The 243,793-nt window shown below is 51.5% G+C and overlaps 10 protein-coding genes across 15 annotated transcripts; 5 read left to right on the forward strand and 5 right to left on the reverse strand.

The window, feature by feature from the left end:
* Nucleotides 1-52,482: 52,482 nt before the first annotated feature.
* Nucleotides 52,483-63,529, reverse strand: MRPL23 (mitochondrial ribosomal protein L23). The gene is made up of 5 exons (XM_082762221.1): nucleotides 63,463-63,529; nucleotides 63,247-63,369; nucleotides 62,467-62,549; nucleotides 60,570-60,643; nucleotides 52,483-52,863 (listed from the first exon to the last, which is right to left on the reverse strand). Exons 1-5 carry the CDS (start codon nucleotides 63,519-63,521, stop codon nucleotides 52,699-52,701), a joined length of 504 nt encoding a protein of 167 aa, XP_082618347.1. The 5' UTR covers nucleotides 63,522-63,529; the 3' UTR covers nucleotides 52,483-52,698.
* A 1,081-nt stretch (nucleotides 63,530-64,610) lies between these two features.
* TNNT3 (troponin T3, fast skeletal type) lies at nucleotides 64,611-100,405 on the reverse strand (the record flags this gene model as incomplete). Its single annotated transcript, XM_082762822.1, has 14 exons — nucleotides 64,611-65,015; nucleotides 67,132-67,172; nucleotides 70,157-70,247; nucleotides 71,107-71,216; nucleotides 71,421-71,534; nucleotides 71,766-71,843; nucleotides 72,176-72,292; nucleotides 73,124-73,169; nucleotides 73,947-73,965; nucleotides 78,997-79,014; nucleotides 79,386-79,397; nucleotides 89,732-89,745; nucleotides 100,008-100,084; nucleotides 100,397-100,405. 14 exons carry the CDS (start codon nucleotides 100,403-100,405, stop codon nucleotides 64,967-64,969), a joined length of 795 nt encoding a protein of 264 aa, XP_082618948.1. The 3' UTR covers nucleotides 64,611-64,966.
* PRR33 (proline rich 33) lies at nucleotides 96,254-110,251 on the forward strand. The gene is made up of 3 exons (XM_082762053.1): nucleotides 96,254-96,391; nucleotides 101,584-101,711; nucleotides 108,515-110,251. Exons 2-3 carry the CDS (start codon nucleotides 101,691-101,693, stop codon nucleotides 110,126-110,128), a joined length of 1,635 nt encoding a protein of 544 aa, XP_082618179.1. The 5' UTR covers nucleotides 96,254-96,391; nucleotides 101,584-101,690; the 3' UTR covers nucleotides 110,129-110,251.
* On the reverse strand, nucleotides 104,115-144,261 carry LSP1 (lymphocyte specific protein 1). Of its 2 annotated transcripts, none has more exons than XM_082762055.1 (11): nucleotides 144,068-144,261; nucleotides 124,981-125,133; nucleotides 122,646-122,735; nucleotides 120,207-120,402; nucleotides 119,464-119,586; nucleotides 116,442-116,485; nucleotides 116,214-116,295; nucleotides 115,709-115,849; nucleotides 114,973-115,053; nucleotides 114,137-114,251; nucleotides 104,115-105,436 (listed from the first exon to the last, which is right to left on the reverse strand). In XM_082762055.1, exons 1-10 carry the CDS (start codon nucleotides 144,145-144,147, stop codon nucleotides 114,162-114,164), a joined length of 1,080 nt encoding a protein of 359 aa, XP_082618181.1. In that variant the 5' UTR covers nucleotides 144,148-144,261; the 3' UTR covers nucleotides 104,115-105,436; nucleotides 114,137-114,161. The 2 variants fall into 2 exon arrangements, with proteins under 2 accessions (XP_082618181.1, XP_082618182.1); XM_082762056.1 differs by lacking the exon at nucleotides 144,068-144,261 and adding an exon at nucleotides 134,381-134,516.
* Nucleotides 144,262-145,217: 956 nt separating this feature from the next.
* Nucleotides 145,218-146,953, reverse strand: TNNI2 (troponin I2, fast skeletal type). Its single transcript, XM_082760831.1, has 5 exons — nucleotides 146,892-146,953; nucleotides 146,451-146,579; nucleotides 146,152-146,241; nucleotides 145,841-146,017; nucleotides 145,218-145,513 (listed from the first exon to the last, which is right to left on the reverse strand). The coding sequence occupies exons 2-5, from the start codon at nucleotides 146,571-146,573 to the stop codon at nucleotides 145,415-145,417; spliced, it is 489 nt and encodes a 162-aa protein (XP_082616957.1). The 5' UTR covers nucleotides 146,574-146,579; nucleotides 146,892-146,953; the 3' UTR covers nucleotides 145,218-145,414.
* Nucleotides 146,954-158,107: 11,154 nt separating this feature from the next.
* On the reverse strand, nucleotides 158,108-162,252 carry SYT8 (synaptotagmin 8). The gene is made up of 9 exons (XM_082761740.1): nucleotides 162,116-162,252; nucleotides 160,657-160,785; nucleotides 160,135-160,292; nucleotides 159,717-159,812; nucleotides 159,357-159,524; nucleotides 159,057-159,224; nucleotides 158,800-158,917; nucleotides 158,554-158,687; nucleotides 158,108-158,468 (listed from the first exon to the last, which is right to left on the reverse strand). Exons 2-9 carry the CDS (start codon nucleotides 160,766-160,768, stop codon nucleotides 158,235-158,237), a joined length of 1,188 nt encoding a protein of 395 aa, XP_082617866.1. The 5' UTR covers nucleotides 160,769-160,785; nucleotides 162,116-162,252; the 3' UTR covers nucleotides 158,108-158,234.
* Nucleotides 162,253-163,586: 1,334 nt separating this feature from the next.
* Nucleotides 163,587-170,359, forward strand: LOC309878991 (cytosolic 5'-nucleotidase 1A-like). Of its 2 annotated transcripts, none has more exons than XM_082762222.1 (7): nucleotides 163,587-163,680; nucleotides 165,367-165,411; nucleotides 165,993-166,160; nucleotides 166,514-166,643; nucleotides 166,835-166,957; nucleotides 168,028-168,206; nucleotides 168,735-170,359. In XM_082762222.1, the coding sequence occupies exons 2-7, from the start codon at nucleotides 165,367-165,369 to the stop codon at nucleotides 169,035-169,037; spliced, it is 948 nt and encodes a 315-aa protein (XP_082618348.1). In that variant the 5' UTR covers nucleotides 163,587-163,680; the 3' UTR covers nucleotides 169,038-170,359. The 2 variants fall into 2 exon arrangements, with proteins under 2 accessions (XP_082618348.1, XP_082618349.1); XM_082762223.1 differs by having other exon boundaries at nucleotides 163,602-163,680; nucleotides 165,301-165,411.
* Nucleotides 170,360-175,228: 4,869 nt separating this feature from the next.
* On the forward strand, nucleotides 175,229-189,754 carry CTSD (cathepsin D). The gene is made up of 9 exons (XM_082761636.1): nucleotides 175,229-175,359; nucleotides 175,695-175,851; nucleotides 177,762-177,885; nucleotides 179,310-179,428; nucleotides 183,161-183,360; nucleotides 184,233-184,355; nucleotides 185,243-185,387; nucleotides 186,106-186,204; nucleotides 186,754-189,754. The coding sequence occupies exons 1-9, from the start codon at nucleotides 175,295-175,297 to the stop codon at nucleotides 186,913-186,915; spliced, it is 1,194 nt and encodes a 397-aa protein (XP_082617762.1). The 5' UTR covers nucleotides 175,229-175,294; the 3' UTR covers nucleotides 186,916-189,754.
* Nucleotides 189,755-189,893: 139 nt separating this feature from the next.
* IFITM10 (interferon induced transmembrane protein 10) lies at nucleotides 189,894-199,574 on the forward strand. 2 transcript variants are annotated; one of them, XR_014317617.1, is made up of 3 exons: nucleotides 189,894-194,477; nucleotides 198,794-199,072; nucleotides 199,466-199,494. XR_014317617.1 is itself a non-coding variant. In XM_082761637.1 (2 exons), exons 1-2 carry the CDS (start codon nucleotides 193,824-193,826, stop codon nucleotides 198,941-198,943), a joined length of 804 nt encoding a protein of 267 aa, XP_082617763.1. In that variant the 5' UTR covers nucleotides 189,894-193,823; the 3' UTR covers nucleotides 198,944-199,574. The 2 variants fall into 2 exon arrangements, 1 of the variants encoding a protein (XP_082617763.1); XM_082761637.1 differs by having other exon boundaries at nucleotides 198,794-199,574.
* A 5,427-nt stretch (nucleotides 199,575-205,001) lies between these two features.
* Nucleotides 205,002-240,975, forward strand: DUSP8 (dual specificity phosphatase 8). Of its 3 annotated transcripts, XM_082760650.1 has the most exons (8): nucleotides 205,054-205,134; nucleotides 205,717-205,788; nucleotides 216,687-217,089; nucleotides 222,682-222,820; nucleotides 236,191-236,357; nucleotides 238,202-238,361; nucleotides 238,561-238,684; nucleotides 239,090-240,975. In XM_082760650.1, the coding sequence occupies exons 3-8, from the start codon at nucleotides 216,859-216,861 to the stop codon at nucleotides 240,183-240,185; spliced, it is 1,917 nt and encodes a 638-aa protein (XP_082616776.1). In that variant the 5' UTR covers nucleotides 205,054-205,134; nucleotides 205,717-205,788; nucleotides 216,687-216,858; the 3' UTR covers nucleotides 240,186-240,975. The 3 variants fall into 3 exon arrangements, with proteins under 3 accessions (XP_082616775.1, XP_082616776.1, XP_082616777.1); XM_082760649.1 differs by lacking the exon at nucleotides 205,717-205,788 and having other exon boundaries at nucleotides 205,002-205,134; XM_082760651.1 differs by lacking the exons at nucleotides 205,054-205,134; nucleotides 205,717-205,788; nucleotides 216,687-217,089; nucleotides 222,682-222,820 and adding an exon at nucleotides 229,896-230,413.
* The last annotated feature ends 2,818 nt before the right edge of the window (nucleotides 240,976-243,793 follow it).

Genomic DNA, 243,793 nt, shown 5'->3' on the forward strand with positions numbered 1-243,793 from the left:
TTCAGCACTCACCACGTTGTGCTTCTCAGGCCCCAGTTAGCCAACGTGTTTGTTATACACAAGTACAAAGGGCCCGAAGGGAAAGTGAGGGGTGGTTTCCTCCACAGCTCTCCTGAGTAACTACCGGCGGAAGAGCTTTGAGAGTCAGAGAGACTGAAAGCCTTGACAACAGCCATTTCCACCACGCTACAAGGCTGTAGCAAGGGCGTAACTTCTGAAAGCTGTGTGGCAGCATCTGCTGGGGGAGAGGAGAGGAACAAAGCCCACCCAATGCAGACCCTCTGCCACTGCAAGGCACGGCAAGGAACCAGCGAGGCAGAGAACAGCCTCTGAATTCTTGGTAACACCACGGCACGCCACTGAGGAGCAAGAGAGCCAAGTGGCACGAGACCTCCCTCGCAGACAGCGGCAAGTAGCAGGGACACTTGGCAGCAGCAGGAGTGCTCCCAGGCACCGCTGGCAGCCCAAGGCTGTTTGTTCTCTCCTGTCACTAACGGGTAGAGAAATGCAAGGGAGATGCTCCTGAGGCACATGCCAGCTGCACGGGGACAGACTCACAGACAGAGGAGGAGGAAGGGGCTGTGTCTTCTTGTTCAGCCCGCGGATCCTTGTCCTCGAGTGCCATAGCAGAGAAGTAGGTGCCCATCGCATGGAGGTGGGGATAGTAGCCAAAACGGCAGTGACTTGTGTGCACAATAATGGCAGTGCCAGACAGCACCAAATCCAGCCTGAAGTCATAGAATTATAGGATGGTTTGGGTTGGAAGGGACCCTTAAAGATCATCTAGTCCAGCCCCCTGCCATGGGCAAGGATGTCTTTCACCAGAGCAGGTTGCCCGAAGCCCCATCCAGCCTGACTTTGAACACTTCCATGATGGAGCATCCACAGCTCCTCTGGGCAGCCGGTTCCAGCACCACCCTCACCATGGAACAGTTCTTCCTGACACACAGAGAGTCCGGAATCTCTGGAAATGAAACTAAACTACCTCCGTCTGCCAAAACTTATCTTCTTAAATATGTACCAGGCAATTTGCTCTGATGCTGTGGGCACAGTCCAGCCATGGCTGGCAGAGGCTGAGAGAGGACAGCTGGGGCAGCCTGACCACAGAGGCTGTGGTGAGTGCAGGCACCACCAGAAACCCAGCACAGCCTTCACTCCCTTCCCTCCCATCCTTTTCTGCTTCTCTTCTCCCATCTCTTCCCCCTCTGCACCAACAAGCAAATCCCAGCAGCTGTGAACCAAACCAAATCCTCCAACCAGCTTCTCATCCTGCGGGACAAGCCTTGAGACACGCTGGAAAGGGCATTTCCTCCCTTCTAGTCCCCCTTTTTCTGCAGACACCCAGAAACGCAGGATCTTCCCTCTTTTTACCAGCTCCCAGTTTGTTTTCCTCCCTCTAGGTCTTAGAGCTCGTTTGGACGCCCAGGCAGAAGTCAATGGATGGGGCACTGAAAGAGAGAAGATGCACAGCAGTGCACGAATAACTCCATGGCAAGAGTCCCTCATGGAAAGCACGACTTGAATGTAACAGAAAGGGGTCTTTTTGGAGAGGTTTTTGAACCTTGCTATGAAAGGTAGCTGAGAGTCATACCCCAGGTTTTATTAAATTGCCTATAGCAAGGGCTGTGCTAGGGAGCGTTCCAGGCATTTTATAGGTGCCTGGCCAGCGTCACCAGCTCCACACACCCAAAGATCATGAGGCATGCTCAAAATATTGAGAGACCAGCTTTAAATAATCAGAAGCCTTTTATTATTAAAAACCCCAACAGACAGACCTTCCTTTCTTTGCCCTCTGTTTTTCTTAGGTTTTCAGGTTTTTGCCATCAAACTGCATGTATAAGGGTGGGGCTTGGTGTGTTTTCTTCAGCTCAGGCTTACAGGTCTTATACAAATCCCATGACTCCAGGAGTTGTCTTTGGAGAAAAGAAACACCAAACATGGGAAAATTACCCTGGAACTGACAACCCTGAATTTCCCAAGAAATTATTTTGCATCTTTCTGATGGCAGGTCACAGGTCGCTCAAACCCTATGGCCACAGACACCTGAAAGGGCCAAGTATTTGGGACAGGGCTTTGAAGAGGAACACTCAAGCACATACATCAGAATAACAAAGTGGACACGTTCACCCAAGACTGTCTCTCCTTCCCCTTCTTGTAGCTACATAAGGCATGATTAAGAGCACGGACACTGCAACCATCCTCGCGGTGCCTGGCTGTGCCTCATTTCCACTGCACTGCAATTGCACCACTGATAAGAGGAGCATCAGGCCAGGGTCTGCTGTTCCTCCGGGTACTGTCCTACCAGCCAGCTCCACCAGGGGAGCAGAATTGTCCTGCCATACACTGGTGTAATGAGCATCAAACCCATCCTGCCCTAGGAAACTCTGCTAAACGCTGGGGGCCACAAACAGGACCCCAGAGTGCCTTAAACAGGAGTAGCGCTGCTTGAACTTTGCAGTCCATCTTCAGAAACGTGGAGGCAGAGTGTTGGAACAAGCCTCTGACAGCATGAAGCAGCCAGGTGAGGCTGTCTTACACCACAGGTGAAGGATCCTCCCTGGGAAAAGCAACCATAATGGCACAGAGCCACCGCAGTGACACCTAACCTTAGCATCAGCTGAAAAAAACAGGGAAAGGAGCTGGGGCTGGGCTGTTTGTATTCTCCTTTGATCCTTGCCTGACTCCCCAGGAGTCACTGAGAAGCAGGCGTAATTTATAATAAGCTTTAGGCTGCTCTGATTTATTCCGGGAGCTGAAGCCAGGTGCAAGGAAGCTAAATAGCCAGCATTTCTTGGCTTTCTCTGAGGGAGTGACACACTAAACATTACAAATCCCCCCTGTGGCATTCTTTAGGCTTTGTCTGCAATGGGCAAAGGGAGCACAACTTAACATTAAGACAGCATGTAAAAAGAGATCAGCCTTTTTGCAGGTAGGATGCACCTATCACTAGGGATGAATCCTTTATCTAGCTGCAAACACCAACCCTGGAATGGCACTCAAATCATGCCGAGACTTCACTAACAGAAATATAAAAAAGTACAGAAAAAAAAAAGACAGAAAAGAATTTTTGACTTCCAAACTGAAGTGAATGAGGGTTTTTTTCCCCCATGTATTTTCAATTTCCTGAAATGACATGCCACGAAATGGACAACACCAAGTTTGTTTCAAAAAGCAGAACTGCAGAAGTTATTCATTATCAGTAGGACCGATTGGAAATTCAGCCGCCGGCTTGGTTGTGTTTTTTTTTTTTTTTTTTCCTTCCAGTTACAAATTGTTCACAAACGGATCCTAATTTTTCCCAAGTGAATCTACAACTTTCAAAAGTACACCCCTGCGGGCGAGGAAGTCCACAAGCATAATGGGTCAGCAGTACCTAACTCCCTTTGACTTCTTTGAATAACTCAGCCTTCACCAGCCCATTGAACAAAACCAGCTGTTCTCTTGGAGCTCCTCGCATGCTTCCCACTTGGATTTTCACTTTTAGTTGTTCACGGCACGTCACTGCTCATCTGCACTACATGGTTTGATCCTACATCTCGACTGATGACCAAAGGCTTTTAAAGGAGGAGGATAAGCAAGGCTGAATAATGAAGAAGTCGCTTACAGTTCACATTTTTTTGGACAAAACAAGCTTTTGTGCTAAAGTTTGTGAAGCTTTTAGATTCATAAACATTTTCCCCACTGCTCAAAGGTCATCCGAATACTCATAAATAACCAATAATATCACTCTTTGGAGACCAGCGAAGCCAAGTCAAACTGAGAGGCTGCCAGCACGTCCACAATCCTGTTTATTCCATTAATGCACCAGACCCAGCACCGGAGCACTTGACTCTGCTCCTTCGAAATGAAAGAAACGAAAAGTCGAACAGAAATCAAACCCCTCGGAAGGAGCCGGAGCCCCGTGTGACGACTGTCCCCCTGCAGCCACTCTGCAGCACGCGCTCCCATCACTCTGCACGGGAGATGTCAAGCCAGGCAGCCTGCAAACCCCGCTGTATTATAAATCCCAGCATCCTGTCTCAGCGGATTTGAGGATTTTTTTTTTACTGATGTTTTAATTCAAGCCTTACTCCATCAAAACAGCGACGTTACTGGCTGTTTCAGAAGCGAGTGGGTTTGATTCCAAGCATGCCAAAAGGCAGAGGGAGGGAGATAGTAACGGGGAACAGCTTAAATCTTTTAGCTTTCTCTCCTCAGCACCATTGCGAAACATTTCTCTGAAACATAAGATTTGAGTTGCCATGTTTTAAACAAACCATGGTGTGTTGTTGCACTCTGCTTCTGAAACAGGGAATGCAGGTCAAGAACTCTTGGACCTCTCAGATTTTAAGGTATACAAGCTCTGGATCATTGCTATCCAGGGTTTTTTCTTTTTCTTTTTCTTTTTCTTTTTCTTTTTCTTTTTCTTTTTCTTTTTCTTTTTCTTTTTCTTTTTCTTTTTTTCTCCTGTTTTCCTTTCCCTTCCTTCCCTTTTTACTTTCCTCTCCTCTCCCTCTCCACTCCACTTTTTTCCCTCTCCCTTTCTCTTTTCCCTTCCCTTCCATTTTTCTTCCCCATTCCCCTTGATTTCCCATTTCCCTTCCCTCTTCCATTCCCTATCCTGTCCTAAGACTGGAAAGCATCTGCAAGCTGAAACATCAAATAAAACGTTCTGAAAAGCTCCCTTATGCTTATCGATGCATTTTCCATTCTCAGCTTTTCACCCGGTAGGACACAAAACAAGTATTGTGTGTGCTTGCAGATGAGTGTGCATAAATAAACCCATGCACACGCAGCATGTGAAAACACATGGAAAAGGTGTCTGCACGCATGTGCTTATGCTTGCACACAGCTTTTTCTTTGACAGCCTCAGGGAAATTTGTAAGCTGGCTCCCGCAGGTTAGCTCTGTCTGTTACAAACCGTGTCAGGATGAATAATGGGGGCAGGCGGCTCTGCCAGAGGGTCACGGAACAGCAAGTGCGTAAAAAGGCGAGGTTGTCCAAGAGCTACACGTGGTATCAGCCCGGCTTTGGAAGGCGGTGCCGGACAGAGACAAAGATCAAGTTATAGACTCGGAGGCCAGCAGAAGCACAAGGCCACTTTCTGCCCAGCTCTTGCAGGGGGCACCGGAATTAGAGAACCCCATAGTTGTGGAATTAGAAAATCCCACCCAGAAGTACCTCTTGTGGAGGGAAGACTTCCTCTGCAACTGAAAGCACAACAGCACTTAGGCAGGTGTTGGAAGTCAAGCTGTCCCTTGGACCTTAAAACAGACTGTTCTTGGTCTCCCTGAGCTAGAAGATCAGGGCTGGACCTTCTGCTGATGAAGCCCCCTATATTTTAACTGTTTGCTGGATTATTTTGGAGACAAAGATCCAGGCAAGATGTGGATACGCAATTCAGTGGCTAGCAGCCAGGAGGGAACGACTATGTCCTGGTAAACAGATGATAGGCTATTCCTCAGACGTAAGGGTATTTTTCCTGGAAACCTCCTCATTCTGTATCTTTACTCCAGCTAGTGAAAGATGAGCACATTTCACTCGATATTTCAAACCACTCAAACAGCATATGTTTGGGAGTTCAGCAGAAACCTTCTTGGGCGCAAATCTGCACATGAAAGGCTGGAAAAAGCAGCAGAGAAAAAAACACCAAGGAAAGGTTAGCACAAGAAATAGAGCAGAGAGAAAAATCCAGATGAAAAAATACATTCACTCCATACAGTGTTATACCCACAAAGGATGTTATATGCCAGGAGCTGGAAGCCCTGCCAGTGCCCAAATCCAGGTCATTCACGCAGCAGTAACTGCTTCCCCTGAACATGGTCATTGTGACACAGCCAGTTTTTTCCACAGGACATCCCAGATCATTCTTCCCTGGTCCCCATCCAAGCCTGAAGGTTTCTGCCCGTCTCCCACAGCCTGTCCTTGTTCTGCTTCCTTCTGCGCTGCTGCCTCCACAAGTGACTTCCAGTCATCTTGTGCTTGGTCTTTCTTGAATTTTGAACCGAGCAGCCCGATGTCTCTTGCCCCACCAGCCACCTGGTTGTGTATCTCCTCTCTGCCTCCTAGACACCAGCCAAACCGGAGCCACCAAGATCAGCAGAGGGTCAGCCAGCCATTTAACCTCCTCTCTGGCTTCACAGGATCATGAGCATCGTTGAGAAGGTTCATGGACGAAATGCACCCTCCTGCTTTTGGGACAAGCACTGCAATGATCACAATTTGAATGGACCCATCAGAGAATATACCAAACTCTCACCACCACAAACAAACCAAGATATCTTTTTTTTTTCCTTTAAAACATGTAACATGGCTGAACACAGCCGTGTCTTCACAGGAACAGCTGCAGGCTCTTCCTTAGCCCTACAAATAAGGTGTCCTCTTCAACCAACTTGTCTAAACTCTGTCATGGGTGCAATTCATTTCACCTCCATTGTGTACCTACATTTTGAATGAACTGATTGAACATTCCCATCTTTCTCCATAGAGGATGGAGAAAGCTCATCTCAGACAAACAAACAAACAAACCTATTTTCTCCTATTTCCTTCTTGTGAATGGCTGAGCCGTTTCAGCTAACACCATTCTCCCCAAAATTCACATGCATAGCACCAAGAAGGATTAGAGGCTGGCAAAGTCATAAGAAACTGAACACGGGGGGTTTTAGGAAATGCTGAACAACTTCCCGAGTGTTACCCATCCTATTTACATCTCAGCCAGGATGCGAAGAGGCAACTCCACCTTGCCTTGACCTGCTTTTGCTCTTCAAGGCGCAGTATGCCACCTCCCTTTCCCTTTAAGAGGGGAATGTGGCAAGAAGACAAGTGTGTTTCTTTGTCAAGATGACCGTCCCTCTTGAGGAGAAAGAGTGAGGGAGGAAGGGAGTCGCTAGCTAACTTGGAATTGAGTTACAAGAAAAATGTGCCTGAAAAGCGGCTTTCTGAAGCCAAGAGCTTCGCAGGAACTCCACCAAGCCTTCCAGCAGTATAGGACACACAGATACGTATCCCTCACTGTAACATTCAGCAGGCTCCAGGCCTGGCTTTCCCATAAATAATGAGGGGGCTGTCAAGTGGTTAAAACAGATCACAGCGACTCCTTCCAGGGCAGCCTGCGGAGATGCGCATCTGCAGAGTTGGGTGTGGGGAGAAGAGTGAGCTTTGAGCTGTGTAGGAAAACAATAAGACCAGGGAAACAACATCCCCCCAACCCTTTGGATCATCTGCACCACAGGGACGAGCCAGGGGGAACCTACTACTGAAGGCAATGCGAAAAAAGAAGAGCAAGGAAGCCTGATTTGGTGCCATTTTACACGTGGAGGTGGCGCCAGGGACATCACAGAAAACACCTAGCCATGGTGGTGAGTCCCATCTGGGTCCTCAACCAGTGTCCACCTGCTACCAGCAGGATATGGAGCACAAGAAGCTGTGCATAACCTGGGAAGCCCCCAACATGCTGCACGCTTCCAGATGCTCCCAAACCACATCAGCTGGCGTTATGGACACCTCGCCAGGCTGAGACAGCCCAGATCTTCAGGAGGAGCTGCCCAAGAGCGGCTCCAGCCTGCTTACCCCATGCAGCAGCCAAGGTTGGCCCCATTTGGTAGGAAATCCTCGGTAAGAAGGGACACCCCCCAGTGCCATACCAGGGGAAGCTGAAGAGACCAGGCAACCCTGGCCTCTTCTTTTATGAAAAAGCTTTGGATATAGGCTGCAGCTGTTGCCAGGAAATCCCCTTTGGAGAAAGAAGCCTGTTCTGTTAGCAGCCTCCACGCGGCAGCCTCGGCTCTACCTTCCTCAGCTGCTCCGAGGCGTTCCCCTTTTGGAAGATGTGGCCTTTGACAATCAAAATACCAGACACTTCAGGTTTTATTGCAAGCCCTCCTGCCCTGGAAAGAGCTGATGAAGGTCCCATTGTGCTCCTAGGCCTGTGAGCTCCAAAACCTCATGCCTGTGGCTTAGCAGTACATAGGCCTGCCTATGGCAGCCACGCTCCTCCACCTCTCCCCACAATCCCACAGCCCCCCGGAGGAGCCCTCTGACTCACTGCACACACTTCTTCTTTTTTTTTTTTATTTTCCCCCCTCTATTTTCCCCTGTATAGTTCGCTTGCTGACGTCCAGAAGGGATTTTTACCTCCTGGAAAACAAATGAGGCAGCTCCTGAGGGTAGAGGGGGGCAGAGCTGCCAAGGGGCCAGGCAGGAGGTGGGAGGCAGGACTGCCCCATCCCATTCCCTGTGGGATTCGCTCCTTGACTTTGGGAGAGATGCACAAAGGCTAGATCACACTACCGTGCTCAAAGACGGTGTTTAATCACCCACATCTTCCTTCACCCTGATGCAGGAGTTGCCTGGAAGGCGTAAGAGCTGTCTGCTACATCTGTGTCCTACTCTTTGACACCTTCAAGCCTTCCAGGCCCGGTCCTGCTCTGGTTTTCACCTCCTCCTACTCTTTCCTGCAAGGAATTCCCATTACCCATGATCGGAGGGGCTGTGCAAAAAGACAGTGAGCTCATTTTTAAAGGGAAGAGCAACATCTAAGTCCATTTTTTTTTTGTAATCACTCCAGACTCCCCTTTGTGCAAACCCTGGGTCAGGGCCTCCCTCCTTTGCAGTGCTGAAGGCAGGGGACCCTCACCACCTCCCCTGCAGGTTCTGCCCTGCCAGGAGTGTATGACGAGATGGAGATGGAAGGAGGGCTCTCTCCTTATCCTTATGGGGCTTCACCCCAGCCTCTGCCCTGCCCACCTGGAGGAGCACGGCCTCCACGCGGGAGGCTGATGGCCGAGGGCGGGCACCCCAGCCCCGTGCTGCAGGCACCCGTACCACAGGGAGGCTGTCGAGGCCATCCCATCCCTACAACAACAACAAAAAAAAGGGTCATTTTTCTTCTCCTTCTCCCCTCCTCACCCTCCCTTCCAGAAAGCCTTGGTTTCATCCCACCGTGGAACGAAAACAAATGTTCTCAACCGCAACATTTTTCACGAACCGGAATTTCTTGCAGTCTGGCCAGCCCTGGTGGATCAATACCAGGCATTTCTTTCCTCCTCTGCTCTGGCCGTTCCCTTCCAGCCTCCTCCCCCCGCCCCACTCACCGAGGGGAATAAGGGAGCCGGAGGTGTTGAACGGAGGAGTCGGGAACGCTCCAGCTCGCTTTTAAAAGGGGCAGAAAAAACACTGGCGTCAGCCGGAGCACCAGGGCAGGCGCTGAGACCTTGTTTTGGATTTCACAGAGACTGTCCCTCGGGAGAGCTGTCTTTCTTTTTTTTTTTTTTTTCTTTCTCTCTCTCTCTCTTTTTTTTTTTTTTTTTTTTCTAATGCATGGTTTTGTTTGTAAGTTAAAAGTCTCAGGATTTGCAGCCTTTGAAGCGTGGTCAGCCTGCCAGATGGAATTAGTCAGTGCCTTTCAGTCGGAAATCCCAGGCAGATGAAGCGGGATGGAAGGACAGTGTTTTTCTCATTTACCAGGAAACCCTCTGCCTTGACCCCCACAAATTCAGCCAGAGTGCTCCACGGGACCCCAAAAGCAGGCAGGGCTGAAAGCAGGGAAGCAAGCAGAGGGCTGAACCTTTCACATGCGTAAATCGGTGTGGCACTGCTGAAGCCAGTGGCCCCCGAGCAGATTTATACTGATCAAGATCCAGCCCAGATGTTTTTGCTGGTACTTGCCTGAAGCTATAAGATGTCAGCGGAGTTTCCTCTGCTTAAAAGCAGTGCCGAATTTGGCTCTCCTCACCCCTGACTCATACCAGCTTTCCACCTCTTCCCACCATGGCCTCTCTTGAATCTTCCTGTTGGTGGACTCCTCAAGGTGCGTACTCCTCCCAGGTGAACAGCCTGCTTCTCCCGCATTCCTGAGTGAGTCTTTGCCTTCCTTCACATGCGCCCTCAATTCCACGTCCAAGCCCAGGAGCCCACGTGCCATCTTTGAAGCTTTACCAATCTATTTTCTCCTCTCTTCTCTGTGTTTTTCTCTTTCCTGAGCCTACCCTTCACTGCTCCCCGTGGCTCTGCTAAAAGCTTTGGGTCATTCCCCAGGCAGTCCCCTGACAAAATCACACTTGGAGAACATCCACTTATTTCCACATCATCCAAACCACCACCCAGGAGGAGAGTTAGGACTGCTTGTTCCAAACATGCGATGTATGGATGACAGCTCACCATAAACACGGAGTGACATCAGTCGATGTGGGAAGAGCACACAAGTGTCAGACTGGAGCTGACGGCCGCCGTGCAAGAGCCCGGCGCTAATCGCTCACCAGCTGAGAGCTCGGCTCATTTTTCCCAAGGTTGGAAGGGGCAGAGAGGCTTGCTGACGAGCTGCTGCTACCCCAAGCAACCAGTCAGACCCATTCACAGGATTCCTATCTCACCTTGGGGGTCTCCAAATTTCTCAGCAGCATGGTGGTTACCTGGACAGGGAGGTCCTGGTGGTTACCTGGACAGGGAGATCCAAGCAGCATCCCTTTTTTGAAGTGATTGTGGTGCTCAAATACTTGAGGAAGGGACTAACCAAAGGGCAATGCATCTCTGAGTGAGTTCTTGTTTTAACAATGCAACAGGAGATAGCTCAAGAGCAACAAGCATGAGGCAACAAGCATCTGCGATAGCTATTGGCATTGTATTAGTAAGTGAGCAAGCAAAGTCAAGGCCAGTTCTTGAAGCCTCTCTCAAATATCTTGCACTCTGCAAAGGTAGATGGAGAGGCAGAGAGGGGATAGCAATACAAGGAGAGGGAGGTGAAGGCCAGCTGTCACCTGTGACAACTGCAAGGAGGCCAGTCTGCAAGCATGCTGAGCACTGCCTGTGTTCATCCAAGGCCAAGCAGGGCCCAGCAATTGCAGAACACTTTGCCAGCTGAAGCTACAGAGGGATCCTTCCTAATACTGTAAAACCAACGAGGAAATTGGGTGTTCCCTTCCTAGAGACACCACTGCCCGTTAGTTACCCCATTACACACATCTGTGAGTGCTCTGGGCACAACCAAGGCTGGGCACCCCTTACCCCACAGGTCACACTTCTTCGTTGCAAACCAAAAGGGAGGAGCAGTGGTGATTTCATACACTGGAGACCTGGAGCCGTTATTTTGTGCACGCCTAAGGGATGCCACCGAGCTGCCAGCAGGGCCCAGAGCTGGGCACAGTGTGAGTAACTCTGTTTTAGAGGAAGGAGCAACAAAAATAAAGAACCTGAGAGGTAGGAAAGCAGGAAAACAAGCTTGTTTATGAAGCCAAAAAGAGAATGCAGCATATTCCAAGGCCAAAGGGATATTTTCTCGCAACGTTGCTTTGCCTTGGCTACCTGGCCACTCTCACATAAACAATGGAGACACACCAAGAAGGCAAGGAGACTTCACAGAGGTTATAAAAATATCACTTGTGTAATTAGACTGAATCAAAACTCATGACTTTCTGGTTGGAAGGAATGCTTGTGTTTCCCCTCTCATTTCTTTCTCTCTCTCTCTCTTTTTTTTTTCCTCGTAAAAATCTAGATAAACAAAAGCCCTAGGATATTGGATGGTTCCTTGCATATTGTTTTAAATGCAGCAACAACAACAACAGCAACCACCATGGTCAGGGGGAGTGTCTGCGACTGGCGTTGCCTAGCCCCTGTTTTTCTGTTTGCAGGAGCTCTTCTCACCCTTGCCCTACCCCACGCAACACCCTTCTGGGCTCGCTGTCCCACGGGCAGGGCACCTTCGTGTCGTGAAACGCCTCGCTGCTTCTCCCACCGCCGCGGTGCTGCTCTGTAGGTGGGTGACGGGAAGAGCTGCAGCAAATTGGATTTAAATTCCTGCCTCTCTCCCGCGCTTCACAGGCAATTCACTCCCTCCCTTCCTTATAGATGGATAACAGAAAACAGAAGAGGGGAAAGCAGCGCTGCAGACTCCTATCATGCCTGGTTCATGAACTCTGCGAGGCAGGGGCTGTGTTCAGCCTTGCCCAAGAAGTCCACAGGCCTGCAAGGGGCTGCTTGCAATATCACCCCCCCCATGCCCACATTCACAATAGCCACTAAAATTCACGCACTCTGTAAAACCCCTTGGATAAAAAGCATGAGTGTTGCCAGTTTTAATCTTTCAAAAATGTTGTGTGTGGCCCTAGAACAGAATGATATAGCCTTCAAAATAATAAGACTTAACCAACCCAAAAGTATTTGGAGTATTTTTCATCTGTTTTCTCATTTGGACCCTCGAGGCTTCATATTTTCAAGTGAAGTTGTTTTCTTCCAGGATCAAGAGAGCTGGAAATGCTAGTCTAAAAAAAATAAAAATAAATAGAAAGCTGAGAATCTCATTCAGCCTCTTGATTCCAGGAGCTCAAATAAAGACCACAAGTCTCAAATAAAATCCACAAACATCACAAGCTTCACGATGACATTCAACAAGAGATGGCAACGTTCAGTGAGCATGAAATGATAATTCCCACCTCGCTGGATCTGGTTTTATTTTCTTTTTCTCACCTCAGCTCATGTAGCTATTTTTCTCTTCCTATAGGGACTCCATTTCTGGGCAAATGAAATGATTTCCTACCATACAGCAGAGGGTGTAACCCTATCTATCTGTCAATTGCTTTTAACATTCTTCAGTCCTGGAAGTTTCATGAAAACCAATGGTTCAACAGAGAGGGGGAAAAAAGGGAAATAAAAAAACACAAGTAATGATCTTAATGAGAAAAGCTGCATCACAAGTCCTACATTTATCCTTTCTGTTAGTTGGCTACTGGTCAGACAGTTCTAGTTTGCCCCCGGGTTGCTTTTTCCTCAGCTAGAGGGTGATGGATATGGGGCCAGAGGTCTGGGGGCAGACCCACAGGAGCTGAATGTCCCCCTGACCAAACCAGAGACCCTGGCAGGGAAGGACCACAGGCTTGGTGCCACTTTTGGGGGTTCAAAACAAGACAGTGAGTGGGTTGAGCAGGAAGTGTCAGGAAGATTAGCTCTCAGCCATGCACAGGAGCTCTTTTGACTTCTTTTTTTTTTATTATTTTTATTTTATTTTATTTTATTTTATGCCAGGCCATCACAGATAAGGAAAAAAGAAACACAGTTAGAACAAAGACCTTACTTTGCTTCTGTAATCACAGCAGCAAAACCTCTTCTCCCTTAGAAGAGAGCAGGGCTTAACAAATGGCAATCCCTACCTCCTTTAGGCATGTGCCCTAAACACATTATAAAATCATGCTATGTTGCTTTAGGGTGCATCTGGCAGTATACAGAGACTTACTGGTAAAGGAAAGCCACCGAGGGGGGCACAGAGACACACACTTGGTTTGGGTGACTGCATATAGACATATCATCGCTGCCTTCTAGAGGTGAAACCAAGAAAAGATAGCAGAGTGACACACTGTCGCCAAGTATTCAAATACAAGCAGCTTTAACTGCTCTCAAAAGGTGTCGATCCAACAAAAACATGAAATAGAAGTCAATGGATCCGAGTGGAAAATATTATAGCAGTCAAATAGGCTGCTCCAATAACACCACCTCTGCCCACAGGTATGCTTGAAGGAGATGGGGAGAGAAGGAGAGAAGAGAGAAGGTTCTGTGCTGAACATCTGAGCAGTCTGGGCCTGTTTGGGGGTGAGGGGGTCTTTTTTTGCAGAAATCCCACCCACTGCTAGGGAGCTGCGTGAGACCCAGAATGCCAGAGACCAACGGGTGATGGAAATATCCACCATGAACCCCCACAGGGAACTGCAGGACCTCCCCAGAAGTGACTGCAAACTCAAATTAGGGTCAGGAACATGACAGTCATGGCCCAGCCCTTTTACATGCCCGTGGCAGAGCAGTGAGGAGCGACACACAACACCTTGCTGCAGGTTATGTATGCCCACCAGCTCCCAGACCAGCCCCAGCTTTCCGTAAAGGGACAACGCTCTGTGGCAGACAGTCACCATGTGCAAAACCTCACGCTGCTCCCCAGAGGAATCAAATTGAGTTTTCGGCCTAAAAACTTGATTTGTGGGCTCTCTCACTCCAAGAAACAGCAACAATTGGTTTGGCAGGTTGCCGTGGTCACTTTCTATCCCTACACACACACATCCACGTGGAGCTCGAGAAGCCCCGGCACACGTCGCTTGTCTGCAAGAAGACAGCCAAAAAGCCCTGCAACGACCTGCTGGCTGCAGCAGGGATGGCCAAGAAGAACAGCTCTGTGCAAGGAAGCACAAGTTGCTGTGACGATGGCACAAAAGCAAGGCACAATCTCACCTCCAGCCATCCTTGCCCTGAGGGTTAGCCACTGATGAGACCTCGAGCTACAGTAGTTATCCAGCACTCCTCTTATCTCTCCGCATGGACAGCTCCTGCTAGTACGATCCATCCCTTATTTTTCCAGGCACCAAAATACACCGAATTCCTTCCTTCTCCCTTAGAAATCTAGCGCTGGCCTAGCTCACCGCCTCCCTGTTGGACAGCTCAGTCATGCCGAGCTCGTCCCCGCCAATGCTGGTGAGAGACGAAACCAGATCCTGGGGCTTGACAGCCGAAAGCTGGTCACCCTCCAGGTCCCAGAGAAATCCTTTGCGGTCGCAGAGACGTCACCGCTGAGGTGGGCTCTACCTCAGACCGAGCAGGGCTGCCTCTGGTTGTTATTAGCTGTACTGAGGATTCGAAGGACAAGGAGGCACCAAGCCAGAGCCTACTACAAAATGCAGCGATCCTGCATTTGCAGAACATGCATCTGGCCTTCATTAATGCTTAAATGGTCCAACGTGGGTAGAGGAATCGGAGTGACGGAGGGAGGGGAGCTGAAGTGCTGCGGACTGAATGGGGCAGTCACGGGAGATGCTCAGGCTTTTTTGTTTTGAAGATGTTTCTGATTTCAGGGATCGTTTTATCCAACATGCGCACATCATAGCATCAGCAGGACTGTGCGTAGGCCTACACGCATTTGTGGGACAGATGGCCTCCAACAAGGGCTTGGCCTCAAAATTTCTTAGGGTGGCTGTCCCAAACATTAGGATGAGAGTCAGGCAGGGACGGGCCAAGGAAGGGCACTGGGAATTCAGCCATGAAATGACGTTGAGAAAGTCTTTCACCCCACCAAAAGGAGGCAACTGCGTTCGGCATGCCAGCATCCTTCCATAGCAGACCTTGGAGCACATGTGGGCTGGAGAAATGAGGTGGCGACACTCACCAGTTCTCACCACAAGGCTGCAGGCATCATCCTCTTCTCCCCATAGCCCTGAACTAACACAAGGCTCGGTTGCGGTTGATCAAACGCGCTGTGAGGGCCTATGTTTCATCCAGGAGGGAAGAGCCTCCCCCTGCCTTGAGGACACGGGGATGGCAGATTGGAAGAGAACTTCAGGCTGGCTCACGAGGATCAGAGTCCATCTGTGAGCGTGGCTATGAGTGTACACCGAAGGGTGATTCAGCTGCATGAGTATCTCGATAGGTGGGTCGCTGAGCACGCAGCTGAGTGTGCTTGTGTGGGCAGCACAGCACATGGCAGAACGGGGCGCAGGCAGCCCGCGGGTAAACAAGCATGGCAGGAGTGAAAGGACGTGGCAGGGCAGGGGGCTTGCTTAGAGAAGCGAGTCAAGGGCCGTGCCAAATTCTGGCTTCCATCAAAGCTGGCACACCCATCGCTCGGGCACGACAGCACCAAGGGACCAGAGGGAGCAGCGGCCCACAGCCCGTTTCTCCTGGGTGGCATCTGGTGGAGACACTTGCACTGACCTGGTGTTCAGAAACGGGGTAGGCCTCCTGTTGACCTGACCTCCACATGAGCAGAATGGGAGCTGCTGGAAATGACGCTGTAAACAGGAAGGCATGAGATAAATAAGAGACCGTGAGGAAAGAGAGCCATTTAAAGTGGCAGCTGCGTTTTAGCTCTGGTTCCCCTCTTCTGCTCAGCTAGAAATGAAGGCCCCCACCCTTTTCTGCTCGCCTGCCAAGACAGCATACGCTTACTACTTACAACTCTTTCCTAGCCGATGCAAAACTTGCAGCAGGCCACTGTTAACCCCACTGCTGAGGCTGCCCAGGAAACTGGGGAGAATGGGTCTACGTGCTCCAACAACCTGAAAGAGAAGATGAGCTCGTGCCTTAGGTGAGCCAAAGCTGTTGTATGCAACATCATGATGCCCAGTCTGTCCCCATAAGTGGAGGATTGTTGGGTTAGATGCTGCAGAAGCAGGTGATGCAAATACCTAAGTATTTTGGCAGTTTAGGGACAACGAAGCACATCAGGGAGAGGTGACCAGCCCTATGTGATGATGTTGCACAGTGGAACAGAGGGGACGAGAGGAAACAGGCCCTCTTCCAGCTCCATCCAGGATCCAGTGCCTCTAGGAACTGAACTCTGGAGCTGATCAGTCTGACCTCGACTTCTGCAAACTCAGATCTATGTCCCCTGGGGGCATTATTCTGCCCTGGTGACCTCAGGACATGGATCAGTTTCTAACTTCTGCAGCCTGCTGCAGCTCTAATTTCAAGCCATTTTAAACGCAGCAAATCTACATCTAGATATTCAGCATCCAGTTTTGTGCTCCCATTCCCAAACACACACTTTTCTGATGCACTAGCAATTGGTAAAATAAAAAAAGGGGGGTGAGGGGATTCTTTTGGTCAGCATAAGCGTTTCTGTTGCATTCTCAGAACTGGATGTTCCCCGCCTAGAATGAGATTTCAGCGCTGCAATTTCTGATCACTCCTGTTGGCAACCGCCTCCCTTTCACTTGGCTGCCCCCCAGATCTCTTCCACGGCAGGGCAAGAGGCAGAAGGTTGTGCCCTGCACTTCCAGGGTGAAACACAGACCTGTCCCACGACAGTTCCCATGTAGAAGAGATCAGTCCCATTTCTCTGGAAAGACACACAGACAACACAGAAAACCTACGCAGCCTTGTTACAGCAACCCAGCTAAATAGGCAAGCTAAACAAAATACAATTAGGTTTCCTTTGGCCAGCCTGGAACATATGGTATTCGTCAGCCAGTCGTGTTCCTCTCTCGATTCTGGCAGGAGATAGGTAACTTGTTCCAAGCACTAAGAAAGCTCCTGGAAAGTCAGCATGCTGAGCAAACTTTTGGAGGGGGCTAGCTGGGGATATAATAGCTCCCACAGACACAGATTTGACAGTATGTCTTCCACATTGTTCAGCTAGGCTCTAGGTTACAATGCCTCTGGCTTTAGTACATTCCTGGTTCACATTGTTCCCTGTGGTATTGCATCTGTGAGCCCTCGTTTGCTAAGCACACACACACGGCTCCGAGGCCGAGGGCTCCCACCAAAGTAGGCAGGCAAAGGTGCATAAGGAAGAGAGGCTCCTGAGGATTTGGGTTCAGGAAGAAATCCTAAAAAGGCAAATTACATCAACAATGAGCTCACAAAATCCTTCACTACGTCACCTTTTTGATGCAGATGGGAAATGGCTGCTGCTACCCCACTGTGGACGAGTGGGCAGTGTCCAGCAAGAAAACAGCCATAAATATCACAGTGTTGATTGCTGCAGAAAAGAATAGCCTCTGAATTTGGTATTCTACCAAAAAAATGCATGAGGAGCCTAGCTCTGCACTAGGAATATTTTGCTCAATTGCAGTTTACAAAGAAGTTGGGAAAGAGCTGATTCACTGAGAAACAAGGCCGTGTTTTAACAGGGGGAAGAGGAAACCTTGCTGTGGTAGAGTAATATCTGTGAAACGACTGCCCCAGCAGAATCAGTTACGTCTTATGGGAAAGGGAAGGCTGATAAAGGACTATTGATTTATTCCAGTAACCACAGAGACTTCAGACTGGAAGCAAGAGGAGTGCTTCCCACCACACACTGCAGGCCTGAATAAGAGTTTCAGCTGCGTGACCCCACATAGTTCAGCCTCGACACTGCCAGGGCTGGTCTGATATCTCCTGCAAAGGTTTGCTTGGTCTGCTAGAGGCCTTTTTTTTGCAGCAAGGAAGCCAATTTATTCCCTCCAGTGCAGTTACAAGCCAGCACCGACTCCAAGTTTCTGCACTGCCTTTTATCTTCCCACATACAGTTGGCCTTACTGCATATCTGTTCCTCCCCTATCCCTGCTGACGGACTGCCTGGCTGGCGTGGGGCACTGGAACCTTAGCCCAGTTTTCCTTGGGCAGTGAAAAAGTGGGAAATGTGACGGTAAAAATAGTGCAAGAAGAGTTCTGCTGCGTGTTCCTGTGCTCTTTGGTCCTCATGCTTGTTGCCAAAGCCAGGCTCCCTCCTCCTTTTACCTGCCAGGCCCAGTCACTCTTGTTCCTTCCTTGCAGAAGGCTGGGGTATCTCAACCTCTCTTGTATGGCTCTCCAGCAACTTCCTTGCCACATCGCTAACACTTCAGAATACCTTGACCTTCTCTACCCCCTCCTTGTAATCCTATACCCTTTGTAGCAGGAGGCATTCCCCTGCTCCCATTTCCTGTTTTTTGACGTCCAAGACTTGGCGCAGGCGATAGGCTTCTGTTCATCCTCACAGTACCCACCACAGACCCTCCTGTCAGGTTTACCAGCAGTAAGTGTGCAGGAAAAGCATTTCCCACTCTTCTTGGTTGCTGTTATGAATCAGCAGAACTTGCTGCAATCCCCAGCAATGTGCTGGAGCACCCTGAGGACTGAAGTGCTTGCAGAAACCCTTGCATCTGCTTCTGCTCCTGGTTTGCTTAGCCCCATTCCAACACTGGGCTGCATCGCACAGCCCTGCCATGGCACTGCTTTGCTTATGTGTACCCACAAGGCCAGCTCACCTCCTTCACACGCTGCCCTATCAGATGTGCTGCTCTTGCTCTAACTGAAGATTAATGGGCGAGGTTCTCCACCGAGGTTAATGGGCGTAGCACGCTGCTCCCAATCATTTTTGGCACAAGCTGCGCTGATGCAGCCAGCCAAGCTGCCTGTCCTTAGCAGGGAGGAACCAGCTGAGTTTTCCTTTCAGGAACTGAAGAATCTACTGTGGCTTCGTCCTTCGAGAACACCATCCATCACCCACCCAGGAGCTCCGCTGAGTGAGGCAACAGCACATCATCATCCCCTCCCCGCCACGCAGAACCGAGTGGGGCTCGCTTTTGTTCTTACCCACATCACAAGGCTTTCGGCGGGCCCTGGTCAGCGAGGGCCATTCATCTCTTTTGCTCTCAGGTCCTGCTCAGCGGTACCCTCCCGGGCTTTCCTCATCCATCATTCCTGGCAATTTCATCTGTCTCTTGCTGGGCACTTCCTCCCCGTGCCTTTGAATTGGAGTTTTTCTTCTCCCTCAAAGGAGCTTGTAACATTTACTGCATGGTATTGGAATCTCTGGACTGAACTGAGTCATAGTTCAGCAAAATTCGACTGGTTTCATCTTCCTCGCAGTAGGAAACTGGACATGCTGCAGCTGTCTTTCTGTTTTCCTGTTTAAACAGTCCCATCTTCCTGCAGCTCTGCCCTCAGTGGCAGCGTAGCTGAGGCACATGGCTTCCAAAACAGGAGATAAAATGGCTGTTGCCAAAGGTTGTGTGCGAAGCTGTTCAAAGCAAGATGGGACTTCGCAAAGTTTCCAGTCATTAAGCAGAGTTACAGCATTTGGCTCCTTCCTGCAGGCTCCCAGTATCTCTCATTAACACCGGTTTACTACCGCTCTTCTGGGAGTCGAGAGCGAAATTTCCACCAGCTTCCAGGACGGAGGATGGAGCTTCCTAATGCAAACCCTGTGCAACGTCCCTGCGTGCCCCATTCCCTGCTGTGTGACATCCCCGGAGACCACAGCACCCCTTGGGAGCACTGCTTTTAGCTCTGCAGGACTCCACGCATCACTTCGGTTACTTCACAGCTCGGAAAGTATCGTGCAATATTTTAAAGATCTTCAAACCCACGTGAAGGATAAACAACGAAACCGCACGGACAGGAACCTCAAAGGGCACCGTTATGTGGCCCGAGCCTGCGCCGAGCGTTTTCCACCTGCCGTGCACCTGGGATCCCTCCCCTTCACCAGTAGTTCATTGAAGCCAGGAGATTTTACGCAGAAGAGCCCAGGGCCAAATAAATCCCGAGGACGGGCTGCCCGCTGGCACAGAGAAGAAGGGCACGCTACACAAGCTGCTCTTTCATGCAGGGATCCGCGTCTCTCTGCAGCTTGCTGTCAAAGACGGGCATGTGCAAACACATGCCACGTTTGTTTGTTTTCTTCCACAGGCATTACTCAGTAGTATCTGCTGCGGGAAAAGCATTTATATGCTGTGAAAACACCTAAGCACAAACATTACATTTGTATACACGAGCAGAAGAATTTGAGAGCCTGCGTTAGCCACTTGTAAATGACTGTGCCCACCTCGCTTTAAAAGCTGGCCCAGCATGCAAGTAAATGTAAGCATAATAAAAAATAATAGGAAACAGACAGGCAATAGAATTAAGAGCAGCAGCCAGCTGGGATCTTCTAACCAGTGACATCAAGGGATTGCTGAGGTAATACACTGATGGGTTTTAAATTAACTGTAACCACTCAGGAAAAAGATCTAGGCGTCACTGCGGACAGCTCAATGAAAACATCTGCTCCACGCACAGAGGCCATCAAAAAAACCCAGCCCCAAAACGTTAGGTTGAATAGGATAAAGAACAATACCAACAACGTTATAAATGCCACCACATAAATCAGGGACGTGTTCACACTTTGAGAAGTGAGCTGAAGACTGCTCACCCTATTTCAGTGTGGGGAGAGCAGAAACGGAGTCCAGAGAGGGTTGCCAAAAATCGTTAGAGGCACAGAAAGGTTTCCAAGGTCATCAGGAGGAGAGATGAAAGTACTGTTAGTTCAAAGTAGGTTATGCTAGAAGTGCACAAAAAAAAACAACACAGCAAAGGTTTATCCATTTGCCCTTTCGGATACTGAAGAAACGGCGTCCACTTAAGACATCCCCTAAAATATTATTAAAACAGGAAGAAAAGGTGGCCAATGTTTTGCAGTTTGCCCAGCCACCACGTGGACCCTGCTGCCACAAGATGCCAGGCTGACTTCAGCTGGCACGCAGGGAGGGATCTGCCATCTCTCGCCCTGCTGCCATGCCATGAAACCAAACAAAAGGCGTGTGATACATACGTGCCTGGGCAGTCACTGAACGCCTGGGGCCAGGACGAGGTGATGATGGGCAACCAAAGGCAATGAAGAAAGGCAGGGGGACCAGCAAGGCTGCAGGGAGAGGTTAAAGGAAGAAAACGTGCTTTTCAAGAAAATGTGCTTTTCAAGACCAACCGTATCCGCAAGGATGGCATAAACACCCTTATGGCCACTGAAATTGAGAATTTTTCCCTTAGCATTCAGGGATTGTCCCCAAGTTCTCCCCAGCTGCAATAGAGAGCGGTCCCCGCGATCCTATGAACACATGGGAAGCATTAAAGTTTGACACCACACAGCACTTAGCCCCAGCCGCCCTGCCCACACATATAACAGAGCACGAGGCTGTCTGCTCCTCTGCCCATCAACGTGCCTGCAGGATGTTCATGGCAGGGCTTCCCTGAGCTCATGCGGGGCTGGCACTGGGCTTTCTGCTTCGCTGGTGATGTGGATGTCCACACAGGCACACCTGAACTCAAGATGTGCCACCAGGCACGCCACCACAGTGACATGTGGCAGTGGATTTACAAGGATGTGCACATCAAGCAATGGTCCTGGTCCTCGGGTGAGATCAGTGCCTCCAGAGTGGTGCCTCTCATCCATCCCTTCCTTTCAAGGGAACTTGCTGCACAGGTCAGGGACAGCAGACTATAGGATTTTTTCCTTCTTCCCTCCACTTACCCAACTCTCAAGAAACACAGAGTGCCGCAACCAGCAAAAATAATGAGTAAAAAACCCCAACAGCAATACAAACCCCTCAAACGACCCCACAGCCACCAGCACGTGGACAACCTCCACCATCAGGCCGCCTGCTCATGGCCGATCCCCAGCCCGGGAAGCACAGCGACCCTCTCCTTGCCCGCCACCCAAGCCGCTCCTCTCCACACCCCCAAGTCCCACCTGCCCTCCTTCCCCCAAAACTCCTGCCAGCGGGGAACCCCGCCACCTCCATACACGCAGGCAGCATCATAAAGCCACAGGGGCCGGCGTTAAGTAGGGCTTTCATGTGCGGCCAGCATTTCCAAAGGCACAGTACATGCTGTATGCTCGGTGCCGTCGGGCTCCAGGGCTGAATTCTCCAGTGTTTTAGGAAAAAGGTAGGGTGGGGGGAAAGTGTGAGAGGGGGGAACAGACCAAGCTTTGTGGAATTCTTTTTAAGAGCGTATGTATGACTGTATAAAAGAACATTTTTTTTTCCTGACCTCAAAAAGACAATATTATTTCACACAGAGCTATTTCCAAGAGTGGCCAAGCTATTTCTACATGAACTGGTGCCTGCTTGAGGCAGAGGCTGTGAAGGGGAAACCCTCTCTCCAAGTACGACATGGAAATTCCTTGACCTCAGCTGCGAAGCTGATCAACACGCGTGCGATGGGCCAATGAAAAAAAATAAAATAAAATACCAAAGTGGCCAATGCAGATGAGGGCAGGTGTGTAAGGGAGAAGGCACAGCCTGCTTTTTCCAGGCAGAGAGCCTGACAAAAAAAAAAAAAAAAAAAAAAAGAGAGAGACGTGCAGGGCTGGGAAGAAGAGGAAAGCAGGGCAAAAGCAAAGGTAATGAGACATTGGTCAGAAAAGCAAAGACTTAAATGCCAGGCAAACAGGTTCTGATTCATACTCTACGGCCTGAAGGTAAAAAGGCAGGGTGAACAGGCAGGGAAGTCAGAAAAAAATATTTATTTTAGGCCACGCTATCATTTGGTGCGTTTCATGGAAAAGGTTGGGTGTTCACTACGAGCCCAGACGGAGGCAAACAGGTTCACCATTAGTCTAGACCTGGTAAAAGTGAGCAGTGACTCCACCACAGACCTGTACCCTACGCTGAACCTTTGTTTGCTTCCTTGGGAGGCCACTGGGGAAAACAGCACCAGAGTGAATCTACTGTTCCTGCCCAGCGCTGAGGCCGTACCAACCTGCTATCTCCATCAATAGTCCCCCCAAAAAAGCCATCAGAGGATACAAAGCTGCCCAGCATCAGCCCACCAGCGTTAACTTTCCAAGTCCAGGGGGACAGAGCCCTTCCATTCCCTTCTTGGAGGCCTGGATATCTGCAATTAATGCAGCTGAGCCCTAAAAAAAAATTAACCCCCCTACCTTATGACGAGGGCCGAACCTTTTGGTGAGGTGAACCCTGTAAGTTCTCCCTGTGGCAGAGAACTGGCGTGGACCTCATGGACGCTCCGTGCCGGGACTGAATGTGCTGGCGGCCGGGTCATTCGGTGCGTGCGTGAACTCGGGGAGCTTCCCCAGCGCACCAGATGCGCAGCCCGCTCTCTCCCCGGCCTAGATGTCAGTCAGGAGGGATCTCCCACTGCCAGAATCATTTGTCTTGTTCATGGCCCGTTCCCAAGCTAACAGCAGGAGAGAAGACTGCGGGGTCTGGGCCACAGGCCTTCCCGAACTCCAAGCAATCCGCACAAAGCAGAACAGCAAATGTGAAAGGCTCTAATGGCACCTGTAGGTCAGTTTAGGTGTGCACACCGGGACAGGGATGCCAAACCTTGTCAGGGATGCAAGCTTCTTAAGCTCAGCCATGGCTGCAAGCCACAGCCACAAGCCTTATTACAACGGTACCCGTGTTTAGGATCAGCAGCAAGTAACAGCAGTCCATATACTTCCATCATTTTCAGCGTCCCAAGAAACCCTGTGTAAGAATCAAAGAATGACGTGCACTGCAAGGGATGTTTACTGGTGCTCAAATGCTCTGCATTAAGAATAAAAGCATCCAGGCCCAATGCAAACTAGATCTGTGCTCTGCCATCTAAAACCGTGTCAAAACCCAGCCCACCTGACCACTCTGCTGCTCATTCCCTACAGCTCAGATACCTCCTGGATTTATTTCTCCAGGAAAAGGCAAGCCCTTGAAAAACAAGAGTGACATCCAAGGAACTTTGCTGTTACTGAATCTCCAGTACAGGCTTCTCTAAGTGCAACACCTGCTTGGGACATACAGCCTTTCCTACCCGCCATCTGGATGCCTCACAGACATGGATCCAGTCTCTCCTCTTCTCCCCTAGTCACCTGCCCCTCTTCTGCTAACGTCAAACTTTCCAAGGTCCCCCAGTGTTCCTAGTCCAGGACAGAAATGTATTTATTAGGGCAAAATGAACAGAGTGTGTATGAATTAGAAAGTGAGTCCAGTCTGTTCAACTAGGGTTGGGCAAGCTTGTTTTGCCTAATTTAGAGGCCATTCAAACATTGTGGGTTTGAACATTACTGCATTAGTGTTTCACTTAGGAAAAACTGTGAAAAAAAAAAAAAAAAGGTGAAGAGAAGGAAAAAACTCCAACGGAAACATAAATAGAGTATAACGTATATGGGGCACCCACTTGTGCCAGCACAGACCTTCTAAGCCCTAACACATTGCACAGACTTCCCTTCAGCTACAAGTTCCTTTAAAATACTTTAAAGAAAAAAAAAAAAAAATACGAATCACCACAGAGAGGTGGAACAGGTCAGAAGAGATGCCACATGCCAGTGACACCTGCCCTGCGTCCATTTACACTCTTAAATCGGGGCTGTGTAGCTGAAGAACAGAGCTACCTTGCAAAGCTCCGAGGCCCCCAGACCACCTCGGGTGCGGCGCGGCAGCAGGACACGTCGCTAAATCCCCACGGGTCCCACCGGTGGTTTGTTGGCTTCATCCATCCCCAGCTGCACGCAGGACTCCCGACCACCCAGCTTTCTGGATAATTAGGATCTTTCGTTTTACACCCCTCTTTTCCTTCTTTTGTGTCTCGGGCACAATAATTTGTGTTTGGCTGAAAACTAATGAATTGGGAGACCCTTCCTCAAGCGGGGTAAATCACTCATTTTGGTGATGTCCACCAAAAAAGCCAAGAGAGCCACAAGAGACCAGGTGAAACCTCGGCCTCTAAGGGGATTTCCTCTCTCCTCATGCTAGAGATTGTTCTAGGTAAAAACGGAGGCGAGGAGTAAAGAGATAGAAGGGACAACAGACTCTGCTTACCTACCCGTGAGCAAGCTCGGGGGGCAGAGCACGGCCTGACCAAGCAGCTCTCACCACGACATCCACCAGCCCAGGGCAGCCTCACCCGAGGACCAGCTCCCCATAAAACACCATTCCTCCTCCCCAGGCACTCGGCTGTGCTCATCCCTTGCTCTCACTCCCGCCTGCGAGCACCCTCCTCACCGCCAGGCCCTCAGGCCTTGGGCCCTGTGCGGCCACGATCCCGCACCCGAGGAATCCCTTTCCTTCTCCATACCATCTCCGACCCCCCCATCTAATCTCTGTTTTTTTTCCGGCCCCATGTATACTTTCCAGCTCGTTTCCTCTTGCGGTTCTCATTTCCCGCTCCTAGGAGGTGAGCTCATGCGTTTCTCAATTACCAGCCAGAGAAAGGGAGAGGGAGAAAGCAATCTTATGGAAACAGATGAAGTCATGCCTGTACAATGCCACGTTAGGGCTCGCGGAGCCATGATGCAGACGGTGCTGGCAGAGATGCCCGGCCTCCTGCTCCCCTTGGCGGCCTCGGGCTCGACTCCTTCGAGAAGGAAGGCACGCCGCCGACACGTGGGGACGGCGGAGCGCCCTCACCTTCCCCCTCATCCCGCCCTTCCACCCCTGCTTTCCATCCCCGCGGATCCTTGAGTCACTCGCAGCACGCCACTGAGTCAACAGCGAGCCCACAGAGCACGTGCGAGGCTGCCGGCGCTGCCTGCGCTGCCTACGGCTCTGCGGCCGCCGGAGAAGTCACACAAGGGAAATCTAAAAGCAATTAAAAGCATAATGCGAGCGGTTGTTTAGAAAAGGTGGCGGGGAGGAGAGAATGAAATTAAAATAAATAAAGGAATGTTTTAACGAGGGCAGCAGTGAAAGCGGGATTAGAGGTGCCTGAATGGCATCTCTATATTTCCCGTATGGAAGGGAGGGCCGCCCGGCGCAACCAGAGCTGACGAAAAAAATTAGCTGGGCCTCAGGCTCAGAGAAACATTTGGCGAGAAAGGAAAGAGGGTAATTGCTGCAAATGGAGGCTAAGCCAGGAAGCAGGCAGCTCTACGCGGGGCTGGTTCGGTCGCTGTCAGAAGGCTGCGGACGCTTGGTGAAGGCTGGGTGGAAGGGCAGAAAAAAGGCACAGAGAAAAAAAAAAGTGAGAGAAAAACAACAAATCACTTCTTCACATGGTTCACACATGTTTAGCGGTTCTTCTCCCTCGTTTCTTGCTCCCTAAGGATGCTTAGGAGCTGCCGGGGCTGCGATGGCCGAGGAGGGAGCCGAGGGCACGTCCCTCCCGCCCCGCTTCCCCAGGAGAGGAGCTGCCTGCAAGGTGAGGCGCAGGGCACGGAGGATGTGTTTACTCTCATAACACCCCTGTGAGGTGGGGAAGTCAGAGCCCCATCTGACAGATGAGGAACAGAGGCAAAGCAAGATTAAAGGATTAGCCCAAGGTCACGCAGGAAAAGTTTGTAGCAGAAGTGGAAATTAAACCCAGGTCTCTCGGTCCAAGATCAGTGCCTTAAGCGCAAGACCAGACTTTCATAGAATTGGTCAACCTTTTATATTTGATAGTTTGTTTTATTTTCAAACAGAAAAACAGTTTATTTTCTAAATATACATTTTCATAGAAAAGGGAGATGGAGGAGCTCATTTCCTGGAGGGAGGAGACGCTTAAGATCTTATTTATTTCTTTTTCACTTAACTTCTTTCAGGTTTTAGTGTTCTGATAGGGGAAAAAAACTGCAGAAATTTCAAAGCACAGGAATGTTTCTTTTCATTCATAATTCATCGTGAGCAATACTTTCCACTTTCCAACCAGTTCTGGCTGGCAAAGACATTATTATTATTTTTCGTAGCCTCTGTTGGCTTAGAAATCCTGCATCTTCTAAACAGAGGCCTTTGATGGACAACACTACCATCACCAAAAGGCCAGGTACCTTACAAATGATTACAGGCAACAAGTCCCTGCCTCAACACATGTGAGCTGCAGGCCCAAACTCAAGTTAGACTCAGCTGCTCCAGGTTCTGCTCATCTAGCCCCCGCCCAGACCATGCCTCTGCCTGCTGCTGCTGGCTCTGTCATTCCCGTTTTGTTCTATTTATTGTGCCACCATGCCCCATTCTTCCCATAACACATTTCTCTTTTGGCTCTGGAAGCGCCTTTGTCCCACTCCCCAGCTGTGGTCCATGGAGGAGCAACTGCATGTCCACGATCAACCTAGATGCTGGCAGCAGCATCGTGCTGCGAGCTCTGCATCTCCTTGACACAGAGCCTCTCTCCACTTCGATGTGCGCAATTCAGCCCTCGCAGAGGCCCCTAGGAATTTCCCATCACTATCCAAAATGGGAGGTTTTCACCCCGAGACACTAAGCAGAGAGAAAGTCATACGAAGCAAATGCGGTCTGAGGTTGGCGTAGTTAAAGGTGACTTCTGGATGCAGACACCCGAGTCTCATGAAAACAAATGGGAAGCAGTAGGCAGAAGCGAGCTGGCTTATATTCATGCCAACCAAATGGTTAAAATTAGCCACCATCGGTAAAGTGTTTTGAAGAAAATGTGGAATACATATAAAAGCTGACTGTAGCTCACAAACAAAGATCTCTTTTCCTGTAATTGTGTTTAATGATCTCTGAAGAACGAGAGGACAATCCACAAGGATGACTACCACCATCACACATGTTCCTGTGACAATGAAGGAATTGGACCGAAACAAAGACTAATACTCTGTCCTTACAAGGCAGTTTTCACTCCCAGTTTGCTCCTCCCTTTACTTAAAGACTTACACAAGCAGGAAAACTCCTTCTATCAATGAAGTATTTCACTAGCAGGAAAAAAAATAAATACAAAAACAGTCGTTTTAAGCTACCAGCCCAGCTCATTCCATGTCCTGGAGATACAAATCCACTCACCCACCACACACACAGCGGTTTCGGTCCCCTCCCCAGCTCCCAGCACATCTGAGGGTACTGGGCTGTGTCTGGCCCACAACAGCTGCCCACCACTCTCCCTTGGGCTGGGGAAGGTTAACGTCCAAGCAGAGCTTGGCCAGCAGCACAAGGACACATCTCGTCTCTCTTTACTGACCCTCAGGCACTGAAGAACACAGCGAGGGCTCCAACAAACCCCGCCGGTCCAGGGAGGCAAGCTGGTGTTAAATGCACTATTTTTCATCCTATTTTGCAGGTCGGGTCTGGATCTAGGACAGAAATAGATGGAGGGAAAGTTCTCAAGCCTGGAGCTAGTGCTATAAAGGCTGAATGCAGTTTTCACTTCTTTGTCCCAAGTTCTGGGTAAGATGAAGTGAATTCCTGGAAACTGAAGGGCTTGGACAGTAGAGTTGTAGACTTGGAAAAATACTACTTCTGGCTATGATGATTTATTTATAGTTGCAATTAGGGACAAAAAGGCTCTTCAGAGAGGGAGGATGAAGTGGAAACAAGGCCAGGCCTAGAAATCTAAGACTATGGGGATTCCCAGAGCAAAATGAATCAGGGGACGAGTTGTTTTCTGTTTATCTTTTTTCCTAAATTGTTATCTCTTTTTATTAGGTTATCTGGCCTGGGGCTTTGCAACAGCTACACTTCTGGTCCCTCCCCATGGGGCCTGAAGCTGGGCCAAAAACTGGAAGCGAGACTGGGGATGGATCTCCAGTTCCCAAGAACGGTTCTGTGAGATGGCAGCCCGAGAAAGGCCACCCTACACCTTACAGCTGGAGCTGCTCTCTGCTTGGCGATAGGACAGGTAGCGATGGCTTTGGGACGTGGCGGTGGACGGAAAGAGCGTGGCTAGGAATCACCAACTGGCCTGAAGAGCAAGAAAGTGTGAGAAGGCAAGAAGGAAGCCAGAAGTCCTTACATCAACAAAGAGAAATAGACAGCGTGCGGCAGGATTCTCTCCATGCATGACTTTGATTTGCAGCCTGCCAGGCTATATATTATTGCAGCTCCTAAAAGAGTGGGTGCAGTGCAAACTCCCAGACAACCTTTTGAGCTGGAACTCTGTAGACGTCTCCTTGTCTCTTTTAGATCCAGTTTTTGGCCCTGCAAGTATCCCTTGTTGAATAAAAGTTCTGGTTCCAGTTAACATGACCTGGGTAACAATGGCAGTGGGAAACTGCAGGCAAAACAATTCAAATGAGGTGCTCTTTGCTGCCCCAGTGGTTAACAACTCCTTCCTTTGCATGAACAAACATCTCCAGGCTGGACAGGACCTGTGACCACTGCAGCTCTCAAAAAAGTTCTCAGGGACAATCTTTTCCCTGGGGAAAGTTTCAGAAAAGCCATTACAGCTTTACTACAAGAGACATCAAGGTCACCTCTGTTGGTCCACCCCCCCTGTCTGGACTCACCTTCCTCCCCTGGATTGCAGTAAGAGCCCTAGACAGCCTCTTGGGTCATTAACATGTCCAAGTGCTTTCAGCTAAAAGACTGCTGCAGGTTGCCTTTCCTTTGTTTACTTACTCTATTCCAGCCTGGAAGAAGAGGCCGCTACTCACTGTTTATATACGCTTTCTCCATGAGAGGTTTTTCAGTCCATTATTGCTGTCTGACTTCCGTGCTGTGACAAGGAGCTGCTCTGCACTGTCTCAACGCTATTTTTCATGCAGCTGATCTCCTCCACAAGTCCAAGGCTCGTGTCTTTAAATGCTCAGCTGCTGCTCATGCATGAAGCACTAACACTGACTTTAACTCAGCTTTTCCATGCATGAAAACCCACTTGGTTCTTCAGCTGCCCAGGGCTGAAAATGGGAGTACAACTGAACATGGGTGACATATAGCCAGTGGGGACACAAAGGCGTTACTCTTTTCTCCTCATCCATGAGGCACTAAAACATGCATGACCTTCTAGCAGCAGTTATCACAAGAAGCACAGCTAAAACCAAAATACTTGAGGGGTATCTCAACTTAAAATGGGGAAGGAGCATGACCTGATGAACTTTAGCTTACAAGATTTATAGAATTGGCTGGAACTATGAGGAATTACCTGTCAGCATGGCTGAGGTGCACAAAAGAGAGAACAAAACAAACTTCATGCCTAAATTAAGTAAGCTTTTGGATTGCAGGAGGAGGAGAAGTCAGGTTAGCTCCAATTCCCAGAAAAAAAGTCTGCAACATAAATAAAAAATGAATAAATACCACAAACATTCGTAAGCACAGAAGATAACAAAGCAAAGACTTAGGCTAATATGGACTTAATCAGAAACAAATTGCATCCAACCAAGCTAATTTCCCTCTGCAACAGGCCTCGTGGATAGCAGAGAGGCCATTGATGTTACATGCCTTGACTTGTAAAGCTTCAAATGCAAAACATCCTCATAAGACATCAAATAAATGGGCTCAAACAAACCCTCACAGAGTAAATGCAAAACTGACTGGAAATATAATACTTGGACGCTAAATACCAATGGGTCAGTGTCAAAACGGAGGGATTAACCCAGTGGAGTTGTACTGTGTTTGTTGTGAGTCCAGCTTTCTTCAAAGTTTTCTCTAACAACATGGGCCATGGGATAGATCACATACTTGTAAAATATGCAGCTGCTATGGAGCTGGGAAGGACTGCCTGAAGACAGGTTTAAATTCTTATCTTGGCAAAGTCGGGAAATTATCTGAAAAAAATTGGATCCCATTCAGTAGAGATAAGGACTGTCCACAATCCTTCAGAAAAATATGGAGGGAGTTGAGATGGACATGAGTCAGCTACAGCTTATTACTACAAAGGAAGGGTGGATATTGTGCTAGGTTGTACAAACATGAGACCAATTTGTAAACCATATGGAGCAACCCTTCTGCTCTGGTCAGCGCGGAAAGGCCTTATCTAGAGCATCCCATCTAGTCTTGGGGTAGTGAACTGCAAAAAGATGCGGGCCACCTGGAAATAGTCAGGATGAAAGCTACAGGAACAATCAAAGAAAACCCAACCTGCAAGAGCTTTGGACAAACTGGGGTTGTTCATCTTAAAAGAGAAACTCCTCAGGAGGCAGGACACAACAACAGTCCTTGGATTTGTGAAAGTCCCACCTGCCTTTCCTGTGTACTGGACAACCTTGTCCTAGGAAACATGCAGAAGGTCATCAGCGTGAGCTTCGGGAGGGTGGTTCGGTAGAGACCACAGCACGAGCAAGAACTTTTGGCTGCTGCTGGCAAAGAGCATGAGCTACTGATAGCCTTCGCCTTCCCCAGCCCATCCAGAAGTCCCAGTGGAAGGCAGGCTCTGCATCCTGCAAGAGAAGCCAGGCCCAAGTGCGTGTGAGACCTTGATTGGAAACAGGCCGCTCTTCGCATTTCAGCTCTGCTTCTGGCAACGTGTGAGAGCTTCCTCATTCCTGGATGGTCTCCTCATCCCAGATGAGGGAGCTGGTGTCTGGGGAAGACCTTTAGTATTCATTACAAAAATGTTTCCATCCCCTCATTGGTCTCTCCTCGTTTCACCAAGGCACGTGGACAATCCCGTCTGTGAGAAGCACCCACCGACCGTCCCTGGCTCTGGCACGGCTCCGCAGCCGCCTGACTCAACGCCCATCGCCGTCAGCGCAGGAGACTGCCATTGACGGAGAGCTGCTTGCAGTGGGACCCGAACAGGACCTCAGACAACGCAACAGGAATGACACGTGAGGAGCCCACGGCTTCCACAAGTGACTCACTGGGTTTCAGAGCAGGGGGAAAACCCTGAAACACGAGCGGAGGGACGTTATGCTGGGAGCCACGCAGAAGGCACACCACGGTGCTCTGAGGGTTTGGGAGCCACCTCCCCTCCCCAGACACCCTGAAAGAGCTGTCTGCCCTCCTGGGGACGGGACGAAACGCCGGGCCCCAGTGGAGCTGTGGGTTCCTCTCCGCAGCAGCAGCAGATGGGGCATGCCACGCTCCCAGCTGGAGGGAGCGAAGCGTCTCCAAACACAGGGAGAGGGGCGTCGCCGGTGCTCGCAAAGCCTAGAGGAAGGCCCAGGCGACGAGAACAACAAGCAGCAACCAAAACCCCGTGGAATATGAAAGGGAGAAATAAGTAGAAGCAGATGGAGTTGTGTCACAGAGGGCTCTTCCCTCGCATTCCCAGCATACCAGGAGCGGTCACCTCCCCTGCCCACAACGGCTCTGTCCTCGCTGAACTGGGCCGCGCCGCTCCCAGCTCCGTCTGGCAGCCCTGGGCCGTGGGGAACGCTGAGCTTCGCAGCCCCACACACACGTCGCAGCCCCAATTCGACCGCCACCCCTGCTCCAAAGCAAAGCCACCGCTGCTGAAGGCCCAGCGTGGTGAAGGCACAGCAGGCAAACCAACACAGGGGTCCAAAACCCTCTGGAAATTCGCTTCGCACCATGTTTTCTTCATCGCTTTTCCAACCACGTTCAAACCTGGTCACGCACACACTGGTGTAGCCCTCAATTTAAATATTACTTAATGCAGAATTTCATGTGAATTCAGTTAAATCGAGGCAAAAACCTATCTGAACAGGGTCAGTTTGGCCTGAGCTACCTCACCATTCGTTCACATCATATCGCACGATGACTTAACTACATTTTTATTTTTTTTAAAAACAATAACTTCCATTTAACAAATGCATCTTTGTATATAGGTCAATCCTAATTCGTGCTTGGTCTGGACTAGATAGGTAATGATGACATCCCAAGCACAGATCACATCCTCACCCTCACTGAGATACCCGTGTTACTTCATCATGATGAGGAGATGCATGGCTTTAAGAGCAGTAGCCCAAATACAGTGCTATAATTTTATTTTTTTCCCCCACAAACTCTCAGAAGGCAGGGGACAGTGGTTACATTTCAACTAAGACAAGCATACACCAGCAGCACTGGATGATTTCACTTTGCTTTCTGGAAAATGCTGCTGCATTCAAGCTAGGCCAGTAAAGGCAATCCAGTACCTAGGGCATTTTCACTATTTGTTAAAAATGCCAAATTGTCTTTCCAGTTAATTTACTGACATAAAAAACCAGCACATTTTCATTGCTGACTAATTAGCAGAGATTTTATTGGGCCTGTTCTGTAGGTCTGCTCTGAAGCAGGCAACTAACAAAAATGTCTGGGGAAGGCCAGCAAGGCCTTTGCAGATTCAGATCTGCAGCCACCATGGAAAGACTTCAGCAGCCTGAAAAGCGTGGCTTTATAGGAGTCCACAAAGAACCAAATGCACTCATAAATGTGTCCTTGTATGAGGACTTCATACAAGTCCTTAGCCAGCTGAAAGTGGGGAAGCTTTGCTGTGGTCTTTGCACAGCAGAGGGTCTACTTCAAAGATATTATTCCCCAACATAGGGCCCATTATGGTCAACTTTGTGTTTGCAAAGTCCCAGCATTATGATTTGGTACTAGTAAAAGGAATAACTTCTGAGGGATAGACACTCAGTCCAGGCTCATCTCAAAACGCTAAGCACGCTTGCTTGTCTGCTAATCACCTTGCACAGATACCATGGCAATAGAGGCAACATAATTTTAAGAGATTCTAGATGACTTGAATGCTTACCCACTAGCTACACTTCATAACTTAACATGTGCATTTTACCCAATGTCTGACTAGAGGCAATTGGTGCTGTTCTGTCATCACTGGTGCCAATCTCCATCAACAGGAGATCCCAGGAGTTGGGCTTGATCCTTGTAGGTCCCTTTAAACTGGGATATTCTATAATTCTATGGACAGAGGCTGTCTATTCTGTACAAGCAGCTGCCCAAGATTGGGCCAAAGCTTTCAAAATAAGCAGAAAAAGCTCAGATATGATTTATGATTACCATGAGGGTAAAAGAGCATGAGCATCTCTTCTAATGCTGCTCTCTGTCATGCAGATGCAGCAAAGACGGGCCCAGGTGTGTGACACCTAGTATGGACCTTTGTCTAGAAGCCTGAACCGAGAAACAGCCCAGAAAGAGCATTTACCACCTCCTGGCCACCACGGATTCCCATGCTCAGCTCACAGGAGCACCAGTTCCTCCCAGAGGTTCCCTGAGCTGACTCCACGCAAGCTGGGACATCCAGCCGGCGCTTTGGAGGCCCGAACAGAGAGGCTAGATTAGTCTGAAGAACAGGATAGCCACATCAGCATGGCCCACAGCCAAGCCCGGCCAGCTGCCTGAGCTACTTGGCTCGGCTGCAGACTCACACTGACATAACCACGTCCCCCTGAGCGCTGGATCCACCTTGGGCATCTCCGCGGGGCGCTGCATCATGCCGGGCAGGCGCGCTCCAAGGGAGCACAGTCTAAACAGAGAAGGGACAGGAAAGGGAAGAGAGACATGAAGTAACTCGCCTGAGGTTACACAGCTGGTCCGCTGCAGAGCCAGGTACTGCGCCCAACTCGAGCGCGCTGTCCACTTGACCACACTGTCAGCCTGCCAGCAGGGAGCTCAATACACATCCTAAGCCACTCGCACACATATGGTTGCTGGCACGTTGCTCAGGAGGAGGAAGACAATAACAGACCATCTAAGGATAACATAATACTGTATATCAGATAATGCCGAGAGGGGGCCGAGCCAAGTATGCTTTTCTTTCCCCCCCCCCTTCAATGGAATTTTCTTGTGTATGCGTGTTTTATTCTGAAGACGACATTTGTTTGCCTAGGAGAGAAGATAATTCTGCAGACCATTTTCTTAAAAAAAAAAAAAAAACGAACCTTCCAGATCACAAAAAAAAAAAAATTACAAGTGTTTGAAAAAGAGAAACCAAATGCAAGAAGAGCACTCAGTGAGAACAAAGTGAAATAACAGAAATAGTATCAGAATAATAACAGAAATTCATCGTAAGGCCTGCAGATTAACCCTGCATTTTCTCAGCCACACTAAATTCATGGATGCTTTCATAACCTGCTTCTCTGCTGCCTCCAGGACCACCCGTTCCTGTCCAGGCAGTCTTCTCACACTTCCCTACCACTAAAGCAACACCTGAAGAGAAACATGGATGAATCTCACCAATAAGATAAATTAAAAAACACATGTGTCTCACCTACAAGTCTCACCTACAGCCCTGAGCAGTTTTCATGAGTTTTATGTTTCCAGCTAATGTCATCTCTTCTACTCCTTCATCTCCAATGTCTGTCCCTATAGTCAAGCCACAGACCAAGGACTCGCCAGGAAGAGAAATTTTCAGGGAGAAGGACCTTCTCTCTTCTTTCCATGTCAGTATTTTTCATTATTTTCAGCAAGTAAACAGTGGACGGATGCCACAGTAAGAGGTCTAAAGATGCATTTTTGTAGCAGCTTAAGGCAAACGGTTTTTAAAATTTGTCCCTTCATGCATAGATGGTCTAGTGGATCCTTTGTTATTTCCTACTTGCAAATACAACAGCAGAAATCTCATAGAAATATCATTTGGTACTCAAAGAATGCTTGGCGTAAGTTGGGGAGGATATGGTATAATTTTTCACAAGTAATAAATGTTTAAGTCATGCTTGAAGAGCAAAATTCAATTCAACTTTAATTATAGAGGCGTCACTAAAGCTCTTATTATGATTTTATAGGCCACAGAGGAGACCGGATCAAATTCTCAAGTTACGTTGAATGGGGAAGAAAAGGCAAAGAACAGATCACGTGCAGGACAATTCACTTGACCAGCACTGCTAATTTTTGTGTTACCGTTCTAGGGGTGCAGATGAAGGAATGAGAGGAGACGAGACAGGATGTTAATTGAGCTGATCCAGAGATGACTGCTCTTTAAGGATGCCTGGTACAAGCTGCAGGGCTACACACACGAGGGCATCTAAGACACCGTTGCTTGTCCTGTACTTTGCCACTTTTGGCAGAGCTGAGGCACAGAGCTAGCTCTGCGAGGATTTTAGCCCACCTATGATAAGCCACCTTGCCAGCTGCAGCAGCCCAGCTTTCCTATAGTCTAAGGCTGTTGGTACATGTGCTTTTTTTCCTCAAAAAAAAAAAAAAAAGACATGCCTGCAGCAGCATCAATATGAAAAAATGCACACATCAACCTCCGCAGGCGCCACAACGAGCTGGATCTCCACGAGAAGTCAGCAGATCAACCAGCAAGGCATAACCCAGAGAGGGTAAAACAATCCAGGTGGTCCTGCAATGCACAGCGCCAGAGCTCCAGCAACTGCAGCCAAGGGAAAGATACGGTAATTACATCATAACGCACTGCCTGGATTGTTTTAGTGAGATTAGGATATAATATTCTAATTAAAAATAAAGAGCCAGTCCACGAGGACAGGGCCATGTATATGACATCACTGGTAACCCCCTGAGCACGCACGTTACAGGGAGACAACGTTCCTCGTTTCACTTCATCTGCCACTTAAGGCAATAATTCACCTCTTAACTCTGGCTGAAGACGTGCAATTTTATGGGAACCACAATTCAAGGCTCTGCATGTTTTAAAGGCTGACAGGATTTTTTTTTTCTAATAAGATTTCTTCTTTGATTAAATAGTCTTCTTTTGCAAAGAAAAGTGAAGAGAACCATCATGTCTGCAGCACAATGGTTACGTAGTCACAGCGAGTCTCTACAATAATACTTGACAGTTGTGCCCTTTTTTTTTTTTTTTTTTTTGCATCTGTTGCAAGAATAGTTGGAGAAAACGGAAAAAGAAACCAAAGAAATGTACAGTAAGCCATAGAAAACAGGAGAAAAATGATGTTACAGAAAATACAAGTCAGAGGAAATATTTGGACAGCCAGAGAAATGTCATCACCCAGTAATGGCATTAGCCTACAAGTGTTTTGCAGCAATGTTATAGCAGTAGGTGTAACAGTGACCCACTTAGGCCAAATGACGATAGGAAACCGTACCTTGGAGAGGTCCCATTATAAATAGGGAGGTTTATGTTGCACAGGACTGGTCTGGAATTCTTGACAAGACAAGCAGCAAAAACAGACTCTCCCAGGCTCCTGGGCTCCAAGTGACACTGAACGACGTGATAGGAGGGTTGAAAAAAAAAATCAGGATAAATGAAATGAAGATTGGAGCAAAGAAATTTTTAAATGCTTCTGGAAAAACAGAGGTCTGCACAGGGCTTTCCAAAGTATCTGGCCATTCATGCAAATCAAGAGGATGTCAGGGTCTGTTCTATGGCCTCTTTAATCCAGTTATATCAACTTGTCTAATAAAAAAAGTCTCTCTTCAGAGCCTTGCCAAGGAAGAAGAAAGGTAACCTCCCCACAGCTATTTCTGAAGTGCTTTTAAATCCTCTAGTAACCTCAGGCTACTCGGTACAGCTACCTGGCAAGTAACATATTCTGCACAAAAATATCTGCCCTCTAGAAATTGCATTTCCCCCCCAGAATACAAAGCTGCTAGTACTTGATGTGAAAGCACAGCATCCTTTGAGACTGAATCACGGCTAAGACACCCAGCCTGTAGGGCTTGAGCTTCTGAAAAGGGTCCTGAGTACAAGGGGCAGCTGGAGCAGCCAGAGAAAAGCACCCTGGTAAAGCACTTAGCCAGCCCAGAACAAGCTTTGTGGCACGTGGACAGGGCTCAGACACTGCAGACATGGTAGAAAATAAAAAATAGGCCATACAGAAAGGCGTGGAGGCAGAAAAGCAAAGAAAACACTAAGCCAGGGGCCACAGAAACACTACCTGGAGCATGAGGGAGGTGGGAAAGATCAGACATCTGCCCAACAACATGAACCTTTGGAAAGCACCTGCGTGTGTAGGGTTTGGGCAAGGAGGCCAAGAGGTCCACTGAAAGCAGACCTGTAGCAGAAGCCAAGTGCCTGCCAGCCTGAAACACGCAGCAGAATATCAGCCCCTTTCCTGTGTTGTGGCTGTGTAAAGACACCCAAACCAAGGACATACCAGCCACAGTATTCACATACAGCTGCCCCAGGCACAAGGGGGAAATGCAATGTTCTGGTGATGCTCACCAAGGAAGGACATGAATTGCATCGGAGAAGGGCAAGCTTGAGTGGGTTGGAAAGAAGCTCTTTGCTGCTAACGCCCTCCAAGATACTAGATGGAGATGTCCTCAGGAAAATTCAGGAAATGACAAATTTAATCCTTTCCCTTCATGGTCAGTTATTGCAGACTCTTAGCAGTCACAACACCAGCCTACGGTTATTTGTAGTCTAGACAGAAAAGCAATGGGAGGGGATATAAGCAACCTATCTTGCAGGCACACTCTGAAGAAGCCTTCTCCAAGGAGAAGACACTGCAGGACATTACCGTAGCAGGAAGGACAAAAGCCGTGAGCTGTTTCCTTTCATTACTCATCCTTTCTCACCACGTGCCACTGCAGTTACAATTTTCCCTGTGGCAGAATTCCTGGCCTGAGCTGGCAGTGACGTAGAGCAGGGTGGTTATAGCCAGACAGATTTACTCTGAAAGAAGGCAGCTGCTGTGCTGGAGAGCCTCGTCCCATTCCACACGGATGTCATTATGGATGTTCAGCACATTCGCTTGTCTACAGCAGAACAGGTACAAAGGCACCAGACACTCCCAGGCAGCAGAAGAGTCAGGACAGGAACGGTGCTTTGACCTGTCCCACCCCTCCAGATCCCAACGACACGTACCACACTTTGTGATGCCTTCCTTCCTGCAGAACATCCCATTTTCTGCTTGGCCGCACGCTCTGCTGCTGCATGCCCTCTCTTGCTTGGCTAGACAAGGAACCAATTAGTTAAAGCAATGAGCTGAAACAATTAGGCAACTTGTTCACCTAACCCAAGAGCCCCAACCAGTACAACGGAATGAGCTGAAAACTTTGAAGACAGACAGAGATGTAAGAAAGATCACAGCGTTTCTTACCCAACCTTTCTCCTGGGATCAGAGGGGACAGTTGTGAAACATATCAGAATTCTGTTTTCTTCTTTCCTTCTGTCTGAGGGCTTAATTTTTATTGGGATGGTGTTGCAAACAAGCCAGCTAGGGGCTTCAGGAAATGTCTCTAACCCTGATCCCTCACAAACAAGCCCAAACATTCTTCAGTTGCTCTTTGGAAATTATCTGAAGCAAAGGGACTCGAACTCTGATGCGGACATGGTTAAAAGCTGTAAGAAGCTTCCTAGACTGGAATGGCACCTACAGGCTTAACGTATTTACATTAATCAAGATTCAATCAAAGGCTTATTGGCACTCTAGGTCTGTGCTCCTGCATTACAAATAGCAATCGAGATTTCTGGGAAGGTTTAGCCAAGGCCTTAGCATAACTTGCAGCTACAGTACAAAAATACATAAACCATATAAGGTTACATACTTCATTAAATGTTAGCAATATGCTTAAGACTAAAACTATGGCATGCACTTTATATACAATTTTGATTGTCTATAATCCGTGTCAACACAGCTGTGCTACAGACCTCCTAAGTCACTGTTAGCAAGTCCATCTGCTTCACTGAACTGTGTCTAGTTTTCAAATAATGGCAATTTCTTTAACATTTTATGATTCCTGACTGTGAAAACTGCCTCTTGCGTGAGCCGGTGTCAAAATCTGACTAATGTTGCAAACCGTGTGGTGCAATGTGATTTTGTTGGCAGTTGGAGAAACATAAAAATGCTAAGACACTTCGCAAAAGTTTCAAAAAGGAGTCACTGAATAAATCTTTTAATCTCAAGTAGCACGTACTTCATTACATCAGCATTTTTCAAGGAATGTTCCTATTGTCAATGAAAATTAGCTCCAAGAATTTGAAAGCATGAGGACTTAACAAGGGAACCCAAATCCCAGAATTATGGCTTTTGTGTCAAGCAATCTGTAAAATACCAGACTTCTGAAAAACTGGCTCTTCCTCTCTACAAACACAAGCCTTTACTACCCCAGTATGACCAAAGCAGATAATCTTCACAGGAAGATTTTTGATAGCTCTTAGAAAAATGTCATCACGCCCCTCTGTTTTGCTCTGCACTATATCCACAGAAGCTCCAGTGGAAGAAGGAAGACAGCACAACATCCCAATACCAGTAAGAGGACTGAGGCTTGGGACCTTAATTCCCATGCTAGGCTCCCTACACACCCTACAACAATCTGTGCTTATTCAAGGTTAGCGGAGAGTTGTAAGGGAACACTGCATAAAGCAGGTTGCAACTTGCCTTATAGACAAGTCAGCATTTCTCCATAACAAGAACTTTAAATAACTTGGTCACATAAGACAAGAGGCCATGTAGCTGTTGCCTCTTAAAATTACCCTTTATTTTACAAGCTGAAGAACAAATCCAGCCCATTTGCAGACTCAGCAATGACCGTGGCCACTTGCCCTGCCTGATATATGGGCACTCGCTAGTGGTGTAGGCGTGCTCCTGGAGACGGTCTGCCGCATGACTTACTGTGTGCTTTTTGGACTTCGCCCCGCTCCTTACAGGAAGCCTAGCCATTTGTACCTTCAAGAGACACTTTCTCGGTTATTATTTCAAGTAGAATGAATAATATCTGGCCAGCTCACTGCTCAGCCGAGAGAACCAAGCAAAGTGATGGGAGTGAGTCAGCAGCTCAGGTTATTGCTCATAAGCGGATACCAAGCTTACATCTCAGACCAGAGTAATGCATGCACGGAGGTCTGTCTTCCTGTGCCACGTGCACAGTGGGCTGATCATTACTAAAGAGGCCTTTTTCCTCGCCAAGAGCTAACCTTCAGGATGACCCAAGTTCTCCTCTCCGTGTGAAGGCCGAGGCAAAGCTGCAGGCTTCACAGCCTGGGCGGAGGTAGGGATACACGGGGACCATCACCCATACAGCATTTGCTGGGGGTGCTTCAGTCACCTCTCTGCTCTCTCCCTATTTCCTCGTGCCAAGCAGAAAGGATGAAGAAAGGAGTACTCCATGCACAGCTAAACCTCCACAGCCCTTTACTGCTCTCCTTGGAAAAACAGGGGGCAGAGCAGAGGCCCTCTTCTCTCCTCCGCCCTGCTGACTCACCACGGGGAGACATCCCAGCCTCCGAGCCGTGCCGGGACCGATGTCGTGCTCAGAGCAGGAGAGCAGAGGCCGCTGCTCACGCTTGCCTCCCAGCACAGCTGTCAGGTGTGCCGATACAGCCCGTCACCACATCTGCTCCATCACACTCAGAGCTCTGCTGAAGGCACAAAGAGCCAAACTAGGCCATTAAAAAGTGATAATTCAGGAAATAAACTATTTAAAAGGGCCCACTTCTCTCCCGTTCTGCTCTTCTAGTTTCTCTACCCCCCTCCCACGGTAATAAATCCATCCGTAATTTTCCTCGCACTGACACCTCGGGTACCCAAGGCAGGCGTTTCCTGCTCCTGTCAAAGGTGAAAGCACCCCAATCTCCTACAAGCCATAAAGCCACCTCACCTAAAACCTTTTGCAGTTCTCAGAAAGCCAACGTACTTGGAGTAATACTTGGAGTAACTGGAAAGACCTTGACCTGGATGCTAGGGCCCAGTGGTACTGCTCAGGCTGGGATCAGAGAGAGGCAGAGGCAGCGCTCCAAGAGGACTACGCCGCGAGCCAAGATACACACTGAGACTTGGGACCTGTTTTAATTATTGTTTCATTTCTTTCACTGCTCAGGAACATGTAACAAGCTGAAATGTGCGTTGTGCCTGTAAACATTTACTTTCTTTCAGTCTTGTGCAATGCTATGTCTCATTCTCTTGGATGGTGCCTGGAATGCAGGAATAGCCATAACACAGCGGCCGAGCAACCAGCGCCTGAGCTGTCCGTCTCCGACAGTGACCAGCACAAGCTGCTTTGAAGGAAGTTGCTAGAAACCCCACACTGGGCAACTGTGCGTTAGGTGGCCTCTGAGGGAAGTTTCTTCTTTCTGCCATGCAATTTATGCTTGACTCACACCCTAAAAATCAGCAAAGGCTGCCTGTCCGTCCTCCAATTCTTTTCCCATGCCGATTCGTGCACTCAGGGCGCTTTCTGCTTGCGCACTTGCCAAGAGGGAAAAAGCCTGGTGGTGTGCTGCACGGGGTTGCACAGGTTAAGCGTGCCCTGCGTGGATTACCACGTACCTTGCACAGTCAGCCACGTGGGGCTGCAGTTGCCGTAAGCCTGATGGCACACAGACACAGAAATCTGAGTCAGTCCCAGCGCGCTCCGAGGTCTCTTCGCCAGACCAGCTCACAGATGCACTCTGGCCCTTTGTATCCACAGCCTGCGAGCACGAGGCGTTTGGGGATCCTGCCCCTCTCGCTTACCAGAAGGGTTGTTTTCGAGCAGCACAGGGGCATGCACGCCATCAGCGACTTGTGATCTTCTCCAGGCCTTCGGCAGAGAAATTATCTCGCAATTTGGCAAACCTCACCAGATGCACAAGAGGCCGGCTGGGGCCACAGCGAAGAGCTGACCGGTCCAGGAGCATGGGGGCCTCCCCCATCCCTCCGGCAAGGCCGTCTGCCTCGCGCTGAAAAGGAAGGGAACCTTTGCCCCTTCTTCTCAGTCCGAAGGAGCATCTGCAGGACTGAAACCAATCAAAGCCAGCTGTGTAAAACGAAGGGGGGGCAGGGAAACGCTGATTATTATGACTAGGAAAAACGCTATTAAAAAAAATAAAGAAAAGGGAAAAACTGATCCCATATGGGAGGCAAATGAAATACAAATGCAAAACAGGCCATTACGCAGTGTCTGTTGTAAGGCTGCTGCGTCGGGGGCCGCGTTCACGTGTTGGGACGCGGTGCCCCTGGGACCTCTGGAGACGCCCCTCTGCTCTGCGGCGGGGAGAGCGATACCTTGGAGCATCCCGGGCTGCGACCGGCACGGGGGCTGCGTATTAGCAGCCCTCACAGGCTGACGGAGAAGCTGTTCGACTCCTCCGCAGACACTCATGGAGAATAACCTCAGGTCTGCCAGACCTCATCATTCCACCAGCCCTCTTCTGCCTCAGCCAGCTATTCCAGGCAGTTTTGCTGCTGGCCTCTCGCTCCTCTTGAGATGAGTTATTGCCCTCCTCCGCTCCCACTGGGTTGCCCACACGGCTGCCCTTTTGTCATTCCCCTTCTCACTCCGCACTTCCTCTTCTTCAGCAGATCATCTCCATCACCCGCTCCATCTGCCTACCCAACATGTGCCCTTCAAGCTGTTCCTGAGCTACAGCCAAGCCCCTGCAGGCTCTCTGGGGCAGCCTGCAGCAACAAGGAGGCTTTAGGGGTGCAGGCAGCAAGCGCAGCCCAAGCTCAGCCCCCTTTTATGCTCCCAGGAGGGAGTGAAATGCCCATCCTGTGCCAGCCATAATCCCAGACTCACAATGTTATCAGACCAAGGTGCCTGAAAGCCTGCCCTCTTCTCCTTCTCGTTCCTCAGCTCTTTCTTCTGCTGATCCCCAGGCACAAGGACAGTCAGAGCAATGGGGGCTGCTCGCTTCTTTGGTGGTGCTGGTGATCATCGATCCACAGGAAGAAAAGCTGGAGGGCAGCAACATGACTTCTTGTGCCTGTGGGCTGTCCTCCCCAGAGAAGAAAAGACTCTCCAGATCTCAAGGGACAGATGGTTGAAGGGTGGCTCAGTCTGCCCTGCTCTTGTGATTCTGTCAAAGACTCACAATATTTGGTACTTTTTTTTTTTTTTTAAGAGGCCCATGCCCATATGCGAATCTCAGCATCTATTTAAAAGACAAAGTAATTTTTTGTCTGTAGTGAAGAGAAAATATACAAAAATCTGAACCTCAGAGTTCAAGCCACAGAAAAAGAAAAGAAGCTCTACAAAAATCCATAGGAAACTCTCCCTTTACAAGCCAATCTCACTTTTTTTTTTTTTTTTTTTTTTTTTTTTTTTTTTTTGAGTCCAACTCAGTTACACTACAATCCTGCTAATGTGAGGGCAGAAGACATTTTGGCCACCCAGATGCCCCGCTCTAAAGCCATTCCCAAGCCTGGCTTCTTCATCCACCCTGGGGGCCAGGACCTGGGCAACCTGTACCTGCTTTTTGAGCACCATCAAAGCTCTTCTCTCACGTGTGCGTTTGGGGAAGAAGCAGGAAGAGCGAGGGCCCTGAAGACATGACACTTCTCAGTACTAGCGTATTCCACAACGTGCCCAGGGCCACAGCCAAACGCATTAGACCGCAGCACTCCCAGATCCTACTCAAGAGTCTTCATAATTCCTCTTCTCAAGCCAAGAAAAACAGAGCAAGCAGAAAACAAATAACAGTGGGCAAGCAGGAGTATTTGTCCCTTACTACAATGGCCTTAAGCAATCAGAGAGGTAGGGCTGATGAACCTTTAATTACTTGTGCAATAATGACCTCTGCTTCCAGCATTCCTTGGCAGGCAGGAAGTGGCTGGAGCAGTCAGGGACCTGTTATGCTCTCCTCTCCGCAGGCCTGAAATCGATACGAAGGCCCCTCACCCAGCTGGTTGCGAGTTTCAAGATACACCCTGCGCAGAGGTTGTTTATAGCTATTAAAAGCAGTGCAAAGAAAATGCAATAAAAATAAACAGCTTGGCTATTGAGGAGCTGTTACTGAACCACACGGCTCCACAGCTAAGGTGTTCAAAGCCCCGACACTACTTGTTCCAGACAGTTCAAAGAGTGATAGAAAAAGCAAACTAGAAAACCAGACCTCAGCCTCAGTTTATTGATATTTTGTGTACTGCCTCATGCTGAAACATGCAGGGAACGGAGGGGGCACTTTTCACTGCAGAGCCCTAAGTGGTTCCCAGACAGACAGAGTAGGGGTGCTGGGGAAGTGACCCCCCTTAAATAATTTCTACAACAGTAAACCTAGGCAGCAAGGGAGGTTAAGGAAATGATCTAAGCTCAGCTGAGTAGTCTGGATGTGAAGTTGACTCTTTTGATTCACAAGCCACAGAAGTGACCTCTCCTTTGAGGAAAACATAGGTGTTCACAATAGAAGGCACTACACCTTCCCACAGGCTCCAACACAAGACTTTGACGTACCATAGGTGAGCCAGCTGCCAAACTTGCCAACCTTCCCCATCTCCATCTTGGCTGGGATTCTGCAACATGACAGGCTGACCCAAAGGTCAGAAAAAGAAACCCTGCAAGAGACAGCTCACAGGCTATTTTGCTTCCCGAGGAAATAAGTCTCTTCCTATCCCCACCTCCATCTGCTGGAGTCAGCTTATGCCTTGACGCATGTGGCACTGACGACTTCCCAAAGCTCTTGTTCTTTTAATATTACCATTAGCTCTTTGATATCTCGGTTATCCACAGAAACAGCCAGAGTGTGTCGGCATCCAGCAAAGTTCTTGGCCCTGAAGTTCTGTGGCAAGGAATTGCACAACACCAACCTAACCCAGTGTCGAGTGAAAATACTTCTGTGACAGTTTCTATCTTGCCCTCTTTTTTGTTTCTCTGACAGTCCCCACTTACATACATTTCAAAGGGAGGTACTTCTGAATGGCTCATCTCTAATCACATTCCCTCTGCTTCTAGAATGAGTACTTACGGGGTCTTCAATCACTTTGCACAAGAGGTCTTGTTTTCTTTCCTCAACTACAGTCACAGCTGGTTCCTCAGCTCTCCCTCCATTTGGAGACAGAGTTGGCAAGATAACATGGTGTGTCCCAGTATGAAAGGGATCCTTTACAACACAGAAAGAAGTCCCGGGACTGTTGAGCAATTTTCTTATTGGTTACAACAGGAAACGGATAAAAGCACTCAGCTCCTACCAGTCAAAGTTTCTCCTTTCTGCTCTGCACCAACACTGTACAAAAGAACAAAGAAGTGCTACAAAAGAGCTGCTTTGAGAACAAGACTGAGGTTACAGGCAGACCCATCGGTTTCTGGCATCTTACAAGCCAAAAGGGTAAAGAAGGGTAAGAAAACTACAAATGGCAGAACACCGCGTCGCTCTCAAGTCTGTTCCAGCTGAATTATCCATCACTTTCATCAGGCGCATTTCTTTTTACCGCACACTGCAGTAAGCTGCCCGCTGCATGCCGTCACTCTCAGCGCTCAGAAACGAGAACACATGTGAAAGAAGCACCCCAAGGGATGTGCCTGGTTGTTAACCTAAAGACATTCACCTCCCTCACTCAGCACCCTTAGTTTTCTCCCTGCTGTTTGAGTTTCTAGCCTTGTAAGACACGAGGAAGGGCAGCTAGACAAAACTGCCTTGCCTTGTGAGATGCCAGCTGGAAGGAAGGGAGCAGTACCACAGATCCCCACTCCCCTCGTGCAGCTGGGACACAATCTCTAGCAATCATGGCACAGGGGAAGCCACCTCAAGCTCCAGGCCCAATTGATTCAGAAGGGTTAATGGCAAGGGGGTGGGAGAGAGCTGCACATCTGGCTTGAAAGCAACCCACCAGAGGTTCCTGCAGGCAGAGGGGGATTAGTAGTGTTAGGTGACTGCTCCAAGCCCCAAGGCCAGGCCCAAGGGCTTCTCAGGCCTCCTCATGCTCCCCCTGTCAAGGTTTGCCTGAGCAGCCCTTAACAGTGAGGCCCACCTTGGATGTCCATGGCACAACTATGCCTGCACAAGCAGTAGCATCAGGCCCAACATGAGGCAAAGCAGCAAACAAAATGGTCCACAAGCTCTTGCAGCTCTGTTTCATAAAGGCCTGGAAAGTTCCTCCACTTCTCTTCCCCTAGCCCCTCCATAAAAGCTTTGCATGCAGAGCTGCGTCTCTTGGGTCCCTCATTCTCTTGAGCAAAGTAAACAGACCTCCCGTGCAGCGACAAATGAACAACAAACAAACAGAGGGGGAAGAAAGAAAAAAAAAAAAATCTCACTGCCAACTTGGAGATTTTTTTTTCGGCATGTTCAATTTTTCAAAAAAAAAATTTAAATGTGCAAACTATGCCCTGGGGGTGACCCTGCACAGAGCTTCCTCCAGTCCCCCTCGCACCGCTGCAGCCACCCCGTCCTTCCCCAGACGCAGGCGCACGCACACGGAGCCCGAAGAGTCCTGGCACCCAGACGGCTTTTTCTTTTTCAGGCATGCCAAAACAAGCTAAGCTCCTAAATCCCTTTTAGAATCTGGCCTTGTGTGGAAATCTGTTTGCCTCCATCCTCTGTTTATTTTCTTTTGTTTTCAGGTTTGTTAGCCCAAGGGCAAATGTTGTTCCTAGCACCAGTTTTGGTTGTTGGGTTGTTGGTTTTTTTTTTTTTTTGGTATTTATCTTTCAATCAAGTGTTCCTCCTTGCAGGGATAAACAGGATGTTTAGAGACTCTGGGTATGACGACCGGTCTCTGACAGCTGTTGTGACACACCACACACTGGGTTTGCCATGTGTGTGAGCATTGGCACGGCCCCGTCCGCAGCAGCCCGTCTGAGGAGATGGACTGCATGACCTACGAGGCCTTCACCAGCTCTCCATTTCCAGCGCTGGCTCATTGCAAATGCACCACCCGACCCAGAGCAATTCCCTGCCCTCTCCCTCCGCTTGCCAACCCCACTGCCATCCCCCTCCTAGACGGCTTGTTTCGCTTCCTTTGCTGCACCATCGCTTGCTATGCTCAATTACGTTTTGCCTCTCTGGAATTTTTTGTTTCCAGGTACGTACACATGGACAGCAGTTCAAGTGCTTCTAAACCACAACGATGCAACAGAGGGAGTTTCCCCAGCCTTTTTTTAAGGAAAGGAACTTTTCCAAGCCCTGAATCACTGACACTGGTCTGACTCCTAACCCCAAAACTTTGCAAAAATGAAGCACAGACAGCATTAAGTAAGGGCCAGACCCCAAGCAAGACCTGCCTACCTAGAATACCACGAGTGGCCTAAAGATGCTTTCTGAAGTCCCAGTCACCACAGAAGAAAATTAAATGCCTAACTGGGGACTGCGTGAATACTCCAAATGGTAATTACTTTCCATTCATTGCCCTTAGCACAGCTGAAGGCAGGAAAGGTTAAGAGACTGGTAATTACTTATGTTTTGTAATTACAGCAACCAGTTTCGCATCAGGCCCCGATTCCAGTGTTCTCAGGCCCCAAAATAAATGAAGATGAGGTATCTCCTGCATTCTGCAAGCTGGGCATGCCCATAACAGCAGCGCACACTTTGATAAGCCATAGTGTATACAAAGAGCTAAAATCTGTCTAAACAGCCATAAGTCACTCTAAAAGAAATGGCTCGGCAAGGATGTCATCTTAGCTACTCTAAAGCCTTTCACATTTAAAGGAAATAATATTTATAAAAATTACCTCTCTTCTCCACAAACACACGAATCCTAAACAGCAATGCTCATTTTTCCCCATTACAACTACTTTAAGAAATTCACAGGTCAGATGACAACACGTTGCTGACTTTCAGCCTGCTTGGGCCCAGCTTATTCAAGGAAATTCACTCGGTCCTGCAACACTTGTCAAGTTCAAGCACTGAAATCCATTCCAGGTAACATTCAACCGCAAGCTTCTGGCCTACGCACAGAAACTACGGCATGAAATTTTATGATCTGTGTTATTCAGGAGGTCAAAAAGGATTATCACAATGTTCCTTTTTAGCCATGGTGCCTGTGAGCCTTGGCATATAAGCAAAGGTTCATGTCTGGAAAGCCATTTTCAGACAACTGTTTTAAATTGGACTCCAAGCAGTCCTTGAACTCCACTTTAGTAGAAAGCAGCATTGTCAAGATAACGGTTTTATGGCTTTCAGTCCTTCTAGCAAAAATAGTGCTCGCTTTGTGTACCTTGCCCTGTTTCACACAGTGAGCAGACGTCCTCTACCCAGCCCTTCCCGCTCTCTGCGAGCCATTCCACAAACAGGCCAGCGCTGAAGAAGCAAGTCTCTTACAACCTGAGAACTAAAACAAGTAAAATATTTTTTTCATTTTTTTCCCATAAAATTGGGATAACCTGGATGGACCAGGAATTTTCCAGCCATGAACAGTTTCCACAGCAAGACCACTTTGGATAAAGTAAGCATAGTTTTCCCACTACTTCATTCATTCAGAAGTGCTACCAACAATGGGCCCAAACAGATTAGACTGTTGAATACCTTTCTGTCAGCAGAGCCATACTTAGGGAGTCCCAGCATGGAAGCAGGTATCTGAAGCTCTAAATGATCCATTCCTAGCCATATTCACCCTCAAAAGAGAGCCATTTACCCTCTCAGCGATGTGGCTTTCCATTATACAGAGCAGGAATATTTGCTAAATAGATTACTATACGCCTTCCCTGGAATACACCACAAGGTTGCACTTACTTTTTCCCCATCATTTATTTTATTTAGCCTTTTCTCTTCTCTTAGCCACCCAGTAGCCTACCAAAGGGGGAATGATGCAGAAGACTGAACTGCAGGATATATTTCATTTCTGATATGGGGTGGCTTATACACAAAAGATGAAACTGTGACTTACCAGCTGAGCTGCACTATGTGTCTTCCTACTTCAAGTTAGCTGTGAAAATAAACAATTTGCGCTCTCTGAGGTCATGTGGTAAGGCTCAGGTGACAAGAGGTTAGAAGACATGGGAATTTTGTCACCTGTACACACCCACATATTCTTAACATGATCCACAAGGAACCTATCAGCAGGACCTGAGCAGGAGCTACAAAGGAAAACTCGTGTCAAAACTGTAATATTAATAAAACCAGTCTATGAAGTCACTGTCTCTGCAGCTCATTTCAGTTTGATTTAAAAAAATAATAAATACAATCAAACAAAAAAGCAACTGCACGTTCCCTCTGAAGCATACTGGCATTGCTGAGACAACCCTGATCGTAGCTGGGTGCCTTTCTCCACCGGAGTGGCCTACGCAGACAACTGCGCATCCGCTGACTGTTCCAGCACACTGCTCTCTTAGGGGGGTTGCACACGTACAGAGGGGAACAAAACTGCGCTCAGCACCTCCCCTGCACGTCACCGCAGCCAGCAGCTGCAGAGCCGTGCACGCCAAGTGCAGGACGTGGCTTCTCCTGCATCACAGCGAGCATCAGCCCCTTCAACCAAGTCATTACTTTGGTCCTTGGAGAAGTTACTCATACGTCTATGTGAACCCCCAGCCCGCAGGTACGGCTGTGGACATTGCCAAGGACAGCTCGACACCTCTGAAAACAGGGCTGCTCACAGGATCTGCCGAACCCTTGCATCACCCAAAACATCAGGATGTGCTGGAACGAGCATGATTCAGTCAACGCAGCTACAGAACGTGATCCCTTGTTCTCCTCGCTTCATCACTCATCTGCTGTGCTTCTCTGATACGTGGCACAAACCCTGACTTCGTATTCAAGCACTGCTTGCATTATCTTCTAACCTACCTGTACAGACCAGTGAAGCACCATGTTATATTAAGAACTGGCACTTCCTCTAAAATACTGGCCAACAAGGGACTGGAAGGAGTTGGCATCTTCATAATCCTGCTTCCATAGCAATCTGGAGCATCAAAGCAAACAGGGCTTTGAATTTTCTTTTTTTAAACCTTACCTTAATTTCACAGGTATACTAGCTTAGAGGTAGCTGGTAACAAAAGTTCTCTCTCAAGTAGCTTGAATATCTGCCAGAATTAGGTTGCAGCAACTTCATATAGATACGGGTACACTCATATCTCTATTTCTGTCCTTTTGTGTCACTCCAGTCAGAAACCTGTTTTGAACATGAGCTAAAAATTAATTACCCATGAAGAAATCAGAGCAGCAAAGCACAGTAGACCTGCCCTGTGACTTTTGATACTCACTCAGCCTAGCGCATATTTGGTACTGCAAATAAACTCCTCTCAGCTTGGGTTCTCAATGCCAGTACAGGAGCTGGTGACTCCAACCTCTCCTGAGGATCACAACAGGGAAGGCAGAGAGGCTGATGGTTAATATATTACTTGCTGTTACACCTACCACATGGAGCACAGCCTCACTCATCCAGAACTATCACATACCTGACTGTTTGCTTGCTCAAGGCTGACCAGCCAGCTAGGAAGATATATGGCAGCACTAGATGAACTCTTTTCATTTTATCATCACCATGGTGAAGATGGAGTTACCTATATTGGAAGCCACCACAAAGGAAAGTGATGAAAAAATAGCAAACTCTATAATATTATACCATAGAGGCAAAGCCCCAGCCCCATTATTCTAAATGGAGGTGAGAGTTTGAAAAACAACCCCATTAAAAAACAAAACCAAAACACAAATAAAGGAAGGAGGGCTGCGGGGAAAACTGTGTACTGCAGGAGAGAAACCCTTTTATCTAGACAAGTTCAGTCCTCCTGCTTTAAAACTGCAGGTCAGCTCCTGATTTAACCTGGAGTTTTACATGTCGCTACAAAACTCTGGAAGTGTTGGCTTTGCAGATATGCCAAACACCCGGGCTGTTTTCGGAGAACTCAGTATTTTTCCACATCTACTATTGTAACTGCTGGCAGGCTAGGAGTAGCAAATCCTCCCTTATCTCCCTCCTCTCTGAGAGCATCTCTCTAAGCACCAGCTAACTTACACAGACCATCGTGCAGATCCCCCCTGGAAGCTGGACAAAGAGGAGGGTGGGAGAATCACTGAAGCTGTAAGCAACAAACCGCAGAAGGAGATGGACTGTCGCGCAGAGGGGAAGTAGCAGGGGGAAAGAGGCGACTAATGAACAGAAGGGGGTGCGTAAAATCCTACTTGGATTGCCTCTCTGGGGAACAGCTGTTTCCTTGTAAACATCTTGCTAGCTGTCCAAACAAGAAGTTCAGACACAGAACAATAATGGAGAGCACCCGGTAGAAGCATTCAAGGCAAGGCGAGGGCTCATTCACTGCCCTGCCAATTGCTCTGAGTGGCAGCATTCAGAAGCAAGGGAAACTTTAGCTGGGTGTTTAACCCTGCACGTGCTGGCACTGTGGCCAATGGCCTGCAGAAATGCATCCTTCCTTCTATCCACAGCAAAGTCCTTCCTGGACCTCCTTCCCCCCCGACTGTTTCTGACACACTGGCAGAGCACGTTCCTTGACAAAGGCAAAGAGGAAATATCCTCATCAGAGCAAGGAAAAACAGCTGCAGAGCCAAGAAACAAAAAAAAAATAAACGTGGCAGCCCTGAAGGCCTAGAAAAGTTCTACCACTGCCCTGGCATCAGCAACTTGGAAGTAAAGGGAGTTGCACCAGAAGAAGTAAAAAGAGTCTTTTTACTAGTCCGGAGCACAAAGCAGTCTACACTTGCAGAAGCATTTTTATGCCAATACAACTGTGTCTACACAGGACTCTTGCCAGCACTGCAAGGTAGCTGTGGGCAGGGGAAGGAATACTAGCACAACTGTGCCCTGAAACGTTCCTGGGGCAGAGCGGTCACAGAAGGCAACTACCTGCATTGCACAACAGCCAGCAAAGACTGCACTGTGTCTGTCCATTCCCTGAAGCTTCTGGGGATCACACACATGCCCAGCCACAAGCCTATCCAATAAAACCTGCCCCAAAATGCCACACGGCCATTAACGCAGGAGTGAAATCAGGCTACATACGCATCCCCAGGAAAGGGGGTCACTTTGGAAGAAAGGCAATGCACAGGATAGTAAAAGACACCATAACTGATAATAAGGGAACCCTACATCCTGAGCCTACAGTCTAATAACCTACAAGTTTTCTTGTCCACCTCCAGCTGTCTTATCCTGCCATTTTTAAGTAACATTCAATGCCAACCACAGTTAACTTGACAAATGAAACGCCTCCTACTTCCACTCAAATGACCTGTAGAAGCAGGAACAAGGTAAGCACAGTAACACTCTCATTCAGAAACAAGAAGCAATTCCACATTTCAGAAATGGTCCACAAGTTCACAGGGAAGATCTGATGCAGATTTATTTTACCTTTTTATTTCTTTAGGGCCATTTTGTTGTAGTCGTGCATAAATAGCCAGGAAAAAAGACACTCTAGCAAGGGCTGCTCAAGAATAAACCCTTGGTCATTACAAGAAGAGGAGAGTTCAAGTTCTGCTGACCAAAATTCCTCTGAGCCTACAGAAAGGCAGCTGGCTTGTTCATCAAGCTGGCTGGCATCAAAGTCCAAACCAATCGGGAACTCCACCTCGTCTGGGGTCACCCTTCTGGATCTTCTGCTCTTTCTCTAGATATTTCTTCCTGAAGTCATCAAAAGATTGAGCTTCTTCGTCTTGTTCTTTCTCTGGAAACAGGTTGGGAAACTGAAAGGTTTGTCCTTTGCCCTAAAAAGAAAACAAATGGTCAAAACGGTGCCTTAAGAGGCACTCCCAAGATCTCTTTCCACTGCTCTCCCCAAGATACACATATATCCCTCCTCCACAAGCTAACTTTCAGCCTCTTCTCTTCTGTGTGCAAATTAAGACACCGGCATCTTTCTTTACAGAATGAATGGTCAGGAGATGGACACATCTTCAAGATGCTGAACCACCTCAGAGATGTTGTAGGAGCCACACCGTAAAAGCAAGACGAGCAAAGTAAGTAATTTTGTTAAAGTCATACCATCAGAGGAAATACAGGCAGGGCAAGCATTCATTATATTAATACTTTGGGTATGAGTCGCAGCTATAGCTGTTTAAATCTTGTCTAAGGATCAGAAAGAACAGACCTAGCAGCTGTTACTATGGGGTGTAATGTGGGAATACAGAGTAACAGGTATCAGAGGTCTCTTATCAACAGGAATAAAGTCTGCAGTGTAAAATAATTACAGTGGGAACAATCTGTCTAATACATCACTGATGAGATTAAAGTGATTACATCTGCATCAGTCATTCTGCCTAACAGACAAGTCATTTTAGTGTAACATCATCATCAGATCTATGTCTCCCACTTGGAAAATAAACATTTGCTTGGTTTCTGGTTTTTATCTAACAGCAGGAAACCATTATTCTGTGGAAATGTTCTATCCCATTAACATTATCTACTTACTTTTTAGTGGTGTTTGCACTAAGCACAACTTCATTAAACTCAACAGTATCACCCTTCCATTCCTTTGCATTCCATATGGGACTCCGCATAATAAAACTCATAACTGATAGCTCATAACTCTTAAAATTATTCTCCGGAATAGTTACAAATCTTATCATACATTAACTTCTCTGGCAGAATACTACATATAGAAATCTCAACAAAAGCATGCAATTGCTTCAGAGGAACACAGTTTTTTCAGGTCAGCCACTCTTTCTATTTGTGCAATAAAAATAACTGAACCAGAGGCCCAGTTACAAAATGGTTCCACAAAAGAGATAAAATAAGCCTTCCGCAACACGGCTACCTATTCTGCATTTTGAGATAAGAAATGTGACATAATTAAATTAAAAAAACCCCTGCCACCATGTCCCTAACCCAGCTGAATGTGTGCTATGTTCCATTTAGCCATATACACTCAACAGGGTCATTTACAGGTGTGAAAGAATTTAAACCTCAAGCATACACTTTGGAAAGAAAAACCATGACTTATCCCAGTTGAGCTTATCCAGACTAGAATCTAGGAAATATCAACTCATACCCAGCAATGCTCCGGTTGTTTTTGTAGTGCATACTTCTTGGGGGTTTCCTAAGAGCCTGACCATACTACAAAAACAACAAGGGAGCTGCTGTGTACATTGCGCTTTCCTAGATTCTAGCCTGGATAAGATCAAGTGGAACAAATCATGGTTTTCCTTTCCACACCGTACGCTCGGGGGTTTCAACTCTTTTGTACCTGTAAACTACCACCAGGTATGCTTATAATAGCTGTCCTATGACAACTGAAGCATAGCTCCATTTTGAGGCACAGCAACAGGCCTTATCAATGGCCTTGAACAATCCCAACGCCATAGCCTACTGATGCTCTTCCTGTAGTAGGATCAGCAGCAAGCACCCTTGAGGCAAAGGGCTGCCCAAGAGTTTGGCACACTCAAGCATTTGGAAAAGAATTTGTTTACATTACAAAAAATTACTGCATTTTAATTGCACTGCAGGCAGGTTGCTCAGCCCTGTGGGACCCATAGGACAGAGGAGGCCGATTCTAAGGACTCATCCATCCTGGAGAGGAAGCCATTTTAGTGAAACAAGTTGGAAAACAATTCAGGCTAACATGGTAGGCATACCACCTACACTGAAAATTTGAGAACTATTTATGTTGGTAACAGTGTAGTAAGGGGCTGTTCTTGTTATGCAGCACTTCCATTCTGGTATGCTTCCAGCACCAAAGCACTGCTCTTATTGGAGAGTGAAGGAAAGCTGTCCCTAAAGCATACTAACAACGTTCATGGTTAATTCACTAAGCATTGCAAAACAGTCATTATTTTTAAAAGAGGAAAAAAACTAAAAAGGATATGCACAGAAACTATAGTGAAACCAGGCAAACCTTTCAGCTGTTTATCAAAGTGCTCACAGTTCCCATTTCAAGGCTGGTGAAAGTCAAATATTGAGCTGAAAATGTCAATCTGTATCTGGAGTCTTTTAATAAATCAAAATCAGCACAGACAAGTTGGCTCTTTCCAGTTCTTGTTTTGTGAAGAAATTCTGATCTTGGCTGGCAGCCAGACACGATTCGAAACAGCCAAGACATTACACCCTGAGAACTGAAGGTTGATAAATCTTAAGTAACAATACTATGCAGTAACACTGCACTGTAAGACTCTGGAGTGATGAAAGCTGTATGAAAAATAGCTGTTGTGCATGCTCAGTAGCTAGTTTTCATCTTGGGTATTTCAAAATTTCAAAAATACCAAAAGGCATCGACTTACATAAAAGGCTGAGAGTCTATCCAGGCATATTTACATTCGATGCATCTTCAGCATGATGCCAGAGGCTACCAGTTGTTTAGCTCATATGCCACCTTCTCAAAACAATGCCTACCACAGGAATAGAGGGATATCACTCCCTTATGCAGTCCTGCTTAAAGTAGACTTTTTTCTTTGTAAGTTTTCCCTTCCCGACAGCAACCATCTGCCAGCTAAGTTAAATGCCTCCTTCAAATGAAATCCTAACCAAAATAAAGCAAACAACTGAATTTCTACTTCGTTCATCAGTGTGGGTGTTTTACTTGGTTTCCAAACTGCTAGAGCATGAACTACTGGCATATTTAACTAGGAAGCAAAATTTTGCATTCTTATTCCTAACCCTTACATTTATTCAATGTTTTACCTTTTGCAAGCTGTTTAACCAGTCTCCCCTTTCATCACTGATTTATTGAAATTCATAAACTGAAATGGCCTCTGAAAAAGCTAGGATTAGGTCTTTGTTTAGAACTTCTGCCAGCACAGTTACCTTAGTCAGAAGCACAGAGAAAAGTGGAGATGAGAGCAGCCTCTTTTCTGACAGTTGTGCTAAAAGAAAGCACCATAAAAAAGACAAACACTGGGGAAAAAAAAAAAGAAAAAAAAAAAAAGCTATTTTACTCAGATAATTTAGTCTGTCTTGGAATTGGATGGTGAAAAAATTGTTTTACCAGCAGTACAGCAACGTGAGGTGATACCTCTGGAGTCTGTCAGGATAAGCTCTCCCTCCACATCCTCTAATATCTAAATGAGCTCTTATAATGTTAGACAAAGAAAGATAAATAAATAAATGGAGCAATGAAGTCATAGAAGCATTATTAAAGCACCTAAAAATAAAGTCATTGTGATGATTTTACATGTCGGTATTCTAAATTTAGGGCCTTCCCAGAGACCTCCCTTCTTTCTACAAATTCTAAGGTTATGTATAAGTGAGATGTGTGGTCCAGTGTTTAGATTGCAGAAATGGGAGCCATTAAACTTCTGCTCCTGCACAAATCTAATCCTCGTTTCAGCCGTACCCAAATGTAAAACTGATTTATATACATGGTCTTAAGAGGATTCCTTTATTAAATACTAAAACCCTTCAAGATAACAAGAGACCTAAGCACCAAACATACTTTCATCTTAGATGTCAAGTCTTTTTGGTTATAAAGGTTGAAAACACACCTTGTTTCTCTGAGTTTGCAGAAGGAGTTACAACATGAAGTGGTACAAATTGCCTCCATTCATTTTAATGGGAGGTTAAGTGACCACAATTAGGCCTATGAAGTCAAGTGTTAGCCTTTCCACTGCTGAGCCTCATGTCAGAAAATTGCTAGGAGGATTATCCAGCACAAACTCACTTGTACTTTCTGACCTTTGCGTCCTCTGAAAAGTTTAGGAATGGAAGGTCAGCACAGATATTATTGTGTAGGAATGACGCAGCAAACACTGATCATGTAAACAACTGTGAGGTCTTCTGATTATTTAGATAATTGAAGCACTTACTACTGTCCTTCAGAATTAGGAGAAAAGTGATGTTTATAGTATCGTTAACTAAAAAAATGTTGGACTCCCAACAGCACGGGATTCAGTCCAGCAGTAGCAGCAAATGCAGCTCAGTTTAATAATCCAGTGCATTTCAACAATTCTCCTCCTATTGCACTTGGTAACATCTGATGTTAAAACGTATGGCAGAACAGCACTGAAAGCAACTGCAGAACCCACGCAGGAATGACACAGCACACAGGGCATCCAAGTTTCCTCTGAATTCATTACATGTCAAATGAAAACTGCTGTCACATCTGATGTGCAAATGGGTTAATTAATAAGAACATACAGGACACACTAGGCTGGGTTTGAGGAGAAAACATTTGCAAAAATGTTCCCACCGGTGCCATCATTCATGCAGCTAAATAGGTGTTAGTCCTAATGTTGACAAGGTCAGACTCCTTTTTACAGCCATCTCCATTAGATTTCTCAAAACAGGTTTAATTAAAAATAGGTCTGGATTCCAGAGGCTTGTCTACAGTTGAGCTCCCACGGGTGCTAACACCTGTTGAGCTACAGAGTGAGAACCGTGAAGGAGGAGGAGGGGATGTTGTTGTTTTTTTTTAATTTCCCTGATGTTAATGCAACTGTAAAGTTTCCCACTGGCTTTTTTTTTTTTTTTTTCTTTTAGTAATATTAGGATAATTACAACTCTATTTGAGTAAAGAGAAAGGCTGCTTAATTACTTTCATTTTAGCTACTTGGAAAAGATACATATTTTTAATTAAAAAATCAAATAGCATTAAAAAGTAGCATTTGATAAGCCTTAAACTTAAACCTTTCTCACCACATTCCAGAAGGGGAAAAAAGGCAGGCAGGCTCTGGAATGGCAAGATATTGTTGATCCACAGCCTTCTATGATTTGAGGTATTTTTTTAGTGTGAAAATATTATGCTTGGACTGGTCATGTATTTGTCCAGTTACAGCCTGAGAATAAAGTAAACAGCTCTGAATCTCCAAGAAATAGTATTTGGAAAGGAAAGGACAACAATTCTTACATATGGAGCAGCTGAGGCACTAATCTGACACCTAAGGGTGTATCGGCTATGACTTCACGTACCCTCCACCTTTGAGACACTTGTGGTAAGCTAATAGATACGTATGTTGTGCTGGGACACATATGATGATGTTTTATGAAGCAGGCAAGCATAACTAGTCATAAGAAATACACTCAATTTCATTCAGGTAAACCACACCAGGACCGCTTCCAAGTCGCACTGGGAAGAGCAATACTTCCACCTAGTGGGCAACAGGAAGATCAACCCAAAACCTTCCAAAAACACATACTTATTTTTCCAGTCATAAGCAGTTTTAACTTGAAACTGGATTAATGAGGGAAAACACAGCTGGTAAAAATGGTGGGAAAGCCCTGCTTCTCTGACTCACGGCAGATGCAAAATAATTCTAATGAAAAAATGGGTTTTACAGTGGTTACCAAACTTTCCTAAATTAGTCAGATATTAACAATGGACTGCATGGGGCCTGTTTTGGCCTGAATCACACCATGAATGAAAGGAAAACCTTCAGTTTCAGAAATGACACTGGGTTTCTGGCCTCACTCACTGTTTAAAGCTGGTGTGAACACAGAACTGGGAGCTCATTGTCTGAGACACCAGAACTACTGAAGAAAAGCAAAGAACAAAAGAGGGGAAAAAAAAAAAAAAAAAAAGACAAACCTAAATGTTAGAGCTCACAGACAGCAACAGTAAGAGAAAAGAGAGAAAAGAGGACAGGACAATGTGAAAAGAAAACAGGCAGACCAAGTTTCACTGATGAAATCTAGATAAATGGTCAGAATTCCCTCACTCGGGATGCTGTACAACAAAAAGTAAAATGCAGTCCCCTAACCTAATTCATGGGAGAGATGAAAACATGGCATTCTTTAAAAACTGAGGATGATGTCACTGGATAGGACAACACAGTAAAAGACACCTGCTCTCTCAGGTACCAGAAACACTCCTCAGCCACAGTACCACAGGGCTTTGTGCGTTCTCCATTCCACTGCAGTTACCCACAAGGTGATGGCAACTATTCTAGGTTCAGAAGTTTGATCTGAAATGAACATTCAAAGGCACTGCCTTAAATGAGTGGCTTCCTCCATAGAGTAGCAGCATTTGGCTTTCCACTGAATTTATCCGTGGGTTGCAGACTGCTTCCCTTCGCAACTCAGCAGACACAGAAACAAGACTACATTAAATATAGGAAAATAAAAGTTGAGAACTGACCAAGGTTCAGTAGAGATGCATGTCTGCTTCAATCTTGGGGAACAAGCCTCCAAAAGCAATGCCATCACCAGCAAGAGGCTATGGCAATGTAAAGTGCCTGCAATTACCTACTAAGGAATAACACACAGAGAAAGCAACTTGTACAATACAAAATCACTCCTGACATTCAATTCTTCAGCTGTGTTCTTAATAAATCAGTCATACCTGAACTTTCACAGACAAAAACCCTGCACAGGTAATAGCCTTCCCTCCACTAGGGAGAATTTGTCTACCGACACAGGGCCTGTTCCTTGAAAAAGGCATGTGAATTTTACTATCATAATGTAAATCCTGGTGAAGATGACATTGCCTTTAACTTCAGCACAGTGAATCAAGCTTAGTCCTCATCTAAACATAAAACCGTTACTTCCTATTAACCCTGTTTTTTATACTGTTCTTTTAAAGATAAGGGCTGTCTACAAAAACAGAGTCCTCATTTTTCTTTCCACTCCCTTCCCTAGAAAGGGCTTAGAGAATATTTTTCTAAGCTAATTTAAAATCAAAAATAAAAAAAAAAAAATAAATCAGATCTCCCATTGTCTACGCATCTTTAATTTGACCCCAAGTCCTTACAAATTCTTACGCAGTCTTTATGCTGTAAGATCACGCAATGTTCCCCCACACTGACTCCTTGTCCCAGGACAGAGTAACATTGAGCTTGTGTTGCCAACAGCAACTTTGAACTTTTGGTTTTACAACCATAAATAGCATTCCTTTAAAGTAATTTTGGCACGTGAAGGGCTTTTCTATCACTGGTGGCATTTCTTTCTTACTTGTAGACAGGTAAGCCCAAGAGAAGACAGAACTATAATGTGCCCCTGTTATGAAAGAAACTTGTAAGAACATGAAGCACCTTTTCCACTGGGCAACCAATACACATTTCAGAACCCAGTTTAGCCACAAAGCACACTTGTTAGACATGACTAAAAGCTCTCCAGGGAATACGCCTTAAGTCTTCTTGGAGATCCAAAGAGCTTTAATAAAAAGTTCCCCACCTTTACAATATATTCTTTCACTTACTGGACATTTCAGCAATCAACCACACAAGCCATGAACCTTCCAGCACGGAGAGTGCAGGGTCAGCATGAAATTTGCTGACAAAGCAGCGCCATATGACACCAGGCCCTAACTTACATACAGGCCTCAGACACAAATGGTACTAGAAAATAAACAATTTGTTTAAATTTGTTTGTCAAACTAAGTCATTTAAACTAGTGAATGCCTTTATATGTTCTGGAACATATTAAAGAAAATGCCTTCATTAGAGGAGTGGAAGAAACAGTCAGCTAATTGGACAATTCACCAAGCATTACTTGTAGCTTGGCTGACAAAGAGCCCCTTCTTTTCCTGCAAGCATCCATATTAACTCACCAGCTGTACATAGGCAACCTTGTAATCTGGTGTCTTCACTCTCTGATTCTTGTGGTTCCTCTTGTTGTTCGCACCTGCAGAAATGAACAGTCCCATTTTTAACTTTACAGGAATTCCAAGTACCCCAAAGCAAGGCGAAGTTGGGGGGGGGGGGGGCACCAGTTTTGATTTATTAAGATGGTTAATTCTTCAGCACCAACATAGATACCACACAGCAGTATCAAAATTACTAAAACGTACTGAAGTTGGTAAACTGCTGACATGTAAGGAGAGGAGGCATCACCAGACGTGGGCTGCTGACAGCTGTTGTGCCTTCATGGTCACAAATTTTGCAAAGAAGCAAGGAGGCAAGTCTTCTGAGTAGGGGGGCAGGAGAAATAAACTGTCCTGCCAACATTACCTGCTTCAGAAAGACAAGCATGACCACGAAGCAGCTTCAAACTTGTCAATTTTTACTGCCCAGCTAATGAGCAGGCTCCACACGTTACCTATCAGAAAATTACATTCTACACCCCAAAAAATCAAAGCACCTTCATTTACTGAAAGTATGCTAAGCACAACTGAGTGGGAAGTTCAATTTACTCCTTGCATGTTAGGCAAACATTAAAGCTGTTGAATTATGAGATGTTCTAAGCCCCTTTCCTCTTTTATTCCTGACATTCTACCACCACTTCCATTAAGTACTGAGGGACTCGACAGTTTTATGGACAAAAGCAATAATTTTTCAGTGCTGTTTGAAATAACATGTTTGCTCTTAGGATTTCATTTAATTTTATTTTTACATAGACACATTGCAGATGATGTTTTCCTTATTTTAGATGCTCTGACTTTTACAACCTTCTCTTGAAGCTTTTTCTTTCATTCTCCATTTTTCACTACGACAGCTCTTTTTCCTTATGCCCTTTTGAATTTGTCCCTACTCTTACCATTATAAACACATCAATCAATTCCTTTGCTAGAATTAGTGCATGCAAAAGAGGAATCCAACCAAAGATGTCCCAACAAACAAGTCACTCTCCATTTGATTAATGCACTGCCTGGTGATCAAAAACATACATGACGTAAAAATATATTCCTGACTTTGCACTACATCCAAAATACAGTCAGAGAAACTCTGGGAAGGGAGGCATTCACACGTAAATGTGACTTTGTAGAATTCTAGCCTAGTTCAATCAGAGATGGGTCCCTCTGTTCCAAGTCTGAGTTCAACATAATTTCAATTAAGAATGACTTTTTAATGGTTCTTTGTGGTGGTGGTGGTGAGGTTTTTTGAGCAATGGTAGTGCAAGGAAGAAATACAGTAACTGGAAGCATACGAGTCTGTAGTAGAAATGTGGTAACTACAGGTTATGAAAAACCAAAAGTTTGTAAAGATATGTTTCTGATATTTTGTACTTGTCTAATTGAATAATTTTTTTTCTCTACATATTTCGACTTTAGTTAGACCATAACACCTCCTCTCTGTGCATGCTAGGTAATCTTAACTCTTATTATTTCCTAGACTTAAAAAATAAGTTTAATTGCTAATTTTATTAAAATACATGAAGTAGTTCCTTTGGAAGTGAGACATCCACTGGTCTTCAAGGAGAAATGGTAGCAACTACAAAGGTATTTGTCATGGGTTAGATACAGGTCAAGATTTTAAGACTTTTTAAATTCATTTTTTTATTTTTAAAAATAAACTTTGTTGTAACCTAATAAAAGTATTCAAATATGAAGCACTACATATGAAGTGGTACATAATTGTTTTAAGTAACAATAATAAAAAGAACTGAGCTGGAAGTTGCCACCAGCAACATAGTTTGTAGAAAGCTATTAGACCTTTTGTCATGAAAAGCCTCTTCTGGCTGAAAAGGTAAACTGCATTTATCCCTGAGAATTACTCAACTGCACTTACCATACTGTATTCTGGTCCTCACAGCAGCTACTGGCACATTATAGATTTTTTCAAGGTAATTCTTGATATCCACTTTTGTCATTCTAGGCAACAAAAAAACATTTTGGGGAAAGAAAGAAGGAAAAGTAGAAATATTTAACTAAATTCGGAACATAGCCACAGTATTTAAAGGCAGGTTAACGGTCTGGAATAGGTATGTCTTCCCCTTTCAACCAAGGTAGCTTCACTGCACTGATGTATAAACCCAACATGGAACATACACTGTTACAGCAATTCACGGCCCATAAATTGAAATAATGCTGAACATTTTATTCTCTGGCACCTCAGCAATCAAAACACGAGATGCCTGCTGTACTGGGAGCCAGGGTGGGCTTTCTGACTGCCCGCGCTGAGAATCCTTTCTAAGCTTCTGAACGTGACTTCTAATGTTCCTGGGGCCTGTTGCCGGCATGCGGGCCTTTACATGTAGAAGCAGAGCAGCCAGGATGAAGGAATCCTGCAAAACTAGCATCTGGACACCACCTCTTCTCCTCCTGGCCACCTCCACCACCTCTCCCTTCCTCCTCACCCCACCTCGGGGCAGCCAGAGCCTCCCAGCACCCCGAGAGGAACCAAGCACAGCTCCTGCTTAGCCCAGCGCCCTGAAAGCTCTCCCTGGTGCACAATACCCTTCCTTCAGCCACAGGGGGGGTGCTTTGGGCGCAGGGGGATGCTCCAGAAGCGGCGGGGACCCCCGGGCACCCCACGGCCGGGCTGCGGCCGCCCTCCCCGTGCACTCACTCCATGGAGACGCGGAACTGCACCGTGTCCTCGGGCTGCGGCACGCCGGGCCGCACCGCCAGCATGAAGAAGTTGGGGCGGAAGATCCGCAGCTGGGGGCCGCCCAGCTGGAACAGCGGGTACCTGCGGGGAGAGGACGCCCGTAAAACACCGGCCAGCGGCACGAAGCCCACCGAGCCCGACCCCGGCCCTCCCCGGCCGCCCTGCCCCGCTCACACAGCCCGCCTGCCGCCCGCCGCCATGGCCGCGGCACGGCCCGGAAGCGCCGCCGCCATGGAGGGGCTCCCGCTCTCGCCCTCTGCTGGAGCGGAGGGGCGACGAGGGTGGTTTTTGTGTATTTTTGATTTTTTTTGGGGTGGTGGTCACCACCTCATTCGCCCTTAGAGGAGGCAGCGGGGTCTCGCCCTCGCCACAGAGAGGATGCGGTGCTTGGGGTGCGCTAGGCACGGGGCAGGGGTGGGGAAACGTGGCTGCGAAATGGCGTCGCTGAGGGAGTTCGTGAAGCGCAGCCCCAAAGGGTGGGACAGCGACAAGCCAGGGGTGCGAGGGACAGGACGTGTCGGGGGCACAGGGTGGCAGCTCTGCAAGAGCTGTGGAAGCCACCTCTGAGCGCCTGACTGCTGTCCTGCCACCTTGACTTCACGCTGTGGGGTGGGACGCCACCATGATTCTCTTTTCCTCACTGACTGGTGAACCAGAGTGTGTAAGCTGGCACCGGGAAAGGCCAGAAGTTTGGTAGGAAGCCTGGTGAGAAGCCTGCAGTAGGCTTCTTTCCAACCAGGAGCTTCTAAGGTCAGCAAAGTGAACAGCAGGCCCCACGCAACCAAGAGCCCACGGCCTGAGTTTGGTGGCAGCCATTTCGTGTCCATGGCCCCATTTGACATCTACATCAAAATAACCAAGTAATTCAGGCTTCACTATTGGATTTTAATACTATATGTAGGTTAAGTGTTTTCAATAAACATTTTAATGTAATATTTGAATTAACGGTGATCTGTGTTGTGCTGTGACATATGCTTTTAAGAAATGTTGCATACTGAAAACTATGGCGCCTGTGGATTCATTCCTTTACACCCAGTTCTTTGATTCCCTTCAGCACTCAGACTTTTAAGTTTGTTTCAAGTACTTTTGGCATCCAGACTGTCCCACAGATATGAGCTCCCCCAGAACGGAGTTGGCTTTCCTTATTTGCCTGTATGGGACCTGTAAAACTGGCCTCCAGTCCTGTTTTTTGTTAATGATGCCAAACCCCATTTCCACTTGTAGGGCTGGATTAAATATTAAATAAGGATAGCTAAGGTCCAATTCCCAAATGCCATTAAAAAAAAATAAATAAATAAAATAAAAACACCATTCCAGAAAGCTGTCATTGAAGTAGGTACTGGTTGCGCTTTATTTACAAAATCCAGAGATTTGTACACAGCAATCTACAGGACAGCATAGGGCTGGTATCAGGAGGGTAAAGGACATGCTCAGCAGGAATTGAAGATGCCAGCAAGGAGTCACCTCAGTTCCGCAGGGAACCTGCTTCCTTTTGGCTGAGGAAGCCACCAGACCCCTCCAGGAAGAAAAGGAAGAAAAGCAGCAGCAATAGCCAACCCAGGCTGATGTTGCAATTTTTGTTATCGCTGAGGCATGGGAACACAAGTGGTTTGTGAAGGAAGAAAGAGGAGACCAGCAGCGTTTCGGCATGTCACTAAGGGCCATCCTGCCTGGTTCTTTACTTCCAGCGCCCACCGACCTTCCCCTTGGCTCCTGCCTTCTTGCTGCTACAATACAAAATGAAAGAAAAACATGTCAGTGTGAAAGAATTGGTCCATGGTGACCACTACTCATTTCTGACTCTCAGCATCAAGCTTCTTCCTTCTTTCACATGTTGGGCATATCCATTATAGAGCACATCCTGAGAAAAACATTGCATATGTTGTGGAAAGAGGTTCCACCTCAGGCTCTCAGCGAAAGACTAGGATGTGCATTCCTGAAAGGTGGTCCCTTCCAGATTCCTGCATTAACACGACACAAGTTCGTGTGATTTCAAAACTAAGTGACAAGCCTATCCAAGCACAGATTTGATGTTTCCTGAATTCAAATTTGCTCTCATCTGGATTTTATGATTTAGTTCTGTTTCTGGAGAAAACTTCCTCCTCATCAGAGATCTTTAGTCAAATCCCCCAGATGCCCTAGTTAAAAAAAAAAAGTGGAAGTGGAGACAAAACACTGAACCGTAATTTATACACAACTAAGAACTGCTTTGCTCTAGCACAGCCAGAGAGACTACTTCCTTGTGTCATGAGAGCAAGAATCTCCAAAACTATGCGGACTTTAGGTCACCCCTCACATCAATATTCCCATCTTGCTTATAGCGTGTGTGGGAGCAGTCCAGCTACAGCCCCCACACAAAGCAAACTCTCTCCAAACAGTATCTTCTTGCACACAGAAGGGCAATCCTGCATGCAAGCCACTTACCTTCTGTCTGAGAAAATGGCACGCCTGGAGCCAGAGAGGGGCCAGGCGTGAAGTTAGTCAGGTTAGATTCTGAACTGGCTCCCATAGGTAAAACCTTGGCACAACACACCACCAAACCCTTGCATCTCACACGTAGGATGAAGAGGCTGCTTCTTGAACAAAAGCACATGCAAACTGCGGGCACATCTTTGACACAGAAGAGCATGGGATTGCGGGGACAGGCACGACATGTTGGGGCCTTGCCATCAACAAGGAGGCCTGCTTTGGAACCACTGATTCCTCCAGAGAGCAGAGAAAGATGAGGAAGACACATCTGGGGAGGTTTTTGTAGTGCTGCTCCATTTGTTCAAGAGCACTAGCCATGTTTATGTGAGGATATAACACAGTGACACAGACGTACACAGAGTGGATACTTTACCTTTTGACCAAGTTAGACTTGATCTATTTGAAAAACTGACCCTTTGCATTAGAGATGGTCGAATGTTTTCTGCTTATTTAAAATTCCTCTCAGTGTCCCTTTTTGGCAGATTTCCCACAGGTTCAAAATCCAGTAGAGGAACTGTATAGCTCCTCAAACGAAGGCAGAGTCCTTTTATCTCCACAAACGCCTGTGATGTTTGATGTTATGCCTAACCTTTAGAATGTGCTTAAGGAGACTTAATAACAGTGTGAAGCAAAAGGATCACTTGATCCTTGTATAACACGTCAGCAGACATTGCTTTGGAATGCTACAGTCTGTTTTGGATAGAAATGCAAATATGCAGAAATCTCATGAGCTGCGGGCTTTCCAGTGCAACCTTTTCAAATGTTCTCCTATTGCACTAAGACTGTGCTGTGTCTTTTGAGGGAACAAATATGCATTAATGGTACAGCTTGTTGTGGGTGGTGTGGCAGTGCCCCTCAAAAGAGCAGCAACACCCATACAAACCATGACACCACCCAAGTTCACTGCACAGATGTAGAATAGTTAAAGATACAAGACTCAGAAAAAATCTAATTAAATATAAGTCATATGGAGAGGGAAAGTGAGAGAAGAGAGATGAGTGAAAAGAACTCACAACATGATGTTAGTCTTGTTACACACCATTCGCAGCAACCACTTGTTTACCCTTCATAAGCAAGGGTTGTCTCCCCTTGTGTTTTCAAAGCACCTCAGTCAGGTGTTTGAAAACCCCAGCAATTAGCAGATGGAGATTTTGCAGACATGGTGTGACGAAACACAATTTTTCTTTACTAGCTGTTATGTTCACTTCATTTTCCCCTTCATTTTCTCAACATGAGGCAGGATGGGAGTTACCCTTCTACCTTTCGCCTCATTTCATTGCAGCAAGAAAATGTTGGTGTTGAGGCTGAAGTGAATACTTTGAACACTGAGAAGATATCCCCAGCCAGGAGCTAGGAGGGGATACGGGTACTTACTGTTTCTGAGCCTGATCAATCCGGTTCCTGAGGGTGACAATCTGAAAACAACATACATGACCAGGGGTTTTAGAGATAAAGAAACCTTGTTCCCTCATGGAGAGAAGAGTTTTACCTGCTGAAGAGCTGGAAACAGGTGCCTGTGATAGGAATCAATACTTCCTTTGAAATAAAAGCTCACCCTTGCTTGAAGGAGAAAAATGTTGTTCCTTGGCTATAAATCTTCAAACTAATTTCACATTTCAAGGGAAAGATGAGCTAGAATTTTATAGTCCTTATTAGTTGAATCCCAATCTATATGAATTAATTTACTGTGAACTCACATGTCAAACTGCAGACAAGTGAACTCAAATGACTCTCACCTTGGCCAGCTGGAAAGCTGTTGGATGGCCTCATCTCCCCATATGCATTGACCTCATCTTACTTTTCCCCTACTACACATTAGGAAAAGTGTAAGCTCAAAGAGCTTTGGTGGACCTTGTATGGGGACCTCAATAATGCAGGTCACACATTCTGCCAGAGTGCCTTTGTTGGCTGTCAGAGGAGGAGGTGAGGAGCTTGCAGCAGTCATCATCTTCCTAGCCACTCATCTAATATGAGAGGAAGAGTTTTGAAGTGCTGAAGATGGCACTATTCAAGGAGAGCTTCAGCAACCACAGAGGAAAAGGTTGGAGTGGGGACTGAACATCTTCTCAAGTTCTGCTGGTTACTTCCAGCCACTATGCTCCTGACAAGATGGAGTAAAGATGTGTTTTGCAACGGGTAAACTGTAGCTTCCAACCTGAAGCATTGCAAAGCAAACACCTACCTTTCACTGCATATTGTGGCCTGACTCAGCATCTCAATCCTGGCCCATAGCCCTAGACTCCCTCCTGAAATCCCAGGACTTCAGTGCAGATAGCAGACAAGCCCTAAAGAACTCACGATCTTTTTCCCCTTCACCTTCTTGATTGTAACCAAGTGAAGGATCTACCTAGGTTCTACCTGGTTTTCCTTGGGTGAGAAAATGCACTTTCCAAAACATATGCTTTGCTTCTGCTTTTGGTGTAATTCAAAATTCTCCACTGCCTCTGCATGTCCAAGAACTGATGACCCAATATTTCAATATTTTAAGTGGCACTTGACATTTGCCACACGCGAAATGAGAAAAAAAAAAAAAAAAAAAAAAAAGTCATACACCCAGGCTGGCCCAACAACCGGTGTTTCCTATCTCATGTCTTTCCATGGCAAACAGAAACGAGAGACTGAAACATTAGCAGGAACAAGACAACACAAGGAAGGAAAGATCAGCAGATCAGTTGCTTTTGTACTTACTCGTGGAAGTTTTATCTGCTGCAGCAGTTTTAAATTGTTTATTGCAACTCAGTATTTTTCCCAGGTGTGGAGGAGAACCAGCTGTGTCTTCAGCTTGACCCAGAGACTTAAGACTTACCTTCACGGACAACCTTGCCATAGTGACCATAGCACACTCTCCAAGGAAGCACCAAAGAGCAGCAGACACTAGAGCTGAAGAACAGCTCCGTTCCTGCGTGTCCCAGTTCCTTCCTTTGTCTCTCCCTTGTGTCTTTGCTTGTCTCCTTCATTCCCTTTGCTGCTTGCACTTACCTTTCCCCTCACTTTCCTTTCCTGCTGTCACCTTCCCTTTGTTCTCCAATTTTTCTTCTCACATCTCAGCTGTGCATCCTTCTACTCTGCAATTCTTTGCACTTTGTGTCCTTGATTCTTCTCATCAGCCACCCATCTCTTTATCTGTATAGAGGCCTCATGCCACAGCACATTTCTCCCCTGCCACTGCCTTAATTCCTGTTGTGCCTCATGTTATCCTTAACTTGCCCTTTCCAGTTGGAGCTAGCATGTGGCCACAAAGTGAAGAATCTTCCACACCCCATACTATTCTTTTCTGTGGAGCCCAAGATGCTACTTATGCATCCCTAAGCTTCTGCACGTACCTCAGGTGCATCGGGGTGGCTCTCCTATGCAAATACAACTGGACATTTGGATAGAGAATTATTTTCAGTGGTGGCCTGCGTGGGTTGCATTTCTTTACCTGCATCCTTGTTGGACCCTGACTCTTCTCCTAAATCACTTCATCTCTTTTCAAAGAACAGAAAGGGAGAGAAAAAGGAAGTGAAGGGAGACGTACAAGATTCATTTTCTCTTTTCCCTCTGCACTTGGAGCCAAGTGCCAGTTTCTGTCTGGCACCTGGCCTCCGACCATGCGGCAGGCTCATGCATTTTGTAGCCTTTGCTGCTGCTGTTACACAGGCAAATTCATTGTACTTACAACTTGGAAAGCTCCTGCAGCCTGCAACGCATTGTTAAAATCTAAGAGAGATTGAGATAGTTACGTTGGTGTTGCTCATTCCCTGTCAGTGTGTCTGTGGGACTGGGAATTGAAAGAGAGTAAGACGGAGAGAGATCCAGTAGGATTTCTCAGCCACTGGAACCTGGTGTAGGGGATTGCAGACTGTGACTGTGAAGGAAAGCCATCGGCTTTGTGTTACCCTATGGCACTGCAGTCAGGTGCTCCTGTCTGGAGACAGGTTTCAGTAACTCCAGAGAGCTCAGTCCACAAGGAATCTGTCTGGGATGGGAATAAAACTTAAAATGTTCAAGTGTGAAGCCAAAGATGGGTTTAAAAATATTACTTTTCAATGGAGATGAGCAAATTGAGAGTGTGCTTTATTTTTATTTTTATTTTTTTTTTGTAACACAGTTACCTATAGATAAACAAGAATGAGCAAGAAGTGTTTGAGTGGGTCTATTTTGTCTATTTTCCATCAGGATTGGCTTTCCATGAAGGACTGAAAGCCTTGAGAGTGGTCTATACAATTTCAGCCTAAAATGTGAAATCCAGACCAAGTACATTAGGGGAACTGTAGTTCCAGGTGCCTTCTGCTTAAATATTCCAAAAGGGCACTGGAGAACCAAATCGTATTGCCACTGCATGGCTTTTGCCAGAACAATGTCAAAGATTTTTATATTTTGGATCTAGTGCCACTAGAAAAATGGCTTTTTAACTCACCTCATATTTTTTCCTCTTGATCTGCTCTGTAAAGTCATACTTTTCAGTCTCCAGCTGGTATAACCAGTCCCACAGTTCCTTAGCCTTGTCCCTGTGTGTTTGTGGGGAGAAGGCAATAGGAGAAACACATCACATCCTGTATTTTCTAGTTTTCATTTCACTTTTCACATTTTATTCAGTGCAGTTCACACATTATCCTCTGAAAACTACTGACCTCTGAAAGCTGGTCAAGGGCACACGTTTCTCACCTTCTCACCTGAGAACCTTTTAGCCTTGTGCTCTTTCATGTACCATGCACTCATGTCTTTCTGACAGATTTAATTTTCCCCCTAATTCTTAATGAGAGAAAGAGTCCAGGGGGATTAGATGAGAAGGAATGAAGGCTGAATGCCCCAGGGATGAGCAGAGCAGCTGCCATTGTGCAATCTCATCCATTCCAGGGATGAGGTGAGCCAGCCTGGTCCTTCAGTCACATGTAAACTCCAGTGTGTGGAGTCCAGGCCGTCATCTGAAGACTTCTCTGCACCAGAGCACTTGGCCCCCAAGCCTTCAGCCTCAGTGCATATCCGTACCCATACCTTATAGCAGCTCTAACTCACCCTGGGAATGCTGTTGTAACACAGATCCCAGTCTGAGGGTTTGTTCAGCTATCTCAGAGCTGGGTTTAGAGTTTGTACCTAGGCCAGTAGATGGCTTATCTTAATTAACAGGAGAGGCAACTGAAGCTATACCAACAGCATGGCTAGATGGCTACCAAGCCATTTCAATAATACCCCATCCCATTTCCCTCTGTTCTCCAGGTCAAGGAAAGGCAGAACTTAACATTGTCCCTTGATGAATTTTAAGGAAGGCCCCCTCCTCTCCCTCATTCTTTCACTAGAGAAGACCCCAGGACAGTGAGACCAAATTTCAGTGGATTATATTACAGTGAGTGAGTGTAGGCATGTTACCTCAGCTTGTCTTCATTCAGGTGGTCGATGTTCAAGGGCTTGCGCCTCTCGGCCAGGACCTTCTTCTTCGTCTCTCTAGCTGTTTGCTTCTTCCCTCTCTTCTGGTCAGCCTGTTTTCAGAACATAATTAATGTCAGACTGCAGACATTCATGCTGAATGAAATTAGCTCAATGATGGAGAATGTAAGACAAACCACTAGAGATCCAGAAGAAGGAAAGTCAAGCTTTTTTTCTTGACTTGTAATAAAGACTGTTCCCTGTCAACCCAGTGGCTTAACACTTCCATATTTTTTCCACTGCTCCATGCTTTTTACCTTTGCCAGATAGCTGCTGTATGTGGCACCCATGGAGGACAGAGCCTTCTTCTTCTTGAGATCATCCTCAGCCTTTCTCTTGGCATCTTCCTCCTCTCTGCGTGCCTTTTCCTCCTGTGGAGTGCAGCACACAGAAGCACATTACTCGAGGGGAGACCCACAGCTCCTCCAGCAACCAGAGTCACTGCAGGGAACGTGATCAGATAAGGTGTTGAGGGGAACTGGCAACTCCCATGTCCCACCCTTGATTTAATAGGGTGGTCATTTCTTCTCTGTGATGCAGATCTCGGCATCAAATCTCTTCCAGTGTGATGCTGAGACAGAGACAGACACAAAGACACTTACCGCAAGCCTCGCCTGACGCTCCTTCTCCTTCTCAGCCCGGATTCTCTGTTGCTCTGCTCTTTCAGCTCTGCGCTTCTCCTGCAAGAAGCGGTGACAGAGGCATGGAGCCATCACTGTGGCTTCATCCACCTCCCATATTACCCCACCAGCACCAAGAGTTTTGGTGTGCAGGGAGTGAGCCACTTGCTCCCCTGCCAGGACGTGCAGGATGGGGCTAACCTGCAATTCCCAGTGGTAAAACTGGGCAGAGGGAGGAGGCAGAGGTGGGAGTAAACCATTTAGGGATGGTGTGAACTATCATTTCTATGCATGACAACGCAGTTTTCTACCGAAGTGTCTGGATTAATGGGTTCAACTTCTCATCCAGATCTCTCAGTCTAGCACAGTGAACAAGCAGTACAAGGACTCACAATTCTCTCCTTGAGGGCAACAAGCTCTTCCTCTTCCTTTCTCCTGGCTTCAAAGTGGCTGTCGATCAAGGCCTGCAGTTCAATCAGGTCTTTGTTCTGCCTTTTCTTTTGGATGTCCTAGAAGAGCAGAAGAAGGCTTTAGGCAAGCCCATATTTCTCCAGGATTGTGCCCTGGAGACTCCCAGCACCCCACCTTCATGCACAGAAACAAAGGCAGAAAGTGTCTGTGGTTATCCATGGATTAGCTTAAGTGGCTCTTGGTGCAGATCAGAGACAGAGACTCATCCAAGTGACAGTCAGGAGACCAGCAGGGAGCAGGACTCCCATCTTCTATTTCCCTACACTGAATTTTATCCTTGGCTTTGCTTAGCTGCCTCCTCTTTGCAGGTACAGAGCTCAGCTTGAGGGTCGGGATATGAGTCTTACCTAGAAAACATCCCTGCATTTTGGGTACAACAGACATGTCTGCAGAGACTTTTGACATCAGAGGTTCTTCATTTTTCTATCAGATTTTTATAAAGCCATTTGGATCTGTATTGTTAACTTTTGTTATTATTTCAGGTAGAGTTTCTCAGCAACAGCTAAGCATAGACCCGCTTTATTTCAATCTGCCCTGTAAGTCTGAAACCATTTACAGCAGTGGGACAGGGGACATGAGAGCTCCTAAAACTCTTTCTCTGTTTTTCATGTATTAGCTTCAAAGATTTGAGGAAGGAAAAATAAATAAATAAATAAATAAATATTTTAGGTTGGTCCTAATAACAAATATATCCAAAGGGTTTCAGGAAGCAGAAGATAGTGTTTCACTGAAAACAGGCAGCAAAGCATCCATCTTTCTATCCTTGGCTTTATCCTCAGCTATATCCAATACAGGAGGAGTTATGTCGGTTTCCACATGTGTGTGACAGGTACGAGCGGACAAATACACACAGCCTCAGGAGTACTTACATCAAAATCTACTTTCTCACCCTCGGGTATTTTAGGAGCAGTTAGTCTGCAGAGAGACAAGGGAAAAAAAAAAAAAAAAAAAAAAAAAAAAAAAGAGAGAGAATTTTCTTGTTAAAAAATAGTCAGCTTTTTAAAGAGCAGGTTCTGAACTGATCTGCTCTTGGGAATGATGCTGACAAGGAGAAATGTTAATGGAGATGCAGAGGTGTGAAACAGCAAGTCAATTGAAAACTACTCCAGAAAGCATTAGGGACCTGTGAACTACATGGAAGGTTGTGCAGGACAGGGACATGCCCCTAAAAACTCTTTCTATTCCCAAAATCTGTGGTCATTCCCTACCACATGGGAACATGGTGGCTTCCAAAGCTGTCGGTGCAGTGCTGCACGCTTAGTTCTGGGCATTCAGTGCAGTGGGAAAGGAAGGTCCTTAAGAAACCTCCATTAAGCTCTAGCCAGCCCTGCCCAACATTTGCCATCCTTCCTGTTGTCCGCAGCCCTGGATGGATGGGCAGCTTCCCAGCCATGGGCTCTCACAAAAAATTTACTGCAGAGCCACCTCCTTTCCATGGAAAGCTGTGAGACTTGGACAATTTCACCAACTCCATCAGGAATTGGTCTTAAGACCCTGGCCAGTAACTACTGCTAAGGCGTCCTCTGGCAGGAGCAGGCAGCCTGGAAAGGCACATAGGAATGGCTGGATGTTGCACGAGGGAGGGTTGCACAAAGGTTAATGGCCATTTGCCCAACAGACACTGTACGGGCTTCTGCTAGATCAGAAAAAAATGATCCCAGGGTTTTGAAACCCCCTGCCCTTCATACTTACTTTATTCTGGGCTTCTCCTCTGTATTTGGAAGCATGGAGCAAAACAGGAAGGGAAAAAGAGGGAGAACAGTTAGAACAACAGAGATCATGCCAGCTGCTAAAGTAAAAGGAGGGAAGGGAAATTCAATCTTAGGGGAAACATCCCAAAGAAACTGGTTAAATCGCACATACTTCCAAAAGAAACACACACACTCACACACCCCTTTCTGCTAGGAGAGAATGTGTTTTTTACCCTTAAAACAGAATTTGGCAGAAAAGAATCAAGAGATTGTATGAAAATCCCAAATGTAGCATCTGGAAGGCAATGGTTTCATGTAAATGCTAAATTATTTTTCTCAAACCGTTCTGACCAAAGCTCCGAGGAGGACAGCTGGGCTGGAGGGTGGAAGAAAACATTGCCTCTTTCAATCAACACTTCCCTCACTGAAGTTAACCTGAATTCTGAGTGGCGACAACGATAAATAGGTTTGGCTTAAATGCCTCACTTGGGGGCCGGGCGGGAAAAAGCCTGATGCCACGCATTTTCTCTCTGCCCACTGGCTCCTAAGATAGCTTAGGGCATGTATCCCTGAGATGTCTTGGTGCCATGGGGAGGATGTTTCTTTTGTACAGAATGGTGGCCCTCAAACCCAGCCTGCCAAGACCATCCTCTCTCAGTGAGCATCCTCTCCTGCTGAGGTACATGCCAAATTCACGTAAATGTTAATTATGATGACTCCGCATCCCCAGGAAAGGTATAACAGCCTGGTGGGAAGGCTAAACCATTACAGACTGCCAGCTCTGGGCCCGGTGGCAGTCAGAGGTGTCCCCCTGCCACAGGTGACCTTTCCCTGGCTCTCAGAAACGTGCTGCCCTAGGAGCTACTTGCTTAACGTATGTGCTTGCGATCAGTCCCCCTCCCTGCTCTGCTTTTTGAACTTCAGCTGTTAGCCCCAGTGTAACGCCGCTCAGTTCAGCACTGTCTGTCTCACAAATAGGAGTGAATTAAACCTACGTGTTTATTCTGGCCCTGTCTCACAGGGACCCAGGTTGACTTTCATAACCACACGCTACGTTTGAACTTTCAGAGATGCTGGATTTTGCTGTACAAGACTCTCTCTGTGTTGGTTCAGTGGGAGGAACTGAAATAAAAAGCTCACAGCCTATTGAATCTGGTAAAAACAGGCAGCTTATTAAAGGAAAATTAAAACTAGCCTCCCTCAGGAGCAGCTGCGTGAGCCTGGTTATCCGTATCGTGATACAGAAAGCTATTATACTATATTTTTTCAAGTGCTTATTTGCATCCATCTATTTTGGGACTGATGGAGGAAATTGGGGAGAGCAAGTGGAACAGAGTAGAATAAAATAAAATCAAACATTTTAAGGGAATAAATAGAAAAACTGGAACTGAAAAATATCTAGCGGAGATGCTTGCAAGGATGTTGGATAATCAAAACTGGAGGAGATTACTGGAAATAGGTAACTGGAATAATTAAGAGAAAAGATGTGAGAGATGAATAAAAAAGATCAGAAACCAAGCTTTCCTTTCTCTCACACTTTCCCATATCAATTTCAGTAATGAAATTTTGGAAGTAGACACTTTTCTCATTTACTGCAAGAACACTGCCTACCAAAACATATCTCAGCTGAGGCCTCTAAATGCCAAAGCAATGCTAATAAAATAAACAGCAAGTAATTAGAAAAGTGTTTTAGAGCACTCATATAAAGGAAACCACAAATCGCTCCTGAAGAAAAATACTATTAGGCAAAAATGCACTTCTATATTTCTCTGGTTATTTTTTTTAATTGTTTTGCTTTTCAAATAACCAGTGAGCTTCTTAAAATATAAGTTGAATTGTTTTGTTTTAGATCTGGAAAGAGAAAAAGTAGTCACGATTAACCAGTCTGCTACGGATGTTATTCACACAGGATTCCTTTCCCTCATGCCATACCCAGATAATTTTCAGAAACACTCCTGTTTAACTTAAAGATGTCAATTAGTAACACTTCACAGAGAGAAAAAGAACAGAGGAAATGACGGATTTTGTTTGTTGACCTTGGCTGCCAGGATTGACACCTGTCTGTCAATGACTGGGTGAATTTGGCTTCAGCCGTTAGCAAATCAGCATTTTACACATAATTACACCAACAAACAATTGCCAAAATAAAATTAAGGTTGGTTAGCTTTCTTGAGAAAAAGAAATTGTAGTTAGGATATTTAAAGGTACCTCCAGAAAACCAGAAAAGGGGATAACAAAGAAACAGGAGCATTTAAAAGGAAGAGTAATAAACCCATCCTTTGCAGTGCATGATCCAGCATGGTCCATACTGTATGCACCAAAAGGAGCCCAGGGAAGTGATTTTGAGATGCCCCATCTTTCAAGACACTGAGTTAAGGAACTGGGCCAAAATTTGTTGACACACAGGAATTGTCGTAGCAAATTCCTGCTCCTGTTGGTGGATTTTGACTGATATTCTGCTCATTCTGCCCATGAAGCATGGGGCTGTGACAAAATCCCCACATACAACCCTGCCAAAAGAAGGCAAGAACCACTGGAAATCCAAGTTCACTGACATGGCAATTAGAGAGAGTCTCTTAGTTTCTGGTTTCCGAAAGGGTGGGCCCCTGGAGAACACACACCACCAAAAATACACCCAGTTCTCCTGCCCAGTCAGCGAGACATTCCCACAAATGCTCCCCTTTCTGTGAATCCATCTGACCTGCCTTTGCTTCATTCAGAAATCCCTAAACGCCCTCCTCCTCCATCCCACTTCTGAGAAGCAGCTTCTCTAACTCACAGTCTGTCCTTGAAAATCAATATGCTATTGAAAAAAATAAAAGGAAAGAAAGAGAAAAACGAGAGAAAGAAAGAGAGGGAAAGATCCCATTCTGAAGTGAAAATTGGCATCAGGGTCTCTGAAAGGTCCTCAGAGGATTTCCCTAAAACTGAAAAAGAAAAAAAAGGAAAAAAAAAAAAAGACAAAGAAAAAAAAAAAAAAAGGAAATAAGAAAAGCCTGAAAATACAGAAAAAGAAATGTAGTTTCAAGGGGTGTTGGTCTTTGTCTTTGGAAACAGCTGGCCAGGTTGGGGTCATGTGGACACAACTGAGCTACCTCAAAACCTTCAAAGTCAATGAGAGCTTTCTATACCTTGAAAATGATTTTGGATTTGGCCCAGGGACAGTAAGTTATCTGCCCACACACCAGAGCAAAACTGACCCCATGTACATTTAGATTCGGTCCTTCCACAAGTCTTGTTCCCATCCATGTGCTCCAGGGCCTATTTGACCCAGCGTTGAAGAGCACACTATTTTAAGCAAAAATTAAAAATTATGACACATCAGTCTGAATAAATTTATTCAGATGCTCCATATTAAGCATAATTTTAGGTGCATGGCTGGAGCAGAAGTTTAAATATCTGCAAATTCAAGCCTGGAGAGCATGACTTTCCAGGCTGGGTGGGAAAGGCATGTCCACACAGTGCCCAGCTTCTCTTTTTAATCACGCCTCTGGGATTTGAGAGACTTTCCTGGCGATTTGGATAGGGACGTTTCGCTACTGAGAGGTATGATACAACAGGATCTAGCTACAAAAAAAGAAGAGCAAGCTTCTAGAGCTGGGGTTTCACCACCTGCCCTCCCAGTGGGGGTGTGCAGGCTTCTCAACATGACAGGGATCCCCCTGGGAGTGACTGGATATACACAGTGAGCGATTCTTTGCGGCAGAGATGTTTTGGCCCAGTTCCTGAGTTTAAAATGAGGTGAGGAGCAAAAACAAACAAACAAAGAAAAAGAGCGAGATGTTAGGAAGATGACTCTGTTGTCTTACGACAACACCGAGCTACCATCGTAGTATCCGTCTTCTTCATCAGCTGTAGGTTGAAGGACGAAAGCAAAAGAAAAGAAGCACAGTAGTCAATCCACAACCAGTGCTGTTGTCCTGAGAGCAACTATCCTCACTCCCTCCCCACTACGCTGGGAAACTGGGGCTCTCTGGAGATGGGATAATGGGGAGGAACATAAAGAAGAGGGTGTCTAGCTCCTTACAACAGCAACACAACAATATGAAGGAGTGATAAGAGGCAGTACCTTTGCCAGCTGTGAAGTTTTGGAAAAAAGTGGACTTAAAACAGTGTCACATCCTGATATGAAAATGCCAGATCATGAACTGGTGGAAATCTGGGTAGGTACAGTGCTGAATTGCAGGTCTACCAGTTTGCAGCAGGTAAAGGTGTGTCCTATAAAGTACACCATCCCACACTGCCCAGCACACTTGGGCATATCAAGTTATAAGCCCAACTCAGCTTTGTACCTGACAGAAGTTTTGACTTTCTAGCTCATTCTGAAGTTCTGCACTTCTGATCACTAAAGTCATCCTGTAAGGAGCTCAATAGCAGGTTTTACGAGAACCTGATAAAAATTAACCATCCTTCCAAAGACTTTCCTGAATGTCTGCTATGAAAGCTGCAGCTTTAGTTATGTGGAACTAAGGACAAAGCAATAGACACAGATTCAGCCTCATAACCAAACCCCAAAGTGTCTGGACTTGTGTATCCAAAGAGCAAAACTTTCATGTGTGTGGGAACAAAGCATTCAGGTCCCTAAGCCATCAGCTAGGGACTCCTCCTTTCACTTCTCTGTCTTTGTTGCTCACTTCTGTCTGTCCCCAACAACAAACTACATCAGACCTTTCTGAAAACAGTCTAGAACACACCACAGAAGGAGATCTGAGCCCTTCTCAATCACACGTTGTGGGCTGTTATCTAGTCAGGGCCACCATAAGGGACATGCTGACCCACAAGCTTCAAACAACAAAAAGCCTGAGGTCACTGCAGCAAGGCTAAGGCCTGCAGCATCTGCAGTGCCCTGCCTGTTTCATCAAGCTCCTGTGCCTTTTGGAGGTTCGGTTTGGCTAGCAGACAACCCTTTTCTCCATGTTCACCCAAAGCCATCCAGAGAGGCCATTTCCCTCCTGTGCTATCTGTGCTCTTGAAAAAGGTTGGTGTTTTTAACACAGTTTCCCCAGCGCTGAAAGAGAAGAAGGGTGAGGGTCTTTAGAGGCATCACGTACCTTCTTCAGGGGCTTCCTCTGCAGATGTCAAGGTGTGAGCAGCGATGGAAAGACAGGAGATAGGAAGAAGAAAAAAAGAACAGATATTTAAAGCTCTTGGAAGCCTGAGGAAGAGACCAGGGAATGCATGAAGGGGGGGGGAAATAAAGGAATTAGTGAATTAAGGCAAGGAGAAGAGGTATCTGGAGAGGCTGTTGGGAGTTAAAGGTGCTGTAAGGTTAAAGTAGTAGTAAGCATTGAGATTAAAGGAGAAGAGGGCTGCAAGTGATCATTGTGGTTAATATTTGTTTCTCTTGCTTTGTTCTCTTCTACCAACCCAGGACTCCTGTTCAACACACGCACACTCATGTTGCAACTACACACAGTAAATCAGAAGTCATGTCACATACCTGGCTCATGAACTTCAGGTGTGAAGTGTCATGGAACAAGGTGCGATGGAAAATAAGAGAATGAGAACGAGAAACCTGTTATTTCACACAGCAAGAGAGCTTTCGAGCCAAAGGGGAGGAGAGGTAGAGAGGAAAAGGGGAGAGGGGAACGAGGTTGAGAAGTAAACCTGAGATGAAATAAATCGATTACATTTGAAACAGCATATAGACAGAAGTCACAGGGTGGGAGAGGAATTCAGTCAGGTGAAACAGGCAGCTTTATGATAATAGTGTGATGGTCAAAAAAATAAATAAATACATACATAAAACAGCTTAGGAGCATTATATGCATAAAGCATAACCTGGCAACACAATGCGCCAAAGTCTACCTCAATTTGAAATATGCACATGAACATTGTCAGCACTCGTAAAGCATTGGATCCATCCTTTTCTACAGCAGCATTCCAGCCGTTTGAGATAAACGTGATGTGGTCTGGAAACCTCCTGAAATACCTGCTGTAACTCAGCAGCAGCAGCTAACTTCTAGAGAAGCTCAGTTCTCTTTTCTGTATCTCTGGCTCGTGCCATTTTCTTCCTTGAAGACAATCTGGATGTCTGTATAAATCTATCACTCGTCTTCACATCCATTTGCAATGTAGATTTACAAATGGATTACTTCAGAGGAAGAAAATGTTGATTAAAAGTCTGTGCAGGCCTGCATTTCATTCTTCTGGTTTTGGCAAAGCAAGAATCGATTAGCAGTGCAGATTTGAGGGACAGATTTTGCTTTTCAGCCGTACACACGCTGCTGAATATTTTGCAAAGCAGGCATAAAAATAATGCAAAATTGCACTGTATTTATATTCACCGTGTATAGTCAATGGGACAAATTCTGCCCCAAGATTTGAAATGAAGCTTTTGCTATAGGACAAAATACTGCTGCACATACTATGGCACAGGATTTAACCCATTCCACAAGGATGCATTTTGCCGATCTGCTCTTTCACAATAGTATACGTGTTCCATGGCTTTTAGTAACATTTTCAAAGAAGAAACTGAAACAATGCAGAACAAGGAGAGAAATCCACAACCCCAAATGCATGCGAGGCACAAGCTCTGATTAACAGCTTGGTCATGATCTCCTGTCAGCATGTATTTGGCTCCATGCAGGCTGTCCCAGCAGACAGTCGCTGGGGAGTTTAGAAGTTAAATCACATACCTGGAGGGGGGGCTTCATTTAGTAGGAAGTGTCAGGGAAAAAGCATCCAAAAGGAAGATAGAAGAATTAGAAGTTATTCAGGAGGGGATCACCTCAAACTTTGGTAAGACCAGGCTGAAGGGGGGTGTCATTTGCATACTAGATTATGGGGAGAGGACGTTAATAAGAGAGGGAGAGGGGAACAGTGACAGTGGGGTGTGAAGTAAACAGGGAAGGGATGCCAGAGAGAGGAAGATGAAAGGAATTTGAATACTCTCTGCCCAAGCTGCTGTGTAGTCACAGCCCTAAAAGCTTGCACAGGCACTAAAACATTTCTTCTAAGCTTCCTACAAGGTGCCACCCCAGTTACAAATAGTTAATCTGTGTTTCCTACAGGGATAATACATTTTAGGGAATGGATTGATTCTTTGTGACTCTGGTTTTCTTCAGCATCTTCAAATTCCTATGCACAGGAACACTTCAGATTAATACATAGGAATTTAGATGTCACACACGTGCACTTAGTGAGGTGGAAAGTGTCAGCAAAGAACTGTAAAGGAATTAGAAGAAGAAACACAACAGCAACAGCTCTGACCTTGTGCAGGACCAGGCTGGGACCCGTGAGATGCATTAGACAAAGACAGCATTAACAGCACAGACACTAAATAATAACAAGGCAGCATGAAGAGCTGCAAGAGGCTCTCATTCTGCTTACATCTTTATAAAACTTCCTGTTTGCTCATGTTACAGACAGACGGTTACAGGGAAAAGAAAGCACAGAAGGCTGTAGGTATGGCTTGACTGTTAATCGGATTTCGTTATTAATTTGCACAAATTTCAAGCCAATACGTGTGCCTGAGCTTGAGACCAACACCCAGGACTTTGGAAGGCATGCAGGGGGCAGAGACATATGGGGTGGCTGGGATGGCAGCAAGGAGCTCCAGCTCGTGAATGACATAGCCACAGGTAACAAGGAATTAATATCATTAACGTGGGAAGGGCAGGATGGGAAGCAAGAAGCTGTGGGAGCAGTAGGGAGGTGAGAAGCAGCACACAGAGGGATGTTGAAGCATTAAGTCACACCAAATCAATCCCTGCCTGCCGCAGGAGCACTGCTGCTCTGCTCAAAACCAAGAGGCTGGTCTCCCTCTGCGGACCGCGGAGAGGAACAGCCAGGGTGGACGGCTCTGAGAGATGGCTGGATTTAGAAAGCTGCCCAAAACAGCACAAAACCATTTTCACAGCTCAGAGGGTGCTGCAAGTTCGATTTCTGCTTTTCCACACAATAAACATCCTAACGTTCCCACTCTCAGCATGAGGACAGCTCTAAGGCCACTCAGCAGCTGTCATTAGAGTGCACACACGGAGGTACTTGTTCACAAAAACATTATTACATCTTTCATGCAACAGTTAGCTCATCCTCATTATTATGCACCACAGGGAAAATAGGAAAGTATTATTGATGGAAGGTGTAAGGAAGCTGCAAGTTACAGTTTATCGTTAATGTTTTGTATTTTTATCGGGTTCCTTCCACCATCTTTGAATTCCTGAGTATAATATTAGAGTTACTGCTATCGTTTTGTGTCCGAAATTACAGCTCCAAATACATCTCAGTATTTCAAAACTCATGTAAATTCAGCTAAGATTTTGGTCAAAAAAATAAAAATAAAAAGGAAACAGTTTCACTAACAAAGCTTGCATGGATATTAACATTCTGAAGCAAAACCATCCTTTTTTTTTTTTTTTTTTTTTTTTTTTTTGCCTTGTGACATTATCTCATTCCAAATTCATGTTCTTGCATTGCACTATATATACTCCATGTTATCCATAAAGCCAATGCTTCAGAACTATTTCCAAATGAATTTTCATTTCAAAAGTTGGACCTCTTCCCAAGAGGAAAGAAAAAAAAAATCTAAAATGTTGGATCAAAATGTTTGGTTTCACCCAAATAAAAATAAATTTCAATATCTGCCAAAAAAAGCTTTCATTCTTCTTTTTATTTTTTAATGTTTTGGTTTTTGTTTGCAAATTTTCCACTTAGTCCCAATTGAGAATACAACCCAATTGTGAAATTGCAAAACAGCTGAATTTCCAGCACACAATAACCCTTCAGATTGACGCAGAGGAATTCAGAAGTCACATACCTGGTTCATGGACTTCTTTAAGAGGGAAGTAGCAGGGAAGGAGATGCAAAGAAAGATAAGAGAATTAGAGCAAGAAAGAGAGGATCATTAAAAAACAAACAAAAAAATGTACTTTTTTTAGATAGGGTGGAGGGGTTAAAGGGGTAAAAAACATTAATAAGATTAAAAGCGAAGTTGAGGGGAAAATGGATGTCAATCAAAATCGTGGAGAGGAAGGAGAGAGGGTACTGGGAGATGAGAAATGCAGGAGAATGACGTATACTCATGTTATAAACCACTACCATCAGCAGACATAAAGAATAACTTGTGATTAAATCAGGTCCACAGGTTTGAATGTGTAAAAAGGGCCTAGACAACGCGCCCTTATTCATGTGCATAGAAATCCCAGCCGCTGCAGAAACCAGCAGGCTCGGGGGAGCAGGCGTTGATTTCCCCAGCAGCCAGGATTTCCCCCCTGGTGCGTGGAGCAGGCACAGGGATGGGAAGGAGAGCACGAGTACCTTTCTGCTCCCCGACCCGTGGGACTGAGCATGGGGTCACAGCTAGCTGGGCATGCAAGGAAGGGCTGGGAGGGCAGTTTAAAGGTAAGGGGGTTTTGGGTGGTGGGAGGATGCTCAGGTAAACACGTTGTACTATTTTGCTAATTGCACAGACCACCTTGCCGGATCTGGGATTTAATGCGCATTGTAAAAATCAAGCAGAACTGCAACCCTGCTATCCCTATGTTTGCATAATGCACATTAACTTAGGAGAAAATAAATAAATAAAACCTCCAGGTCAGCACACGCTTCTGCAAAACTGGGTGTTGTCTCCATGCAGTGATGGTGTGGGAGGCCAAGGGACGTGGCACTAGGGCCAGCTGGGAGGAGATGCTTTGGGGAGCACTATCCCCATACCAACTGGTACCCCTATGGACAGCCTGGCCAGGGAAATCAGAGCATGGGGGAAATCAAAGCTCTGCATGCAGCAGGGAAGGCCAACTGGTGCCGTATCAAGGGCAGCAGTAAGAACTGTTGCAGCCCATCACCAAGTGAAGCAGCTCTCAGCAAGCGCCCAGAGGATGCTTTCACATCCTCTCCTCTTCAGCCACCGCCACGACTCCTGCACATGTTACCACTCCGGACAGAGCTAGAGGGATTTGCAAATGATGGCACATACCTTCCTCATGAGCTTTGGCAGGTGGGAAGAGTCACAGAGCAAAATGCAAAGGAAGACAAGAGTGTTAGAGACATCAGAACAACCTTGCACTCATACCAAGTAGAGGGGAGGGAGAGTCTGAGGATATATTGCAGGGAAATAAAATGAACACAGATACAGAAAGCACTACTGGGAGGGAAGATGCAGATAGTCTGAGGTATTAAGAACATAAAACTGATTTACACGGCCATATCAGTGGCATTTGTCTTAAACTCAAACTGCTGCCGTTCTGGATGAAGCATGCACCCTCACAGGGCTGCTGCCGGCCCAGGCTCAGAGCAGATTTACAGCCTGAGGCCAGCACCCTCCTGGTGGCACAGGGCTGTGCTTGCCACCACAACACAGCGGCGTAGAAACACCATTGCACGAACATGAAGAAAGCCGTCTTTAACCATTTGCAAAGCTAAACCACAGAATAGTTGCCTGTTGCTTTACACAGCAGGCTTTAACCTTAGCCGTAGGCACGTGGGGAGGCTGCTGTAGGAGCAGGACACCCAGTGGGGCACACCTGCGGGTTGCCCAAAGGCCCAACCCTCCCCAAATAGAGGACCAGAACAAGCCTCCCAGCCAGACCCAACCCATCTCAAAGCACAGAGGCTTTTCAATCCTTGCAAGAGGTTTACATTTCCCTTCTGTAAACTACTTTACAGAAGTTTCTTTTTAATTTTTCGTGCAACAATTGCCATGTAGCATCACCAGGACACCAAACGTCAGGACAGAACATGAAGGACGAGTACAAAAACCAACACAGTGGTAAGTGCAATTCCACACCGAGGTGCCTGGCTTCAACTCCTGCTACTTTTTACCACGTTATGACCTCCTGGCCACAGCAGAGCTTACTCTGAACAATGGGGATTCAGGGGTCATCTCACATACCTTCCTCATGAGCTTCGTTAGGTGGGAGGTGCCACAGGACAGGATGGAAAGGAACATTAGGAGAGACACATTAATACGTAGGCTGATATTACACAGGCTGAAAACTCTATCAGGCTGGAGAGAAAAGTTTAATCCCAGTAAGGGATGCACTTAAGGCCAGGAGGAGCAGGAATTTGAGATGTAGGTGAGCGGAAAATAACTGCACCGTGTGAAAGGAATGGACAAAAACATATTGCTTGGGTGCTCAGGTACAGGCTGGACTTTTCCTCTGAGTCCAGGTTCTTAGGAAAAGCCTTCTGCCATCATGCAGATTGGTTTTATGGCAGGCTGTGCATTGGGCGGGAGGGCAGAGCCTGGGGTGCCAGCAGTGCAGCACCCATGCCAATGCCCAGGACCTCGTGCCTGGAACTTTGCCTGCTCTGGTTGGAAAGGGAGCTTTCTATGGCAGCAGGCAGCTCCTCCTATGCACAGATGGGGGAAAAACTGAAGGTCCAGCACCTGGATTCCAGAGGCATGGACCAGAGCAGATTTGCCACTTAAAGTGGGCATTCAGGCAGTTAGGTTTGGTCAGGCAGGAGTGGGATAGCCTACAAAGGAGGAGGTTATGGAGGAAATATGGAAAGCAAAGACAACGCCACGTAACCACGTCTTGCTCCTCTCGCACCACCCTCGAATTCCTCCCAGTGCTAAGGGGAGGACGGGGAGGAATCGGGAAGGTCACAGCACATACCTTCTTCGTGAACTTCGGCAGCTGGGATGCAGCAGGGAGCAAGAGCAATGAGATGGAAAATGAGAAGTGTTAGACTAAAGGGTGTGTGAACACAACGGGGGAGTCTAAAAAAAACACGAGGGGGGGGGATGAAATAGAGAAACAGAGATGAAATGGAGACAGGCAACTGAAGCACGCACAGACAGAAGAAATGTAAATCCTTCTGGACCTGCGTTCTGCAAAAGTCCTGCCAGCTGCTACCCCCATTATAAAGAGGATTACCTGGGTTTCAAAAATGCCCATAGCAGAAAACTTTGCAAATGCAAAGGGAACCGACACACCCTTTGGCTCCTCATACCCAGAGCACCAAGGCCCAAACCTCTCACGTGCAAAGGGTGGGTTTCTGTTCCAGCCCCTCTTCTGCCCCTGCAAATACCGTGCGCAACGCGGGGAGCCAGCTGGGGTTGTTTGCCAGCCTCTGCATAGATAGGATTAATAACACCTGCATTCTGTGGTGTTATTATTTATATTATATATAATATTATATATTATAGTCTATAATTCATAATATATACAGTATACTATATATAATATTACATATTACCACATATGTAGTGTGTAACATGGCTACAAACGTACCTTACCCCAGATGGATTTTGGTTTTAAAATCCATCTGATCATTATCTGCCAAGCTACGCAGGAGAAACCAGTGGACGTGGGATATAAACCTTTATAGCCAGACCCCCACCACAGGCATTACAAGCACCCAGGGCTCAAAATCAGCCTGGGAGCCCGCTGTGGTCTGCAGGAGGGGATGGTGCCCTCATTTCCTACGCTGCTGCCTCCCCAAAACCGCATGGATACAGGTAGGTATGGGACACCCACGGTGGAATCCCCAAACTTCTGCAGACACCCTGCTAAACCAGCAGTTTAGGGAAGCAAATGTTGTCAGGTGAGGAATCCTTTGCTACAGCATCCTTCTCTTTCCTCTTGTTTTCTTCTACCACCTTGCAAAACGAGGCGAGCATCAGCTCTGAGCCCTGCTGCAGGGAAGAGTGGGGCTGAGAAGTGCTTTCACCTACCTTCCTCTTGGACCTCTTCTGTGGGTGGGAAAAGGCAGGCGGCGAAGGGAAGGGGAGAAGAAAATTAAAACAAGAAATATCTTATTTAAACATTCTTGAGGTTTCCCAAGCTCCCAGGCCGTTATGGGTAGAAATACACAATGATGGAATTACAGGATGAGAGAGAAATAAAAATAACATTTTTATGGGCATATTATGGGGTTATAAATGTTACTGAAATATGGGAATATGACCACAAATGAAAACCACATTAAAAAGTCATCCACTACTTCATTCTTTATTAGAGCTGGTCGAAATTTCCTAAAGCTGTCTTTTGATGAAATTTTAATCAAAAATAAAATTGCTCCATTCCCTTTTTTTTTTTTTTTTTTTAAAAAAAAAAAAAAATCTGTGTTTCTTGAATGGGTAAAAATTTTGGCCAATGGTCATCAAACATTGCAATGTCACAGAAAATCATTCCTGAACACCAAGAGATGGACATCAACTTTGCAGGCTCTCCCCCTACATCCCATTTTTAAAATCTAAGCTTTGGGAGTGAAAGGAGGAGATTTAACACCTTTGTGACAAGGAAGTCACAGTTCAGTAGAAAAGCTAAGCCAAAACAAATACACATTTGTTCCCATACAGATATATAAACACACATGTATATGAATGCTATAGATATGTAGTTATATATGGATTTTCTACCCAAAAATGGGCCCAGTTTCCTACCAGCTCAATAAGTGACATCAATGGCTGTCATTGCATTGATGTCTGTGGCTCAGGACTGAGTCCTGGCCACCAGGTGTGAACTGTTTGCTCTGGATTTCTTCACCCACATTCTTCCTCTGCACCGAGAGAAAGAAAGCAGAAGCCATGTCACATACCTTCTTCATGAGCTTCAGGGGGCAAGTGTCATGGAACAAGAAGCAGCAGCAAACAGGAAAATGAAAACAGAAAACTGTTAGAAAGTGGTATTTGAGTTAGCTAAGGTCTGGAGAAGTTGTTAGAAAGTGATGGAGAAAAGTTATGTGAAAGGAGATGGGTGGCTTTAGAAGATAACACAGAGGTCAAGCAAAAGTGGAGAGCAATGAGAAGATACAACTCAGAGGAGATGGGCATGCAGATTTAAAAAAAAAAAAAAAAAAAAAAAAAAAAAAAAGCAAAATAGCCACCTGCCTTTTAATTTCATATCATCCTTGAAACCCAAAAGGAGACAGTCAGGGAAGGAAGGAAAGGGGCAAGAAGAAACACTTCTCCTTTTAGGAAGGCTTGTCTGTAGGAATGATGCCCTTTGCTCGCTCTTTGGGCATTTGACAAGATGTGAAGAAGGATGGAGCATGAGCAGCACCTTCACCTCCCCGGCTCTGTCCCTCCAGGCATGTGACCACTACAGACCTGGAGGCACCTCTGCAACGCGTTTGGCTTTTTTTGAGTCCTTGATGCCCCTGGCAGCAATATTGGGGAATCAGAGACACGAGACACTGGCGTGTCTTAGGGTTGAAACTACTCTGAGCAAGCCCACATTCTCACCTCTGTTCCCACTACCACTGATGGGAATTGGTTGCAGGAGTTTGGGGGAACCCACGGCAAATAAAAAACTGCTGCTGCATATGAAGTGCCCAGGTGGGACATTTCTGCACAGGGGAAACCTCAGAGCTGATCTCACACATTCAGTGAGCAAACATCCCTCCTCCCAGGCAAGGCTTCATTTCCTGGCCCTTTAGAAGGTCTCTCAGACACTAAGGTCAGCTCCTGGGAGAAAGCAAAGCTCCCACGGACGTAGCCCAGAGCACCTCACTTCAGTTCCAGATACCTTGGGAAAATGAAGGATGACAACTGAGAGCTACGCTTGCCTGAACATGTCAAAGGTGCCCAGCAAAGACACTGGTACAGCCCCAAATCCTTCCCCTCCCTGCTCTGAAACGACTCAGGTGAAAAAACTGAGGGGTGTGAAGGGCTTTTCATCCTCCATCTTTCCAAAAATCTCCTCTGTGTCTCTATCAGCTTGTCAAATCACTGCTTGCCAGCTAAAGGCATGCTAAAAAACTTCATCTTTGCCAGCCAGTCCCCTGCCTCACCTTCTCCATCCCTCTCAGCACCCTCCCTGGTGCTAAACAACCCACTCTCCAATTCCAAATTTCAGCTACCAGCTTTATAACCAGTCTCTGTGGCTCCTACAAATCCCATGCTTCACTATAACATGAAAACTCTGCATGTCATGGTCCCAGCTTGGCTGGTTTTCTTGTTTCGACTGGTGACCGATCAAGTGTTTCAGATCACCTTTAGCAGCAAGCCCCAAAGAGAAGGGTCAAATACAGACAAGGGAAAGGCAGGACCAAGAATCCAGGAAAGATAAACTACGTTCCAAGTGTTTTGTTACCTTCTTCTTCGTATTCCTCTGCATTGATATAGAGGGGGGAAAAAAAAGGCAGACAAATCAACCACCAGCCTCAGCGCCCAGCACACAGCCTGCGATGGGTGACACATCAGTAGGACATCACCCACAACAGAGCCCTTTACACTCACATGGACATGGGGCAAGAAGCCCTCAGAGCAGCCATTTCCAAATCAGCAAGAAAAATAGCAAACAACATGACTTTAAGGGGAAAAAAAAAAAAAAAAAAAAAAAAAAAAGGTATAAAAGGGGAGGAAGACTATATTATATTGGATATTTTCTTGGGCAACAGGGGCTCAGGCATACAAGCATATTAGAAAGAAAGGTGGAAAATGAGCATAAGGAATAACAGCAAAGAAAAAATATGTTTGTTTCTTCATACATTGCTTGTATGCATTGTGCCTTCATGTTTAAAAACAGAAATCATGTATACGAAACCTTCATTATAAATTGCCAGCAGATGGCAGTGCCCCTACAAAAACCGGCAGCGTCCCCTGCAAACAGGACATCAGTTTTGGGCTGAAATCCCAAAGGCTGCCCACAGCACGAAGACAGCCCGGGTGCTACGAATAGCGTACAGATACCAGAAGCTGGTGACAGGTAGGCAGACAGACAGACACACAACGAGGTAGGTGCACTAACACCTATTTATCCATCAGACAAGGCTAACTGTGCCAGCACATTTTGTTAGCAGACCAACAACAGGCAGACAGGAGAAGCTGCACATGGCCAGTGAGTGCTGCAGACTGGCATGGAAGCGATTAGAGACAGATTTCAGACTTACCCTCTCCTTGCTCCCTGTGGGAGAGGAAAAAAGGTTATTGAGACTAAATAAATATTTCTTCCACTCTGTATTATGGCCAGACTATACTGAACTAACCCAATGCAATTTTGTTTAAAATCTGTGTTGCTTCTTCTTTCCCCCCTGCTCTTGGAAGAGTCATTTGGTTTTTAGATTAGTAAAGTAGCTGCTTTGGGTGTTAAACTTTTATTTTTAATGATGCCCCTGGCTGCAAATGGAACCTCAGCCAGGAATAATCCTCCCAGCACGTGATACCTAGAAGCCAGTGCTGTGCAGGGCTGGTGAAGCCAGACCCCAGTCCTGGTGCACTGGGCAAGCCTGTGATGATGTCCAGCCATGCTGTAGGCTCCCTGACCCCTAGAGGTTTTTACCCTATGGCCGTAACACCATTAACGTTATGCTCGGTTCCCATTCCTCACCTCCCCTCACCAACCTCTCCTGCTCTGCCACCACCTCACACAAAACCCAAGCCCTAGAGCAGCCACAGGCTGCAGAGCGGGGCAAGGCACAGCTGAAAGAGACTGAGCAAGGGATGTGTTATTTGGAGATTGGCCAAAAATGTGCTGAATCTCAACTTTGGATTTTTTGTTTTGTGTTGTGGAAGGGTTGACTGGACAAAATGTCATTTAGTCTCCTCCTCATATCAGGAGGGTAAATGACCTCTGCAGGTCTGTCCTTGATGCCTCTGATCCTGTGACTGCCCTAAACCTCCCACCTGTACCTCCTGGTGTATAAGTGCCAAAAAAGTTTCCACATTAACAAATCCACATTTCTCTGGATTTGTTAAAAAGGGCAGAAAGTGGCTCCTCCACTCCACTGTGTTTTCTTCAGCCCCCACCATGGGTGGCACTGTGACCACCAAGGACAAGCTGAGCTGGGTTGAGGTGTAAGGAGGACTTCCCCTGTCAGACGAACTTCGATGGGCCCTGTGGCACCCAAAGGCCCCTCTGCAGTGCCCAGGGGGCTTGGGGCTGTGCAGGAGGTGGCCCCCAGCCCCTCGGGGGTGCCCTCGGGCACCGTGTGGAGCCAAGCGAACAGATGAACGTGCAGGCGGCTCCCTCTACTTACACTTCCTCGGTATCAGACATGTTGGCAGCGAGTTTCTAGTCAAAAGATAAAAAGAAGAAGAAGAAAAAAAAAAAAGTGTTATTAGCGAGAGAGCCTCCTAAAAAATGCCAAGGCAGGAGCAGATGGGTTGACATTTGAAGACGAAAAAAGGCAGGCGCCTGCTTCCCCGTACAGCAGCCAATCCCCCACCAACACTGCCATTTTCGGAGCAGCGCAGCCCCCTGCCAGCCAGGTCAGATGAGAAGGAGAGGTGGAAAAAGGAAAAGATCAGCTGGCAAGGCGTGCCCCATCAACTCAGCCACAGATGGCCCCCGGGGGTGAAACCTGGACCTGGCTTTGGGTTACCAAGGCCCCAAAGCTCAGGAAGACGGGCAGAGGCCAGGGTGTCCTCTCCCACCCTGCTGACATTTCCATCACTCCAGCGAGACCAGGGAAATCACAGAATTGTAGGGGCTGGAAGGGATCTCAGGAGATCATCAGGACAAAACCCCTGCCAAAGCAAGTTCCCTAGAGAAATGTTTCCTTCCTTTATGCTGCTACAAGTGGGAAGATGCCAGCTCCAAAGCATTAGTCAGAGCTAAATAAAATAAAATAAAATCCCTGCAGATATACCCAGAGATAACTGTTTACTTGTCAGCACGCAGAAATTGTCACTGAGTACCTTAAGTAATAGCGTCTGGCTTACACAGCTGATTAATAAATGAACAATGGTCTGCTGATTAATTCAGGATGAAAACTGGCCAAATGCATAGTGAGGCAATTCACATCAATACAACCAGTTGTATTTATTACAACACATCCTCGCAGCGCGTGGCAGAGACAAATGCCTCCACGGCACTTTTTTGGCTTGTGTTTCTGAGCTCGAATGGGTTCAGAGATGGCAGCAGCGCAGGGCTACGGTTCTCCTGAAAGTCTTGTCTGCCCCGAGAGAGGGGAGCAGAGGTGGGGAAGGGCCCCCCAAACTCCCTCCGAACCAGCAGCAGGTCTTAAATTAGAAAGCCAGGCTCCTCCTGGCTGGGAAACCCAAAGTGTGACTTTCAGGACTTCATTACTCAGCTGATATATGAGAGATGTCTTGAAGGAGCAGGTGGACCGATTTAGGTTCAAAAGGAACAACTGCAGCTCAGAGGCTTTCTATTTCAGAGGAAGGCAGTAATCCCAGAGGCTCCAGCTCTGCCCTATAAGTGATCCTCTCCATTCCCCAGCAGTGACACTGGACACCACACTTTAGCGCCAGCAAGGTTTTGAAAACCCACGTTCTAAACAGGCTGTGCTTTTAGGCTACTCATTTATCCTTTTTTTGTAACTCGGCATTGCCCAGGGAGTTCTGCCAGCCATGACCATGTTACAAACAGGAGATCGATCTCTTGTTAGGACACACGAGGTCTGGATCCTGTGGTCACTTGGTCCAGGGCTGCCTTTAACTGGGTACCTGTGATCGCCCACACCTCCCCATGCAGGAAGAAATGCAGGATTCCTGTTTGGGAGCAGCAAAAGGCTTTGCAAAAAGCTTTTCTGCTGCTTGTCTGGATGTAACACCTCTCATTCCCCTCCCCTCATCTTTATCCAGATCATCAAATCCTCAGTGTGAAGGCTTCCACTCCCTGTCTGCTCATGGCTAACAGTACAAAAGCTTTGCCACCTCATCCCAGCCTCCAAGAACTGTTCAAGCTAATAGCACTAAAGCTTGACAGCCCGTTGTTTTATGCAGCAGGACGGCAGAGCTTGTCCTGGCAGAAGCCCGCAGGGGGAAGATTCCAGATGCCCAGCTAATGGCTCCTTCCAAAACCCACGATCGTGAGACTGGGGGCAGTAGCCAAACCCTCCTGTGGTTTCTGCCCTCAATTTGTAAAGCCAGATTTCATCCTTCCCAAGGCGAAGCCAAAACAAGAGCACTTTTAAAGGGCTTAGGGCTAAACTCTCAGTTTCACCCCACTGACAGGAAGAGTAATGCTCCTCCGTGCTGGAGAAGAAAATAGCCTGAGAGCCCCCCATGAGCACACAGAGCCCAGCGCCTGCCCGGTGCAGGGCAGGCACGTAACACAGGGCGTACTGCTCTTTGCAGGGCAGCTGAAGCCAACGGGAGCCTTGGCAATCAGGCTTGCCATTAACAGCTATTGGAATGAGCTCATCCAGCCTCCAATTTAGCTCTAAGGACATCTTGCCGAGGGTTGTCACGTTGGCTGCTCCCCTGCGCCCTTCCATATTTGTTAATCCGAGCGCGGTGAAAGCGAGGGGGGTTTTGCGAGGCATCTGCCCGCCTGCTGGAGGAGCTGGGCAAGAATGCCAAAATCTCTGGCACCCAGCAACCCCAGCCCCGAGGAGCTTTCTGAGCCCTGGATAAAGTGAGTCAATAACAAGCCAGCTGGGCCCTCAAAGCCAAGGGCAAAACCAGATAGCGACAGAAAGACCTCAGGCCACCCAAGAGCAAAAACGGCTCCTCGATTCCTGCACTGGCCACATAGCTAATCCTGTCATCAAAGCAGCAAATAAAACAAAGCCAATTTTTGCCTCCAAGAGGTGCTGAAGAAAGCAATCCACTAAGAGCAATTTATTTATTTATTTATTTTTGTTCACTGAAGGCAATGGAAAGTCTCCAGCTGGCTCAGGATTGCCTTTCGGTGGAAATTGCATTACATGCAGCAAAAGCAGCCTGAGATTAAGGCTGTTAGCACCTTGAGGCAATAACTGGCTTTTGTTTGTACAGTGCCAGAAAAAAAGAAGGGCGTCTGGTCTTGACTGAGGTTTGAGGATGTAATAAAATCAATTAGTTAATAATGCCCACCATTCAGGAGGAAATCAAAACACGGTATTGCCAGTCTAAGCTTCCTGCCTCCTCCCACCCTTCAGGTGAAGGCAAAGGTTATTTTCTGCATTTAACTCAAAACTAAAAACCCTAAACTCTTTAATTTCTGATTTTATTTTCTGAAGATCCTCAAGCCCTGGTGTTGGTTCCATCCAGAAATGAAATAAAGCCATGGATGCTCACTTCCCTTTCCACCAAGGGCAGGGATGTGGCACTTATATTGCTTGCCATCTTGGCTGGGGGAGAAAATACCCTCTTCCTCATCAACCCCAAATAGGCAGGGGCCACCACTATGTTGGGCACGGTGTCAGCTCGTCCCCTTCGACCTCAAAGGCTTCTGTCCTTGGCTGGAGGCGCAGAGCCCTCACGCCCCAAGAAGCATCTTAGCAGCTGAGAATGCACGCGCCCAGAGGGGGAACGGGCTGCCTCATGCCCCGGGACCAGCCCTGGAAATTACCCACCCACCGGCCAGCCCCTCCTGCTCTGGGCTCTGCAGCCATACAAGGGAGGGGAGCTGCCAAGAGTCCTATGGAAAGTGGGGAGGAAGAAGGCAGTGGGAGCTGGCAGGGGTGGTGATCAGGCGAGGGGCATAGGTTCCACGCACCAAAGCACCAGATGGCCATGGTTTCTTAGCAGGAGCTGCTGCAAGCCCAAATCATATAATTCATATATATTTATATAGAAGGCATATTTCTTCCATCCCTCTCCCTCCTCCCTCTGTTTCTGAACTGCTCGGTATTCTCCAGCAGAAAGTGTTTCTTGCTGCAGTGGGGTAGTGGGACTCAATTGCTACCACACACTCCACCAACACGAAGCAAAACGTCAGTTCTTTGCCCCAAAACGTGCCCTTTAACCCCGTCTTTGGGTCTTGTTGGATCCCTGTGTGGGGTTGGCTGAGAGAAAGAAGTAGACTAAGAGGTAGCAGCCTGCTTAGCGTATACCCCCTGCCTCTCCCCGGACCGTGCCAGCAGGCCACCAGCCCTGGCCATCGCTTGAAGCCTTCCCAGCACGCTGCAGCTCCTCAATGTCACCGCACTGGGGGTCAGGCCAGCAATGCACAGGGGTTTGAAGCCACACATGTGGGGAGCATCCCATAGCGCAAATGAATCCCTCACCCCCTTCCTCCTAGAGGGGTTCCTTCCCTAGTTTTCTTCTTTTCCCATGGGAGGAGGACAGTTTTCCAGGACTGCGTTGGTGTTTCTCAGCCCCACACCTCCTTGCCTGGTTGCCCTGCCCCTCATCCCTCCCACCGTGGCCATCCCTTTTCCCATCAGAGGTTTTCCTGAGCACAATGTTTGCCTTCTTGACACCAAGAGACACCACTTCATCCCCAGCTCTGGGCTTTGGAAGGATCTTTTCCCCCCACCACTGATCTTTGCAAGTCCACGGCATCCAAATCTCCACAGTTAACAGTAACCTTGTGTGGTGCCCAACCAAATAGAAGAAGGAGAAGTGCTTTGTCCTCAGGGGGGACACTCAGAGCCGTGCAGGAACCCAGATCCTACAAACCCCCAGCCCTCCCCTTGATCCTCCTCCATTCAAACCTGCTGCTTACCTGGGAGGAGAGGAGAGAAACACCGAGCTCCCTTCAGCACGGGCTGGGCTCTGCGAGCGTCCCAAGGTGATGCAGCCCTCAAGTTATAGTGACATTCGATCGGCTGGAGGAGCCGATTGGCCCTGGGACCCCACGATGGGCAGGGGAGGGAAGGGAGCGGGGCTTGAGAGGGGAGAGGAGCAAGGGGAAGGGGGGAAAAAAAGGTCATACCATGTATAGGAGCAGCTGGAGGACTCGCACAGATGATGCTTAGATGGGAGGGACATGTTTGGAGAAAAAAACTGCAGGGCTTGTGTTTCTATATTTACACTGCCACCAGGCAAATGAAGCTTGAAGAGGGGTATCTGAGGCAAAGGCAGCTTGGAAATGAAACGTGGGGCCTCTGGAGCTCTGTGGTGTTGCTTAAAACATGGTCCTGGCATGCTGCTTCTCCTGGTCTGAATGCTCAGCAGCTGCCTCTGCTCTCCTGGCTGGGCAGGGATCTCCCCTGCTGCTCTCAAAATGCATGTTGTGCTGGAGCTTGGGGACCTGCTGCTGCCCAACGCTCTTTAAAACAGGCAGCCAAATGGTGTGTCAGAAGTCAGCAGCACGTAACGCATGGGGTTTGTGTGCAGCGTGGGGCCACCTCTCGCTAAGATCCAAGAGCAGAGCAGGAGCACAGCAAGACAGCGTGCCCGACCTCAAGCCACACTCAGAGCCTTTCCCAGTGTGATAAGAAAGCCCTGTTTAAGAAAAGACATCCCAGAGAGGGCAAGCCCCAGGCACCTGAACCCCCCAGTCACCCCAGCACCTGGTCAGGAGCCTTTCGGTGCTCCTCCAGCCAAGGAGCCCCCAAGGCTTTCACCCCCTAGGCTCCCTCAGCAGTTGCAGGGCTGTGCCAGCAGAGGATCGCAGCAGATCACAGTTCCCATTTCACCAGACCTCGCAGGCTCCATCTCCCCGTCCCCTCCCTCCGTCCCCCTTTGGCAGGCGTCCCGCGCTGCAGAGCATGCCCGTCGGTGTGCCTGGCAGCTCGGGCACCCCCTTCCTCCCAGCCTGTAGGAGCGGAGGAAACCTTTAGGAGCTGCAGGGCTGGTGGTATTTTTGGCCCGGGTCACAGATCGATTCCTGTCCACTCTTTCCCTGCCACTTGCAGGAAAGGGTCCCCCAGCGAGGATGTAGAGAAGAGCTTGTAAAGACGTGGAGCACGGCGCTGCAGCCTCCCATGCACCAGGTAATGTGCATGAGCAAAAATCCCCTTCTGCAGCTTGTGCTTCCTGGCTGGCCGGCAGCTTACCCCCTCGCCTGCCTCCTGAAACTCGGCTTGAGGCGATGCTCTCATTACTCACTGGGTGGGAAGAGGATGGTGCAGACAGGTTTGCACCATCCTGGAGCTGGATGGGTGGGTGCCCGGGGACACACAGCCAGACCAGGCTCCACAGCCTTTTCTCTCCCCAGCCCCAGCTCCCTGAAAGTACCAGCAGAGCAGAGCAGCTTTCAGGCTGTGTTTTGGGCATCATTCAGCATTTTTGCCATCTTCCACTGGCTCAGTTTCATTGATGTTCCAGTGGCTGGGCACGTCTCCAAGAAATACTGTATTTACAGAGCGGGGATGTACCAGAGGGGAGCCCCCTGCCTATTTCTCCTTTTATGTTTGCTGTGAAATCTGTTTGGCAAAGGTCTTCCCCAGCCTACTTCACCTGCCTGTCCTTCATAGGTTGTCCTTGCTGCTGATGGGACATCTCAGCTCAGATGCTCCACACCAACACGTGTTGGCAGAGCCATGCAAAGAGCAAAATAAGTGTTGATACAGGATGGGCAGATAGGTAGCCAGCTCTTTTGCAGCTCTTTGCTTTCCATGGTATTGCTCAGGTGCAGGCATCTGGTCTTGGTGCACTGTTTTATGGGGCACAGCATCCTGGGGATGGAGATGCAGGGGACAGTCTGCTGCCTCTGACAGAAAATAAACCAGATGCAAGCATTGTTCCCTGTGGCATCCCCTTAGCTCCCACATGCACACATCTGTGCTGAGTTCCAATCTTGATCTGGACAAGTTGCTCCAGGTTAATTCCCATCATGGTGTAATGCAGCACCTCCATGCTGTGTCTCCCTCCTACCTGGCTACTCAGTACTGTCCTAAAGTTGCCTCCATCAGGAGCACTCATCTCCATGTCCCACGTCTCATCCATGCTGTCCTGAGCTGGGCGTTGTGTTTCCAGTCCCAGCTGGTCTGGCTCTCTCTTCCCACTGGAGCTTAGGACCTGTGTCATCCCTCTGAAAGGTGGCTCATCTGATGCATGTATCCTTCCTTTGCTCTGCCATCATCTGCCTCACAAGCAAGGTTTGTTCCCCACAGTCCACTCCAATGCTTTGTGGGTCTCTCCATCAGCTTTAGCGTGTAACCATCACCCTCTCCAGCACTTGTTTCAAGCCTTAGCCACACACCCCGTGCTACCCACACAAACTACATATGCCTCATCCTTTGCCAGCTTTGCCTCGGTTTACTGCAGATCCTCCTGACCCGGGATATGCACTTTGCACATCATCTCTGAGCATCTTCTCCCTGCACCAGCAGCAAAAAACATGTGCACCTTTGAGCTGCTGCCATGCAGCCACGCCAGCAAAGGAACCACCACCACCTGCCTCGTGTTCCCTACTCTTAGCATCAACACAACATGGGAGTGATGACTGCTCAAGTCCAGCTGTGGCCTCATTTCTACCAAAACCTACTGATGTTGCTAGGTGAGGGTGCAGTGAGCACCTCTCTTTGGAGAGCCTCCTCTCACCCACCACACAGCACCCAGGCTAGGAGACAGCACTGAGGCCATGCAGAGCAGGTCACAGGCACAAACCAAGGGCTCAAAATGCACTAAATCCGTCCACCTGCTGACCACAAGCCACAGCCCAACGTGCTTTTGCGGTGACAGCATCTCCACCTGGACGACAAAACAAAAAAACTGTGTTCCTCCTTGGATAGGGACCAGAGGCTGGGACAGAGACCTGGAGAAGTTTCCATGAAGAAACCTACCCAAATATCACATTTCTTTTGGGTAGGTAGGAGCACCCAGGCTGGTTACTTGAGACAGGCCACAGGAATACACAGCATAGCAGGGCCGCTTGCACGGGAGCTGAAATCAGCCCTTCTCATCTTTTGTGGCTGTTGGCTGACCTACTGCAGCGGTCCCAGGCACTCGGAGGGGGGGAGAGGCCCCAGGGCCCCTCATACTCTTCAACATGCTCGTGCATGCACATTAGCCCTGATAATTTTACAGCTCTCAGAAAGGCTCACGGCTCAGCCAAACACGTGCATCTTTCCTTAATCCTGCCGGCCCCCGTGCTCCTCATGCATCGGTCAATGTGCAGCCACACGTTCATTAGGGGCTGCAGAGTCTGCAAATAAAGTCAGCCACATCCTTCCTATGAAACAGGCAATTACACAGGAGAGACCTAACTCCTGAAATTAATCTCTTATTCACCGGCTGCTGACCCTGAGCAAGGCGATCCAGTATCAAAGCTGATCCCGCTTGGCCAGAAGATCTCCTGAGGTCTTTCCCAAGCCAAGCTCACCCCTGGTTCTGCACTTGCACCCTCATGCTGCAGCTGCAGAGGAGCTTGCAGGGACACGTTCGTGTATCTGAAATGGGTTGTTACCCAAAGTGAAACTGCTTGCAAGGAAAAAGGGTTTTGCTTGCATGCTTCTGTCATTCACAGTCAGAACGTTCCTTTGGTGGGTTTAGTTTCCCCCCCAAAGTCCTATCTGAATATTTCCAAACCAAAATATTAAGATTTTTTTTTTTTCTCCATTTCTGGCACACTTGCCCACTTACACAGACACTGTAGCACTTGAAGTTATCCAGGAAAACCTGTAGAGCTGACTGGGGAAGAGGTGAGAAGTTTGTTTTTCTAGTTGGTGACACTTGCAATTATCAACCTTTTTACCATGGTTTAAGGCAGGTGAGAAGCAGGAGTCAGAGAAGTGGGAAGGAAACGTAAATTCTTATCCAGGTTTCCTCCCTTTCTTCTTTCTCACAGCCTAGAGAAAGAATTTCTGCAGGGGGCTTTGATCAGCAGCTCAAGGTTACAGCAGGTGCCCTGTGTGCATGAAACACTCTTTCTGATTTAATTGAAGTAGCTGCCAATAAAAAGACAGATCAGACAGAGACTATGTAAGCAGCCTCAGAGAGAGGACAGAATATATATATATATAATTAATTATTTTCTGTTCCTGGGTAAAATCCAATAACCTGTTTCATGCAGCAGGTCAAGCAGAGATCAGAATAGCCTTAAACTTTAAAATCGCCTCCTCTATTTAAGTCTCAGCAGGCCGCTGCCATTTTACCGGTGATGACGGGATCCTGGGGAATGTGAAACACAACTCAGAGGGAATAAGCAAAGACCAGGCTCCCCCAGGCTCCTCTAACACCCATGCTTAGTGTTTGGGGTCGGGACCTCAGGAGTCAACGTTTGGTTACTTGTCTCTCCCTTATCCTAGCCAGAAAGGCCTTGGGGCAGCGCTTGTGACTCTTGAGGAATCCATTCCAATACCCAGCCCTTTCCACAGCCATGCCCAAACCCCATCCCAAGTGTTTCAGGGAGGAGTCTTTCAGTTCTGTTTCTGCAGTAAAAACGAAAGGGAAGATAACAGAGCCGAGAGCAGAGATCCAGAGGCAAGCCCCCAAATCCCACCTGATACTTTCATCTATGAAGAGCAGCTGTAGCAGTCAGGACAGCATCTTTATGTGGTGTGAGGGAGGTTCCAGGCTACAGGAACTCATGAGCATTCACACAAAACAAGGGCCTTCCTTAAGAGAAGATGGAACAAGTATTTGCAGCAGCATTGTTTCACCTACCTGAATCCTGGAGGGTGGCTGGGGAACCGCAGGCTGCCAACACCTTCAGATGGTAGCTCCATGACATTTCTACATTTCTGGGGTATAAAAAGGAGAATAAAGGGCAAAAAACAAGCTCATATTAATGAGCAAACTACCTATGTATGTCTGCATCCATCTTCCTGATACCACAGTTTTCCCTGCTGCATCAGGAGGGAGGAATTCAACCAACACTTCCATGGAGGACACCAGCATGTCATCCCCTCTGCCAAACCCCATCAGTAGGAGAATCTGCCCCATCTTATCCCCCTCTAAGCCTGACAGAGGGGAAAACTCTGCATGCTTGCAAAATAAATAGGGATGGATCCAAAGACCTCTTACTTCAGCATCAGATGCAAATGCAAACCAACCTTGTGCATCGTTCATACAGCGCCTGCTGTGAATGCACTTATTAGGGTCGTCTGGTTTCAGCAGTGACAGTAGCAGAGCACAGTACAATGTGTCCTTAGGCGTTTTTAAATTCTATTTAAGTTTTCTTATTCATAAAGTGGTTTTCGTTGATTTTTTGTTGTTTTGTTTGTTTGTTTTCCTAAGTTTCCAGTTGGATTGCCTCTGGCTGTTATTGGTTTTCTCGTTTGTTTGTTTTTCCCAGCAATGTTTTCAGCGTTAGAGATGCACAAAGTCATTAGCATTCCTAAAAGACAGTGGCAGTTTTGAGATGTTAAAGTCATCAGCCAAGGAGGAATTAAGTGCATTAAGGTACTTGCATGCAGGACTGAGCATCCACCCCAAATCTTTCCACGGGTCAGTGCAGAGACAGGCACAATTTCACTATTCGTCAGAGAGGTAGAGATGGAAAAAGCAAATGGAGAGCTCACCTCCAACAGGAGAGGAGCCCACCTGGGCCACAGATTTCCCAGTCTGCATGATGCTTGATCCTATTGACCAACAAGCACCTTCAACACCTGCAGAAGAGTCAGGGTTGAAGGTGGCTCCTAAGGACTGGTTTAACCCCAAATCTGCCTGTATACAGCTGATACAAGTGACAGAAAAGCTCCCCTGGTCCTCCAACCAAAATTCATTGCTGCCTGCCCAATCCAGCAACTCCAAGCCACTTCTCCTCTGCTCCCAGCACTGCACTTTCCATGCTTACACCCCTGAATACAGCACACATCATGCCAGGATCAAGGGCGGACGTAGCCACGATTCATGCTCTCCCTCTCCAGGGACACTAACAATCAAAGCACAGCTTCAAATTTGCATTTTGCAACCCTGACTTTTTCAAAACTGTAAATCTGACCGGCAAACTTGAAAAACCTCCAACTGGTTTCACTGCCTGGAGCTATCCTGCTAGAATATCTATCCTGGCACCATCACCATCATCTGCCCTTCACTTCTCTGGTGCCTCAGATGCCAAACTTTGCAGATCCAAAGCTGGAAGCATGCAATGGTGTTACTCGATAACCCATCTTCACTCTTATTTTAGGCAATGGAACCTTTCATGCTTTCAAAAAGGACTCATTTTATTTTTGAGAAACCTCCTGTACTTATTGGCTACTGTAAATACTCTTTTCCATATGATGTTTTGAACTTACAGGGCTTTGAAAATCACAAGACAACAGCACCTGAAATGATCTTGAAGGAACGATGACCTGCTAGTCCTGTACACCAAACATGAGGCACCCAACATGCAAATGATTGCAGATGGAAAAAAGTTACACATCAGTAAGTACCGAGTTTCATCTCTCCTTACTTGATGTTGATTCCTAATTTTTGCAGTAGTTTGTTGCTCAGCTGTTCACTCTGGGAGGTGCGCTCCCTCCATCTGCTTTGGACACCCCTGTGGGATTCAGTAGATCCTCCATGCATGCCCTAAAGCCAGGCTAGATGTCTTTCTGAAGGTAAAGAAAGAGGCTGGGCAATTTGAGACATATCTAGGCTTTTGGTTTCAGGCTATTTACCCCTCAGTGGAGGAGGCAGCCTGATAGCAAGGATGAGGCCCAAGCAGCAGGGTGAGGGCCAGGACCAGTACCTGCTGTTTTGGGCCATCCCTGGAGGAGGTGAGTGAGGCTCCTAGCCCAGCCAAGCACCTTCAGTTCAGTAATTACGCTCACACTCTGCTGCTTTCATGCTTTAAAGTGCTTACTCACGGAAATCCCAATTAAGTTTTCCCCTGAGGTATTTCCAACCTCCCTCTGTTCTTCCCCTCACTCCTGAAAGCCCCAAGTCCTTCTTTGAAGGACAAAAAGTGCATGTCATTAGCATCACCAAACCACTGTCACTTCAAGTAATGAAGAGATTAAGCACCTTCCTGAAATTTATGATCTAAAACAAACTGCTCCACCACCACCACAACCCTCTGGGGACCCAATGCAAAAAAACCAGGGAAATCACCCATGGTCTGTCTTGTTACCATCATCAGGATCCTTGTAAGAGATCCATCATTTTTAAGCAAGCGCTAAATCTAACTTTTTTTTTTTTTTGTCACTGTCAGATCCATTCCTTATTTACTTTAAAAAAAGGCATTAGGGAAAGTGTGTTGAGCTAGCAAGAGATAGGAATAAGCCACCTCAGAGTCTTGTTCTGCAGCCGATCAGCTGCCATCTCATTATTTATAGATGCCCTGCTCTTCGGGCTTGTTTATTTCCCTTCCCTGAGGTGGTGGTGGGAGGCAAAGCTCTGACATTCAGGCCCAGGTGCCTCAGACCCTGACCTTTCCTTCGGAGAGCAGGCACATTTCAAGGAAACTTTAGACCCTGGTGTCCAGCACCTCACTGGGAGCTGCAAGCAAGCAGTGAGCAGAGATCTGTTAATTAGCCAGCATATACTCATAAGGACAGTCATAAAACAGGCCTATACTTATCTTATACCTGGAAAGAGAAGCAGAAGTAGTCAAGCCCCTGGTTTTGAGGCAGGACAAGCACAATGAAGACATTACATCCAGAAGAGACTCCAGTTTTCCATCAGCTAAGCTTTCCCCAAGTTCAAACGCTGCAGGAAATAGGCATTGCAATGGTTATGGGCAGTGCTTTTCAACCCCATCTCTCACATAGAATTATCTGGTAAAGCAAACTGAAAAGCAGCCCTAAAGCCTGCTACAGAACAAGACAAGTAGCACACTTGCTGCAGCTTCATTTCAGAGCGATCTCACACAAGCACACTCCAGGGCTTTCCCACGCTGGCAGGAGAATTAGTTTGTGGCTGTTCTTCCCTCCTGCCAGCTGCAGGATGGAGTCAAAACAAAATGCTGTGAACCCTTTGCACCCCCACAGGGTGGCTTTCACCTCAGGCAGGGACATCTTCATACACCACACTGCTACTGCTCTGGCCTCACTTGGAAGTCACAGCTCAGCAGAGGATGTGTAGAAGGAACAAAGATGTGTCCAGACGCTGGCCATGGCTCCTCAAATTTCTGCCTCCCCGAGGAGCTGAAGCAGAGGACAGAGGGGGCTGGGGGATATCAGTAGGCAACAAGGTGACAAGAGGAAGTCTTTCTTGTACAGAAAAAAAAAAAAATAAAGAAGTGAAATCAGAGGGTTCCTGCTCTGAACATTTTTAGAAAGCAAGGGTAGTGCAGGCTATGCGCTGTCCCTACATGACAGAAGTGCTATTACCTACAAGGTCACCTCCATAAGAGGTTTTTCATTAGACAGTTGCAGATAGGGCAGGCAGCTCACTGAAGGGCTGGGTGCCCACGCAGACAGCTACATCGGCCTCATCTCAGCTGTGTGAGCAGGCTGCAGGGGATTTTTATAGCTGACTTCTCCAGTGACTTTAGTTGAAGCCTGATTTCTCAGGTCTATTAGGTGGGCAGCTGAGCTTTCTGCTTCTCCATGCTGATGGCTCTGGAAAGCCTTCTGCATGCCACTCCACCTCTCACCCAAACACCACTCATCCCATCCTAAGTCATCCCCCCCAGTAACAGGGAAAACAGCAAGGCAAGAATCTCTTAAACAGAGCAGGCCCAGGAAAAGCATGTTTTTCCAGCATGTATCAAGCTCATTTCATCTTGTCACTCAGCCTGATGTCTCTTTTCCTCCAATTTCTGCTCAGGAAGGGAGTTGCAGGGGTTTTGAGACCAGCTTTGCTTCAGGAATTCCTACATCAACAAAATCCTCAGAGTTAGCATTGTTACAACATCTTCCTCAAATTTTATTAAATGCTTACAAAAAAAATAATCCAGGACATGCCATAAATTTAAGCAGAAAGCAAACTGATGCAGGAGGAGAGAGAGGCTGCCCTTCCTCCAGGAGGGCAGAAGCAAATTGCAAAATTATGTTGAGAGTCTTTGTGAGAAGAGGACAGGAATAAGACTTTAAAGAAAGGGTCAGGGGTGTGCTAACACCATGTATGAAGACATGGGAGAGCTCTGGAGCTGGCTTACAGAGCTGAGGCCTGGAAAGCAGAGTGCCACACTTCAGGGGCTCATTTTCCCCATGTCTACAGCAAGCCCTGACCTCTGCCAACAACTCACGAGGATGCCATTTCACCTTGGTGTCCCCCAGCATAAGAGAAGCTGCCATTTCCCATATCTCCTGCCCTTCCACAGGAGCACAGCATGCAAGTTGTCAGTGTGCCCAACACCTTTTACATTCAGAAGAGAGATTTCAATTGTTTGTTCCCTAGCTTGGGGGCTCAGGCAAATCCCTTCCTGAGAGAAGGGAGATGATGCCAGCAACCAGCACTCCTCACCTGGACAAGGAGACCTCGCACCCATGACAGACATGGAGAGAAGGCTCAGCTTTTTGAGACAAAGCTGGCACTGCCACTGTCAAGGTGGAGAAGTGGCAGGAACACTGCAGCATGGCTACTTGACTGTGATTAAAGGACAATCAAAAAAAACCAGGATTATCAAAAAAACAGGATTAAGTCAAATATAATTTGACATACACACGGAGATGGAAGATGCTTGAAGCAGATGTTGCAGAGGCTGTGCTGTAAACAGGGGAAAGTTTCACCCATGGGGTGACATGGGGTCCCTGCCCATCACAAGCCTTCCATGCACCAGTTGTCACTGGGTTTCTCGCAAGTTCCCCCCTCTCTCCCAGCACCCAGCCAGCCACCAAGAGTCAGAAGTGGTTCACCATGCAGCAGAAGCCTTGCTGGCTGGGCAGGACAGCAGCTCCTCCTCTTCCATCAGTTGAGAGAGGAGGGAGCAGAGCCACAGCCTCCCTTCTCCATAGGGGAGACAGATTTAACAATAATAATAATAAAAAAAGCCAAAGAGTCACATAGGAGGTTAAAACAGGGATTGGTTTTGCCAGCTGATCTCGTTCCTTGCATCCAGCCAGAGGCAGCACAGGGTGTTGCTCACACCCCAAAAGGAGTCAGGCTGTACTGAGGCAGACCGACATCAGGCAGGAGGAGAAGAGAAACATCCTTTCATTATCTTCTGTGGAGCAGAGGAAATAGTGGCATTGAGGATTGCATTGAGCCAGGACCAAGCTCAGCTGTAAGACAAGAGAACAAAAAATTTAAGCATGCTTGTGGCAGGGCTGTTTTGTCTAGCAATTAAAGGTGGCTTTCTCCCACTTGTTTTCAGAGCTCTGCAAACCACTTTGCTACCCATAAGAGCTTTTGCACTGCAGGGCAGCCAGCTGTACTATGTGGCAGGGCAGCTGCAGCCCCAGGCATCCCTGCATCCAGGGCTTGGCTGCCCCAGCTGATGCCCAGAGGTCATGACTGCCCAGGCAGAGGAAAGGGCACACTCCCACCAGCCTCCTCCACCCCAGGAGGCCATTAGCAGGTTCCCTTCCAAGCCCAAAGCCACTGGAGCACGTTCCTGCAGCCCCCAGCAGCTGCAGCTCTGCCCAGGACCATCTGTGGCCGTATCGGGTTCCTGCAGCTCCCGGTCTGCTCCATGTGGGACAGCTGGCACTGCCGAGGGACCCGGCACACTAATGCCTTGTCTGCCAGTGATGGATGGCTCCTCCACACCGAGACACTCCCTTCTGGTCCCAGGTTGGGGTCCAGGGGTGGTCGACCAAGAGCAGACCAGATTAACCCCTTAAAAGCCTCTCGACTCAGTTTCCAGATATGTTTCTTTCCAGCTCATCACAAGCCCACCCAAGCAGTATGTTTCCCCACCATCCCCAGGTTTTAAGCTCTGGCCTTCCTGCTGGCAAGCAAGAAGAGCTGTCTTTCCCTTCGCATTTGCTTCGTTGTGCAGCCAGGGGGAAGCCGCTCACAAGCCTTGCTGGTTGCAGGATTTCTCCGTAGCGCACAAAGCTCTGAAGGAGACTCAGACAAAGCCAAGCATGACAGGGGAGGCAAACAAATTAAGAGCTGGCTTCCTTCTGCTGCCTCATCACATCTCGCTGCTTCTCTATCCAAACACACAGACATGCCATAGACCTCATCAACCATTAGGGCTCTCTAATACCCACAGCACAGCAGGTGCCAAGCTAGAGGGATGCTGAGACAGGAGCAAGAGTGATCTTAAGAGCACAGACTACAGATCCTGAGGTCACAGGGCACAAGCCAGCCTAACTTCTGTTAGAAGAGTTTTCTTGGTGCATGTGCACTATACCTAAATTTATACACACACACCCCACCCCCCATGCCTTCCTCTCTAGGATCTGGCAGTTTGCAGCAAGACCCAGATCCTGCCCTTTTACCCATGTGAGAAGCCACATTTTTCTGGGATGCAGCAGTCCATAGGTCAAGAGCACTCAGAGCTGATCAGTCATTGGGAAGTTCATTGCCCTGCCTCTTTAGTATTCACAACACATCAAGCCTGAGCAGTTCAACCTTAAAATTCTGGCTTAGCAATGCTGCTAGACCACAGATCATCTTGTAAGGTATGCTGTTCATGGGACCACATTAACCTGGGATGGATGAAATCATTCCACAATGCATCCTAACATCAGGCAAGTGTACTAGTTCATACTGCAGCAGATAAAAATGACCTAAGCAGTTTCCAATTCCTGTGCAAACAGAACCAGAATAGCATTGAACAGCAAGTACAACCCCTCCAACTGAGGCTTTTTGGCTTTCTGACCCAGAAAAACACACACATAATACCTACAGTGCTGGGGAAAAGAGCAGGTATATGATGGAGTGGGCTCTCAGCCTTTTTTGGGGCCATCACACACTTGTTTCCAGGAGCAGCTCTTGGAAATAGTGCAGATCCTAATCCCAGCCTTGTGCCTAAGGCATGAAGCTGATAAGCTGCTGGGAATGCTCAACAGTTGTCACCCCAGCTTGCCCAAATCCCCTCGAGCCCCCTCGCCAAAATGCTGGGAGGTTTCTCATAGCTGCAGCTGAAATAAACGCACCAGCTGGGAGCAGAGCACTGCTTGCTAGGTGCTGCCCAGCCCATGCCCAGCACAGCTTCTGCTTTGGAGGGCAGCTCGCCCACATGACACCTCTTCAGTGCTTCTCTTCCCTTTTCCCCCCCCCCCTCTTTCTTTTTTTTTTTTTTTTTGGAAGAGTCATCCTCCTTTCCCCTCCTCCAGGAACTGTTTTGGTAAATGCATCATCTGCTCAGTGTGGATGAGCTTCCATGAGCCCAAAGGCAACACCAGGTGCGCAAGCACAAATATCCATTCTGCTCTTCTGAGAGCTTTATTTAGGGGCAGTTCTGCACCGTGGTATCACGCTACACCCTGTGCCTCAGGACTGATGCTCAGGCTGCAATCCCACTAAGCAGAGCACACGCAATAGCCCCTCTGGGCAACCCTGACATCACCCTGTCTCTTCCTTGTTTCAGGATGCTCAGCTGTATCCAGCACTGAGGATTAAGTGGCTCGGTGGTTTATGCTTCATTTCATAGCAAAACTCAGCAACTCTGCACTGAGAGAGAGCCAGGGCAGAGTCACATTTCCTTCTGGGAGCTGCCAAATAGTTGAAGCTGGGTGGTTGGTGTTCCCCAGCCTTGCTGAGAAGGAGAAAGAGGAGAACTGGGACTAGGTTTACCTTGCTGCCCCCAGCACAGCGAGTCTGCACAGGGCTCAGCAGAAAGGGAACAGCAGCAACAGCAAAGTGCTGCTCCAGTGAGCTGGTGGCAGAGAGCTGGGAGAGCAGCTCTGCATTCTGCCATGAGCAGCAGTTTCAGCTGATGGGGTTCCAGGTGTGATTGCCACTAGAAAGGAGAACCTGTCCAGACCACAGCCTATTTCTGTTTTGCTGGAAAATGTGTTGTACTGGGAGGACAGCAGCAAGGATCCTTAACAGAAAGGAAAAACTAGGTTTTGTCTTAAAGACTAACAAGTGCAAATAAAGGAGGCTGCCACAGCAAGGAAACGCCAGAGCTAGCGTTATGACAAGGCACTTTCCCACCAGATAAGCTCAGCTTTTTAAATCCTGCCTTTCACAGGGATGCCCTTCTGCCAGCTGAAATCAAAGCCGGTATTGACTTGGCCTCAAGTGACACACGCAGTTTATGGCTGCCCTGCTGCACACAGCACTGTGTCAGGGTATTAATAGCTGGGATTTGGAAAACTATGAGACATTCCCAACTTGCACCCCAGGAAGCGTTAGCCCAGGGGTGAGCCCACGTCTACCCTAAGCTTTGTGCTTCCTTCCAGGAGATGACAATGTTGATCACGGTCTCATCCTCCGTCCAGCCCGCTCCCACCCGTCACCACCTCTCCCCCCCTCCCACACTCCCAAAGCCCCGCAAGGACAACCTGCGGCTCCAGCAGCTGCTGAAGAAGGCAGCCAAGAAGAACGCCCTGCTAGCTGCAGAGCAATCCAAGTCCTTTCGGTCCAGCCTCTCCCCTGTGAACGAGGCCAGCTCTGACCTGGAGCATGACAGCCTTCCCCCCACAGAGACCCCCGAAGCTGCAGCTCCCGCCTGCACCAGCCTCACAAGCCACCTCTCTGTCAGGCCCGTCACCCAGCACCGTGTCCCCTCCCCGATCCGGAGGGGCAAGCCTTTTGTCCTGAAGGTCACGGAGCAGAGGTGCATCGCCGAGCACCTCAGGTTCACAACTCCACCAGCCGAGCCCCCTCCACACAGGCCAGGTGCTCCCCAGACCCCGCAGCAGCCCAGCGGCCTGGATGCCCACCTTCCTGCCCCAGACAACCCTTCCATACTCATTGTCCCCCAGCCTCCTCCTTCCAGCACGCCCCATGAAGAAAGGGCACCGGAGGTTACCTACGTCACCAAGGTGCACACTTATTTCCGCAGCGTCAAGGCACCCAGGGCCAAGACACCAACAAGCCAGACCCAAGCAACCACCAGCAGTGAAGAACAAAGGTCTTCTCCTCCAGCATCTGAACCATCTCCAGGGCAGATACCTGCACCACTTGATGACAGCAAGGCCCCAGCTCCCACGCTGGAGCCCCCCCTTCCCGTTGCTGCAGAGGCAGAGCCCCCTCACCGCACTCCCAGGCCTGCCTCTCCTCAAGAGCCCACCACAGCCCCCTTGCCCAAACCCAGCACCTCTGATGCCCGCTCCCATGAAGTTACAGCCCATGGAAGCAAAACAGAAATACCCAGATCAGAGAGAGCTCCTGAATTGCCCGAGGCAGACAGGGAGAGCTTAAAACCATCAATACCCAGCACTCCCTGGAGGCCAGCACACCCAGAAACAGAAAGCCCTGCCCGAGCTGACACCACAGGGGCCACACCTGCAGACACGAAGGTAGAACATGCCATGCACCTCCAGCCAGCCCCCAGCTTACCCAACACCAGCCCTCCCCTCAAAGCAGAGCCAGCAGCAGCATCAGGGGAAGCAGCAAGACCTGGGGCCAATGGCTGGCATCGCCTCAGGAAGCACTTGATGGTGCAGCCAGAAACACCCAGCTTCCCCGAGCCTGAGACAGAAAAGCTGGGGCAGGAGGAAGGGAACAAGAAGGACAGCTCTCAAGAAGTCATCAGTCGAGACATCAGACCATTTAAATCGAGAGCCATGAGGATGTGGGATGCTATTTTATACCAGATGACGGTCAACAAGGAGAGGAAGCAGCAAGCAGAAGAGAAGAAAGCGCAGAAAGAAGCAAGCTTCTTCCTTCCCCGCCGCCTGCCCATCCTTCTACACAAGCCACGCTTCGACGCCCGGAAACTCAGAGAGCTGGCTGCCAAACCCATGGCGAGGATCAGCACCGTGTTCGAGGTGGGCCGGTACGGACCCCGAGGAGCCAAGGAGCACACCAGGAGCTTTAACCGAACAGCATCGGGGTGGTCAGTCAACTGAAGGCGAGCTGCTCAACCACAGCCATCCTCCAGAGGTTCCTGCGGGGAGCCAAGCACGAGAGCACCTACCACTAGGTTTTCTGCCTGACAGAGCCTAGTGTCAGGAAAAAATAAAATAAAATAAAACCCCTCCAAAGCCAGCAGCCTCACGCTGAGGGTTTAAGGGTTATTCTGTATATGTACATAAGCTTAAATGCCTAACATACCACATCCACAGGTCATGAGTCAAGAAAATAAACACTTGGTTTAGAAATAGACAACGACAAACACTATGCAGTAATGTGGCAGGGAGAGGTGACACAGCAAAGAGGAGGAATTTCCTGTAGAAGAAGTCCAGTTTAGAGAAGGAGGATAGAACCTGAATTTATTTTACTCTGCTTAAGAGCAAGAGAAGTCCTAGAAACAGAAGTTGTGGTAGATGAGATGACATGAAGGGGTTTGCATTGCTCCACATCTTGTCTAGGGTGTCTTAGAAACTGAACTCTAAGAGCAAACACCTCCTTAGCCTCTCTACCACAAGCACTGCACCCTGCAGCAGTGCACTGAAGTTAGGTGGAAACACAACCCTTCACCTGAGGCACAGGAAAGGGACAGCATGAAGTCTAATCCATCCTGCTCTCACACAGCAGTTCCACTGCAAAAATAATTGGGCATTATCATTTCACACCCTTCTAGGTCAGTCTAGTAAGTTGCAGCACACAGAAGACCAGCTTCTTTGCAATAATCAAGTTCTGCTATGTATTTTACTTTTTTTTTTTTTTTTTTTTTAAGTACAGCTGGGTTTAGTGTTTTCATGATAATCAGCAAGAGCCTGCTTCAGCACATGAGTATCCAAGTTGGTGTATTTAACAAGGTGCTGTTTCCTGGGGGATCCTGCTAAGCCTATGTAGTGTCATTTTCAGGGGCCACATTACAACAGTTGTAAACTTTCTGGTGCCTGATGTCCTGAAAGAGAGCTAATTAAAACAAATTCCCTGACACCAGCCATCCACAGAGACAACTGTCCTATCCAGCATTACAGCCACCCCTTTGCATCTCCATCACCACCAGGCTTATAAACAAGAAAGCTGGTGACCAGCTATTTCTGTCTCTCAAGGGACTTTGTCATATGCTGGGATGGATGTTCCTACACAGCTGATATAGGATTGCTATGTTTAGCCCTATAGGAAATTGGATACAGGGCTCTTTACATTCTCTTCACATACGGAGGATATGGAGCTGAGCACAATTTCCCCAAGCCTAACTGGAAATAGACTTGGGGGAAGGGGAGGGGGAATAAAAGCCCTTTTTACTGCTTTGCAGACTTCCAATTTTGTGATGATGCTATCAGAAGGGCTCAGTGAAGTTTCCACTCTGCTAGTCTTATCCTCTGTTTTGTATCCTCTTCCTTACTTCAAGAGGAAAAACAGAAGAAAGCAAAATCCCAGGTATCTAAAGCTTAGATTTCTCCTCCCTCTGACCTCCAGTTTCACAAGAAAAAGCTGAAAAGAGGTAATTTGGAAACACCTCAGTAATCACAAGTGGATCCTAGATCAGCTTTGCAGGATAATTCAACACGCTGCAAGACAGGATTATGGAGAAAGATTCACATAGGAAAAGAAATCAAATAGACTGCAGCTTAAAACATGTAAAGTGCTTAACATTAAAGGCAGATAAAGATGACCTTATCAGAGTGATGAAGTGGCACCTTGCTGTAGCACAAATAGATGGACACCTATGAACAAGTCTGCATTCAGAGGCAAGACAAACAATACTGATTAGAGTTGGGAGATTAACTGCATTTGACCAGAGAACACCACTTCAGAAGCAGCTGTGCTTTAACCCACTTTATCCCACAGCAGCCCAGAACAATGAGCAGCTCTCACACAAGGCAAAGAGGAGAGGCTTATGTCCTACATCTGCTAGGCTTCCCACCAGGCTGCATCTGCAGCCCAACCCTGGTGCAGTGATGGAGAACCTCTGCTTCCACAGGGAATTAGAGGAAGGCAGGTCTCATTTCTGAACATTTGGCCCTTCCTCCACAAGACAAAAGGGCCCTGCAGAGACAGACCCTGGCACAAGAGCATTGCAGACAGGAAAACAGATGCCCAGAGGCAACAGGAGATCTCCACCACCTCCTATTTCGGAGCCTTTGCAGCACATCACAGCCTGAGCTGCCGTGATGAGTGAGGGAAAGGGAGCACCACTGGGCGTGAAGTTCAGCATCAATGTCAAACAGCCTCAGGCAGTTGGTGAGAGACCGAATTGTCACTTAGAGAAAACCTCTTACTCGGCAGCCTGCTCAGAGGTCCTGCAGCTCAGGAGATGAAAGAAAAAACTACTTGTGCTCAAGTGACTAGGAAGCTGATGAGATAGTGTTGAGTGAGGGATGTTAGGGTGAGACAGAAAGGTTTGGGAGCAGAAAGACATGAGGGGATCATGCAGTAGGGAAAGAAGATGAACATAGTAATGGGGAAGAGAATCTAAGGAGCAGGGACCTCTCAGCACATAAAATAACCAGCTAAAAGCTCAAGAACATCAACTAGCCAAGACTCTTCAGCTGCTGCAGTCCTTTTACTATTCATAGAGAAGAAAAAACAAAACAAAACCCACACATTTATGTAAGTAAGCCCATAGGACAGCAGTGCTGCTCAGTGGCTGTTCAAATGGATCCTAGAGGACTTCCCAAGACAGTCACTGACTTTTTAAGAAAGGCTACTGGAAGAAAGTGAACCTGAGGGCACCTTCCTTTGAGCTGCTTGCAGAAACTCAGGTGGGACAAAAAAAAAAAAAACTGCCAAGACATTGCTGTTAAAAACTGAAGTCCAGTAGGATCTACCCAGTGCATCAGAAGAGACTTTGGGAGAAAGAAGACAACAGATCAAAGAGGAGACCTTAGTGGGTTTCTGGGAGCCACAGGCAGAGAAGCAAGTAGAGGACAAGCCCTGTGGGCTCCTTCTCCCTTATAACTGAAAAGGTAGCTATGGGCAAGCTTGGGTTTATACTACTGCCCACCTCAAATTGGCATTCAAGAGAGGTTCTCTTCTAAATAGGCACCACAAAAGTAGAGGAAGAAAAGCAACATTCAGAAGTCAACTCCTCTAAGAAGGAAAAAAAATAGCAAACCCTCCAGGAGAACTCAAACAAAGGTGTTTTGTAGCAAACAGTGCTATTTATAAGCTTGGCTATGAAATAAAGCTTCTTTTTTATAGTAGAAGGAAAAAATGAGCTTGTTTTCACCCCCAGCAACATCCTCTCCATTCAGTTCCAGATGCTGCCTGGCTGGATCCAGCCAGTTATCACCTCCCTCCATGCCATCTCTTCTTATTGCCACATCCCTCTACCATCACCCACTGAAGATAACACCCAGAGATCTATTACCAGACACAACATGAGCTCTTGAGCTCCAAACACCATTTCAAGAGGTCACACATCCCAGCTTTGCCTCCCCTGCTTGCTGCACACCCAAGGACAGTCTGCTCTGTTGGTCTACCCAGCACAGCAGATGTTCACATCCTCCCCACCACAACCCTACCAGGGCTGGTTCCAAGAGGTTACTGAAATCATTGGAAGTTCCAGTTATTTACTGGGGTGGGGGAATTAAAGCCCAGAATCATTTGAATTATTTGAATCTCAGGACTATATCAGTCCCCATGCTTAGCCAGAGTGACCTCCAGCTATGTATTTCTCCTTGCAACATAAGAGCATTAATAAATCCAGAGATACTCCATTTGAGCTTGCAAAGGCAAACATCTTCACCAGAACAACAAATAGCTAAGAGAATAGTTTTCCAGGTTAAACACAGGTACCCAGCTCCCTAAAAACATCAGGAAAATCAGAAAACAAGCACACGCTCCTGCTGTGCTCCTTCCAGCCCAAAGCCAGGCATTTGCCCAAGAAGCAAGGCTCCAGCTGTTATTGCATTTTATCTTCCAACTTGCCCAAAGTTTAGCTGGCAGAAATAATCCAAGTGTCCCTCCAAAGCAGCACCAGGAGTTGGTTGTGCAGAGCAAGGTCACACCCCACCTACCTGGTTGAGGAGTTCTCCAGGCATGTTATTGCTCTGTGGCATCATCTATCAACACCTTCTTGTACTGGCCATGGCCTGTTGCAACAAATTTGTACTTCTTGCCAGAAGGAGTGGACTGGACAGGAGAGAAAGAAGTAGCCAGAGTCAGCAGCTTTCTCCCTCAAATAACCAAAGCTAGAGGAACATGACAGCTGTCTGTAATCCCAGAGGACTTAGGGATCCTGGTGCTCTGCAGGGTTTGTTTCACTCATGGCAAGAGCCATTTCCATTCCCTGCATGCTGGCAGCAGTACAGATCCAGGAACAGACAATGTACTTCCATCTTCTCTCAGGCTGGATTGGATGGTCTCTGTCTGAACAGCAGCTGCTTGCTGGATTTAATAGCCATTCCCACAGAGGTACCAGTAGGCACAAAATCCCAGATCCATCTACAAGCATTAACACTACTTTAGGCCTAACTTCAGATGTTTTTCTTTACTCTCAGGACTAAAAAACATAACAAGGGCTAAGTAATTCGTGTTTGCAGTTCGATTTTAGCTTAGAAGGTTTGGGCTACCAGCCCATTGTCTGAGAAGAACAAACCATTCAGAAGACCCTTCAGTATTGCTGGTTATGTGGATTTGCTCATTATTGTAGATTTTTGCCCACATTTTTGCTAGGACTGGAGCTATAAGAACTCTTCCTAACAGTGACCTCATGCATGCAATTGCACTGATAGTTACAGGCAGCCCTTGTCTCTATATGTCGCTGTCTTCTCAGTGCTTCCAACCCAGCTAAGAGCCCTTTCCCTATTGTGAAAAGGGAAGGACTCCTGCCATCACACAGGCACCAACTTACCTTGATATTGGTCTCAGGTTTGGGACTGCCCTTCTGTTCCCAAAGGCTTCTTTTGCTCACGATGTCCCCAGCCACGATATCCTGGGAAGATGAGGTTCTGATTACCCTCCACCACCAGTGGTGCTGGACGTGCCTCCATTCACATCTCCTCCAGCCCCACGCATCTGACCTCCTTTTACAGCTACAATATCACATTGTCTGACCTACAGCAGCTGCAGCTAAAACCCAAGACTATGAAAACTTCTTCCTATTCCCTGTACATCCTGTGTTTTCCTCTCTCTCACTGTCTCCAACAAGAGCCTGGACCAGAGATCCCAGATGTTTATTTTCTTAGGTTTGTTAACTATTTAAGACATGTTAACATCAAGGCTTCTTTGGGCGGAAGGAATTTTACTCATATAAACACAGGCTTACAACCCATGTGTTACAGAATCACCCTTACTCACAACAACCAAGAAGTAAGGTTAAGAGCAATCCATAATACCCATTGCATTTTCCAAATTCACAAGATTTATCATCAAGGTGATAGACCCAATATTGCTCTTAACTGGAGCTGAGCCCCATCTCCTGCGGGGTAGATGTATGGTTTCCCCACCAGTGAATTTACCCCTATTTCAAAGCCCGGGCTCAACCAGCATCACAGAGGCTTTCCTAGCTGCACCACTGAGGAACAATTTGGCACCCTAGCAGAGTTTCTCTCCTGCATAAAGCAGGACACATCTCATAGTTGCCTTACCTTACAGGCTGGGGTCTTCACAGCAGACTGAGCTGCAACCTCCCCAGTCTCCCAGAGGCTTTTCGTGCTGGCCACCATCATGCTGGTGGTGGGAAGGTCGAGAGAGGGCTGTCGGACGGGCTTTGGAGCCTTTGTGGATGTCTAGAAGAGATATGGAAAGAGATCACCATTGGGGAACTTAACAGCTCTGAGCATGTCTTTTTTTTTTTCAGTTCCTGTAATTGGAGGTGCTCAGGGATGAGAGGCTTTAAAAGGACGTGTTGGTGGTTCCTGCTGCAGGCTCTCACTCCACAGTCAGTGTACATGAGGAAACAAGGATAGGGCAGCTCACTAAAGAAACCTTCATGCTCTGGCATGAGACAGAGACAGGAGGAACAGCTGCTTCCATCCAAGGGGAGATGTCTCAGGTGCCACCTCCCAGAAGGTGAGGTGGAGACATGGTGGGAGCGCTACACCCTGCACAGGGGCTCCTTGTAGGCTGGGGACAGAGAGCACAGCACCTCACCTCAATGGCTTGCGTGTACTGCTCCAGCCTGTCATCGATCTTCGACACGGGCAGGGGAGGCTGGCTCTTCTTGATGCTGTTGCTGGGGAGAGGAGAAGAGGAATGAGGCAATGCCCTGGTGGCTCAGGTCAGCCTGCTCCTGCCCATCCCTGCAGCAGGGCCCTCCAGCACCCCCCAAGTGGGGCAGGAACCTGCTTCACCCCGAGCCTCTCACAACCCTGGAAGTACCTTTTCTTTATCGAGCGGTTCAGGGACTCAGTTCTGTCCGTGATCTAAAGTGGGAGAGAAGAGACAGGTGTTAACATTTCTCTATGGGCCTCAGGTGGATGTAGGTCACCTTGGCTGACCACATTTCAGCCATTCCTCTTCCCTGCTCCCTTCCCCAGATTTGGGGCACTCAGTCCCACATTCTCAGATGCTCAGAAACAGCAAGCACCCCTTCTCCTTACTCCCTCTTCTCAAGGAGGGTTATCTTTCTCAGGCACTTGGTTTGCTTGCCAGGAAAGAGAATGGCAAGTACAGAAAGAGGGAGGAAAACTGCAGTTATCGCCAGTCACTGCTGCAGAAGAGGAGCCAAGCACCAGAGCAGCACAACCACGAGTGGCACTGGCTCTTCCATACCAGAGAAGCACACAGACAGGGCAGTTCAGCACATGGAGCCACCTGCAAGGAAACCTTTCAGATCAGACCATCAGGGAAGAGAGCTTTGCACCAGAGCCTCCTGTGCAAGAACGCTTTGGCCAAGACAGGAAGGCAAGCAAACACTTCAGACACAGAATAAAGGAAAAGACTACAGTGTTGCTAAACCTCCCAGCTCTTCTGTGCCAGAAAACAAGAATGGAGACAATCACTTTCAAGTCAAAGGGTAGATCTTACAGCAAGGAGCAGCAACCAAGTAACAAGAAGCCTCCCCCTGTACACTGCTGTCTGGGCTGCAGGAAACATCACCTACCAAGGCAGCTGGTAAAAAGCAGCATTAAATGCTTGCTTCAAAGATACTAGTGCTAAATTTTGACTAACCAGAAGACATTATCACAGGAAGGATGCACTTAACACCCATGCTGAAGAGCTCAAGGCCCATTAGAGAAGAGCACAGCCACCAACAAATAGCACAACCCTTGCTAACAGAGATGTACCAAAGAGTCACCCTGCAGGGTCCCAGCACAGCAGCATGACAAATATCCAAGCAGCTCCTTCTGGGCAGGCTGTCTGCCTTTTTTGCTTTTTGGCTCAGCACTGGAGAAATTGAAGCTTGCCTCCAAGCCATGGCTTCAAAGATTGTCCTGTCCATCCCTCTGGGACACTAGTAGGCAAGGTGACACCTCATAGGGCACAACAGCACCTAGATGGGCACTCAGATTCCCTGCCCATGTCTCATCTTCTTGACCACAAGTATTTATCAACAGGAAAAACCTGGCCAGCCCTGCAGGAGAGGAGCTGTACAGGTGCAAGTCATCCATAGGTCAAAGCCAAGCACCAACTTAAACACAGAGGGGCCTAGGAACAGGCTGCAGGTGACAGGAGATCTCAGCATGACAGATGAGGGGAGCCTTGTTTCCATCTAGACTATTTGCAGACCATCTCCCTCTGCCCATTAGGGCAATTTCTTGCAGCAAGAGCTGTGCATTTTTCTAGTTCCGAGCACCTTCTGAAGGCCAGAAGAAACCTCACTTGCTCACTCGCCAACCTCAAAAATTCAGCTCACTAGCAGCCTGGGGCTAAATGGTGCTGGTACAAGGCTTCTACCTTGCTCCCACACACCCACTTTCTCTCTCTGAGCCCCAAACACCCCATTATACTGCACCCCAACAGCCAGCTGTCCTAGACTTGTCCCTGGCCACCACCAGCTGCTGCTGGCAGGGAAGCTCCCACCCCACTGGGGTGGTTCTCATCCTATAACCAGCATCTCTGCTGAGCGACCCTATGACAAAACACCTTCTTGGTGGTCAATCTGTGCAATTCTTAGGATTCACATAAAACCCTGCTAGCTGGGGTGTAAAGATCTTCCTTCCTTTGGAAAGATCCCAAGCTCTTATTTTTCCCCCCCAAACAGCTTCACTTTCAGCTTTGTGTATTGGTGAGCTCTGACATCACCAATATAAAAAACAGCAACTAGATTTCTAAACCTTTCCCTGGGCTAATCCTAGCAACAGCAGTTAAGCTCAGGTCAGGAAGCTGCATGTGTTTGGGGGTTGCAACAAGAGGACTTTCAGCACGTAACAGGCACTGAAGTGTTTCTCACATTCCCCCACTGGTCCCACTCCTGGTATCCTCTTAGGCCACCCCCAGCCCACTTCTCAAACCTGAGATTATCACATGGCCTGCACCGAAACCCACCTTTCCTCTTTTTTGTTATTTTTATTTGATTTTAAAAGGCTTCTCTGTAAACAGTGAGAATCTGATGATTGTAGATGATGAAATCTTCCTCTTGCTGCTATTTACTGTTGCAAGAGGAAGTGCTCGTACAATCCTCCCTGCCCAGGAAACATTGACCAAGAAGCAAACACCACAGATCTGAATGCCAAACAGAAAAGCAAGGATAACACCAACAGCAGGTTAATAGGCTACCCAGGCTCCTCACCACTTTCCTAAGAGCAATAATCAGCAAGCCCAGGGCTTAGAGAGACAAAAAGCCAATTGCTACAGAAACCACTTATCTGTGTCTATTGTATGTAAAAGCACACGCACCAAACTGAGGATTTCTGCTAAAAGCAACACAAGCCAGGAGATCAATTTGAGTGGCATTAGAAATGGAAGTTTCACAAGAGCATCAATTCACACAGATGTGAGTGGGGCAAGGCAAGGTGTTTCAGAGATCAGGAATCCCAGATAGCTTTAAAAAAAAAAAGTTAACTTCAGAAAGGTTAAGTGATATTTTCTATTTTATTGTAAGATAGGGAAATTCCAGTGCTTCAATGTTTCAAGTTTCTTTTTTCAGGGAAATTTTCTGATTAAGTTCACGTATCATCTTTAACCAAAGCTTAAAGCAGACCTCTTTATTTGTTTTACTCCATTCCCTGACATCCTCAATGAAGACTTAGATTCACACCGATCGGCAAAGAATACACAGGCAGGCACAGTTACAGCCTCCAACAGCACAAGCAGACAAAGCAGGAGGTCAACAACCAAAGATGAGGGAAACATTCAGTGAATTGCCGCAACCCATAGCAGAATTCACATTCTGTTTTGCCATAAGCCCTGGGACAATTTTTCTTGTCACTAGGTGCCAGAGGGGTCCCCAAACACAGACCTTGGTGGAGCACACTGCAGTGTGGTCAGAGCACAGCTCCTCCTCCTCCAGGCTGGTGGGGCTTGGGGCTTTCTGGCGTTTTTCTGGTGCTTCTTCCTCTTCATTTCTCCTTCTCTTCTTTTCCTGAGTGCAGAAAATGAGCAAGCCAGGAAGCGAGCTGGTCAAAATGCTTAGAATACAGAAAATGATTTTTTTCCCACCCCCCTGTCTCCCAGGCTTCCTGTCTTACACTAAATGAATACTCTGACACAGAAACCGTGTTAACATTATCTCATTCTGGAACATCCAGGAAGAAGCTTGTGTGCATTTGAAAAGAATAAATAAATTCAGAGGACTTTTGCAGGTTCAAGGTTCCAGGATGACGCGAAAAGGGGCCCTTGCATCAGTTAAGGGTTTCTTACTGCTACTGAGATAAGAAAACAGGAGTTTCTCATTTCAGCCCATCAGGAGGGAGAACATCTGCCTTTATTCTAAATGGAAATTCTCAGACCCCAGGAAAACAACTAGGCAAATGCAGCACCATCCCCACATTGCGCCAGGCCAGCACCACCTAACGGGCTGGCACAGGAGCAAGGCCTGGCACAGGCTGCCCAGAGGCTGCCCAGTTTCCCTCCTTGTGGATCTTCAAAGCCAGCTGAATGTGGCCCTGGGCATCCTGCTGGAGCAGGGCTGGGACCAGACAGACCCACATGTCCCTTCCCACCTCAACCATCCCATCAGAGCCCAGCTCCTCCTGATCTCACCTCCTGCTCGACTCTCTCCTCCTCATGCTGCTCTTGGATATGTTCTTCCTCCTGGCACAGCCTCTCTTCCTCCCCAATAGCCACATTCTCCTCCTGGGTCTCCTCCGGGCTTTCCCGGTCCAGCTGGATCTGCTCCAGTTTGGCCTCTGCTTCCCTCACACCACTGTCCTCTTCTTCATACGACTGCCGCGGGGACCTAGGGGCAGGGGAAGAGGTCGAAGAAGCAAAGAGTTGTTACAAGCCTACAGACAACATCAGGTGCCTTCACAGGCAGTGGTAAGTCTGTGTCAGTCCCAAACCTCAGATTTACCCACCCAAATAAGTGACACCTCTATTCATGTCTATAAGGAGAGCCCAGCAAACCAAAGCAGTCCCAAAGCAGCCAAGGGGGTAAAAAAAAATAAATAATAATAAATAAAACAATAAATCACAGAAGTTTCACGTGAGGATTCCTACAGCTCTCAGGGGCTGCAGAGAAGAGACCCAGCAGTGTTTGAGCAACCCATTTTGCCAAAGCAGAGCAGCCCACGCTGAGTGCACAGAGCCAGCAGGAGCACTTAACTCCTGAGCCCTCACAGAGACATGCCAAGGTGCTATTGCCATCTTATGGCCCCAGGCTGGAGGCCAGCTTTCTCCTCCCACCTCTTTCTTAGAAAATTGCCTGGGTTGCAGGCTAGAGAGCTGGCTAGCAGGCTGCTGCCAGAGCCCGGGGTGACTCACTGCTCCTGCCTCGCTGGCCAGCAGCTCCAGCTCGGCTTTTCCACCCACCTCCCTGCAGCTGGGAAGGCAGCTCACAGGACAGCCACCTTCCAGGCCTCCTCACTGACCCCTCTGGAAAAAAGGCTGATGCATACGCTGGCTCGCTACTGATCATCCTCCCACGACTGTGCGGTCACCACCAACAAACAGGCTCTGAAGGTTTTGCAGCCCAGGCAACAAGTTTCTTTTAACCGAGATGCCTCAGCCAACAACAGCTCCAGCTGAAGTGCAAGCTCATTTTAAGAACTTTATGCCACTAGATACAACACTGCATACTGGATGCTTCTTACACAGAGCAGTTTTGTATGGCAGGCAGTAAGCCCGACCCCACTGCATCACAGCAGAGGGGCATCCAGCTCCCACCTTCCTGTATGGCTGGCTGGGGCACAGATCTCCCCTGCAAAGTGGGAAACCTGACCCCAAAAGAAACTATGGGGTTGCATAAGCCCTCAGGGGACACACAAGCTGTTTAGCTCCATTTACCAGAGAGAAACCATCTCCCCTCCCTTGTCTGAAGACCAGAGCATAGCTCTTCTTCAGATGGAAGAAACAGGACTTGCTCCATGTCCAGTTAAAAAAACAAAAGAGGAGATTTAGGAAACCCCACAGCACCACTTGACTCAGCGTAGGGCATCGTGGCCAGGCACACCTCCTACCTTCACTTGCACCCCAAGCCTGTCCTCAGGCAAGGCAGATGGGCCAGGAGGAAGGACAAAGCAGCTGACCAGACTTTATAGGGCACGGCCACCAGCTGGGAAGCCCACCTTTCACAGAGACCCCGTCCAGCCAACAGCAGCAGCCTCTCCCTAGGGACAAACTCTTTACAAGGGGGGGATTAATAGGGAGGGGAGAGTGCAGAAAAGCAGCTGGGGCTGATTTCTGATTGCTCTCCCAGCTGTGATCATCAGCTCTGCTGGGAGGTGCTCCTGGGGCTGCAAAGGGGAAGGTGCAGCTTGCAGTGTTTGGGTAAAGGAAGAGGCCACGTATTTGTGCAGCAGTAAATATTAATATTATGCTTTTTTTTTTTTTTTTTTTTTTTTCAATCCCATGGGCGAAGAAGGGGTTGTGTCATCGTGGGACAAAGTTCCCCATAAAACCACACTGCTTGGACAGCTGAGTCACAGAGTTCACGTGCAGGTACACGGTGTCCAGGGCAGGAGTTAATCAGGAGCACTGCTCAGCTCAGCCAGGGAAGAGGGATAGAAGATGGATCTGGACCTCAGCTCTTGGGCAGGGACACAAGCGTCCATCTGGGCTCTGTTTTCCACCACTGAGAGAGGAGTCAAGCACGAGGTGGGCTGGGGCCACAACACCCACTAGGCTGACATGAGACAGGAAGCAGCGATAACATAGAGCAGCTTTTTTAGGCTGCCTGCATTATGTTAGGGGCTGTTTCGGCCCCTGCAGCAGCTCAGGTGGCTTAGATCCGCTGTTGTCACTCCTCCAAGCCCAGGCGTCCTGGCCGGCTGCCATTGCTCGGAGCACGAAGCTGAAGCCAAACATCCCCAAAGCCTCGGGCAGCCCCGTGTCCCTTCCTCCCGGGTAGCCCAAATTGCAGGCAGAGAGCGTCCGTCCCCATCCCACCAATGCTCCAGCCTCCCCTCGTGGCATGCAGGGCAGGACCTGGCCTTGGTCACCTCATCCTGGGGACGCTGGTGGCTCCAGCTCTGCCCTACCCACCTCTGTTTGCGCTGCTCGAGCTTCTGGGACCAGTCGCTGAACCCCTCGTCCTCCTCCAGCTCTGAGGGCCCAGAGGGCTTAAAGTCATAGCTGAAACATAGCAAGGAGGAAAATTAGGATGAAAGTGACACAAAAGACCCGGCCAGCTCAGCGTGTCCAGCAGAAGCACCCTGCTGCCTGCCCAGTTTCTGGGACAGGTAAGCAGAAGTAAGAGGCACAGCAAAATGAAAAAATCCCATGGTTTTCTTCTGCACCGGAGCTCATTTGGACCAGAGGTGTTTCAGGTGTGGCTCCCACTTGCCCTGCGCCTGCATTCAGCCCCCAGCAAAAGGAACCAGCAGGAGCCAGCCCGAGCAGAGCACAGCATTAGGAGGGCAGGAAAACTGTGTTTGGGCACAGGCTCAAGTCCTGGGCTGATCCTCATGTTTCCATAGAGCTTTGAAGCAGTCAAATGTGCTTCCGAGATGCTGGCTCCCCATCTGTGAAATACCAGTGCTGGTCCTGCCCCATCTGAAAGTGGCATATGGAAAAAAAAAATGGAAATAAAGGGTGAGGATGAATGCTGCAGGCGTGGCTTTGAAGCTGGAGCCCTGCCTTGCTGCACACCCAAATATCTACATGGGCATTCCTCATGCTGATGTTTCGGGGATGGGCAGGGGACCACAGCCCAGCCTCGCTCCATCTCACATCCTCCCCAGCCCTTCTCTGCTGGCTGCAGTTCAAGACATCAGCATGCTCAGCAGCCCCCCGTGGGCCAGGCTGAAGTCCAACTGCACCAAAAGCCGCTTTGCTCAGAGGGAATGGCTCTGTGTGCTGGAGGGGAAAACCGCCCCCATCCTTCCTAAATAGGAAAGGAGAGAGGAGGAAACACGTCCATCCTGCAGCCCGCTGCCCTCCGGCCCTGGGAGCGCGTTCCCAGGCTGTGATGACAGCCCTCTGCTAGCACACTGCCCTGGCCCACGGACACACAGACAGACAGATGGAGCAGCAGCCCTCTGGGGTCACGGGCATTGATGGGGTTTTCCTATTTCTTTCCTTGCATTCACAACAAGAACTGCCAGCCAGGTGGGGCTGCAGGGTGGGTGCCCACATAGCAAGCATCAGCTGGAGGAGGTGGCTTCACGGGACACAGGGTGGTCACATCCCCTAGGAATGGCAAATAGGGTGTGGAGCCCACGGATTAGTCTAAAATTCACAGATTCAAAACACACACTAAACACCAATGAGCCTTTTTAATTTTCCTTTGCCCTTCTGGGCTCTTAAGAGGTGTCAGGAGATGCTCAGCCTTCTCCATAACATCAGTGGCTTGAAGGTCTCCAAAAAAACACATGTACCCTCACCAGGCTCACCCGGGAGGAGCACCCAAAACTGCTGCTTAGCCCCAACAGTTTGCTGGTTATTTCCTTTTATTTTATTTTTAATGGGGGAAGGGAAGAGAGCAGCAATACAGATAGGGTGAGTGCCGGTGCGGGAAGCTCCAGGGGAAGGAGGGGACGGTGTTTACATGGGAGAGAGCGCAGATTGCCAGCAGGCTGACCCCGGCTGCCTGAGCAAGCCCAGGTGGCTGTCAGCAGCTGCAGAAGGAACCAGGGGATGGCCAGAGAAGCAGCAGCACCCTTCCCACTGACACCAAAGGTACACGTGTGGCTAAGGCAGGCACCCGGGCACTCAAATTCAGGCACTGTCAGTGCTTTGTGTCTGGGGCCACTCGCAGCACCACCCAGTACATCAGAGCATCTTATCAGCTGCTTCAAAGACCTCCACAAACTGTTTTCCAGCCCCTGTGTGAAAGGGGCAAGAAGAGGGGGAGAGTGAATAATTATTATTACTTTCCAGATATGCTGCTTGCTTTTAGGGCAGATCACAGTGGTTTTCTCTGCAGAACATCACTGGGTGCGTTGCCATAAAAAGATTTTGAAGCTTCTATACAATAACAACAACAACAACAAAAGTCCTGAATAATTTGCAAACTACCTGAGGAAAAAAAAGGAAACAACAAGTCTTTTCATGGGAAAAAAAGTGCCTTTTTGCTGGTTTCCTAGTAAAATGAAGCTGTTGATTCTCTCTGGCGGGTGCTCCATGGTCACAAACCCTGCCCTCTTGCAGATGCTCTCCCACTGCTGGTGCAGCATCCTCGATGGAAGAGCAGGGAGCCTGGCCAGGGGAGGCCCTCACCCCCAGCCCATGAGCTAAACGATCCTTGTTTAACCTGGGCTAAATCCCACCAGACCTTCTCAGGAGCCCCTCCACCCCACAAACCGCCTCAAACAACAGATGCCTGATCCATGGCTGGAGGGTTTTGGTGCCAGGATGTATGTACGGGGGTATTTCTTACTGGTTTTCCTGCGCTGAGCCTGCGCTCTCCGAGCAGGAGCCGGTGCCGTTGAAGCCTTCCTCTGCCTGGGACCTCAGCTGCTTCTCCCGCTCCCGCCGCCGCCGCTCTCTGGCTGCTTCCTCCTCATCTTCCACGCTCCACTGTGCCGTCAGCCTTGCCAAAACAGAGGGACACCCAACTCAGTGCCACTGTGAGGGCTTGAACATACTGGTGATAACCCCCCGAGCTGCTCGGACACCCCTCCCTGTGGGCCGGGTGCTCCGCTGGGTGAGCGCTCCCAGCATGGCTGTGACGGTGTCCATCCCACTGCAGCCTTTGTGCTCCTTTTCCAAGGAGAGCAATTCCAGGAGCACGCCAGACCCTTTGTAGGAAAGGACTGGTGCCTGGGACAGACTGGTGCGCAAGGTTATGGGATGCACAGGAAGAGACAGCATCGTCCCTATGGGCAGCAGCCTTGGTGTGGGGCACTGCAAAACGCTGCCTGCGAGGGGCAACTCTGTGCCAGGGCACCTGCTGCTGATGCTGCTCACCCCATCCCACTCGCCCAGGTCCGCAGCAGAGCTATTTCCCTGTGTCTGCAAGCCTCCTCGCCAAGTTGCTCCTGTGCAAGGCGTGCCTATGGCAGCAAGGACAGAGATCTGCAGCCTCCTGCCTGGCGTGGGCACACTTGGGGGCTGCTCTCCCTGTAGGACAAACCCATTTGGTAGGACACAAGATGTGATGTCAATTTGGACTGGGGCAAAAATCTAATGGAAAGGAAACTTTTTTTTTTTTTTTTAAAAAAAAAGGCCCGGTTTGAGTGAGTGTGGGGCATTTTCCAGCTGAGCCCAGCTTCCCCAGCCCTAGCAGGGTTGCATGACGGGGGGGAGCACGGTGAGGATGCCCCGGCTGCCCCTCGAGAGCAGAAAACTTGCCCTCGCCTCACTCCTCTTGGGTGGGGTCTTCTCCTAAATGCCATCAGGTGCCTCTGGCCACACTTTCCTCTCCCCCCCACATTGCCCCTTCCCCTCGATGGGAACAAAGAGCCCGAAGCCACCCGAGAGGCAGCCAGGTCCCCTCCACCCCTCCTCGTCCCCCACTCATATTTATTGTTTTTCCCCCCCTGTTCCCATAGAAACCCTTGTCTGTGGGCCTGGCAGGAAGCCACTGTGTTGTTGTTTTATTTTTTTGTGTGCATGCTTTTTTCTTCTTCTTTTTTTTTTTTTTTTTTAATATCTAAATGAAGTCATTCATTAAACTCTGCCACGATCTCCCTCCCCTGTGTGACAGCTCCAGAGAGTCTCCGATTCCGAACGGCCCTTAACCCCCTCTCGCCTGGATCTCCCCGCTTACGAGAAGCAACGCCCACATTTCTCCCCGAGCAAACCAGATTTTCATGCAATTCCAGCTCCCCAGAAAGCTGTTGTAGGGGATTGTGGTGACCTGGGGGGGTCCCATCTGCATCACGCCAGCTTCCCACTCCAGCGTTGGTCTGCAGCCCTCTGCGCTTCCCACTTGGATGTGACTAATTCTCTCCCCATGACCTCACCGGCTCGCTATTCTGTCGCTGCATCTTCTGAACGGGCCAAGGACAACGCCGGGGCGACTGTTTCGGGGAGATGCAGTTTTCTGCAGGGTGGGGGAATGTCCTGGCTCCCATCACCAAAGAGCAAGCTGGCATCCAAGTGCTCGTGGCCATAGGGCACGCGGCTCGGACACGAGGATGCTGGGTGCTTCTCATACACTTTGGGCACGAACAAGTCCCCACCGAGCCCCTGCTTGCCCTGGGTTCAGAAATGCCAGCAAACACCTAAAACCACTTTATCAGCAGATTCAGAGCTCTCTTTTGTGCTCAAACAGGCTGGCACTAGAGCAAGGTTTAGAAAGTGATGCTTTGGGGCTCAGTGTTCAAGCCAACAAGGAGAGGGAAAGTGATTACTCCTTTCCAACTGACCTAGCAGCACAAATATTTGTTTTCAATGAAAAACAAGCAAACAAGTTCACAAACAAAACATTGGTGCAGTGCTCACATTCGGGTCAGCTACAGCAGTTTGCTGAGCTGCCAACTGACCGTGCCATCTCGGCTTGGACAAGCCCAAGCCTTCATCAGCCCCCTCTGTGCAGAGGGGGTCAGCTGTAAAATTTCCTCTCAAGGCAAGGAGGTGGAAAGATCTCATCTCAAAACGGTTCGGTTTTCTTCACAAGGAGGCACGGTCTCCTGTTTTTTTCTCCTTGTTGCACAACCATCTTTGCCATTTCTAGAAGCCATCATCCGGAGCTTCAGGAGGCCTGGACAGGCTGGTGGCACTTAGCACTGCTCCAGATGGCATTTCCCCAAAACTGGGGCGCTATGGGAAGAACCAGGCTCATAGCTGCTGGTGGGACCACAAGCTGCCCTTGTCATTTCCTTGCCCCTAACACGGGACAAGGAAACCGACAGCGCTGGGCTCACAAGGTGAATTCACGGTGTGCTCCACCCCAAGCCAACTGCCTAAACAGAGGGCGATTTCTCTTACTGGGGAGGCGAGGAAAGCCTGCAGACCTAGGGCTGGGCTCAAAGCACTCAGGTCTGGATTTGGCCATGCAGCCACAGCTGGCCAAATCTCTGGGATGCTCAGACTCCTCTGCCTGGGGCCGGCAGCCCAGTTCAGTTCCAGCTCTTGACCTCACCTCCCGCAGGACCCCCAGCCCAGGGAGGAGTTTTGTTTCCATTTGCCCCACCAAACACCTCCTGCAGAACAGAGATACAGGCATCCATGCTCCACGTGGCCACTAATGCCTGCTGCAGACAAGCCAGCATCTCTAGGAAGGTCACGTTTCCTCTGGGCCATTCCTCATGGGCACTCGAGGAGCTGATAATACACAGGCGAGGGAAATTTCTGGCACCAGCCGAGCTGTGCTTAAGGGAAATGCTGCAGACTCGAGGAGTCTTTTGCAAGGCTCACAGCTCAGAGGAAGTTTTGCTGGCCCCAAACCAACCTTCAGCACTAAAGCTAATTCCAGAAAGGAAAGCAAAATGCCTCCCAGAGGCTTTAGGCTTTGCGGACCTGTGCCAGAACCCAGCAACCCTCCACCAGCACACTCGACATTCCTGTCTCCTGAGCTCGCCGGGTCCCAGGCTGGACCAGTGTTGACTTTGGTGGGTGCCCCTGTCGCGCCGGCTGCCCCCGCATACCCAGGGTTCATGGAGAAAGAGGCTTTGGGAACCCGATTTAGGAGGAGTTGTGTCCAACACCTGGCACTTCTCAAAGGGCAAGCCAGTGCGAGCCCTATTGCTGCCAAGGGTAACGCCACCACCACCTGCAAAAGCTGCTGTGCTTTCACCTCTGGAAACGTCCCGCGTGAGAACCAGGGCTGCATTAAGGGGAGAAGGTGCCCTGTGACCCCCAGCAGCCATCACATCACCCTCTTCTGTTGAATTTCAAGGAAAGGGAGAGGAAGATGCAGAAACTTATGCAAGGGACATTCCCCTTCCCACATTATCCATGTCAGCCCCTGTTGCCTTGTCACAGGCCAGCCACAACCTCAGTGCCCTGTGGCCCATCATGGAGAGAGGACGGCATGCTCAAAGCAAAACTACTTCACTACCATCTGACAAACACCTACAGAAGCTGCCCACCCTCATGAAACTGAATATTGTCTAGGACTGTCCCCAGGTTCATCCTGCTGCCAGGTAGAGCTGCTGGGCTTTATTTTATACCACATTTATCTGTGGTTTGTAAAGCGTCCAGGTGTGACTGCAGGGGTCCCAAAGTGTACAGCTCACCCTTGTCACCTGAAATGGAAAAGGACACCCTCAAGAGGCTACAGAGGAGCACCACAGAGTTCAGCATCTCTGCCCTTTCCAAAGACCTAGGACCCAGGTTTATCTACGTACCAAGACACCCTCAGAAATCTGTCCCCAAACCTAAGGGCTCGTCCAAGGTCGCCATGAAGATGCTGGGAGCTCAGCAGAGGTCCAAGCAGCATCCTGACCTCCCCTCCAAGGGGCTGCTGCTGATCACCAACAAGCACAAGTGGCCTCTGTGACACAAGGCTCACTTTCAGGCTGGCCAAACCTCTGTGATGTGGAAATCCCTGAATCAGATGGCAAACAGCAGTTCAGTTTCTTTATGGACATGTTTCTGGAGCTTAGAGGTAACGTGGCTTGATAGCAAAAAGGGGATAATCATCTATCCACCTGGGTAAGGAAGGGGGTGTGGATATTGGCACGGTACGAGGGGACTGGGAAAGAAATAAAACCAGAAGCTATGATGTCACAGCCCGGAGTTTATTTCAGCCCCGTCCCGGGGGATATGGCGATTCCAGCTCTGAAGGATCGCCGTGTCATCCGAAGGCAGCCCGCGACGCCGCACGAGCCTCTCCCTCCCAAACATTCATGTAATTCCTCAGCCGCATCGCTCCGGCCAGAGCCCAGGCTGCAGGGTTTGAGCAAGAAAAGGGGTGCAGCAAGGGGAGAAGGGAGGCAAAAAATGCATAATGATGCTTCACCCTAAGCCTTTTTCTCATACCAAAGCTCCCCGCCCCATCAGCAGCCCCGCAGCCTCAGCGCTTCCCTCTCCTGTAAATCACGGCAGGCAGCTCGGCTCCCGTCCCCGCTGACCCGCGGGAGCTGGGGTGCGGAAAGGCGTCACGCAGAGGCTGATAAGGACACGCCAAGGCATCTGAGCCGAGTGAGATACAGCTGGCGCTTTCATCGAGCAGAAATGGAAGAAAACCCTAGGCAGCGTGGCACAGACCTAGCTTCCCCTTAAAAATTAAAGCAACTCTTCTTTTTTTTTTTTTTTAAGTGAATCCGGATCTTTCCTCTCAGCAGCATATCCCATTTCTGCCCGAAGTACAAAATATGCAGCTACACAGCCACACGTGCCAGGTATTCCTGGCGCCACCCAGAAGGTGCAGCAGGGACCAGCCCCTGTGTGCAAGGTCCCTGGGAGGGGAAAAGCCTGCACAAAGATGAACTAAACAGAAGACAGGAGCAGAAATAGATGCTGCTGTTGGAGTTACAGCATCTCATCACCAACACCCCAAACCTGGACACAAACCCACGCCACGGAGAAGAAGCAGGTCCCTCCCCTACCTATGCCAAAGGCTGGGAAGCATCCCACCAGCAGCGCTCCCAGCCTGGTGGAGCAAGCCTGAGGCCAGCGCCTTTAATAACCCATTTTTATGTATTTTTTAATCATTTTTAACCACAGCAGACAGACTCCCAACAACTCCTTTACAAGATGATGGATTGCACCCCCAGGACCGTGGGTCCTTAGCACACAGATATGCTGGTGCGGTAATGCATTAACATCACCGGTCTGGAATTTGGAGGCGGAGGGGGGAGAGAAAGGGCTGGGGCTGGAGCCCTCCCAGCACCCTGCGCAGGCTGCAGCGCTCAGGAGGTGTGAGAAATCGGTGCCGCGTACGACCCCGAACCGTGGCCTTTTCTCACGCTCCCTCTATCTCAGCTGCAAGGTTCGAGAAATCGGCGTCTGCCTAAAGAGGAGGAAGTCTGGGCTCTGTTTTTGGAAGGGAGAGGCACGCCAGAGGAGAAAGCAGGCTTGTCAGGGAGGGTCGGATTGGCTTACTAAGCCTGAGTATTTTTTTTTGTGTCTCTCGATGAGGAAAGCAAGCCTCCCAGCCTCGCTGCCTTGGCTACCTCCTCGATGCACTCATGCTGCAAAGGATGGAGGAGAACAATGCTTTGCCCCTGCTTGAAGCTGGGATTTCAAGCAAGATTCGTATCAGGCGTGCTGCTGCTTACAGCAGGGCTGAGCCTCGAGGACCCACCAGCTCGGCCACAAGGCATTTGTTGTAGGGTCCTCGGGGCGATGTGATTCCCCCGAAGCCCCACTGCCCAGAGCAGCAGGAGGGAGTTTCCTGCCGGAGCAGTGACAGGAGGCAGCAGGGAGGCCGTGGGAACGCGCTGTGCATTTCCCTGAGAGAGCTGAGGCTCAATTCATTTATGGCCAGTGCTGATGAGTTGAGCTGCAACAGGAACCAGGGTCCCCAACAAGCCCTCAGCCTCTGCTGTGCCTTCGAGAAAAAACATCAGGTTTTGCCCCAAAACACTGATTGCAACTCTTGTTCTTAGCCAAGTCACCAAAGGTGGGAGAAAGGGAAAAAAAAAGCCTCGGGAAGCGGGAAGCCTGTTGTCACACAGCACCCCAGCATCCCACCTGCAGCCCTTGCTGGCTGAACCACCTGCAGATATGCATGGTGGGGCTTCACCCCATCATCACCCCCTGCAGCTCCCCAAAATTTCCATCACCTCAAGGTCAGGCCCTAAACATCCACTTGCTTTATGGTGAGTAGAAGCCAGAGACAAGTGAGGCACAATTGGGCTAAAAAGAAGCAAAAAGCATCGGCTGGGCTGCTGAGCTCCTCTTTCCTTCCAGAAAAGGAACATTACACCGCATGGCAGATGTGGTGCTCCTAGCAAAGCAAGCCCCAGGGCCAGGAAAAGCTGCGAAAGCATCCCCGTGGTACGCAGGAGGATGCCATGGAGGAGAAGGATCTGCTCCCTGCATCTACCCAGGGAACATGGAGGTGAACACGAGCCCAGAGAAGCTGCAGTAGCCCCCATGATACCACCACTGCCCTTGCAATGAACCGTGGTCTGGCATCCACCCCTCAAAAAAATCTCCTTCGCCTTCAAAGCGCCATCCAGCCCTCGCCCTTTCCCAAGCCCTTCGAGCTCCTCATTCCCAGCTCGGCCCCAGGCAGCTCCCTGCTCTGGAGGTCAAGCAGAAATAGACACCAGAGCAGCATCTTCCCTGCTGAGACACATCCTGGCCACCTCCAGGAGATGTCACGCACGGACAGAAGGGAAAGCAAACGCCCGGATTCTCATTGCACCAAGCATTACACTCACGACATACATGGAAATTCAAGGAGCTGAAGGTATTTTAAAGCTGCCCCCGACCCAGTGTGGCTATGGGATCGTGACTGCATCCAGTGCGCTGCACGCACGGAGCCCCCATCACCCAGTTTCGGGGAGTGGCGTGGCCGCTGCCGCGGATTTACAAAGAGGCTGATTTGTGGGTTAATTAAACAGCCATCTTCTTTTGTGAAACACTTGGGACTCGATAAATAGAGGGAGAGAAATTCCGGCAGGAACTGATAATGAACTGAATGGATCGACATGACAGGCGCTGGATCCCTATCTTATTTATAGGAATTCATTAGGAGGATAAGGGGAGAACAGACCGTGATAACGAGATAGGGAGGCTTGTGTTTGTAGAAGACTTCAAAAATACAAAGTCTCTGGCAAGCACGAGGGGTTGGTGCCATTACCTTGCTACAAAGGGACAAATATTTCCCCAGGGAGGTCCCAACAGAGAGATTATACACGAGGGGGTATGTGCAGGGGAAGGAGGGAGGCAGATAGCGCTGCGTGGCCCATCCCTGCCGAGCACCTCCTGCAAAGCCACCCGTGCCCTGTGCCTGGGAGGAAGCAAGGCACAGGACGGGCTCTTTTTTTTTTTTTTTTTCCAGCCTGCCGAGAGGTGAAGGATGCTCCCAGGGTGCTGTCACAGCACTTCGTCCCGCTTGGCTCTCCAGCACACCGACCCACCCCAAAGCAAGCCCCAAAGGAAGGCAAGTCCCTGGTTAGCCCCGACAGACCCACGGCTCCCTGTAAGCAACACAAAAGGTAGATCCTCCCAAATTTCGGTGAGCACCATGCGAGCCAACAGGTCACCCCAGCAAAGATGCTGAGAGCCTCGCACCAGGCTCCAAAGGGAGCACGATGCTTGGCGTGGAGGAGTGAAGGGCACATCTGGCACTGCAGGGAAATCCCTGATGCACACACATCAGGCTCCAAACAGCCTATTTTACTCGTGCCCAGGTCAGCTACACACTCCTGCACGTCAGAAGAGCTTCAGACCTATGAAGCATAACCATGCAGCCTGCGGTCACCTTGGGACAGATGAAAGCAGAGCAGGAGCATAGTCTTCACAGGGATGTATCTTGAAGCCAGGAGCCTCGAGGCAATCACAGACTGAAGGAGCTTGCTCAAGGGTCTGCACCTCCCTGGCAGGCTTAAGAGGGAGAAAATACAGCTGCAAGACAGGCTGTGAGTGGAGCAGAGCCTGCCTGTTCTCCTGTTGATTTCTGCAAGTGTTAGTGGAGTTATTTGGGTGTAAACAGCGGGCTAAATCCCTCGCACATCTTCACGCCCTAGCTCCTTCCTCCTCCTCTATAAACAGGGCTGGAATTCACAGCCCCAGAATCAACGTCAGCCAGATGAAGCATAGAAACCCCGCTCAGGACAAAAGCCATCCCAAAGTTCCTCTGGTAAAAGCCCCCGCACGCCTCCGGGACACAAAAAAGTCCCTACTTGAAGCAGGAGGAACTCGGGGACATGGTTACAGAGAAGAAAACACCTCTGGTTGGGCTGTGCCAACTTCGGATGCCCCTTGTCTGTGTACAAAGCATGCATGCCTCCCCCCTCATGCCCCTTTCCCACCCCAGAGGACAGCAGCTCCCTGCCACCACCCCTGTGCCCAGACCAGGAGGTGGCAGGGACGGGGTGACTTTTGGTCCCAGCCTCCCCCACACAGCAAGGAATTCACTCGGAGGGTGAGGTTCGCAGCCTGCATTACCAGGGAAATCCCAAACCGCCTGGGAACATCTGTCCCACCAGCCCCATCTTTCACCGCCAGCAGCACGAGGGAGCCCGGAGGTGCCCAGCACGTGGGATGTGAGCCTGGTGCTCCCTAATTCCATCCTCCCTTCGCTCAGGGGCTCGGTTAAATATAAGGAGGGGAGCAGCTCGTCTCTCCTGCCAGGGAGGGACGCAAGGGACCGTGCGAGCTGCCCCAGCACCAGCTGCTGCTGGTCCCGGGGGGGTATTTCCAGCTCCGGCTCAAAACCAGAGTGAGCGCATGGGAGGGAATCCCAGCACCAGCAGACAATGTGGCCATGCTCCTCCGTTCAGCCTGGGCTGAGAAAAGGAAAAAAAAAAAAAAAACAACCCTGCCATCCTCCTCCCTGCCCCGGTAAGGAAGAGAGGTTCCAAGCACTATCGCGATTGATTGAATCAAGGGCACAGCGCCAGCTCGCAGCCCCGGGAGGACCCGGCCCCTCGCAGAATTAAGCATGCACATCACAGCAGGCACGGCACAATGCACATTTCGGGGAAAAAAAAAAAAAAAAAAAAAAAAAAAAGGCAGCCGGCTCAGGTGAGTGTCACAGCCCGGCCGCGCTGAGTTATTCCAGTTGTGTGCTCCTGGAAAAGCCATCAGTAAGTTCAGATCTGCTTTTCTCATATTGCTGGGGAAGGGGGGGGATCCATTTGCCTTCCCTGCGGCGCACCGCGAGCGGTCGGGGCTGGGGACCGGACCCCGCTGATCGCAGGGGGCGCGGGGACGGCTCCCGGCACAGGCGGCCCCTCCGGGCCCCCCCGGCCCCCCGGCAGGTGGGCGCTCACCTGATGAGGTTCTGCAGGCCCTGCTTGCTGGAGTTCCTCCTCAGGATCGCGCTGGTCATGGTGGCCAAGGCTGGCGGCTCCCCTTCCCGCAGCTCCCGCCCGGCGCCGCACGCCCTCGCTTCTCCCCCCGGCCCCGTCTTCAGGAAGTTCTGCAGCTGGTTTCCTTTTGTTTCTGCGAGCCCCCCCCGGCCCACCCCCTCTTGTCTCCTCCACCTCCACCTCCTCCTCCTCTGCCTGCTGGAAATGTCAGGGAGAAAGCTTGCCGAGAGCAGCGCTGGATGCGAGGCTGGATGCTGCCTGCGAGCGCAGCACAAAGCCCAGCGCTCCCCCCCCGGGCTGCTTCCCTCTCACTTCTATCCCTCCCTCGTTCCTCTTCTCCAGCTCTTCTCCCTCCCCATTTACCCCTTTTTCTTTTTTTTTTTCTTTTTTTTTTTTGTTCCTTTTTTCCTTTTTTCTTTTTTTTTTTTTTCCTTTTCATTTCCTTTTCTTTTTTTCCTTTTTTTTTTTTTTTCTGTCCTTCTCCTTTTTTCCTTTTTTCCTTTTTTTCCTTTTCCTTTTTTCCTTTTCTGGTTTTTCCTTTTCTTTTCTTTTTTTTTTTTTTTTTCCTTTTCCTTTTTTTCCTTTTCCTTTTTTTTCCTTTTCCTTTTCCCTTTTTTTACTCCCCCCTTACCTCCAGCACTGCTTTCCCTATTACAACAATTGGGAACAAAGCCAGCCTGGGTTTGTGCCCTCGGGTTGCAGCTTGCACTCGGGCAGCCCTGCTCCGTTCACATCGGGAGAAGTCTCACCTCCCCACTGTCCCCGTGTGCCTAAAGACAAACCCAGAGCCAGGTTAATGCCAGAGGGGCTTTAGCACTGGGGAACTGCTCCAGGGGAAGCTCTTCTCAGGAGATGAGGCCAGCAGCTGGATTTTGGGGGCTGCCATCAGGCAGCAGGGGGCACGCACCCTGCTTCTGCGCTCACCACTCCTCTTTGCCTGCTCAGGTGACCGACTCTGCCGTGCATCAGTTTCCCCAAGCATCAACCAGAGAGAGAGCAAAAAATGATCTGGCTTGCCTTCACGAAGCATCAGCACTTCAGGAGGATAAAGAAGCATGTGAGTGGCCGGTGAAGGACTGGGAACCATGTCATCTGCCAACACCACCTGCCATGCTGTCAGGGACAGGTGACTGCTCTCACCTTTCTGCTGCCTCATCATGGGAGCAGTGTTGGAAAAAAATAACAAAATCAGCCTTTCCTCCCTCACCTGTATCCCACGGTCCACATGTGACTTTGAGGGGAAGTTTATTCTATTCCAGAGCAGTGGGTGCCTGGACTCGCACCTACCAAGTCCCAGCCCTTCTATAGCCCAGCAGGCAGCAGTGCACATGGCACAACCTGCCCACCTCCTCCTCATCGTGTCCCACTGGGGGGAGACCCCTGCTCTCACCTTCCTTCTGCCCTCAGCCCCCTCTCACCTTACTTACACATTTCAATCACTTCTCCAGAAGTGCTTATTGAAATGGGGAAGCTGCCCGCGAAATACACCCAGAAATATCAATAAAAAGGAAGTGCGTTGGGCCCAGATCAGAAGGATGTGCCTCTCCTTGGCTTCATTTCGAAACAGTTTTGTTTTTTTCAGGTATTTACCAAACTTCCCCTAAGCGATCACAAACCCAGCGAGCACAGACACTGATCCTGGCCTCGCTCTGCGGCCCCTCCGATGCTGTCACACTGTGTTTGCTATTTCCGAGCTCGGGGCTGGGGAGACGACGCAAGAGATTCACCACAAAAGGCCTCTGTTGCTCAAAAGGAGCACGTCCCAGCCCTGTGAGTATTTACAGGGTAATTAGGATCAAGCCAGAGGACGTTCCTCTGGACTTCACCACCACTGCCCCCATGCTCCGAATGGTGCACGCACCTACAGGGCTCTGCTTTTTGGGACAGGACCCGTCTGCTGGGAAGCACCAAGAGGAAGAGCCCCCCACACCACAGCTGGAGGAAGAGTGGTCCCACAGCACCATCCTGCAGAACAGAGGCACTTCTGTCCCCTCTCCTCCCGCGCTCGCCGCCCAGCCCAGGTGCAGCAGCCTGCATCCCACCACGCCGCCAAGAACAGCCCCGGCCCCGCAGCTGCACACCTCCTTTCGCAGCAGCAAACCTCCTGGTCCCACCAGGAAGCGGGCAGGAGCACAGCAGACACAGGAAGAGAAACAAAGAATTAATTCATCTCCTTTTTTATTATTTTTCAGTGGGAGTGTGTGGCGCATGCTTAGGAGAACCACCACAAATCCCCACAGCAAAACCTCACCCCAATATGGGAGCAGGGATGCCCTGAGCACCCTGACAGCTGCTGCCGGCCACTGGGGAGCTTCCCAGGGCTTCTCCTGCAGCAGGGGCAGCGGAGAGGTGAGAGGCCAGGAGGGAGCGAGGCGGGCTGGGCTGCTGTGGGGAGGAGGCGGGAGTCCCCCGGAGATAGGGCCGCACCAGTTCCCGTTAATTACACAACCGCTCTGCTATGTAGGGCTGGTTGCAAAATCAGTCGGAGCCTAACACATGGTCTAGTGAGTGGGGGGGGAGAGGAAAAACTAGGAAAAAAGACTCCATTGCTAACAAAGAAATGCATCCGAAGCAGTTTTCCCCAAACACGCGGCGATGCAAAGCGGTACCAGCCCGGCCGAGCAGCAGCGCTGGTTCCAACAGGCGGTCGTGCTGAGGATTGGCCCTTTGTAGGGCCAGCGTGGTTTCCAGCAGCCGTGCCCCCATGTCAGAGGGGGGAACCCACCCAGAGCAGACCCCCTTGCAGGAACAGCTTCTGCTGCTGCAGCGTGGGCTAAGCCCTGCCCCAGCAAGGGTGGCTTTAGGGTCAGAAACCCCACAGTCTTCCCCCTGCCACCCAAACCTCTCTGCCCATTCTGACACCTCCCGGACCTCTTCACCATGGGCAAACCCCACTTTGAAACCAGCACCTGCCCAGCCTCCCAGGAGCCCCAGTTCAGCAAGAAGGGGGCCCCAGCTGGCACAAGCAGCACAACAGCCTGATGGAGAGGGTTTGCCTGCGTCCCCTCCATCCCTAGTTCCCACTCAGCACACTCCATCAGCACTCATTTTCGGGCAGCCAAGTGCAGAGGCCAGAACAGGCAGGCAGAGATAATCCCAAGGAAATTGGGCGTCTAGCAGCCAAGAGCAGCACATTATCTCCTTCTCAGCAGGGGCAGCCAGTTGCAAGCTCCAGAAGCGTGCTGTCATGAGGGCCGCGTGTCCCGTCGGCACGGTTAGCTGGGGTGCTGTGATTTCTGGGGAGGGAAGAGCAGGGTCGGAGTGCTGAGGACCTACCAGGTTTGGCGAGCACTAGAAAACACCCCGGGGTGAAGCAGGGGATGTACGGCCATGCCGAAGGTGCCACCAGAAGGCAGAGCAAGCTCTTGGAGGTGGGATCCACCTGCCCTGCCTGCATCCGCAGCCACCCCTGGCAGCGGCACAAGGATGCTCCCCAGACAAGACGTGACCCCAGGGGCAGACAGGAAGGGAATGCAGCGGGCAGGGGCTGCCCGAGCAAGGGGCTTTCTGCCAGCCCACATACCCCGAGGGGCAGTGGGGCAGAGGAGGTGGGAGGCGCTCAGGAAGGGCTCCGCAGGAGGGCGCCTGGCCCTGGGCTCACCCCACAGCCACGCGGGGCAGCACCGCAGGCAAGAGATGTTGGGGCTGCAGGGGGCCTGGCTCCCAAGGAGGAGCACGTATGATTGTGGGCTGAGTCCAAAGAGTCAACAAACACCATGTCAGAAGTCTGAGGCGCTTGGCTCAGAAACAACGATGACTTTCTTCCTATGACATCCAGAGAGGCAGAAACAAAAAGGAGAGAGAGCTGGGGCTGGAAGGAGCAGCCCTCATTCCTCATCCCACTGCTGCCCTCTCACCCCCATGCAGGACAGAAGAGGGACCCATCCTGTTCTGTCCCCTTGGAGCATTTTATGGACAGATCATAAGCCTAAAACCCCATGGATTTGCTTCATCTCCCAGTGAGAGGGGAGATGGGAGCCTGTAAGCATGGTGAGAGATGGTGTGGTGCTCCATGAGGGATACGAATGAGGAAAAGAAATGAGAGGACTGAGGGAGAAGGGAGCAAAAAGGAAAATGAAAGATGGGTTTAAAAAGGAAAGCAAAGCAAGCAGAGGGGGTGCGAGCATGAGCCAGGGCAGCACCGTGAAGAGCAGAGGTGGCCACACGACTCTCCTGTGGTGTGGCACTGCCCTGTGCAACACAGGCACTTCTAGCAGCCACTAACCCCTGCCTCACGCTGCCAGGCTGGTTCTCCTGCTAGGGCTAGGGTGGGCTAAGGGATAGGAAGGAAGCCCCAAGCATCATCTGGCAATTCCCACTTCCAAGCTTCATGGGAAGACAGCTAATCCCAGCTCACAGAAAGCCAGCATCCATCCACGCCTCCACTGCTGGAGCCAGGCAAAAAGATAGGAGCCACCATGGAGGGGCAGGGAAAAGTGCTGGGGTGCATCCAAAAATTAATTAATTCTGCAGTGCCAGATCTCATACAGAGCTGAAAGGAGCCTTTCTGCCATTAGCTCCAGGAAGACGGATCGGGGCAAGCACAAGCTGAAGCTGTATGCAGGACCATGTCAACCGGAGAGGAAAAGAGGAGCGAGAAATGCCAGCCCGGGGAAGGAGAAGCCCCTCAGGGCAGGGGAGCACACAGTGGATAACACACGAGCCTTTCCTCAGGCACAGCTGAGCTCGGGCCCACTGCTGTCAGCTCCCTTACAGAAGGTAAGAGGCAACTGCGAGGAGGCGCCTGCTTTGAAACCATTCCAGCAGCCGGTTCAATTATCGCTTCTGATTTTATTGGGGGGGGGGGGAACTTTGGCCTTCACAAATGGATGGCAGTTGTGGTTGCTTGGGATGTGTCAATAGCTCAGGGTTTGTCAATGTTAATGGCTCCGGAGCAACCTTTCCCTGGAAAGGAAACTGCTTTTGCAGCAGAAAAAAGCACATGCATGCGCATGCACCGAAGGAGTGATCATATTTTCCAGCCCGTCTGGCAGGAGCTTGATAAAACAAATTGCACATAGTGTCTATTTAGCAGCAGCAAGCAACAGATACCTAGGGCTGGGAGAGGGGCTGCTTGGTAATGCAGAAAAAATCCCTAGCAAGGGGTTCGTTTCCAAAATGAGCTTGTAAGGGAAAGAACCGAAGACTTCCAGCTGATGCAAACTGGCACAGCTTCACCGCAGACAGTGGGGTGGTGCTGATGCACGCTACCCAAAACATCAGGCCTGTATTTCCGTTCAATAACAAGAGAAATCCAAATAAATCCAGCTTCAAGGGAACCAAGCCTTGCACATCTCAGACCAGGTGCTCCCAGGTGGCTGCAAGCGTTCAGCCCCCCGGTGCCAGCGGGTCACCAGTCCCTGAATGGGGTTCCCTTTGGGTTCATTAACAAATTCAGCCCACGTGTTTCTCCGCCCACAGAGTCCCTGGACAGCTCTCAGACACGGGGCTGGTGTGAAGCTCCTCTGTGGCAGGGCAAATCCACATCGCTCTGTCTCCAGACACCACTGCTCATCCCGTACAACCCAATATCACACCGTCAGCACCAGCCCTGCCTCCACGCCAGCAGCACACCCCGCAGGTGACTGCAGGCAGCCGACAGCAGAAGATGCCCAGCTCAACTGGATGAGGATGGGTGCTGCCAGCCACCCTGTGAGCCCCCAGAGACCCTGCTGTGGACCTGCCCGTGAGAAAGGCAGCCCCGAGTGCCGAAACCTGGGATTAAGGCACTCCGGCAGCTGCCTCACACATCTGGTGCGTGTTAGGAGGGATCCATGGCACGGAAAGCACACACGGGCGCCAAGCAGGGCCGGTTAACCCCTTGGTAGCTGAGCCTCCTCGGAGCACCCAGGCAGCCCGAGGGCAGGGATACCTGCTCAGCCTCAGCCCAGATCTCAGCAGTGGTCCATGCTTGCTATGTGATTTGGGAACTCGGCAATTCAGGTGCCTAAACAGATGTGCAGCACCATCGGAGATGCCTCGGGCTGTGTAAAACACCTGCTCAAGGCCTGGCAGGTGTCACACGGGTCCGATAAGAAACTACCTGTAGCTGGCACCCAACAGAGGGCAAATCCTGTGGATAAGGCACCTCATTCCCTTCCCAAACAAACGGCATCCTTCAAAGGATGCCGAAACACCTCCCCAGGGGGTCCAAAGCCTCAGTCCTGGGAGGAACATGTCAGACTCTGGGTAAGGGAGCAGAAACCTCAGCCACGGCCGTGGGAGGCCAAAGCTCAGCCCAGACTCCTGGTGCTCCTCGTGGCACGAAGGGATGTGCTTTAGTGATGCTGGACAAAGGCCAAGCAGGGCTTTCCCCCTCCTGGGGTGCAGCCATGGGATGCTGGAGGGGCTGGGTGACCCCATGGCATGGGCTCCAGCAGCAGCCAGCAGTGGGGGGGTTGGCAAAACTCCTGGACTGGTGCCAGGACACCCAGCCCCACAGCAAGCTGTCTCCAGAACCCACAGAGAAGGGAATCCCACAGGCTTCAGAGCCAGATTTCACCCCAAGTGTTTTTAAACTGTTTTAAAATACACACTTTTTTTTTTTTTTTTTTTTTTTGGCAGCCCATGCTCAGCTAACCCTCTGGCTAGCACATCCTTCAGTGGTTAAAAAAACTCAAATAAAAGCTCCTGGGCTATCCCCTATTAACACCCACACTCCCAAACCCCCAGCTTTACATTGCAAAATAGGCAAGACAAGCCAGGGTTTCCTGCAAGGAGAAAGGGGCAGTGAAGGCACCTGATACGTCCCTATATTTAGAGGCAGCTCTTCATCCCTAATGCCCCTGCCAGAACACCTACATCTAATATGGAAATGCTGCAGTATTGCCCAGCTTCCTTAGGTCTTCCAGCTGGGGTCTGCTGGCCCTCCCCTGTGTGTTCCCCTACTCCTCTTCACTCCTCTGCTCCCAGCTGGGGCAAACTCGGAGCGGTCACCCCGTGTGGGGCTCAGCCATCCCTCCCCCAAGGAATCCCATGTGCCGAGGGCTCTCCCCATATCAGCTTTCCCGGCCAGCCTCCTTTCAGACACGGGTATACTTAGCAACAAGACTCATCTTCGCAGAGACCCTCGAGACTCCTCTAAGGATCTGGAGAATTCCAGACAGCTGGGGACAGACGTGGCCGAGCAAAGCCTGGGGCCTGCTGGCGCAGTGGAGCCCTTCCCTTGGTGCTGACCATACAAGGGCTGCTGAGGGCTTCCTGCAGCTCCCGGGAAGGCAGCCCCGCAGGGGAGGTGGCAGGGGACTAGGGAGAAGCTGGCTTCTTGGCTCTGAGCCCCTCACTCCACAACTGGACCTGCTTCATGAGCCACGGTCACGTGGCCGTGTCCTGCAGGGCAGGCTTTGTGTTGGGCTCACAGCCCCGAGACACCCTGAGAGCAAGGGCAGCTCGCAGAAAAGTGCAACTCCAGCTGGTTTTTGGTGGTGGTACACCAGCACGAGCAAGGTTCTGCCAGCATGCCTCTGGTCACACAGGGACAAGGGGTAAGCTGTGTCCAGGCTGGGATTGCCTCAATAGTTATACGAGTGTAAGCCTTCCCTGTCGTGAATTCCTCTATATACACTGGGCAGATTTCAAAGCTCATCAAGCAAACCCAACTTCTTTTTTCCTCTCCCATATCTCCAAGGTATGCGTACATTGCCACCAGAAAGCCTCAGGATTGGCTTCCCTGGCAGCTCCATCCCACCGCTCGCATCCCCGGCACTCCTCACACTGTCTTAGCTGCACTGCCCTGACTCCATCCATCCATCCACCCCTCCATCCACACACTGATGGCCTTGAGAAGAACTTCTGCCTGAGGTGAGGAGAGCAGAGAGCTGAGCTAACCACAGGCAGAAGAGAGGCAGCCCCAGGCAGCAAACACACACTTCCTTCCTCCATTTAGGGGGTGGAAATTGTGAGAGCTTGGCAAACATGTAAATAGTGCAAGCAAAAGGAGGGGTTCAGAGCTGCACATGAAACCATTACACAAATCAGGAGGGAAAGTGATTCTCCTTTTTTTTTTTTTTTTTTTAACAAACAAAGAAAAATTACTTTTGCTCTCTTTTTTCCATCCATTTAATATTTCATTACAATTCATCTGAAAGAAAGGGCTGCACCAGCTTTAATTAGCATCCATGCACGCAATTTATCAGAAAGTTTCAAAAAGAGTTTCAATGCTATAAAACAGGTGCCTTCGTATCTTATTTATCTGAAGCTCCAGGAGAAAACAGAGAAAGGAAACACCTAGCCCTGCCCTGCCCTGTGCTGCCCCACCAGGGACTCCTGCTGCATGGCCCTGGCTAAGCCAATATACCTCCTCCCACTGCAGCAAGAGGTGAAGGGGCTCGGCCACCCAAAAAAGGGCTCAGCCACCCCAAAAAGGCTCCTTCCCCTGCAAGGCAAATGAGCACTGCCTGGAATTACACCTCAGCACCCCCCAGCAGCAAAGCTTTCCCCTTTGTTCCTGCAGGCAGTCACACACTGCGGCTCCAGCACCTTTTTGAAGCCTCCAGTCAAGCCTTCAGCCAGGGCTAATTGCTGTCAGGTGTCAGCCCAAACACTCAGCGCAGCCGTCAGCGATAGGAGATGACACACCTTTCCCCTCTCCTTGTCACTCAGGGGTGTTTTTTTCTCTCGACATGAAGTGTGCTGCCTTTCAGCAGCCTTGCAGAGAAATGCTAATGCGAGCTTTGAAGCTGGAGGAGAAAATCAGGCAACCCCCAGGCTCCAGGGATGCTCAGCCTCAACCTGGCTGCATCCAAATCTGAATACTTCTGTGGGATTCCTCGGCCAAGCTTACCTCTGCCTTCCCCTATTGCAGTCAGCTGCAGTTTGGTCGCTGCTGCTGGTCTCTTTCCCCTTAACCCCTATGGAAAGCCACCTGCTGTGGAGTGACCAGAGTACAAGTACAGAGTACAACAGATTGTAAAATCACAGTCTGTTGATAAAGCAACAAAGCAGACCGGAGGAACGGGGAGATGTGTAAGCTGACAAAAGACAGCAGCCAGCCTGAAAAATGTCCAGGTTAATTCAGTTTATAGGCGTAGCGGACACAAAAAGAAATCCGACCGCCAAGGCAGCACCTCCTCTCAGCCCCATCCCACAGCCACGTTAGCTGCTGGTGTCACAAATCCTGAGCATGGTCCTACAAGCCATGGCAAAGGCAGCAGGTGAGAGCAAAAGGGGTCTGAGCATCCCTCCTGCAAGGGGGATCCCTCTTGCGAGGGGTTTGGGCATCCCTCCTGCCTCCCATCTCCTTCCCACCAAAGTCACCCACCCATGCGCACTGAGAGAGGACACATCCTGCAGCAGGGTCTGCCCCAATTTGCCTTAAAGACGGGGCTGATTTCAACTGTGGGGCACCATGGCAGGCCCCAGTCTTGGAGCCAGACCCCTCGCTGAGCTTGCATGGGAGTACAGGTTCCCCACTGAACCAACCCCCCCAGCGGCTTTGAAGTTCAAAGGAGATGGGACCTTTAGGAAATCTAAGTCTATCCATAGCTGAAGGGCTTCACCAAAACCCTGCCAAGGCATCTGATCACCTTCATGTCCCATGGATCATTCTCATACTGGCCCCACGACATTCCTTCCCCCCAACACCTCCCCTCCCAGCTCCCCATCCTCCCAGATTCATTTCCGCTGGGCTCCCCAGTCCCCAGGCTTCACCTCTCACTCTCCTGGTGGGATTCATCTCCCACTTGGTCCTCTCCTCCTGCACCCTGGTGGCACTCCTCCGAGTCCGACATCTCCCTCCTGTCCGGCACAGTGCCCTGGGGACGGCTCAGGGCTGGGGGGACGGCGCGCAAGGGTGCTGCTGCCGCAGCTTCGCTCTTCCTGCGCTGGGCAGAAGTGAGCTGTGCCGGAAACTTTGTGGGTTTAGGGGGGATGGGAGAAGGCAAATTATAATTTTTTTTTAAAAATGGTTCAGATTATTTTAAGGTTTCGCCTCTGTCGGCAGCCTCGAAAGAGGGAAGCGCTAAGAAAAACTAAAGGGGAAGGGAGGAGCGTGGACATCCCCCCCAGCAGGGAGAAGGGCAACCCACCGCTACCCAGGGCCACCCCTGGTGCTGGCACGGCTCATATGGGGACATCCTGCAGCCCTGAACCGCAGCACCCTGTGGTGTATGGGGCACCATCACCATGGCACGGAGGTAATCTGGATTTCACACCTCTCACAGCACTAGCCTGCTCCTCTCCAGGTGCTGAACATCCCCTGCAGCCCTGGGGGTGGCTGCTTTGCACCACCAACGCAGGCTGCATGCCCCCCGTGCCTGGGCTGAGAGCTCCTGTCCCCCCAGCCATCACCCCACATGGAGAGGAGCCACAGCAGAGCACCATGGGCATGAACACCAGTGCAAGGAGTGACCAGAACCAACAAGAGGCTACCAAGAAGTGCCCAGCATGGGGCCATCACCTCCTGGCCCCCACTCAGCCCCCGCTGGGGAACAAGCAGAAGCAGGAGGAGGTAGAGCAGGCGATGGCATCGTGCCGTGGCCTCACCCACTTCCTTCCTCTGGCAGATGGTTCCTCACCACCCCAAAACCCCCAGCCCTCTCCTCTGCCTGCCCAAGCAGTGCCCAGGCATGGCAGCTCCTGTGATGGGGTCAGAGGACAGATCTTAGGAGAGACGAAATGTCCCTTCCAACCCCGTCACCACGAGATGGAGACCACGAGGAGGGCAGCAGGGGAGCATCCCGTGCTGCTGCCCACTGAGCACACCAGGCCAAGGCAGCCTCCTGCTGGAGATGAGCGTCCCCAAGGTGGTCCCACAGCACGGGGCCTCCCTGTCCCTAGCACGGCAGGCGACATCCCCCTCTCCCACCAAAGCTTTATTTACACCGCTGCTTCCAGACTGCAGCTCTGCACAAAACCAGGGAAACAGCACCCGGCCGGTGGGCTCGATGCGTGGCGAGGACTTGTTGGGGCTGGGGGTAGGGGAAGGTGGCCATGGCCACAGCCATGTCAGGAGGGGATGGAGGAGGGTGGGAAAGGCAGGCGTGGAAACAGCAGTGCTTAGGACTCGCCAGCCTCGAACATCTTCTTTCTGCCCTCCATGCCAGACTTCTCCTCGATGTTCTTCCTCCAGTCGCCCACATCGCGGAGGTCCTTCTCCTGCAGGAGGGATGGGCACGTGGTGGGATGGCTCCACAGGGTGAAATACCCCCCGAGCACAGCCCCTTCACCCTTCTGGCCATGGAAACCTCACCACAGGTTCTCTAACATTTCGTCTCCCCTGGACAACCCCATGTCAGCTAGAGGAGCCCAATTCCACCCCTCCTGTACGTCTTTTGGGGCCGCATGCCACATTTTTGACACTGGGAGCTAGGAGAGGAATTATGGAGCAGAAAGGACCCTCACCCCCCACCTTGTCTATCACGCAGGGAGGCATCAGCTCCCAATATCAGGGGCTGATGCCCATGTGGGAGAGGGAATGGGTACCTTCTCTGTGTCCTCCTTCTTGACTTGCTTGAGGTTGGCCCGCAGGTCCATGCAGACCTTGTGCTTGGAGCCCAGCAGGGCGCGCAGCATGGCATCTGCCGACATGCGCACCCGGCGCAGGGGTGGCCTCTTGAACTTGCCCCTCAGGTCGAACAGCTTCTGGCTCAAGTCCTCCAGCTGCAGGGAGGAGAAGAAGGGGCAGAGACAGCCCAGCGTGAGCGTCATGCACCAGCAAGAGGCATGGGGAGGGAGGAAGGATGAGCCAGAGGCTCTGCTGAGGCAGCTACGGGATGGCCCCAGGGGATGCTCACCTCCTTGGTAGTCTTCTGTAGCTTCACCTCTGTGTCGTACCTTTCCTCATCCACTGACTCGATCTTGGCGTGCAGCTTTTTGCACAGCTCCTGGGAGGAAAAACGGAGAGGGATGTTGAGTACTAGGACATGCAGGTGGTTCCTCTCGCCAGACCTCTTCCTTCTCCTGTGTCTCTGACAGACCCCTCTGTCTCCAAAAAGCCCGAAGGCTGGAGAAGGACCAGGCCATCATTCAAGACCATCTGATCCCAGATGGTGAAGGGTGGCCTGCAGGGCGTAAGGGTGAAAGAGGTGTTTACCTGGAGTTCCTGCATGGATCCTGGGAGGGACAGAGGAGGGCAGTGCTCTGCCAGGTAGTTTTGCTTTTCCACTTCCTTAGCAGCTGCTTCTTTTTCTATTTCAGTGGCAGCAAGCTGGAGCATAGCACTCTGCAAAGCAACAGGAGGATGATCAGCGTGGAGTAGGGGCAAAAGAAAGCTCCCCATGGCCAAACCACCCACATCCCACACAGGGGGGATTCAGGGGGACTGCTGAGAAGCTCTGGGGGATGCTGGCTCCAGCCTCCCCCAGCACCAGAGTCCCGCTGTGCAGAAGGCTCCCTGGTAAGGGGCAGAAAAGCACACAGGGAACCTCACATTGTGCATCGTGGCCTTTCCCAGGCAGGAGAGTGCCTAGGGGAGCTGCTCGGGGTAGGAGATGGTACAGTAGGGACACAGCTCACCCAGCCCAATGTCACCTACCTTCAGGTGCTGCCGCCGGGCAGTGGCTGCCCTCCTCTTTTTCTGTAGGAAGGAAAAATGATAGAAAAGAAGGTTACGGTGTGTACATTTCCCCATGCGTTTCCTTTCCCCATACAACCCCGCAGCTTGATCCACATTTGGTCCCCAAACCAGCTTCATCCTCCCTGAGACACCAGGTAAGAAATGCAATGCACTCTCAGCTGCATGAAACCCTCACAATTTGGCGAGCCTGGGAGAGCTCTCCTGCCTCTTGTACCTACAGTGCACTAGATCAGCATCAGCAGGTCTCCTGCTCAGAGGAGAAACCACAGCCTTGGTCCACCACGGCACTGCAGCTGTGTCCTCAGCCCTTCAGCCAGAGGAGAGTGAGCCTGAGTATGGCTGGGGCAGGGGAAATGCACCCTGCATCCGACGTGCAGATGTGGGCGAGTAGAAAGCAGCGCTTGGGTGTTGGTCTGCTACATACAGGAGGAAGTGGATAAGGATCTGCGGAGTGAACTGCAACCAAATCTGGCAGGTTTTGCATGTACAGATGGTGCTAAGGCCCTCCTGACAGAAGCCAAGGGCTCTGCAGATAAAAGGCATCCAGCGCAGAGATGCAATGCATCACTGACCAGTGGGATCTTGCTCGTAAGGTTCTGGGCATGGGCCACAGGAGATCAGAGTCCTTGAGGACTCCAAGCACAGGACTTATATTCCATCTGAGAAGTGCTGCCTTAGCAAAGAGTGCCCTCCTGGCCTTCTCACTGGGCTTAGTGGGCAGTCAGAGCACCTGCTGGACATCAGCACTGTGGTATAGGGTATGTGCACTGCCCTGAAATCCTCTTCTCTACATGAGAACAAGCTCTGCCTCGTGCTGTGTTGGGTGTGTGGGGAGATGGAGGATGGAGCAGCTTGCTCAGAGGAGCTATGGAGCCACGCTGGCTGACCCTGCACCTGGTCCTCATTGACATGGCTCCTGCAGTGACCTGAGGGGAGTCTGGGGTCTAGTGCTGACTTGGAGGCAGTCTGGTGCAGGAACCCCTCCTTCTGCCATGGCAAAACCCTTGCCCTGCATTTCCACAGCCATCCCTGGACTTCAAGGCCATCCCTGCCCCAGTGTCCCCTCAGCACCCTCCTGCTGGCGGAGGAGGTGCAGCCACCTTCCTGACGGAGGAGCTGCGAGGCGAGGGCTGCAGGGCTGAGCACGGCTGAAGGCAAAGCCCCAGCAGGACACACTTACCTCTTCACTGGTCAGGTAGGGCAGGCAGACAAGGACGGGGAGGAAGAAAAAGGGGAGAAAAGGCAGTTAGCATCCCAGTCAGAAACAAGCAGATGTATCTTAACAAGTGTAAAAAGCTGGCAGCTGGATGGAAGTGTTTAAAGGCCAGCGACATAGCGGAGAGAGAAAATGGGAACTTACTCAGACATCTTGCTTTAGATGGTTGTGAGCCTGCAATGAAAACCAAAAAAATAATTTACAATTATTCATGCTGGTGTTGGTTTTCTTGCGTTGAGAAACAAAGCAAGATTACCCGAGACAAAGAAAGAAAAAGAGGAAGGGGTTTGTCCCAACTTCTCCAAATTCCCGTCTCAAGGGGAACTAGGCTGAGGTTTGTAGACGAGAGGCAAGCACGTGCCAGCTCACGGCTACATTTGCACTGGGACAAGCGGTGCCAGGCCAGAAAAAGGGATTGTGACAGTGAGCCCTGCAGGGGTGATTCTTCCTTGGCCCCCAAGATGCCACTTTATGCAATGAAGGAAGAGGGGGGAAGACTAGTTTGTCTGCCACTTGACTCTGTCATACAGCTCTTATCACATAGGGCTGTAGCAAACTAAATGGCTATTTCGAGCTTCAACCTCCCTGTCTACTAATGGGGAAAACAGCACTGCCACGCTTCATGGAGGAGACATACCCCAAAGACCATGATGGCTTTGGGCACTGGGAATGGAGCCAGGCAGCAGCCACAGGTGACAAGGACATTGGAGGATGCTGCTGCCAGCACATGTCTGCATCAGGTAATGGAACATGCACAGATAATGGGACACAGGACTGAGAGCTCTTGCTGAGCTGGTGAAGGTATGAACAGCTTCATCAGAGGATTTTTTGCATTTGCTGGAAGTGGAGATTTTACAGGCACAACACAGCATCTTCGGGAAGAGAGGGAAAAGTACCAGAGGGAACATCATGCTGCAATTTTTCCCCCGTAAATGTAATTGCGTTTTTCTATCAGAGCAATATTTCCTGCTTGTGTCTGCTGATGGAAGGACGCAGGAACATTGGCCAAGCCCAAAGGAAGCTGCTCCCTTGCAGAGGAGACAATCCCCCAAAACACTGCAACCTGCAGGCCTGGGAGGTGAAGCGTTAACGGGGTCGGTGCCCGAGGGAGGAGGTACGGGCTGCAGGGCCAAGCTCCCCCAGGAAACTTTATCCTGGAAAATGTGCGGGCCCATCACATTACTGGGAAGGGGCGGAGGGGGGGGAGAAAAGTGCTTCTAAAAATGGCTGGGGAGCTGCACAAGGAGCTGCAGCTGTCTCCTCAGACGGCAGCCTGGCCCCGGTGCCAGGCCCCGTGACTCGGGGAGGTCGGGGCGACACAGGGCGACAGCCACCACCGCAGGTGGACAAGGAGCAGGAGCTATTTTTGCCAGCGTCCCTGCACCCCGCGCTGCGAGCACCAAGGACGGGAGGAGGCAACGCCAGGCTGGGCTGAAAATCATCCCCATGGTGCTGCCAGTCTGGATGATGGTCCTTGTTTTGGGGGTCTCCCGGTGGCGAGGGTGATTTGGGGGGAGAAAAGGGCTGCACGGAGCGGAGGGGTGTGAGTGGGGATTGTTGCAGGGTGCCGCAGCTGAGGATGCTTTTTCCTGTGGTCCCAGAGAAGTCAGCATTAGGGGGCTTAGGGCAGAGAGCAAAACCAAGTGAGGATGAAAGCAAAAAGAAAAGGCAGCTGGGAAAGACAGAGGGAGGCTCCCCGATGCCAGACCCTCTCCAACAGGCAGAGGACGGAGGTGGCTTTGTCAGCACCCCTAATTCCCCCAGCAGGTCACCCCACCCAGCCTTCACCTCCCCAAAACTCATGTGAGAGAACCTGCTTCCCCGTCACCCCCTGCAGAGCAAGCCAGTCAGTAAGAGACATGCAAAGCAGCTCACCCAAATCCACAGGAGAAAGAGAGAGCCCCGCTGGCCGGCCAGGACTGACTGGCGAGCCGAAGCAGCTGGCTGAGTAAGGAGGTATAAAAGGGCTTCTCGGGTGGCTCAGCAGAAAATCCACCTTCTCTTTAAGGGCATGGAGACCTTCTCAGACCAATGATGTGCAAGAGTCCCCGGTGCACCTCCCTTGGCTGGGGCAGGCGAGGCAGCCCCGCCGGAGAGAAGCAGCTCTGCCTGCCCTTGGGGAACGCTGCTGGAAGGAGGCTGCGGATCCTGCATCGCCCCCCCAAAAACCAACCACCAGCAGCATGTGGAAGAGCCATCCCTGAGGGAGCCATCCAGCACTGGCATCTTCTTTTAGCCTCAGTTACCACACAGGGAGACATTCGCAGCTCCTCCTCGTGTGAAATATTTCATCACAACTATACATTTATTTAAAAACCAAACCCAAAGCCTGCTGCTGGCTCCCTGCAGCACATGGGGAGCAGTCTCGCGCTACCAGCAAGAAAGGTAACCCCAAGGCTGCTGAGGGGTGCCTCACACCCACATCCCCACAGCCCAAGCAAGAGGCAGATGGAAATGGCTCTGGAAATATTCACCAGCCCCATCCAGAGCACATGCAGCGGGTATGTGTGTGTGTGTATGTGTGTGCAGGGGATCCCATGGAGACAAGAGTCCAAACAGCTCCTGCCCTCCTCCCACAGACCAGGCGCTCCCTCCGCTGTCAGCCAAGGGATTTTGAGCAGATTCAGACACGGTCAGGACTAATTTTCCTCTCAGACGTCACACAAATAGCAGCAAATCCGCTGCTGCAGCCTGCCTGTAGCATCACACGAGCAGCACTGCAGGTGCTGCCAAAGAAGCCCCAGATGGGGCTGGGGTCTTGCTTTGGGGTCCTGTGTGGGCGAGGCTGGGTTTGCTCAGGATTAGTCTCTCAAACATCGAGAGCTAGATGGCTTGGGTAGTGAAATCACCACAACCCTGCCACAGCAGGAGTGTCAGTGTCACTTGGTGCTGGCCTCTAGCTGGGAAATACCCACTAGCCTTCCTGGGGTATCTGCTCGGCCCAGCTAAAGCCGGCTTCTCAGAAAAATAAAGAACAGAGAGTGCAGTGAGTGCATTTGGGAACAGACAGCAGCCACCCCAAGCAGTCAGCAGCAGAGGTCACCCAGCAAGGCACAGCTTAGCCACTTCACTTTTCCTTCATACTCACCCCAGGAGAGCCACGCATGACCCTAAAGTTAAACCAACTTTTTATTATTCTTTCCAAAGTGTCTGCAGCCATTTTCTTCAGCCCCCCACAGAACTACACCCATCCTGGCCCCTGCTGGCCTGCCAGACAGCAGCTCTTGGATGAGAGATCGAAGCCAGAGGGTGATGGGTTCAAGAAGTCCCCATGCCCAAGGAGCTGGGTTGTCTCCTCTTCAGCACCCTGGTAGCATCAAGTGGGCAGGGGCCATGTGGTGACTTGTCCAGCACGACACCAGGAGACCTTAGGCCTTGTTTCCAAGGATGATATTATCAGGGGAAAAAATAAAAAAATAAAAATAAAAAAATAGCAGCCCAACAGCAGTAGTGTGCATGGTAAAAACTCCGCAGGGTGACTGAGGAACGGGGTGGCTGACTGCCTTTTCCCCAGATCACATCAGACCAATGCACGTAGCTCCCACCCTTGCCCAGGACATCCCCTCTCCCTCTGGCATGTCCCCAGGAGCTCCCTAAGCTTTATGTCTGCCAACACCAGCCTCTAGGAGCTTCTGCAAAGCAAAGCCATCACCTTTGCATCCCGTGCCAGCACTGTCCTACACACCCCACAGCTACGGTTTTCTCTTTCCCCCTGACATGGGGTTCATTTTATTTTCCTTTTGGCTCTTCTCCTGTGGGGCTGCTGGCAAACAGCACAGCCACCAGGTCCCATTTAGCTCCACGCCATCTTCCTCGACAGGGAGTGCTTCAGGCACGCCAAGCTGGCAGTGCCAGGCTGCAGGGACATCTCCAAAGCCACCAGCAGGTCCTGATGGCACTCCTGGATGTTCAGTGGGTACCGTGCCCTCACAAACCCATAGGCTGCCAGCAGTCCCATGCTGTGCTTGACCATCAGGTACTGGATGACACAAGTAGGACCTAAAGAGTAACCATCCCTGCAGTGGATGAGGACACGCTTCCCTTTCTCCACTGAGGCTTTGATGCACTCGTTGATGTCCAAGAAGCAAGGCTGCCCTATTTCGTGATGACCCCCGTGCAGGGAAGCCCTGATGTCAACCCTGAGCCGTGGCCAGCTGTGCCTGAAGCCTGCCCGGCCGCAGGTGCAGGGGATGATGCTCAGGCTGCGGTCCCTGGGCAGGGAGCTCACATCGATGATGCTGTCGATGCCATTCGTGCACAGCACCCGCCCGCTGTAGGCAGCGTTGAGGTTCCCCAGGTAGATGCAGTCGGTTATCTGGGCAATGATGGGTCGTGCGAAGGGGAAACGTGCAGGCTCCTCTGGGCTGGGGCCAGGGTGATCTTCAGGATGCGGGTTCTTCTTCTTCCAGCTCCCTCTGTGAAGTTTCTTGGGGCCAGCGCAGGGCAGAGGGCTGGAGCCAGGCCCGGAGCCCTGTGACAGCGGTGAGAAGAGGGGGAAGTGGCTGGCAAGCTTGGCCTCGGGAGGGGAGGGTGATGGACGAGGCAGGAGAGAAGGAGGGGAGGGACTGGGTCTGAGGGCACAAGGAAGGGATGCCAGCACCAGGGAGCCCACACTGCGGGCTGGTCCTCTGCTGTCAGCCTCCTCCACCTGCAAGACAGGGAAGGACTGGTGAGAGCGCAGAAACTCAGCTCTCAGCTGCTCGGGCAAGGAGACGCGAGCAGGCATTGGGACCCCAACCCACCCACAGACAATAGAGCCCCAAGGGCCTTGCACATCCCCAATACTCAAAGACCCAGCCCATTGCCCTGCACAGAGGTACGGGCGTGCAGCAGGTGCCCACCTGGACCCCCAGACCGCTCCGCCAGCCCTGGTGTGCCGTGCTGTTGGGGCCATCCCTTCCTGCTGACGATGACCAGCAGGGTGACCGGGGCATCCTGCCAGGCTGCGGGGCTGCAGACACCACCTCCCCGGGCTTCTCTCCTCGTGCCTCACTGCTACTCCTCATCAGGTTTGGGCAAGAGCCTGGAGGGACAGAACAAGTCAACACAAGGGCTTTCATGAGCAGCAGCAGCATCTGCCCTCTGAACCTGCCTCCAGCGATGGAGAGGACACATCGAGAGCCAAAGTGAGGGGCCTGAGCTCAGGGCTCACTCCTCGCTGGAGCTTTTCCCACTGCCATCACGTGCACTTCGGCAGAAGGTGCCTTAGCCCCTGCCCTTGGGAAAGCCACCAGCTAACCCCTCGGACCAGCACTGATGTACCCAGGAGGTGATCCATCTGGCATTCCCACCGAGCCTGCCCCAGGGTAGAATTACTGGAGCGACCTGACACCTGGGCACGGTGTCCCTGTGTCTGCACGACCTCAGTGCCTGCTAGAGACCAGAGCAGGAGCCAGGACGTGTCTGGAGACCAGACTGAGACCTCCGTGTGATTAAATGAGTAAGGTTTCAGCATGCCTCCACACCCGAAATGGCTTTCAGGCTCTCCATGCCAAAATGAGGCTGCAGCAAGAATACTTTGTTAGAGTAAGAATAATAACATAATGTGAAGTGGCAATTGAGATCAAAAACAAAGGCGATAAAGTGCAAAGCACTTCCCTCCCCAAGGTTAGCAACTGCTCTGCAAACCAGTGGCCACATCAGTTATGATCCTTTAGAAATTATCCACTTCAACCCCACTGTTGTTTTTTACACGTGGTTTTGTTATTGTTTGGTGTTTTTTATTTTTTCCCCAAGTACCACGTGAGCCAAGAAAACACATTTTTAGGAAAAAAAAAAGCAGTGAAGCCCCTCGGCAGCCTCACCCACCTGTGCAGCACCGCGGGAGAGCCACGGGAGAAGACAGCCGCCAGGAGATGGGCCTCTGCAAGGTCCTCTGAAGGTGCTCCATGATTCGGCCTGGGGAGGGAAGGGATGAGCACAGACTGCTGAAAAACTCCGCACCCAGCTGAGAAGACGCCGGAGGCAGGCACCCACTCACCCGTGACACCCTTCTTCTTCGGGGGGCACTTTCTGCCCTCCAGCACGACAGCCACAAGGTCCTTGTGCTGCTTCTCCGGTGGCTCCATGCCGCCAAGCCTGAAATATGGAGAAGCAGGAGGTTTGGGTTTCTTTCTGCCTACAAAGCTGAGATAGAAGGAGCTGTGGGGGAGCAGGGTGATCTCTGCACCCCCATTATCAGCCCTGGGGTGTTCAGGACGGAGGCATCCCGTGGTGGAGGTGCTCCTGGGGACACCTCCACGGCATGAGTGATCCAGGAGCAACGTGAGCCCAGGCTGGGGCAGGAACAGCCCCAGATACCAGAGCCCCAGCAGCAGGCAGTCACAGTGGGAAAAAGAGTGGGAGTAGAGATAGGAAAAGGGGCAAGGGATAGGAGACTTTAAAAACCTTCATTATCTGCAATTTAAAGGCAAGTAGTTCTTTAAGTGGGATGAGAAGGTGACGGCTTCCAGAAGCCAGCAGAACAGTGATTGTTCAGCACCTCCAAAGAGGTCAGTTTTATCAACACAAATATTTGATGTCCCAGCACTCAGTCTTTTAATTCCCTTGAATGTACAACCCTAGAAAAACCTCTGCACGTGGGTCAAGCTAGCTGCCCCCAGAATCTGGGCGTAAAACCTTTACAGCTCACAGATCCGTGCACCCCTTTCTTCAGATACCTGCGTGCCTCGAGGCACAAACTACGAGCCACAGGGTGCTGGCAGCACAGCACCCAGCTATCAGAAGCACACGGAGGGGAAGGGGATGGGGAAAGGGCAGAGGATGGGAAAAAGTGAAGGGGGTCGGGAAAGAGCTCCCTGCCCCTCCAAGAAACCAACAGCCTCACTCAGGGCAGGCCCGCTCCCCCCGCTCGCAGTCCAGCACAAAGACCCCCCGCTCCTCCCTCCTTCCCATGCCCCCCGGCTCTTCCCAATCCCCCTTCCCCACAGCAGCAGCCCCACACAGCTCGGGACCCTGCCCCAAAACACCCCCAGCCCCAGGGCTTTACCGTGGGCAGGGGCACGATGCCAGCGCCTGTGGGGCCGGGACCCCGGTCTCGCACCCCAGGGAGCAGCAGCAGAGGGGCAGCCTGGGAGATGTAGTTTCGGGAAGCATCCCGCTCTCGGCATTTTTATTTATTTATTTTTTAAGTCAACTTTCTTTCTCTCTGAAACCACATAAAAATATACTGTAAAAGAAAAAAACCTACAGCCTGCATAACGCCCTGTAAACCCAGGAGCTCGGGAGTTTTAGAGGAGGAACTCTTTTTGTGGCAAAGTTTCACCATAGGATTGTGAGATAAATATTCATTAACTAGCATCATTATAAAATGGGCACACTTACTCCTTGTGAGAGAAGCTTAGATAGTCTCCAGTGCTCAAAAACTGTGAGACCAGCCAAAAAAAAAAAAATCTGAGGCTGGAGGACAGCCAGCACATAGCCAGGCTGAACGATGACAGCCCATAATCATTTTTGTCTCACGGCAGACGAATGGTGACAAGCATGTATAATGTTCAGCATTCGCCTGGTGCAGCTCTCCAGGCTGGTTTCCTAAAGCACAGGGACCAATAATCATAAAATCACTGAGCGAGGGAATAATTCACTTGGGAGGGACTCCTGGAGGTTGCCTGCTGCAGCCCCAACCCAGGGCAGGGCCACCAGCAGGGTTAGATCCGGAGCGAGGTCCTGCTCAGAGCCAGGGGCAGCGTCTCACTGAGGTGTGAACATCCTCAGGGATGGAGATCCCACACCCCTCCTGAAGTTTGACCCCTCAGGGTGATTGCCCCCTCATAACTAATTGTATTTCCTTTGTAATTTGGGTCCACAGCCTCCCAGCCTGCCACCCCACAGGCTGAGCCTCCTGGCTTTGGTTCTCTTCCTTCCTCCCCCAAACCCAGCAGCAAGCCCCCCTTTGCCCCAGCAGTGCAGGACCAGGCCTTTCTGCCTCGCACCCGTGTTCATTTGTAGGAGACCTCATGAGGAGGCCGAGCTCTGGCTGGGAGCACAGATAACGGAGCCCCATATCCCAGCATGTACCTGCCCTGCCCTCTAGATGCAGACACGGGAATCCAGCACAGACACAAGCTGAGGCTGGTTTCCCTCTCACCCAGCAGCGCTCCCCATTGCGCCTTCCACCAGGGCACCCTCCTCCTGAGGCTCATTTCCACGCTCAGCCCTCCCAGGAACATCGCTTGGGCAGGAGACACGGGGCGGGCAGGGGGACAACGGGCCGTGGGGACGTGTTGGTGGGGATGCAAGGAGAGGGAAAAGCAACACCAGAGCTAGAAAGCAGCCCTGGCAGGGCATTAAAAGCCAGAGCTGGGTGGATACTATCCCCACCCAGGCACCTTTCCCTCTTGAGCAAACACCTCAGCCGGTGGCTCTGTACCTCCCCGAGGCTCACCTGGGGCAGCACGGAGCCTGCCCAGCTGGGTGCTCGCTCCTGGGGTCCCCAGCTGCCCCAAAAATCTCCCCCAGAGCTGCTCCCTTCTGCACAGCCCCTCCCAGCTCGGTTTAAGGCTGAGGGTTTAATTCACCCAGCGTCCTTTTGCAAGCATTTCTCAGGTGACTGATTTCCTCCTCCATTTCCTTAAGGGCAGCCAGATGATGCTGTTTTCCCAGCAGAAGCCCCACTCTCCTTGTCACAGCCATCCCAAAACAACCCTGTCATTTCTCCCCTCACCACGGCCGCAGCGAAGCCCGGTTAGCATTTATTAAACAGCAGACACGGCGGCTTTTTATAGTTAAGCTCAGGTCATTAATCTCTATCGAGAGCTTCCATAATCTTCTCCAGCTTCACCGTATTTGTTTAACTCTCTCGTAGTCACTCTGCGGAGCCAGGGATAATTGCAGATTAACCGCTTTTCAATATTAATGGCTCTTCATTAATGCTTGGGGCTCTCCCCCTCCAGAGCCCACAGCTTCCCACAGGCTGCCCGGTGCAAATTACTTTCCTTTTGTCTTTTGAGGCCACATGCAGTGATACAAACCCAAATCTCCGCCATGCTGTGGCTGCTTTGATGCAGAAGGCCAGGAGAAGGGAGGTTTTCTCCCAGAACATTTCAGAGCAGGAGCAATCCCCTCGGGTGGGAATGGGAAGGGGTCAGGCACTATCTGAGCCAATCTGGCTTAACTCTTCTCAGCTGAAGCAAAGAGGCTCTCCCTTATTAGCTCCTTGAAATACTAATTCAGGGAGCTAGGAGGCTCCTGGGCTTTGGAGTTAGCCCAATGCAGGGAGCTTCCACCTGCAGAGGGCTCAGAGGATCCACCCTGTCCCAGGAGGCATCTTTCCTTCCATATCCCACATGTATCTCAAGGCCCCACAAGGCAGGACAGGGGGGCACAAGCAGACTATGCAAAACCCACCCTGAACTGAGATGAGGGCTGCAGCCCAGCCTTCATCAGCACAGAGTGCCCAAAGCATGAAAGCAAGAGGACAAGGTGCATGCTCAGCATCACCCCACCCCAGTAGCACCTCCAGGTTTGGGGTTAAAACCCCATGGACTCGGCTCTGTAGGACCACATGGGGGTGGATGGAGCCAGCACTGCAGACTCATCTGCAGGGTCCATAGGGATGTTTGCTGGTGAGTCCCACCCCCCGGGACACATCTCAGGGTGCACAGCCCAGCACGGGCCAAAGTCAGGCCAGGAACAGGCTAAGAGTGAAGCTGCATGGACGACTAGGGGCTGATTTTGCTGTTTCTTTTAGCCTCTTGCCAGGACACAAAGTGTGCTGATCACAGAGTCAGTAAAGAGTTAGTCCTGTGTCTCCAATGCCTTCCTCACCAGCCCATCCTCTTCGTCTCCCCCCAAGCCTCTTAGGGTGGTTCAAGATCTTGGTCTCAGTTAAAAACCCTCAAAAATTAACTTTAAAACTTTTAAAAATACCCAGGGACTCAGTGTTTTCCAATGAGCCTTTCTGTATTTGTCCCCCCAGCCTGCGAGGGGCTGGGACAAGCCGGACCCCCATCCACACCTTCCCCTCCAGCATCCCCCCGGTGCAGATCTGCCCTGCTCTGGCATTGCCCAGTGCACGAGCTGCACCAGCAGCCAGCTCCTCTCTTGGCCAAGAAGAGCCCTCAACCCATTTGGGGCTCTCGCCCCCTCTATCTGGTGGCCAGGGGCAGCTTGAGGTGGGACTTCAGCCCCAGGGCTTTGTCCACCACGTCGGCGGGCTGCAGGCTGTGCCACTGGGCCAGGGGCCGGCGCGGGTTGGCCAGCATGTCGGACCAGTGCCGCAGCTGGTTGCCCGTGGCCCGGCAGCCCAGGAAGAGTTTGCCGATGGGCTCGTTCTTGGTCACTCTGTCGTAGTCCCAGACGGAGATGACAACATCCACGTTCTGGTGGGGACAGGGGAAAGAGCATCAGTCGGACCCACACCTGCCCAGGGACCTGCTCAGAGCTGGGCGCTGCAGGGAAACCCACCTGAATCTGATTGAAAGGCACCTCAAACACAAACACCTCGTTGAAGTAAGGGCTCAAGGTGTTTTTCTTCACACTTGTTGTCTTCTTCTTCCATTTCTTCCTGTTCAGGATGAGATGCACCTTGACAAAGGGATCTGAGGAGAGAGAGGGGACAGTTCCACACCAAGATCTGCAAAGCCCTGAGAGCTCTCGGTGCTATCATTAGCACCAGGTAGGGAGCTGTGAGCACGAGCAGCCCCTGCCAACCTGCCAGCCCATGGGAGTCCATCCGTTTCAGCTTCTTGGCTTCCAGGATGAGCACCGTCAGCTTGCCGGTGCTGGGGACGTAGCGCAGTGAGAAGCAGATGTCTCCCAGCCGCTCTTGCTGATGGAGACGTGGGCAATGAGCAGGGGTACCCAGCACAGGAGGTGCTCTTGAGGCGGACAAGACCCAAAGCTTTACCTCCTTAGAGGCTGGCAAGAGGGACAACAACACGTCCCTCTCGGGGGCTTTTCCCACCAACCTCAACTTTGCTGGCCACTGCCAGGTCGCTCCACTGCTCGATGACGTGCTGCAGGTTGACGCTGGCCAGCGGCAGGCGGACCTCGCCGATGGTGTCGTGCTTGGCGAAGCGGTTGAAGTCGTGGATCTGCATCACCAGCGTGGACTCGGACACCTCCGCCTGGGGCAGCTGCAGGGGAGGACCCATGAAGGATGGGGTGACAGACACAATGACAGCAAAGGTATCTCCCTGCCTGGAGAGCAGCACCCATGCACTGCTCCCGATGGGATGAAGGAACCATCAGCAGCCAGGGCATCCTACCTGGAAAGTAAAGCTCTCGTTGAAGACGGGGCTCAGGGTCTTGCGGTAAACCTTGGTCTCATACTTCTTCCTCATGTCAGACGTCAGGTAGACAATAACATAAGGGTCAGACGTGCCCCCGTTGTCCATGGCCTTCAGATCAGCTGCTTGCTTCACGCCGACCTTCAGCTTGAAAGAACGATGCACGAGGTCACCGCACAGAGGAGGATGGGGAGAGGTGAAAAGCAAGCGAGCTCTCAGAGATGTCACCACACCATGTAAGCATGAAAGCCAGCAGGGTAGGGACAGCAGGGATGGATGTCTGGGTCTTGATGGGCCATGGAGGGACCATGCAAGAGCCCAGCCTCACAGCAGCCCCACCTCCTGCGCGTGGAAGTTGTACTCCAGCGAGTACTGCAGCTTTCCTCGCCCCGTCTGCTCCAGGCCCTGCTCCAGGTCCTCCATCTCGGGCTGGACCTGCAGCAGAGAGTAGCACATCCCTCATGGTGGGGTCCCGAATGCTCAGGTGTGTTCCCATGCATGGGTGGGACCCCCAGCTCTGTTCCCAGCCTATGGGGACCAAGCTGAGCTCTCACATCCCCACTGTCTGTCCAGGCACAATGCACCGTGCAGACCAAGATGCTCTAAAGGTGAGGTTTAAAAGAGCCCCCCTCCAGAAATCCCAGGTTGCACATCTACAACCAGTCCCACCACTCTGGGGACCTGGGGGGAAGATGGGCAGCGCAGGGCAAACCTCCTGCTAGGAGGGTGGTGGGGAAGAGGGCAAAGCAGGACGCACAAGGTTGGCTGTGGTGGAGCTGCTGATGGCATGCAAGGTGACTTTCTCCTTCTTCTTGGGCTTCTTCTTGGCACAGCAGCACCTGATGATGCAGATGAGGAAGAGGAGGAGCAGAATAGCCACTGCCAGCGCCACGGCGATGAGCGCCCATCTGGGTACTGGTGCAACAAGGTGGACAGAAGAGTTAAAAGCAAACAAAAACATGCAGAGTGCATTTATATTCCCCTCCTAGCATTACAGCATTACAAAGTTGCATTTGGGGGGCTTGACCCTAAAATCCTGAAAAGACCCAACACTAGGAGGCTGCAGGTAGAGACCGTGCCTGACATGGGTGACAAGGATCTCTCCTGGGGAGGTGTGGAGCTTCTCCGCAGCATCCCTGGCCATGGTGGTCCTCACACCCCTTTGGAAAATAGGATTTGGAAGGGGGGAGAGGAAGGGATGCAATCTGGAACAGAGGCAGGGCCCCTAGGATAACTCTTCCCAAGGGAGCAGGGCGATAGCAGCCCCAGCTGTACTCACATGGGACGCGGCCAGCGAAGCCACTGAGGAAGCCCGGTGGAGCCGTAGTAGCCACAGGGCTACCGGGGAGCGGGGAGGCTGTAGCCCCACTGATCCTCAACGCCTTGGCCATGGAGAAGTGCAGGTGACCTGGGGAGGCAAACAAAATGAACAGGGTGGGGATTTCCTTTCCAGGAGCACATGTGCTGCTGGTGGCGCAGAGATTTAATGAGTAAACACAATTAAAATCCTAAGATAAAGCCCAGAGTAAGCATTTAGGGCTCGGCTGCTTTGGAAATGAGGTGTGAAATGGAGCAGAGCTGTTCCCACAGGCAGGACAGTCTCTGCTCAAGCTGGTTTTTCATTTAATCCTCATCTCCCCTCCGTGACCAGTTCCTTTACATCAGTGCAGCCCTTCCCTGCCCTCTCGCAGGGCTCAGGGCTTGCACCATCCCTTGCAGCAGGGCTGGTGGCCACACGATGGGTGTCAGCAGTGCCAGCAGTGCCACCATGCCAGCTCGGAAACTGCGTCAGCCTGGCTGGTGCACATGGCAACGCTGACGTGCATTAAGAGCAGGCTTCATGCTTAAACCAGAATTGGTGTTGGTTTTTTATAATTATTATTTTAATTGATGTGCTCTCCTCACATGAATGTTTCATTGTAACCTAAGCTTTCTTCTCTCCCTGCTTTGGATGATGAGCAGCAGCAGAGCTGCTATGACTTGGGGTTGAAGGAGCCAGCAGGAGAGCACATCTCATGCTAGAAGCCTCCAAAGGGACCAGAAAACACTCTCCACAGCCTCCTGGAGGCCACCTTCTAAGGAACCATGGCCTGGGGTGTGTTCTTCCCAGCACGGTGACGAGGGCCGGCAGGTATGCATGTGTTTACCTTGGCCACACCAGCACTGCAGGGCTCTTTGCACAGGGATGCTCTTTAATTTTATTTTTTTTATTATTTTTTTAAGACAACAGGGCTCTGCTGCTGGGTGGCACAGGGATGAAGGAGAGCTCTTTATCCCTGCTAGGGCAGCGGGATGCAGGTTAAATGACTTCTGGGCTATTGGTGTCATCGGAAACTCACGCTCAGCTCACAGCCTCGCCATTGAGTTTTAGTGATCTGTTTCCCCTGTTCCCATGTGCAGAAAGCAGCTGCAGCCTGGTGATATACCTTCATTATTCAGGAGGCTCCAGCTTCAGGCAGTGGCAGCGTGGGCAAGCAGATGCCCACCCCACACGGGCTCAGATGTTTTATCATGTTTTTTCCCACCAGAGCCCTATGGCTGTCTGATTTCAGCCCCAGTTACAAGGAAAAAGCTCAGCCCAGCCCTGTGAGGTGACTCAAACCGCTGTTTTGGGGGCAATGGGGACAACCCAGCCACCACCTGGGAGCACCGAGCATTCTTGCTTCTGCAAAAGGACTTGGGGAGCCCTGTCCTTCTCCCCCACCCCATGCTGACCAGGGTCCCAAAACCAAACTTACCACGGTGTCTCCTTCCCAGCCTCAGTCTCCCTTCCCCTCTGCTTGGGCTCCTGCTCCAGCCACGGCACGTGGCAGGGACATGCTGTGGGACAAAACAGGTCCCCACCGGGCACGGGGCTGGGGGCACAGCAGGGACAGTGACTTCCCCCTGCACAGCACAGCCGAAACTGGAAAGTCTGCTTTGCCAGCCCAGGAACCAAGCTCCTCAGCCGGCCCCACCTCACCGCTGACCCAAGCGGTGCTCACGCAGGCGAAAAGCCAGCGGGGAACTCCCTGCCCGAGCAGGAAGCACAACTCCAGGCCCTGCGCTCCTGGCTGCAGCGAGCCGGCCAGCATCGCTGCTGGGGACAAACCCAAACCTCCAGGCCAGCCCAGCAGCAATGCCAGGACAGAGCACAGCACGAGGCTCCATGTTCTTAGTGCCAGGGGATGGGTCAGGGGTGATTTCAGCAGCATCCCCATCTCAAATTGATCCTCATTTCTTCTCTTGCTGTCAATTCAGCCTAAAAACTGTCTTGTCCCTGCAGACGTTCAGGGCTGCTGTTAGAAGTGGGGAGCAATACCAAGAGTGCCTGATGCCCAAAAGCAGCGGCACATCCAAAAAGTAAGGAGAGGCCCCAGAAACCACCTCTGGATTTTCCTGTAGCCACCAAGGCATTGCCATACCCTAGAGAGGTGCCAGGGACGTCCTTAGCCCCCACAACACAGCCCTGCTCACAAGCACCCTGAGATCCTGCTGCATGGAGAAACATCATCTCCAGGTGCAAAAGATGCTGCAGGAGTGATGCTGCAGCAAGATTTTGGAGAGGGGACACAGAAGCCAAAATACTTTTTTTTTTTTTTTCTGAATTGGCAGACCTGGAGGATGCACAGGAGAAACATATAATGGAAATTGGGCAGGGGGGAAGGGAACACATCCAATAAAATTACTCAGGGAAAGGGGGTTCACACACACATGCTGAATGCTGAGCTCACTGCCAGCACTTTCAGCTGGCTGTTTGCTGAAGTCAAGCATCTCAGAGAAACAGCTGCATGGCAGCAGGACCCTGCTTGCAGCCTGTGATGTGGGAGGAGATCTGGTAACGCATGGCAACAACCCCAGCTTTCAGAAGAGAAATGAACAAGGACACAAAATTGGTGCAGTAAAATTACATATGTGAAGAGGCTGCCCTGTGCATGCTCCTGAAGAGGCACTCCTGTATTTTTGGTCAAAAGCACGACAGCTATGCAGGCAAGGGCTAGAAAATGAGAGGTCCAGAGGCACATTTCAAATAACCCACCTACAAAAATAAACCGAATGACAGTGCTTGCAAGCAGAAATTGAGGGAAAAAAAAAAGCTCCCCAGGAGGCTGGCCGGGGCTGATTCGGGAAATGCCACCCAGGCTGGGCACGAAGCCAGCCCACGGGGCTGCCTACAAATCCCAGCACGCCAGCAGCGGGGCTGAGCCCCAGCACAGCTCCTGCCTGCTTCCTGCCAGCTCCAGGCAGATATCAACAGCAGCATCTTGGGCGAAGCTGGGCAGAGGTTTGGACACCACGCCAGGGAAGGGAAGTGGCGCTGGAGGTGAGTTTGGGCTTTTGTCTCTAGCAAAGCCTCAGCACTTTCTTTCCCAGCTGGAGGTAGGCGATGCTAAGCTGTGGGGTCCAGCAAGCATCTGCCTTAAGTATTTGTGTGTATGGCATTGCGTGTGTGGTGCTTGCAGATGTGTGCACATGTAGGTGTGTGTTATACGTATCTGTGTAAGGGCTGTATGTAAACAACGCTTCAATTACTATAGGAAGAGAGAGAGGGGAGAATCAGGCTTGGTGTGCCAGGTTTCAAGGGACAGAGCAGAAATTAAAGGGGCTGCTCTCCCTCTGTGAAGCGCGCCTCGGCTCCTGTCACCTCTTTCACTTTCGCTTTAAGAGGCCCCAAAACACTGCATATTTTAAGCCTGGGTGAAATCCCTTCAGGGGAATTCTCCCTGCTCAGACAGGCTGGCAGCTGTCACCCCGAGCGCTCTGCTTGGCAGGATGAGATCTTCCCCATGCAGGGTGCAAGTGGAAGAAGCACAGAGATACTCAGCATCTCCTAGGGGAGCAGCCCTGCTGATGGGGCTTTGCACCCCAGGGGGAAATTAGGGAGCACACGTGCAGGAGCATGTCCCTATTCAGATTATATATGAAGTCCTTTCATCCGTACCTCCAGAGGGACCACTGATGAGGATCTGAAGTCCTCCAGCAGCAAGCGTGGCAGGACAGCAAGGAGGGTGAAGTCCCCAGCAATAAGACGTTTGTCAGTGAGATTTTCCCTGTGCAGACCCTGACTCTTCACCCTGTATGCTCTTTCTGGTCTATGCTAGCACAGCCTCTCACCCCATTAATCAGGCAGCACATTAAAGGGGGAACAAGGTTGTAATTCCCTTGCCATTCTCAGCACTTCCAGGCAGAGCCGTCCTCACCTCCTTTGCTCTCCCGAGAAACCCCACAGTATATTTTTAGGAGCTGTGGGATGGAAATAACCCCTGTGGGAACAGGAGCCAATCCCATCCCACAGGCTGAATCCCAGTGTCCACTTATAGCACTAACTAGCACAGAGAAACAAAGTGTACAGCAAGGCGGTTGTGGAAACCACAGGACCTGGGCATGCAAAAGTGGAATTTCTTCCTTGGCTACTAGGCACAGGCAGACCACGCAACTCCCCAGGACTTTGGTCTGCCTGCACAGATGCCTGTGGTGTAGAGCATCCTGCACCCAAGCATCCACCACGCATCTCAACTTACTTGGGCCTTTTACACCCACAAATGATCTCTCATGCAGCAAATTTACTTATCTGGGGACAGAAATTCTCCATTTGGACAAAAAGTAGCAAGTAAGGATGCAAGCTAGAAGCCTATCTGTAAGATCTTTCACAGGCTTCTTGATTCACTCAATCCCCAAGCCTCATTTAGGGTACATAAAGATTTAGTTTGCTGAGAAAAGAGCTCCACAAACTCCTTCAGAAATTCCCAAGGGAAAAATATTCTTTGGGAGGGGAGAAAAGGTGATCACTGCTTGAAAAGCCACTCTTCCATCATAATTAATTAGAGATCTCTGGCCAGGTTTTCCCACTGCAAAGCTGTCATCAGCAGAAGCCAGCTCATTTTGTCTGGGCAGGATATTCAACCCTCTTTGCCATTTTTCTTCTCTGTTCTCCCCCATTTAGATTGGATGTATTGTAACGCGTTGGTTTAATTGTACATTTTTTCTTGTTTGATGCTGGAACTGGAAGATGGCAGAGCCTGAAAGCACGGTTGTAAACCCCAGTGTGAAACAGGTAAGAGTTGCTCATTACAAAATGCAGATCCTCAGTCTCAAGTACATTTTGAAATGCTGCTGTAGGAGATGACACCACAGCCTGAAACTGTGGTGGCCAAAATTGTTGGTGCCTCAGTTGTATGGACAGGACCGATGCATTTGCTCACACTTAATTTTGGAATGACAAAGGAGAACGCAGCAGTTTCTACTTCATCAGTCTCTCCAGAAAAAGAGATAAAGCAAGAATAAAAACACCAGGACATGCCCAGCTCAGCCCAAGCAGTTGACTACAGCTGTGCTGTGCCCACAGATGCACAAATGATGAAGCAATCCCCTCCTGTGTGGGCTGTCCTCGGAGCATATTGTGCTTACCAAACAGGTTAGGGTTTCACAACTGCCTGCTTCCATCCTTGGTGACCTGAAGATGAAGATCAAGCTTGATACCCCTCCTTCAAAGGCTCTCCGGCATCAGCAGAGCCCAGAAGCATGACGCATGGGTGATGCCTCCAATGCCCAGCCCCACTACTCCACGCTTGTCCCAACCACCCCAAGCTCCTCCGTTGTGTTCCCCCAACCCTTCTTTTCCCCTTTCTCCTGCAGAAAGACCCCAGCAAGGCACTGGTCATTGCAGTGACCACCAGAGCCATCTTCAACCTGGAGGAGGAGCACCAGCTCTACCTGGAGAAGGGCAAGGAGGAGTACGTGAGGCATCAGCAGGCCAACCAGGACAGGCCCCTGCCACCAGGCACAGCCTTCGCCTTCATCCAGGTGAGCCCCACGCCGGGCTGGGGGCACATGCCAGCACTCAAGAGGGCAGGCTGAAGGCTCAGCCTTCCTGGCTTTAGGTCTCAAACCCCACCCCAGGGTGCAGGTGCAGCACTCCTGAGACCTGTGCCCCTCACCACATCTCCACCTCCTTGCTGGTGCCCTGCTCCCTGCCCTCCCAGCCGTGCTTTGCACAGGATGGCTGCTCTCCGCCCCATGCTTGTCCTGCCATAGGTGGCAGCTGCAGCGCAATGTCCCCACTGCCCACATCCTCCTCCCCAGCCGCTAGCCACAGGATTGCAGAACAACCCTCACAGTCATGCCCCTTGCAGAAGACTCTCGTCTGTTCCTCCTAGGCAGTGCAGTATGTGAACAAGAAGATCCTGGAGAGCAACCCAGCAGAGGAGGACCTCTTTGACATCCTGCTGCTCTCCAACAACAGCCCAGAGAGTGGTGTGCGCATCATTAACAGTGCCAAGCACTACGGTAGGAGAGGCACATCCCTGAGGGCGGGTATCCTCTCTCCAGGGGGGCTGAGGAGCAGATAAGGCAGTGGTGGTGTATCAGGGGCAGAGACTGGGCCAGGAGAAAGCACACGAAAACCTGAGGAGGTGAAAGGGGTTCATAAAGACAAATGAGCCCTGTAACAGACTTTGCTTACATTTTCTGACCCAAAGGCCTGGAGATTTCCAAGTTCTGCTTTGTCAGCGATGAGGACTCCACGCAGTACCTCAAGTCCCACGGGGTCAAGCTCTTCCTCTCAGCTGACAGGACAGACGTCTGCAATGCCCTCCGGAGAGGTGCGTCTCCCCCTCCATCCCACATCCCCAAACACACCACACTTTTCCCAAGCAGCAGTGCCAGAGCTCATTCTGTCATGGATGAGAGGGGATGAATGGCACTCTGGCCACCATCGCAGTCCTGAACTCTTCTTCTGTCCCCACCAGCAGCCCCCAAACAGCAATGTTTGCAGATGGCTTCACAACCAAGTGTTTTATGTGTAATTCCAGCTGCAGCTCTGCCATGCGCTGGTCCTTCTCTGCAGAACGTTTAAACCTTTCTAACCCAAAATGCTGCTCCCTGGACCAGTGAGGGAGGCCATCATCACCTCCCAGGGTCTTGTGAGGATGCTGTGGAATTTGCTTTCTTGGTACATGCAGAGTCCTTCATGATAAATGTAAGCACATGCTTGACCTGGATTTGAGTGCATACAGCCCCTGACAGCTCTAATGGGGTTAATCTCCTCCTTATTAATTTGCTCAGGTATGAGCACATCAGCTGGCCAAGGTCCTTCAGGTCAGGAGCAAGCCAGCCACAGCCCAGACCTCCCTCAGCTACAAAGCCCAACCCTGAGGTCTCCCTGAAGATCATCACTGCTCTAACAAGTGTCTCATGTAGGAGCCCCAACCCACGGATGAGAGCAGGCAGGGAGCAGCTTGTAGGAAAAGACCTGTAATTAAGCCAATTACCCCAATCAAGCGGAGGTGCCAGGCCCTATTACTCACAGCACAGAGTGCTAAGTCTGGGCATTAACACCAGGCTTGGCAGAGGGACCAGGCACCAGGAGGAGTGCTGCCCATGCATTAACAACAACATAGCAGTTCTCCTAGCAGGCTTCAGTGTCCATACAGTCCCTGATCAGCAACACTGCCTTGCGCTCCCCAAATAATCCAGCCTTGGAAAGGCCGGGATGACCCCCACGGAAACCCTCTTTGTTTGGAGAACCCAACCACACTGCCTTTTCTGGAGACATTTGCAGTGTTGGATGGGGCTGTGGAGGCATGGAGAGGAGCTGCCCATGCACAAGCTGCCCCCAGGAAATGGTGGCTCCCTCGTTCCCCCACCAAACCCAATTTGCTCCATCCCACAGGGGTCTCGGCAGCGCTGGTCTTCCAGCAGGAGGTGCAGGCCCCCAGTACCCCTCTGCGCGTGGCTTTCGATGGGGACGCCGTGCTCTTCTCCGACGAGACCGACCAGGTCTTTCGGGAGCAGGGCCTGGAGGGAGCGGTGCAGTATGAGCGAGCGATGGAGGCCGTGCCCATGGGAGAGGTGAGCGAGGTGGCTGCAGGCCCCATGCCCACCATCAGCATCGCCCCTGCTAGGGCTTTGCTGTGGGTGGCCAATAAAGCACAAATTGTTATGGGTTCCCTTTGCATTCAGCACTGCTCGGTCCCAGCAGGGGCTGATCTGGAGTCCCTCTGGAGATGGATCTGGCACGCTGTCTTCTGTAAGCAAGCATCTGCTCCCAAAATTTGGGGCTATTGTTACCCAGAGTGTTCCTGTGACCTTTTGTAGGCTGGGATGCCATGCTGTGCCGATCCCCTCACCCAGGGGTGCTGCACCTTCTTGGTTCCCTCAGGATTTGCATGAGCACCACAAGGCTCACCTTCCTGCTGAGCACCCCAGGGCATGAGTGTGGCCAGTACACAGCACCAGTCCCAGCACTGCCCAAACCTATACCCAACAGACACTTCTGTGTCCTGCAGAGGCCTAAGGAACCTCGAAAGGGGAAAAAGTGGATTGAACAGATGCTTCTTTCCTTCCTACCCACTCTCAAGTGTCTTGCTGTGCTTCCAGGGTCCCATGAAAGCCTTTGCCATGCACCTGGGGAAGATACACAAGAAGTTCAACCGTGAGGAGTGCCCCATCCGCACCTACCTGGTGACCGCCCGCAGTGGCCGAGACATGGGCATCCGAGCCATCAAGACGCTCCGGGAATGGGGTCTGGCCATCGACGAGGCTTTCTTCATGGATGGGGCTCCCAAAGGCCCCATCCTCGCCCAGATCCAGCCGCATATTTTCTTTGATGATGGCCTTCATAACATCCAGGGGGCTCAAGATATGGGGGTACCATCTGCCTGGGTCCCCTCATGTTGCTGATGGACCAACAACCAGCAGCTCTCAGGACCGGTCCAGCTGAAGGCCAGCTTGGTGGAATAGGAAAGATTTATTAACCTGCAGCAAGCAAACCTCAGGGAAAGGGGGTGAGAGCATTGCCTGAGAGCACTGACCACCAAGCAGAACTGAATGCTCCTGAGACAAGGTCCTTTAGCAGCTGCTCCAGGAAGGACAGACACCTCTGCTGTGACCCCAGGGACTGCTACCTACCTGTCTTGTAGGGCCTTCCTTCTTCTACAAGGACAAACAAAGCTACTGCCCCACACATGTGGGGAAGGAAGCATGAAAGTAAGTACTAGAAATGCAAAGTTCAGTGGTACTTAGCCTCCAAGATTTAATCTCAGGAGCTCTGCTCAAAGCAAGTCCCCAAGACCCTGCCTTGGTGGACATGCTCAGCTTCCTAAGAAGAATGATGTGTCACCAAGCCCCTCATTCAGCTCTGACCAACTCCAGCAAATTCAGCACAAGGATAGACCCTAAAGCTGTAAATCACCTACAAGCTTTTAGAAACCAATTAGTAGGTTGAGGAAAAAAAGCCCAAACTGTAGTCCCACATGTATTAGAGAACAAATAACTTTTTTTTTAGGCATTGCTCACAGGGAGTGCCCTTAGGAGGCCCAGACCTGTAGGACACAGCTCCTGGACCAGCAGGAGATGGACCAGGGATGAGGACAAGGCTGTGAGATGGGTTCATCCAGGAGACTGATGTAGCTCTGGGGTTCCTCCAGGTGAGGGCACTAGAGGGGGCCACCTGCAGCACAAGCTATGCAGGCGGATAAGGCTTGGGATGTAGACCACCACCCAAACCTCCAAACAGGCTTAGGTGTCAAAGCCTGAGCTTAAATAGGGCTGTGGGTGGAGGGCATGGGTGGGGTCCCAGGTGAAGCTGCTCAGGGTAGATGTGGTCTCGAGCAAGCCCAGGACCACAGTACCTACACTGTGCAAAGCCAGCCCTATGCAGGGATGTCTCTCCTCTGTCTCGTTTGATTCTGCGCCTAATTTTACCAGGCAGAAAACAGCCCCAAAACTTCACTTGGAGGTTTCTCTCCCCAGGGCAGGATGTCAGTGATTGCCACTAGAGGCCACTGTGCTGCCCTCCTGCTACCCATGCTGTGGAGGAACAGGACCGTTCCCCCAAAACTAACACCTAAAAGCAGCCATGAAAACCACTTTGACCCCCAGCCCATCCTGAAAACTACAAGTTCCCTTTGTTGCATTAATTTTCCTTTTTCTTAATTAAAAAAAAAAAATGCAAATTTTATGGCAGAACAGAGAGAAATAATCAGATTTTTTTAAGGTTTCATCACTCTCACCAATGCTTTTTCCCCCAATAAATAAGTAAACAACACTTGGTGTGATTTGCTGGTGCCCCTGGTTGAGTGTGCTTGGGAAGAGGGGTGCAATATTGTGGAGCTGCTTTGCAGGCATGGAGGATTTTTATCCAGGCCTTACCCATGTGCAGCCATGTGCACGTGGAGCACATCAGGGTGGGCTTGATCCTGCTGTGAGCACAGGAAACCTTCAGTGGGTTTTGGATTAATTCCTTGCAGAGCAAAGGCCATCAAAATCCACACACAAACCTCAGGAAATGCCAAAATATTTCATTTAAAGCAGTTCTCCCCCTCCCCACGTACATGTACTTCCATGCTAGCTCCCACACGCTCCCACCCAGGGGATTTTCTCCACCCAGCGCATGGGACCATGGGCGAGGCAGATGTCCCTATCACGGGACATGGGGTGGCTGCTGTGTTCCCACTTGTGTCCCTGCTGCCCCGGTTTTGGGACAGGTCTCGCCTCGGCAAGAGGATCTTCTGGAGGGAACCACCTCCAAAAAAAGACCTTTCTGCCAAGTCCAGATGCTGAAATGAGATGTCTAAAAGTAGTGACATCAACATCAGCTCCTAATGATTTGCTAATAACACTAAGTACCTGTCAGCCTCAATCACCAAGCAAACATTAATTATGGGATGCTCCAAACAAGCGGGGGCAGATGTTCGTCCCACTTGTATGGAGGTCAGATATTTTGGGGCTTGGCAGCCGAATGCCTGCATCCGGCCCGGTGGCACCTCACGGTGGGGACCTGCCGGTGGTCGCAGATGTCCGGGCCACCCTGAGCTGCTCTGACCTTTTCCAGTGGCCATGAGGCAATCCCTCACCCCGAGATGAAACTAAATTTAAGGCTGGCTCGGTCAGTGCCTTGGGTGAGGGGGATTAGCTGAGTCAAGGCAGTTGGGGACAGGAGCATGTGAGCGGTGGCAGGCCGCGAGGTGCTGAGGCAAGGGGAACGGGCCGCGTGCCTTCCTCCAGCACTGTCAGCACGGCAGGAGGGGGGGATGACAAGGCAACATGTGCCCAAAATGGGGAAAAAAGGAAGGAAGCACGGGGTTCGGGGGATTGCTTCATGCAGAACCAAGTGCTGCTGCTTCAGGCTTGTTACCCTGTGGCTTTCCCTGCCCTGCTCCGAAGGTGGAGCATCAGAAACAGCCTCCAGCAAGTACTGCTGCAGCTTAGCCACCTGTCATGTGGGGAAACTTCTTGCTTCCATCTTACAGACACCTGCAGTAAATTCATTAAGGGTTGGGACAATAACGCCATCATCAGTGCTTGGGACATTCCTTGGGTCTTGGTTTTCCAAGGCATTTCCAAGGGTGCAAGGGGTGCAGAGGGGTGCAGGAGGAGGTTCTTGCACTTAATTTTGGCCATTACTTTCCAACAAGTGTTTTGGCACCCCACATTGCCCCAGCCAAAGCTGCTTCATGTTTGTGTCCTCCCAGTCATTGACCCAACACTGCTTGGGACACCCCTGGGACCCTAACCCTAAGCCAACGACTCAGCCCCCTCCAGGCTGACGTAGCTCCAATCAGCCATGCAAACCCCCAGAAAAGGAGAAAACTATCAACAGCGTCTTCCACTTTTTCTTTTATTTCCACTCATATCCCTCCCTAGTGACCCTCACCCTCCCAAGGCAACCCTCCTCCCCAAACCAAAGGGATTTCGTGTTTTGTCACACAGAAGTGGACTAATTGCATAACCTATGGGCTTTTTTGGGGCTGACTGGGTTGGATATTAAAGGAAATCATTAAAAATAATGCTGGTGAGAAAACTCAGAGGGATAACCCTTGTTATGCCTGCTTGGAGGCACATCTCCTTTGGGTTGGGGCTTCTTGTCTGGGGTCAAGGGGTGCCCATGCTGATTGCACCCCTGCCCAGCTTTTCTCCCTGGGTGCCCGCAGGGGCATTGCTCAAGGTGTGCGATGCGGGTGCATGGGGTGCCCATCGCTTCCTGGCGTGGGAGGCGATGAATCGACTCCATCATTGCCCCTGCCACCCATCCCGTCAGCTGCCTGCCGGGCTTCTTCTCACCCGTACACACACGCAGCTCCTGACAAAATAAATATATAAATAAAATCGGGGTGAGGCAAACACAGCGAGCTCCCTGCCCCGAGGAGAGGATGCGTCCCCACGGTGGGTGCCAGGCGTGGCCCTGGAGCTGGTGGCTGCGGGGGCGGTGGGACAGGGGTGGGGAAGGATGCTCGATCCCCCGTGGGGGCGGAGGGGCTTTGGGCAGGGCCATGGGCACGGAAGAAACAGGGACAGGAGATACAAGGGTTGGCTGCAGCCCAGCACAGGTGAAGACACCAGGGTCGCTCATGGGCTTGAAGACAGGCATGTCCCTAAGCATTTTGCTGCATAAAACCATTTTTTTTCAGGGAAAATAACTCAGGGAAGGCATGCAAAAGCTCAGGTCTCCCAGCTGTGGCCACCAGTGAAATATCCTCACCTACCACTGGGATTAGGGTTTGCAGCAAGACACCAAAGGAACAACTGCCACCCAGGCTAGCTCTGTGGCACCCATACTTAGCATCTACCCTGGGTGACCACAGTCACTGCTGGCAGCAGAAGGGTGTTAATGTGTGTGCCCTGCCAGTCGGCACCAATGGCACAGGACCGATACCCAGCTCCATCCTGGGTGGCTCTTCCTCAACCCTTCCTTTGGTGTCAAAAAGTGAATTTTTGTGAGTTTCCCACCAGTTTAAGAAATGGCGCTGGGGACGGGTGAGGTCCTGGCACTGAGCCGGGAAAAAGTTACCACGGCTCCTTGCTGTGCTTGGGGCTGGTGAATCAGGCGCTGCTAATTAGCTGCATCCATTAACATCGGCACCCGCTGATGTGGAGTCACGGTGTTTTTAACCGTTTCGCCCCACGCCTGCCCGAAGCACAGGACCCACCCGGTCTTGCCGGTGTCATCTGTGGAGGGGACCCCGGTGCACAGGAGCAAGCGCTCCTCCATCCCGCGCCGGGGCTGCGTCATCCTACTTGGGAATCGCAAGAGGTTGCAAAATGGTGGCCCGCTGCCAGGGGTGCGTCACCCGCCGCCCATGTCCCATGGCGGTGCCTGCACACCACTCGCTTTCGGATGGCATGGAGAAGGAAAATGTTGCAGGGGGAGCAAAACCTTTTGCATTGGCATCCCTGGTGGAGGTGCTGAGTGGCACCAAAGTGACACCGGGGACGGGTGCATGTGGGTGCAGTGCTGGCAGCTCTGAACCCATGGGTGCCGAGGCCTGGAGCTAGATTAAACACTGTGGGGACACCCCAATTTTTTTTTTGTTTTTGCCCTAGCATTGTTGTACACACAGCCCACAGCCACGCGATGCAGGGCCAGGCCAGTTGGATGGGAAATGCATGCAGAGGAGCATGTGGGGCGCCAGCACCTTTCCCCTCCAGCTCTGAGGGAGGGTTTGTGCCTCTCCCTCCCGTCACAAGACGCCGGGAGCACCCCAAGGGGCTGCAGCCCGGTGCCAGCCCGTGTCGGTGTTGGGAGGGATCAGGATCATGCCCTTCACCCACCCACCCCGTGACAGGCAGCAGGCCGTGGGGGGCAGGCGCGACACCTCCCGCTGCCTCGGGACCCACACAACGGGGACCGGGGCCACCGGGACCCTCGGCCCCAGGTCCCCAAATCCTAGCCGAGCAGGGTTTGCTGAGTCACGGGTGCCGACTCTGCTGACTCATGGTCAGCCGCTCGCCCCGGCCACGTGCCTGCAGGGCAGGAGGGAAGCGGGCCCTGGCCAGCGCCCAGGCCGGACTAACGGGACCTCGTGGCCAGGCTCGCGGAAGGATTTGCTGGGAGCAGCTTTGTTTTATTTTTGTCCCCAAGACGCTGTCCTGGCCCCTTTTGTTTTCTCCAAAAGGAGCTTAAGGGGTTTTGTGTGTTGTTTTTTTTTCTTTTTGGGGGGGGGGGAGGCAATGGTGTGATATAGTGCCCCAAAAAGTTAAGCTGGCTGGGTGCAAGGCTGTGGTGGGTGCTCCTGGATGAGGAGCTTTTGGTGGCACTTGTGGCACAGCCCCAAACTGGGGACGGTGGTGGCAGGGAGAGAAAGCAAGAGGAGGCCCAGGGGGGCACTTCCCAAAGGCGCTTACCAAAAGGGGCACCGAGTGATGGGGGCAAGCCGGGGATGGGGCCCCCAGCACAAAGCCCAGGGGGGAGGTGGCATTTTGGGGAGAAACACACAAATCTGGGGGGGTTCCTTCTGGGTGAGCAATCCAGGGTGTGGAAGGACCCCGCAAACCCCCCCTCTGAACTAAAATGAAATTAAATGAAATGACATAAGATGAAGTCAAACAAAGTAAAACGAAGTAAAACAAAATGGAATGAAGTAAAGTGAAAGACTACAAAACGAGGTAAAACAAAGCAAAATGAAGCAGAATAAAACAAAAATGAAGGAAAGCAAAGCAAAGTAAAACAAAAAGAAAATAAAAATAAAAGAAAATAAAAGCACAATAAAAACAAAGAAATGAAAATGAATCAGAATATAATGTAAAATTAATATTTTTTTTTAATAAACTGAAACCAGCCTGGAGGGATGCCCCCCCCCACAGTGCGAGGTGTCGGGGGGGGGGGGGCTCAGGAGCAAAAACACGGAAGGAAAATAAAAACTGGGGGGAAAAAATCGAAAAATGGGGGTTAAAAAAAGAAAAAAGCAAAGAACAAAATGCACTAAAACCAATCTCGTGCCAGCCTCCCGCTGTTGATTCCCCATTCCCGTGCGGGCTGAGTCACGGGGGGGGGGGAGCCGGAGCGGTGCCCCCCCCCGCCGCCTCCGTCACGTGAGGCGCGCGCCGCCCCTCCCCTCGCCGTCAGCTGACCGGGCCCGGGGCCGCGGCTACAAAGGGGGGGGCGCGGGCGGGGTGGGGCGGGCGGCTGCGAGCGGGGACGGCTCCGAGCTGCGGCCGCCATGGGGCCCCGCGTCCTGCTGCTGCTCCTCGCCGCCCTGCTGGGGCCGTGCGCCGCCCTCATACGGTGAGGGGCTGCGGGGGGTGCGGGCTCGTGGTGTAAGGGCTCGGGGGTCGGGGTCCTGCGTGGGGTTGTGCTGGGGGGTGGCCCCGTTTGGGGTTTATCCCCATCCCACGCGTGTATCTGGGTGTGAGGGGGGGGGGTTGGGGGGGTTTTGGGACACGTCCCCTCTGATTTTGGGGTGGGTGAGCACTGTAGGGGTTTGGGGTGCCACTGGTGCGTGTGCACCCTGCGCTTGGGTGGTGCTCCCAAGGGGGTCATAGGGAGGGAGGCAGTGGGAGCGTGTAAATCCCATAACGACCCCACAGCAACCCCTGTTAACCAGCTGTCTCATCCTGCAGGATCCCCCTGACCAAGTTCCCTTCCATGCGCCGTGTCCTGACCGAGGTGGGCAGTGAGATCCCCGACATGAACGCTGTCACCCAGTTCCTCAAGTTCAAGCTGGGTTTTGCCGACCTGGCCGAGCCCACGCCGGAGATCCTGAAGAATTACATGGACGTGAGTACCCCAGCGGGGCGCCCGGCCTCGCCGAAAGCTGAAGGAGGGGGAGAAACTTCATGCACGGAGCTTTATCCTCTTGCTTTGGCTTGCAGGGCCACTCCAAGCCCTTTGCAGTTGCTTAACATCATTAAGAAGTTAAAAATAATAAGCTTGGTGCCATGGAGCTGCCGTGTTTGCAGCTCCTGACCTATTTTCTTTTCTCCCTAATTGCTGTGTATAGTGGTTGTAAGCAGGGGCCTGTGTGCTTGCTGGTGTTCCTAGCCTCTTCTGGCTGGTTTTGGCAATGCCACGCTGTGCTTTGTCACGTGGAAGTGAAAAACTTGTCCCCCCCATCCTCTTCTGCATGGAAAATCATCCATCCCATAATACCCAGGTAATAAAGCTGAGACTTTCCCCACGGCGTAGGTGCTGCTGCTCGGGCAGGTGTCCCACGCACAGCCCTTGCCTGGGGAAAGGGAAGGTGCTGGCCCTGCTCCCCGTGCTCGTCATGTGGCCGGCCCTGTCCCCACCGGGCACCTTGCTGGGAAGGGCTGCAAGTGTTTAACCAGCGATGTCGAAAGCCTGTTGCACCACGGCATGGGGCTGCTGGAGCTGGGGTGTTTGCCTTGCACTCTGGTGCACAAGAGATGCTCCGGGTGAGGGCTGCTGGGGAGCCTTACCAAAGATTCAGGTGCTGTCCCAGAGCGTGCCCGGCAAAAATGCTGTCTTGAGTGTGGGAGGGATGGGAAAGCTCCCACACCGAAGTGGGGCATCCTGAAACATTGCTGGCAACAAAGTGAGCCTGTGACATGAGATAAGGGGCTGCTGGGACCTTGCACAGCCAGCAGAGCCTGAGGAGCTCTCCTAACTAGAGGAAAGGCACAGCTGCACCTTGCCCACCCTGCATGTTCCCCAGCAGGTCTACATATGGGATTTTTGGGTCTGCTGCAGCCCGGCCATGCAATGGTTTGGCCATTTTTGTTTGGCAGCAGCCTGTGAGTTTAAACATCCTGTTGCTTGGAAGGGATTTGACCTTGATGGTAGCTGTTGGTGGCAGAGTGGAAACTTGTAGCGGGTTATTTTTAGGTGGGGTGGCTCCAGAGGTAGTGGAAGAAAGCGCTGGCTGTTGCGGTTAATGGCAAGGGGTTATTAATTACTCAGGGAGCAGCCCCAAAGGGTGAAGTGTTCAGGAGGTGAGCTCAGAGCAGGCAGGTCTGATAATCCTGTCTTGGGATTTTTCCCCTTTAACTGAGTACACCCAGACAAAACACTCAGTTCCCACACACCCCAGGGGCTCACCAGCCAGCGCTGAAAAGCCCTGTGGCTGTGGCAGGCCCAGCTGCTTGTGACTTGCAGTTCCTCCCCCAGACTTGCCAGCACAGCAGCTTCTCAGCAAGCTCATGCTCTTCTGGCTTTTCAACAATGCAGGTGCTTTGCCCTGGCCTCCTCCTGTCTTGTTCTCCCCTGCTGTGAACCACGCTTCTGCCTGCCCACCTTCCTATTTCTGCTGTGTCTCCATGCCCTAAAAATGCTCCCTGCAAATACCTGTCCTGCTTCTCCCTGATTATCCTTTTCCCACCTGCTGTAATTAGGCTTGAACATCTGAGGGAGCCTCCCTTATGGAGCATGTCACTGCCATGGGTGAGAGGAGGACAATGTTTATGTAAGAAGCCATCCCCATTTTTGTTCCAAAAAGCTCTGGGAAAGATGATTTTCCATGATTTTCCCCTTGCTATTACATGCTCTTGTGTTCCCTGGGAGCCTCCAAACCACCAGGACACCCACCAGCCTTGTGTGTGGGTACTGGCCAGGGCTTCTGGTGCCTGTCCCTTGCCACCAGCTTATCTCCCCAGCTCAGGGCAGCTCTGCAGGGCACGCCCTGTTATCAGCGGGCACCTCTGCTCACAGGCCCCTTTCTCTCTTTGCAGGCCCAGTATTATGGTGAGATTGGCATCGGGACCCCTCCGCAGAAGTTCACTGTGGTCTTCGACACCGGCTCCTCCAACCTGTGGGTGCCGTCTGTGCACTGTCACCTGCTGGACATCGCCTGCTGTAAGTGGGATGGCTTCTCCTTCCCGGCATGACATAGGCATCAACATCAGGACCAAAATGCAGATCCCACACCCTAGTGATTAGCTGAAAGCCCCTGGCTTGCATCATTATCATGCCTGCCTGCTGAGGGGACAGATGCAGATTGCTAATGCAGAGTAGTTTGTGCTGATGGTAGACCCTGCTGATCCACCTGGAGGGAGGATCTGTACTGGGAGGAGAGGTTTGAGATGCTGCCAAGCCCTCCCTGTCTCTCCAGTTCACGCCCTGTCTCCAAAAGCTTCTCTTCTCCTCTCATCATCACCCACGCACAAGCTCCAGCCTTCCTGAGCAGCCTCAGTCCTGCAGCCAGGAGCCAATGAGCACTTCCACAGGTCGCAGGGTTTCTCCCCAAATTATAGACTGTTGTCCCATTGCGCAATGCTGGGGGAAAAAAAAAATCAGCTTCTTGCCAGATCTGATAGAAACTGTCCTAGTTTCTGTTTTATTGTTGCATGGAGCATGTGCCTACATGTTCATGGATTTTATAGTTAATGAGAACCAGGTAGGTGCTCTTTCCTGGGGTAAGAACATCTAAGGAATCACATGCTTTCTCTTTTTTCCTCTTCTGTGGTGTTACTATGCGATAAACCTCCACAGATGCAGGTGTCAAACCTGGCTGTGGCGAAGTGCCACCTAAAAGTTCCCAGCTGTGCAGCTTAAGCAGAGCGGAGAACCCTGCGGAGCCAACAAATGCGAGCAGGAGAGCTGACCTCCGGTGGCTGTCAAGGGCAGGGAGGAAACCTGGACCTGTGCCCTCCTCGGACAGCCCTATCATGCCTTGCCTGGCCACAAAACGGGGATATGTTACAGTTTCCACCCCTTCACAGGGACAGGCAGCCTGGGCAGGGGGAAGTCCCAGTTCTCTGGGAAAATACTGTGTTATGTGCAGAAAAGTGATAGCTGTATAAAAATTCCAGCTAGCCTTAGCCAAAAAAAAAATACAAATCTATAAACTGAAGATGTTTGTGTCTGGAGCAGACTGTTTGAAGCCCCCCAGCTCTCCATGGTGTTGTGGGCAGCCATGGGGACATCTGCCTCTGCTGTCTAATGTGCCCTGATGCACTAGCCACACATACTCCAAGCTCTTAATGTGCTGTGGCCAAATCCTATTGAAGTGCCAAATTGGATCTCCCCACCGGATCCCCAGACCTTCTCATTGCAGACAAACCTGCTTTCATATCGCTAAGTCTCTGCTTGTCCTGGTGCCCCAGGGGGTTGTGGGGCTGGGTACGGAGGAGCAGAGGTTTTGTGGCTGATGTGGGGAAGGCAAATAGCAGTGCAGGTGTTTCCAGTGTTACTTTAGGGGTTGGCTTTCACTTGTGACTGACGATTGCTTGGTGCATAAAGGAGAATTAATGCCCATCTTTCCCACTCCCTGGCTGCAGTGCTACACCACAAGTACGATGCCTCCAAATCCAGCACCTACGTGGAGAACGGCACCGAGTTTGCCATCCACTATGGGACAGGGAGCCTCTCAGGATACCTGAGCCAGGACACGGTCACGGTGAGTAGTGGCTGCGTTTCTCCCAGCTGCCCCAGCCAGCTTTTGGTAACAGCACTCAAAGCAGTTTGATTTCAATGGGTCTCACTTCTGGAGTGCCCCACTCCTATCAAGTGTGCTTCAGCCCCGTGTTTCTAAGTGCTTTGACGTGAGGAGGTGACTACAGAAAGGGCAGGCAGGGAAGGGACTAACCAAAGGGTCAGAAAAAGCAGAACTGAGCTTGAGCCATACATATGGTATACTGCAGATGTGCTCTGGCTCTTCTCCTCTTCCTGACCCTGGGAAGTTCCCAGCCTCAGTGCACATCAGCACCACCCTGTGGGTTGCTGGGGATGCCCACCTTGCTGCTGCCATGGCAGCAGACATCCCTGTGGGCAGCTGATGGCCACACCAAGCAGGAGTAGGCTCTGCCACCATGGAGCCAGCCCCATCCTCGTTCCATGTGGAGTGGTGCTTACATGTTCAGATGTTTTGGGCGTTCTCTTTGCTAGCCTGGCTGGTAGGTGGTTCGCTAGTAGCTTATTGTCTCAATTTCCTTTTCAGTGAGCAAAGGCTGAACTTCCCACCCTGTGAAGGGTGGGTACCCTGCTCTTGGGACTCTGGGTATTCCTAGGGACAAGTGAACTCAAGTGTGTCAGCTGCTGCAAGTGCAAGCTCCAAGGTTACTTGGCTCTACTTGCTGGGATAATAAAAGCATGTGTTTGTTTAGGGTGGGGAGATCAAGCATTTTGAGTAGGCACACAAATCTAGGTATTTCTGGTTTTGTTAGTTTCAGCTGGAAAGTGTTGGCTTACTGATTTTATAAGGATCAGAGGAGAAGCATCCAAGCTAAAGAAGAGCCTGGAGCCGGGGGGCAAGCAAGGAGCAAGCACTCTATAGCTTGTCCTTAGAGCAGGAAAACATCAAGCTAGCCTTGAAACATCGGATGTGGCTTGTGCATTGCATATGAAGATGCCAGCAGCTCAAAAGTTACCACTTTTGGTGCAGCTCCATCTCTGGGGAAGAGGACTTTTCATGGGCTCATTGAATCTTGAAAATCAGTGGGGATTGTGAGGGAGAGCTGTGGGGACCACCAGCAGCTTTTCACGCCTGCTCTCCACCTCCTGCAGCCCTCCCAGTTTGGGGCCCCTTTCAGTTTCACTTTGTGCAATTTGTTTCTTGCATTCTTCGGTTGGCTTAGGGGAAAAAACAAGACAATGGCCTCCCACCCAAGCTTTTCCATGCCTCTTGCTGCACAAAGGCATTTTGCAAGTAGCAGTAATGGTTTCTTAAGCCAGCCTTATAAAACACAGGCAGAGATGGTGCCTTGGGCCCCGTGCTGCTGTTGCCAGCAGGGTTGGTGGCAGAGTGGCTGGGTGCTCTGGGACAAGCTCTGGGAAGTTGCTCCTGCGGTCATGGAGCGGGGCAGCGAGGCGAACAGCAAGCTTCATTGTCCTGTGAAAGTGTGGGCTGGTTTAGGCGCTTTCCGGCTTAATGCAGGGGCTGAAGTGAGTCAGAAGGAAAATTGCAGCTTTTTTTCTGTAATTATCACCCTAATGCCTGCCTGCTAATTAGCTCTCTGCTTCCCAGCAGCACAGAGGAAGGATTTTGTGCCTGAGCTTGTTTGGGGGAGCGGGGACGGCTGTCGGCAAACAGCACGGCTGGTAGCATTTGGTTTCTGTCTGGGCAGGAGCAAAAGTCACCTCTTGATGGGTCCTGGGCAGCATCACCCTTCTGGTGCAGGGGAGCAAGGCGGGCTCAGGGACCTTCAGCTTGGATGCCAGGATGCTTCCACTGCTGGCTCCTTGCTTCCTTTCCGTAGGCGAGCTCACAGTCTGGTGCGGTTCCAAAGTGCAGACACTTTGAAACAGCCTTTGGGGTTGCTGCCTCAGCTCCAGCTGTCCAAATGGGTGGAAAGAGCCCCAGAAGCATGTGGTAGTACTGATATCCTACCGAAAGGCACTGCTTGGTGGGTGGCCCTGAGTCCTTCAGCCCCTCAGCCCTGACTTTTGTTCAAAGCTGGTGCTGAGCTCCAGCCTCCATGGCTGTGGTGCTCCGTGGCACTGTGCTGCTTGCCCTCCCAAAGAGCAGCTCCAGTCATCCCTCTGCTGATGGGGAACCCTGGCTGTGATTGAAGCCCAACCTTAGGATGTCCTTCAAGGACAGCAGAGGAAGCACCCATGGGTGCAGGAGGTGCTCTCTTAGTGCCCTGTCTTAATGGCTCTGGGTGCCTTCACCTTCATCTGCCTTCACTGCTCACCTCATGCTTCAACTGATAAAAGCTTGTGGCCACTCTGTGTCTGGCTGAGAGCCAGCTGAGCGATGGAGACAACAGATCTGTCATCTGGCACCAGCGCTCCACTTATTATGCACTTGGATTTCAGTCCTGCTCAGGACTGAGCAGGAGCAGAGTTTGAACAAGCCTGCTGAGACCCCTCTGCCAGGCTGCTATTAGCCTCCCTCTTCAATTTCTCTGCATTCTTGAGGAGGACTTCAAACAAACCCAGGCTTATCAGTCTGTTTTCCCTCAGTGGAAGCCTTATTGAGCTTTCTGAGCTGCAGCAGGACCAGCTTTGGGTGGCTGCCCAAGGTAGAGAGTGGGCTCTGCATTTCAGCTTCAAGAGGCAAAACCTTTTGAAACGGCTTTTTGCGATCTCTAGGACTTGTGAGCGGATGTATTACTGTGAGCTTCTCTGGACCACATCCTGCCGTGTGGCTTTAGCTATTGCAAGGCTGAATTGCCCTTTCGAAGCTGCAGATACCATTAAAGCCAGCGCTGCCTGCCTGGTCACAGGCTGTCAGACCCTGAGGGGATGTTTGTCATTTACAGGGATCGTTATCTGCCATCAGGTGGGAGAGACCAAGCATTTCAGTCCAGCCTTGTTTACTACAGGGACAATTGCTGGAATCCTAGCACAGACTCTAAAATTGCCTGTGGTGAGCCAGAAGCTGGGCGGCTTTGCCAACAGGACAGCTTTCTGCAATTTCCTTCTTCCTGGGGATCTGCCCCCAGCGAGGGGGGAGAGGTGTTTCAGCTTTTCCAGCAGAGAACATCAGTCCTCCTCATGGCTGGTGACAGACACGACCTTTGTATTCACCTTGCTCTGATTACTGCTTTTGTGCCAACCTTGTTTTCTGGGCTGGGTGTTCCCCTGCCAGGGGAGGTCTCTGCAAGCTTGTCATCTTCCTGGAAGCTAGGTGATACCCTGAGAATATCCCTTATACTGGGATGATTGTGGGTCTGGCAGAGGTGAGGAGAATTTGGGGTCCCAGCTGGGTATGGACGTGGCACCCAAGGAGGTGGGACACAGATGAGTTAGCAAAAGCCCAGACTGAGGAATGATGCAGCAAAGAGCTGCTCAAATTGGGAGGAAAGGATGCAGTAGGCAGTAAGAGAAGGGCTGTAAGGGGATGTAAGGTGATAGTGCCCTCTGTGCAATGAGGAAGAGCTGCAAAATGGCATGGCCATTCAGCAGGAGGCAGAAAGGGCTGAGTGAGGTGGGCAGTGAGCAGAGTTCCTGCCTGTGGGGACATGCTGGGCTTTGCAGGGACTCAAGGTGCCACTGGGTGATCAGAGTGGACTGTCCCCACCAAGCAGGGTGGCACCAGGATGTCCGCTTTTGATGCAAGGGCATCAAATGTATGGGCAAAAGTATGGTGGTGTGTTGAGCCTGTGTTCAAGGCCACCTCTCCACCCTGATCTTGTGGATAAATTTTCTTCATGTTTATTTTTCTTCTGTCCCCACCTCCCTGCAGCTCGGGAACTTGAAAATCAAGAACCAGATCTTCGGGGAGGCTGTGAAGCAGCCAGGCATCACCTTCATCGCTGCCAAGTTCGATGGCATCCTGGGCATGGCATTCCCCAGGATCTCTGTGGACAAGGTCACTCCTTTTTTCGATAACGTCATGCAGCAGAAGCTGATTGAGAAGAACATCTTCTCCTTCTACCTGAACAGGTACTGTTGGGTTTGGTCGCACGTTCCATTGCCAAGACAAGCCCCACCTGTGCTAGCACTGTTGGGGAAGTCTCGGGTCTCCTCGCTGGAGCAGGGGGGCCAAACCCTTTTCCCTGTCAGTGTGAAGTAAGGAAAAGGAGCAGAAAAGCAGCCATTCTACTGATTAAAAAGCTGGGTAGATCTGCTACCTGATTGCTGCTTCTGATGAGGAGAGGGAGGATCTTTCCAGAGGAAACAAATGTAGAGGGTTGTGATCATGAGATTGCATGCAGCTAAAGCAGCATGAGTTAGAGGGGTGAATGCAGTCCTAGCCTGCAGCAAAAATCCACAAGCAATGTGGCCTTGCCTTCTCATACAAGCACTGTTGATGGGGCTGATCCTTCTTCCTGCACTGGGAAAGCTTTGTAGTGCCTTCCCCCCAGTGCTGCCCAACCCAGGGCACTCTGAGCACCCATTTCAGCCAAAAAAAGTAGCAGGTCTGGAGAGGGGAGGACAGAGAGGGCTGCTTTTGGCAGTTCCAGCGCCATCCCTCCCCCATTGCTGCTGAGCAGATGGGAAGAAATATGGCAATCTTTTATCTGGCAGTAACCTTGAGGATCCGGCTCTGAGGCCGCCGGCTGCAGCAGAGTTGGGCAGAGTTAACCTCTGCAGCGTGCTTAGGAAAATATTCCAGTTTCCCCTTCCTCACCTCAGCCTATCTCAGAGTACCTGTCCTTATACTGACGTATTATAGTTCAAAACCAGTTGTTTGTCTCCAGTGCTACTAACACTGCTATAAACCCCCCAAATGCCCTGGTGTGTGTTTTGGGGACACCTGGAGGGGTTTTCCTCACCTTGCCTCTGATGTTGGTGACTTTTGGCCTTTCTTTCAGAGACCCCACAGCTCAGCCAGGCGGCGAGCTGCTGCTTGGGGGCACAGACCCCAAATACTACAGCGGCGACTTCAGCTGGGTGAACGTCACACGCAAAGCCTACTGGCAGGTCCACATGGATGCGTAAGTCCTGTTGTGTGTGCAGATAGCCCCGTGTTCCTCATGCCTGAAGGCCTCCCATGTGTTAAACTTCGCTGAGCTGCTTGCCAGCAGCTGCGGAGGAGCAGGATGAGGCCCCAGGAAGGCAGCCCTTGCCTGAAGGGCACGGCGCAGCAATCAGCATGCATTGTTGGAGGCAGGGGGAAGGGGAGCGGGCTGCCGGCCGGGCGAGCCCCGCTGTCTATTCTGAGCTCTCCCACGTGATGGGAGCTGAGAAGCAGGCTGTGAGCAGTGCGTGCCTCTTTCCCAAGGACCGCTGCCCTTCCTGGCGCAGGGTCTTAGTTCTCATCTTCCCCAAGCTACGCTGCGTTGGCAGAGCCTGCAGAGATCAAGGCTGGAGGGCTTTATCTGTCTGCACTGCTGTGAAATGTGATGCAGGCAAGGAAGCCAAGCAGCTCCTCTCCTGCCTTTTTAATTTATGTGAATCCTTCCCTTGCCCACAACCCCCAAAGCTGTCTCAGCACCTGGTTAACCCTTTGCTTTTAGCAGTAGCACAAACTCAGGAGAAGCACCAGGATGTGAGAGCCCCTAGTTTATCACCCTTAGCTTGTCCCTGTGCCCGTCAGCTGTGGTGCTTGCACCAGCATGCAGATGGCAGTCCAGGGTGTCTGCAGAAACACAAACAAGCAGCAAGGCCCTCATTTAATTGGAGGCACGGTAGAGAAACCTGTGCTGCATCAAAATTCTGAGCACTCATCCTTCCCTTAGACCTTCTGTAGGTACCTGGTGCAGCCTTCCATGCATGTCCCTTCTGCCTGGGCTCAGTTTTCCCCTTTTCAGCTCTTCTTTTGCTGCAGCTCGTGCTGGGACATCTGTAAGATGTTGTCTCCTCTCTGGGCATCTCTCTCTAGGGTGGATGTTGCCAATGGGCTGACTCTGTGTAAGGGGGGCTGCGAGGCCATCGTGGACACGGGCACCTCGCTCATCACCGGCCCCACCAAGGAGGTGAAGGAGCTGCAGACAGCCATCGGTGCGAAACCGCTCATCAAGGGCCAGGTGAGGCTGGGGAGGGGCACGGCACGAGTCTGTGGCTGTTGTGGCACCTGCAAACTCCCTGCTTTGGGTGTGTTGCACCCAGATGCTTCTAGAGGCACTGGTCTGCTGCTTCCCCTGTTCCCTGATCCCAGCCTGTGCTCCTGTAAAAGTTCCCTGCATAGCAGGGACCCCTCTGTCCTTCAGGGTGGAGATGAGACAAGCAGGAGGGCCTGGGTCTTGTGATCCTTGGGAGGTTTTGGGTCACCCCTTTGGGAGGCGGAGGAGAGGGGTGCAAGTTGTGGCTGAGGCCAAGGATTCAAAGATTGATGTTAATGAGAGTCCAGAGGCACTTTAATACAAATGCATTTAATGCAAATGACAGCCCTTCCCTGCCAAGTTTTTAACTGTCATACTTAATCTCCCAAGGTCGTCTCTCCTCCCTGAAATCCTGGAGGGACAGGGAGCCCCTAGGAAGGATCCTGGGGACTCAGCAGAGCTGGGAGCTGAACCTGGCATCCTCTGGCCCCAAACTATCCTTAATATCTTTAAAATCCTCTGCCCCACCCCTGCTCAGAGCCTGGGATAGGAGCAGCTTGCTTACCCTGGCTCAAGCTTTTTATGCACCATGAGATGAGTATTTGGGGAGGATGGGAAAGATGTGGTTCTGCCTGGGGGAGGTAGTTCTGTTTCCTGAGGGCTTGGGAGCTGCCATCTGAAGCCTTTGCTGTTTCCATTTCAGTATGTGATCCCCTGTGAGAAGGTGTCATCTCTGCCTGTTGTCACGCTCACGCTGGGAGGGAAGCCCTACCAGCTCACCGGAGAGCAGTACGTCTTCAAGGTGCGTCCAGGGCAAATTCTGCCAGCCTGTTCTTCTCCTCAAGGCCTAACTTTTGATGCCTTTGCTTAGAGCTAAATCAAGAAATCTAAAACCCAAGAGCAAAGCCAGAGCAGGCACCTGGTGGCAGGGAGGGGAAAGCATGAATGGTTGTGGTGGTGGCAGTGGCTGCTGGGTCCAGGAAACTTACATAAGATCCTGCAGGAACGAGATCCCCTATGTGATGCTGTCTTTGTTGCTGGGAGGAAAGAAGGGCAGGCAGTTATGGAACTTTCTACTTTCTACAAACCTTCTGCCCTTTTCTGTTGAGTTCTGGTAGCATTAGGCCAGCCTCCTCACCAGACTACTGGTCTGGTGTGACAGCCATCAGGTGATATGGGATCAACTTCTAGCACAGTATTTCAGCAGTGGCTCTTAGATTTTGTAGCTTTCCCAAGCTGTAGATCCTGGGCTGTGAAGCTGAAAAGCAGCTGGGGTTGGCAGGTGTTACTCCCAAGCCCCTGAGGTTGGGGAGAGGTGGGGAACTTTGGCTGAAGTTCTCGTTCTTCCTAGGTTTCTGCACAAGGAGAGACCATCTGCCTGAGTGGGTTTTCAGGCCTGGACGTCCCACCCCCTGGTGGCCCACTCTGGATCCTGGGGGATGTCTTCATCGGTCCCTACTACACTGTCTTTGACCGTGATAACGACTCTGTTGGCTTTGCCAAATGTGTCTAAGCGCCTGACCCCCCCACTGCCTCCGCCATACACACACTTGCACACACAGGAGCTGTAGAGAAAGGTTACCAGGATTAGAAACCCAGTCAGTGGAAGAGAAAAAAAATTAACTAGGTTTAAAGTTAATCAGGAAAATAGTCATTGTTAGTGCCCTGCTGGCTACTTCTCCCCCTCTGAGTAAGTGGTGCTGGGACATCTTGAGTTGATAATGCCAGCTGGAGTAGCCCCTCTCCTTACTGTTGTATCTCCCAGTATTTAAGATTGATTCTTAAAGCTGAACAATTTTTCTCAATGTCCCCCAGCACTGGTCTCGCTCCTGGGGAGGCAGCTCGCTGGCCCTGCTCCTGCAGAGGAGCTGTGGGGCTTCTTCACTGGGGGAGAAGGATGGAGACAGCTATCCCACATGTTAGGTTGTATTTCTGATTTGTCACTGAAGTGGGGGGGTGGAAGGAGGAGTCCCTCACCCCTCTACCCCTCTGGGTGAGGAAGCAATTGCTAGACCTCTTCTCAATGAGTACATAGAATCATAGAATATCCTGAGTTGGAAGGGACCCATAAGGAACATCAAGTCCAACTCCTGGCACTGCACAGGTCTGCCCAAAAGTTTAGACCATGTGACTGTATGCACAGTCCAAACACTTCTTAAATTCAGACAGGCTCGGTGCAGTGGCTATGCCCCTGGGGAGCCTGTTCCAGTGTGCAACCACCCTCTTGGTGAAGAACCTCTTCCTGATGTCCAGCCTGAACTTCCCCTGCCTTAGCTTAACACCATTCCTGTGGGTCCTATCACTGGTGTTTACAGAGAATAGGTCACCTGCCTTCCACTCCCCCTCGTGAGGAAGTAGTAGACTGATGAGGTCCCCCTCAGCCTCCTCCAGGCTGAACAGGCCCAGAGCTGGTGCTGGCTAGGTCCTGAGAGAGCATGTTCTGGGCTGGAGCAGTGGGGGAACATGTAGCATGCACAGGAGTTGAATTTTGGAGTCCAAAGGCTCTGATAGCGTGTCTTTTGTGTTGTGATGACACTAGTGAGAGCTGGGGGCGTGATGCGAGCGTGCCTGGCTCGAGCCTTTTAGATGTAACAGGGCAGGGGTTTGTAGGGGGGGCTCCAGCCAATGGGACTCTTCAGGGAGTAAGAATACAAGGGGGGGGGTCCACAATATTTAATAAAAGTCACTTGATTTCATGTCCCTAAAAGTCCAGCTGTCTTCTGGAGGCTGAGCAAAGCCACTTGGCCCAAGTTCTCTTGGGTTTGGTGAATTTCTTCCATGTTTTTCCTTCTTAACTTCTTCTGGAGGCAGCGAGTTGAAGGTAATGTTTCCCAAAGCAGTTAGGTGGTCTACAAGCTTAAATCACATGAGACTTTTGGAAACATTATCCTTGGTGTTTAACTGCCCCAGACTTGAGAGACAGTTGGCGAAGGCAGCGAGGCTTCCAGGCAGGAGGGTGCCATGGAGGCTGTGGGCTTGCATTTGCTCCTTCTTCCACTGCCCAGTCCCAAAACCCAGGGTTTAACACCCCTGTACCTGGTATGTCATTCCCATGTAATTAATAGTGAGAGCTCTGTTCATTTACCTTCTGTGCTGCAGACCAAGTGAGGTGCGTGCCTGCTTTGGGGAGGTGGGAGCTGAAGCTGTGCTCGCATTCATGCCTTCTTTCTGGAGATCCAAGATCTGCACATACAGAGCAGCTTGCTTCACGGGGCTGGCATCAGTAGGCAGACACTGGGTGAGCAAGGAGACAAGTGCTGTGAAGATGATCAGCTGTCCTGAAGTCAGAGAGAGCAGAACAGAGCTTCACGAGGCTCCCAGTCCATGCTGAGGGAGAGAAGGTTGTCATGTTGGTTTCCCAGTGCTTTGGATCAGGTCCTGAGGTTAGGGAGGTGGGAGAGCTGAGGGTTGCAAGAGAGCCAGATCACCACAAACCACGAGAGATGACCCCAGACTGGGCAGAACAGCTGGTGAAGTCCCAGCTAGGGGTTTCCTAGGAGCACCTACCCTGCAGATGTCCCGCATCCCCACCTGCTGCAGCTTTGTAACCAGAACTCATGCTATGGAGGGGTCTGGCATGGGCAGTAGGGACAGACCTGAGCACACTCCTAATGCATCCGTTGTCCTGTGTAACCCTGGGTGTGATGTCTGCTGCTTTGCAAAGCTTGCTTTTGCCTGCTCTTAGACCTGTAACCCTGGATCTGGATGCCTGAGGACATCTGTTGCAGACTGAGAACAGCATGCTACTGAAAAAAAATAGATGCTGTAAAATCAACAGCTATTCCAGCACCTCTCCAGAGAGCACACTCTCCCCATTAAGTGCCCTGAGCACCTCGAGGTCCTGCTGAATAATCCCCGAGCTGCAGGATTTATCCAGCACAGCGAGATGGCATCTGGGCACCTGTTAATCAGAGCTGCTGTGGCGTGGGCGGTGGGTTTGGGATGTGGTCCACATCAGATCCCAGCGGGAAGTGAAGAATGTGCCATCAGCCAGCGGTCCTGGGGGGCTGCAATGCCTCATGCTGCTCTTGGGGTAGCCTCCAGGGGAACCTGGCACTGGGCTGGTGCCTGTCCTCAGCCAGGGTGACTGCCTGAGGATGGAGCGTGGCCCAAAACCATGCCCTGGGTGACATATCGTTTGTAGGGCAGGCTGGAGGAGCAGTTCATCTGATGTGACTGCATTTGCCGTACAAATCATAGCCTGCACTGAGCTGGGTCTCCTCCCCTTGTTCTTTTATCTGCATTTTTAAACCAAACTCTTAACTGCGTGACTTTTTTTAATCTAATTTGCTGTCAGAATTACTGTCTCATCCTAGGAAATTGAAAAGGAAATACAGTGTTTTCCCCCTTAACTGAGTCTTGTCTTTCCTTGAGCACTTTGAGGGGCCAAATCCTTTCCTGATGTCAAGCACCTGCCTCCCCCAGTCTGTTGGGTTAGTATGTCTGGCGCCTCTCTTGGGTGGACTCGTACATGTCCTTTCCTTCTCTTTGACCAGGAAACGTCCTGGGAGGCTGTTGGAGTTTTATGTTCCAATGTAATGAAAGCAGCTGTAGGGTGAAGTGAACTCCACAGGCTGGTTCCCTGGTCATCCAGGCTGCCTAGGGCAAACTCCTGCTGGGCTTGGGACAAAACGTGGCCCTATAGTGGCAAAAGGAGGAGTCTAGTTTCTGATTCCAGACTGAAACCCACTAGGGCATGGAGTTCACACTCCCAGAGTCTGGTGATGACAAACAGGGTTGTTTCGTGTTTGGTTTTTTTTTTTTCAAAACACAGCAAAAATCCCTTCCTCTTGTCTGACCGAGTGCTTTTTGAGTCCTAGTGCTGCTGTATGGGAACTGGAGTCTCTAATGCCGAACGCAGGCCCCATGTGCCAGGTGCAAGATAAGAGCTAATCCCTACTCTGAAAAAAAGCATCATCTACATAAGCAAGGCAGATGCAGCCAAGTACCATCCTATTTTCTGAGCACAGATCTAAGCATGCGGAGAGCTTAACTGATTTCCTTGCTGGCAGTCCCGAGCCTCTATTCCCCCAGGATGCCTCAATACCCCAATCAGTCATTGTCCTCTGTTAAAGGGATGGATCTAACCCCAAAGGGGCTAGCTGGGTCCCAAAAACCAATCATGCTGCCTGCCATTCCTCAGTAGCCCAAGGGGAGGAGATGTCACTGATAGAAGGGTGGGGATCGTGCCTGAGCCTTTAATCACACTGTGAGTGTTGAACGTTGCACCTCAGCAGGAGCAATCGCAGGCTCGATCTTGGCCAAGAGCTGGAGAGCCAGGACTGTCCTCCTGTGCTTTTCCAGCAGGGCACACACCCCCACAGGCAGCCCAGCCTCAGCCCTGTGTTATCTTGCCCAGCCAACGCTCAGGTTTTCATCAGCCCCCTGGGTTACTGCAACATCCCTGCCGAACCCCACCTCTGACAACTTTATAGCTTGTTCCCAAGGCACCTGCCCTCACCGCAGGCCATCAGGAAAGGAAGGATCGGGTCCCTCGCTGATGGAGGTAACGTGCTCCTCTGGCTGGCGCAGCAATTTGTTGCTTTTAGAAACTATTTTAATAACTGCGAATGACTAAGCACGTTGTTTGGGGCTGGTGACTTTTCCTTTTTATGCTCTTTTTTTTGATCTGTTTATTTTTAGGTTCCTTTGGGAGGGGAAAAGGAGTGCAGCACAGACTAAAACCAGAGGACAGGAGAGAGAAACCAAGGGAGAGCAGGGAGGTGGGATTCACCCTCCCAGGCTGCAGACCACCTTGCTGCTGATGAGGCTCAGCAACCCACTGGGGATTTTCCTAGGGAGGGTAGGAATGAGCCCTGAGCGGCTCCATTACAGGAGAATTATTTTGGGGCAGGAAACATCTTTCTGTTGCAGAGTGCTTAAGGTGGAGGGCTTGTACATGCGAACTTTAAAGACCCATAGAAAATAGGAGTAGTGTTCAAATAATGCAGAATTTTTTATTTTTTTTTTATTCTCCACATCATTTTTTAAAGCATCCCATTCACGGCAGGCTGTGCCACATTCCCCAGCACCACCCTGCCACCTCCACCCACCTCCTCCAGGTCCCCTCTTTGACGTCTCCTCCTCTCCTTGCCCTCCATCCCTGCCTGATGCTAAAAAGAGGAGCAGCACCCAACGCTGGCAAGGCAAATAAACACCAGGCTCATCTTCAGCTGGTGCAAACCTGTTGTCTGCAGGTGGAGGAGCCGATGAAGGAGGAGGACCGGAGACACAGGTGGGGCTGTGCCCCATCTGGGCCAGCAGTCCTGTACGCTTCAGGGGAAAGGCATGAATGGAATTTGGGGGATCACGGAGCAAGAGGAAGCTTTGTTCCCTCCTTCTGATCAATGCTGGGAGTCAGCTGTGCGGAGGTCCGGTCCCTTAGCCACCTGGCTTTGACCTCGCTGATGTCCCCACAGCCTTATGCAGGCTTGGCTACACCAAATGAATGGCATCTGCTGATGTTTTCCCTTCATCGTTTACCTTATTTTCCAGTTCGTTAGTGACTGTTAAAGACGCTAATTTTCTGGGGGACCACATGGCTCCCTGATGATCATTTTTTACCATGCTGAAGATGGACTTTTCACTCTGGGGCCCTGAATGGTTAGCCAATACCCAGGACCTTGCAATTCGTTACCATTAGGAGGGGAATTAATGGTACAATCCAAAATTCATTGCAATCCTGCTCATTTAAAGGGTTTATCCCCAAGTTCACAGCCGGGACTGCTTCTCAGGATGTTGGCTTTCCAGCTGGTTTCTCCTCTGGCACACACACACCCAGCAGCGTGGTGTTTGGGACCTTCTCCTTGCTTGCATGGGGCAGCAGCATCTCCTCGGGCAGTCAGCAATCCGCCTACCCGGGGTTTCACTGTTCCTCCTGGAGGAAGGATGCTCTGCACAGCTGCGGGTTGCAAAAAGCCAAGTGAATCAGTCACTATTTCTTAGCTCAGCACTTTGAGGGTAGGCTTAAAGCACTTACAGAGGATTTCCCTTCGCCTGCAGGTAATGCTCGCGTAGACTTTTATTTTACCCGGCTTCTTTACAAGCCTTGCAAAGTCCTGCAAAAAAAAAAAAAAAAATCCATTTGTAGGATTTCTCTGGGATTTCTCTGCTGTCCTTCCCTGGCACCCCAGCTGCCACTGCAAAGCCACCTGCACGGGGTGGCATGTTGTGTCCCCGTGCCACCGCCACGTCCTCCCAATGTCCTGCACGCCATCCCTGAGCCGCACCTGCAGCTCTCCAACACTGCATCCCCAGGGGAAGCAGCCTCAGCACCCCAAGTTTTGGCTCCCAGGATGGTTGGCAACTGGAGGCAAAAGCCTTTTGCTGATCCCGTGCCAAGCCCGGGCATGGCCAGGTCCTTCTGGGCGACTCCAGCCTTCGTGACACCCCCACTGCCCTCCCCTAACGTGGCCGCGCGCCCTGCATCCTGCAGCCAACCCCACGAGGTGCTCGGTGCCCGCAGGATTTATCCCTTCTCCATCCACCCAAGGGCACGGATGGCACTTTTTGCCCCACTTTGCTCCTGCCACACTGTGTCCTCATCGCCCTCCTGCATGGAGCACATCTGGGGGTGCTGCCCATTGACCCCCCCACCCCTGTGTGCCCCCCCCTTGCTGGGGACCCCCCCGGCGCTGCCGTCCCCTCCTCCCCCGGCTCCAGCAGCGAGGAAGAGGCAGTGCTGAGCCGGATATGCTGCGGCTCCCCGCATCCCTCCCCGTGAGTATCCCTGCCTCTCCTCCCCATGCCTTCCGAGGAGACGGATGGACGGACAGACGGGCGGCGAGAGGTGGACTGCTCTCTGCTAATTGCACGGCTCTGGGGGGGCTTAGAGGGGAGGGGAACCTCTTCCCAACCCCCCCTTCCCCATCCTGTGTCCTCGTCCCCTCTTCCCCTTCCTCCTTCTCCTCTTCCTCCTCCTCTCCGGCCACGATATTCTCCAAAAGGGGAGGGGGGGGGGAACTGCTGGCAGGTGAAAGGGATTGGGAAACGCAACCCCGTCAGGAATCCCACAGAGATGAGGGCTCAGCAAATAATAATAATAATAATTAATAATAATAGTAATAATAAAACCAAAGCAGGAGAGAGCGAGGGGGAGCGGGGAGGACGCGGCTGCTGTGCCGCACCGAGCCAGCTCCGCCGCACAGCCCGGTAAAGCCCCGCGGAGGCCTCCAGCAACCCGCTCCCATCCCGGCATGGGACGGGGAGCAGAAGGCCTGGACGGATGGACAGACAGACAGCCGGACAGCCGGAGGGCTGCGGGCAGGAGCTGGGGGCTGCGCGGCTCTCTGGCAACTCTCGCTGCAGCACCGCCGCCCCCCCACTCTTCCCGAGCGTTTCCCCACGCCTCGGTTTGTTCCCTTCTTTCTCTGCTGCCCCGTAATTCCCCCCTCTCCCCCCGCCGATTTCTCCGTCGCCGAGATGCAGCCACGGCTCTGTGGTCCCCTGCTCTCCCCTCCCCTTCCTCCTGCCCTCCCCATCCTCTCCTCTGCCCGCTCCCTCGCTCCTCTGCCCGCTCTCTCCTCCGCCACCCGCTCCCTCTCTCTGCCTCCCGCCTCCCCCCTGCATCTCCCCTCTCTGTCCCCCCCTCCGCTCTGCCCCCCGCACCCCCTCGCCCCGTCTCCCCTTCCCCTCACCCCCCTTTTTCCCTCCGCCAGGGCAGAGCGCGGTGACGCCGCGGCGGCCGCCACCACGGAGAGGACACAGGACCCCCCCCTGGGCCCCCCGTGCCCCTTCGAGGGGGCGGCCTGGCCCCCCCGGCCCCCCCAGGGTCCCCCCCAGGGCTGCTTCGCCTGCATCGCCAAGCCCCCGGCCCTCCGGCAGGCGTCCCCCGTCCTGTCCCCTTCGTCCGCCGCACGGCTGATGGAGAGCAAGGGCTGCAAAGGGGACAGCCTGCGGCCGGCGGTCCCGTGCAAGCACTCGGTGGAGAAGAAGACCATGACCAACCCCACCACCGTCATCGAGATCTACCCCGACACCACCGAGGTCAACGACTACTATCTCTGGTCCATCTTCAACTTCGTGTACCTCAACTTCTGCTGCCTCGGCTTCATCGCCCTGGCCTATTCGCTCAAAGTGAGTGCCGAGCGCCCCGGGGAGGGGGGACAGGGATGGGGAGGGGGAGAGCTTTGCGATGTCCCTCACATCCCTGCCACCAGCGGGAGGGGATGCACCCGCTGGATGCCGGGATGGGGACGTGTGTTGGAGTTGGGGGTGTTGGTTTGGGTGGGGAAGGTGTGTCTGGGCTGTCCCCGCTGTCCCCAGGGGAACCTACAGCAATAGGGGGGTCCCTGCAGGGGGGCTCAGCTCGTGTTGGATGCGCTCCGGTGCTCGGTCCCCTCCTGGGGGCAGTCAGAGAGCTCAGCAGGATGGGTCCTGCTCCCACAGCATCATGTTGTGGGGCCAGAGTGAGGGGACGCCGCCGGCCAGCATCACCCAGCTGCCGGCAAGCACCAGGGGGACCCTGCATCATTGCTTCCTGCCCTTTCTCGTATTAAAAACCCCAAAAGAGGAAAGCTGCAGGGGGAGCAGCCCGGCTGGGATGTGGGATTGGGGCACCAGAGCACCTGGTGGCTATGGGAAAGGGCATGGGGCTGCTCTGTCCTGCCCCAAAACCACACGAATGTGCACACAGAGAGCCTGGGGGCTGCGGGGTGGCCCCGCTGGTGTCAGCTCGGGGACAGCGGGCTGGCTGCTGCCTGCTGCCGGCAGCACTTAACGGGAGGCCGGCGTGCGGGGCGGCCTCGCCACAGAAACAGATCGATTCCCCCCAGAGTGAGCCCAGAAGTAACCCGGGGCTGGAGCTCCACTCCGGGACAGAGCGTCTGCAAAAAGTCTAGAGGGCATAAAATCCGGTGTGAAAGCAAATAACTGGTGACAGGGAACAGAAACGGGCAAATTTGCCCTGAATCGGGGAGAGGAAAATAGAAGATGGCTGGGGCAGGCTCTTTTGGGAAGCAGTAACTGTGGGGTGGCCGTGGTGGTCCCTGCACAGACAGTGCTGAGCACGTAGAAGCTGTCCTGCTCTGCTCTGGGAGCTCTCCAGCATCTGTGATTCCTTGCCAGAGGGGAAAACACCAGGAAAATGTCCCTCGGGGACACGGGTCAGAGCTGGCACATGGCAGGAGGGCTGGCGAGAGCTTGGTGCCTCAGACTGCTGCGGGGCTGGGAAGAAATGGGGACACGGAGGTGGCAGCAAAAGGTTTGGGCTGGGGAGCCCCTGGGGTGCTGGGGAAGGCAGCAGGGACCTTCCCGTAACGCTGTCCCCACCAGGCAGGATGTTAGGGACACTTATCCTGAATCCTGTTGTTTTCATCTCTTCTGCAGCCAGCCAGGCTTTGCGGGTCCCTCTGCAGCCAGGCGCAAGGGCAGTGGGCAGCAGCAAGCTGCACCCCAGCTCCTGGGGGATTTCTGGGCTTTGTAGGGCCCGAGCAGGGTGCTGGCAGGGCTTCCCCTCCCCGAGCCCTCCCTGGGATCTCTGAAGGCAGAGCCCCTGGCCGGCAAAGCCCAGGTTTCCTGGTCGAGCTGCAGTCTGTGCGCTGGTGGCATGGCACAGCTCCCCGGTGAGGGCTTTTCCGTTTCTCTTAAATAACTCACGCATCTGGAGACCTCAGGAAGGGCTGCTTTTGTTATCACAAACGGCACGCAGCCATGAACGTCACCTGCTCTCACCTTGCTGATGCTGCTAATAAATCAGGGGCTCCTCCATGCCCCGGAGGTGCTCCAGCCGGTGCCTCAGCACACGGCCGCCTTCCCACCCATTTCAGCACACGCTGGAAGCAGATCAGGGAGCTTCGCTTGGGCTGTGAGGAGATCGAGGAAGCAAGAAGCTCTCATGGCTCCTTCAGCCCGTGGGGTTGCTCTCAGAGTTTTCCTGCCGCCTGGAGATGCAGGGTGGCCCGGCACAGCCACCCGAGCTCTCCTTGCCTGCCCCTCAGCACCCTGCCGGGGGTGCTGCTGTTTGCTGTCCCCTTTTGCTGCCCCCTCTTGCTGCCCGCTGACCTTCTCGAGTGGAAGCGGACTGGCAGAAATCCCAGGTATTTATTATCCCTGAGGAGCAGGGAGTGCCTCTCAGTCTGCTCTTCAGGAGGAGCAAAGTTTTTTTGGGGGGAGAGAAACTGAGGGCAAGAGCCAGGTGATGGCATGAGGGCAAAACATGGGCTGGAGAGGTCCCAGGCGATCCACGGAGCAAATAAACCCAAGGATGCCCTCCGGAGCAAAAAGCTCCTTATGCAGAGGGAAGCAGAGCCCTGCTTGGGAACGGGTTTACAGGCAAACCAGCCTCTTCCCAAAGCACCCATCCAACCAGCTGCTGGCTGAATGCGAAGCGTCAGGCTGCCTTAAATACGGCCTCTTTAGACTCGTTATCAACAAACCATTTGTCTCCTTCGGGAAGCTGACGCAGCACTTTGCACCCACCCGGCAAGCTCTCAGCTCCTAAAAATGAGAGGGGCTGAGCCTGGGAGCAGGGAAAGGAGGTGGGAAAGGGAGCGGGAAGCAGCAGGGATGGATGCAAAAGGGGGCTTGCACATAGCGTGCGGTGGAAGAGAGGCACCTGGGTGGGTGCAGGCGTGGAGTGGGGCTGAAGGAGCTGAGGGGAGGAGCGGGGCTGTGGGAGCCAAGGAGAGCGCTTGGAGAGGAAGGTGAAGGCAAAACCCCAAGGGGATGAAGGGCAGGGGATGCAGGTGGGAGAGCAGAGAGAAAGAGCCCTTGGGGACCAGCCTGCTGGGGATGGAGGAGCAGAAGGTGAGCAGCAGGGAGGTGGTAGCTGAGCAGGGGTGGAGGAAAGGCCACCGCCACCTTGTGCTGGTGGCACGGAGAAGGGAAGCAGAAATTGCCAAACTGGGTCAGAGCTAAGCTCTGCCTTGGCGGGGTCTCCAGAGAGCCACCGTGCAGTGCTCTGGGGGAGCCCTGCGTCCAGCAGGTGCAGGGTAAGCATCCCGAGCCATCAGTCATCTCCCTAGGAAGCAGGGCCATAACGCCCAAATAATTTCCAGCAAGGTGGTAAGGTCAAAATGACCATGAGAAAAGTGACTGTGACTAAGGAAACACCACATCTGGGCTCAGAGAGGGGGGGTGTGACTCTGGGGACCTGTCCCCACCTTGGGAAGGAAGGAGACAGCTTCCAGGCTTCAACCACAACCAGTTTGGAGCAAGAAACACCTTTTCTTCATTCTCGTGTGCTGCAGGGGCTCTGGCATCTCCTCAGGCCTTCAGGAGGATGAGAAATCCCCAGAAATGTTCCCAAGGCGAGTCAAGCCAGACACGCGGTTGCCAAAAAGGGGCCGCTGAAGGCTTGCTGCCATCCCTGGGGCCATCTCCAAAGCTGGAAGCACCGTCTTTAGGACTCGGTTCCTCAAAGCAGCACGGCCCAGAGGGACCGAGGGGCTCTGCTGCCCGCCCCCGTGCTGGGCAAGCGGCACCAGGCTTTCAGGACAGCACTGCGGGAGGGATGGAGAAAAAAAAAAAAAAAAAAAAAAGAAAAAAGAAAAAAAGTGGCTGAGACGTGGTCTGAATGCGTCGCAGGATGTTTTCAGAAAGCTCCCGGTCGATAAAAGGCTTTCAATGTTTCTAGGAGGACTCTGGGGCTGGCTGCGGGATTTCACAGCCTGCCACCGACACCTAGCGTTCAGCTCGCTCCTGCTCCCCAGCAAGAGCAGGCTGTGAGGGCGGCACGGCCCTGGGGGCTCAGAGAGAGGCACACTCCCAAGGATGCTCCCACCCTGCTGCGGGAAAGGCAAAAAGGGGCAAAAGGCCCTGCTCCTTCCACACCATGGCCTCTGCGCTCCAGTTGCCGAGGGCTGGCTGCAGGTTTGGAGAGGGGCACGGAGCCCTGCTAGGAAGGGGTGGGCAGCACCCCTGGGCTGGGGTCTGCTGCTGGCATCCCCATCCCCTGCCTGTTGACCCCATCCCCTGCCTGGTGACCCCGTTCCCTGCCTGGCAGCCCGGAGGAGTGTGGCCACACACCCAGCTGGAGACCCACCCCAAGATGAGCCCGCAGGTGTCCCAGCCTGCAGGATAACCAGACAGCACCCGTGCTTTAGGGCTGGAAGTCAACGGTGGAGATGCCCCCCGCTGCAGGAGAGCTGCAGAAGGGGCTCAGTACCCCAGGGCTGCCAGCCCAGCCCTCAAGCTGTGGTCGGATCCTGCACCAGTTTTGCACGCTGGGCGCCTCGGTGCAGCAGGGGGCACCCAAACGCCCCAAGACACCAGCTTATGGCCCAGGTGATGCAAGCCCCGGAGCTGCCAGAATGGCATAGCACAGTGGGAAGGATGCCGCAGCACCCAGCTCTCCCTGGGGATGCACTGTTATTTTTTAGTACTTTATTCCTGTATCACACAGTAGCACAATACATCTCCCAATTACTTCTCTTTTCTTTTTTCTATCTCAGGTCCGGGATAAGAAGCTCCTCAATGACTTAAACGGGGCTGTGGAAGATGCCAAGACTGCCCGGCTTTTTAACATCACCAGCTCAGCCCTCGCCACCTTCTGCATCATCCTCATCTTCATCTTCCTGCGGTACCCCCTCACTGACTACTAGCGCCAGGCCAGCAGCAGCGGCCGCCGCCAGGATGCCTCTATGCCAGAAGTGTCTGCAGTTGTTTCCTGTAACAAGGACACAAAAAAATAAAACAACTCCACCTTGATTAAAAACAAACAAACAAAAAAAGTAAACACATAAATAAAAGTTAAACGAGTTTATCAGCCCAGCTGAGCCTACTCTTCCTGGCCATAGACAGCATTTGGGCTGCTGTAGGAAAGGGTTTCGCTGGTACAGTGGTGCAGGGAGGAAGGCAGACTGAGAAAAGCTTATTTTATGGCAAATAAAGCTGTGTGATGAGGGCACTTGGAGCTGAGAGCTGAGTGTGGCTCGCAGCTGCCAGTATGGCCCTGGGGCTCTGTGGGCTGCAGCCAGGGCTGGGGGCACGGCCGGGGTGCAAGGTGGTGGGAGGAAGGCAACGTGCCCAAGACCCCAAGGGATGGCAAGGCTCAGAGCATGTCAGGCGTGCTCAGGCTGCCCACCACCCTTCCACATACCTTTTATTTTCCTTTTCTGATGCAGTTTTGTTGAATTTCACCCGCCAGTTGAAATAACTTACTGTCCCCGGAGAGCCCCCAAACCTCCAGATGAAGTCCAGTGTGTTAAAGGGCAGATTTCTCCTTGGGATGGCCCCACAGTGCTGAGAAGGAGGGCACCTTCTGGGGAAGTCGCACACCCCCTAAACCGAGTGCTGCTGTACTTCTGTAAGATGGTCAATAAAGATACCTCCAATGTCTGGTCTGCTGCGCTGGCTCCTTGGGTTGTCCTCCCTTCTCCTGCTCTGCGCATGAAGAGAAAGAGAAAAATGCCTCTAATGAATGGCAAGACCTGGCCTGAAACCCAAAACGTGTGGGGCAGATTTAGGTGTCACTGCAGGACTAAAGCAGGAGGCACCTCCTGAACTAGCAAAAACTGGGGAAGCGCATCGCACTCTGCGAGCCCTGCGGTGGTTTTGCAGGGAGCCAGCCCCAGCCGCTCACCCTGCTCGGCACATGTAAAAAAAAAAAAAAAAAATCAGGTAAAATCAGAGCTGGCAAAAATGGGAAGCAACCCAAAGGCAGCCTCTCCTGCCTTTAACGGGCATGACAAATGGGCTGCCAGCATCTTCCCCCGACGGACTGCCTCTTTAATGAACCAGGGGGAGCACAGCACTGACTCCGCAGCATTTTTGCATGCACAAACTGTCAGGGACGGACGGGGTGGACTATTATCAGCAGCCCTCACGTTTATTATTTGTTGCTGGCAACACCCACCTTGTACGAGGCATCTCTGTGCCAAGGCTGAAGTGTGCTGCGGTGGGGCTGAGGTGCGCTGCAACCCTGAAAATTGATCGGGTCTGTCTTTTTATTTTATTTTATTTTATTTTATTTTATTTTATTTTATTTTATTTTATTTTATTTTATTTTATTTTATCTTTTATTTTTGTCTTTGATGGAACAAAGGAAAGAAAAGCAGCAGCCAAATATGACAGGTACTCTCATCGTGTTTTTTTTTTTTCTTTTTTCCCAATTGTGCAGGAAAAATCTGGAATTTCAGGGTTTGCCAAGACTGCCACCCAACATAACAGAAGGGAGGATTTCAAGGGCTGCTTCTCTGCCTTTTCACTTCTGCCACTCACAACTTCGTTGGGCGCTCTCCAGCTCGCACCTTTTTTTGGCTGCGAAGCCGCAGCCTCTGTTGCATTCAGCAGCAGGAGCGAAAACCGAGTGGAGGGGGAGGAAGAGAGGAGCCGTCAGATGCTTGGGAAGCCGTTTGGTATCGGGAAGGAGCGATGGTCACATTGCCACATGAAGATTTAATTGTATCCCTCCAGGAAATTTTGCTTGGCAGGTTGATGAGGATTTCTTTTTTTTTCTATTTCTTTAGCTCAAGAGGGGGGAAATGGGAAAGGGGCGGGGGGAAAGGGACTATTTGTCACTAGTCAGTATTGTTAGGTGGTGCCTAAAATATTGCTCCTAGTTTGGGGCCCCCATACATGACAGGCTTTTGGTGGGGGCTCAGGAAAGGCTGCCAAGGCTGGTGAGGGAAGGAGAGGCTGAGCCTGGAGAAGAAACGGCTTCAGGGGGGACCTCGGAGCATCTCCACCACCCAGCAGGGGCTGATGGAGACACGGAGCTGACTTTTTACACACCACGAGGTCCTTCCTGGACCAACATCTGCTCCTTGTGGTCTCTGCAGACCGAGGAGCTGCAGCTCCTGCCTGCCTGCGGCCGTGCTGCGGGATGCAGGCAGAGGGCTCCCGCACACTGCTCCGCCGTGATCCCTGCAACCCAGCCCTGCCAGCAAGCCGAGGAGGATGAGAAGGTGGCTTTGGGCACCAGGAACCTCTCAAAATCACCCTGCGAGGCCGCACGGGGCAGAGGGGTGTGGGTGCCCTGGCGTGTGAGCAAACACAGCCGCGCTTATGCAAGCCCCGGGCTGGGTGATGCCACCTCCGTGCGAAGGCTGCCGAGCCAGTTTGCAGGCAAATCCCAGCTGGGTTAAACTGGTTTGGATTTCCTCCCGGCAGCAAACGTGACCCCGTGGCTCTCCTACGTCTACACGGGCTGGCTGTGATACATAGGGCAAGCTGCAGCGCGGCACTGGCGGCTCATTCGGGTAGTGACTTCCCAGCCCGGCCCAGCAGCTCTGCGTTCCCATGGGGGCAGAGCTGCCAGCCCCTGATTTTGCATCGACACCCAAATTACAGCACAAAGGGGGGGCCTTCCCAAAGTCCCTTCACCACTGTGTTTTCAGAGCTGTCTCATTGGGCTTTGCAGAGCTGCAGCCACGCCAAGTGCCACTGGGTCCTGGTCGGGCGTGGGAGCTGGGCACCGAGGCACTGCTGGAACTGCAGACCTGCAGATGCAGGGGGAGAAGTGGGGTGCTGATGGAGCTGCCTCTGCTCCCCTCCCCATGCTGGTATTTGGGGCAGGATCGTGCTGCACAGATCCTGCGGCACCCAGCTCGCCGCCCGGACCGGTGCGGGGAAGGAGGGGGAGGCACAGATGGCAGCAGATGCTCTCATCAGTGAAAACGATTTAAGCGACGTAGGAAACAACAACAACAAAATCCTAGCAACTGGTGAGCAGCTGAACAAAAACCTGCAGAGGGGCAGGGAAAAAGGGTCTGGAGCTGACAGAGCCCTCACCCCTGCGCTCAGCCGGGCTGGTTCATACGCAGCAAGGAGCAGTGGGAGAAGAAAGAGGGAAGACCATGCCTTGTCCCCAAGGAGCATGGGGCAAGGATCCTTTTTTAAGGCCTGGCTGTACAGAAACCAAACCATTTAGCACCTCTCTCCTTCCCCTGGCCCCGTCCTCTGCCTCCTGCTGCCCTCGAAGGTGTGAGCATGACCCCGGGCAGCTTCTGGCATGCCAAAAAGTGAATTCCTCACTCGGCCTCACTTTCCAGGGCAAAGCCACGTGAGTGACCACAGCAGTTCAGCCCGCAGGGAGAAGGGCCAGCCATGCTAAGGGTTGTCTCCACAAAGCCTCTAGGAGAGCTAGCTGCCACCACCAGCTTTGCATACTGCAGCGTGCTTGCTCCATGCCCGGTACAAAGGTCCCGCTCCTCCCATCCCCTGCCTTTGACCCTTGCTCTGTGCCAAGGGAATTTACTCAACGCACAACTTTGTGCTGCCTTCCCCTTCTCCCTTTGGCAGCAACGCCTGGCAGCACAGAGCCAGGGCTGCAGGAGCGCTGCAGCAGCACGGAGAGGAGCAGCACAGTGTGCAGACCCCCAGCCTCACACTGCTGCAGTCGACCCGCTGCATGCTCGCTGCTTCTGCTCTGTGCACGCGCCGCAGCCAGTGCTCTGGAAGTGCTGAGCCACGCCGGGTGCGTGTAGATATTTTTCTTCTCGGGGAAACCAAGACGGATAGATACGCTGTGCAGCTCTCCCTGCGAGAAACGAGGCTGCCTCATGATGCTGCCTGGGGCTTTGGCCTGCTCACGCACTCTGCAGAGCGCGGTGACACCGTTTGGGGCTTTGCAGGAGGCAGGCAGTGAGCAGGGCTCCCCCGGGCATCGCTCCTCCACGCAGGCTGCACCAATAGCCCGGCACAGAGCACCAGCCGAGAGTAAAAAATGCACATATTTGTGCATTTAAAGCAAGTGCAGGTTGGTGAACAAGTCTCTCCTTTTTGACGGACTCGTCGGTTTGGCAGCAGTTTCTTTCTCTCGGTTTTTAGTTTCGCACTTGGCCTGCGATGGCAATTACGGGTCTTGGAAAACGTTTTAGCAAAATCTATTACGTGTGCGAGCGCAACTTGCATTCAAACCACGTAGCTGGGATGCAATCAATCTTCAGATGCGCCTGAAATCTGGGGAAGAGGAAAAAGCAGAGTGAGGCGAAGAGGGCGAATTCTTTTTGAAGTGCTTTTTATCCGAAATAAAGCGCTCCCCGTGAGCAACGAGCAACTGCCCTCAGTGTTTTTGCTCATTCTGAACATGCTGGGGGGGGGACCTGGCCCCTGGCGGTGACAATGGCTTCACATCTGGTACATGGGAGCCGGGAGCACGACGCTGCTTTGTTCTGCCCGTGTGTGACCATCACAGCACCGTCACAGCTCTCCCTGCTTCATTTCCCCTGTGTGACATAGGGATGATGAGGGTCTGGTGAGCATGGATGAGCCCCCACAAGCCCTGCCCTCGGCTGAACTCCGTGCTGATGGAATCGAAGAGCAGGGAGCCCTTGTCGGCGTAGCCATAACCACGACTTTCAGGTTGGACGGGGTTGGGATCTAAATCGGGTTCGCTCGAGGCTTTGGGAGTCAGGTGAAGTTTTGCAAGCCTCCCTCACCACCTGCTCCCAGCCCCTGCAATCCTGGCAGTGGTTTAGCACCCGTGAATCATTTGTTTTGCTTTCTCCCCCCAGCCCAGCACAGCAGCAGTGGGTGTAGGAGAGCTGCCCAGCCATGGGCCTGAGCTTCCCGTGAGAGCCATGTCCCCCCTGTCCCCTGGTCGGAGGAGCATCTCCCCCTCTCCTCCTGTTCGCTGCTTGCTCTGTGGGTCAGATCTCAGCAGGAATTAGCAGCTCAACCTGTCCCTTTTTTTTCCTTCTTTTGCCCCTGCAAAGGGGTTTTCCTTATTTTTTTTAACCCACGAGTGCCCCAGAGCAGGTAGAGAAACAAGGCCCTGTGCTAGCACAGCACCTTCCCACCAGATGTGCTACCAGGACCTAAACCCACACAGTTTAGAGGCACGTGGTGGAGTAACCCTGGTTTTGCAGAATTTTCCCCACCAACACGTTTTGGACTGATTTTTGTGCCAGCAGAAGAGGAGACAGCGAGATTTTTAGCACCACGGTGTGTCCCAGCAGCCAGGGCTCTACACCCTTGGTGCTCTACAAAAAAACGACGCCACGTGTTCGGAGAGAAGAGAGTTAATTCCAAAACGCCCGGCATCCCTATCGGCAGCGGGGAGGAAGGTTCCCTTCATTTCCTAAGCGCCAGCAAAGCTTCTAAACCCTAATCCCTCGCTAAGCTGGAGCTGCCGGGCCACGTCCAAGGACAAACCCCTAGCCCCGTCCTCCACCTGCACATGGGGCCGCGTGGCCTCCACGTCCCGCTGAGCTGTGGGATGATGGAGGCCGGGCTGAGGCCGAGCCTTCACACCATATCAGCCTCCATCCTCGTGCCTCCATCAGCCTCGTGTTGTGTTGGTCTCCATCTAGTCTATCTTTGGTGGCCACCAGTGGAGTGCTGCGTGAGGCTGGCAGCGGGGACCAGGGGCCGGACCCCAAAAAAAGTCTCTGGGGTGGCTGTTAACACCCAGATCTCGGCAGCGGGAAGGCCGCCTCCCTCAAAGCACCTCCACCTGCCCTCCACTTCGGGGTGGGGGACACCCCACCTCTGCGCACCCCCCTTAGCATCCTCTCCGCTCCTCTCCGCGCCCGCGGGGCTGCCGTCACCCTGCCCAGCTCCTGCCGCGCTGATTGGCTGCGGGTGACGTCAACGCTTTTTTTTTTCCTTTTTTCTTTTTTTTTTTTTTTTTTTTTTTTTCCTTCCCCCCCCCCCTCCCTCCTCCTCCTCCTCCCTCCCTCCCGAGGCATGACCTCATCGCCGGCGCATTCCCGGCGGCGCGGAGCGGCGCGGAGCAGCGCGGAGCTGTGCGCACCCGGTGCGCGCCCCGGTGCGGGATGCGGGCCCCGCGGCACCGCCAGCGGCCGCGCCAGCGGAAAACCCGCGGAGCGGCGAGGCTGGCCCCGCCAGGGTCAGTGCGGGCCGGGGGGGGGCGGCCGGGGGGGTTCCCCATCCCCTCTGGGTGCCCGGAGGTGGGAAAAATTGGGGAGGGGTGTTTGCACGCACGGAAAAAAAAAAAGAATGAGGTGGGAAAGCGTCGAAATGGGGAGTTCGGGGGTAGCATTGGAGGTGGGGAGGTGGGTGTCCCCGAGGGGATGGGGTGGGTGGGGAGGTGTAGGGTGGCATGGGGTGGGGTGGGAAGGTGTTTCGGCTCGGTGCTGGGGGGAGCGTTTGGGTTTGGGGAGGATGAAGGAGCTCGGAGGGGCACCCCGTGTCCTTGGCGTTGAAACGCGGCCGGCGTGGGTTCGGCACCGCTTCGCTGCCGTGGCTCCGAGCGACTGACGAGTTGAGCTGCCCCTTGGAAATCATCCCCTTGACCTCCCCTGAGGTGCGGGGAGCTGTTGACCTCCCCCCCAAGTTATCACCTAGTGATAAAGGTTGGTTTCTGTGTGCAGCACTGGTTGTTTTTACAAGATCCGTGATTATTTCCCTTATTGATAAATAAGTTCCTTCTCCTTCCTGCTCTGCCCCCCACCCCTTTCTCCTCCCCCAGAATTAAATTCCTGAGCAACAGCAAAAGCTGATGTCAGTGCTTCAGCTCACATTGGGGGAGCTCTGTGCACAGGTCAGTAATTTGCGGTTTTGGCGGAGGGAAGGACGCGGTGCGGTGCTGTTTTGTTAAGGATATTTGGATTTTCGGGGCACGGATGCGTTTGTCGTTTGCACTGCGGCGGTGTCAGCAGCTCCCTGGCGGGCAGCGCAGCTCCGCATGAGCATGTGTCAAAGAGCCTGTCCCTGTCCCAGGCAGATAGCGGGGACGAGTGACCCCCTCTAATTTGGGGTGCAAAGACAGGGACCCCCCAGGGAACGGTCGGGAAGCCCAGGGAGCAGCAGGCGATGCTGAGGCTCGTGCCTGGCAGCCCAGGGGCCATGTTAACCTTGAAAGCAGCCTGCCCGTGGAGCGGTGTTTGGGGCTGGCTCGCATTGTCTGGTCCTCCGCGAGGGCGAAAGGCTTGGGGCACGGCCGCAGGGAGCTTTGTTTTCCAAAGGGCTGGATGCTCGGGGCTGGATGCTCGGGGGCTGCTGCGTACGGGTTCGGCCTCTGTCAGCTGGCGGAGGGCGGCTGTGCTGGGAGGATGCTCTGCGCTGCAGAAGAGGTTTTGGCTTGCTTTGTTTTTCCTTGCGATGGCTCCCAAAGCAAAATGAGCTGCTGCAGCAAGAAAACCCACCTACCTAGAGCTGGATGGATGGGGGATTTCTGGCTGGAATAGCCACGAGGGCTATGCGGATGTCTTCTCCCCGGCTGCGACGGGCACGGCCATGCTGGCAGGGTGTGTTTGGGGAGGGCTGCCCGAGCGGATGGGACCAGAGGGGACATTTGGGGCTGCCGAGCAGCAGCTGGATGCCGGGATGCCTCTCTGCAGTGGCAGAGCCTTGGAATCGCTCTTGAATTGTGCTGCTTGAATCACTCGGAATCGGTTCAGGCAGCACAAACCTGGCTGCGGGTGGTCTGCGAGCGCTGCTGCTGCGATGGCAGCGGTGCACACCAAAGGGGTTTTCACACGGCGCTTCAGCCCACCCTGGTTTGCGGCTGTCCCTGCCTTGATGCAAGGTAAGGGAACACAGGAGGAAGCCCTGGATCCTGCACTGCTTTTTGGAATCCAGCCTCAGCTAGGCTTGGGAGACCGAGCTCCTCAGGAGCATTCACAGCAGGAGATTCACCGCATGGAGATTATGGCAAATATAGCACAGGGTTTGTATGCCCTGCATGTTTTTGCTGGGTGCCAGGCACCTTGCCGAGAAAGCCACTGAGGTGCCTGCATTCAGAGAGTTTGCCCCCTAAAATTCAGCACAACGCAATAATGATTGCCCAAATGCCTGAGAGGGCCGGGTAAGGCTTCTCATAGCGTGTGGCCCACAGAAAACCAGGGTTCACCCTGCAACCTCCTGCCTCCCCAAAACAAAACACTCCCAAAAGGGGGCTGCGGCTCAGCAGAATTTCTCCAAATGACCTCTCTCAGCGTGGGGATGGATTGAGCAAGGTCCTACTCCATCTATCCCTACCCTTTCCCCCTGCACCAGCTGCGTTAATCCACGTAACAAACACGGGGTGTGCTAAAGGTGCCTTCCTCTTCTGTTTTGTTCCATTGCCCGTAAGGGAGGCTGCTGGTAGGGATCAGAGGTTAGTTTCTCTGCAGCACAGCTCTGTTCAGGCTCGGATCCCAAAGCCCTGGCTGCGCGCAGGTGCAGAGCATATTCACAGTATCGGGGATGGGAGCAGGAAAAGGAGGTGCTCCAGTGCTTGGCAGCCTTGATTTATGGCCCGGGCTTGTAGGACACCGCCGTCATCCTCAAACAGCTACAGCAAACTCAATCTGCTGGGGTGATAAAAGAAAAACAGCTTGCAAATGCCGGCTCCTCTGCCCGGCAGGGCAGCTGGAAGACCAGCCTAGGAAGCGTGGGGCCTTTTCCCCTCCACTGTGGGATGAACAGCAGTGTTTAGGAGAGCTGGCTGCAGGGACCTCCTCTCACCCTGCTCCTCTCCTTGCTGCTATGCAGAGGGAGCTCCTGCAGCCAGACCTTCAGCGCTGTCCTCACCCGGCGGGGAAAGCTGGCGAGCGCTCCTCGGCATCCTGCTGCCCTCTGGGTTTTAAAACCTGTTTTTCAAGCCTTAAAATTTTGTCTCTGAAGATACACCTGTCCTGCCTGATGCCGAGTGGGAAGGAGGCACCTGACAGGCTTGGGGAAGGCAGACAAGTGGCCTGGGATCGTCCATCAGATAAGGAGCCAAGCAAGCTCTCTGCTCAAGATTTTTCTAAAGCTTGCTCGGGGAGCCCTGCGCATGCGTGGCGAGCAGGGTTACAGCACAGCCGAGGGAACGGGGGGGCTGTAAAACCCACCGTGCCAATGGGAAATGGAGGCTGAGGCTGCCCGCAGAGCCAGGCGGAGCAGGGAGAGGAGAACCCCCAGCATGGAGGGAGCCTGTGGGGGCTGCAAGGAACGCTCCCGGGGGGGTTGCTGCTGCTCAGGACCTCTGGTTTGCAGCAGTGCCAAGCGGTGCTTGTTTGTAGGACTGGCATTCCAGCAGATAGGTGCAGTGGGAGCTCAGGGACTGAGGGAGAACCTGGAGGTGCTCACGGGGAACTGGTTCCCTGCGTGCAGAGCCTGGTAGTGCAAGCAGGGAGCAGTGGTGCAGGGGCTGTGCTGTATGAAAGAAGCGATGTGCTTTGCACTGACCCCATTTAAGAGCATACCAGCAAGGTATCTGGGGCTAGAAACCCTTCCTCGACTCTCTCTTTTCTTCCAGTTCCTCTCAAGTCTTTATTCCATGCTGTTTGCTGTGCATGGAAAGCCCTCGTGATCCCCGTTCACCCACCCTGGTGTGCATGTGCACGACTCGTCTGCCTTCGTTGTGACTTTCCTTTTAAACCAAGCCTTCGGGTTTCTCGGGGCAGAGACCTCATGTCGTTCAGGAATTTCTCCGAAGCACTTCAGGGTGCCCTTGCAATTTGCAGAGGAGGTTCCCCGGGTGGCATTTCTGTAGGGTGAGTTATGGGAGCCTCCTTTCTGAGCCTGCTGATGACTGGGAATGGGTTATTTGGTGACCAGAAGGACAAGACGACCCATTCTGGTGTTGAAGTCAGGCCTGCTTTGAGGGACAGAGGTCGGGCTGGGTTTGCTCCTGAGGCCTTTTCCAACCTAAATAATGCTATGACTGTTCTGTAGCTACCTGCCTTCCTGCTGCTCCCAGGCTGTTGTAAAATGCCTGTGGTTAGGTGGCGATGGCGAGGGGACCTGAAAAGAGGCAGACCACTGCTTTGATCCCGTATGGAGACTGCAGTGACGGCACAGCCCTGGCATCCAGCCCCCATAGCCCGTCCTGCCGTGCTGCTAATGCCGTGCTACATCCTTCTGCTCTGTCCCTGCCTCCTGGCCTTACTCAGCTGGCACATAGGTGCACGGTGTGCCCACATCCACAGCTTTTCATCTGCCTGTTGTGTGTGTTGTTTTTTTTTGTTTGTTTGTTTGTTTGTTTGTTTTATAGCAGGGGATTTGGTTCTTTGAGGAGCACTGCTGTATTAAGCGAGCAAGCGGTAATTCAGCTGATGCAGCAGAAGCCCTGGTGGGAATTTCAGCCTGCTTATTAGGTGCTTGCAGTTTGTTTTTTTTTTCCAAGCAAGTCAAGCCATCCCCACGCATTAAACCTGTCCCTGCTTCAATTGCACACCTCCCCTTGAAACCCAGCCTCTGCTGGGTAAATCCAGGCCATCTTCGCTCCAAACACCGAGGGTCCCTCACTCTCCAGGGCCTTCCATTGACATGCAGCATCCCCAACTGTTCTCACCTCGCCACCAACAACCCCTGAGCTTGTGATGGCAGCCTGGTCCTGCTCGAGCCGTATCTCGAGTGGAGTTATTCATGCCATCTCCCTCAGCTTGGCCACGAGCCCTGCATGGGGAGCAGGCGGGCGCATCCCCAGCCTCGCTTGGCACTGGCGGCTGCTGAGCGGAGAGCTGGTGAGGAGAGGGTGCCAGCACTGCTGATGGGCAAGCTGGCCTGTGGAAAATATGTTCACTGCGTGTACGTGGGGCAGGGAAGCCGAACAGTGAATGGCCATCCCCACCTAACACCCCATCTAATGGTCAGCGGACCCTGTAGGGATGTCCAAGGTGGCGCTCTGAATTATTCTGTGGGGTGCTAGAAGGTCAGAGCACCTCCAGCACACCCAGTGAAGTTGGCTGATGGGAAAAAAAAAAAAAAAGAAAAAAAAAAAGAGGGGGGAAAAAAAGAATGCAAATCTCTGACCGGGCAGAATCTCCCTAGACACATCCTTTTGTCGAGCATTTGCATTGTACCATTAAAAATAGATCGGTGCATTCTCCGCTTGCTTGCTGAATGCTGATGCCTGTAATTCTGTGTCATCCTCGCAATCCCTCCTGCTTTGAGCTTGGCTGCCTCTTTGTCTGGCACCTGAGCAGGGTTCATTCAGCAGTAACTGATACAGAGATAAGTGCGAGCTCCGCTGGAGTCGTGCCGGGCGGGTGGGAAGGTGAGGAGGGCTGAGCTGGTGGCACCTCGCTGGGGTCAGCCCTCCGGGGACAAGGCTGGGTGTGCTCACACACGCTTACAGTCATGGGGCCCCCACCAGTGACCAGTTGGGCCTTCTGGTGTGGAAGCTGGCAGGAGGATGGGGAAGCTCTGGGTTTATGTCCTGATGCATCACTTTATTTATTTATTCATTCTGAAACTGAGAAAATCCCATGGTATGTGATGCCACAGTGCCCAGCTAACAGGCTGGCCTGTGGGACTTCTTGCACCAGGAGCTGTAGGGGCTGCGGGGCAGCGTGGTCAATAGGCTCATGCTTGTCTGGTGTGGTGAGGATGGAGGGAGAGCTGCCAAACCCTTTGTCTGACCCCTGTGTCACCTCAGATTAACCAAACGAAACCAGCCGGTGACAAACCACAGCCCCCAGGGCAGGAGGAGGGAGTGGGGTAGGGATGCCAGCTTGGTCCTTGCCTGTCCGGGGTGTCTTTTCTCGATAAAGGTAATCCTTTGCAACCCCAAGCTGGTGCTTTCTCATTGTGTCTTGACAAGAGGTAGAGCCCCAGCTGACAAGTGCTAATTCATCCCAAACAATTCAGCTATTGTGTGCATGTAGGAAATTCAGCAAGCCTTGGGCCAGGTCAGGAAAGCCTTGCAAAGCACGTGTTACCGCCCTGGTGGATGTGTCACCCCACGGAAAATCAGCGTTTCGGTTGAATTTTGGGTCTCCTAAGAAGAGACAGAGTTTCAGTGGGCACAGAGTGGCATAGCTGCTGATGTTTTGACCTGCTGCCTTGAAGAACCACAGCCCGACCTTGTCTTTCTTCCCCTCAGCACGTAGGGGTCGTGGGAAATAGTGGGAAGCCTTTCTCCAGGAAACCCAACCTGCATCCAGCAGGTATTTATGGCGTCTGCTGTCCTGGGAGAAGGCAGCCGGACCAGCCCTCCTGAAGCATCCAGCTGCATACCTTTCTGGGCTGCCTCAGTCTGTACCTATTGCAAAAAGGCAAACAAGCTACTGGAGATCCCAAGATAAGCCCACGGAGTGGTCTCTGCTGGCCTTATCCAGTGGAGATGCAGCAGAAGTGGGGATATCAGGTGGTGGGGATCGAGGGCCCTGAAATCATCACTGTGTCTGGGTTCCCCTCATGTTCTCCTCCTTCCAGCCTGCCGTGACACATGCCAGGCTGCTCAAAGGGGAAGGTGCTTTCGGCTCTGAGGCATGAGCCTGGCCATCTCTCAGCTTGGCAGGAGGAGGGTGGAAATGGGATAGCTTTGGTATTAGAAAGCAGCATGCCTGGGCACTCCGTCCTCAGCGTGGGCAAATGGCTGGCTGGGCAGGGATAACCTTCGGTCCTGGCTTTTGTAGGCTTTAAAATGGAAGCTTGTGCTGATGCTATGGGGGAAAAACATATAAATGATCTTAAAAGTACGAGTCCAGGAGGAGGAGATGGTGGCTTTGTCACCTAGACTCGGGCAGTTTAGCCTGCTGTGCTTCCCCATTGGCTTTTCCTGACCCAGTGGCACTCAGATCTCCAGAAATCGTTCTGGGAGCAGAACCCAAGCCCACCCAGAGTTGTTGGTGCAACCTTCAGCCACCTCCTCCGATGGAGGAGCTCCTTCCCTCCAGCATCCTCCGTGCGGAGGCTGCCCCTTCCCAACGCTGCTCTGCACGGAGGGGTTGTGCAGGGGCTCTCCTCCGGGGAGGGCCTTCTGGCTTGGGGAGAAGGTGCCCATGGTGTGTCAGAAGTGGAGAATGGGGAAGTGAGATGAGCATCGATGAGGCTGTGTGGTGCTGGTCTGTCCTGGGAAAGCCCCTGTGGGTCTCGGAGGGTGAGAACAGGGCAGCAGCCATGGAGGGGCAACCCGGTGCTGCCGTCTCATCTTTGTGCTCCTGGGGGTCACAAAATGTCCTTCCTCCCACCCTTTAGCTTCTCTAGGGAGAGGTGGGCAAGCAGACTTCGTGTCTGGCTTAATGAATGTGGTTAATGGTGTTTTTTCACCTCATTTGGAGGAGGAGGAGGAAAAAAACACTCCATTTTCCCATCTCCAGCAGAGAAATCTTTTGTGCTGCTTTTTAAAGGGATCTTGATCAGCTGCTAAGGGATTGGCAGCAGTTACATCACTTCCAATGCAGCTACTGCAGGCACCTCACGGCTTCGTCCTGCTGCCACCCCGGGGGACCATTTGTGCTCCAAATCCCCCTCCGTGGGAGAAATCCCGCACCCCTTGCTAGGAGGGAGAGGCGGCTGTGCCGTTCGGGATGTGCTGTGAGCAGCAGAAGGGGGTCAGTAGATGGGCTTAGAAGCAGATGGGATGGAGCAAGGGGAGGCACCCCGGGGTTTCCTAAAGGCTGGTCCTGCCCCGTCCCGCTGAGCTGGAGGCATGCAGAGCGAGCATCCCTCTGGGGCTGGGATGGAGCCGAAGGCACCGCGGTGGCATCGCCTCGGGCCGGAGCCGCAGCCGTTGCCTGGCAGCTGCGGGTTTCCAGGGAAACCAGAGGTGCTAACTTGTTAATGAGCCCCGCGTCCCTGATTGCTGCTGCGAAATAATAATAATTAGCCGTAGGCCCATGATTTAGGAATCCCTCAAACGGCACGAGCCTGCCGAGGGGAGCTTGCTAAGTGCCGAAGGACTTGGAAGAAATGGGGATGGGGATGAAGAAGGGGTGGAGAGCTTGGCAGAGATGCCATGTTTCACACTGGAAACAGGTTTGAGAAGGGTTTGGATTGGAATTGACCTTAAAGCCCACCCAGTCCCAACCCCCTGCCACGGGCAGGACCCCTCCCACCAGCCCAGGCTGCCCCCAGCCCCATCCAGCCTGGCCTTGGGCACCTCCAGGCATGGGGCACCCACAGCTCCTCAGGAGGTTGATGGGCTCAGAGCTGCCTGTCCCCAGGGTTGTTCCCTTAGCTCTGTGCTCAGGAATGTGTGGGTGCCTCTTCCAGCACCCCCATTGCCAGATTTGCCCCTTCCCACATCTTCACCTCTGCGCAGCCTGGCTCATGAGGCAGATCGCAGCACCTCCAGGTCCTCCACCAGCAGCCAGCCCTATCCTACTTCTGCTCTTCAGCTCCTTCATTTTGCAAGTTCTCCTTTGCTAGAAGCAGGTGTTGGTCTCCAAAATACCTCGGGAGATGAGCAGCAGTGCATCTGAGGTCCTTTGCTGCGTGTCCCCTGCAGGCTGGGAAGCACCACTGAATTGCTGCCTGCACTGTGGCTGTTCTCCTCTTGTTTTTTTTTTTCCCTTTTCCTCTTCATCTTGGTCACGTCTGCCCATATTTATTTTGAACGGAAATAGGAAACAGCAGTGGAAAGAAGTGGGAAAGGGCTAGGAGAAGAGGGAAGTGTTGAGTAGTAGGAAGCTAGGAGCTCCTGAACAGGACCACGAGTGGAGGGTAGAGATCTCCAGGACACAGCTACGAGCTTGGTGAGACAAGTAGACGCACCGGTTGGTGAGGTTTATGGTTGCTTCAGAAACATGCTGGCCTTCCTGTTAACATCTCTGGTACAAGAGAAACCAGATCCATGCCCATCCCGTAACCACGTACCTCTGCCGGGGCTTTGTGCAAGAGAAGTAATTGAGGAAGTGGCCTCCCCCTTGTGACTGCTGGGCCAGCGCAGGGCCGAGCTCCCGTGGTCCGTCCTGCCACGGGGACAGACCCAGGTCAGGGTGTGTTTGGGGTTTTCTTCCTTCTGGCTGACCAGAAGAGGATGGAAAGGGCGTTTGCCCTTAGCCTGGCTCACAGCACCCATCTGTGCCAAGGTCCTGGTGGCACCCTTCACAAAGCACATGTGTCCGTGGAGGTAGCAGCAGGGATGGAGTGCCGATGGTTGCCCAGGCTGGGTGTTGGGCTCCCTGCCCGTCCTTCCATCCAGCTTGGCCCCTCCTGCCTCGCTGTCCCCATTCAGCTAAGCCTTGCGCCCATCTCCCTCATTACAGGCACTCCAGGGAGAGGTGGGATTAAAGGATTATGGTAATATTCTTCGGGAACACTCAAGAAGATTAAGATGGCTTTAATAAACTGATAAGCGAGGGACACAGGTACACTTCTGAAACCCCAATTTAGGTCCCAGGTTAACCTTTTCCCCTGTGCTGGAGACAAGTCTCTGGTCACCGTGGTGGGGTGGCAGGAGACCTCTTACTTCGTGGTGCTCCCTGTCTGTGCCTCCTCCTTTCCAATCCCTTGGAATTTGCATTAGGGTTGGCCTACAAGAGGGCGACATACAAGCTCAGGACCCGGTTCCTTCTCAATCTTGGGTCTACCACCAAGGTTACAGCGGCCTAAGACCACGCTCTGTCGGACATCTCCCTCCAAAGGCTCCAGGAAGGGGAGGCAGCATGGGCCTGCCTTGCCATGCCTCCCTCCACATCTCCCTGCTGGAGCTGGGTGTCAGAGCAGGCTCACTTGTGTCGCCTGTCTCTGCCACCAGCTCTAACTGGCCGTGCTGGAGCAGACAGACATCTGTCCAGATGTTTGGGTGGCTGTTAGCAGAGGTGGGGAACCTCTTGTGCCTTCCCTGACTTCACCCCCCCCGCGCTCCCAGTCACCTGTCAGAACTCGGTGCGTGGAAAGCCTCTTCCAAACAGGCTTCTCCCAGAGCAGTTGGGAGATCTGGGATCTTCTGGCTTTCCCAAGCCCCTCTAATTGTGTCTGACCCCCCCAAGGTTCACCCTCGCTCGTTTTCTGGGGAGCAGATATCCTGTTATCTTGCAGACACTGTGCAATGTGTCCGATGCATCGGATCACTCCTTCCTCCCACTTCAGCCTCTCATTCTTATCCCTCTGCCTCAGCATTATCCCCAGCTTTTTGTCTGTCGCCTCCCTCCGCTCCCTTTTATTTCTTGGATGTAATTGGAAGAGCTGAGAAGAATTCGCAGCCTGCTGTCCTGATGGGGATGGGAAGCAGAAAGCGATTTGGGGAGTGGGGTGTGAAAGAAAGACGGAGGGGAAAAGCTGGCTAATTTGCATCCTTTCTGAGTGCCCTGGCTCTATAGCCAAGGTACAGCAGGGGGTCTTCTGGCAAGGCAGCAGCAATGTAATGAGGTGTGTCATATCCCAGCAGGAGCCAGCCTCGCTCCCCCTATCACCCCCTAATTAGAACTGTTTCAATTTTTAAGCCCCCCCCGGAGGAGTGCTGCGGGGAGGGGAGAGGCGAGGGGGGACCGTGAGCCGCCCGCCGTGGGGCCGGGGACAGCGGTGCCACCGTGCAATGGGGCTGCGAAGGGCTTTGTGCCAGGAGGGGCCGGCGCTGTGGCAGCATTTAGGGGATTTTTTTTCCCCCTTAAGTTGAATAGATGTGCTAACAGCATGCGTGTGATGCGGGGTCATCTACCCCCTGCTTTGGGGAGCTGCCCAGCAATGTGGCGGGGCTGCTAAGGGTCGTGGGCCAGAGACCTGTGGATTCTGAAGCCCCCATCCTCGTATTCTGCAGCCCCATGTCCTGTCCCTGCGAGCTGGCTGAGTCCTCCAGGTCTGGTGATGGGGAGCAGAGGTCCCTGTCATTTCACCCAGAGATACGGTGCAGTAGAAATGAGCATTGGGCTTGGTGTAAGGACCTTTTGTTTCCTTGGTGTAAAAGTTCTCATGAGGCTGAGGCATGCAGCACCTTTCCCTGTACAAGTGGGACAGCACCAGGCACCGTGTAGCCTTGTTGCTGCAGTACCGTGCCCTCCCCAAGTGTCTCTGTGTCCTCCTTTGGGGCCTGCACCACGAGGGCTGACGGTGTGGGAGCTTCTACGAGCTGCTGGCTTACCCAGATCAGGGTGCCTCATAAGCCTTCTGCAGTTCATAGACCAAATCCTGGCCCTGCAGAAGTCAATGAAGGTCTTTACGCTGGCCTTTTCAGGCACGGTAGTCATAGTCCTCCTAATTCAGATGCATTAAAGCTCCCATGCAACAGCTTGTGGGTTCGCTCTAAAACACCGTCTGGCAGGAACAAGAGGAGCCTGGTAATAGCCCTGCTTATTTTCTGAATGGCCGCCGCAGCATTAAAACCTAATGCCATTAAAACAGGCCTGCAATGACGTGTGCCATTAAAACCTAAGGACTGCCAAAAGGTGCCTATGCGAGGAGCTGCTCTGCGGGTGCTGTGACCCAAGGGGCTCCCGAGTTGTGAGGTGCACTGGGAGGGTGAACAGGGAGCGGGCACGGGTGGCTTCTCCCAGCAGAAGACACCAGGGTCCCCTGAAGAGCCCTGAGCCTCAGGGAAAAACAGGGAAAAGGCTGCTCCCAGCCTGTTAAATCTGACATGGCTTCCAGAAGCTATTAGACAAATTCTTGGAGGAAAGCTCCACCGAGGGCTATTAAACACAAAGAAAAAACCTTTGGCCTGGGAAGCTCCTGAGCCACGGATGCCTGGGAGGTGTGCCTGCACCCTTGTGCCCTCCTGAGGTCCTCCTCGAGGACTCAGCCCCAGGTGAGCACCTGGTTTTGCTGCCACCTGACCGCCGTTTTCCCCCTTCCCTCTCCCTCCAGGTTCAGCACAATGAGTCGGCACCCTGGGCACTAGCAGCGTGAAGAGCCTGGGACGGGAGCTGCCCCACTTGCACCTCGCCCCACCACTGCTTCCCCTGGGGGAGACGGGTGCCAGCCCCTCCCTGCCCTCGCACCCCTTGCCCCCGCTCGCCGCAGAGGGGACGGGCCCGGTATGGCCGGGGACAGGCTCCCACGCAAAGTGATGGATCCGAAGAAGCTGGCCAGCCTCCTGAGGAACGGGGCGGAGGGCACCCTGGTCATCGACAGCCGCTCCTTCGTGGAGTACAACTCCTGGCACGTCCTCAGCTCCGTCAACATCTGCTGCTCCAAGCTGGTCAAGAGGCGGCTCCAGCAGGACAAGGTCTCCATCACGGAGCTCATCCAGCCCGCCTCCAAGATGAAGGTACGGGGTCTGGCCCTCGCCTGTCCTTGTGGAAACCTCTCCCCCAGGAGAAAGATGCAGGGTGGGGGGATGCATTTCCATCCGGCCATGCCTGGCCCGTGTGACCTGCTCCTCCCTCCCTGCACCCTGTTACCTGCTGCCTTCCCTCTGGCACCCCGTCCACCCCACAGGGCTGTCCTCGGGGACCTGCTCGTTGCCCCCACCCCAGTGACACGGCATCCCCCTCCCCAGGCCAGCCTAACAGGTACGTCAGCCTCAGGGCTTGCCCTGCGCTGGCAAGCAGCCCCCCAAAGCCTTCCTGGAGCTGTAAGCTTAATCCCTTGCTAAAAACTCTTCCCCTCCCCTCTGTCATCTCTAACTCCATTCAGGGACATGTAATCCTCCTCCCTTGTGACGCCAGGAGCTCTTATCCGGTGTCATGGCATATTATCTCTCCCGGGCTCCTCTCTCTATCTCTCCTGGTTAAATAATAGAGGTGGCTCCAAGCCACGGCTGGCTGGCCGAAATAGTGCTGGGTGCCCCCGCGGTGGCTTGGGCAGGGTCCTGCCCTCTGTGGGTGACCAGGGGGAGGGTGGCCTGGCACCTCTCCCCTCCAGGCTCCCCAGGGACCCGTCACCCCATCCGCCACACGTCCCCAAAGTACCACATCCCCAAAATGCCACATCCCCTCCGCAGCATGCTTTTGGCAAGGGGACCCCCTGCCTCCCCCTGCCCCGCATTTTGGGGCTCTGCACCCCCACGGCAGCCCACTCCTTTACCGATGCGCTCCTGCTTTTACCATTCCCCAGCATCCCCCCCCCCCCCTCACCCCATCCCCGTAATTTTATGGCAAAACGAGGGTAATTCAGGCGATTAATCAAATGCTGGGCCCAGCTGGAGCCATCTGCGGCGTGTCCCCCCCCCGCCACCCCGCGAAGCCACCGCGGCCCGCATTGGCTGCCGGTGACATCACCCTGCCGGGATCAAGGAGCCGGGGAGGGGGGGCCCGGCCTCGCTCCAAGCTGCTCCAGCCATGGGGCTGGCCGCTTCGGAGGGGATTGCAGGGAGCGATTCCCCAGCGGCCTGAGCCCTTCGTCAATCCCCCGGGCGAATAAAGCAAAGAATAATCAGTTTTGGCGAGCCGGGAGCCGGTGTGGCGCAGCCGCCCTCCTCCCGGCCAGGGTCACCTCTGCAGTGGCCGCCGTCACGTGGAGCAGCAGCAGCAGCAGCAGCAGCAGCAGCAGCAGCAATGCGACTTTGGGGTGGGGGCAGAAAGAGGAGGATGGGGAGCACCAAGAGTTAACGTCAGCTGATGCAGGCCCGCCTGCAACGCTGCAGCTCGCAGCCGCAGAGATGCCGCAGCGGGCGGCAGCAGCTCCCAAAGGATGCTCCTGCGCCAGCACAGGTGGCTCCCACCCTGGCTCTGCCCTGCTAAGGGTTGTCCCCAACCTTCACGGTCACCTAGGGGCTGCCGGTGTCCCCGTGCAAGGAGCAGCCGCCTCCTCCCAGTCCTGCATCATTAAGCAGCTCTCTGGATACCAAGCGGGGATGCAACACGAACCCCGTGGCAAGGGTGTTTTGGGGATGCTCAGCCCAGGAATTAATTAAGCTTCAGGGTGTTCTTATGAGGTTAAGCCAATTGCCCCGGGCAGCTGGGGGGAAAAGGAGGGGGGTCATGGCCGTATGCTCAGCTGGCACAAAGCGAGGTGTTGCCTGTGGTTTGGGGTGTTCAAGCCTTTTGTGCCGCTGTCCCCATGTGGAGGGTGGCAGGAGGCTGAGCGGTGGCAGCGGGAGGATGGAGATATGGGCATGTCCCCTGGGGCAAGAAGGCGGGTCAGGATCTGGGGAAAAACGTTCTGCTTTGGGCAACGTGGAGAAGGGGAGCCTTTATTTTCAGGGCTCGCCGGTGCACCTGCCGAAGGGTGATCAGCAAAGTGGTGGGGACAGGGGGGGACAGGGGCACGGCTGGTGCTGGGAGCAGATGGCAGGAAGGGTGACATCAGTGGCGCGATTGTCCGGCCCCATTATTCCTCCTGACGGGCCTCCCGCCCTCCTCCCGCTTCCTGCTCCCGGCCGGGGCTGCTGAGACAAAGGCGGCCGGGAGCACCGCGCTGCTGCCCAGAAGGAAGGGGCACTGCTGGCAGCCCACCTCGATGCACTCCCCCGTCGCTTGCACAGCCCCAAAATCCCCAGACCTGCGCATCCCAGCCCCCACCAGGCACTGGTCATGTTTTGCCCATCGCCTGGCTGGGCAGAGGGCAACGCAGGGCAGTTTTCCGTCCTGATGTGAAGGGAGGGCACCACTGGCAACCCTCCTGGGTGCGCTGCTTTGGGGCAGTGCTGCGGGATAACAGCAAGTCTTGGGCAAGGACCATTTGCTGGGAAGGAAGAAATAGGGAAAAAAATATATCACCCTTTCTTCTTTTGTCACAATCTGCTTTTCATCTGCCCTGGAAATGTGGGCACAGCTAAGCCACCTCTCCCTGAGTCCTCTTGTGCACTGCTTCCCCGCTGGGCACAGAGATGCTGAACTCCATCGCTGCCCATGGACTGGGCTAGGAAACTGCAGCAGTAATCCATTTTCCAAAGGACTACTTTTATTTTATTCCCAGGAATTCCGATTATTACAGCAATAGTCACCCTCAGCACAAAAATGTGCTGTGCTACCTGCTCTGTTTTTGTTTTTAAACCTTTCTCCCGCTATCGGCTGGAATAATTCAGCTCCTCAGTGCCGTTTCGGGGGAAGAGGTTGTGGGAAATTCCTGCCTGGGGGTTTATTTTGATTTCTGGAGGGAAATGCTGAGAAGCTCACTTTTTTAAGATCTCCTTGGAAAGTCTTCCCACATCTTGACCTGTTCTCACTTCCTGAAATGCAGCTGTCTCTGGGAATGGCTACAGCAGCGGCTAGAGGCATGACAACGGTCCACCAGGGCTGTGGGGACATTTATTTATTTACTGGAGGAGCCTGGCCCTGGAAGCAGCTGCCTTGCTCAAGGGAAAGCCGGGGCTTAGTTCTGAGCCATGTGCCTGGCTGCTCTGTGTGTTTATGGAAGCCGTGTTATTTCAGTGGGGTGATTCACCGTGTTTTGAAACAAAATGGGGCTGTGATGTCCGGAGTAATTGGAATAATAAGGATACGTCACTCTTATCTTAGCCCAGATCACCTGGAGGGCTCAGAGCACTTTGCACAAGTGGCATCATCCCCGCTTAGCAGCCGGGGAGCGTGGAGCAGGCAGAGCCAGCACCGGGGTGTATCAAACCACCCGGTGCCCAAGACAAAATGTCCATAGGGAGATACCTCCGAGGTGGTGATGAGCTCCCCATTGATGTCCCATGGGCTCCCCAAGGATGCTTCTGCAAGGCTTGGGGGCAGAGACATGGGTGACTTGGTGGGACCATAGCACCTGAAGCAGAATCCTCTAGGTTGGGAAAGACCTTCAAGATCATCAAGTCCAAAGTAGCACCGTCAAGGCCAGCTGTGCCTCATGGCAAGCTGTGTGTCATCCTTTCCAGACGCTGCATCCCACCAGCAGCCCTTCAGCATCCTTCCTTTCTTGTGCACTCGGGCAGCAGAGGAGGAAAATGCTTGGGGATTGGACTTGATGATTGGACTTGGTGATGGTTGGACTTGATGATGTTGGTTGGACTTTATGATGATGTTTGGACTTGACGATGGTTGGACTTGATGTTGGTTGGACTTCATTATGATGGTTGGACTTCACGTTGGTTGGACTTGATGATGAGTGGTTGGACTTGATGATGATAGTTGGACTGGATGATCTTGAAGGTTTTTTCCAACCGAGGTGATTCTAGGGTTGGATGAAATCCATGCTGTCCCTGCTCCATCTGACCCGTGGGACTGGGAATGCCAGCACCACCACGTGTGATGTGCCACCAGAAAAATGAACCCTTCTCAAGCAAAGTGTATTTTTCTTCAAGCCCATCTCTGCCCTCAGCCCATTTCCGCAGCCCTTGCCCCACCGAGCAGGATATTTATTTTCTGCAGCTGGGCCACGCAAGGCCAGTGCTTGTTTGGCATTTACATCGAGTGAAACCTTATAACTTTAATAAGATGTAAACCGTGTCACACATATCTGCCGTTGCTCAGCAACCCTGCAGTAATGGCCAAAACAAAGCCTCCCCGTGCAGAGGGAACACTAAATCCTATTGTGGGATAATTCTGCTAGGCCAGAGCTGTTATCTCCCCTGCTTGCCCCTCTGGCTGGGGTGCGAGCCCCTGCTCAGTCCCTTCCTTGCCTCACTTCTGGGGAGATGCTTCAGGCTGGGTTTTCGGGACACTGTGCTGTGCTGGATGGCAGGAGCAGAGGTTTCCTTTGGATGAGATGTTCCTAAGGGTATGTCCTTGTCTGGTTCACCCCCAGGTGGCTTCCCCGGGTCACCTCGGCTGCTCGTGAGGAGTTTCACCCACGCTGAGCTACCCTTATAGAAACAGTATGGCTTATTGTTAATAATGTAAAGAATATCGATGACGCTTAGAGAAATGACCGCTGATTTTACCCAGGGCACCTTAGGCAATTTTAAATTTATTTTAAAATTTTATTTTAAATTTCCCCCATCCTTTCCTCCTCCCTCTCCTCCTGCCGTTTCATTTTCTTCCCTCCCTTCATCCCGCTGACCTGCGTGGCCAAGCTCGCTTCCCAGTGCCCCGTGAGGGCAGCGGTGACTTCTGAGGGCATGAGGCTGTCCTCAGCCCTGCGGTGAGTGGCCGCAATGAGCTCAGCTAAATCCATGCATGTTGCGGTTTTATTGGGATGTAGCTCACGTTTCATGGCAGGGAAGCACCTGCAGCAGGGTGTCAAAACAGCCCAGCTGCTGCCTCGCTGTGCCTTGGGCTGGATCTGCCTTGGGAAGATGTCTGCACATCTCCGGGTGCTGCAGAAACCTTCTCAAGGGATGGGGGGATTGATTCTGAGCATTGCGTTTGTGGTTGCTTTAATATCTATAGTAACCCAAGGGTGGTGAGATAGGGCATGCAAGTGATGGAGCAAAAGGAGGAGAGTGCTTATGAGTAGTGCTGAGCTTGAGGAGTCCCATAACAAGGTTTCAGTCCCTGCTGATCAGGTATGCATGGGAATGGTTGCGCTGATCACCACGATGGGAGGCAGCAGCTCCAGCCCTCACGTTTCAGTGGGAGCACAGCACATGGCAGGGCATTGCACCAGAAGGACTCCCTGTGCCCGCAGGGCTGGGCATTATCCAGTTGCTGGATCCCCCTGGCTTTCCAGCCACTGCCCACTCCTCCCGCAGCGTGATGGACGTGTTTGCCATCCATCAGGCTGCTCAGCAGGTGTGCTGAGCTGTGCCTCCCCAGGGTGGGGGGCTGGGGTCCTGCTGGTTAAATAATGGCAAAGCAATGGTGAGTGCTGTGGGGGAGCAGTATTTTAGGTAGGGCACTCAAATTTGCTCACTGTTGGCATGGCTGCTGCAACTGGCGTTGGTGCTGAACTACCCATTTGTACCCACGGGACAGTCTCAGCCATGTGGTACCCCAACCACTGGGGTTGTCCTCTGGCTGTGGTCAATGGAAATGCTCCATGGGCAGAAGCAAGTCCTCAGTTTCTCCAGCGCCCGTTTTTTTGCTATTCCCTGCAGGTGGAGGCAGAGGAGCACCAGGACGTGGTGGTCTATGACCAGAGCACGCGGGACGTGACCGGCTTGGCTGCCGACAGCTTCCTCTCCATCCTCCTGGGCAAGCTGGACAGCTGTTTCCACAGCGTCTCCATCCTCACAGGTAGGAGCAGAGCGGCTCGAGGGCAGGCCGTGGTGACGATGATGGTGGTGGTGATGGTGATGATGATTATGGTGGTGATGGTGGTGCTGCTGGCACCAGCAGCGTTGTAGGGTGGTGGGCCCCATGGTGCATCCAGACTACATGTATTTCCCACCGCTGTCTGGGGCTCTGGGTTACCGTTTCACTTGGTGCTTGTGCAATTATTCTGGATTTACGGTGTTGTGGCCATGCATCATGTGTGATGAGCACATCACCTTGAAGGGAAAGTGAAAGCTGCTTTTAATTCCCAGCAGCTGGGCCGGCTGCCTGGCTGACTGTCCACCTCCCAGCTTCAAACTGGAGTCGTGATGGAGAGAGCAGAGAAATAATGGGAATAAAGCACCCAGGTCTGACAGGGTGAGGGTTTCAAAAGCAAGCAAGGGCTACATGAAGTCAATATAAAGAGAACTAGCATGGAGCTCTGCTGAGGCCACTGCTTGGGGAAGATGCTGTGAGCTTGCCCAAGGTCTTTGTGGCATAACCAAGGGCACAGCTTGGTGCACGATGCCGAAAAGGTGAAGGTAGATTGGGTCACTGAGACGGGTCAGAAAGCAGCCATTGCAGCGGACCTGAAAAAAACCCACACTCTGGTGTCTTGTTAGGATGGTGTCACCATCACTGCCACCAGCGCCCAGCCCATGCAAGCAAACAAGCATCCTCATTTTTTGGCTACTGTCTCCATCCTCCCCAGCTACTGCACCAAAAACCCCCAGGCAGGAGCACGTCTGCCTGCACGAGGTGCTAGGTGATGTTTTAAAGCCCCCAATTAAAACCTGTTAACAGGTTTCTCAGCCCTTCCCTTCCACCCTGCCTTTCCCCTGCAGAAGTCCTCAAAGAGCCGTGTTCCCGACTGGTAATTGCTGAGGTTTTGGCAAAGCCTCCCCAGCTCCTTGTGCCACGGCGTCGCGAGCTGCGCGGCCCGGAGCCTGCTAATGGGGAACGCAGGCTGCTAATGCGTGGAGAGAAAAAAAAAAAAAAGGGAACTGAAATGTAGCACACTGGGTCATGGCTGCTGAGTTTTATATGGAAATCATGACTCAAAAACACTGCTGAAAGCATCCAGAGGGAGGCTGGGCGCGCTTTCTGACACACGCAGTTTCCTCCTTCCTGTAATGTGGGCAGCAGCCGGGTTATTTTTGACCTGGGTTTGCGGCGCTTGGGAGGTCTGAGGAGAGGATGTGTACACGGGGCTGGATCCCGACCCCTTGCCAGGACCCTCCCTGCCTCGTGAGCACGGTGCGCCAGCCTGGGAGGGTTTGCAAGGACACCAGCACCCCACCAGGGCATCAGGTCCAACCTCAACCTGACCCATCCTGGCCCACGCACCTCATCCTGCCCAGGTTGCTCCCAGTGCCACCCTTTCTGCCCCATTCCCTCCATGGCATCAGGTGTGATGTACGTGCACATGGAGGAACCCAGAAACCTCTCCATTGCTCTGGGTCCAACGCAAGCGGACTATGTATTTATGTGCTAACGAGCTGATCTCTGTCCCTCACTTCATGCTGTGGTTTTAGACCATTGGTGCAAATTTTGATGCTAAAAATCAACCTTAAGTTTGGCTTCGCTTCTTTTCCACATATAGATATTAGATCTGCTACCTACAAGCCTTCATTACCCCCACAGAGGGGGTTCCCACTGCTAAAAGCTGCTGGGAATTGACTCCTGAGCATCCCCAGACCAGTGTGCCCAGCCCAATCAGTCTCAAAACTGAGCCATTCAGGTCCCCATCTCACATCATCCCCAGCAGGGTCAGGACCTAGGAGTCCCAACAAGCCTGCTTTCGGCGCATCATTTTTCATTTTCCATGCCTCAGTGTCCCCAAACTTCATGCTTGGCCCTTCTTGCTCATTTTCACATCGTTTTTCAGATGGACCTGCCTGAGAGCAGCTGGTGGAGGCTGGAGGCCGGAGCCTGGGTTGCTGGGGGTGGCAGGAGCGAGGGCAGGGGCTCCTCAAGGGTTAACAACCCCAGAGCAGCAATTCCAGCAGGGCTCGGAAGGAGGAATCTGAGTCAATTATTCCCAGTCTTGCAAATCATCATCATCTCTCCCCCCCCTTACATTTTTTTTTTTAATTGTGTAAGTATAAATAGTGCTGCTTGCTGCCCTCCATCCGTGGGAGCAGAAAGCCTGTTGATTTATATGGTTTTCCTGACATCACATGAAGTGGTGGAAAACTGAATGGAGCCAACATTTTTCCTGCATTACGTAATGCCCCCTCCCTCCCTCCAGCCCAGCTTTGCTATTCCTTCAGGAGCCTGACTGTTCTTTAACCTTTGTTTATTTCAGCACAAACCCTTGGCTTTTTGTTTTTTTTTTTTTTGCTTTTTTTTTTGCTTTGCTTTTTTTTTTTTTTTCCCCCCTTTGCGAGCTCCCGCTTTGTTTTTATTAACAGCCATTATCTGTTTATGAAGCGGCAGCAGTCTGGCTCCATCGGCCGCTGATGGCTCCAGCGATGCCAGCTCTTGTGCTGGAGCCCGGCCAGAGCCGCGGCGCGGTGCTGAGCTGCCGGGTGCTGAGCATCCCCGGCTCCTCGCTGAATGGCAGCGAGCGGAGCCAAATCTCCCTGGCCTCCTCCGCAGCCGAGCAAAGCGGTGGGCGAGGGATGCTCCTCGGGATGATGCTGGGACCAAGCAGGGCTCTGGGGATGGCGGTGCTTTTTGCTGCACCGCTTAGCTGTGTGTGGCCACTGGTCCCAGTATGGAGCAAGGAGGAAACCGGTGGGGAGCCCTCGGAGGCTCACCTGGAGGGTGGGGGCAGTGCTGGTCCCACCGCATGGCGCAGGCTCTCTCTGGTCCAGGTTTATCCGTGCTTTATCCGACCTGAAACAGGCCCCTCGCTTGCTTTCCGAGCTCCAGTCATGAGCTTTTCATCTGGCTCGGGAGCGCGTGTGAGATCATCTTCAGCCCCCCGCCCCCCTCGCCGTTTGTACCAATTCTTCAAGGAATGTTTAAATTTTCCAGCCCTGTTCTTTCTAAATTTGGAGCGGCTGTTTACTCCCAGGATTCGGAAAGAATGTAACAATATCATCAGTGAGAAATCCCTCCCAGCCCTCCCCTCTCCATCCTCCTCCCGCCAGGCTCCTTGGCCATGCTGGCCCTGGCCCAGGTCTTCTCCAGCCCAGCAGTGCCGTGGCCAGGAACAGCGATGGCGTTTGGTTTCAACCTGTTGGTCTTCCCTGCTGGAGGAGGTCTCTTGAGGAACCTCTCCAGTGGAGCTAAAAGCTGGCAATGGGTGTCCAGTTTTTGCCCAAGGTTGGGGAGATGGCTCAACCGGGAGAAGCAGTTGGAAATTGGAAATTTTGGTGTCGGGGGGCAGTGGAGTTCGGAGCACGATGGGATGAGTTATATTGGAAACTCCATCTGGTTTTTGATGAGGTCCCTCCTCTTCCTATGGGGTAAGCCCTGCCCTCCCCAGGGAGCTGGGGAGCAGAGAGGAGAGAAGGCTCACTCCCATCATCATCATCATCATCATCATCATCATCATCATCATCATCATCATCATCATCATCATCAAGACTGAAGGGCGATAGTGGCCACAGAGTTGTAACCATTCAGTGGGCTTGATCTGGAGGGGGCTGATCTCATTCGCAAGCCTGGGGCAGTTATTTAGGAGACTTGAGAATCGGGGAATTTCAAGGGAATCTTCCAAAGCCAGGTGACTTCAGAGTGGATGAAACAAGTAGTGAAAAAGAAAAGGGAATTTCCACTGCAAGAGTTGATCTGAGCTGCTCAGTACTGACTGGGCTCAGCACTGGCTGGAATTACTCTAGGAACAAGGATGTGGGGGAAGATGATTAAAAAGAAAAGAAAAACACTTTTTTTTTTTCTTTCTTTTTTTTTCTGCATAGGGACAGTCCTAAAAGGAGCTCAGAAAACATTGTCTAAAACCCAACGAAAAAAATACCCCAAACACCCATACTTTTGAGTTTAGCTCAGATGACAAAATGGGGCAGCAGCAGCTCCCTGCTGCGGGAAGTGCTTGGTTCCGTGCTAGCTGATGAATTTGGTCCTTGGGCTCCAGCAGAGCCTCTGCGGGGTACACAGGCCTGAGGATGCTCGTGGAGGTGAAGTGGGAAGCTGTCTGTAACTGCCCAGATATTCAGAGGGATGCATGGAGAGTGTGGTCCGTGGGGGACCGTGGTGGCCAGGGCAGGACAGGGATGCTGCGGTGCTGGCTGCCTTTGGGATGCTGCCACACTGCACTCTCGCCCTCCAGGCCCATCCCGGCAGGTACCGGTGTCCAGCCCTGGCCATCCAGCCCAGATGTGGCCCTGCATCCCTGCAGAGGGGCGAGGTGGCCTCTTCCCACCCCTCCACTATGGCCAGGAGATGTCTGCAAGGGTTTTGGCCCCAGAGGGACCAGCAGCTGCATCCCTGGGAGGGGTTAAGCTAGGTCACGTATGTGTGAGCTGATTGTATTCCAGACCTATGCTCTAAACCTCCCTGTTTAGCAACGCTGTCGTCAGACAACTTGTTTTCCCGATTCTATAATTACCCCGTGGAGCTTCCCTTCCCCCTCCCCGGCCGCGTTTTTAACAATTGGACCCAGAAAAGGCGAGCAAAATGGCACACGGGGATGGGGCAAAGGGAGGAGATGAGGGCCGTGGAAGAGCAGCCTGCCCGTTGCCAAGGCTTCAAAAGTCATCGTGTAATTTCATTTCCCATTTCTGGAAAGCAGGAGGGAGGGAGGAAGGAAACTTCCCCAGGAGGAGATCGCAATGGGCAGGAACCCATGCCCAGTTATGATTTCCTTCCTTTGGAGAAACCTGCCTCCCCTTTTCCTGAGGCCCTGACATCCCACGTGTGAAGGCCGGCGACCACGATTCTGGCAACGTTCTGGTGCAGGGTGGGGAGAGGAAACGCTGGCCACTGCCCAGGAGACCATAGGCAGGAGGGAACGGGGAGGAGCGCGCTGCCTGGGGAAAGGTGGCTGCAGGTAGCATCTCCGCTTGGTTGACCACCTCCTCCTGGAGGTGCCATGCCCAGCTTCCTGGTTGGGGCTGCCAGCAGCTCTGTGCAGAAAACTGGGTCCAAACACAACCTGAAGGCATCTGTCCGTACCAAAATAACTTGTGCCTTGGGCTTCTGCAAGCCTGAGTGAGTCAGTCCCCACCAGAGGCAACCAGAGGGGAGCAAGGGAAGGCAGACACATGCCTGTGGGCTGCTGGGGGGTCAGGTTGAGGATGGCACTCCCAATGTCACCAGCTGCTTCCTGCATCACCGCCCCCCGTGTGGTCTGCTGAAGGTTTCCACCCCAGAAGAGCTCCAAAAGCAATGGGTCACAGCCAAACTGCCCACCAGCATGGAGGTGCCAGTGGAGATGGCAATGGAGTTGGCAATGGAGATAGTGATGGTGATGTAAATAGTGGTGGGGATGGCAATGGAGTTGGTGATAGAGATGATGATGGAAATGGTGATGGAGATGGCAATGGAGTTGGCTTTGGAGATGGCGATGGAGTTGGCTATGGAGTTGGCTATGGAGATGATGGTGGAGATGGTGATAGAGTTGGTTATGGAGATGGTGATGGCAGTGGTGGCAGAAATGTCTCCACTGCTGTGGCCCAGCAGTAGCAAAGGCATCTCCAGCACCGTCAGCCGTCCATGCTGCCCACCAGCATCTCACATTGCCCTCTGCATCCTCCACTGCGAGGACAGGGGTGGCAAACACGGGGCCACCACCGAGAGCGGTGGTACCCTGCACACCCAGGGGAGCTGTGGCAGGAGCCGCTCACCCAGTGTTGCTTTGGGGGGAACGCAGCTCCCCTCTCTCCCAGTCCCGCTGGAGCACGCTTTGAATTTTCCCCAACCTCTGCCCCACATCTGATAATCATCAAACCGTATTTGTTACAACAACAAGGCTCGTTAGGAGGCTGGCTCGTTAGGAGGCTGGCTCCGCGCGGGGTGGGAAGGCGGGCGGGGGGGAGGGGAGAGCTCTTAGTTAATGCCGATGACCTCATCTCATGTGATGTCATTCAAAGGAAAAACACTGAAGTCACTCACATATGGCTCAGCCTGGGCTTTTTCAGCCCGTAAAGCTGCAGATTTTCAAAGGCACAATGCGTGCCCCCCCGCCTCCTCCGCTTACTATAATCCTGAATGATTTTCTGGAGGCCTGGGCTCAGACCCATAAACTTGCAAGGAGCAGCGTGGAGACGTATTAAGGGGTCCCACAGGTGGAAAAAGGGGGTGTAAGTAATTCTCCCCCGTGTACACATGCAGAGCAGAGCACTCGCCAGCCCTCACCTGCTTCTGAAGTTGCTGTGCAGGGACAGACCCCAGTGCAATTGGGGAAGGCCATTCATAAATGCCTTCTCTTGCACTTTTGGTTGGGAGGATGCATCTCCTCCAACCCATGCTCTTGCTCCTCCAGGACCAGGCAGATAAGTCTGGGTGGGATGGAGCCATGAGCATCCCGTGGCAAGAACCTTTCCCCTGCAGTTGTTGAGGCTCATGGGTCTCCGGCTGTGTGAGACCATTCCAGGACTGGTGTCCGCCATGGGTGCCACTCTTGGTGGAGACGCCACCAAGGTCTGAGGATAGGGGTGAGCTGACGGTCAGGTCCCAGGCTGTGTACACCGGAGAAGTAGTTTTAACCTTTCTGCCTCAGTTTCCCCCTTGGTATGGAGGTGGGAGCATTTCCCTTCCTTGTGCTGGGGCTCAGAGCTGACCACCCCCATGGGACCACATTGTGCCCGCAGCACGGGGAAGGGCACAGCCATGGGGTGCCCATCACCTGTGGGGTCCCGCAGGGATGCTGAGGGGCAGCACAGCCACCCCGCTGGCACATCGCTTTTGTCACCAGCCCCAGCGCTTCCTCCCTCCAACCCCCTGTCCCCAAATTAACCCGTCAGGACCGAATCCAGCAGGACGCACGGGTCCTCCTGCAGCAGCTGGGGGTGGGAGGGGGGGGGGAAGCGTGGTCGCATCCTGCCGCTCTCCATCAGCCTTTCCACTGGCCAGGGCGGGAGGGAAAAGAGCTGTTGTGCCTTTAAGCAGCGAGCAAAGCATATGTCAGGCGCGCAGCCCCTGAGTTATCCTGCGTGTCTGTGTGCTGAGTAAGGAATGCGGTTGCATGCCTGACCCGTTAGCTATGAGCCGCCGTGGTGGATGGATCAGCAGGGCTGCTGCTCATGTGCTGAGCTCATTCAGGCTGGAGCGGGAGCCGCACGCGCAGGGAGCCAGCGCAGAGCAGGCAGGGGAAGGGGCAAAGCCGTCCCCCCCCCAGCCCCGCTCCTATCTTTTTAGTTTTTTGGGTTTTTTTTTTGTGATTTTTTTTTTTTTAATTTTTCCTTGAAAGCTGGCGCAGGGGGAGGCTTTCGGTGCTTTGCTGCGGGGGCTGCTTTTTTGGCGAGGTGGCTTCGGGGTTTTTTTTGCCCGCCAGCTGTTGTTTTGCTAGGGCGAGAGGTGCCCCCGCGAGCCGCAGCCCAGCTGCCTGGATGCCTGTGGACGTAATGCTCGCCCCGGCCGAGGACCAGTTCTGGACAGACATGCACGAGGGGCAGATGAAGCTGAAAATAAGGGTGCGGAGGATGAAGGAGAGCAGGGACATGCGAGGTTTGTCAGCCGGCCGGCTCCTTTCCTTCCGATGGGGACGGAGGGGGAAGAGGGGGGACACGCAGCCTGTCCCCGCTTCGCCCGGGGGATGGAGAGCGGCTGACGGGGAGCGGAGCGCGATGGCTGCCCATACAAAGAGAGCAGGCGGCCGGCGAGCAGGGACATGGAGGCGATCAGCGAGCGTTTGGAGGGGGCGAGAGCACGCACGTCCAGCCACGGGCGATGGGCAGGAGCCATTTGGGAGGCAGCTGGAGGCGAGCAGGATGCGGGCGCCGCGTCCGGGCACTGCGCGGTGCTGCTCCGTGGGCACCGGGGCAGGCTCTGTCCTGTGGCACCTCCTCGGCAGGGCTCGCCGAGGGTGCCGCATCCTCATCCCCGGAGGAGAGCACCGACGCGAGGGGAGCGCGCGGGGACGAGGATGGGCGAGGGCAGAGAGGTGTGCGAGGAGCGATTGAACAAAACGGCGCTGCGGCGCTGCAGCTGCCCGGCGGAGCCATTTCGCTTCACTAGCGCGATTGCTGCATGCCCGGCTGCAGAGGGACTGCGTTCAGACACGGGCTCGGCGGCGTTTTGCAGTGCCAGGGTGAAGGGCAAGCGGAGGAAGGAGATATTAAGTGGAGCAGCTTAAAAACACGCCGAGCCTGGGATGACCCAGATTGCCGAATGGTTGAATCAAGAAACTTCCCCTCCATCACCACTTAAAATGGGAGCCTGCTAAAAGTGCCTGACAGGTTTTTGTGGCACGAACCACATAACCCAGTGATGGTGTCATTAGTAATAAGTCACTCCTGGAAATGACACATTTTCCTTTACTTAGAACGAGTAAGGCTGGTCCAAAGCAGACACAGTCACCAGAGGAAAATCAAGCCCAGCAGCTCTGGGAGCGTGTCTGTGTTTGTGTGGGTGGAGGGCTTCCTTTCTGCCATTTTTCCTTTTTTTTAAGGAAGTTCTCTGCTCGTTTGGGAGCAGGGAGAGGGACAGGCAGCGGGAGCAGGCAGGGTGGGGGTCTGGGACCGGTCCGTGAGGTCACCCCAAAGCTGCTGGGGGTGACGCTTTGGGAAATGGGGAATTCACGTGAATCAGGAGCAGGGCTGATTCATCAGCTCTCTCATCCCGACCGCTTGGGGAAAAAAAATAAAAAGGAAAAAGAAAGAAGGAGCTGGCAGTGGGGGTGATGAAATTCAGTGCCAAATGAAGGGAGGGTGAAAGCAGAGCCCGGGCACAAAGGCTGAGCAGGATGGAGAGGGGGAAGCAGGGGGATGCGGTGTGAGCAGGGAGATGGATGAGCAGGGGATGGAATGAGCATTGCATGGAGATGGGTGGGAGCAGAAAAAGCTGGAGAGGGCCCTTGCACATGGCTAGCTGGGGTAGACCTAGAGGGACGTTGCAGGATTTGGCTTAGCAGTGATTAGTGCAAAAAGCCTGCTTTGCACTGATGGAGGGTGTAACAGGGAGGCAGTTTATCCCTTGCTGCAGCCAGGAGAGCATCAGCCAGGAGAGGGCGAGTTGGCCAGGCTGCAGCACAGCGAGATTTCACCCGGTGGGACTGCACCGGGCATTGTCAGTGGGGAAAACAGCACGGGGACGGCAGGGGGAAAACTCAGCATTTCCTAAGCATCGGGAAGCTCTGAGAAACCCCAGGAGCTTCCTGGAGTGCGGTGAGTAAGGGTGACAGTAAGCAGCGTTGCATCACACCGCCGGCGTGAGCAGGCTCCCACCCAGCACGAGAGGCAGGGAGCCGGCGTTTTGCAGAGAGGGATTTTCCCAGCAGCTCTGGGGATGACGTGTGCCGTGCCTGGCCCCGCCACCACCCTTCCTTCCATTTAACCTGCCGCCAAGATGCCGGGCACAACACGGTCAAGGGCCAAGGTTTTACATCCCCCCCCCCAGCCCTCATCATCCCCTGCCATGCCTCGGTCCAGCGTTAATGCATCATTTCAGGCACACATCCTCGCCTTCGGGAGCAGTCACAGCAGCTGAACAAAAAACACAGAGGAGGGCAGCCACCTCCGTGTCGCTCCAGAAATCCTTAATGCCCCCAGCTCTTGGAAACCCTCTCTCAAAGCCCCCTGCCCACCTCTGGGGCTGCTCAGCAGCTCAGCAGCCCGGCTGCCGAGCCGGCACAGCCGGGGGGGAGCCAGCGCCGCTGGAGCAGCCGAGACGCGTGCTGGCTCGCGTGCCCGCTGCCCCTCGCCACGTGCCGCCCTGGCAGCCGCTGCCAGCCACCGCAGGCATCTTAATGAGAGCCGGGCAGAGGCCAGCCTCTCTCAGCCTCCTCTCGGGAGGTTTAAGGGGGACAAGCTGGTGGGGGGGAGGCTCCAGCACGGGGACAACAGCATCCCCGGGCTTGCTGGGCTTTTATCTGGCAGGCTCTTGGGGCTGTGCCAGGCTGCTGAGAAAGCTCCAGCACCTGCCCGGGAAGCCCTGTGCAGCTTCTTAACGCCCGTTGCGGGAGCAAGGAGGGTGGGCTATAAAGCCCCTCTTTAATGGGGTTTGCGGCTCTGGCTGTGCCTGCTTCCCTCCTCCGTGCTGATGAAGGCTGGTGGCACAGCGGGGTGGCATGTTACCTCTCCCCCTTCCTTATGGGCAGCCTTCGGGCTGGCCGTGCACACAGGAGGCTGGTGGCAAGGACAGGTCCCAGCAGCTCGGTGTGGCACTGCACATACAGAGCTTGCTCCCTGAGGGGTATTGAGGAGACTCGTGGGGCTGGGGACACTCCATGGGGCTGGGGACCTGCAGGTGAGGGGCAATGTCTGTGGCATTGCCCATAACATGAGCTGAATGTCCCCAGAGACCACCAGAAGGTGACAGCCAAGGCAGTGGAGGGGTCCCCGGTGCCTCTCCCACCTTCTGATCGCCTTCCATGTCCCAGGCAGGTCCCCAACAAACCCATTTTCATCACTGACGTGCTCTGGGGGGAGCTTGGTGAAGAGGAGGATGGAACTGGGAAGACGTTTTTTTTTCCCCTCTGTCACCAGGGACCACCTCATCCCCAGGGCTCTGCAGAGCAAGGCTGGGGGTAACGCTACTAAGGGCTATTTCTCCAGGGGCTTTGCTGAATGAGCCCCCAAAATCTGGGGGGTTGTTTTCATCCCCCAGCCTTCCCCAGCACCCACCTAATGCTGGTTTTTGGCTCCTTCCTTCATCTCCAGCAGGAGCATCTGCACCCAGACATCTCCCACTTGTCCTATCGTCCCCGTCCCTCACCTCCACCTGACACAGGTGACTGTAGGAGACACAGAAATGCCAAGTTTTGCCATGAAAACACTGTTTTTTGGTGGGAATGATTTTGATAGCCCTGAGGACCCACCAGCAGACTGTGTGTCCATGCTGCACTGGGAGCAGCTCCTCACCAGCAAGCCAGGCTGGAGGGGAGCATCAGGAAGGTACCAAAGACCCTTAAGCACCCACTTCACCTCTAGAAATCCTTCCTGAGCCTAATTCCCAATGTGTCCAGAGAAAGGAAGACCGCTGGGCACTGCTGTCTCTTAACAAAGCTGTGGCCCAGAGTATGGAGGGGAAAGCCCAGGTATCGGTGGGAGCCCTGCCAGGGACACTCACCGCCTTTGGGATTGTTTGGGAGAGCTGCTTCGCTTTCTAAAAATGCAAGGCATGCTGGAGCAGCCAGCGCGGGTGGGGTGAGCGCCGCGGCGAGGTCAGACCAGCGGCGGGTGCCCGACTCTAGGGTTTCCCCCACGCAGCTGGTGGTGAGCATGGGGGAAATGAGGACAGGAGGGACAGGGGCACAGCCCAGGGACGTTTGCTCGGGGCCAGTGAGCCCCCTGTGCTCCTGGTGGTGCTTCCCCGGGCAGAGGCGGGTGAGGGGGAGACGGCGACGCCGGCGAGCAGCAGCATGTCCTGGCCTGCTGCAGCTATGAGGTCACCCCGCTTCTGGCTTTGGAAGAGGGATTTGAAGCTGTAGGCAGCCCCAGGCGGCTCTTGATGGGTATGAACGAGGGCGAGAGGCTGGGGAACAGAGGAGGCACTGCTCACAGGCTGTACGTGCACCCCACTCCCCATGAGCACATTGGATTTCTTTGCCAAACCCTCCACGTTGTTGCACGCAAGTCAAACATGCATCCCATTAGACCCCTTCCCCACCATGCAAACCTTTCTGCCCCCGCTTCCCCATCCTGTGGTCTGCCCCAACAGCCCCACGTGTGGCAGCTCAAGCTGGGGGTGGCACCCAAATGTGCGTGGGGTGGTGATTTATGCTCCTTGGCCACGGGGACGCAGCACAGGGGCGAGCAGTAACCAGAGCTGCGCTGCACCTGCGCTGGGCCTCCTTCCTTCGCTCTGATTTAATGCCCCAGTTGAGAGGTGATGTCATTTCGGAGGGAGCCAGGGAAAAGGAAGTGCTGGAGAAGATGATAAGGTGCTTTAACTCTTCGCCGCCTGGCTGGGCCAGGTTTGGATGCTGCGGCTGGTGTTAGGCACCAGGAAGACTTAAGCAAAGGAGGAAAAGGTCGGTTGGAGGACACCTTCTCCTGGGGCTGATGCAGGAGATGCTCCCCTGAAGGAGGCTGTGGCTTCCAAGATGCAAAGAGATGGTGATGGAGGACAGCATAAGCATGATTTCATGTGCTGCTCTGGCTTCTCCATCACCTTCACCTCCCAAATGTGGTGGGTGGGTTGTCTGCAGGGCCAGTCATACCCTGTCCAAGCCTGGGTGCCACAGCAGCAGCCAGGGAAGTGCTCCAGGAGGGTCAGCAGAAATGCTGCAAGGGCCTGGAGAGGGTAAACTGGGTGTGCCAAGGCTCCCCTCTCTCCAAGGGGAGAGACTGAATGGAAAGGTCGTTAGTGAAGGCTTGTTAAAATGTCTTGTTCAGCTGCAGAGATGGGCAGGGATTCCTGTGGTGCTGGATCCTGAGGCTGAGACTTTCAGAAGGGTCTCACAGAGGTGTCCAGGTCCCTATAACAATTGGAGGCAGTCAAACCTCAAAGTCTTCTCTGGCTTCTGTCAAGTTGCATCTACTCACCTGCATGACAGGGAAAACTGCTGGGGAGGCTGCCTGGGCTGGTACCACCCAGGTGCTCTCCATTGCACCAAGCTGCCACCCACTGCTTGGTGCAGTATATTGGGTGAGGCTTGCTGTCACATTCAGTAAGGCCAGACCATGAAAAACGGCAAGGAAATCTGTTCAAGAGAAATTAAATTTCTCCCCTTCTGGCAAAACCTACGCCGCGTCCCCCTCTCCGTTTTTTCAGGCTTCCTTTTCTAATTAGCGCCGCTGTGCAGAGCAGGCCAGCATTTGGCCATTAGAAAGGCAGGAAATCTGTGAGCGGTGTCACTGCCAGATTGCGTGAGGATGATGTTCCCAGCTCGAGTGCAATGGCCTGCAGGTTCCCATGTGCTGGTCTGCTCAGAAGTCCCAGGCTTGGGCTTGCTCAGTGCGAGCTCACCAAGTCATCCTGCCCCGGTGGGTTTTGCTATCCAAAAGTGATCCTCATTGTCCTCAAGGACTTTCTGTCCTTGTCATTTAAATGAAGTCGTGAGGAGCAGGAGGCGGTGCAAGACAGCCTTAAGTTGCACCAGGGGAGGTTTTGATGGGGCATGAGGAAGAAATTCTTCATGGAGAGGGTGGCCAAGCATTGGAAGGGAGTGCCTAGCAAAGTGATGGAGTCCCCAGGGTAATGATGGTTGTTGGCTTTTTGCTCTGCAAAGCTCTGCTCTCATTGTCGGGGATTATCACCATTTCGTCCCCAGCCCTCTGGGTGCAGGTCCCGATGGTCCCAGCCTGGCTGCTGTGAGCTCAATGTCCCTGTTTTCTCTGCAGGAGGCTTTGCCACCTTCTCATCCTGCTTCCCGGGGCTCTGCGAGGGGAAGCCTGCTGCCATCCTGCCGATGAGCATCTCCCAGCCGTGCTTGCCTGTGGCCAACGTCGGCCCCACACGCATCCTGCCACATCTCTACCTGGGCTCCCAGAAGGACGTCCTGAACAAGGTACAGGCCCCCTGAGGGGACACATCTGGGAGAGGGCTCTGTTTGGCGACCCAAAAGTGGGCAACGTTTGGCTGCAGGGAGAGAGGAGAACAGAGGGATGCTGCCTTTTTAACAGTGCTGGCATGGCAGGGAAGGAATTTTGTTTAGAGGAAAAATAGTAACAGTGAGAAGAAAGGAGAAATCATAGTTAAAATGCCACTGGGCACCTACTGCAGGCAGGAGGGAGCCAGGCAGGCGTCCTCGCCCCAGGCAGGAGCAGGGAGAGGGACCGGGGCAATGGAGGGGGGTGGAAAGAGAAAGGAGGGAGAGAGAAATCATATACAGGGAGCAGAAGGAAATGAAAGAGAAAAATGCCAAGAATGTGAGCCTGGGAGCTGGGCTGGCTCCATCAAGCTGAGGTTGGGCTCTTCAGAGCCTGCTGGGGACAGCCCCACCGCAAGCTGGGGCGGGCAGGGACTGGCCACCAGAGAGCCACAGCCAAAATATCCTGAGGAGCCAATGTCAGGCAAGAAAATTGATGGTTTCCTTTCCTCCCCAACTCCTCAGAGGGTTCTGTTCATCTTTTGGAGCCGTGTTTTCTGCCAGCATGGCAGTGAGGTGGCCAGCAGATGCTCTGTCAGTAGGCAGCAGAGCAGGGTCAAGTGCAGACATTGCACACAGGCAACGCTTCTCCTCTCCAGCATGTCTCAAGGCAGAGGTCCCAGGTGGCTGCTCCAGGCACTCCCCTGATGTGTGAAAGGACTCCTTTATCCCCATATTTCTTTCCTCCTCCTGTTTAATTCCAGGTCTTCCCTGAAGTAGTGCAGGCCAGGCAGCTGGCACAGATGTTCCCCATTTTTATGTGCAACCTGCCCTTGGTTATACAGATGATGTGTGATCTGATGGGAAGGGGAAGGACAGCCATGAATTTTCTGTCAGCAACACATATGGACAAAGCTGGCTTTGTCCCAGGAGGGAAGAAACAGAGTTTGGTGTTGATGCAGCACCCCGCAAGCCAGTTCCCTGAAGGGTGGTCCATGGGTCACCACCTCCTTGCAATTTTTTATCTGATCCTCATTATCTAACATCTCCTCTGTGCCATGGCATTTTACTGAATCAGAAACAAAGGCAGTGATGATGGCCGTTGAGTGGTTGAAGCAGAAAAGTAACAGAAAACGGGTCCAGGTTCACTCCAGAGTCAGAAAGCGAGAAGAGTCAGTTCCTCCTGTGAACCAGAGAAGAGCATGTGTTCTGAGGTATCGGTGGCTAGAGCCTGAAGTCAGTGGTTTATGTGAGCCTCTTCTGAGCTGAATTCAGCACGAGTTAGTGAAGAACTGTGAACATCTAGCAAACCTGAGAACTCCCGATGTGTTTCTGTATGGATCGAGAGCAAAGAAATGGGCCAATATTGGTTAACATAGGGTGCTACTGATAACTCACCCCACTCCTCTGGTGCGGTGCCTCCTCCCTCTCTGAACTGGTTCTTTCTGAGCTTTCAGTGAGAGTTTTCATTGGTTTTCTTTCTTACATTTTCCCATTCTTCTTTTCATACTGGGGTACTCAGGCTTTCTCTTCCAGGACCCTCTTCCAGGACTCTTTGGTCATACCAGTGGGCCAAAGTAAAGATCTATTGAGTTTCAAACATGTCATCTAAATGGGCACATCCTTCTTAGCCAGTCTGTGCTGAGCATCAGCCAGGTAGCATCTATGGGCTGATGGTAGCTTCAGCTAGGCCAAGAAGCAGCAGGAGACACAGGGGAAAAATACTGGGATGGGTAACAGCAGGGAGCGTGTGGAGAGCCAGATCAGCAGCACTCTGTGGCAGCTGAACTCAGCCAATTGTTCGATCCCCTCTTTCCCACCAGGACCTGATGACGCAGAACGGGATAAGCTACGTCCTCAACGCCAGCAACTCCTGTCCCAAGCCAGACTTCATCTGTGATAGTCACTTCATGCGCATTCCTGTCAATGACAACTACTGTGAGAAGCTGCTTCCCTGGCTGGACAAATCCATTGAATTCATTGGTGAGCTTTCATTATAATGCTTACAGACCCTTCAGTTGGCCCTCAAAACCTGGACTTTTCTTCTGGCCTCCTCCACGGTCTTATTCCCCGCAACCCTTGTCCTTTCACACACGGGGGGTTGAGGGCTGGGAAGAGAGGCTAGAGCCATTTTGCTCACCTCATCAACACTTTTCTCTCCATTTCCTCTACCTTGCTCCAGACAAGGCCAAGGTGTCGAGCTGCCAGGTGATTGTGCACTGCTTGGCAGGGATCTCCCGGTCAGCCACCATTGCCATCGCCTACATCATGAAGACCATGGGTATGTCGTCAGACGATGCTTACAGGTAAGAGTTCCCTGGAGGATGGGGAGGGGTCGTGCTGGTGTGCTTCAGCCCAGGGAAGGGAAGCCATCTCTGCCCAGAAGGAGAGGGTGGGAACTCCCTGAAGTTTTGTCTTGCCTTGGCTGAGTCCTGGTGAAACCAAATGAAACCTTCCCTTCACATAGTGCATACATGGAGGAAGGTTGGGAGCAGTAAAATGAGGTGGGGAGGAGTAAAAACCCCAGAGTCTGAGCAGTGCCAGCTTTACCCTAGAGCATCCCAAGGCCCAAGGGGTAAAGGTTCCCCATAACTCCTTTCTTCGGGGGGTCTGGTAGAAGGTCCTGGATGATGCCCCAAAGAGACCAAGAGGGTAGGGGTGACCCACTGAAGGACCAAACACCAACCAGGGTTGTCTGCACTTCTCGGCAGGTTCGTTAAGGACCGCCGCCCGTCGATCTCACCCAACTTCAACTTCCTGGGCCAGCTCCTGGAGTACGAGAGGAGCCTGAAGCTCCTCAAGGCCCTGAAAGCCCAGGGCGACCGGGGAGAGGGAGAGGCCCCGCAGGACCCAGCCGAGGTGTCCGAGGGCGGCAGGCACCCCGCACCGTCTACCTCAGAGAAGGTCGAGGAGGCACCGAGAAGCACAACCTCCGCACCCCCCCCCAGCGACCCCGAGAGGCAAGGTGGGCCTCCCAAGATCTTGTCGCCCACGGCGCTGCAGCAGGGACTCAATGGCTTGCACCTCTCCTCGGAGCGCATCCAGGACACCAACCGCCTGAAACGCTCCTTCTCCCTGGACATCAAATCCGCCTACTCCCCCGGCCTGCGGCAGGACCCCCCAGGTCCCCCCAGCACCGGGGAAGCCCCCAAACTCTGCAAGCTGGACAGCCCCTCGGGGCCAAATGGCCAGTTCTCCCCGGTGCCCGACAGCCCCGACCGACCCAGCGGTCCCGACCTCCTGCTGGAGGCCAAGGTGAGGCAGCGGCGCAAACACCGGCACGCGGCGGGCTCGCCAGCCCATGGGCTCAGCCTCAACGTCGGCACAGCCCGCAAGAGTCCCGGGACGGAGGAGAGCCTCCAGCAGCCGCCGAGGCTCAGCCTTCCTGGCCCACCACCATCCTCCAACGGCTCCTGGGGGGGCGTCCACCTGGAGTCCCCCAGCACCCCGTCCTCCGAAGGAGGCTGGTACTTCGGCACGGACTCAGCTGGCGGTGGCAGTGGTGGTGGCGGCGGTAGCACCAGTGGTGGGACGTTGTTCACCGGCGCCAGCCCGTACCCCCCGTTCGGGTGCAACGGGGTGCCGGGGAGCTGCGAGATCAGACTGAGGGACAAGCAGCGGGCAGAGGCGCGGGACGGGAGGCACAGCTGGCACGAGGAGGCTGGCGCCGAGAAGCAGTTCAAGAGGAGGAGCTGCCAGATGGAGTTCGAGGAGACCATGTCCGAGGGCAGGTCCCGGGAAGAGCTGGGCAAAATAGGCAAACAGTCGAGCTTTTCGGGCAGCATGGAGATCATCGAGGTGTCCTGACACCCATCGCGGGCGCTTGGAGAGCAACTGGGGGGGGGGATATTTAAGATGGGGAGAGACGTGGGGAGGGCGGGTGGGGAGTATTTATACCCGTGTGCGCATTTTCGGGAGCGCACATGCCAAAACGAAAGCAAAGAGGAATGAATCCACAGTCAGGAAACATCATGGTGAATGCTTAGTGTCCCCCCCATTCCCATCCTGGTCCCTCTCTCCTACCCCAGCCCTTGGGTACATCACCCTGGGCTTTTGCACATGGAGCGGTGACAGGAGAGCAGCCCTCAGAGCCCCGTGCTCAAATTTGGGGTGTAAAATTCAAGAGGGAAGGGGCAGGAATTACAATTTGGGGTCGGGAGGATGAGCAGAGCCTGCTCCTGACTTGGACGGGGGGGACATGGTCCCATGGGGACGGGGCACAGCACCGCTCCGTCAAGGTGGGGAAGGGGCATCCCAGCCACCCCCTCCCTGCACCCCGGTGCACTAAGCATGCGCCCCCGTGTTTCTCTGGCTGAGTATCCTAAAGATGCTGCACTAGAGCAGCCCTATACATATATAAATATATATTATATATAATATAAAGAACACACACACACACACAAAGAAAAAAAAAGGTAAATGGTTTTACTGCGATTTTTATTGAGACGTAAATAATATTTCAATTTTTTGTTTTGTTTTTAATTTATTGAAGCTGTTTCATTCTGGCAATGATTTGCAGACAATGTGGGGCGGTACTTTCAGCTCTATTTTTACTGTGTATGGTATTTAAATCTGAAATACGAGTTTCTAAGCAATATCTGAGGCCTGTGGCTCCTTCTATAGCTCATGTCGACGACAAAGATTTTCCCCCATTCCCTCCGGGTGCAGCGAAAAGGGGACAGAAAACTCTTCGGAGCACTTTTTCTAGAAACGAACAAGTGAACAAGCAAGATGTAAAATCTTCTTGCAACACAAACTGAGCCAGAAAACTTCCCTTTCTGGAAGCTGCTGCCGCTTCTTCCCCTTTTCTTAGTCCCTGTTTACTTCTCCTCATCCCCGTCCTGGCCATCGTTCCCATCCCAGACATCATTCCCATCCCGACCATCATCCCCATCCCAGCCATCGACCCCATCCTTCCCTCCCCTGGGCTGCCCTTCCTGGCAGGAGAGGAAGAGGAGGGAGTCACCCGAAATGGAGGGAAGGGCACTGGGCATCCCTGGGGATGCGTGGGGAAGAAGAAGGCATCCGATGCCGCTGCAGCATCAGGAGGGGAGGTCGCTGATGGTTGGGATTTCATGGTGGGGGTGTTTTGCCTGCTGTCCCCAGCCCTGAAACTCCTGGGCTGAGTTTTTTTGGGGGGAATGTGTTTGCGGGTGCTTCCCCCCTTCCCAGCTGCCCATACCCATGGGGAGCCAAGCCCTTGCCCCTCCAAAGCCCGACTTCAGGCTTGCTGAGAAGCTGCTTTCTGGAGCTGTAGGCACTGAGCTGCCTCTGCTGCAAAGCACATCTCTCCCTGTGGCTGTCTTTGCTTTCTCCCTTGTCTCGCGCTAGTTTGCAAAGCTAATACCTCAGGGGTCTCCGTTCGTGCGTGTCCGTGTCCTGTGTCATCCTTTGAGCAATTTTTCTTTTCTGGATCCGCACAATTTTTTTCTTCCTTCCCCTCGTTCCTCCTCTTGTTGTTCGTTTCTCTCTCTAGATCCAGCTACACGTGACAAAAACAAGCAATCTCAGGTTTAAAGGTGAACGCAGCCCAGAGGCACGCGGGGTTGCGATGATGTGCGGAGGGGCAGCTCACTCCAGCTGCCTGCTCCCTGAACTCCTCTGCCTCTGTGTGCATGTCCACAGCCGAGGTGAGCCTCCCTGGAGGCTCCTTGCTGTCCTCAGCTTGGCTTTATTTTTCCTGTTTTTTCAAAGAGGTCATGCTGGGGAGCTCCCATGTGCTCCTGCCTGGTACCCTTAAGAGGTCCCTTAAGAGCACACCATCATCCATCATTGCCTCCAGCAAACGCTTCAAACCAGCTTAGTCTTGCCGACCTGAACCTTGGAGTAGGTAGAAAGAGCGTTCCTCCTCCTAGCCGTGTGGCCACAAGTTAACCTGATGGTTTGAGAAAGTGATGATGCTGGAAAATTAGCGCCAGGGCTTTTCAGCCTTTGCCTGCTCAGTTTTCAGCCCCTCACACCCTGCTCGTTGTTGCCTGCTCTGCCAACCTCATCCTGACGACAACCTCATCAACCTCATTTACAATCTACCCTTTCTGCCCGTCATTTGTGCTGTGTTCTCATTGGAACTTGAAAAATTTCTCCCTCCTGGCCACAAAAGGTAGACGAAGTCATTCTCTGCCCATCGTCTCCTGCTGCTCTGGGTGGTGGCACCTCTTCTCAAGCCCATCCCATGGTCCTCGAGGGTTGGTACCAGCTCAGGTCAGACAAATTGTTGGCAGGAATGTGTTAGGTGGGCTTTGGCCGGTGAAGGGAGGAGTAAGGGACTTCTCAAGTGATTTAATAGGAAAAGGACAACAGGTTGGCACGGCCAGGTGGGAGGATGACAGGAGGCAGTAGCAAGGGCTCGTATAACTCATCCTGTTAGCAGACGTGGTGTGCTATGGGAGCCAAAAAGCAGCTGGACTAAGTCAAGGAGGAAGGGGAGAGTGGTGTAGATGAGACACTAAATGTCTGCAAAGAAGCAGATATGTGGTTTGCGTTTTGTCATCTCCACCCTGCCGTGCTCCTGGATGCTCCTCAGCTCTGCTCGAGGCTCTGTGGGCTGCTCTCTCCTCTGAAACCAGAGCACAGAGAAACCTTTTAAGACTCATAGATGGATCATAGCTGCCAGGAGACATTCACCACCCACCTCTGCAGCCTTCCTTTGACGTATTTCATATTCATTCTTCCCCTTAATGCTGGGTGTGTGCACCAGAAGCCCTCTCATGTGCAATATTTTTAAGGCTGCATCCAGAAAACACCCCTTGATGGGGCAGCTCTGCCTGATCATCTAGTGCCAGTGCTGACCCAAAGCCATGAGGGTCACCAAGGGGCTTGCAATTAACTTCAGTGTTTTTTTAAATCAGGCTCTGCCTGGTGGACCACTTTGTCCGAGAACCAGAGAGTTACCGTGAGGATGGACATGTGGTCTGGTGGCCCTCCTCATCATCTCGTGGCCAAGCCTTTTTACAGGCTCTCCACCCCGATCCGATGAGGATGGATGCCCTTGTGGTGGCAGGAGTGAGGGCAGAGGAGAGGAAAGGTCCCTCCAGACCAACCCTCAGCTTTCCTTTAGGCTAGGAGGGACACGGTGCCCTTCCCTGAGCCCCATGGCAGGACCGTTCCCAGCCGCAGCTTGGAGGCTGAGCACAGCTGGAGGGAGGGCAGAGACCAGGTCGGCAACACCGAGCCAGAGGCTTGGGTTGGAGCAGGCTCGTCCCTAGCCTCGGCAGCAGCGTCCCCAGCCCCTGCTGCCTTCCCAGCCCTTCTCTTTGTTTCTTTGGACCTTCATCCCTGTTATGTCTGCCCCTTAGGAGACTGTGCCCCCACAGAACCCCCTCCCGCTGTCCTGTTCCCCCTACCACTCTTAATACTAATGATAATAAGCTATCAGTGTTGTCATTGCAATCTATGAATGATAGATTTGAGTATTT

The sequence above is a fragment of the Aythya marila genome (genome assembly GCF_965140915.1).
Source record: "Aythya marila genome assembly, chromosome: 5".
In the NCBI taxonomy this organism is placed as follows: domain Eukaryota; kingdom Metazoa; phylum Chordata; class Aves; order Anseriformes; family Anatidae; genus Aythya; species Aythya marila.

Coding starts and splice junctions, on each gene's coding strand:
- PRR33 (XM_082762053.1), top strand. CDS start 101,691: ATGGAAAAAAGTTACACATCA. Junction 101,712..108,514: donor TGGAAAAAAGTTACACATCA/GTAAGTACCGAG, acceptor GCTTCCTTCCAG/GAGATGACAATGTTGATCAC.
- TNNI2 (XM_082760831.1), bottom strand. CDS start 146,573: ATGCTCCAGCTTGCTGCCACTGAAATAGAAAAAGAAGCAGCTGCTAAG. Junction 146,242..146,450: donor GATCCATGCAGGAACTCCAG/GTAAACACCTCT, acceptor TTTTCCTCCCAG/GAGCTGTGCAAAAAGCTGCA. Junction 145,514..145,840: donor AGAAGGAGGACACAGAGAAG/GTACCCATTCCC, acceptor TCCCTCCTGCAG/GAGAAGGACCTCCGCGATGT.
- SYT8 (XM_082761740.1), bottom strand. CDS start 160,768: ATGGCCAAGGCGTTGAGGATCAGTGGGGCTACAGCCTCCCCGCTCCCC. Junction 159,813..160,134: donor GCTCCACCACAGCCAACCTT/GTGCGTCCTGCT, acceptor TCTCTGCTGCAG/GTCCAGCCCGAGATGGAGGA. Junction 159,525..159,716: donor ACAACTTCCACGCGCAGGAG/GTGGGGCTGCTG, acceptor CGTTCTTTCAAG/CTGAAGGTCGGCGTGAAGCA.
- CTSD (XM_082761636.1), top strand. CDS start 175,295: ATGGGGCCCCGCGTCCTGCTGCTGCTCCTCGCCGCCCTGCTGGGGCCG. Junction 175,852..177,761: donor TCCTGAAGAATTACATGGAC/GTGAGTACCCCA, acceptor CTCTCTTTGCAG/GCCCAGTATTATGGTGAGAT. Junction 186,205..186,753: donor GAGAGCAGTACGTCTTCAAG/GTGCGTCCAGGG, acceptor CGTTCTTCCTAG/GTTTCTGCACAAGGAGAGAC.
- IFITM10 (XM_082761637.1), top strand. CDS start 193,824: ATGCAGCCACGGCTCTGTGGTCCCCTGCTCTCCCCTCCCCTTCCTCCT. Junction 194,478..198,793: donor CCCTGGCCTATTCGCTCAAA/GTGAGTGCCGAG, acceptor TTTCTATCTCAG/GTCCGGGATAAGAAGCTCCT.
- MRPL23 (XM_082762221.1), bottom strand. CDS start 63,521: ATGGCGGCGGCGCTTCCGGGCCGTGCCGCGGCCATGGCGGCGGGCGGC. Junction 62,550..63,246: donor CAGTTCCGCGTCTCCATGGA/GTGAGTGCACGG, acceptor TTTGTTGCCTAG/AATGACAAAAGTGGATATCA. Junction 60,644..62,466: donor GAGGACCAGAATACAGTATG/GTAAGTGCAGTT, acceptor TCATTTCTGCAG/GTGCGAACAACAAGAGGAAC.
- LOC309878991 (XM_082762222.1), top strand. CDS start 165,367: ATGGCAGAGCCTGAAAGCACGGTTGTAAACCCCAGTGTGAAACAG. Junction 165,412..165,992: donor TAAACCCCAGTGTGAAACAG/GTAAGAGTTGCT, acceptor TTTCTCCTGCAG/AAAGACCCCAGCAAGGCACT. Junction 166,161..166,513: donor CAGCCTTCGCCTTCATCCAG/GTGAGCCCCACG, acceptor TGTTCCTCCTAG/GCAGTGCAGTATGTGAACAA.
- DUSP8 (XM_082760649.1), top strand. CDS start 216,859: ATGGCCGGGGACAGGCTCCCACGCAAAGTGATGGATCCGAAGAAGCTG. Junction 217,090..222,681: donor AGCCCGCCTCCAAGATGAAG/GTACGGGGTCTG, acceptor TATTCCCTGCAG/GTGGAGGCAGAGGAGCACCA. Junction 222,821..236,190: donor CAGCGTCTCCATCCTCACAG/GTAGGAGCAGAG, acceptor TTTTCTCTGCAG/GAGGCTTTGCCACCTTCTCA.
- LSP1 (XM_082762055.1), bottom strand. CDS start 144,147: ATGTCGGACTCGGAGGAGTGCCACCAGGGTGCAGGAGGAGAGGACCAA. Junction 122,736..124,980: donor GGCTCAGCGCAGGAAAACCA/GTAAGAAATACC, acceptor GCTATGTTTCAG/CTATGACTTTAAGCCCTCTG. Junction 115,850..116,213: donor AGTACACGCAAGCCATTGAG/GTGAGGTGCTGT, acceptor TATCTCTTCTAG/ACATCCACAAAGGCTCCAAA.